Source organism: Rhinopithecus roxellana, chromosome 9, assembly GCF_007565055.1.
Source record: "Rhinopithecus roxellana isolate Shanxi Qingling chromosome 9, ASM756505v1, whole genome shotgun sequence".
NCBI lineage: Eukaryota > Metazoa > Chordata > Mammalia > Primates > Cercopithecidae > Rhinopithecus > Rhinopithecus roxellana.
In genome coordinates this window covers 106,529,794-106,755,842 of record NC_044557.1, presented here as the reverse complement: position 1 = coordinate 106,755,842, position 226,049 = coordinate 106,529,794, and the positions used below count along the sequence as shown (strand labels likewise).

Sequence of the window (226,049 nt, the reverse complement as noted above, 5' to 3'; positions counted from 1 at the left end):
CTTTTTTTTTTTTTTCTTTTTTTGAGACAGAGTCTCGCTCTCACCCAGGTTGGAGTGCAGTGGCGCGATTTCGGCTCACTGCAAGCTCTGCCTCCTGGGCTCACGCCATTCTCCTGCCTCAGCCTCCTGAGGGGCTGGGACCACAGGTGCCCGCCACCACGCCCGGCTAATATTTTTTTTTAGTAGAGACGGGGTTTCACCGTGTTAGCCAGGATGGTCTCAATCTCCTGACCTCGTGATCTGCCCATCTCAGCCTCCCAAAGTGCTGGGATTACAGGCGTGAGCCACCGCGCCCGGCGTTTTTTTTTTTTTTTTTTAAGAGATGGAGTCTCACTATGTTGCCCAGATGGCCTGGAATTCCTGGCTCAAGTGATCCTCCCACCTCAGCCTCCCAAGTAGCTTACCACTGTGCCTGGCTCCCCTTTGTCTGATGTAGTTAGAAAGCACTAGCTGATTATCCAAGCCCGTAGGGGGATAGAACTGATACCATGTACAGCACTTCAAAGCTCCTTCGAATTTCCCATTCAATCCTGTGAAGTTGATGTTACCATCACATTCTTGGTCTGAAACAGCCAATAGTGGAGACAGTTGGGGCTCTCAGTGGCTAGGCAGCCTGGAGATAATACCACCTACATCACAGGGTTGTGATGAGGCCAGTAAAGCACATAGAAGAGAGCGGCTGGCCTGTGGGAAGAGCTTGGGGCTCAGTGATCTACTGCCTCTATGAAGAGACAGTAGAATGGAGAAACTTCCAGCGGGGCCCCTAAAGCCAGAGAGGCTGGGTTCAAACCCAGCCTCTATCATCTACTACAGAAGACTTGCCTAGTCCTCTTTTGGCCTCAATTTCTTCATCTGAAAATGGGAAAGAAAATAGCCAACTCACAGGGTTATTTTGAGATATAAATGTAATACTTTTTGAACATGGCACATAGCAAGAGCTCAATAAATATAATCTTATTGTTATTCCAGCTAAAAAATTCTCAATCTTACCTAATTCAGTGTCTCCTTTAAAAATAACAGATATGTGGCTGGGCGCAGTGGCTCAAGCCTGTAATCCCAGCACTTTGGGAAGCTGAGGCAGGCAGATCACCTGAGGTCAGGAGTGTGAGACCAGACTGGCCAATGTGGTGAAACCCTGTCTCTACTAAAAATACAAAAATCAGCCGGGTGTTGTGGTGGGCGCCTGTAATCCCAGCTACTTGGGAGGCTGAGGCACAAGAATTGCTTGAACCCAGTAGGCAGAGATTGCAGTGAGCTGAGATTGCATGACTGCACTCCAGCCTGGGTGACAGAGCAAGATTATGTCTCAATAAATAAATAAGTAACAGATATGTAACTCTCATTTTATTTTGTTGTCATTGAATTAATAGATAACATAACCTTGCTGTGTATGTAATATGAAAAATCAATACAATGCCAACAGAGTATTAAAAAAGAGAAATTATGTGTAATAATGTATATTTCAGTATTTAAATGATTACAGTAGAAGGCCTAATGTGATAGTTGTAGTCAGATGTTTACAACTACTCATAATGAATAATTTTAGAGTAAGAAAATTAAGACAATATTTAGCTGAATATTGCCATCACTTCTTTTTTATACTTAGCGTTTTAAACTTTGGCTAAGTAATATATTCCTATTCAACACACACCTAGAATCACCCCACATGCGACAGCTCCAAATGCAGACTGAAGTTGTGTTATACTGGAGGTGTGTATGCCACACAAATGGCACAAAAGAGGAGTATTTTATGCAGTGATAAACGGTTCTTAGTAATACTTAGAATAGAACAATCTTTTCTCAATGTACACAATAGTTACATTCCTGACCATTGAGGATTATACAATAATTTTTTTTTTTTTTTTTTGAGACGGGTCTCACTCTGTCACCCAGGTTAGAGTACAGTGGTGCGATTTCAGCTTACTGCAACCCCCGCCTCCCAGGCTCAAGTAATCCTCTCATTCAGACTCCCAAGTAGCTGGGACCACAGGCATGCGCCACCACACCCGGCTAATTTTTTGTATTTTTCTTGAGGTTTCACCATGTTGGCCAGGCTGGTCTCAAACCCATAAGCTCAGGTGATCCACCCTCCTCAGGCTCCCAAAGTGCTGGTATCACAGGTCTGAGTTACCGAACCCAGCCTACATACTAAAATTGTGACAAAAATATCTCATAAGTAAAACATTCAGGATTTGGGCCAACCCAATTTTTTTGTGAGTTGTTGTCCCAAACAAGTGAGAATATCTAGCATTCTTAGTCTTCAATCACTAAACCGAGTAGCATTCCCAATAATATGACACACCACAGCCTCCACCCCAAATTTCCCAACAAACCCTCCTCAGGGGTGACCCTTTTTCTATAACCTACAAGCATTTAATGTCATTGTGAAAGCAATCACTAGGTGGCAGCATATATCAAGGTATTCAAGACCATGCGTGACCCAAGGTTAAGATTAATAAGACTTTCTGGGAGGTGAGCAGGGTTGGAAATGAAGGACAAGAGGATTTCAGCTTTATTTGTAATGTTTTATTTCTATCACTACAAAAAGATTACTCAAATATGACAAAAAATATTAAAAATGGGTGTGAATGAAAAAAGCCATGGAAATTGTACTTTTCTCTATTTTTACATTTATTTATTTATCTATTTATTTAGAGATGGAGTCTCCCTCTGTCGCTCTGACTGGAGTGCAGTGGTGCGATCTGGGCTCACTGCAATCTCCGCCTCCTGGCTTCTAGTGATTCTCCTGCCTCAGCCTCCGGAGTAGCTGGGATTACAGGTGTGCACCACCATATCCGGCTAATTTTTGTATTTTTATTAGAGACGGGGTTTCACCATGTTGGCCAGGTTGGTCTTGAACTCCTGACCTCAGGTGATCCACCTACCTTGGCCTCCCAAAGTACTGGGATTACAGGCGTGAACCGCTGTGCCTGGGCTTTTACATTTATTTTTAAAAGACAAGCCCCTTCTTAAAGGATTTACAAACAGAAAGAGCTACACAGAATATTGCTAAATCATCAATCTTCCATTCACAAAGGGAATAAAAATTGTGGTAGCTGAAGAATCAGGACTTCATTAATAGTTAAGAACAATTTAAATCTTCTGTAAGAAGATGTATATTTGGGCCGAGCGCTGTGGCTTACGCCTGTAATCTCAGCACTTTGGGAGGCTGAGGTGGGTGGATCACCTGAGGTCAGTAGTTCGAGACCAGCCTGGCCACATGATGAAACCTTGTCTCTACTAAAAATACAAAAATTAGCCAGATGTGGTGGCACACGCCTGTAATCCCAGCTACTCGGGAACCTGAGGCAGGAGAATCGCTTGAACTCAGCAGGTGGAAGTTGCAGTGAGCCAAGATTGCGCCATTGCACTCCAACCTGGGCGACAAGAGTGAAACTGAGTCTCAAAAAAAAAAAAAAGAAGAAGAAGAAGGGAAAAAAAGATGTAAATTTGTAGGAAAGAGTGAAACTGCCTTTGTAAAATTATGACTGAGACAGCAAAACTAACTTAACCAGCTCCGTCTTGCTTCTAACATCCAAGCTGTCCTTGTTCATTCCTGGGTGTTGGCTGAACTAACTTGGGGAGAAACTTAGGTTATAGTTTAAAGCAAAGATGGTAACAGCCCCTTCACAAAGCAGACCTCCTTCTTGCCTGGGGACTAGATTGCCTCTGTAAGACTAACATTAGCCATAAGATTAGAAATTATAGTTTAGGGATCATGTAGTTGGAGGCTATAAGATTCTGACCCTCCCTAAACTGCTCCTAAGATCAGTGCTTGTGATATATTGCAGACCCTGAACTTGATGGATCAGCTGGCACCCCCTTGATCGATTAACTGGCTCATCTGATCTAGGGGTCCCCCACCCAGGAACTGATTCAGCGCAAGGAGACAGCTCTGACTCCCTGTGATTTCATCCCTGACCAATCAGCACTCCTGGCTCACTGGCTCTCCCTACCCACCAAGTTGTCCTGAAACACTTCTCACCAAATGCTTGGGGAGACTGATTTGAGTAATACTAAAACTCTGGTCTTCTGGTTCTAGATCCTTGAGAAATCGCCACAGTGTCTGCCGCAATGGTTTAACTAATTTACACTCCCACCAACAGTATAAATAAAAACAAAACAAAACAAAACCAAAAAAAGTGTTCCTACTTCTCCACATCCTCTCCAGCATCTGTTGTTTCCTGACTTTTTAATGATCGCCATTCTAACTGGTGTGAGATGGTATCTCACTGTGGTTTTGATTTGCATTTCTCTAATGACCAGTGATCATGAGTTTTTCTTCATATGTTTGTTGGGTGCATAATACCATTTGACCCAGCAATCCCATTACTGGGTATATACCCAAAGGATTATAAATCATTTCACTATAAAGACACATGCACATGTATGTTTATTGCAGCACTATTCACAATAGCAAAGCCTTGGAACCAACCCAAATGCCCTTCAATGATGGACTGAATAAAGAAAATGTGGCACATATACACCATGGAATGCTATGTAGCCATTAAAAGGATGAGTTCATGTCCTTTGCAGGGACATGGATGAAGCTGGAAACCATCGTTCTCAGCAAACTAACACAGAAACAGAAAACCAAATGCCCCATGTTCTCACTCATAAGAGGAAGTTGAACAATGAGAATACATGGACACAGGGAGGGGAACATCACACACCAGGGACTGTCAGGGGGTTGGGGATAGGGAAGGGATAGCATTAGGAGGAATACCTAATGTAGATGATGGGTTGATGGGTGCAGCGGACCACCATGGCACATACATACCTATGTAACAAACCTGCACATTCTGCACATGTATCCCAGAACTTAAAGTATAATTAAAAACAAACAAACAACAACAAAAAATACCACTGGTCTCTGGCACAGCCGGCTCTGCATGAATTACTCTTTCTCTATTGCAGTTCCCCCATCTTGATGAATCGGCTCTTTCTAGGCAGTGGGCAAGGTGAATCCCTTGGGCAATAAATAGCAATAAACTGCTTGGAGAAGTGCAGGAGAATAGCACAGAGAAGGTGGCATTTCAGTTAGTCTTTAAAATCAGGCAGGATGGCCAGGCACAGTGGCTCATGCCTGTAATCCTAGCACTTTGGGAGGCCAGTGGGAAGGTCACCTGAGGTCAGGAGTTCGAGACCAGCCTGACCAACATGGTGAGATCCCCATCTCTACTACAAATACAAAAACGTTACCCGGACCTGGTGGCACATGCCTGTAATCCCAGCCACCCAGGAGGCTGAGGCAGGAGAATTGCTGAAACCCAGGAGGCAGAGGCTGCAGTGAGCCGAGATTGCGCCACTGCACTCCAGCCTGGCTGATAGAGAGAGACTCTGTCTCAAAAAATAATAAATAAATAAATTAAATTCAAGCAGGAATAATACAAATGCATATTAAAAGCAACAATAAGCATGACAGCTAACATATTAAACTTCATAGCTGACAATATTCTTTCACATGTTTTATCAATTCAAGTTCATCTCCTTCTCACATTGCTACTGACCCTTAGGAAGAGTTTATTACACCAGTGCTACTCCTAGTGTGGTTTGCTAACTGGGCATGATCTCGGCTCACTGCAGCCTCTGCCTCCCAGGTTCAAGCAATTCTCTCACCTCAGCCTCCCAGGTAGCTGGGATTACAAGCACCTGCCAACACGCCTGGCTAATTTTTATATTTTTAGTAGAGACAGGGTTTCGCCATGTTGGCCAGGCTGGTCTTGAACTCCTGGCCTCAAGTGATCTGCACGCCTCACCCTCCAAAAGTTCTGGGATGACAGACATGAGCCACTCTGCACCTGGCTTCATTTTTATTGTTGTATTTCATCAAAGTATCAGGTTTCAATGGGTTGAAAGCATACACACACACACATAGCTGGTTCTCCCCCACCAAACCTTTGAGAAGCACTGGCCCCAAAGCACCAAAACAGAAGGCATGAAAGAGGTAGGTGTGGAGAGCTAGAAGAGAAAGTGCACACTTAATAGTTCCCACCTGTAATAAGCGCTTTCAGTAAATTTTATTTAATCCTCCCAATAACCCAATGGAATTGGTGTTATTATCTTAACTTTACAAAAGAGGACAGCAAATTCAGAGAAGATAATGAACTTGCCCAAACATGGCCAAGAATCAAACCAAGGTTTGTCAGAATTCTGTTTTTCTAAAATATTTATGCTGAATTAATTGCCATATCAGTGTCCTTTTCTCCTTTATCAATATCTAAAACTTACAGTTTACTGAAACCAGTTGCTCCTGGGCTCACAGTCATGGACATGTCCTCAGGTTGTGGCTCACCAATTTTTCCCTAAGTTAGGAAAAAGGATCTGTCTTCTTACCCAGTGGAGCATGGTGTGTGTCATATGTTGAAAGGTTAAAACAATAATGGCAAACCGATTCCCATTTCCTGTTCACATATACCTACCTATACACACACCGCCCCCTACACACACTTCTTGTCAGGCAAGAAAATAAATCATGCTCTCTCACTGTCACTGGAAAAATAGTATCAGGTATTTTCCTGACTTGAATTTTCTTTTCTTTATGTTAAGGTGCTTTATTATCTTAAACTTACAAATTTGTGTTACTGACATGGATCTTAGAAACTTTACGTAACAGAAATTTTAATGTTATTTCTTATTTCTTTTTTTTTACGTGTCAGGGTCTTGCTCTGTTACATACACTGGAATGCGGTGGTGCAATGGTAGCTCACTGTAACCTTGAACTCCTGGGCTCAAGTGATCTTTCCACCTCAGCCTCTCAAGTAGCTGGGACTACAGGTATGCACCACCATGCCTGGGTATTTTTTTTTTTTTGTAGAGACAGGGTCTTGCTATGTTGCGCAGGCTGGTATTGAACTCTTGGCCTCAAGCAATCCTCCCGCCCTAGCTTCCCAAAGAACTGGGATTACGTTATTTCATTTATGCCACACAACATCCCTATGAAGTAGAAATTATAATTCCAGTTTTATCGATAGGAAAGGGAGGCTAAGAGAAATAACTAGTGTAAGGTTGCAAAATTAGCAAACAACAGAATTGAGATAGAAATCGCATGTTTGACTGAGAAGCCTGTGCAAACTCTTGATATTCTATTTAGTCGTTAAAAGATTAAAACATGAGCAACAGACACCTTTTAATCTCATTAACTCTGGGACTTCTGTTCAATGATTTATATATTTTATGCAGAATAAGGCTCTTAGAATTACAGTCACCTAGAACTATGTCTGCCTTGGTCTACATGTCTATTGTGGCCTATTTAAAAAGTTAAGAAACTTAAATAATTTCTTTTGGCAAAAGAGTCACCTAACATCTGTCTCATGCAGAGTCAGAGCAGGTCTGCTCATGGATGCTCAAGGGAGTTGGACAACTATTCTTTTTCTGGAGTGGGCTGAGTATGGCCTTGGGAATCTGCGGAACCAGGGTTTAAGGGCTGCCTAACTTTGTAGGCAAATTACTTCATCTTTCTATACTTAAGCTTTCTCATTTGTAAGTTGAAAATAATACCAAATTCCAGGGTTTTGTGAGGATAAGGTGTTTAGCACAATGTAAAGCACAGAATAAAATGCTCAACACACATGAATACTGCCATAAACATTACTTCGCCTTCCTGCAGACCAACTCCAACTCTGCATGAAACAGAAAAACGGAACATTTATTTGGTACTAATCAAATTTCCTTTCATAATCTTTTACGGGTAGACAATACCATTGTATCCCCATTTTAAGAGGCAGTCTTTTAGTCTTTTCAAAGCATAACTTTGAAGCCAGAATGGCCTGGGTTAGATTTCTTCTTATACTTATTATTATTATTTGAGACGGAGTCTCGCTTGTGCTGCCTAGGCTGGAGTGCAATGGCACTAACTCGGCTCACCCGAACTCGGCTCACAGCAACCTCCGCCTCCCGGGTTCGAGCGATTCTCCTGCCTCAGCCTCCCAAGTAGCTAGGATTACATGCATGCACCACCACGCCTGGCTAATTTTGTATTTTTAGTAGAGATGGGGTTTCTTCATATTGGTCAGGCTGGTCTGGAACTCCTGACCTCAGGTGATCTGCCCGCCTCAGCCTCCCAAAGTGCTGGGTTTACAGGCATGAGCCGCTGTGCCCGGCTCTTCTTATACTTATTACTTGCTTGCTTTAGATAAGTAACTTCACCTCTCCAAGCCTGCATCCTGATGCAAAACCAACACCAATATCCATTTTATGATTTATTGTAATAATTAAATGAGGTAATAACATATCTGAAGTATCTTTAATGCAGCAGATGTCAAAAAGTGGTAGCCGTAATTATTTTCATTTTGTAAGGGAGGATTAAACACATTTAAATAGGACATCACGGGAGTGGAGCTGGATCCCAGGTCGGACTGATTCCTAGGCCTGCGTTCTTTATTGATTACAACATAAGACAAACAAGTCGTCTTTGGTGAGAGAGGTTGGGGAGAGAAGAATGTTTAATTTCTCCATGCCCTGCAATAACATGTATAACCTTCACTGTTGACCATTTGGCCAGATTGTTGAATTATGTTTTGTTCTTTGGCAACTTGGGGTATGGAACGTACAATAAAAACGCCTTCACACTAGTAACCTCTAGCCTTGTCCCTAGGATTCTACAGCACGAGCTTTGTGGGTAAAGAGAAGCTCACCAAATTCAGCCTCCAGCAGCACACACAGCTCGGAAGCAGCGCCCCGCCCAGATGTTTATATTTTGCTCATCGGCCCCGCCCCCCGACCACGAGGGGCTCTAGCCACGCCCCCAAGCTCAAGTTTCTGGGGCCGGACTAGCCCAGCGCGTCTGCCTACCCACAGGGATTCCCTCTCCAGCCAATCCGGTCAGAGCAGCGGAGCTGCCCCGAACAAAGATGGCGCGGGAGGTGTCTGTGAGGGCAGACTGATCCCAGCACCCAAACCCTCGGCGGACAGCGGAGCCAGTGGTAGCCGCACGGCCCCAACCATGGAGGAGGGCGGCAGCACTGGCAGTGCTGCCAGTGACAGCAGTACCAGCGGGAGTGGCGGGGCGCAGCAAAGGGAGCTGGAGCGCATGGCTGAGGTCTTGGTCACCGGGGAGCAGCTACGGTAAGGCAAGAGACACAGCGGGTGAGCTCACGATGGCACTGCCAACGCGTGCCCGCTGCAGTCCTGCGCGCACGCGCTCCCTGGCTCGTGGCTTGCGACTCGCGTGGGGCGCCCGGACGGCTGCAGGCGCGTGGATGGTTCTCGGTGCGCCCGCGCTTAGCGGCGGCAGCCCGGGTCCCTGAGGACTCGCCACGCGGGGCTGCTTGGCAGAAGCCGACGAGCGGGTGGTGCGCGCTGCGCCCTAGCCTGGCTGCTGCAGCCCTGTGCCCGACAGACTCCCTGCCACCCACCGCGCTGTCCGTCTTCCCGTGTACCTGGACGCTGCCAGGCCTCCCAGCTGACAGCCTGCACCTCGTCCGCCAAGAGAGAAAGAGGGGTCGGTGTGAGGTCCCAAGGAGACCCCAGCCCCTCTATTCCTTGTTAAAAGGAGCAAGACCAACGATGGCCTTCACTAGGTTTTCCTTTGTGCTGACAAGTCTTCCTTCACTCCCCTGAGCCTCGGTGTTTTACATCTGTAAAACAGGGCTGATCACCACGCCTCATTTCAAGGACTTTTGTGGGGTTAAACTGAGAGAGCATTTCTGAAACCCTGCACCTATCAGTTAATTGGCACATCGTCCTCAATCATTTGGGTCCGCAAGGGGGCGTGGAGGCACCTTGTCGGGCTGCCTTGAGGCTGTGCCAACTCCCCGGGCTCGCACGTTTTGGGCAGCGGGATACATGGGGACCCTGGCTGCTGCAAGAATTAGGACTTGAGGCGTCTCACGGAACTTGGGAACAAGCGATGATGCCCAGAGTTCCCCTTGCCATTCCAATCCCTGTATGGTCCTTCCTCTAGGGCTGTTTGGGAATAGTGCTTATAGTCTAACTGGTTCTGCAGCTGCCCTTCGTGTGGTCATAAATCAGTTTGCCAGGAAAAAAGAAAATCCAGCTCTATGGCGTTTGAGCCACAACTTGTACTCGGGCCCCTGTTCCTTCTAGTTCTTAGCCTGAATTCCCCAGCTCGTTTTGGTGTGTAAGTGGCTGTGTTTCAGGACCTGAGTGTCTTGCAAAGGTCTCTGAAGGAAACCAATATTGGAAGTCAGAATTAACTGATTTTTAATGTTACAAAAGGCAAATTGCGCCTATCGATTCTTTGTTGATTTTTAAAAATGTGTGGTCAAAATTAATTTCCTTCATCAAGAGTACTTTCTAATGAAACCTGTCAAGCGTGTCTGTGTGAAGGGACCACCAAACAAGCTTTGTGTGAGCAATAAAGCTTTTTAATCACCTGGGTTCAGGCAGACTGAATCTAAAAAGGAGTCAGCGAAGGGAGATGGGGAAGGGGTTGCTTTACAGGAGTTGGGTAGATAATGGATAATGGTGTAAGTTTGTGAGGTGCTGTCCAAGAAGGCAGGGGTGACTGCGTAAAGGCTTGTTGTAAAGAGTAGAGTAAAGAAGAAGAGACCTGATATCCCCTGGATAATAAATGTTGAAGGAGCAGGAGGGTGTCTTGCTGAGAAGATTCAAAGGAGGGGCTTCAAAGGAGGGTCTACAAAGTAGAAGGTCATCAATATATTGAACAAGGAGAGAAGCAGAGGGGTGGAAAGAAAGTAAATCATGAGAAAGGGCTTGGCTGAAGTAATGAGGGCTGTCCCTGAAGACTTTTGGCAGCACAGCCCAGGTAAGCTGTTGGGGCTGATGAGTGTCAGGGTCAGACCAGGTAAAAGCAAAGAGAGGCTGAGACGAGGGGTGCAGAGGAATAGTGAAAAAGGCATCTTTAAGATCAAGAATGGAATAGTGACTTGTGGAGGAAGGTATTGAGGACAAAAGAGTGTACGGGTTGGGCACCACAGGGTGGACAGGAAAACAATTTGGTTGGTAAGGCGCAGATCCTGAGCTAATCTGTAAGACTTGTCCGGTTTTGGGACAGGTGAAACGGGGGAATTGTAAGGAGAGTTTGGAGGCTTTAGAAGCCCAAGCTGTAGCAGGCGAGTGATAGCAGGCTTCAGTCCCTTTAAAGCCTGCTATGGGAAAGAAAGTTTAATTTCTCTGCTCTTCATTACTGGGCCATCTTTTTAAGTCTTCCGTTGGATAAGGTTACTTCTTTTTCATTTATTTTACAAACATTAAATTGCATGATGGCTCTTTTTGTCCAGCAAGTACTTCTTCCTTCAAGATGCAGTTTAAATGCCTCTTCCTCGCAGTCCCCAGAGCATTTGTTATTCCCCACTTTTCTAGAGCCTCTCTGCACTGCAGCAGTTTTGAGAGCCATCCTTGTCACACAGGAGTTAGACCTGGATTTGAATGACTGCTCCACCATTATGTAGGCAAGTGTCAGCATTAAGTTGTTTCGAGGAAGACTTTAAGCTAGATCGAATCTTGGCTTTGCTGCTTACTAGTGTGGGACCTTGGACTAGTTAGTGCGCCCGTAATCCTAGCCCTTTGGGAGACCAAGGCAGGCGGATCCCTTGAGGCCTGGAGTTCGAGACTAGCCTGACCAACATGGTGAAACCTCATCTCTACTAAAAAATACAAGAATTAGCCGGGTGTGGTGGGGCACACTTGTAATCCCAGCTACTTGGGAGGCTGAGGCGAGAGGATTGGTTGAACCCGGGAGGCGGAGGTCGCAGTGAGCCAAGATAGCGCCACTGCACTCCAGCCTGGACAACAGAGTGAGCCTCCATCTCAAAAAAAAAAAAGGAATGAAGAACGATGGGTAATAATGGAATTTACCTCATAGTGTTACTATAAGGATTAGATGAGTTAGTGCTTAGAATAATTTCTGATAGATAGGTAGTAAGCACCAGGTTAACATTAGCTAAGGTAGAATTCTGTGACCTTGGACAAGTAAATTCACTTCTCGGAGTCTCTGTTTCTGCGTTTGAAAAAGACAATGAAGATGAGTGTATTTCATGGAGTTGTGAGAATTTGCCCCTGGGCTTCATGTATTAATGAGCATTCAACAAATAGTTCCTGGAATTAATTAGTATTATTGGTCTCTCTGCATCACTGCATGTGACTTCCAGCCAAGCAAGATCAGGCAGGAAGGACTGGGTGGTGGTGAAGAGCGCAGGGTATAGAACTAGGCTGCCTGGGTTCTTATTCTGCCTCCATCATTTATTCTGTAACTTTAGGACAATATGTTTAGCCTTTCTGTGCCTCAGTTTCCTCTTCTATGAAATGTTATTCTGATGACACTTTTTCAGGAGCTCTGTGAGGATTAAATGAGATGCTACATGTAAAAGGCTTAGTAAATGTTAGCCACTTAATTCTACTTTGGAAAATTTTAATCATTGCTCTTTTTTTATCTCAACTGTTTTGGCACTGTAACTAGCACATAGTAACTAAATGAATACTATAAGTATTCAATATGCTTCTGTTAGTACAGAGCAATATAATAGTCAGAATTTAGGAATTAAAGTGGTTGTATGCCTGGTTTCCTAGTTATTGGAGGGTTGGAAGTTCAGTCATTATTGTCACTTTCACAAAGAGTTCTTCTGTCTGCAGCTACCCTCTCACTGCAGGGTTGTAAGTGCTTTGCAATGTCCAGGCCTCCTGCCTCTAAGTGCTTCACACACTCTCAGTTCCCCTCTGCTTTCGCTCGTTTTGCATTACTTTCTGGGTCATCAAAGATGAGGTAGAGGTGATAAGAGGAAACCAAGGACTGGGATTTGAAATAAAAAATTTGGCCTGTAGACCCAGTTCTATCAATTTCTTTTTCTTTCTTTAATTGTAGCTATGCCCCCTTGAGCAAGTCACTTAACTTCTCTAGTCCTAAGCGTCCTTCCCTACAGAATGGGAATAATAATATCTTCTCACATTAGATTTGTGGTATTGATCAAATAGGGTACAACATGGGAAGAAACTTTGTAAAATAAATCAATAAAGCAAGAAGAGTGTTGTTATGACTATTGTAACCTCCATTTGTGAAATTCGGGGCTGGTTCCACAATCCTGACACTTTATTTGTTATTTGTTGTTTGTTTTTTTGAGATGGAGTTTCACTCTTGTGGCCCAGTCTAGAGTGCAATGGCGCGATCTGGGCTCACTGCAACCTCCGCCTCCAGGGTTCAAGCGATTCTCCTGCCCTAGATTCCCAAGTAGCTGGGATTACAGGCATGCGCTAACATGTCCTCTTTTGTATTTTTTTAATTTATTTTTCTGGAGGCACAAGAATCGCTTGAACCCAGGAGGCAGAGGTTGCGGTTAATTTTGTAATTTATTTATTTATTTATTTATAGTAGAGACTGGGTTTCTCCATGTTGGTCAGGCTGGCCTCCAACTCCCGACCTCAGGTTATCCGCTCGCCTCGCCCTCCCAAAGTGCTGAGATTGCAGACATAAGCCACTGCACCCAGCCAATCCTGACACCTTTTTTTTTTTTTTTTTTTTGAGATGGAGTCTCGCTCTGTTGCCAGGCTGGAGTGCAGTGGCTCAATCTTGGCTCACTGCAACCTCTGCCTCCCGGATTCAAGCAATTCTGCCTCAGCCTCCCAAGTAGCTGGGACTACAGGTACGTACCACCACGCCCAGCTAATTTTTTTTTTTTTTTTGTATTTTAGTAGAGACGGGGTTTCACCGTGTTGACCAGAATGGTCTCGATTTCTTGACCTCATGATCCACCCGCCTTGGTCTCCCAAAGTGCTGGAATTATAGGTGTGAGCCACGGCACCTGGCCAATCCTGACACTTTAAAGGGCAGTTGGTTGTATAAGGACAAGAAATTAACTAACATACCTAAAAATGTCTCTTGCTTCCTTTTTCAGCTTAACTGCAAGACCCATTTGTTCAATTTTCTTCATATTTTTCCCTTGTCATAAAAGATTTTACTTCCTTCCCCCAATGTCTTTCTGATTTTGCATCTTAAAGATGCATTTGGGGCTGGGTGTGGTGGCTTAACACCTATAATCCCAGCACTTTGGGAGGCCGAGGTGGGCAGATCACCCGAGGTTGGGAGTTCGAGACCAGCCTGACCAACATGGAGAAGCCCCATCTCTACTAAAAATACAAAATTAGCCAGGCGTGGTGGCACATGCCTGTAATTTCAGCTACTCGGGAGGCTAAGGCAGGAGAATTGCTTGAACCCAGGAGGCAAAGGTTACAGTAAGCCGAGATCACGCCATTGCACTCCAGCCTAGGCAACAAGAGTGAAACTCCATCTCAAAAAAAAAAAAAAATGATGCATTTGGATACTACTTCACAGCCCCCAGCATGAGTATAACAGAAAAGACAGTCACAAGTGTTTGTGAGAATGTGGAGAAATTAGAACCCCTACATACTGCTTGGTGGGAATGTCAAATGGTATAGCCACTTTGGAAAAAAATTTGGCAGCTCCTCAAATAGTAAACATAGAGTTATCATATGATCTAGAAATTCTGCTTCTAAGTATATACCTAGAAGAAATGAGAAAACATGTCTACATAAAATCTTGTACACAAATGTTCATAGCAGTATTAGTCATAATAATAAAAAATAGGGCTGGTGTAGTGGCTAATGCCTGTTAATCCCAGAAATTTGGGAGGCTGAGGTGGGTGAATTGCCTGAAGTCAGGAGTTCCAGACCAGCCTAGACAACATGGAGAAACCCTGTCTCTACTACAAATACAAAAATTATCTGGGCATGGTGGTGCACGCCTGTAGTCCCATCTACTCAGGAGGCTGAGGCACAAGAATCGCTTTAACCCAGGAGGCAGAGGTTGCAGTAAGCTGAGATTGCACCGTGACACTCCAGCCTGGATAACAGAGCAAGATTCTGTCTCAAATAAATAAATAATCAAGGGGCCGCGCATGGTGGCTCATGCCTGTAACCAGTGCTTTGGGGGGCCGAGGTGGGCAGATCACTTGAGGTCGGGAGTTCGAGACCAGACTGACCAACATGGAGAAACCCTGCCTCTACTAAAAATACAAAATTAGCTGGGCATGGTGGCGCATGCCTGTAATCCCAGCTACTCAAGAGACTGAGGCAGGAGAGTCACTTGAACTCGGCAGGCGGAGGTTGCAGTAAGCTGAGATCGTGCCATTGCACTCCAGCCTGGGTAACAAGAGCAAAACTCCATCTCAAAAATAAGTATATAAATGATCAAAAACAGAAACAGCTCAAATATCTATTAACTGATAAATGGATAAACGAAATGTGATATATCCATATAATGGAATATTATTCAGCAATAAAAAGGATTGGCCATATAATGCAATGACATCTATCTATCTATCTATCTATCTATCTATCTATCTATCTATCTATACATCTATCTATCTATCTGGGATGGAATCTCACTCCGCAATGGCTCATGCCTGTAATCCCAGCACTTTGGTAGACTGGGGCAGGTGGATCACGAGGTCAGGCGTTCAAGACCAGCCTGGCCAAGATGGTGAAACCTCGTCTCTACTAAAAATACAAAAATTAGCCGGGTGAGGTGTCAGGTGCCTGTAGTCCCAGCTACTTGGGAGGCTGAGGCAGGAGAATTGCTTGAACCCAGACGGCAGAGGTTGCAGTGAGTCGAGATCACACCACTGCACTCCAGCCTGGGTGACAGAGCAAGACTCTGTCTAGAATAGAATAGAATAGAATAGAATAGAATAGAATAGAATAGAATAGAATAGAATAGAATAGAATAGAATGGAATAATCCAATAATATCACTATTCTCTTTCTGTAAATGGTAGCAATTATAATAATAACAATAACACTTACATGGCACCTATTACCTGCTAAGGACTCTTCTAAGCTCTTTATGTATAGTAATGCCTTTAATCTTTAGAGCAACTCTGTATAACAGATTCCTTTATTACTTTTATTTCGTAGATTAAAAAATTGAGGAAAAGATCATTTAAACCAACAGGCTGTAGATTATTCAGCCGGAAAATTATGGGAGAGTTGAGAGCTTCTGCTCTTAAGCCACAATAGTGTTCCCAACTAGTGACTTAGAGGGTTAAAAAAAATGAAACACTGAAACAACTTTAAAACAGAATCATGTATATGAGAATATCACATTGCAGTGTGACAACTTTGGTAAACAAAAAAGTAGACAAGTAGCTTTTCCATTCTATTGGGGAAAATCTAATTTATTCCTGTATTTATATTTTGACAAGTTAGGATTGTTACTTTCTCTACTAAATATTAAACTCAATCTTTCTTGACATGTGGTTTTGAAAAGTGAATTTGGACTCCACTGATTCAGAATTTGTAACCATTTTAATGGGAAGATAAATTGCAGTTCTATTTTGCCATCTGTGAGAATGGGAGTAGGGTAGGGAAGAGAATTAAGAATGTATAATAAAGAGAATGCTTAAATAGAGAGAAAATGCGTTGATCATCAATTTCACTTTAATTCATTTAATTTCATTAGTTCATAATTAATTTCACTTTTGCTCCTCTACCAAGATGAAATGTGCTAATTACAACAATCTTATCCAATCACTAAGGCTGACTTCCCAAAAGCAACTTACTAGGCTATGAGTTTAGTTAGCTAAATTGGAGGAAATGCAGTTCTTCCAAATTGTTTGTCACCTTTGCCTTTTTTCTATAACAGGCTGTCTTTCAGGCTCTTACAGGCTTGATATTGTCTTTTTAATAAAAACGTCCTTAATAAATATTGAATTGCTTTCCTGAATTTATTTTGCAAATGTTAATGCAGTTTTCAGAGAAAAGGTAAAATCAGGCCAGGTGTGGTGGGTCAGGCCTGCAATCCTAGCACTCTGGGAGGCCGAGGTGGGCAGATCACTTGAAGTCAGAAGTTCCAGACCAGCCTGGCCAACATAGTGAAATGCCGTCTCTGCTAAAAATACAACAAAAATTAGCTGGGCGTGGTAGTGCGTGCTTGCAGTCCCAGCTACTCAGGAGGCTGAGGCAGGATAATCGCTTGAACCAGGAAGGCAGAGTTGCAGTGAGCCGAGATGGCACCACTGCACTCCAGCCTGGGAGACACAGTGAGACTGTGTCTCAAAAAAAAAAAAAGGAAAAATCAGCCATTGAACCAAAAGATCAAGCTCTAATAAATCAAATATGAGATAACAAAGTTAGAGCATACACAACAGGAAAAGGAGAAATAATTCATTTTATTCAAACAGGAACCTAAGGAACTTTACAGTTGGTATAGGAATATCTTAGGGGGTGTCCCCTTAGAAGCTAGGACTGAAATTTTCTTCTCCTAAACAGAAGAGAGATATCCTGGAGTCAGGAAATTACTGCCTATACAGATTTTTAAAAAAGAAGGCTTTAGGAAATGAAGAGTCCCTGTATTTGGAGTCAATGGTCAAGAGCCTAATTCATGTAGAGTGTTTATTCTATTTTAATTAATTTATGTATTTTTGAGACAGGGTCTCACTCTGTCACCCAGGTGGTGTGCAGTGGTACAATCTTGGCCCACTGCAACCTCTGCCTCCCAGGTTCAAGTGATTCTCCTGCCTCAGCCTCCTGAGTAGCTGGGATTACAGGCATGCGTCACCATGCCTGGCTAATTTTTTTATTTTTAGTAGAAATGGGGTTTCTGCATGTTGGCCAGGCTTGTCTCAAATTCCTGACCTCAGGTGTTCTACCCACCTTGGCCTCCCAAAATGCTAGGATTACAGGGATTAGCCACTGTGCTCGGCCTTGTAATTACTTTTCTAAAAGCCCATTGCTGATATAAGTTATGGCTTCCATCAGCTTTGGAATCAATAAACCTGAAAATAAGTAAACCTCAAGAAAAGAGACTGCAAGATGAAGGAAGGTCATTCTTCTGTCCTGTTCTGTTATTTCTTTCTTTTTTAACTTTAGAAAAAAATACATTGCTGTATCTCTCTCTCTCTCTCTCTCTCTCTTTAGACAGGGTTTCACTCTTGTCGCCCAGGTGCAGTGGCATGATCTTGGCTCACTTCAACCTCTGGGTCCCTGGCTGTAGTGATGCTTCCACCGCAACCTCCCAAGTATCTGAGACTCAGGCGTGCACCACCACACCTGGTTAATTTTTGTATTTTTTGTAGAGACAGGATCTCGCCACGTTGCCCAGGCTGATCTCAAACTCCTGGATTCCAGCATTCCTCCCACCTCAGCCTCCCAAAGTGCTGATATTAGAGGCCACCAGCACCAGCTTCCTATCCTGTTCTTTCTAGTTTTCATTTGAGTCAGGAGTTCATTTCTCCTTCATTGGTGGCTCTTAAATGGTTGGTTTCCATGAGCTTAGTGATTAGGAAATGATGAAGTAAAGAACAAGCAGTCCTTTTTTCTACACCGTAATTATACTTTTCTGTGTTCCATTATCTACCAAGGAGAGGTGGGTACCAAATCTGAGATCCTTGTTCTAGTATTATCGGCCTTAACTGAACTTAGAAGTTTATGTCAGTGATTTTTTCTATGTATCATTAGATACATGGGGGACATAGTGAAGATGAAGTAGGGGAGAGGATTTAGTGGTACATACAGCATTCTTGCAAGGTGGTACCTTCAGGATCAACTTGAGCTGTTTTCATCAGGGCTGGCTACGGAGAATCACTTTTTGGTAGCTTTAAAAATATTTGTGAGGTTGGATGGGGAGGTGAGGAGAGAAAACCCACCCTGCAGTGTGAGACAAGATATGATTTAGGGCCAGACGCAGTGGCTCATGCCTGTAATCCCAGCACTTTGGGAGGCCGAGGCAGGTAGATCACGAGGTCAGGAGACTGAGACCATCTTGGCTAACACAGTGAAATTTTTGTATTTTGTAAAAATACAAAAAAGTTAGCCGGGTGTGGTGGTGGATGCCTGTAGTCCCAGCTACTCGGGAGACTGAAGCAGAAGAATGGCATGAACCCAGGAGGCAGAGCTTGCAGTGAGCTGAGATCGCGCCACTGTACTCCAGCCTGGGCGACAGAGCGAGACTCCATCTCAAAAAAAAAAAAAAGAAAAGAAAAAAAAATGATATGTTTTAGTATTCCCACTTTTCAGATAACAGCTTTTGCTAGGGTGTGGCAAAAGGGAACAAATGTCATGGCCTGTAGCTTAGGGAAGCCCGTGGCAGCTGCAGAGGAGAAGGTAGGTAGCAGCTGAGGGAGGCTCAAGGTTCAAGTCTTTCCCCTATAATCCTCAGGCTGCTAGTTATAAATCTGTTTGTTTGTGTTTGTTTGCTTTGATCCTTGTGTCCTCCTATCTCCCTGCAATACTTTTACCTACAGATTTTGGGTTCTGATATTTACCCAGAAGCTCCCTTTATTGAGCAAGCCTTGGGCCAGTACATATGCTATGTCTTGGCCTTGCTTAGATCATCCAACTCTATGAAGCTCTTCTTTGAGTGGTGAAACTGTTATAGCTATAGAGAACCGAACTTTGTCCTTTGTATGCAGAGCAGGCAGGATTCAGAAGGACTAGTCCTAGCACAGTACGCTCAGTAGCTACTCTGACCTTGACTAAAGGTGTAAGAAACAAATGAACATTTTCATGGCCATTCTCTCACTGCATACCACCCTAGTTTCATTAGAGTTAGGTTAGAGTTAGCATGAGATGAAGTTTCTCTGTCACCCAGACTGGAGAGCAGTGGCACGATCTTGGCTCATTGCAACCTCCGGCTCCCAGATTCAAGCTATTCTCCTGCCTCACCCTCCCCAGTAGCTGGAACTACAGGCGCGCACCACCACACCTCACTAATTTCTGTATTTTCAGTAGAGATGGGGTTTCACCATATTGGCTAGGATGGTCTCGAACTCCTGACCTCAAATGATCTGCCCACCTCAGCCTCCCAAAGCGCTAGGATTACAGGTATGAGCCACTGCACCTGGCCAGTTGCATTTTATTATGTATGAAGTTTGGCTAACATCTAACAAATATTGAAATTCTGGAGGAATACTGTGCGAGTGGTGGGTGGTGTCTGAAAGCAAAGAAGATAGTGTAGAAGGGGAACAGTGTAGAAATAAAGAATTATGTGCTGGTTTAAGAACAACCAATACGTGAAAAGGCAATTTGCAAAGAAAACAAATACTTTTAGAGGATTGGCTTTTTTTTTTTTTTTTTTTTTTCATGTTGAAGGATTGAGCACATATTTCTATTGAGGATCTTGAGTTAGTTTGCTACTTAAAATGCAAGTTCTTTATACAAATAAGGTTTGTGTCCTATTTCCAAACACATACAATGAGTGTAGTAAAGAGGGAATTTCTTTTTTTGTTTTTCTTTTTTGGAGACAGAGTCTCTGTCGCCCAGGCTGGAGTGTGGTGGCGTGATTGTAACCTCTGCTTCCAGGGTTCAAGCTCACTGCAACCTCCACTTCCAGGGTTCAAGCTCACTGCAACCTCCGCTTCTAGGGTTCAAGCAATTCTCGTGCCTCAGCCTCCTGAGTAGCTGGGACTACAGGCATGCACCACCATGCCCAGCTAATTTTTTGTATTTAGTAGAGATGAGATTTTACCACGTTGTCCAGGCTGGTCTCGAACTTTTGAGCTCAGGCAATCGATCCGTCTTGGATTACAGGCATGAGCTACCTTGCCTGGCCTGAATTTCTTGATTTGAAGAACTATTATTTTGTTTCTTAGTTTCTTTCTTATTTCCCAGGAGGAAAGGAGAATGGGGTAACCTTGGACCCTCTTTTCACTGAATTTTTTTAAAGCACTACTTATTTTTTACTCTTCAACTTTTCTGTATATGAAAGTGATGTACACAGAATATATTCACTGCAAAAAGTGGGGTTTATTCCCTGTAGTGGTATATGACTGTGTTTTACATTGAAGTGTGAAATGCCCCTTAATCATCTTAAGTTATAATGTGGTTGAAAAATAAGACTTTACCAAAGCTCTTCCTATTTTGTTCTGAGGAAATGATAATAATAAAACCATTTAGGGATGTGGTTTTGAGGGAATCACCTAATTTATGACTCTGATTCATTTTCCTTCACATTGCCGATCACATTCTACAAACCAGTCATCAATAAAATAAATTCTAAGAGTAGAAACAAATTCTACTGTTATCCAGTGAGCATAGCCTAGATCGTCATGAGAGAGGATTAGCAGGCCTTGACGCCATGATAAGGAACATTTTTTCTATTGCCATACTTGAAGAGCCAGAAGCCATCACATAATATTTAAGGACATCCAAGTATAAGCAATAGGAGTGAGCTAGAGCTTTTTCCTCTAACATTGTATTATGAAAAGTTTCAAATGTACAGAAAAGTTTAAAGAATTTTACAGTGAACACTCATGTCCACCACTTAAGATTCCACAATTAACATTTCACTGTGTTGCTTTATCACATAACTATCTATCTAGCTGTCCCTCTATCCATCCATCAATTAATTCATCTTTTTTTGGAAAGTATTTCAGAGTGCATTGTAGACAATAATATACTTTTCCTAAAACCTTCAGCCATCAGTGTACTGACTAGTATTCACTATTTGCTTTTGGTTCTTTTTTTCAGAGATAAAAAATATATAGAATAAAATATACCATTTGATGAATATTGACTAAGGAAATTGCACATCTATACAATCCAAATCCCTATCCAGATATTTTTTAATGCTTTTGACTGCAAGAAACAGACAATCAACTTAAACTTATTGCCTCCGATAAGTGGAAGTTCGGGAGATACAATGCCTTAAAATTTAATTCATTCTCTACAATTCTTTTGGTTTTCTTTTGTAGCTCCTTCATGAGCCAGCTTTTTTATTGGTTGGCTTCATCTTCCAGCCAGTGGTAGAACAGGAATTTCAGGCCTCATATGGCTTATAATAACGTCCAGGAGAAAGAGAAGCATTTCCACTCAGGATTCCAATCACAAGTCCTGAGGTTCACCCTAATTGCGCTGGTTAGGTCACACGCCTATTCCTGAGTCGGTGGGATTGTAGCCAGGGGAGGGGAATGACACAAGCCAAGGAGGCATCTCCCCCAATAGATACACACAGACACACATATATACACACAGACACATACACATGTACACACACAGACACACAGAGAAACACACACAGACACACATACACACAGATACACACACACAGACACACACATACACGCAGACACACATATACACACACAGACACATACAGGAGTCATTCCACGATTCACACATAACCCTATTCTACCACTTCCAGAAAAATTGCGCTGGTTAATATAATTTTCTGCTATTTTGAGAAAGGGAAAAATCCACTAGTATATGTTGTTTTGAGAAACAGAAGAATAGTGTAACAAATTAGAAAATACTCCAGTGAAAAGACAATTTTTTATTTCTTTGCAAATGTAAAACTACGATGCAGGAGGTCAACACTGTGATAGTAATCCTTAAACTTATAATAGACAACTATATTTCAGCTAATTTTATGAGAATTTCTTTTAAACAAACCTTATTTTTGGCAAATGATACCGTTTCTTCACTTGCTCAGCTCATATTTACTCAGTGCCTGTTATTCGTCAGGCATCTCAGTACTTGCTGTGAGAGATACAAAGTGAAATAAGAGGTTTTAATTCTTGAGCAGCTCAAAATATATCCTGTCCTGTTTTACTAAGTGTGTGTACTAAGTGGAATGACCTAAAACCACATTATATTAAAGACTATGGAGAAATGGTTATGTGTTTTTTACCAATTATTCCTCTTCTCTTTTCTCTTCTCTCCCTTCTCCTTCTCCTTCTCCTTCTCCTTCTCCTTCTTCTTCCTCTTCCTCTTCCTCTTCTTCTTCTCCTTCTCCTTCTCCTTCTCCTTCTTCTCCTTCTTCTTATCCTCCTCCTCCTCCTCATTCTCATTCTTCTTCTCTTTCTTCTCCTTCTTCTTCCTCTTCTTCCTCTTCTTCTTCTTCCTCCTCTCCTCTCCTGTCCTCTCTTCTCTCCTCTCCTGTCCTCTCTTCTCTTCTCTTCTCTTCTCTTCTCTTCTCTTCTCTTCTCTTCTCTTCTCTTCTCTTCTCTTCTCTTCCCTTGTCTTTTCTTTTCTTTTCTTTTCTTTCTGGAGTTTTACTCACTCTGTCTCCTGGGCCAGAGTACAGTGGTGTAATCTCAGCTCACTGCAACCTCCGCCTCCAGGGTTCAAATGATTGTCCTACTTCAGTCTACCAAGTAGCTGGGATTGCAGGCATGTAACATCACACCCAGCTAATTTTTTCATTTTTAGTAGAGATAGGGTTTCACCATGTTGGCCAGACTGGTCTCCAACCCCTAACCTGACCTCAAGTGATCCACCTGCCTCAGCCTCCCAAGGTGCTAGGATTACAGGTGTGAGCCACCGTGGCTGTTTTTGTTTTTACTTTCTTTGTTTTGCTTTTTGGACCCATGATCTTGTCTGTCACCTGGGCTGGACTGCAGGGGCATGATCATAGCACACTGCAGCCTTAACCTCACCCACTCAAGTGATCCTCCCACCTCAGCCTCTGAGTAGCTGGGACTACAGGTGTGTGCCACCACACCTGGCTAAATTTTTTAATTTTTAGTAGAGCCAGCGTCTCACTGTATTGCTCAGGCTGTTCTCAAATCCTGGGCTCAAGTAATCCTCCCACCTTGGCTTCCCAAAGTTTTGGGATTGCAGAGCTGAACCACTGTACTGGGCCTCAGTTATTTTTATTTTTTTACTATAGTAATTAATTTAAAATGTTATTTGTTTTATTAGAAAGAGAACACAACATCGTATTTTTCTCCTTCTAGGAGAAACAACTCCTCCAAATAGGATAACCAAATGATGCCACACTCGTAGGTAACTATGTTTCTTCTGAAATTATACTGCATCCTTAGAATTATGATCCTATACTATTAGAATTGTCATACATCAAGCCCTCTCCTCCCCTCCTTTTAGCTCCTGACTTAGCAGAAGTGTCAAAAAGCTATAGAAAAGATTGGATTGTACATTTTGAAGCCAAAAGTTGACTCAACAGTGGCATAAAGGGCTCTGTCTTCCTGTTGAATTCTGGGCAGGATTTTTCTCAGTGCCTCATCACTAGTTTGATAAACAGTCAACAATCAACAATCTTGATTGATAAACAAGAATTCTTTATCCAAGTTTGGCATGGTGGCTCATGCCTGTAATCCCAGCACTTTGGGAGGCCAAGGCTGGCAGATGGCTTGAGGCCAGGAGTTCGAGAGCAGCCTGGCCAATATGGTGAAACCCCATGTCTACTAAAAATATAAAAATTAGCCAGATGTGGTGGCACGTGCCTGTAGTCTCAGCTACTCGGGAGGTGAAGCAGAAGAATTGCTTGAACCTGGGAGGTGGAGGTTGCAGTGAGCAGAGATTGTGCCATTGCATTCCAGCCTGGGTGACAGAATGAGACTCTGTCTCAAAAAAAGAAAAGAATTCTTTATCTGTTCATTTGTATTTGTCCTGATGCAAAATCAATTTTATGAAGGGGTTTATATCACATAGGAGTGGGAGTTGGGAGGATGCCTGGGCGGAAAAGGGCAAAAAAGCACACATTATGGAAATCTCATGTCTCATACACTATTCATATAATGAATTTATTTAAAAATTTGTAAGTAATAACTTTAATAAATATATTGATAATTCAATAGATATAAAAACTGAGAAATATTAAAATGAAGTTATTCAAAATCTAAGGGTGGAGGAGTTGGGGAGTATTGATGATGTTATCAGGCATTCTTGGCAAAGAAGGACACTTAAAAAAGGAAGTCATGCTTCTAACACAAGGGAAGATAACTGTCTTAGAAACTTCCACAGAAGCTGGGTGCGGTGACTCACGTCTGTGATATCAGCACTTTGGGAGGCTGAGGTGGGAAGGTGGGAAGACAGCTTGAGCCTAGGAGTTTCAGACCAGCCTGGGCAATGTCGGGAGACCCCATCTCTACAGAATTTTTACAAATTAGGTGTGTTAGTGCACACCTGTGATCTGAGCTACTCGGGAGGCTAAAGTGGGAGGATCACTTCAGCCCAGGAGGTCGAGACTGCAGTGAGCCATGTTTGGGCTACTGCACTCCAGCCTGGGTGACAGAGGGAGAGCTTGTCTCAGAAAGAAAAAGAGAAGAGAGGAGAGGGGAGGGGAGGGGAGGGAGGAGAGGGAAGAGGAGAGGAGAAGAGGAGAGGAGTGGAGAAGGGAAAGGACAAACTCCTGCAGGGCAAGGGGGCTTAAGATGATAACCTGGGATGAGTGATAAAGAGTCTACGTTGCGGGAAATAGGCCAGAATTGACCCTTTAGGTTCTGGGTTGCCCCTCTGACCTAACAGGCTTGTGGCAGTAGCTCAGTACAGTATGAAGATCTTCTCATGACTTTTAGATGATTTGGGACAAAAAGTTAGCGATGATGATAATCATTGTAGAGGAGGGTGATGAAGGTGTCTCTTTTGTTGTTTTGTTTTTTAGACGGAGTCTCACTCTGTTGCCCAGGCTGGAGGGCAGTGATGCAATCTTGGCTCACTGGAATATCCGCCTCCTGGGTTCAAGTGATTCTCGTGCCTCAGCCTCCCGAGTAACTGGGATTACAGGCATCCATGCCCAGCTAACTTTTGTATTTCGGTTAGAGACAAGGTTTCACCCTGTTGGCCAGGCTCATCTCGAGCTCCTGACCTCAAGTGGTGATCCACCCACCTCGACCTCCCAAAGTGCTGGGATTACAGGTGTGAGCCGTCACACGTGGCAAGGTGTCCATTTTTATATGAATTTTTTTTTTTTTGAGACAAAGTCTCACTCTGACACCCAGGCTGGAGTACAGTGGCACGATCTTGGCTCACTGCAACCTCCACCTACCAGTTTCAAGTGATTCTCCTGCCTCAGCCTCCTAAGTAGCTGGGATTACAGGTGCCTGCCACCACACCCAGCTACATTTTATATTTTTAGTAGAGATGGGGTTTCACCATGTTGGCCAGGCTGGTCTTGACCTCCTGACCTCAGATGATCCACCTACCTTGGCCTCACAAGCATGAGCCACCATGCCTGGCCTATATGTGAGTTTTGAAGAAATGCAACAATTCAGTCATTTGTTAATAATAGTAATAGCAATGTGTCATGTCCTATTTTATGCTTTTATATGTACATTATTTCCTTGAATTCTTATAATAATTTTATTATTTCCATTTTAAAATGCTCGTATCTTGGTTTCAAGATATGAGCAACTTGCCACGGTCACATATGTGGTAAATATGGGAGCTTGGTTTATTGGTTTTGAATCCAGGCCTCTCAGAATACATACATACAGCTGTGGAAGTAGCCCTGTAAAATATCAAGAAGTAAGGCTTATTCTCTTTGCCTTCAGCTCACCATCTAAGCAGGATGGGAAGGGGGAAAAGACGTATGCGTTTAGGTACTAATTCAAAAGGGCAATATATAGAATGGTTTAAACAATAATGGGGATTTCTTTTTTCTTTTTCTTTTTCTTTTTTTTTTTTTTTGAGACGGAGTCTCACTCTGTCGCCCAGGCTGGAGTGCAGTGGCCGGATCTCAGCTCACTGCAACCTCCACCTCCCAGGTTCATGCCATTCTCCTGCCTCAGCCTCCAGAGTAGCTGGGACTACAGGCGCCCACCACCATGCCCAGCTACTTTTTTGTATTTTGAGTAGAGACAGAGTTTCACCGTGTTAGCCAGGATGGTCTCGATCTCCTGACCTTGTGATCCACCCGCCTTGGCCTCCCAAAGTGCTGGGATTACAGGCATGAGCCACCGTGCCTGGCCTAATAATAGGGATTTCTTAAGCTTATGTAACATTTAATTTTGGGAGAGGTTTGATCAGAATTTCAGGTCTATTCCTCCCATCCAAGTACTAATCAGGCCCGTCCCTGCTTAGCTTCCGAGATCAGACGAGATCCGGTGCTTTCAGGGTGGTATGACTGTAGACTCAGGTCTATTTCTCTCTCTCTCCCTTTTTTTTTTTTTTTTTAATACTTCTAGGGTACATGTGCGCATTAGGTCTATTTCTCTTAAATTTCCTTGATTCTACTCTGAGCATTCATGATGTCTTCATGAAGACTTCTTTTATAGTCACACAATGGGCACCCACAGCAATCAAGACTGAAGACAGAGCTGTCTGCCATTCACCATCCGCAAAAGCCGTGAGCTCTGATCTTTTTGAATCATCTTAACTCACAGACCTACTAGATATTAAGGCACAGCAATGTCCTTCCTTGGTTGAAGAAAATGTTCCACAGAAAGATACAGGGTGGGAAAAATTAGGAGACATTAGCATACATTTTGTTCCTCACTACTTACAATGTAATTGTCCCGGTAAACCTCCTTACCATGAGGATAGCCTGTTCATCATGCTCACTCCTTCACCCCAAACCATTCCCTTACTTGGAAGATATGTCCCCACCGCCGCCCCTGCGACAATTTGCTCAGTAATAAAGTAAAATAGAGCTCTTAACATATGACTGAAGTGGCAATTGGCTTATGTTCAAATTTCATGGAGTGATTTTTGTATTACTTGAGTTTTGATGTCTTTCCAAGAAACACCTCCACCCAGAGAGAGTCCCAGCCAAAGCTGTATAAAAGTCATCTCTTTGTATAAGCAAAGCTACTTAAGGAATAATTAAGATGCAGACTTCTGGGAAAACTGCAAAATGTTCTTTAGTTGCATAACTCAATTGAGTGAAGGTCTTTCAGGTCATGTGTTTCAATGTATTTGTCATCCCCTCAGCCTCCATTTTCTGCAAACTGGAAATTGGAGTTACCTTTGTTTTTTTGTTTTTTGTTTTGTTTTGTTTTGTTTTTTGAGACAGAGTCTGGCTGTGTCACCCAGGCTGGAGTGCAGCGGTGCAATCTTGGCTCATTACAACCTCCGCCTCCCAGGTGCAAGCAATTCTCTCACCTCAACCTCCCAAGTAGCTGGGACTACAGGCACGTGCCACTACACCCAGCTAATTGCTGTATTTTTAGTAGAGACGGGGTTTTGCCATGCTGGCCAGGCTGGTCTCAAACTCCTGGCCTCAGGTGATCCACCCCGCCTTGGTCTCCCAAAGTGCTGGGATTACAGGCATGAGCTACTATACCTGGCCTGGAGCTACCTTTGATTATCAAGATGTCAATTTTTTTCTCCACTATTAATAAGGTTTAAGCTTATACCTCAGTATATCATTGCATTGACATTACGACAGTAACTTTGGCATTGATTTTGTACTGCGTCTTACCATAAACATATAATAGGAATGAATCCAAATAAAAGTGGTTTTATGCTCAGATAATACTGTATGAGTTTAGCCTTTTATTCTCTGAAATGGGTAGCACGTGTCCACATGCAGCAAACCTTTTGTACTCAAGTACTGACAAGGAACTGTGATATGAAAAGCATGATTTTTCTTATGCCTGTGTTGACTACAAAAGAGAGAAGCTCCAGTTAAACCCATTGAGAAGCATCCATGAAATACAAGAAGCTGGGCTTGGAGCCAACACATTTGTCTACATGTTCACCATTTGCTGAGTCTGCGCTAATGAGAGCTTTAAGCCAAAAAGAGCAGGGTCTGATTACTAAGGACTTTATTATAATTTACAATTACATCTTTCAAGTGAAGGTATAGTGGTTAGGGGCAGGAATTCTTTAGAAACCTCTATCCCAATGCACCAGGATTTATTGAGCCATTTTGTTTATCATGGGACAAAAAGTTACTTGATTATTTATATGCTTAATTAACCAGGGGGAATCTCTTCAATTGTCTTCCTCTGCTTTCGGTGGTTATTTGGCTGCTAGATAATTTCTTTCCCTAAAGGGGAACACAGAGAAGGAGAGGAAGTTGGTTTGGCTACTTGTCAGCAGTTTTGGAAGAATGTTTATTCAGGGAGGAGTTTGAAATCTGTGAGGATTTGGGGATTATCTGGACACTTTTGGTTCCTTCATGTTGTTCCTATCTATCTGTAGTCTATGATTTCCTGGTCGAAGCCAGATTTACTGAGAGTGCGTGAAGCTGGTGAATTAATCTCATAAAGATCTCTCCCAGGCCAGGCATGGGGGCTCGCACCTGTAATCCCAGCTCTCTGGGAGACCATAGTGGGCGGATCACTTGAGGTCAGGAGTTTGAGACCAGCTTGGCCAACATGGTGAAGCCCTGTCTCTACTAAAAATACAAAAATTAGTGGGCATGGTGGCATGCGCCTGTAACCCCAGCTACTCGAGAGGTTGAGGCAAGAGAATTGCTTGAACCCAGTGACAGATAAGACTTTCTCTCAAATAAATAAATAAATAATAATAAAAAGATCTCCTCTCCGTAGGTTCTTGATTCTTGAGATTCAGAAGACTCCTCTGTCACCTGTAACTCTGCTATCCTACCAGTGTTCCTCCATCGAGTCTCCAGCCTCTGCCAGAGAAAACTTCTAGTGGCCAAACTTCTGTCTCATCTTCGTGAGCTTCTAAATAGACAGGTGTTGAGGGGAAGGCCACCATCACTATGATAGTCATACTAACAGGATCTATATACTTTTGGGGAAATCATTGCAATCTTTATTAACAGCTATGTGAAAGGAAATTTTATTATGATATATATCCTCACAGTTGTTTTGTTTTTTGATACGAGGTCTTCCTTTGTGGCCCAGGCTGAAACGCAGTGGTGTGATGATGACTCACTGCAGCCTTGACCTCCTGGGCTCAAGCAATCCTTCCACCTTAGCTCCCGCTTGAGTAGCTGGGACTATAGGTGCACACCACCACACCCAGCTAATTAAAATTTGTTGTTGTTGTTATTGAGACACGGTCTCTCTATGTTGTCCAGGCTGGTCTCAAACTCCTGGGCTCAAGCAATCCTCCCACCTCAGCCTCCCAAAATGCTGGGATTATGCCTTGGGTGTGAACCACAACATCCGGCCTCTAATAGTTCTTAAAAGTTAGGGCCCGGCGCAGTGGCTCATGCCTGTAATCCCAGCACTTCGGGAGGCTGAGGCGGGCAGATCACGAGGTCAGGAGATCGAGACCATGGTGAAACCCTGTGTCTATTTAAAAAATACAAAAAATTAGCCAGGTGCAGTGGCAGGCACCTGTAGTCCCAGCTACTCGGGAGGCTGAAGCAGGAGAATGGCGTGAACCCGGGAGGCAGAGCTTGCAGTGAGCCGAGATCGTGCCACAGCACTCCAGCCTGGCCAGCAGAGTGAGATTCTGTCTCACAAAAAAAAAGTTAGTAATTGAATTTACTATTATTAACAGAACATAGCCACAGTTAGTTAATATGCCTGGAGAGTCCTGGGAATTGGACTTTCATGGAAAAGTAACAAAGACAATACTTATTTATAACTACCCTTGGGTCTATTCAGAATCTTTTTCAAAGGTTACGTCTGAAAAATGCAGTTTGTCACTTAAAATTTGCATACATTAGAAGGCAGACATTTGTACCACATAAGGCCATGTGGCTTTGGGAATCGAATCTGTGTGACCTGAAATGCATTCCATGGTAGAACGTTGTCAAAGTGAGGTATGTTTTTCTCATAGGGCAGATATTTTCTACTCGAAAAGCCCCTATGTCCCATTTGATAATTTTCCTGGATAAAGGTCAAGGTGATTGCAGGCTTGTCTCCCCCTCTCCTTCAGACTTTCAGGAATGGAAAGTGTAAGCAATAGTTGAAACCTGAAAGAGAATTACAACTGTAATTGCTGGACTCATTATTCTAGTGACTTAAAAGAATGGGTGCCCTTCCCGCATTGAGCCTTTTAGTACCTTGCATAGACTTCCATCAAATGTACAGTGTTGTACATTTCTGTCCCCTTTGTGTGGTGAAGTAGATAAAGGTGAACACCACAACATTTTATGGTCCAGATCAAGGAAGAGCTTAACTGGGAACCCATAAATGCAAAGGGTCAGCAAGAAGGGATGTAGGGTCCTCTGTCCTCTTACTAGCCTGCAATGAGTTGGGCAGGTACATCAAGCTGTCTGGCCAAGCTGCATGTTTCTGTTCCTTAGGTGGTTCCCTATCGCTCTGTTATAGTGTAAGCATGAGAATGGCTGAATGGCTTTATTTCTGGAGGACAAATATTTTGAACTCAGGCACAGAAGAGACTGAGCTGGGAAAGAGTAGGTGCTGAAGCCTTGGGGGCTTGGTTGAGGCTGCAGCTTCTCCTGCTGTGGAAAGGCCAGGCTACTAGTCCCAGCCCACTCACTGCCTGGCAGATCAAGCTGAGCCTCTGAGGTCACATCCACAAATTCTGTGGGTCCCTCCACAGCTGGCATGTCTGCACACTTTCCAAGGTGAGGTACGGTGTCCTATTTGTTCATATATCCAGGGTTTCCCTGCTTAAAATCCAGGAAGAGGCATACCATTGTTTCCATGGTACAAATGCATTTTGACTTACACCGGTGCTTTGAAATGAGGACTTTAAACTTTACCTTATCTTATTAGATAAGGATGTTTAGATCAAAGGTTAAGCTAGGTTATTTTTTTAACCTCTGACTCTTTTTAATTGTTTAATACTTTTTAATACTCTATTTTATGTCTGCCAAGATACATGGCTAGTTTATTCCTTGGGAGTAGGTTGTAAATTTTATGCTATTTTTTGCAGTATTTATGGATTTTGTGTTATGTTGATTTTCTTTCAACCTTCTCAATATATAGTAACAACAATAATAAAAATAAAAACCGTATTTACTGAACCATACTATGTGACTGGTAGTGGCATGCAGTTTACTTGAACTGTATCATTTAATCCTTGAGTAAGTATCATTAGTCCCATTTTAGAAACGAGAATGCAAAGGCTTAGACAGATTAAGAAACTTGCCCAGGGTTACAAAGTGAGCAGGTGGGAGCTGGGATTGCAGCTCCAGTTTCCCTCCAAAGGTCATGCTCTTTGATGGTTGAGGACATAGCTGGGCTCAGCCCTAAGCTCTTAAGGGTGTGGCTGTCAGAGGCAGAGATGCCCCAGCTATTGTGGACATGGACCCTGGACCTTTGAACTTTGACTTTTCTTTGTTTCTTTGTGTTTTTGTTTTGTTTTGTTTTGTTTTGAGACTGAGTCTCGCTCTGTCTCCCAGGCTGGAGTGCAGTAGCACCATCTCAGCTCATTGCAACCTCTGCCTCCTGGATTCAAGTGATTCTCCTGCCTCGGCCTCGCGAGTACCTGGGATTACAGGCATGTGCCACTGTCTGGCTAATTTTTGTATTTTTAGTAGAGATGAGGTTTCGTCATGTTGGTCAGGCTGGTCTCAAACTCCTGACCTCAAATGATCTGCCTGCCTCGGCCTCGCAAAGTGCTAGGATTATAGGCATGAGCCACCATGCCCGGCCTTGACTAATCTTTGAATATTTGTGTCTGTGTTGGGCAAAAATTAAACTTACATAGATGATAATAGTTGTGTCAACTACATATATGGAAATGATTAATAACAACATTAATACATCACAAATGAAGAAATATTTATTAATACAAACTATAAAAACTTCGGTCAGTTGCATGAATAATTATTTATTTATGCTATTATGTATGCCTAGTTACCAGACAACATACTGATCAGTGTATGTGTATATGTACACATATAAGAAGATATCACTATGGATTATGATTAAAAATAATAGAAGTTCTAGAATAGGAGTATAGTTGGCCATATTTTAGGTTCTCGAAGAGTTTCTATGACATGAAACTCTAGGAAAATGCATATCCCCAGCCTGGATGTGTTTTACATATAAGAGATAGATTATCCAACAGAATCTCATGTAAGGATCATCAAAACATATTCCAGGTTGGGTGTGGTGGCTCACACCTGTAATCTCAGCACTTTGGGAGGCCGAGGTGGGCAGATCACAAGGTCTGGAGTTCGAGACCAGCCTAGCCAACATGGTGAAACCCTGTCTCTACTAAAAATGCAAAAATTATCTGGGCATGATGGGGGGCACCTGTAATCCCAGCTACTTGGGAGGCTGAGGCAGGAGAATCGTTTGAACCCGGGAGACAGAGGTTACAGTGGGCTGAGATTGCACCATTGCACTCTAGCCTGGGTGACAAGGCGAGACTCCATCTCAAAAAAAAAAAAAAGAAAGAAATTCAAAACATTATTTGGTATATTGTAGTATAAGAGCTTTTCAAGATATTTCTCAATTTCTGTAAGCACTGGACAATTAATTCAAGACACTCCTGCTTTCTTTGTAGGAATGGATAAGGAAATAATTTTGTGACTATAACTGAATTTTTTCACACAAGACCTTGAGATTTGGTAGACAATAGGATCCGTTTGATCTGCCTGCCTTGGTCTCCCAAAGTGCTGGGATTACAGGCGTGAGCCACCAAGCCTGGCCTGTTTAGTGTTCTATAAAATAAGAAGAATAAAAGGGTTATTTGAGGTACATGCATTTGAAGTTCTTAGAATGAGACCTAGCATGTAGGAAACACTCATTGTTAGTTGTTCCTGCTATTAATAGTACTAAATAGGTCAACATGACTCAGTTAACATTCAGGAAGTACCTTTTTTTCAGTTATGAAATGAGGATGTATAAATGTTCATACATCAGTTTAAATGTAGAGATGTTTAAATTATAGATGCCTATGTGAGGGATAGGCAACAACTGTGGCTACCTGTATAATAAAGTTTTACTGAAACACAGTCATGCCCATTGATTTACATATAGTCTACAGCTACTTTTGAACAGTGTTAAGTAGTTGCCACAGAGATTGTGTGGCCTCCTAAGCCAAAAATATTTGCTATCTGGCCCTTCATAGAAAAATTTTGCCAACCCTTGGTATATATCTAAGAAAGAAAAGATGTGTGCTGTGTACATATGTGAATGTCTGTGTGTGGTTTCTTTTTTTTTCTTTTTTTTTTTTTTGAGACGGAGTCTCGCTCTGTCTCCCAGGCTGGAGTGCAGTGGCCGGATCTCAGCTCACTACAAGCTCCGCCTCCCGGGTTTACGCCATTCTCCTGCCTCAGCCTCCCGAGCAGCTGGGACCACAGGCGCCCGCCACCTCGCCCGGCTAGTTTTTTGTATTTTTTAGTAGAGACGGGGTTTCACCGTGTTAGCCCGGATGGTCTCGATCTCCTGACCTCGTGATCCACCCGTCTCGGCCTCCCAAAGTGCTGGGATTACAGGCTTGAGCCACCGCGCCCGGCCTGTGTGTGGTTTCTATATGGTTAAACTAAGGAACATTTACTAGAGGTTGTTGGCATTCTCCCAAACGAGATTATAAATTTTTAATTTTATTTTGAAAGCTTTGGTGTTATGATAATTTTAATTTTAAAAGCCTTATTGGACTGGGCGTGGTGGCTTACATCTGTAATCCCGAGAACTTTGGGAGGCCAAGAAGGGCAGATTGCTTGAGCTCAGGAGTTCAAGACCAGCCTGGGCAACATGGTGAAATTCCACTTCTACAAAAAGTACAAAAAAATAGCTGGGCATGGTGGCATGTGCCTGTGGTCCCAGCTACTCAGGAGGCTGAGGTTAGAGGATTGCTGGAGCCTGGGAGGCAGAGGTTGCAGTGAGCTGAGAGTGTACCACTGCATTCCAGCCTAGGTCCCTGTCTCAAAAAAAACAAAAACTAAAAAAAAAAAAAGCCTTATACTTCAGGAAAGCAAGCTTAGGGACATTGTGATAAGTTTTGATCAAGGGTAAAGACTTTACTTAAATAATTAGCCATACAGAACCCTAAACCATTTGTTTTCTAGTTATTTTCCCATCAGCATAGATGCCTAACACTTATTTCATTGATACAGAAGATGACATTAATAACATACATGCCACTAAGGACTAATGGGTCTCTCTGTTCAGCCTGTGCCAAAAGCCCATTTTCCTTTCGGTGAAATTCATACGAGACCACATGTATTGTTGTTTTAGCCAAATGTGGAATACTGACTTAATTTTTCTCCCATCTCTTTTGGTGAACCCTCTATCAGCTGCTGTAAATTTAAAAGTAGTATTGTAGGTAGAAAGTCATACTGTTCTTCAGCTTTTCCCTATCCTGTAATAGAATGATTTATTCATTTTGTCATGTATTTATGAGCTGCTTGTTTCTGTTACTGTTATCAGACTTCCTCATGTTATGAGACAAGCAATTACTTTAGAAGCCTGTTATTATTTAGCTGGATTGCACTTTACTAACACAGGAGTCTCTTTCCATGTCTTTTAATTCTTGTTCTTTGTCTCAGGATTTTATCTAGGAGCTGAATGAAGGCTGAAGAAGGAGTTACCTACTCTTTTCATTCATTTTCATGTCTTCTTTAAGTGAGAAGAGTGGTTTATCAGTTGGACCCAAAAGGCATGCATACGTTCATTCAGATGCTAGATATAGACTTATAGGTTAATGCCTTAAATCTGTGCAAGAGTCTATGTGTATTTACATTGGTAGTCAAAAATTTCAGTTAAATAAAGTATCTGCTTTCTGAGATGAGTTTTCTGGCATTGGCAATTGGAATGGTTTTTGTTTTGTAAAACATTTTTTTAAAAATCACAATCTGTTATGAGACAACCATAATTTGTGCTCTGTGAATCACTGCATAGCTCAGAGAAACTTGCAAACCTATTTCAAGATCGTGCAGTCTACATCATCTAGAAGTTCTTAAATGTCTCTGGAAATCTCTTACCTATCTAATTTTAAATCCTTCTAGCAGTTCCTATGCTTCCCTAATGAGACTCCTGAGCATAGTCACATTTATACAGTCATTTTTTTCTGAGCTTTGTTTTTTAGCCTTCCCTTGAATTTATAAGAACCTCTGTATCCTTTCAGGAAAGTCCCTCTTTGCTTAAATTAGCCAGAATTTGTTCTTGTTTCTTGTAATCAAAGAACCATAATTAACACAGAGATTAGTACCAGGAATGGGGTAAATATAAATTATATATGACAAAAATTATAGATGTCGGCTGAGCGCAGTGGCTCACGCCTGTAATCCCAACACTTTGGGAGACCGAGGCAGGCAGATCATAAGGTCAGAAGGTCGAGACCAGCCTGGTCAACATGGTGAAACCCCGTCTCTACTAAAGATACAAAATATTAGCCAGGTGTGGTGGCGTGCACCTGTAATCCCAGCTACCCGGGACGCTGAGACAGGAGAATAGCTTGAACCCAGGAGGTGAAAGTTGCAGTGAGCCAAGATCCGTGTCACTGCACTCCAGCCTGGGCGACAGAGTGAGGCTCCATCTCAATAAACAAAACAAACAAACAAAAAAATTATAGATGTCTATTACACCACCACCACCCCTGCCCTTTTTTTTTTTTTCTTACACTGTTGCCTAGGCTGGAGTGTAGTGGCATGATCATAGCTCACCGCAATCTTGACCCCCTGGGCTCAAGTGATCCTACTATCTAAGGCTCCTGAGTAGCTAGGACTACAGGCATGCACCACCACACCTGGCTCATTTTTAAATTTTTTTGGAATGACAAGGTCTCACTGTGTTGCCCAGGTTGATCTGGAACTGTGAGGCTCAAGTGATCCTCCGGCCTCAGCCTCTCAAAGTCCTATGATTACAGATGTGAATCAGTGCACCTGAACCTTACACATTTTTATTTTTTCTAAAAGCACAAATACAGAGCTATTTATATTAGAGTATTGCCTGATACAAGGTATCAGCAAAGGCTAATTCTGGTTGGTATAGAATAACCATCTTATCCCTCACATTTATATGAGCTCTAATACCCAAAAATGTTTGACTTCTAACTACATTTGTTATATAAATGGCTGAATGTTATTCTATTTTTGCAACTCTCACAGCATCTTCACTCTTCTAGGCATAGAGTAGAATATAAATAAATGTGAAATGCACGTTGATTGATCCCTAGTGGAAAGTAAAATTGCTTTTAGTTTCAAAGCATTGAAATTTCATTCTCCTCTTTCCTTTTTTAAAAGTAGGAAAACTCAGAGATTTTAAGAATTGAAGCTCTCTGTGCTTTGGAATTCACATTGGGAGTAAGAAGCGGAGTGTTTGTACTTAATTGGTTTCATGTGGTTGTTTGCAGTTTCAGGTCTGTGCATGGACAAGGATATTTATACCATTCTCTCATGAGCCATTAACTGTCTATTGGTCTTTTTATGTTTCAGTCTGTCACTTCAGTGTGCTATTGAAACTGCTAAATATTTAGGTACAAACACAGACTCACACTTCAGAATCAGCTGATTATGTAATTGCAGGTGAGAAGATACACAAACATATTAATATTTTCAACTCTCCCTAATGCTGTCAGAAAGATATGATAATTTCAGCCAAACATGGTGGCTCACACCTGTAATCACTGCACTTTGTGAGGCTGAGGCGGGCAGATCATGAGATCAGGAGACCGAGACCATCCTAGCTAAAATGGTGAAGCCCCATCTCTACTAAAAATACAAAAAAATTTAGCTGAATGTGGTGGCGGGCACCTATAGTCCCAGCTACTTGGGAGGCTGAGGCAGGAGAATCACTTGAACCCAGGAGGTGGAGGTTGCAGTGAGCTGAGATTGTGCCACTGCACTCCAGCCTGGGCAACAGAGCAAGACTTTGTCTGCCACCCCCCAAAAAAAGATATGATGATTTCACTCTCATGGATTCACAGCAGCTATTAGTTGATGACTGGAATGCTTTCTGAAGCAAGAGACACAGGTCATACTGTTATCCTTTGGTCTGTAGAATCACAAGGATCACTTGCTGGGTGACATGAAAAGACAAGGAAATTCCACTATTTCTATATTTCATAACAGTTTTCCTTTCCTTTTATTTCATTTTATTTATTTCTTTTTTATTCTTTTCAAACTTTTTTTTTCAATTTTTCTTTTCTTGATTTTAGTTTTGTGCTGTCTGTGACACATATTATGAACATCCACTAACATTCAAACAGCATCTTATATTTTGGAAAGAGATTTTATATACACCATTCTATTGATTCCCAGCATTCTACTGACCCTTGATCCTATGAACAGAAAGGAACCTGAGTAATTATGTTGATTCCCAATTTAGAGATGAAAAGCTTTACGTGAAGTCTTGTAATACTTCCTTGCTCAATGTTGTGTCCCCAGGATTTGGCACAAAGATGGGTATATAATAGACATGGAATAAAAATGTGCTAAGTGGCAAAGTAAATGGATCTCAGAGAAAAAGTAAGTGACTTGGCCATGGGCACACATGACTAAGTGATGGAGACAGTGCTCAGATTTAGGATTTAGGATTTTTTTTTTTTTTTTTTTTTTTTTTTGAGACAGAGTATTACTCTGTCTTGCCTAGGCTGGAGTGCAATGGCACGATCTCAGCTCACTGCAGCCTCCACCTCCCCAGTTCAAATAATTCTCCTGTCTCAGCCTCCTGAGTAGCTGGGACTACAGGCATATGCCACCACACCTGGCTAATTTTGTATTTTTAGTAGAGATGGGGTTTTACTATGTTGGCCAGGCTGGTCTCAAACTCCTGACCTCAGGTGATCCACCTGCATTGGCCTCCCAAAGTGCTGGGATTACAGGCATGAGCCACTGCACCTGGCAGATTTAGGATTTTTTTGACTCTAAGTTCCATACAGCTTTCTAGTATTTATGCTCCAAAGAGGACAACTGAAGTAATTTATAGTGATGCTAAGAGCTAAAGTAAAGAAGTACATTTGAAATCTTAAGATGTAGATTTCTTAAGTTGGACGAGGAATTATTTTCAGCTAAAATTAAGTTGTATAGTTCTTATGTATTCAAGGGAAATTTTTTAAAAATATGCAGAATTGGAGAGGACATCTTGAGGGTCGTGCCATTTTGGAGTTTAGAGTGAATCAGCAAATTTCAGGGTATTTAGACACTAAAGAACCTGTACATTTGAAGACAAGTGAAATATACTAAAATTGTGTGCTCTGTGAGGGGAGGGTCTATGTATGTCTGTTTACTACTCTATACCCAGTGTCTGGCCCAGTGCCCAGTGGACAGCAGTGAAGTAGGAGTTCAAGTAATATTTGTGAGCTGGGTGAGCTCCTTTTTTTTTGAGATAGAGTCTTGCTCTGTTGCCCAGGCTGGAGTGCAATGGTGTGATCTCGGCTCACTGCATCCTCGGCCTCCTGGGTTCAAGCAATTCTCCTGCCGCAGCCTCCCAGGTAGCTGGGATTGTAGGCACCCGCCACCACGCCCAGGTAATTTTGTATTTTTAGTAGAGATGGGGTTTTGCCATGTTAGCCAGGCTGATCTCAAACTCCTGACCTCAGGTGATCCACCTGCCTCAGTCTCCCAAAGTGTTGGGATTACAGGCATGAGCCACTGCACCCAGCCAAAAATACTAGTTTTATGCCCTAAGTTTGTTGCCGTAAGTCACACCTTAAAATGAGGGTCTTCCTAAAGGTTACTCAAACCATGCATGGTTGATTAACATACCATCTTTATGTCATCAACATAGTGAAGTTGAAATTTAGGCTGGAGGAAACAGCAATGATCTCATCCAGCTCCTTTAAAGGATTCTTGCTTGGCCATCTGATTTGGTATTAGATCAGGGATGAGAACTGACAGTCTTGGTCTCTGTTTCGTCAGGTCAACTATGAAAGTACTTATGAAGAATCCAGTCTGACTCCTCTGGAGACTGAGTGGCACCCGAGGTAACCTACAGAGACTGAGCAGGACATGAGTCTCGCAGTTCCGTCCTGGGCTCCTTTCTGCTCAGTCCTGCAGGCATCTTCACAGGGCTGTGCCATTCAAACACAGCATATTTCTGCATTTCCAATTTGGTCTTCCCAGCTTTATCAGTGCTTAGTCTCAATCTTTAATTCAAGATTGAAACTGGGCAGCCCTCACTGGTAAATTTAAAATAGGTAGCACTCCCACCTCCCTTCTGTAAATGTTATTCCTGACTCTGGGGGTCAGGGGTTGCTACTCTGACATCTTGAGCCTGAACACTCTTCCCCACCCCAAAGTGCCTCTATCCCTCCACAAGAGGAGGAGGAAGTAAAGGCACTTGGTTTAATTGGCTGTGTGAAACCTCAGTTCTCACTCGCTCTCTTTTTTTTTTTTTTTAAGGATGGAATCTCACTCCATCTCCCAGGCTAGAGTACAGTGGCCCGATCTCAGCTCACTGCAGCCTCCACCTCCCATATTCAAACAGTTCTCATGTCTCAGCTGCCCCGAGTAGCTGGGACTACAGGCGCCCGCCACCATGCCCAGCTAATTTTTGTATTTTTAGTAGAGACAGGGTTTCACCTTGTGGATCAGGCTGGCCTTGAACTCCTGACCTAAGTTGATCCACCTGCCTCGGCCTCCCAAAGTGCTGGGATTACAGGCATGAGCCACTGCGCCCAGCATAAACCTCAGTTATCTTTAAATCTATTGCAAGGTAGGAAAAACTGGATACATTTTTTAAAATTAACCTTATTTTTATTTTTATTTATTTATTTTTTTGAGGCAGAGTCTCACTCTGTCACCCAGACTGGAGAGCAGTGGTGTGATTTCGACTCAATGCAACCTCCACCTCCTGGGTTCAAGCAATTCTCCCTGCCTCGGCCTCCCAAGTAGCTGGGATTACAGGTGTGTGCCACTATGCCCAGCTAACTTTTGTATTTTTAGTAGAGACGAGGTTTTGCCATGTTAGCCGGGCTGGTCTTGAACTCCTGACCTCAGGTGATCCACCTGTCTCGGCCTCCCAAAGTGCTGGGATTACAGGCATGAGCAATTTTGCGCCCAGCATTTATTTTTAAGAGACCAGGATCTTGCTTTGTTGCCGAGGCTGGAGTGCAGTGGTGTGATCATAGCTCACTACAGCCTCAAACTCCTAGGCTCAAGTGATCCTCTCACTTCAGCCACCCAAGTAGCTAGGACTACAGGCACATGCCACCATGCCTGACTAATTTTTGTATTTATTTATTTTTTCTTTGTAGAGACAGAGTCTCACTATGTTGCCCAGGCTGGTTTCGAACTTTTATCCTCAAGCAGTCCTCCTGCCTTGGCCTCCCAAAGTGCTGAGATTACAGGTGTGAGCCACCATGCCCAGCCAGTGAATATATTTTTTACCTAAACTGTGAGAGTCTCCTCTGTGCCGGGCCCTGTGCTAGCCCTTGATGGCAATATGAAAACCATTGGAATCTTGTCCCCAAGAAGCTCACAGCATGAGATTCCAGACAGCTGCAGCCAGAGATAGAAATGTGGACAAACAATTACAACCCAGCCTGAGAATTTCTGCAGTAGAAGGATGTGCAAGGTGCAATGGGAGCTCCGGATAGAAGTGACAGACTGCTTGGGAGAGTGAGATAGCCAAGACTTCCTGCAGCAGGTGACAGCTGAGCCAGGTTTGAAGTTTGGAAGTGTTTTTACTAGGAATGCAGTGCAGGAAGGGAGAAGCACCATACAGAGACAAGAGCAGGTAGAAAGAAAGGTGTGAAACAACATGGCATGTTTAGGGAAGTTCAAATAGTCCTGTCGTCTACTGGTTTTCAATGTTTCTGATGTTTCTGCTTGCCCATCCCTATCTGTAGAAATATTTTTGGCATAGATTTTTCTCCAGTACAGGAGTTTTTTTTTTTAGACAGAGTCTTGCTTTGTTGCCCAGGATGAAGTGCAGTGAAGTGCAGTGGCATGATCTCAGCTCACTGCAACCTCCGCCTCCCAGCTTCAAGCGATTCTCCTGTCTCTCAACCTCCTGAGTAGCTGGGACTACAGGCACATGTCACTATGCCCAGCTAACTTTGGTATTTTTAATGGAGATGGGATTTTACCATGTTGGCCGGGGTGGTCTCAAACTCCTGACCTCAAGTGATCCACCTGCCTGGGTCTCCCAAAGTGCTGGGATTAAAGGCACAAGCCACTGCACCTGGCTAATTTTTAAAATGTTATTTATTTATTTATTTTTATAGAGACAGGGTCTCGCTATGTTGCCTAAGCTGGTCTCGAACTCTTGGGCTCAAGCAGTCCTCCTGCCTCAGCCTCCCAAAATGCTGGGATTATAGGCATGAGCCTCTGTGCCTGGCCTAATGTAACAGTTACACACATGTACTACTATACTAATGCATTATGTATATCATAAATGTACGCACCCAAAAATTTTTTGCCGGGCACAGTGGCTCACACCTGTAATCCCAGCACTTTGGGAGGCCAAGGCAGGCAGATTGCTTGAGCCCAGGAGTTCAAGACCTACCTGAGCAACATGATGAAACCCCATCTCTACTAAAAATACAAAAAAAAAAAAAAAAAAAAAGCTGGGTATGGTGGTGCATGCCTGTGATCCCAGCTACTCAGGAGGCTGAGGTGGGAAGATCACTTGAGACCAATGGGTGGAGGTTGCAGTGAGCCAAGATTGTGCCACTGCACTCCAGCCTGAGTGAAAGAGTGGGACCCTGTCTCAAAAGGAAAAAAAATTATTTAAAATCCTTTTAAGAATAAGCATAGATATGCTGATGTTTTCTAGCTGTGAACCAATGGTTGTTCTTAGGCCCCCTCTTTGTAGGCCACTCTTAAGACTCTAAGCCCTGTGAGAGAGGCCAGGTCTGTCAGATTCACTGCTGTATACCTGTTGTCTAGCATTACTAGGCACCCAATAAATACGGGTTGTTGGATTAAGTTTGATTTTCCCTATTGCTGGACCATAAGCCTCAAGTGATGGCTGGTGACAAATGTTTATAGACTTTACTGAAGGCAGGCCTTCATAGGATTTCCCAGAGCTCTATGCAGGACACCAGAGCTTTGATTTTGAGCTCTAGCCCTCTCTGTTTATCTTAGGGTTGTCAAGACCCTCACATAATTTCTCTGTGTCTTCTGAGGGAATTCGCGTTATTCATCAGGGCCAATAGTATTCCTGTGCATTACATGGCGCCTGTGGTGAGTGATTAATAAAAGGGATATTGTGACTCTCTTGGCAGGGATGAAAGGACTATCAGCATGGTAAATAGCCCTTGTATAAGCAGGCGAAGAGAATGAGGCTACTCTTCCTCCCACCGTGGCTCTTACTGGTGATGATAAGAACACCAAAAACATATTTTTCTGTTTGACTTTTGAATCCAGGGGTCTATGATGTTGTAGCAACAGAACTGTTTTTCACATGGCAACAAAACATAAGATCTGGCCCATGACACTACCTTCCTACTAATGGATGGATTGGAACAAGGTTGAAGGGTAGTGTTTTGTGTGAAGTGCAGTTAACCTTGTATTACAGATTAATTTGAGATTTTAAAGAAATATATAGGGCACAGATTTCTTCACCAAATTTCAAAGAAACCTAGATATATCCTTTTTTTTTTTTTTTTTTTTTTTTTGAGGAGGAGTTTCGCTCTGTCGCCCAGGCTGGAGTGCAGTGGCGTGATCTCGGCTCACTGCAAGCTTCGCCTCCCGGGTTCCCGCCATTCTCCCGCCTCAGCCTCCGAGTAGCTGGGACTACAGGCGCCCGCCACCTCGCCCGGCTAGTTTTTTGTATTTTTAGTAGAGACAGGGTTTCACCGTGTTAGCCAGGAGGATCTCAATCTCCTGACCTCGTGATCCACCCGCCTCGGCCTCCCAAAGTGCTGGGATTACAGGCTTGAGCCACCGCGCCCGGCGATATATCCTTTTTAAAAAAATATTTTCTTCCCAGAATGATTTTTTAAATACATATGCCTGCCGATAATATTTTATGTTTAGTTAATCAGTCTATAAATATTTATTGAGGGCCTGTGGGACCAGCTTTTGCTTGTACTAAACAAAATATCAAGAAATAGACACCATAATTCCTGCCCTTAGGGAGATGACTTTTTAGGTAGAGAAAGAACATAAGGACTGGCGTGGTGGACTTTGGGAGACAAAGGCAGGCGGATCGTTTGAGGTCAGGCATTTGAGAGCAGGCTAGCCAACATGGTGAAACCCCATCTCTACTAAAAATACAAAAATTAGTGGGGCGTGGTGGTGCATGCCTGTCATCCCAATTATTTGGGAGGTTGAGGCAGGAGAATCGCTTGAAGGTTGCAGTGAATCGAGATCATGCCACTGTACCCCGGCTTGGCAACAGAAAGAAACTGTCTCAAAAAAAAAAAAGGGTGGGGGGAAAGAAAGGAAAAAAGAATCCATGAATCAATGGAGGGCAATTGAGTTACTGTGATATAATATGAAATGTATTTAGTCCCTGGTTCCTCACAGAGCTTAAACTCTCAGAATTTCCCAAGTGACAAGGGAGTCTATTGTTATAATAAGCCCTTATTAGCACAACTGAGTTTATGTTAATAAAGTGACTTAGGGTGGGACCCCTAGCTAGCCTCACAATGGGGCTGGCCATCAGAAAGACCAAGTGATTAGAGGATGAGAGGGTTGGAACTTTCAAACCCATCCACCAACCACCAGGAAAAGTGGAGGCCGAAGGAGGCTGGAGATCAAACTCTAAGGCTCTTGAACAATGAAATTTGATGAGCTTCTGAGTTGCTAACATGGGTAGGTGCTGGGAGGGTGGCTGGCCAAGAGAGGGCATGGAAGCTCTGTGTCCCCCTTTCTGTACCTTGCCCTATCTATCTCCATCTGGCGTTCATCAGTATCCCCTCTAATACACTGGATTAAAAACCAGTAATGGGTGAGGCACAGTGGCTCACTCGTAATCCCAGTGCTTTGGGAGGCCCAGGCAGAAGGATGGCTTGAGGCCAGGAGTTCCAGGCCAGTTTGGGCAACATAGCAAGACCCTGGCAGTATAAAAAAAAAAAATGAAAAAAAATTTTTAACCCAATAAATGTAAGTGTTTCCATGACTTCTGTGAGCCTTCCCAACAAATTATTTGAACTTGTAGAGGAGATGATGGGAACCTTGATTTAAAGCCAGTCAGTTAAAAGCCTGCTACTTGTAATTGGTATCTGGAGTGGGGGCAGTCTTGTGGGACAAGTGTGGCTGGGACTACAGGCATGCGTCACCCCGCCTGGCTAATTTTTGTCATTTTAGTAGAGATGGGGTTTCGCCATGTTGGCCAGGCTGGTTGCAGCTCTTTTCTTACAACAAAGCAATTGAGGACTTGAGTTGCTATTGAATCAAGCTGTTTGTCCCTGAGCTTCCCTTGTGTCATCAATGGGAAAATTACAAGTCTGATAAATGCAGACTCGTTTTCTGGACATTTTACATTTCGTTGGAAAAATAAATCAGAGAGTTATCAGATTCCTCCAGGGCAAATGTAACTGTGATGTAAATTAGAGTCACCAAGGAACCGAGCCCTAGGGCTAAAATAGATGCCAGGGCCTCATTTAAAAACCATGACATATAGCCCGCTACTTCTCAGAACACAAGTATCATTTACTTCTTGGTGCCTGGAGTGAGAGTTTGTCATACTGGCTTTGCTTCCTAGCATCTCACATAATAACAAATGCTAGGATGGAACGATATTGGAGACAGGTACAGTAGCGTGATTATGTTAAGTTGAGAAAAGACTTTCAAAGGCTCTCTAGAATCTTAATGATTTCCAAAGGGTCCTCTTTCAGCTTGCCTACCTTGCCTCTGGTAGCCTAATTAATAGAGTGTGACTTTTTAGTTCTTGCCAAGTGCCACCCTAGTTCAAATGACAGCTGTCAGGAGAATGTGACAGATAACTGATGAAATCTTTAGTTACCTAGCTATCTTTAGAAGACACGGTCTTTGGCTTAATGAGTGCTGTATTTTATAAGTAGCCACAGGTGTTTGGCACCCTGTCGGCATTCTTGGGACTCTAAATAGAGTTAAGTTTTCCGTCTTTATATAGGCATCAGCAGAGTTTGAATACCTGCCCATCTACCATAGAAAAGTAGAAAGTTACAGAGAGAAAGCAGAGACTTTAGGGTAGCATGAAAGGTATAAATATGCAAAATAACACTACAGATAAAGCCATTAATGTAACCAATTGCAAACCATGCAGAAATATTAATAAGACTAAATATACTCTTTCTTTTTTTTTTTTTTTTTTTTTTTTTTTTTTTTTTTTTTTTTGAGACGGAGTCTGGCTCTGTCGCCCAGGCTGGAGTGCAGTGGCCGGATCTCAGCTCACTGCAAGCTCCGCCTCCCGGGTTTACGCCATTCTCCTGCCTCAGCCTCCCGAGTAGCTGGGACTACAGGCGCCCGCCACCTCGCCCGGCTAGTTTTTTTGTATTTTTAGTAGAGACGGGGTTTCACCGTGTTAGCCAGGATGGTCTCGATCTCCTGACCTCGTGATCCGCCCGTCTCGGCCTCCCAAAGTGCTGGGATTACAGGCTTGAGCCACCGCGCCCGGCCTAAATATACTCTTTCAAATGTGAGTCTTGATGAGTGAAAAACCTTAAGTTCTAGGTTCTATATGTGGCCCTGCCACTTGCAAACTATTAATAACCAACTCCAATCACCAGACTTCTGAACCTTTTTCTCGTCTACAGACAGGGGTTAATCATCTCTTAACTGGGTTACATGCTTGTTTGCCAAATCAAGTTTTTGCAAATGAGATGCAGTATGTAGAGGTAATTTATCAGCCATAATGTGCTGAGCACATGAAATTTGCATTTATTATTATGCAGAACCTCATTAGGTATCAGATACATAGAACACTGGATAATCTGGAGCTACCACCTAAAGTCTCACTCACACCTGACATAAGCTTCCGCTTGGCTGTTGATAATGGTTTTGGTGCCTCTTGTATTTTTTTCTGATCCTCAAACTGTTTGAGTGACCTGGGGATCCAGATAGAGGTGTATGTAGATATATGAGATTGTATCTACCAAAGCCTGATGATATACAGGCATATACCAAGAGTACTCAGGGGCTACACTGGGAAACAGGTAGCCCGAAAATTTGACTCTAAGTGTATAGAACACCTGCAAGAGTCAGAGCACCTATGTTAAGAAAGGGAAAATGCAAACCTGGTGTAAACCAATACACAGATTACCAGAAAGTGCTTTTCACTGGCTGTGTCTAACAGACATAGAAAATAAGATTTTTTCTGAGGGTAGTATCAGATATGTGAAATAGCATTTTTTATGCAGCCCTGGGAAACATTTTTGTTTTCTACATAGTCAATAGTGAAATATAAATTTTTAGGGTTTTTGAATTTTTTTCAGGCCTGATTTTTTATTTTTTGTTTTTTTGAGACAGAGTCTTGCTCTGTTGCCCAGGCTGGAGTGCAATGGCACGATCTCGGCTCACTACAACCTCTGCTTCCCAGGTTCAAACAATTCTCCTGCCTCAGCCTCCCTAGTAGCTAAGTTTATAGGTGCCCGGCTAAGGTTTGTATTTTCAATAGAGACAGGGTTTCACCATGTTGGCCAGGCTGGTCTCAAACTCCTGACCTCAAGTGATCCACCCGCCTCGACCTCACAAAGTGCTGGGATTACAGGCGTGAGCCACCACACCTGGCCCCCAGGCTTCATTTTTAACTCACATTCTGTTAGACATAAAAAGAAATCACAGTACCACGTGTATTTGATGTCTGCACTGAGTACCAAAGATGGCCTAAACATTTGACTACGTGAGTTAATGAGTAAGGTATAGTTAACCCCCAAAATGCTTAATGTGGAGTGGTTTGAGATCATTTGTGACTTTTTTGTTTCCTAGTATGTGTGTGTTTCCATCACTGCATCTGAGATTTTCAGTATTCATCATTTTTGGTGGGTGCCGTTTTATCCTTTCAATGCAGCAGAGCTGCCTCTGCCCATTGCCTCCCAGGACTTTAGTGAACAGGAGCACCTTCAGTGTTGGGTCTTTATCTTTGGAACTGACCAGATACTGTGGCCTTCTATCAATTTCCCTGCTAGCTAATGCTCTGACTTCTTTGCTCAGCTGTCCATTGTCTCCTGGAGTGCCCTGTGAACCAGACTGAGTTACACCTATCCAGAGCTGCCTGGATCCTGACAGCAGACAGAGCTTCAGCCACAGCCAGGACTGTGCTGTGTACACACATTCTTTTTTTTTTTTTTTTTTTTTTTTTTTTTTTTTTTTTTTTTTGTGAAACAGAGTTTCGCTCTTGTTGCCCTGACTGGAGTGCATTGGCGCCATCTTGGCTCACCGCAACCTCCGCCTCACGGGTTCAAGCAATTCTCCTGCCTCAGCCTCCCAAGCAGCTGGGGTTACAGGGATGTGCCACTATGCCCGGCTAAGTTTGTATTTTTAGTAGAGACAGGGTTTCACCATGTTGGTCAGGCTGGACTTGAATTCCCGACCTCAGGTGATCCACCTGCCTCAGCCTCCCAAAGTGCTGGGATTACAGGCCTGAGCCACCACACCCGGCCCCTGCTGTGTACACCTTCTGTGAAGAATAACATGTGCCCTCCTGAAGGAAGGGTTAGGTAACATTTCTTATCCAGTGGAACTAAACACATACATGGGTAGTCCAAATACTTCTTCATATTAACAGAAAGGTGATGGCAGAAACATTCTGAAGTCCTTCTCTTCCATGGACATGACTGCTATCGACACAACTGTCAAAGGACCCCACACTAGAGGCTCAAGGTTTGCATTCTGTACTACACTATGGTTTCTTTCTGTCCAGCCTGAAACGAAGATGAAAATCCAAACTTTCTACTCACAGAGTGTCAGTTACCCTAAGCCCTGTCCCACACACTTTGGGAAATATGAAAGAAGAATGAGATAGTTTTTTTACTCATCAAATTTGTAGTATACTTGAAGAGAATTAATGCAAATAAGATTAAAGTAATACAAAATATTATATAGCTAAACATGCATTTTAGAAAGTAGATCGTATCTGTTGGATGAAAGAACACATCGTGGAAGAAGGCTGAGGCGTCTGAGTTTGGTAGATAAATAGGAAAAGAGGGAGGGCATATTCTGAAAAGGGAGTAGCCTAAATATAGGGAAGAGGCAGAAAGGAAGGATTGGACTAAAATTCGAAGAGGAAAATAATGTTGGCTAGATTGAGTTTTAACACATTAAGGAAACTTTGGCATACACACACACAATTCCCTAACATATAGAATACAACATTTCCATTTGGAAGAAACAACACCTGTTTCAGTTACATAATCCTTGAACTCCAGAAACTGGGCCGGCATGAACAGTTGTTTCAGGTATGCCAGGTATGCAGTTGGGAATCAATAAATGTGTTTCGGCTGAGAAATTTTTGCCAGCCCCTTAACTGAAAGCTGCCTCCGCAATAGCTGCGAATGTCCCTGAGAACACTTCTGAAGACTTGAAATATTTTTAAATCCAGAGAAACCTTGTCTATTTTCATGTCATAAACGTGCAACACTCAAAGCCTGTGGCACTTTGGCAGCCTCAGCATCTGTCCTGTGAACTGAAAATAGATGATCATAACCCTAGACAGTGTTTGTACAGCATGCTTAGCACAAGATTCACTTTAATGTGTTCATCCTTGTTTGGAAGCCCAAAGGAAATGAGATTTGCTGTTTTGTGCTCCCTGGCCTTGTGGTTTACGGTAGATCTTTTCGGTACAAAATGTGCCCAACACAGTTGATTCTATTTTGATCTTGTGTGTGAGGATGTATCCTAGAGGCTGTCAACCTAAAATCTAGTTTTCTTTCTTTTTTTTTTTTTTTGAGATGGAGTCTTGCTCTGTTGCCCAGGCTGGAGTATAGTGGCCCGATCTTGGCTCACTGCAACCTCCACCTCCAGGGTTCAAGAGATTCTCCCTCCTCAGCCTCCCTAGTAGCTGGGATTACAGGCACCTGCCACCACACGCAGCTAATTTTTGTATTTTTAGTAGAGATGGGGTTTTACCATGTTGGCCAGGCTGGTCTCGTACTCCTGACCTCAAGTGATCCCCCTGCCTCAGCCTCCCAAAGTGCTGGGATTATAGGCATGAACCACTGCACCTGGCCAGAATCTAGTTTAAAGAGTGTTTATTCAAGCTCAAAGTTTGAGGACTGCAGCACCAGGCACTTCCAAGCTGCCTTGGGGAGTGGTCTGGAAAACAAAAGAGAGATTCACATTTTTAAAGGAAAAAAAAGACGAACCAGGAGAGGGGGCAATGACAAAAGTTGTTCATCAGGGATTTTCATTGGTTTACAGAAATAACATTGATTGGTGATTGGCTGTACATTGTTGAACTACAGAGTATATGGCATTTTATGGCTACTTAGTGTCAGTCTATAGCCCACAAACTAAGTGGCTTCAAGAGGTAATTATTTAGCTCAAGTGAGACTGGGATGTGACTGCTGTTACTTTGTAAATGTCTTTCTAAGCCTGATAGTTTAAAGGGGCTCATATTCCTCAGATAAAATGTTTTTATTTCTCAATGTTCATCAGGGTGTCCATAAAAACCTGAGAAGTTTGAGTTGAGAGATTCTAGAGATAAATCCAGTCAGTTTCCTCAGGAAGCTGAGGTCTAGTTGGGTGAGAGATCTCCCTAGGCCACGTTACCTAAACCAGCAATGCACATTCTTCAGTTAGGTGTCCCGACTCCTCCTAGAGACAACACAGGCCCTGGCTTCTGTTGTTCCGTCGAGGCTTGGACAATTGTCAAGTTGACACCATGCCCTAGTGTCACCTCTTTGCATCCTCTCCCATCAGTGGGACAAGCCCTCCTGCTTTTCTTTCTAAATCCTGAGGCTTTCTAGTTTAAATTTCTTCCCCATCAAAATGGAATGGCTTTAATACCTACCCAGCCTTCTTTTCTCTCTTTTTTTTTTTTTTTCTTTTCTTTCCTTTCCTTTTCTTTCTTTTTTTCTTTTTTTGAGAAGTTTCGCTATGTCACCCAGGCTGGAGTGCAGTGGCACGATGTTGGGTCACTGCAATCTCTACCTCCTGGGTTCAAGTGATTCTCCTGCCTCAGCCTCCCAAGTAGCTGGGATGACAGGCGAGTGCCACCACACCTGTCTAATTTTTGTTTTTTTAAGTAGAGACAGGGTTTTGCCATGTTGCCCAGCCTGATCTCGAACTCCTGACCTTGAGTGATCTGGCCGACTCGGCCTCCCAAAATGCTGGAATTACAGGCATGAGCCACCACACCCACCCTCTTATTTATTTCATAACGCAATGTTGGCTCTGTTTCATTCCAACCCCACTGGGTTTGCAAAGTGTGGTCCCTAATCAGTATCATCAGCATCACCCAATCCTTTTTTTTTTTTTCTTTTTTGAGATGAAGTCTCACTCTGTTGCCCAGGCTGGAGTGCAATGGCACAATCTTGGCTCACTGCAACGTCTGCCTGCCGGGTTCAAGTGCTTCTCCTGCCTCAGCCTCCCTAGTAACTGGGATTACAGGTACTTGCCACCACGCCGGGCTAATTTTTGTACTTTTAGTAGAGACGGGGTTTCACCATGTTGGCCAGGGTAGTCTCAAACTCCTGACCTCAGGTGATCCACCTGCCTGGGTCTCCCAAAGTGCTGGGATGACAGGGGTGAGCCTGCCTACCCCCCAAGCACTTTTGAAAACTGCAAATCCTTGGGCCCACCCCAAACCTATTGAATTACAAACCATAGGAGGTAGGGCCCAGCCTTCTGTGTTTTACAAGTCCTTCAGGTGATTCTAACACAGTCTATTTTTGAGAATTACTGCTCTCACCTTCTCTGACTGTAATAGTTGCAGCAGTCTGCAGATTACCTGGTGTGTATTTTTATATTCCATGAGGGGGTGGTATATTGGGTAATATTATTACCCAGCCTGTTGCCAGGCTGGAGGGCAGTGGTGCAATCTTGGCTCACCGCAGCCTCTGCCTCCTAGGTTCAAGCAATTCTCCTGCCTCAGTCTCCCAAATGGCTGGGACTATAGGCATGTGCCACCATGCCCAGCCAATTTTTGTATTTTTTAGTAGAAGTGGGTTTCACTATGTTGGCCAGGATGGTCTCGATCTCTTGACCTTGTGATCTGCCTGCCTCAGCCTCCCAAAGTGCTGAGCTTACAGGCGTGAGCCATCACACCTGGCCTATTTGTTATTATGTAAATAATATTTTTATATTTGATCTTTCTGTATATTTTGTCTTTGTCTAAAATTGTCCCTGAGACTATTTCTTCTTAGGGAAGATGTTTTCAGTTTCCAGGACTAAACGTTTCATTGCAATGCAGTGTCTTTCTCAAGAGTGAGTATCATCTGGGTGTTTTCAGAGATGACTTGCAGGGCTGTCACAAACAGATGCCAGGCTAGCTTTCTCATCAGCGGTCCACTCTTAGTTAAAGCACTAGATTAGCAACTTCTGTTTCCATAGTGGCACTCAGCCAATATTCTGGTAGCAGTCAGGAGGTCACGGTGGAAGTCTCATCTGGGAAAAGAGGCAAGTTACCTAACTTCTGTAAGTCTCCGTTTTTCCAACTGGAAAACAGTGATACTGGCAAGGACTTGAAGTAGGTTGCCTGACATTTCTTTCCAGTTAAGACAATTAAGTGATTTTGGCTATGAGTTAGGTTGATACCGTAGAAGACATGAGATTGATTCCAGCAAACCTCGCAGTAAGGAGTGGCCAAGCACTCTCTCCCCTGGACTTTTCTCTGCTTTGACTTACCACTCCACCAGAAGGGCTCTTTCTAATCCTTTCACAAAAGAGAACAGCCAAGTCTCTCCAGTAGTTGCCAATCAATTAATTGTTCCTTGATTCAGGACTTCATTTGTTAAAAAAAAAAAAAAAAAAACAGCTGAAATGCTACTTAGTGGCCTCTTGATGGCACTTCTGGCAAAATCTGACTCATTTAATCCTCTCAATAACCCTATGAGACATACTCTATCATTCCCATTTTATAGATAAGAAAGTGAAGGCACTGAGAAGTTGAATGCTTTGTCCAAAGTTACACAGTGGATAATGGGTGGACGTTGATTTGAACCCCAGCTGTCTGGCTCTACAGGTCTGCTCTGAGTGAATGGTGAATAGTGAATTAGCATGGCAGGAAGGCAATTGGCTAACGAATGCAACTGGGCCCCTTATCCCAACTGGAAGCTATGCTTTCCTTTCTTCTCTCCTACCTTGCTGCCACCTGAATAACAATGAATATTGACCGTAGGCTTGACCTTGGAGACCAGGAGTGAGGGAAGGGCCACAATGTATGCCCCAGTTTGAGAACTAGTGTTGTAAGTGAAGAGCAATCCCCTGTGTTTGTGGAAAGGAAGGAGCCAAGACACAGCTTCGTCTCATTACAGAGGGCACAGCAGGGACAGGGACCCAGATTGGAAGGAAGCAGATGCCACAGGGCAGGGAGTGTGCTACCCCTGTCTTCTACCAAGACAGCAAGGACTTGTGATGCGGTAACCAGTACTGATCTTTTGAGTCACTCTGTCCTCAGCAAGTTCCCTGAATGATTCTGGGCTTGTTTCTTCAGCTGAAAAATGGCAATTAGAGGCCTAATACTCCTGGGGCTGGTGTGTAAGCAAATAATGATCTGTTTGGAAAAAAAAAAAAAAGTCTTGGTGCTTCTTGGAAAGGTACTTTGCAAGTGGGAAGAGCACCATTCTTCTGGTTATCAGAGGGCTAGATCAGAGGTGGAGATGTTGATGTAATCTCTCTTCTTTGCTTGTTACTGGAGACCTTTTGGAAAAGAGCTCACAAGGAGGAAGAATGAAGTAAAAGTCTCAAGTCAAAGTCAATAAGGAAGGCTGACTTAGGGACCCTGTATTTACCTCCTTTCTCAAGGATGAGATGAGAGATTGAAAGGGCCTGGTGAATATTTACACACAGATCATTAAAAAGTATTCATTATGTGTCCCACATGCATTGACACCAACTCTTTGGAATGGTCTAACTTACCAACCCCATTTCCTGGATGCTGCCCAGGAGTGTCATCTTAATCATACAACATTGGCTCATGCAAACATGAGGACAATGTGATGACTTCTTTTGTGGGCACTTCTCTGAGCCCCATCTGTATTTATATTGGTAGCAGTATCTGTGTGATATATAAATTGCATACATTCTCACTTTTATCACGGCACTTTAACATAGCTAGAATGTTTTCTTCTTCTTAGCCTGTATGAGCATAAAATAGGCAGAAGACAGATACTTCTGCCATTTACCATTTGGTAGCACAGAAAGCTCTCTAAACATAGAAATCAGAAGATCTGGGTTCAAGTCCTGACTCTTCATTAAAAATGTGACTTGAGCAAGTCACTTTAATTTTTCTGAGCTTCCTTCCTTATCTATCAAATTATTAATAATGACATTGCCTTCTTGATTGACAGGGATATTTATTATTATTATTATTATTATTATTATTTTTGCGATGAAGTCTCTCTCTGCCATCCAGACTGGAGTGCAGTGGCGCGATCTCAGCTCACTGCAACCTCCACCTTCTGGGTTCAAGTGATTCTCCTGCCTCAGTCTCCCAAGTAGCTGGGATTACAGGCACATGCCACCATGCTAGCTATTTTTTTTGTTGTTTTTTTTTTTTTTTAGAGATGGGGTTTTACCATGTTGGCCAGGGTGGTCTGAAACCCCAGACCTCAAGTGATCCATCCACCTCGGCCTCTCAAAATGCTGGGATTACAGGCACGAGCCACAGCACCCAGCCAACAGGGATATTATAAGGCTCAACTCCGATAGTGTATTATGGCTCCATTCAGATGTAAGGTATGACTGTTACTATGTCTGCTGTCCACCAAAGAAAAAGTTAAGCTTTTAAATAATTAAAGTTAGTTTTATTTGGAAGGCTTACTGAGGACTAAAGACAGGGGCCAGGAGCTCAGGAGAAGCCCTTTAGGGAGGTTCTATCCAACTGCCCCGGCACAGTATTTCAGCCCATTGCCTATATACAGGTGGTGGAGGTTCAATACATACAAAATCACATCAGACTTGTTCAGAAATTACATTAAGCTGAATCACGTCAAGGTTTGGATGTAAGAGTGCATCTGGTTGTAGATTATAGAGGCATAATTACTAACCCCTTCAGATGTTATCTTATGGGTAGGAAAAGGCAAGGACTAGAATCCCTTATCATTTGTTTATTTATTTGCTTTTTTGTTTGTTTGATTGAGACAGGGTCTAGATTTGTCACCCACCCTGAGGCGTGTGCTGCCACACCCAGTTAATTTTTTTATTTTTGTTGATAGAGATGGGGTTTCACCATGTTGCCAAGACTGGTCTCGTACTCTTGGGCTTAAGCAATCTGACAGCCTTGGCCTCCAAAGTGCTGGGATTATAGGCATGAGCCATGGTGTGGGGCCTCACTTATCTTTTAAGGAGTATGGTGACTCAGGCAAGAGACCTAGGGGGCTGTGTGCTCTATCCTGTTTTTTCTTCAAAGTATCTGTCTAGAGAGCTACACATTGTTACAGAGTCAAGGGCTTTGTGAAATTATGTTGGCAAACAGAAATGAGCAAACATGCCTGCTTATGTGTGTTACATTGTCTCACTCTGCTAATACTCCATGTTGATTTCAAAGACAGTACATGATATATGAGATTCAGAATGAAACATGCTTCCTTCCTGGGTGTGTTTATCCTCTCAATCCATTGCAGTGACAAGACACAGAGCTTGCATGGAACTTTGCTTTGTATTAACTTGACATGAGCCCTGGAAGGGCTCTGTATAGAAGTTGGGACTCTGATTTGTTCTTTATTCACAGAGCCATTGCTAGTAAAACATTTGGCATGGACCACCTTTTTTTTTTTTTTTTTTTTTTTTTTTTTGAGATGGAGTTTCATTCTTGTTGCTTAAGCAATGGCGCGATCTCAGTTCACTGCAATCTCCGCCTCCTGGATTCAGGTGATTCTCCTGCCTCAGCCTCCTGAATACCTGGGATTACAGGCATGCATCACCATGCCCGGCTTTTTTTTTTTTTTTTTTTTTTTGAGACGGAATCTTGCTCTGTTGCCAGCCTGGAATGCAGTGGCGTGATATTGGCTCACTGCAACCTCTGCCTCCTGGGTTCAAGCAATTCTCCTACCTCAGCCTCCCGAGTAGCTGGAACTACAGGCATGCACCACCACACCCGGCTAATTTTTGTATTTTTAGTAGAGACAGGGTTTCACCATGTTGGCCAGGATGGTCTTGATCTCTTGACCTCGTGATCCACCTGCCTTGGCCTCCCAAGGTGCTGGGATTATAGGCGTGGGCCACTGTGCCTGGCCTAATTTTCTATTTTTAGTAGAGTCGGGGTTTCTCCATGTTGGTCAGGCTGGTCTTGAACTCCTGACCTCAGGTGATGCGCCCGCCTCAGCCTCCCAAAATGCTGGGATTACAGGCCTGAGCCACCGTGCCTGGCCACGGACCACATTATAAAGTGGTTACTACAGCTATTTGCAGTGTGTGTGTGTGCGTGTGTGTGTGTGTGTGTGTTGTCCAAGACCGATTGTTTCTGGCTCTACAGAATCACCTGTGCTCTATTTACACGAACCAGTTCTATTCTCTTTCCTGCCTATTTCTGTATTTGTTCTGATCAGGTTGGGAAAACGCAAGCATTTTTTTGAAGCAAAACTACATGAAAAGTGTATTATGATCCCATTTCATGTAAAAAATATACATATATAGCCATATGTGTGCACATACATAGAAGATTTCTGTAAGAATACATAAGCAGCTATTACATTAGGTTCCTTTGGAAAGTGGAGGTCAAGGAAAGCCTCAAACATATGTATGGCACAGTAGGTAGAAACATATAGTGACCTCCTATGTCCCCATCTCCTAGCTTCAGCAGTGATCAGTTCATTGCCAGTTAACCCAGCTTTAATAATTGTCTGTTCATCTGAACCAAGGAAAGAGACTTTTAATTTTCATTTTTATACATATTTGAATTCTTTTCGACTGTGAGCGTGTATTATTTTGATAATTAAAAATCAGAATTAGAAAATAAGTTCAAGTATTAAAAGGATATGCAGTGTGTTAGATTTCATTTTTCCTGTTTTTGTTTTTTTCTTTTAGACTCAGAGTCTTTCAAGGGTGAGTGATAAAGAGTGACTTTCCCCGGGTTCTCAGATCCCCAAGGACAGATATAGGCTGTTGCAGAACATCTGGAAAGGAGGATAGCTGTAGTTTAAAGCACATCTATGTCAATACTGTTGCCCAAATCACAGGCTCACACTGTCAGCCCCACTATTTGGCTTGCTGTGTTTGTTAAACTGTTTACTTTGGCTGAGATTTATGACGCTGTTTTAAAATGAGAATATGTGGTTTCAATCTCCCCTTTGTTCCCTGAGTCCCACAATCTGCTGCAGTTCTCTGCAAGCTATTTTTGAAAAACAATTTCTACTTTTCTTATCAGATGGACAGTGATTTTGCAGGTATTATTAACACCCTACACCCAGTAATGTTTGTTCTCTTAGGGCTGGAAGAGGAAATGGTCTGATGCAATTTCAGCAGCTGGTTAGCTGGACAGGAATAGAACATTACAGAATCACCTTGAATCTAAAGCCTGTGAACCAGCTGTCTGAGATGAATAATAGGAAGGTTTTTTTTTTTCTTTTTTCTTAATTTATATTTCAAAGCCAGTAGGATTGAAAATGCAGCTAAAATACAGGTGGTCACTCTTCCCAATGGTTTAATGTGGATTGATTGGGACTCGGCTGCTCAGAAAGCTATTCTAGCTATGCTTCCCACCATACTGAATACATAATATGCACGAATTAACTTTCACATCAATGAGATTGCTATCTCCTACTATTTGCTATGCACTAGAATTGCAACAACAAATAAGCAACTCTCCTTTAGTATCCCTGATGTCATCTAGTTGTAATACAGTGCGATGAATGCTTTACTGTTAGCGCTAAAATATTGTGGGAGAATAGAGGAGAGAGAAGGCTGTTTTCTGGCTTTGAAAGGCTGGGAAAATGTTCACAGAGGAGATGCCCTTGAAAAGCTGACCCTTGAAGAGAAGTGAAATTGTTTTGAATTATTGAAGGCAGGAAGAAGGAGCATTCTAAGCAGAGGCATGGCGGGTGATTAGCATGGAGGGTTCAGAGGCTGAAGAAGAGTTCAGAATATTCGGAATACAAAGCAGGAATGCATGTGACTGGGAGGTGAGAGAGACAAGGAAGCTGAAGAGGAGGCCTAGGGTCAGGGTGGCAGGCCTCCTTAGCTCATGGGTAGGTGAGGTTCTTTTGGATTCAGGGAGTCGAGGCCCACTCAGCCCCCTGAGGGGATTGGTAGTGTCTTGGTTATTATAGGAGTGCACATGGCTTGGAAGAGGAACTGGAAAACTCTAAGGAACTGAGGAACTCCTGCAACTTGTTCCTCTTGGATCCCTCATTTGCTGCTTTAGGGGCTTCCTGTTGCTTTCTTGGCTTCTCTCTGCTGCGTCCACTCCCCTGTCCTTCCTGATGGTCCAGTTTCCTTGATGACTTTTAGCACTGAGTTTATTTATTTATTTATTCGTTTATTTATTTTTTACCTTTGCTCCAATAATTTTTTTTTTTTTTTTTTTTTTTTTTTTTTTTTTTTTTTTTTTTTTTTTTTGAGGCAGCATCTTGCTCTGTCACCCAGGCTGGAGTGCAGTGGTACAATCTCAGCTCACTGCAACCTCTGCCTCCCGGGTTCAAGTGATCTTCCCGCCTCAGCTAGCATAGTAGCTGGGACTAAAGGCATGTGCCACCACACCCAGCTAATTTTTATATTTTTAGTAGAGATGGGGGTTTGCCTCATTGCTCAGGCTGGTCTCCAACTCCTGACCTTGGGCGATCTGCCCACCTTGGCCTCCCAAAGTGCTGGGATTATAGGCGTGAGCCACCGCGCCCAGCTGAAAATAACATCATTTCTATTAGTGTCCTTATACATTCATTGGTTCACCAAATATTAAGTATTTGCTGTGCCAGGCAAAACAATTATATGTGTGCAGTGTGAAAATTTTTATCTCTTTATTGGGACAGTTTTTCTGGAATATACAATTTTCAAAGCTCATTTTTAGAATTCTGTGTTTCTGACTACAAAAGAAAAAAAGATAATAGCACACTTCTTACAGATTTTAACCCCTGGTGACGTGTCTAAAAATATTGAGTTCTAGGCTATATCCTGGATCCAAAATTATTTCCCACCCCCCCGCCCCGCCCATCATGCTCAGTTTTCTTAAACATGGAAATGTACCAGGCCCCAGTGGGACAGTAGGAATAGTGTGTAGTACTTCTCCCCTTCCACCCTTGCAGGGAATTCGTGGAAATCAGGAATGTTCAAGAATTAACCCTAAACCCAAGGGTCATGGAAGGATAATAACCGAAAGGTTCTATTCTGTAGTTTTTTTTTTGTTTTGAAACAGGGTCTTGCTCTGTGACCCAGGCTGGAGTGCAGTGGCACGCTATTGGCTCACTGCAACCTCCGCGTCCTGGGTTCGAGCAATTCTCCTGCCTCAGCCTCTCGAGTAGCTGGGACTACAGGCACACACCACCACGCCCGGCTAATTATTCTGTCGTATTTAAAGATAAATAGGCTGGGTGCAGTGACTCAGGCCTGTAATTCCCAGCACTTTGGGAGGCCGAGGTGGGCAGATCACCTGAGGTCAGGAGTTTGAGACCAGCCTAGCCAACGTGATGAAACCCCGTCTCTTCTAAAAACACAAAGAATTAGCTGGGCATGGTGGCAGGCGCCTGTAATCCCCACTACTCGGGAGCCTGAAGCAGGAGAATAGCTTGAACCCAGGAGGTGGAGGTTGCAGTGAGCCAAGATCGCACTGTTGTACTCCAGCCTGGGCAACAAGAGTGAAACTCTGTCTCAAAAAAAAAAAAAAAAAAGATAAATACTACCTAATAATTCTTTTAGATTAGATTGGAAAGTTTACAGCAGCTAAATATCTTGGCTCATAATATATTCCTCCTCCTACTATATATACCAAATTACACAGTAGCTTGTTCTTCCACATTTTAATTTCTAAGTAAATTGGTCTTCATTATTCTTGGATTCCTGACAGACATCGCATCTAAGAATTAATATTTTGCATTCTGCCACTCTGAGCATGTTAAACAAATTACTCAGTGTCGTTGTCACTGAATTAATTAGAAGGATTCATGTGATGACTTTAGCATACCCTATGTAAACTTGTTTTTTTTTTAAAGCTGCTGCTTAGTTTTTATTATTAATAATTACAGCTCTACATAGGTATCATTTGTGGTTTTAGAATTGACGGCCTCAGGGAGTTGTTGTGAGGATTAATGCCCATAAAGCAGTTCAAACTGTCCCTAGCACATAGATGCGTAAAATTATCTTCATTTTACCAGTAAAAACTCTGATGCTCAGAGGTTATAGAGTTACTGGCAGCACCAGGGTGAGAACCAAGTCTTTGTATTCCTAATCCCATTTTTCTCATTATCCTCAGAACTGACATTTTGGGGTGAAATCTGTGATAGTCGGAAATGAACAAATCTGTGTGGAGTGGAAATGTAGCAGGCCCTGGTGGGACAGTAGGGATAGTGTGCAGTGCTTCTCCCCAGGAAGTACTTCAGACCCAGGAAGAGTTGGTGGGTCTGCACTTCCTGAAACACCATCCCAGAACATGGCCTGGTTGTCAAAAGGAAGAACTGAACCTTGTTGGCTTGCTGGGAAATACTCCTGCCACCTCTTTTGTTCTAAAGATCACCTAGGACTTCCCTGGAGCTGTGTGCTAGAGGCTATTTTAGTTGGTTTTGTTTAGACTTATTATGTATATTGAGGTAATATTGTAAATTAGTGGCTTAAAAAATCTCCATGTCTATTAACTTCTCTTTGCTATATATGTATGTATGTATGTATTTATTTGTTTTTGAGATGAGGTCTCTCTGTGATGCCCAGGCTGGAGTGCAGTGGCATGATCTTGGCTCACTGCAACTTCCGCCTCCCAGGCTCAAGTAATGTTCCCACTTCAGCCTCCCAGGTAGCTGGGATTACAGGTGTGTACCACAACACCCAGCTAATTTTTGTATTTTTGTAGAGGCGGGGTTTTGCCATGTTGCCCAGGCTCGTTTGAACTCCTGAGGTCAAGTGATCCTCCCGCCTCAGCCTCCCAAAGTCCTGGGATTATACGTGTGAGCCACCATGCCTAGCCTATCTGCTTTAATTGCTTTTTCTTCTTTGTTTTATCAAAGTATTTTTTCAAGAAGAATTTCATTTTTCAGCTATGTGATTTATTTGTCCTGACAGTTTATAATTTGCTTGATAAACTGTGTGACATTCATTTATTTTCCAAGACCTATATCTCCCTCTTCATAATTATTTTATCTTTGAGTCCTTATTTTCCTGACTTTATGTTCTTTTGAAATTGTTTTTAAATTTTTTATAGTTCAGAACACTTTAAGGAAATTGTCTGTTTCTTGAATTGTGTTTTCTTTCAGGCAGAGTTCTTCTTATCTGCTGAATGCTCTTTTTCCCTTCCCTCTGTTTTTCCTTTCTCTTCTTTTTTCTTTCTTTTTTTTTTTTTTTTGGTATTGTTTATTTTTGCTTCACATTATCACCTAGCAGTTTGCTTTTTCCCATGATGTTTATGCTTAATGCAGACAGTTCTGTCCATGCTTTCAATCTGTCCATACTCTATCTGTGCTTGGAAATAAAGACAGGTGACATCTCCTTAGCACCTTCCTAAGTCATCTCAGAATGTCATTTTCCCCTCTGAGCTAAATTTGATAGCTAATTATTTGTTCCACTGTTTTACAGCTTAAGGGCTCCTGGTGATGGAAAGGAGAGAGTCTTGCTTCTGAGGTTTTGTTCAACTTCCTGTCCTAGCGTTCATTTCATATAGTCAGAGATGGATCCCACTGTTATGGAGGGATATTTTGGCCACTGCAATGGTCCTCAAATTTATTATTGAGCTTGGGAGGCTTCATTGTTAGAGAAAAGGTCTAGTTCTTCATTTCCTTCATTGCACCTATCTTTCCCCATCAGCCATTTCAACTGTCTCCTAATCAGAAAACAGAAAACTCAGTTATTTATGGGGTTTTTTTCCTTCAAACTTTGGGGTTATTAATGAAAATTCTGAGGATATCATTGACTTGGCAACAAGGCTTCTGGGTGATGAGAGTCTACTCGCCTTACCTTGCCACTCCAAAATCTCCTGTTTGTTTTTTTGACTGCTACTTTATTTATTTTTTCATCTTTTCCCTTTATTCAAAAATTACAAAGCCTTTTTTTGGTCATTTCAATGAGTAGAGAGTATTTTAAGGCTAATCCACCCTATCTGTAATACAGGCCTAAATCACTTTATTATGTCATGATTCCTTTTGTTTGTTTGTTTGTTTGTTTGTTATTTTTATTATTATTTTCTTTCCAACCTTTATTTTCACTTCAGGGAATTCACGTGCAGGTTTGTTGCATGAATAAACTGCATGTCGCAGGGGTTTGGCGTACAGGTGATTTCGCCATCCAGGTAATGAGCATAGTAGGCAACAGGTAGTTTTTGGATCCTCACCCTCCACCCACCCTCCACACTAAAGTAGGCCCCTCTATTAGTCCATTCTCATGCTGCTAATAAAGGTATACCTGAGACTAGGTAATTTATAAAAGAAAGAGGTTTAATGGACTGTCAGTTTCACATGGCTGGGGAAGCCTCATAATCATGGCAGAAGGCAAAGGAAGATCAAAAGGACTTCTTACATGGTGGTGGACAAGACAACTTGTGCAGCAAAACTCCCATTTATAAAAACATCAAGGCTGGATGTGGTGGCTCACTCCTGTAATCACAACACTTTGGGAGGCCGAGGTGGGTGGGTCACTTGAGGTCAGGGGTACGAGACCAGCCCGGCCAACATGGCAAAACCCCGTCTCTACTAAAAATACAAAAAATTAGCTGGGAGTGGTGGCGCACAGCTGTAATCCCCACTACTCGGGGATTGAGACAGGATAATTACTTGAACACGGAAGGTGGAGACTGCAGTGAGCCGAGATTGCACCATTGCACTCCAGCCTGGGCAACAGAGTGAGACTCCATCTCAAAAACAAACAAAAATAATATAAACAACAACAGAAAAAAACCCATCAGATCTCGAGATTTATTCATTACCACGTGAACAGTATGGGGAAAACTGCCCCATGATTCAATTTTCTCCACCTGGCCCTGCCCTTGACATGTGGGGATTATGACAATTCAAGGTGAAATTTGGGTGGGGACACAGTCAAACCATATCAGCCCCAGGGTCTATTGTTGCCTGTTTACTTTTTGGTTTTTTGACACAGAGTTTTGCTCTTGTCACCCAGGCTGGAGTGCAGCAGCATGATCTTGGCTCGCTGCAACTTCTGCCTCCTGGTTTCAAGAGATTCTCCTGCCTCAGCCTCCTGAGTAGCTGGGATTATAGGCGTGCACCACCATGCCTGGCTAATTTTTGTATTTTTGGTAGGGATGGGGTTTCACCATGTTGGCCAGGCTGGTCTCGAGCTCCTGACCTCAAGTGATCCGCCTGCATCAGCCTCCCAAAGTGCTGAGATTACAGTCATGAGCCACAACGGCCGGCCTGTTGTTCCCATCTTGACGTTCATGTGTTCACAATGTTTAGCTGCCTTTTAGAAGACAGAACATGTGGTATTGGTTTTCTGTTCCAGCATTAATTTGCTTAGGATGCCACTTAAAAACATTTATGGAGTTAGGGTTTCTTTTTCCTTGTCTGGCTACTTCTTTTTACTGTTTTTTGTTTGTTTGTTTGTTTTAATTATTTTCCTTAATATGAAGAAAGGGTGATTCTGTGCCTTGGTTTCACTCCACCAGCTTTACCAATTTATAATCTTTACAGTTCCCATTTCCTACCTGGTCCTTGGCAAATGAAAGCTAGTCTAGTTCCAAGCACATGGGTTGAAGTATCTTCTGAAATACTTAAACATGATGATTCAGGTGCTCTAAAAAAATTACACAACTAGCTTTCCCTAGAAGAGGAAGCCCTAAGGACTCAAAGTGTCTTCTGGCATCAGTGTAGGTTCCTTTCTTTTTTAGCATAAAATATTAATCCTAATGTACTAACCTGCAAGTTGAATAAAATATATCCCCCATAAGGTTGTCAGAAAATGCAGAGTGCCCACTAAAATTTGAATTATAGATACAGTATAATGAATTTTTTTTTGTTTTTTTTTTTGTGTGTGTGTGACGGAGTCTTTCTCTGTCACCCAGGCTGGAGTGCAGTGGCGCGATCTCGGCTCACTGCAAGCTCTGGTTCCTGGGTTCACACCATTCTCCTGCCTCAGCCTCCCAAGTAGCTGGGACTACAGGTGTCCGCCACCACACCCAGCTAATTTTTTGTATGTTTTAGTAGAGACAGAGTTTCAGCATGTTAGCCAGGATGGTCTCGATCTCCTGACCTCGTGATCCACCCGCTTTGGCCTCCCAAAGTGCTGGGCTTACAGGCATGAGCCACCGCACCAGACCTATGAATAGTTTTTTTAAAGTATAAGTAGGTCCCATGCAATATTTGAGTCATGCTTTTACTACACAATGGTTTGCTATTTATCTGAAATTCAAATTTAACTGGGTTTCCTGTCTGGTTTTTCCTTCCCAAACCTGGCAGCCCTACTCTATCACCACCATCTTATGAGAATGTTTTCTGGGTCTATTGGATACCTCTCCTTTAGTATTTTCCGGATATCACTGATATCCTCATCTCTGTTACTAGTGGATTCATTGCTATATCCCTTCCTTAGCCAATCCTATAGTATGACTTAACTCTTAAGTTTTAGATAATAAATATTGGCAGATGGTAGAACATTGTACAGTAAGTAAGCATCATTAACATTTATTCCTAATTATTTAGCATTCAGCCAAAGAGCAGTAATAAAAGATATAAGATAGTCTTTGAGTGACCAAAATAGATGTCATAAATTCCGTGCCCAAAATACTCATTTTCTTTCTTCATAGATGCTCATATCAGGCTTTTGCTCAAAATATTTTAACTCCTAAATACTGACTACAATGTAGCAGACCATGGCAGAACAGAAATAGCAGATCAGGGGAACTGCTTGAGTTTAGGAACAAGGACAACAGGTGCATATCACAGCAGGACAAGGGAAGGAGATAGGAGAATGAGAAACAGACCCTAGGAAGTTGTGGAACCACTGGGTGCAGAGTACATAGCTCTGGCCATTTATGTGGTCTCTGAAGGCACCACTGTGGCAACATTCCATGGCATGGAGCCACAAGCTGGCATTCAGCTGGAGGGTGTATTGGGACAATATTGGTATTAGTAACATATACCTGAATCAACTCCCTAAAGCACAGGGAATGTATCGATTCATGTAATTTAAACCCAGGTTAGGTGACTTCATGAATTGTTGAATTCAGGTGCTCAAACAGGGTTGTTTGTAATCTCTCTCTCTCTCTCTTTTATCTCTATCTCTTTATCTATCTGGTCCACTTTGCTCTGTGTTGTATTTCTTTCTAGGCAGGTTCTTCCTTTATGATGGCAAGATTGGCTAGTAGTAGTTCAAGATGCATATATATATATGTATGTATATATATATGTGTATATATATATATATATTTAAGAAGGAGTTTCACTCTTGTTGCCTAGGCTGGAGTGCAATGGTGCGATCTCAGCTCACTGCAACCTCCACTTCCCAGGTTCAAGTGATTCTCCTGCTGCAGCCTCTTGAGTAGCTGGGATTACAGGCACCCGCTACCATGCCTGGCTAATTTTTGTATTTTTAGTAGAGACAGGTTTTCACCATGTTGGCCAGGGTAGTCTCAAACTCCTGACCTCAAGCGATCCTCCTGCTTCAATATCCCAAAGTTCTGGGATTACAGATGTGAGCCACCACACCCTGATGTATGTTTTTAGTGCCTAGAGGTACCTAACAGGCAGGTAGTAGACATTCATTAATATTTGTTATACGAATGAATGACTACAAGTAGGGTGGGCCCTGAACAATTTGTGATAAAGAGGGTGCACTTTGTTTCAGCATATTTCTAGGGTTTTTGTTTGGTGGTTGAAACAGTAACCCCACTGGAGAGAGAAAAAGCAGGGAGTGAGACAGAGTAGGGGATGGAGAGCTTTTCTCACTCTCAGAAGTGGCAGGAGAGTTCTGGGTTGGCTGTGATTGTTTTACCCTCATATTTACCTCTGTCATCTAGATCAGAGGCTGGAGTCACTTTCTGGAGCCTTTGAGCTCTGACAGTATGGACATCACCAAGTGAGCTAAAGATACTCAATAACACTCTCATGCCTTTGGAACTTCTGTTGTGTTATTACTCTCTGGGATTGGTTTAATAATTTGTGCTGTCATCAAAATTTCCAAAGTAATTGCTAATTTTTCTTTCAGGCTCAGGCTGCATGAAGAAAAGGTTATTAAAGATAGACGTCATCATCTCAAGACCTACCCAAACTGTTTTGTCGCAAAAGAACTGATTGACTGGCTGATTGAACACAAAGAGGCTTCCGACAGAGAGACGGCAATAAAACTCATGCAGAAATTAGCAGACCGGGGCATCATTCACCATGGTAAGTGAGGTGGTGAGTCAAGGTGACTTGAGAGAAAATGAAGGACTAAATCTTTTCATGAACGTACCCACTTAAGAAAGAAAACATTTTGCTTTATTTTATCTCTACTGTACCTCTCCCTGATTTCATTTTCTTCCTTCCTCTAAGAGACATTTTGGTTATTTCTTTTTTTTTTTTTTTTTTTTTTGTATTTTCAGTAGAGACTGAGTTTTACCCTGTTGGTCAGGCTGGTCTCGAACTCCTGACTTCAGGTGATCTGCCCACCTCAGCCTCCCAAAGTGCTGGAATTACAGGCGTGAGTCACTGTGCCCAGCTAGCATTTCGATTATACCTCTTTTTCTATTCATCTTTAAGGAATGCATCATATTGTTTTAAAAGTTTTCTCTCATTATAGAAGTGTATATTTATTCTTTTGCAACTTGATCAACACACTGTGAGCTTCATCCACGTTGACAGTATATGTCTTATTTGTTATTTTTGCTGTTGTATAATACATATGTATAATTATGCCACTATATATTTTTCAGTGGGCATTTACGTGGTTTCCAAGTTTTTGCTGTTACTCTCAGTGGGTTCAATAAAGATTCACCAACATGTCTTCTTGAAATCTCTCATCCTGGCCTCGACCTTTGCACATGTCGTCGTTCTCTTGGAATGCCCTTTCCCCTCACTTTTTGCCCGATTTCTCTTTGTTCTTCAGGTCTGCACTTACATGCAAACTCTTCAGGGAAGCTTTCTTTTTCCAAAGCTGGGTCACTGTGTTCCTGGGGCACTGGGCACTCTTCCTCTAGGCTCCCATTGCACTCTGTCCTTACGTCTGTAGCCTTATCATACCATATTTCAATTACAGTTGACATTTCTCCTTACCTCACTAGATTTCACATTCTTTGAGGCTGATGCATGCCCCAATATGCTTTAGAAGAGTTTGTGTTGCTTGATGAATTGAATTATGTGACCTTCCTAAAGACGATGATGATGATGATGATGATGATGATGATGATGGTGATGGTGATGGTGATAATAATAGCTAAAAATACTGAGGACTTACTCTGTACCAAGTGCTATGTAACTATTTTACATGTATTAGCTCATATGGTAGATACTTGTATGCAAGAAGAATTTGGTAGTGAAATAATTCTTAATTAGCATCATACTTCACTTGAGTAATTAAATAAGAGTGATTTTTTTTCTCATTTGCTTCTCTGTGCATATTATGTTTCAGTGTGTGATGAGCATAAAGAATTCAAGGATGTCAAACTCTTCTACCGCTTTAGAAAGGATGACGGCACCTTCCCGTTGGATAACGAAGTGAAGGCCTTTATGAGGGGACAGAGGCTGTATGAAAAGTATGTTCCACATGAAATCCCCACTGTAATCTTGACTGGTAGAGAGAAGCAGAACTGTGCCAGTCTCATTATGTTGATTTCAGCATGGCTCTTCCATGTGGGCTGGTTACATAACTGTTCTTTTCCATATGAGAAAACTATCACCCATTTGCTTTCTCTTTGCCAGAAAATAAGTCAATTTCATAAGATTCTTATTAAAGAATTTATTTAAATCTTATTTTCTATATTTAAGTCAATTCTACAAAGCTCCAGAATTTTTGTTTACCATCAAATGATGTGGATGCCCTTTTCCTCTCTTATTTTTGTTTATTTTTTGGCACTGAGTCTCACTCTGTTGCCCAGGCTGAAGTGCAGTGGCATGATCTCGGCTCACTGCAACCTCTGCCTTCTGGGTTCAAGTGATTCTCATGCCTCAGCTCCTGAGTAGCTGGGAATACAGGCGTGAGCTACCACGCCCGGCTAATTTATGTATTTGTAGTAGAGACAGGGTTTCCCCATGTTGGCCAGGCTTTTCTCAAATTCCTGACTTCAGGTGATCTACCCACTTCAGCCTCCCAAAGTGCTAACATTGCAGGTGTGAGCCACCATGCTTGGCCCCCTTTTTTCTTTTAAATACTGTTGTTGTGTAAATTGGAGGTTCAGGCTTGTGAGTGACTGGAGAAGCAGCATCAAGAACAAGGGAATTGGTCAGACCAGGAGATTATATAGACCAGTAGTGGGAGAACTTCAGATAGCAGGATGTCTATGAGGAACAAGCTTTCAGCTCTTTCAAGAGGTAAGTATAGTGTAGCACAGGAGTATTTGGTTGGTGGGTCTCGAATCTTCTGAGTGGGCATCTCTGGGTTTATCTGCTACTTCTGTGGCCTCTTTACCATCCTGCCTTCCTCATTTAGTTTTCCAGGGCAACCATTAGAAAAAGGGGTGCAGAAGCAATGGCACCTCCTTTGTAACCCTGGCTGCGTTACAAGACTTGAGGGAATTGAAAAACACATATATATCAGCCAGGCGCTATGGTTTATGCCTGTAATCCTAGCACTTTGGGAGGCTGAGGTGGGTGGATCACTTTAGGTCAGGGGTTCAAGACCAGCCTGGCCAACATGGTGAAAGCCTGTCTCCACTAAAAATACAAAAATTAGCCCACCATTGGGAGTGAGTGCCTGTAATTCCAGCTACTCGGTAGGCTGAGGTAGGAGAATCACTTCAACTTAGGAGGCAGAGGCTGCAGTGAGCCGGGATCACATCACTGCACTCCAACCTGGGTGACAGAGTGAGGCACCATCTCAAAACTAAAACAAAAACAAAACATATTTGTCACATAAAACAGCCTGTTCTACAATGGGTGGGGGTAAGGGTCTGGGTGGGTGTCTGAGTGGTCAGATTAATTGGCATGACGGTTAAAAGCCAGACAGAGTTTGAAGTGTGGCCCTGTCACCTTACCTTTGTAAAGCTCAGTGTCCTCATTAGTGACATGACAGCAGCAATAGAACTTACCTCCTAGTGCTGTTGTGGGAATTAAAAGGCTTAAGTATTTAGCTCAGGATCTCTGGTGTGTAGTAAGACCTCACAGATGATAGCCATTCCAGATATGAGTACAATACTGATGGCCAACCTCGACTGTGTCCTTCTTGTGTTATGCACTCTGTCCCAGTTCTTGTCTCCGTTTCTTGAGGTGGTATGGTCACCACTTGAGGTCCTAATTTGTACTCAGTCTACTATCACTTGCTTTCTATATTGAAATAGAGAAACTCTCTCATCTTTCTGACTCACATGAATTTGAATGGAAGGGATCCATCAGTACCTCCACTTGTTTACTTGAGCGTGTGCATTTGTTTTGTTGCTTTCTTTTAATTTCTTAGTTCCTTTTGTAGAATTCTAGCAGGTGTTGGGTATTTCAGTTACGATGATGTTCCTTTCAAACAATGATTCTATGTTGGCCAAAACATGCATGTCATCTCCATGGATGAAGGCCAGTGGATTCTGTAACACGTTTCCTTTTTTTAATTAAAAAAGATTAACATTATTATTATTATTATTATTTATAAAGACAGGATCTCGCTCTGTCTCCCAGGCTGGAGTGCAGTGGCATTATCATAGTTCACTGTAACCTTCAATTTCTGGGCTCAAGTGATCCTCCTGCCTCAGCCTCCCAAGTAGCTAGGAGTACAGACTTATGCTACCACATCCAGCTATTTTTTTTTTTTTAAGTTTTTGTAGAGACAGGATCTCATTATGTTGTTCAGGCTGATATCAAACTCCTGTCCTCAAGTGATCCTCTTACCTTGGCCTCTCAAAGCATTGGGACTACAGCCATGAGCCACTGTACCTATAACACTTTTCTCTAGCTACAGCTTATCTCTTGGGATTCGCATAACCACACTGTGGGGCAGGGATCAGCTATAATTGAAAATATCTAGCAGAGAACTGTTATTGCTTAATGGGATAGTTATGATGGCAAGATAACAATAAGAAACGTTAAAGTTGCTCACACCTTTTGGAAAGCAGACTTACTCCAGCCTCATATTCCGTTGCATCTCTTTCCATCCTGTGGACCAGTCACACAGCACTGTGTATTTCTGAGCATGTTCTTTCCCTTCAGGAGATGCATTAATGCATTACTTATTCAACAAATCTATATTGAGCCCTTTCCACATGCTAGGTGCAGCTAAAGATGCTGGAAATGCCTGTAGCAAAGCCCCTGCCTTCATGAGCTGGTACTTCAGTTAAAGAGGCAGACATTAAAGGCACTGAAACATGAAGATGTGATATAGTATGACACAGGTGTCGTCAGTGCTAGAAAGAAAAATAGATTTACTGAGGATGGTGGGGTACTTTAAATAGGGGGATTGGCGAAAATGTTTTTGAAGAGATGACATATGAGTAAAGGAAGGCTTGCAGATATCTGGTGGAAGAACATCCCAGGCAAAGGGAATGGTAAGGATAAAGGCTTTGAGAAGGGAATGTGCTGGACATATTTAAGGGCAGTAATGAGACCAGAGTGTCCAGAGGGCAGAAGTAAAGGGGAGAGTAGTAGGAGATGAGACAAGACCAGTTCATAACAGGGCCCTTAAAACCGTGGTAAGAATTGATGATTTTAAGTGTAATGGGAGGCTGTTGGAGAGGAGGGAGTGAGGAAGTGGCAATCTGATACACTTTTTGCACGTGCTGTTCTCTCTGCCTAGAGGACTCATGCCACTCTCACCCCTTTCCCTAAATCACTGACTCCTGTGGCTTCACGTTAATTGTGAAGGTAGCTCAAGTAATGTGTGGTGGCTCATGCCTGTAATCCCAGCTCCTTGGGAGGCCGAGGTGGGCAGATCACCAGAGGTCAGGAGTTTGAGACCAGCCTGGCCGACATGGGAAACCCCATCAATATGAAAAATATAAACATTAGCTGGGTGTGGTGGTGGGCACCTGTAATCCCTACTACTTGGGAGGCTGAGGCAGGAGAATTGCTTGAACCTGGGAGGCGGAGGTTGCAGTGAGCCGAGATTACACCACTGAACTCCAGCCTGGGTGACAGAACAAGACTCTGTCTCAAAAACAAAACAAAACAAAAAACCCACAAAAAACAAAACAATGTTTATTGTTTGTAAGTTAAGCTTCTTAAAGCACTTCCTTTAGATTATTTTATCTAAGCTTCTTTTTAAAATAGATGGAGCATTACTTTACTGGCCCATTTTCAGAGAGAGCATCTGGGATCCAATGCATTTAAGTAATTTATATGTGATGTTGACACAGTTTGCAAGGGACAGGGGTGAGACAAGAACCTGGGGTGGCAGGTGTTGGGGCCGCTGCTGTCTCAGCAGCTCTGAGGGGGCAGGCGTATTGTCAGTATTTCTTTTTGGCTCTTTTCTTGCTTGTTTGTTCTGTGTTATAAATAGGACTTTGTGAAACTTTGTGGTTTCTGACTGAGGTTTTGCTGAACCATGTTGATTTTGGGGAACCCTGGCTTTCTGGTTTTTGTTTGTTTGTTTGTTTGTTTTTATTTATAAGAGTCTCACTCTGTTGCCCAGGCTGAAGTACAGTGGCATGATCTCGGCTGACTGCAACCTTTGCCTCCTGAGTTCAAGCGATTTTCGTGCCTCTGCCTCCCAAGTAGCTGGGACTAGAGGTGTGTGCCACCACACCTAGCTAATTTTTTGTATTTTTAGTAGAGATGGGGTTTCAACCTGTTGGCTAGGCTGATCTCAAACTCATGGCCTCAAGTGATCTGTCTGCCTCGGCCTCCCAAAGTGCTGGGATTACAGGCGTGGGCCAGTGTGCCCAGCCTGGGTACCTGGCTTTCTAACCCATAGCAGTGTTTCTCAGACTGCTCATTGGTGGGATAAACCCAAGTCTCAAAACTGCAATTTCAGCACCTCTGCTGGCTCTTAGTGTGTGTGTCACTCTAGTTACTTTACTTGAGACATGCTGGAACAAACACTAATGAAGAAGCCAGCAGTTGACCCTTTGAAGTTGTCCCAGTGTGAGTGAGGAAAGCTTTAGAGGAACTGGAGGCGTGGATCATTCTGCATAGTGAGTGACAATGGCTGTAGGCTCTGGAGTCACACAGCCTGGGTCTTCCATCCCAGCTTCACAATTTGCTTGCTTTGTGACCTTCAGCAGGCTACCTAAATCTCTCTGATCCGCAGTCTACCATGGAGATAAGGCTGGGACCCACTGCTGGAAAAAGCTGTAGCAGGGACTGACTGAGATCCATCTGTACAGTGCTGAGCACACTGCTTGACGTGGACTGAGAGCCTAGGGAATGTTAGCTGTTGTTATTAGAGTAGTAAATAATAATATCAATACATGACACCTATTCTTCTTGTTTTCTCGTTTTTTTGTTTGTTTGTTTGTTTGTTTGTTTGTTTGAGACGGAATCTCGCTCTGCTGCCCAGGCTGGAGTACAGTGGCCGGATCTCAGCTCACTGCAAGCTCCGCCTCCCGGGTTCACGCCATTCTCCTGCCTCAGCCTCCCGAGTAGCTGGGACTACAGGTGCCCGCCACCTCGCCCGGCTAGTTTTTTGTATTTTTTAGTAGAGACGGGGTTTCACCGTGTTAGCCAGGATGGTCTTGATCTCCTGACCTCGTGATCCGCCTGTCTAGGCCTCCCAAAGTGCTGGGATTACAGGCTTGAGCCACCACGCCCGGTCTGTTTTCTCATATTATTTTAAGATGCAGCCTTGCATAGCAGATAGGAGCCCAGGAGCCCAGCTACCTGGGTGTGAATCTTGGCTCCATGCCTTGGGGCAAGTGGCTTTATCTCTATGTCTCCATTTGCCTATCTAGTAAATGGAGATACTGACCATGCTGACCTCATAGACGTGTTGTGGGGATAAAATGGACTAATGGATATGCACACAGGACAGGGTCCACATCAGATATGAGTATATACTATTGCTCACTTCCTGCTGCCAACTTTGGGGAAGCATGAGAAAGAGGGTGTGTGCTTATGGATTGGTGCCCTGATGTTATCATTTTGATGAATTCATCTGAGTGCATTCAGGGCACAATACACTTTCATCAACAAGCTCTAAGCTCTGTTGAGTCTTCATTATGGCCAGCCAATGGTCTGAGGGTGCAAAGGATAAGGCATAACATTTTGTCTCTTTGGGAGGGGCTTACAGCTTTCCACTTAATTTTGCATGGGCACAAGTACTCAAGACACTCAACACATGAACATAAGTCACGTTTTCCCAAACAGTACAATTTTTACTTCTCAAAGGAGACCTTTATAAGCAGGATGGTACCCATAACTTAAAAGAACAATGTTGAATCTGTATACGCAAACTTAAGATGGTAAAAAGTGTTTTGAGTGCATGTTCCCCACTGTAAAACTTGATTGGTAAAATAGATTTCTTTAAGTAAAAAGCTAGCCAGTCATGGTGGCTTACACATGTAAACCCAGTACTTTGGGAGGCCAAGGCAGGCAGATCACTTCAGGTCAGGAGTTCAAGACCAGCCTGGCCAACAGGGTGAAACCCTGTCTCTACTAAAAATACAAAAATTAGCCAGGTGTGGTGTCATGCACCTGTAATCCCAGCTACTCAGGAGGCTGAGACAGAAAAATTGCTTGAACCCAGGAGGCAGAGGTTGCAGTGAGCTGAGATCATGCCACTGCACTCTAGCCTGGGCAGCAGAGCGAGACTCCATCTCAAAAAAAAGAAAAAGAAAAAGAAAAAGAAAAAAGTTGTATTCAGGATTATCAAGTCCTCTGTATAGTAACAAATAAAATCAGCTATAAAAGAGAATGTGCATTCGAGGCACAATTTGGTCTTTCCTTACTAAACCTAGCAGTTGAAATGTATATTTTAAACTAACTTTGATTTCATCTTCAGATTTAGAAGAGACTTCTTAATTTTAATTTAACCTCAGTCTTGATATGGAACTAAATCCCCTCTTAATCTGGTTCATAGACACATTAGTCTAGTTTTTTGTTTGTTTGTTTGTTTTTTGTTTTTTATCCAAAGGGCCTTGATTTTCTCAGCAGCAAGAGTTTCTATCTCCAGCTACTATTAGTCTCTTTATCCTGCTTAGGAGTTTAGACCTGATTGAAGAATCGGCTTAACATGCCCGTATGCCATTAGATGTCTATTGAATTCCCACTGCTTCCTTCAATTTCTCTTCCACAGGACCAAAGGGAAATACAAGGGAGAAAGTATATCCAAAGAGGCAAAGCCCTTCTGCGTGTTGTATCTTATCAGAAGTTTCTCTGCCCTGTGCATTAGGATCTTTCTCCTGTTCTGTCCCAGTGCCTGGGACAATAAATATTTGTTGAATGAACAAAGGGCTCTACATGTTGTGATTACTATGAGCTGCTGAGCCTGTACCATGAGCTGCACAGAGCTTGCTTTTAATGACAAGCAACAATAGCCAGAGATTCACCTTGTCTGGCCTCTTTAGAGCCCACAACCCATCATATACATTAATGTGTTTGATCCTCTGTACAACTCTGTGAATTATACCCAGCAGGCATAATTATTTGCATTATAAAAATGGGGGACATGAGCTATAGAGAGAGGTTTAATGACTGAGATAGACCCTAGGTATGGAACTGGAGTGAAAAAAAAAAAAAAAAAGTCTTCAAGCTTTTGTCTCCATCTTCTTCTATTTCCAGTATAGAGGTGTTTTTCAGGTGACCAGCCCAGGCAACATAGTGAGACTGTTTCTATTAATTTTAAAATAAGGCCAGGCGTGGTGGCCCACACCTGTTATCCCAGCACTTTGGGAGGCCAAGGCGGGCAGATCACTTTACGTCAGGAGTTTGAGACCAGCCTGGTCAACATGGTGAAACCACATCTCTACTAAAACTACAAAAATTAGCTGGGCATGGTGGCGGGTGCCTGTAGTCCCAGCTACTTGGGAGGCTGAGGTGGGAGAATTCCTTGAACCCGGGAGGCGGAGGTTGCAGTGAACTGAGATCACACCACCGCACTCCAGCCTGGGTGACAGAGTGAGACTCTGTCTGAAAAATAATAATAAATAAGTAAATAAAATAAAGTAATTTTAAAAAAACAAATGTTTCTCAAACTGAGATCCTGAGTTTTACAAATTACAAACAGTAATAAAAATATTTTCTAGCCAGGCTCACGCCTATAATCCCAGCACTTTGGGAGGCTGAGGCAGCCGGATCAGGAGGTCAAGAATTCAAGATCAGCCTGACCAATATGGTGAAACCCTGTCTCTACTAAAAATACCAAAATTAGCCTTGCGTGGTGTCATGTGCCTGTAGTCCCAGCTACTCAGGAGGCTGAGGCAGGAGAATCGCTTGAACCCAGGAGGCGGAGATTGCAGTGATCCATGATTGCGCCACTGCACTCCAGTCTGGGCGACGGAGCAAGACTGTCTCAAAAAATATGCATATTTTCTAATATATGCATATATATGCACTTTCACAGTTTACTTGTGCTGCCCAATTAATTAGTGGTTTCATAGAATTTTAGAATGAATGTTACTGGCCTTCTTGGTTTATTTGAAGAAAGTCCTAAGATTGCAATGTGAGTGGGTTAAAAGTTGTTACCTTTTGTAACTTTTTATTTGTGTGACCAGAGATGTTTACACTATGTAACTAATGTCAAGAACTGTTAGGAGTCTAGGATTTGTACCCTACTTGCAAGCTCACAAGTTTGCTGCCACCATTTTGTGGATACTGGCAGAAAACAGAAGACCCTGGACAAAGACAGCTCATTACTCTCAGCAATAGCAACAGCCAGAGTATCATCAATTTTAATGAATCAGTTCCCAAGCCATAGTTCTCACAGAACAGCACATGCAGTGGGCTGTGTGACAGCAGAGGAACCCTAAGCTTGAGGAACCCGAATATTTTATAGTGGTCTTCAAGAAAACTTGCCATCTATCTGAGATAAGGAAGATGTTATCTTCATTATGCTGGCAGAAAACAAATCTGCCCTTCTGCTCCAGAAAGAAATACTACCTTTATCTTTTAGGTCTGTTCATTGCACAAACATTCTTGAAAAGCTAGTCTGGAACAAAAGCTGTCAGTGCTTCTGCTTGTAAGACATAAAGAAACCTGAGAGACCCATAAAGAATCGTCTCCCAACAACTACAACAAAATGTACAAGTAAATTGGATTCTGTAGCTGATCATTGGAGTAGCCATAATTATCCTCACCAATCCTCTTACTTCTGAGTTTTTTGTGTCAATCAAGACTACCTTATAGGTTTCCATGTTTAACTTTTATAAGTAAATGTCACAAACTTGAAATTTGAAAATGGATTATCTGAAAGATTTCAGAAAAGAAGTTAGTTTAAAAAGTTTTAAACCTATGCTAATTTTAAAGGGCCATCATCTCTTCACATAGGGTATTTAATAACTTTAGAACAAAATTTAAGTGGTTTTATTGTTCATGTGCAGCTTAGAGCCGTGGGAAATTTTTTACCTAGAAATACATGTTTGTTGGATGCTCCTGAAATCTTCATCTTTCTTTTTTTAATTTTTTTTTTTAATTGAGACAGAATCTTGCTCTGTCACCCAGGCTGGAGTGCAGTGGCACAATCTTGGCTCTTTGCAACCTCTGCCTCCTGGGTTCAAGTGATTGTCTTGCCTCAGCCACCACAGCAGCTGGGATTACAGGCATGCATTACCATACCTGGCTAATGTTTTATTTTTAGTAGAGAGTGTTTTACCAGGTTGGCCAGGTCGGTCTCGAAGTCCTGGCCTCAAATGATCTGTCTGCCTTGGCCTCCCAAAATGTATGGGAATTACAGGGTGGAGCCACCACACCACCGTATGCCGCTGAAGGATGCATTCTTCCGTACTAAAGAAGGAAGGAAGGATAGGGACTGAGAAAGATAGAGAAGAAAGAGAAAGGGGAGGGGAGCGGAGGGGAGGGAGGGGGGGAGGGGGGAGGGAGGGAGGGAGGGAGGGAGGGAGAGGAGGGAGGGAGGGGGAGGAGGAGGGAAGGACGGAAGGAGGAAGGGAAGGAGGGAGAGGTAGGAAGGAAGGAGGGGAGGGAGGGGAAGAGGAAGGGAAGAGGAAGGAAGGAAATGAAGGAGGAAGGAATGAATGGAAGTGAAGGAAGGTAAGGAGGGAGGGAGAGGAAGGAAGAAAAGGAAGGAGAGGGAAAGAAAGGACAGGAAGGATGAAGGGAAGGCAGAATAGGCCGGAAGGGAAGTCCTTCCTCCTTCCTTCCTTCCTTTCCTTCTTTCTTTTCTTTCTCTTTCTTTCTTTCTTTCTTTCTTTCTTTCTTTCTTTCTTTCTTTCTTTCTTTCTTTCTTTCTTTCTTTCTCATTCTTTCTCTCTTTCCTTTCTTTTCTTTCTTTATTTTCATTGTGTTCCTTCTTGCTCTCTCTGTGTGTTTGTGTGTGTGTGTGTGTGTGTGTGTGTGTGTGTGTCTAATTTCTTTGTAGGAAGCCATGCAAAGTTGTCTAGCCTGACAGGTTATTCAGATGCTTTGTAATTTGCCCATCAGGGGTCTTGGAGACTGAAGAGACTACATAAAGCAAACTCAGTGTTTTATAATTCTAAATCTCAACAAAAGTTTTATACTGTAATTATTTTCAAATAATTTCTCTGTGTAAACAATGCCTTATAAATTATAAGTGCCATTTAAAGTATGTCAAAGAGTGTTCTTGCATGTTGGAAATAACCAGCCCTAGGTTACCTAACTTTGTTAGCTCACTCATCTTTCATAGCAACAAGCTTGGTCTGCCAGGGAAGGGCCATCTCAGGAGGCAGCCTCATGGCTAGTTTTATCCAGGTAGCTGAGCTCAGTCCTCTTTCCTGGGAATAGAAAAACTAATCAGTGTCTACATATTTGGTTATACCAAGGGATGGTGGTAAAATGCATGTGTGAACATAAAGCTATTGGAAAACAAGTGGTGGGAGGCAACCTCTTCACATCTATTAGTATGGTTTCTTTTTTTGTTTTTGAGCCAGAGTCTCGTTCTGTTGCCCAGGCTAGAGTGCACTGGTGTGATCTCAGCTCACTGCAACCTCCACCTCCCGGGTTCGAATGTTTCTCCCGCCTCAGCCTACCGAATAGCTGGGAGTATAAGCATGTGCCATCATGCCCGGTTTTTGTAGAGGTAGGGTTTTGCCATGTTGGCCAGGTTGATCTTGAAATCCTGACCCCAAGTGATCTGCTCGACTCGGCCTTCCAAAGTGCTGGAATTACAGGTGTGAGCCACCATACCTGGCCAGTATGGCTATTACTTTAAAAAAAAAAAAAAACACATTTGTGTTGGTGAGTAAGTGGACAAATTAAAACCCTTGTGCATTGCTGGTGGGAATGTAAGATGGTGCAGCAGTTGTGACAAATGATATAGAAGTGCCTTTAAAAAGTAAACATGTAATTACCAGGCCAGGCACGGTGGCTCACACCTGTAATCCCAGCACTTTGGGAGGCCGAGGTGGGTAGATCACCTGAGATTGGGAGTTCGAGACCAGCCTGACCAACATGGAGAAACCCTGTCTCTGCTAAAAATTCAAAATTATCCAACCTTGGTGGTGCATGCCTGTAATCCCAGCTACTTGGGAGGCTGAGGCAGGAGAATCGCTTGAACCCAGGAGGTGGAGGTTGCAGTGAGCCGAGATGGTACCATTACACTCCAGCATGGGCAACAAGAGTGAAACTCCATCTCAAACAAAACAAAACAAAGCAAAAAACTATGTAATTACCATGATCCAGCAATCCTACTTTTGGGTATGTACCCAAAAGTAGAAAAGCAGGATCTTGAAGAGATATTGGCACACCCATATTTATAAGTAGCATTATTCAGAATAGCCAAAAAGTAGAAGTAACCCAAGTGTTCACTGATGATGAATGAATAAACAAAATGTGATAGCCACATATAATGGAATATTATTCAGCCTTAAAAAGGAAAAATATGGCTGGGCACAGTGGCTCACGCCTATCATCCCAGCACTTTGGGAAGGCCGAGGTGGGTGGGTAACCTGAGGTGAGGAGTTTGAGCCCAGCCTGGCCAACTTGGCGAAACCCCATCTCTACTGAAAATACAAAAATTAGCCGGGCGTCATGGCGGGTGCCTGTAATCTCAGCTACTCAGGAGGCTGAGGCAGGAGAATCACTTGAACCCAGGAGGCAGAGGTTGCAGTGAGCCGAGATCGCACTATTGCACTCCAGCCTGAGCGACGAGTGAAACTCCGTCTCAAAAGAAAAAAAGAAAAACAAAATTAAAAAAGAAAGAAAAGGTTCAAGACCAGCCTGACCAACATGGTGAAACCTTGTCTCTGCTAAAAATATAAAAATTAGCTGGGCATGGAGGGGCGGAGCAAGATGGCTGAATAGGAACAGCTCCAGTCTCCAACTCCCAGCACGAGTGACACAGAAGACCGGTGATTTCTGCATTTTCAACTGAGGTACTGGGGTCATCTCACTAGGGAGTGCCGGACAATCGGTGCTGGTCAGCTGCTGCAGCCCGACCAGCAAGAGCTGAAGCAGGGTGAGGCATCGCCTCACCTGGGAAGCGCAAGGGGGAAGGGAATCCCTTTTCCTAGCCAGGGGAACTGAGACACACAACACCTGGAAAATCGGGTAACTCGAACCCCAATATTGCGCTTTAAGCAAACGGGCACACCAGGAGAATATATCCCACACCTGGCCGGGAGGGTCCCACGCCCACGGAGCCTCCCTCATTGCTAACATAGCAGTCTGCGATCTAACCGCAAGGCAGCAGCGAGGCTGGGGGAGGGGCGCCCGCCATTGCTGAGGCTTAAGTAGGTAAACAAAGCCGCTGGGAAGCTTGAACTGGGTGGAGCTCACAGCAGCTCCAGGAAACCTGCCTGTCTCTGTAGACTCCACCTCTGGGGACAGGGCACAGCTAAAAAAAAACACAACAACAAAAAGGCAGCAGAACCTCTGCAGACGCAAACGACTCTGACAGCTTTGAAGAGAGCAGTGGATCTCCCAACACGGAGGTTGAGATCTGAGAACGGACAGACTGCCTGCTCAAGTGGGTCCCTGTCCCCTGAGTAGCCTAACTGGGAGACATCCCCCACTAGGGGCAGTCTGACACCCCACACCTCACAGGGTGGAGTATACCCCTGAGAGGAAGCTTCCAAAGTAAGAATCAGACAGGTACACTCGCTGTTCAGCAATATTCTATCTTCTGCAACCTCAGCTGCTGATACACAGGCAAACAGGGTCTGGAGTGGACCAAAGCAATCTCCAACAGACCTACAGCTGAGGGTCCTGACTGTTAGAAGGAAAACTATCAAACAGGAAGGACACCTATACCAAAACCCCATCAGTACGTCACAATCATCAAAGACCAGAGACAGATAAAACCACAAAGATGGGGAAAAAGCAGGGCAGAAAAGCTGGAAATTCAAAAAATAAGAGCGCATCTCCCCCTGCAAAGGAGCGCAGCCCATCGCCAGCAACGGATCAAAGCTGGTCAGAGAATGACTTTGACGAGATGAGAGAAGAAGGCTTCAGTCCATCAAACTTCTCAGAGCTAAAGGAGGAATTACATACCCAGCGCAAAGAAACTAAAAATCTTGAAAAAAGAGTGGAAGAATTGATAGCTAGAATAATTAATGCAGAGAAGGTCATAAATGAAATGACAGAGATGAAAACCATGACACGAGAAATCCGTGACAAATCCACAAGCTTCAGTAACCGACTCGATCAACTGGAAGAAAGAGTATCAGCGATTGAGGATGAAATGAATGAAATGAAGCGAGAAGAGAAACCAAAAGAAAAAAGAAGAAAAAGAAATGAACAAAGCCTGCAAGAAGTATGGGATTATGTAAAAAGACCAAATCTACGTCTGATTGGGGTGCCTGAAAGTGAGGGGGAAAATGGAACCAAGTTGGAAAACACTCTTCAGGATATCATCCAGGAGAACTTCCCCAACCTAGTAGGGCAGGCCACCATTCAAATTCAGGAAATACAGAGAACACCACAAAGATACTCCTCCAGAAGAGCAACTCCAAGACACATAATTGCCAGATTCACCAAAGTTGAAATGAAGGAAAAAATCTTAAGGGCAGCCAGAGAGAAAGGTCGGGTTACCCACAAAGGGAAGCCCATCAGACTAACAGCAGATCTCTCGGCAGAAACTCTACAAGCCAGAAGAGAGTGGGGGCCAATATTCAACGTTCTTAAAGAAAAGAATTTTAAACCCAGAATTTCATATCCAGCCAAACTAAGTTTCATAAGTGAGGGAGAAATAAAATCCTTTACAGAGAAGCAAATGCTTAGAGATTTTGTCACCACCAGGCCTGCCTTACAAGAGACCCTGAAGGAAGCCCTAAACATGGAAAGGAACAACCGGTACCAGCCATTGCAAAAACATGCCAAAATGTAAAGACCATCGAGGCTAGGAAGAAACTGCATCAACTAACGACCAAAATAACCAGTTAATATCATAATGGCAGGATCAAGTTCACACATAACAATATTAACCTTAAATAATAAGAGCTATTTATGACTGGCAAACTGGATAAAGAGTCAAGACCCATCAGTCTGCTGTATTCAGGAGACCCATCTCACATGCAGAGACATACATAGGCTCAAAATAAAGGGATGGAGGAAGATCTACCAAGCAAATAGAGAACAAAAAAAAGCAGGGGTTGCAATCCTAGTGTCTGATAAAACAGACTTTAAACCATCAAAGATCAAAAGACACAAAGAAGGCCATTACATAATGGTAAAGGGATCAATTCAATAGGAAGAGCTAACTATCCTAAATATATATGCACCCAATACAGGAGCACCCAGATTCATAAAGCAAGTCCTTAGAGACTTACAAAGAGACTTAGACTCCCATACAATAATAATGGGAGACTTCAACACTCCACTGTCAACATTAGACAGATCAATGAGACAGAAAGTTAACAAGGATATCCAGGAATTGAACTCATCTCTGCACCAAGCGGACCTAATAGACATCTATAGAACTCTCCACCCCAAATCAACAGAATATACATTCTTCTCAGCACCACATCGCACTTATTCCAAAACTGACCACATAATTGGAAGTAAAGCACTCCTCAGCAAATGTAAAAGAACAGAAATTATAACAAACTGTCTCTCAGACCACAGTGCAATCAAACTAGAACTCAGGACTAAGAAACTCAATCAAAACCGCTCAACTACATGGAAACTGAACAACCTGCTCCTGAATGACTACTGGGTACATAACAAAATGAAGGCAGAAATAAAGATGTTCTTTGAAACCAATGAGAACAAAGATACAACATACCAGAATCTCTGGGACACATTTAAAGCAGTGTGTAGAGGGAAATTTATAGCACTAAATGCCCACAAGATAAAGCTGGAAAGATCTAAAATTGACACTCTAACATCACAATTAAAAGAACTAGAGAGGCAAGAGCAAACACATTCAAAAGCTAGCAGAAGGCAAGAAATAACTAAGATCAGAGCAGAACTGAAGGAGATAGAGACAAAAAACCTTCCAAAAAATCAATGAATCCAGGAGTTGGTTTTTTGAAAAGATCAACAAAATTGACAGACCGCTAGCAAGACTAATAAAGAAGAAAAGAGAGAGGAATCAAATAGACACAATAAAAAATGATAAAGGGGATATCACCACCGACCCCACAGAAATACAAACTACCATCAGAGAATACTATAAACACCTCTATGCAAATCAACTAGAAAATCTAGAAGAAATGGATAATTTCCTGGACACTTACACTCTCCCAAGACTAAACCAGGAAGAAGTTGAATCCCTGAATAGACCAATAGCAGGCTCTGAAATTGAGGCAATAATTAATAGCCTACCCACCAAAAAAAGTCCAGGACCAGATGGATTCACAGCTGAATTCTACCAGAGGTACAAGGAGGAGCTGGTACCATTCTTTCTGAAACTATTCCAATCAATAGAAAAAGAGGGAATCCTCCCTAACTCATTTTATGAGGCCGACATCATCCTGATACCAAAGCCTGGCAGAGACACACAAAAAAAGAGAATTTTAGACCAATATCCCTGATGAACATCGTTGCAAAAATCCTCAATAAAATACTGGCAAACCGGATTCAGCAGCACATCAAAAAGCTTATCCACCATGATCAAGTGGGCTTCATCCCTGGGATGCAAGGCTGGTTCAACATTCGCAAATCAATAAACGTAATCCAGCATATAAACAGAACCAAAGACAAGAACCACATGATTATCTCAATAGATGCAGAAAAGGCTTTTGACAAATTCAACAGCCCTTCATGCTAAAAACGCTCAATAAATTCGGTATTGATGGAACGTACCTCAAAATAATAAGAGCTATTTATGACAAACCCACAGCTAATATCATACTGAATGGGCAAAAACTGGAAAAATTCCCTTTGAAAACTGGCACAAGACAAGGATGCCCTCTCTCACCACTCCTATTCAACATAGTGTTGGAAGTTCTGGCTAGGGCAATCAGGCAAGAGAAAGAAATCAAGGGTATCCAGTTAGGAAAAGAAGAAGTCAAATTGTCCCTGTTTGCAGATGACATGATTGTATATTTAGAAAACCCCATTGTCTCAGCCCAAAATCTCCTTAAGCTGATAAGCAACTTCAGCAAAGTCTCAGGATACAAAATTAATGTGCAAAAATCACAAGCATTCTTATACACCAGTAACAGACAAACAGAGAGCCAAATCAGGAATGAACTTCCATTCACAATTGCTTCAAAGAGAATAAAATACCTAGGAATCCAACTTACAAGGGATGTAAGGGACCTCTTCAAGGAGAACTACAAACCACTGCTCAGTGAAATAAAAGAGGACACAAACAAATGGAAGAACATACCATGCTCATGGATAGGAAGAATCAATATCGTGAAAATGGCCATACTGCCCAAGGTTATTTATAGATTCAATGCCATCCCCATCAAGCCACCAATGAGTTTCTTCACAGAATTGGAAAAAACTGCTTTAAAGTTCATATGGAACCAAAAAAGAGCCCACATTGCCAAGACAATCCTAAGTCAAAAGGACAAAGCTGGAGGCGTCACGCTACCTGACTTCAAACTATACTACAAGGCTACAGTAACCAAAACAGCATGGTACTGGTACCAAAACAGAGATATAGACCAATGGAACAGAACAGAGTCCTCAGAAATAATACCACACATCTACAGCCATCTGATCTTTGACAAACCTGAGAGAAACAAGAAATGGGGAAAGGATTCCCTATTTAATAAATGGTGCTGGGAAAATTGGCTAGCCATAAGTAGAAAGCTGAAACTGGATCCTTTCCTTACTCCTTATACAAAGATTAATTCAAGATGGATTAGAGACTTAAATGTTAGACCTAATACCATAAAAACCCTAGAAGAAAATCTAGGTAGTACCATTCAGGACATAGGCATGGGCAAGGACTTCATGTCTAAAACACCAAAAGCAACGGCAGCAAAAGCCAAAATTGACAAATGGGATCTAATTAAACTAAAGAGCTTCTGCACAGCAAAAGAAACTACCACCAGAGTGAACAGGCAACCTACAGAATGGGAGAAAATTTTTGCAATCTACTCATCTGACAAAGGGCTAATATCCAGAATCTACAAAGAACTCAAACAAATATACAAGAAAAAAACAAACAACCCCATCAAAAAGTGGGCAAAGAATATGAACAGACATTTCTCAAAAGAAGACATTCATACAGCCAACAGACACATGAAAAAATGCTCATCATCACTGGCCATCAGAGAAATGCAAATCAAAACCACAATGAGATACCATCTCACACCAGTTAGAATGGCAATCATTAAAAAGTCAGGAAACAACAGGTGTTGGAGAGGATGTGGAGAAATAGGAACACTTTTACACTGTTGGTGGGATTGTAAACTAGTTCAACCATTATGGAAAACAGTATGGCAATTCCTCAAGGATCTAGAACTAGATGTACCATATGACCCAGCCATCCCACTACTGGGTATATACTCAAAGGATTATAAATTATTCTACTACAAAGACACATGCACACGTATGTTTATTGCAGCACTATTCACAATAGCAAAGACTTGGAATCAACCCAAATGTCCATCTGTGACAGACTGGATTAAGAAAATGTGGCACATATACACCATGGAATACTATGCAGCCATAAAAAAGGATGAGTTTGAGTCCTTTGTAGGGACATGGATGCAGCTGGAAACCATCATTCTTAGCAAACTATCACAAGAACAGAAAACCAAACACCGCATGTTCTCACTCATAGGTGGGAACTGAACAATGAGATCACTTGGACTCGGGAAGGGGAACATCACACACTGGGGCCTATCATCGGGAGGGGGGAGGGGGGAGGGGGGAGGGGGGAGGGATTGTATTGGGAGTTATACATGATATAAATGATGAATTGATGGGTGCTGACGAGTTGATGGGTGCAGCACACCAACATGGCACAAGTATACTTGTGTAACAAACCTGCACGTTATGCACATGTACCCTAGAACTTAAAGTATAATAAAAAAAAAAAATTTAAAAAAAAAAAAAGAAAGAAAAAATATTCTGGCACATGCTTCACAACAGGGATGGGCCTTGAAGCCATTGTGCTAGGTGGAATGAGCTCATCACAAAAGGAATAAATATTATATGATCTCACTTATGTGAGGCACCTAGAACAGTTAATTCATAGAGATGGAAAGTAGAACGGTGGTTGCTAGGAGCAGGGGAAAGGGGGGAATAGGGGTTATTGTTTAATGATTATAGAGGTACAGTTTAGGAAGATGAAAAAGTTATGGGGAGGGATGGTGCTGATGGTTGCATACTGCTATGAATGTACTTAGTGATACTGAACTTAAAAATGGTTAAAATGGCGCCAGGCGCGGTGGCAGAAGCCTGTAATTCCAGCACATTGGGGGGCTGAGGTGGGTGGATCACCTGAGGTCAGGAGTTCAAGACCAGCCTGACCAACATGGTGAAACCCCATGTCTACTAAATACAAAAAATTAGTTGGGCATGATGGCACATGCTTGTAATCCCAGTTACTCGGGAGGACAAGGCAAGAGAATCGCTTGAACCCAGGAAGCAGAGATTGCAGTGAGCAGAGATCACACCATTGCACTCCAGCCTGGGCAACAAGAGCAAATCTCTATCTCAAAAAAAAAAAAAAGTTAAAATGGTAAATTTTATGTTGTGTATATTTTACCACAATGAACAATAAAGTAAATCGATATTTTAAAACACAGAAAAAGGCAGGGAGTGGGGAAGAGACAGGCTTATCTTATCAGTGTGCTGGAAAGCAAGAGAAAGCCAAAGTGATATCTAAACAGTTGGGGCCAAATGTTTTTGATCAGAGGAGTTGCAGAGATAGCAGAGTAAGCCTGGAGATGTTGATAATGATGAAGGCAGCAAACCCAGGGCAAGTAACCCTTACTGATGTTTACTGTATACCAAGGACTTCACAAGTATCTTCTAAAAACTTCATTCTAAACCAAGAAGATAAATATGGCTATTCTCCCTTTGGAAAATAGGGAAATTGAGTCTAGAGAGGTTAGCTAACTTGCCTAAATTCACACAGCCGGAAAGAGTAGGAGAGCATCTTCTAACCCTGGTTTCCAGCTCTAGGACCCATGATTTTAACTCTTTCCTTCAGTCCCAGGCGGCAACATTAATGAACCCACTAAATAAAGGTAAACAATGTGCAGCTTAATCAGTTTTTAAATGGGTGGGGAAAAAAGTGTTTGTTACTTGGTTCATGCCAACTTCTTGGGTCTGGTTTTGGAAATCACATCCTTCTTACTGTTTCTTTGTAATGCCACCCTCCCCCTGCTGTAACATATGTGGCAATCATATTAGAGCTTTGTTAACATGCAAAACAGGCAGCCAGTCAGCTGTGCTTGCCAGAAGCCATCAGCCCTAGATTGTCATCTGCAGATTTCTAGCTCTGGTTGATTATGTAGAAGTGACTTGATTTATTTTTTATTAATTGATAGATTGATTGATTTTTTTGAGACGGAGTCTCATTCTGTCACCCATGCTGAAGTATGGTGGCATGATCTTGGCTCACTGCCATCTCCACCTCTTGGTGAGTTCAAGCAATTCTCCTGTCTCAGCCTTGTGAGTAGTTGGAACTACAGACGTGTACCACCACGCCTGGCTAATTTTTGTATTTTTAGTAGAGACGGTGTTTCGCCATGTTGGCCAGGCTGGTCACAAACTCCTGACCTCAGGTGATCCGCCCACCTTGGCCTTCCAAAGTGCTGGGATTACAGGTGTGAGCCACCGTGCCTGGCTGTGACTTGATTTAAAGGTAAATATCTTGCTATTTGAATGGTGGACTGGATTCATTGATGTATAAAAAACACATGCCTTCCTACACTAGAATTGTATTCAGCATGGTGAGATATTCAGCTTGTATGTGGGACATTTCTGTTTGTCCTTCCAGATCCATTCTCTATCTCTTTCCAATCTGCTGTGTCCCCAAGAGGCTGACTTATATGGATGGTTTCACCAGAGTCCATTGCTCTTTGGCTTCTGGTTCAGCTCAGTCAGTGGGAGGCACTAGTAGAAAGTAGGTGGGAGGAAGGAGATTGAGGTCAGGGTATTTATTCCCCTGCTTCCTCCCTACCATTGAAGGCCACTGTGTTAGTCCATTCTCACATTGCTATAACGAACTGCCAGAGATTGGGTACTTTATAAAGAAAAGAGTTTTAATTGACTCACAGTTCTGCATGACTGGGGAGGCTTTAGGAAACACAATCATGGCGGAAGGGAAGCAGGCAAATCTTACATGACGGCAGGTGAGGGTGAGAGAGAGAGAGTAGGAGGAACTGTCAAACACTTATAGAACCACCAGATCTCGTGAGAACTCACTCACTATCATGAGAACAGCATGGGGGAAACTGCTCCCATGATCCCCCACCCAGGTCCCTCCCTGGACATGTGGGGATTATGAGGATTACAATTTGAGATGAGTTTGGGTGGGGACACACAGTCAAACCACATCAGTCGTGGTTACTGTCATGCAGCCCTCCCCTTAACATCTTTCCCCTTTGGGCTCTGGAAGCTGGTCTCTCTCTATAATCCTGAGGCCTAGAGCTGTTAATGACCACCCCATTCTGTCAGCCCAGGAGCTTCACTATCCTTTACAATTTCCCTTAACCCTACCCATAACTTTGGTAGTTCCTTTATTATAAACTTTTTTTAATTTTTATTTTATTATTATTATTATTATTTTCAGATGGAGTCTCACTTTGTCTCTCAGGCTGGAGTGCAGTGGCGCGATCTTGGCTCACTGCAAGCTCCACCTCCTGGGTTCACGCCATTCTCCTGCCTCAGCCTCCCGAGTAGCTGGGACTACAGGCACCTGCCACCATGCCCGGATAATTTTTTGTATTTTTTTAGTAGAGACAGGGTTTCACCATGTTAGCCAGGATGGTCTCAATGTCCTGACCTTGTGATCTGCCTGCCTTGGCCTCACACCTACTGGGATTACAGGTGTGAGCCGCCGCGCCCGGCCTAAACTGTCTTTTTCATAAACCTATTTGCATAGCCTTGTTATTTCTGGCTGGGAGCCTGTGAAATCCACCTGGGAAGTGAGACGAGTTCATCTCTCATCTCCTTGAGTGGACAGGCAGGCAGAATTATCCACACTCTATAAATGGAAAAGCCACTTGCTCTTTTTGTTTTGTTTTGTTTTCTTCTGATTGTGTACTATGCATGATGTGATGGTTGAAGCTGGCACATTGGCGCATGATCCACTTAGTGGCCACTGTTGTATGAGCATGGAATGTGACTGGATTATAATGAATCATTTTGACATGCTTCCTCTCTGCTTCTGTATCACCTGGGTTCCAGCACGGCAGCCATCTCAACAGGGTGATTGAGTCTTGATATTTCAGTCTGTCCAGCTTGACTATAAACTCTCTGAGGTCATGCACCTTGAGGCCTCACACAACTTTGGTGTACGTACATAGCATATGCCCCATAAATGTTTGTTGAAGAGATGAATAGATAAATAAACGCATTTTTTTGTTTGTTTGTTTGTTTTTTGAGAGTCTCGCTCTGTCACCGGGCTGGAATGTAATGGCATGATCTTGGCTTACTGCAATCTCTGCCTCCCAGGTTTAAGTGATTCTCTTGCCTCAGTCTCCCAAGTAGCTGGGACTACAAGTGCGCGCTGCCATGACCAGCTGATTTTTTGTATTTTTCGTAGAGACGGGGTTTAACCATGTTGGCCAGGATGGTCTCAATCTCTTGACCTCATGATCTGCCTCCCTCAGCCTCCCAAAGTGCCGGGATTATAGGCGTGCGTCACTGCACCCAGCCTATAATGAATTATTTTGACACCCTTCCTCTCTACTTCTGGGTTCCAGCACGGCAGCCATCTCAACAGGGTGATTGAGTCTTGATATTTCAGTCTGTCCAGCTTGACTATAAGCTCTCTGAGGTCATGCACCTTGAGGCCTCACATAACTTTGGTGTATATACATAGCATATGTCCCATAAATGTTTGTTGAAAAGATGAATAGATAAATGAATGCATGGTAATTCTTAATTAGGAAAGAAGTCAATAGGCAGTCACTTCCTCCTTTTCCTAACCTTGAGAATGTTGAAATTTCAGTAAAACTAGTAGTAGATATTGATTATTCTAAGGTCACTCTATTTGTGTTTATTGGTTGTGGGTTCTGATCATAAAAATTCAGAAGATAAGAATAATAATCTTAGCCATCATTTAACAAGGATTTCTATGTTCTAGGCACCTTCCTAAGTATTTTTTACATATTAGTTCATTTAATCCTTCCTATACCTCTAAGAAGGAAATATTTTCATCACCAATTTACAAATAAGGAAGGTGAATTTGAGATGGGCTTAGTAGATGCTTTCAATACTCCATTTGCTAAAGAGTGAATCTGGCCAAAAGTTGCTCATGGCATAGGCTCCTCACTTTCCCACAATTCTGCATTAAAAATTAAAAAGTTAACTTCCTTGCAGTGAACCTATAGAAATTGAATGCCATGTTCAGCATGTTTTGAATCCAAGAACCCTAGCTGCCACAGAGAGTCAGTTGATTCCATCTGGAAGAGAGACTAAAACTCAGAGTCCTTTCTAGAGGAAATCCCTCTTGTTTATTTTTATGCGTGGAGATTCTAGAGCGAATGGATGAAGGCACATGGGGCAGGGTTAGGCTGTGCTAAACCTTCTGAGACACAGACAGAGCAGCAACGGGGTTGGGGCCTTCTGAGAGAAGAGGCACGTACGGAAGTAAACGTGGATATTTGAAGAGTGATACCAGTGGAAGGCAAGGCTGGGAGTTTTTAAAGGAGGAGGATATTCTTTCCTGATTGAAGGCTTTGTCCGTGCAAACCAAGGCTCCCTGGGTTGGTTGCTTTGTTGTTAAATGCAGAGATCATTCCAAGGGGTGTAGTTGCTGTGTTGTTTTTCTTGCTTTGTTTGCTAAATGAAAACATCCCTGCTTAATTGCAGTCCTTTCACACAGAGCTTTGGTAGGGAAAACAAAGGCATTGTTCCACCAAATGGAAAAAGCACCAAATTGACAAAAAGCGTTTAATAATTTCAGACCCCCTAACAAAAAAGTGTTTCAGACCAGAAAGAAAGAAAATCCAAATAACATTTTTAACTTTATTAAAGTTAAATTTGTAATTAAATTTTAATGATAAAGTTAAATTTATTGAAATGTAATCTCCATAGAGTAAAGTGAACATATCATAAGTATACAGCTCAATGCATTTTCACAAACTGAAATACCTGTGGAACCACCACCCAAATAGTGTTTTTGTTTTGTTTTGTTTTTAAATGTTCTCTGAGGCCAGGTGCAGTGGCTCATGCCTGTAATCATGCCCAGCACTTTGCGAGCCTGAGGTGGTGGATCACTTGAAATCAGGAGTTCAATCCCATATACTCGGGAGGTTGAGGCAGGAGAATCACTTGAACCTGGGAGGCGGAGGTTGCAGTGAGCTGAGATCGTGCCATGGCACTCCAGCCTGGGCAGCAAGAGTGAAACTTCGTAAAAAAAAAAATAATAATAAAATAAAATAAAATTTCTCTGTATTCTACCAAGGTTTAATATCCTAAACAAAATTAACTTTTGCATCGGTGTTAGTTTCTTCTAGAATATAAAACATTCTTTTAAGTAATTTAAATTCCTTGGCTTTTCTCTGTTTCACCTGCCACCTGATGCCACTCTTCTTCCCTCACCTTCTCCAGATGCCTAGAATTTGCTATTCTGGCCAGTTCAGACTGTCATCCAGCCTCTGCAAGGGTCAGCTCTCAGGGGCATGTGCGTATGAACCTTGTATATCACTTGTTCATGCTACTTTATGCTAGGCAATATGCTAGATGCTTTAAACAGATTAGCTCTAATTTTCACAATGACTCTGTTAAGGTAGGTATTATTGTCCTCATTACGTACAAGAAGCAGATCAGGATCAGAGCATCCAACTGCAGCTTAGATGTCACAGTTCAGAGATTCAGTCCCAGTGTGGCTTCCCTCCTGCAACTACCTCTCCAGAGCCACGGATGTTCATAGGCAAGAAAGGAGGACAAGGTAATTGACCAGGTCATCCCAACACCTTTTGTGTGGCTCTGGAGTACTGTTTTGTACTCATTATATTTCCTTCCTGTTCTAGGACAGATGTATTCAGAAAGAACTGTGAAGTTTTCCCTTTTGATCATATTCCGCTTTTGCAAACCATTCCTTTCTCCTAGTCCATGCTGAGATGGTTGAGAGTCACCAAGCATCTGCCTGCACACCAGTGGCTCCTGCTTGCTGAGTGTTTCTTTTTCCCATTGACCCTAGACTGAAGTTAGTCACTGATGCTTTGGCTCTGATGACCCCCTTCTGGTTTCTAGCCAGTGGGTGAAATCATTATATATAAGAGCAGTTCCCAGCTTTCAAGAGGTTTGTTTACTTTGCTTCCTCCTGATCTTCCAAAGTGGAAATTTTGCCTTATCTTTATAATCCTGGTGACCAGCACAGGGCAGCGTATCCAGTAAGTGCCTGAGACATTTGCTGAACTGAAAGCACTGTTGCCATAATGAAAGTGAAAAGGTGGTGGATAATCACAGTACAAAAGGATCATTATGCTGTCATCTTTATCCTGATTGACACTATTGAGCTCAGAATTTTTCTGTGGCTATCACCTATAGGCAATGAAGCCTTTCTGACCTAATCTTTGCCTGCTGCCCATGCTTAGCTCCCTGTGCTTTGCTCTCCTGCCCTCCCCCATCCTCTCCCTGCCCAATACCACATGATTTGTCCTGACCTCTCATTTGCACCATGCATTTGTACTTGCTCGTGATTCTGTGTCCTCTCACCGTCTTGAAGGACCAACTTCCATTTCTTCTTAACTTGGAACTTGAAAGCGCCCTCTGACAGTTAAGTATTTCATTCCCTTGCTTCCCCTTCATCTTGTATGTACCTGTACCTCTGTTATAGCATTTATCTGTCTTGCACATAGGTTTTTTAACATTTGCTTCCCCATCTGATAGTAGGCAACTTAAGAGTAAGGACCACTTCTTTTTATTTCTGCATATCCTGGGAGACAGATGATGCTCAATAGATATTCAAATGGTCTAGGCATCATGGCAGGTGCCTATAATCCCAGCTACTTGGGAGGCTGAGGCAGGAGAATCTCTTGAACCCAGGAGGTGGAGGCTGCAGTGAGCCAAGATTGCACCACTGCACTCCAGCCTGGGTAGCAGAGGGAGACGTCATCTCAAAAAATAAAATAAATAAATAAAAACTAAAATAAAAATAAGAATTAAAAAATATATTATTAAATGAATGAATGAACAAATGAAAGTACTAAATATGGATTTTTAACAGCTTTATGAAGACATAATTCACATACCATACAATTCACCTATTTAAAACATGTAAGTTAATTTTATACTTTTTAAAAATTTTGTTTATAGTATAGTCACAGATCTATGCAACCATTACCACAGTCAATTTCAGAGCATTTTCATCACTTCAAAAAGAAACCCCTTACCCCATAGCTATCACTCCCCTATGCTTTAATCTACCCCCTCATCCCTAAGCAATCATTGATCTACTTTCTGTCTATATACATTTCTCTATTCTTTTAATTTTAATTTTAATTAATTTATTTTTTTTGAGACAGAATTTCTCTCTTGTTGCCCAGGCTGAAGTGCAATGGTGCGCTCTTGGCTTATTGCAACCTCCATCTCCCAGGTTCAAGCAATTCTCCTGCCCCAGCCTCCCAAATAGCTGGGATTATAGACATGCACCACCACACCCAGCTAATTTTGTAACTTAGTAGAGACAGGGTTTCACCATGTTGTCCAGGCGGTCTCAAACTCCTGACCTCATGTGATCCACCCACCTCGGCCTCCCGAAGTGCTGAGATTACAGGCATGAGCCACCATGTCCGGCCATATTTCTCTATTTTGATAATTTTATATGAATGGAATAATATAATGTATGGTCTTTTGTGACTGTCTTCTTTCACTTAGTATAATATTTTCAAGATTTCTCCATGTTGTAGCTTGTTTCAGTACTTCACTTCTGCTTATAGCCAACTACTAATTCCTTGTATGCATACACCACATTTTCAATTTCATCAGTTGGTGGATATTTGGGTTGTATTTACTCTTTGGCCTTTATAAATAATATCGTTATGAATATTCATGTGCAAGGTTTTCTGTGGATATATGTTTTCATTTCTCTTGGGCATGTACCTAGAAGTAGAATGGCGGGATCATACAGTAACTCTGTGTTCAGCGATTTGAGGAACTGTGAGACTATTTTCTGAAGTGCCTGCACATTTCAAATTCCCACCAACAGTGTATGAGGCTTCTAGTTTATATCATTGCCAAAACTTGTTCTCTGTCTTGTTTCTATCCAACTAGTGGATATGAAATGGTATGTCATTATACTTTTTGTTTGCAGTTCCCTGATGCAAATCTTTCTATGTAATTATGGGCTAATTTTTATATTTCCTTTAGTTTATTCAGATCATTTGCCCATTTTTATTTTCATTTTCATTTTGAGACAGAGTCTCACTCTGTCACCCTGGCTGGAGTGCAGTGGCGTGATCTCGGCTCACTGAAACCTTCACCTCCCAGGTTCAAGCCTACCTCAGCCTCCTGAGTAGCTGGGATTACAGGTACGCACCACCATGCCCAGCTAATTTTTGTATTTTTAGTAGAGAAGGGGTTTCACCATGTTGGCCAGGCTGGTCTTGAACTCCTGACCTCAGGTGATCCGCCCACCTCAGCCTCCTAAAATGCTGGGATTACAGGCGTGAGCCACTGTGACCGGACTGTAATTCCAGAAGAAGGGTAGTTTTAGCTTTTACATTTAGCTTTTAAATCTATTTAGGGTTATTTTTTCTATGCAGTGTGAGGTAAGGATCCAACTTCAGTATTTTGTGTGTGGCTATTTAACTGTCCCTCCACCATCTGTCGAAAAGACGACCCTTTCCCCATTATATGGCCTTGACACCCTTGTTGAAATCAGTTGACCATAGATACACTAAATAAAATTTGTGTTAAGATAGGTGATAATATAAAACACCTTGGTTGAATAATGAAAGCAGAGGCTGCTTTTCTTGTCTTTTTATATCGCTTCCACAAATATGAGGGACAGAGCAGCCCTGCTATCACCTAGCCTGTTGGTATGTAGAAAGGCAGTCCTTGCTTATCATTGTGTTCAATATTTTATCATTGTTTCTTTTTTAAATTTAAATTAAATTTAATTAAATTTAACTTTTTTTGAGACAAAGTCTTGCTCTGTTGCCCAGGCTGGACTGAAGTGGTGTGATCTCAGCTCACAGCAACCTTCAATTCCCAGGTTCAAGCAATTCTTCTGCCTCAGCCTCCTGAGTATCTGGGATTACAGGTGTGCATCACCCACACTCTGCTAATTTTTTCTTTTTTCTTTTTCTTTTTTTTTTTCCGAGATGGAGTCTCGCTCTGTCACCCAGGCTGGAGTGCAGTGGTACAATCTTGGCTCACTGCAATCTCCGCCTCCCGTTCAAGCGATTCTCCTGCCTCAGCCTCCCGAGTAGCTGGGATTACAGGCATGCACCACTATGTCCAGGTAATTGTTTTTGTATTTTTAGTAGAGATGGGGTTTTACCATGTTTGCCAGGCTGGTCTCCAACTCCTGGCCTCAAGAGATCTGCCCACCTCAGCCTCCCAAAGTGCTGGGATTACAGGCATGAGCGACAGCACCCAACCATGTTTCTTATATCTTTTAAATATATTTGGCATGGTGAAGTAGCTTATACCTATAACTCCAGCACTTTGGGAGGCTGAGGTGGTAGGATTGCTCGAGCCTGGAAAGTCAAGGCTGCAGTGAGGTGTGGTCACACCACTGCACTTCAGCTTGGGTGACAGGGTTAGACACTAAAAAAAAAATATATATATATATATATACACACACACATGCACACACACACACGCACACATCAATTTTCCCAGATTGTCCTCAGTTTTCCTTCATCACTTCATCTTACCTCTCCTAAATATCTTTATTTACTCCTCCTTTCTTTCTCTGTTTTGTTAGCAGTTTCTTCTGTTTTCTAATAATTATGAAAGCATTCAAAATAAATAATAACCATTCCTGTCAAATGAGCTTTATAATAGGTTTTAGAACCCAGCTTCCCTTGATATTTGTTTGAAAAGGCTCACCGAGGTTTGAACTGTTTTGAATTGAGGGTACAAGCGCTTGGTTTCTCTCCTTCTTATATAATTTTGTGGTGATGAAGCCATAGTTGAATGTAGCCTTTTAGGATGGCCATGGCCTGAGAATCTACACTTGGCTTCTATCTAAAGCTGATTCAAATTCTGAAAATGGCTGTTGAATACAACACTAAAACCCATGGGGAATGTGAAAATTACTACTTTCCAGAATATCAGTCTCTTCAGAGCATAAAACTAACACTAAAAAGTTCTCATCTTTCTTTCAGCTAATTTGAAATAACAAGCAAAGAGGTAGGGATTTTATTTCCAAAAACAACACCCTCCATTACTGTTGCTTATGGTATTCACTTAGTTTTTAGTCAGCTGATTAGAAGATATTTATTGAACACCTGATGTATACCTCCTCCCTGGGCTCAGTTTTCTAAGAAATAAAAACATTTAAGGCATGGTGCCTGTTCTTCAGAAAGTTCTAGTTTCACTGGAGGGATAAAAATAGTACATAAAAATTGAGAGGAAATTCAGGCCGAGTGCTGTGGCTCACACCTGTAATCCCAGCACTTTGAGAGGCTGAGATGGGTGGATCACCTGAGTCAGGAGTTTGAGACAAGCCTGGGCAACATGGTGAAACCCTGTCTACTAAAAAGCAAAAATTACCTGGGCATGGAGGCGCACACCTATAATCCCAGCTACTGGGGAGACTGAGGCAAGAGAATTGCTTGAACCCAGGAGGCAGAGGTTGCAGTGAACTGAGATCCGCAACACTGCACGCCAGCCTGGGTGACAGAGTAAAACTCTGTCAAAAAAAGGAAGTCAAAGAATTTCTTTTTTAAAAAAAGAGAGGAAATTCAGAGAGACGGCGAGACCTGTGTGGATTGCTCCTTAGTTGGGATACGTTCACAGAGACCTTAGGGCTTAATCTGACCATTTAACATAGTCCCACTATCTCCACTGACACTTTATGTGAATGGCAGTCAGGCCTCTTCTGCTCTTTCTCTCCGGCTGGTGCAGCCCCTCACCTCCACACAGGACACAGGCCTGGTCATGAGGGCCTGGAGTTGGATTTCAGCCCCTGAAGCTAGGTTCCCTTGTACAGTGAACAACCTATATTACTGTACAAGGAGCCCCTAAAGTTCCGAGATACATGTGCAGAACGTGCAGGTTTGTTACATAGGTAATAATGTGACATAGTGGTTTGCTGGCACCTAGGTATTAAGCCCTGCAGGCACCGCACCCCCCAACTGGTCCCAGTGTGTGTTGTTCCCCCGCTAGCCGTGTCCATGTGTTCTCATTGTTCAGCTCCCACTGATGAGTGAGAACATGCGGGTTTGGTTTTCTGTTCCTATGTTAGTTTGCTGAGGATGATGGCTTCCAGCTTCATCCATGTCCCTGCAAAGGACGTGTAGTTTCAATTTCTTCAGGGAAGGGAAAATGGGAAGAAGTGAGGGAACACCATGAGCAAGGAACCAAGGTGAGACTGAGTATGTTCTATTCAGTGTCTGATATGAAGGTTGGTGAAGGAGGGTAGAAGATCCTCGTTGCCAGACTATAAAGTGGTGTTTCTTCCCCTGTTCCTCACCTTTTCCAATATGTAGTATTTTTACTCATAAATATTAACTGAGCAGCTGTTTATTCGCTCCAAACCAAATTATTATGAAAATTGCATCAATTTAGCGATGTAGCATGTGCTCTATAGACAATAGCATAGTCCTTAAAAATATCAGTGCTCATGTGAGCATTTCTCCCTAATTAGTGCTTTCTTGCTGTCAAGGCCAAGGGAAAACTTTCCCTTTCTTGCTGTTGGGGCCAAGGGAGAAAAGGCATATACATTTATTCATAGTTTTATGTGACATAGGAACCTTTCAAATGAAGACCCAAAGATACACGGGAAATTGTCCATTTTTATGCTTAGGTTCAAGAAATTATGGACAATTGTGTAGAAATATGACTGGAGGCTGGGCATGGTGGCTCACGCCTGCAATCTCAGCACTTTGGGAGGCCAAGGCAGGCGGATCACTTGAGGTTAGGAGTTTGAGACCAGCCTGGTCAACATGGTGAAACCCTGTCTCTACTGAAAATACAAAAATTAGCTGGGCATGGTGGCACACGCCTATAATCCTAGCTACTTGGGAGGCTGAGGCACAAGAATCACTTAATCTCTTGAACCCAGGAGGTGGAGGTTGCAGCGAGCCAAGATCGTGCCACTGCACTCCAACCTGGGTGACAGAGCAAGACACTATAAAAAAAACAAAAGAAAGAAAGAAATATGATTGGACAAAAAGGGTATGATCTATAGTTAATAGACTCAGTGGGGCAACCCAGTAAAGCCTGTCTATCTAGATTCTTCCTGGCATCTCTGAGCATGCATTCCTTCTGTGTGTGGGGTAAGACCCTCTCTGGAATGGGAATCTTATGACCTACAGTCAAACAAGATAGGTCAGATAGCTTCTTTTTTTTTTTTTTTTTTTTTTTTTACAGAGTCTCGCTCTGTCACCCAGGTTGGAATACAGTGGCACAATCTTGGCTCACTGAAACCTCCACCTCTCCGGTTCAAGTAATTCTCCTGCCTCAACCTCCGGAGCAGCTGAGATTACAGGTGCCCACCACCATGCCTGGCTAATTTTTTGTGTCTTTAGTAGAGATGGAGTTTCACCATGTTGGCCAGGCTGGTTAAGCTCCTGACCTCAAGTGATCCACCCGCCTTGGCCTCCCAAAGTGTTGGGATTACAGGTGTGAGTCACTGTGCCTGACCAGATAGCTTCTTTATTGCCTGTTTTCACACAGAGAGGCAGAGGGAAAGTTAGAGTGATATTTTTACATTTTGTGGCTGGTTTTGGGAAAAGGGGTACTGGTTTCTATGATGTGCCTTGGGGAAGAGAGATTATAGTTTCTATGGCTAGCCTCGGGGGAGAATGGGACTGAGACACAGGACGACTAGAGAAGGTCAGAGAAACACTTTTGTTTCTGAGGCCTTCATTTGGGGGTATTGTTTTCTGAGTACCAACATTGCTAATCACACAAATCAGTGTTATACTTTCAAAACTGTTGGAAGCATACATTTAAGTACATAATTAGACACTGGAAATAAATTTATTATATTGAGTATTAATATAAGAGTTTTGTCAGGAATGAGTCATCTGGCTAAATCTAAATTGAAACCTAATTTAATTTCTCGATTGATAACATTTTTTTCCGGTTATAAACATAGTACATTTTCTTTGGGGGAGAACTTGAGTAATAGAGAACTCTATTTTTTTTTTTTTTTTTTTTTTGAGACAATTTCGCTCTTGTTGCCCAGGCCGGAGTGCAATGGTACGATCTTGGCACACCACAACCTCCACCTCCCAGGTTCAAGCAGTTCTCCTGGCTCAGCCTCCCAAGTAGCTGGGATTGCAGGCATGCACCGCCACACTGGCTAATTTTGTATTTTTAGTAGAGACGAGGTTTCTCCGTGTTGATCAGGCTGGTCTTGAACTCCCAACTTCAGGTGATCCACCTGCCCCGGCCTCTCAAAGTGCTGGGATTACAGGTGTGAGCCACCGCACCCAGTCAGGAGAACTTTATTAAGAAGAGGCCAGGTGCAGTGGCTCACTCCTGTAATCATAGCACTTTGGGAGGCCAAGGCGGGCGGATCACAAGGTCGGGAGATCGAGACCATCCTGGCTAACACAGTGAAACCCCGTCTCTATTAAAAATGCAAAAACTTAGCAGGGGCGAGGTGGTGGGCGCCTGTAGTCCCAGCTACTCGGGAGGCTGAGGCAGGAGAATGGCGTGAACCCGGGAGGCAGAGCTTGCAGTGAGCCGAGATTGCGCCACTGCACTCCAGCCTGGGCGACAGAGTGAGACTCTGTCTCAAAAAACAAAAAAAAAAAAAAGAAGAAAAGAAAACTCATTTATGACTTACCCCAGAAATAACAGTTTTTTGTTGTTGTTGTTTGTTTGTTTTCTTTTGAGACAGGGTCTCACTCTATCGCCTAGATTGGAGTGCAGTGGTGCCATCTTGGCTCACCTCAACCTCTGCCTCCTGGGTTTCAGTGATTCTCCTGCCTCAGACTCCCAAGTAGCTGGGATTACAGGTGTGCCCCACTACCACCTGACTAATTTTTGTATTTTTATTAGAGACGGAGTTTCACCATGTTGGCCAGGCTGGTGTCAAACTCCTGACCTCAAATGATCCACCCACTTCAGCCTTCCAAAGTGCTGCGATTACAGGTGTGAGCCACCTTGCCTGACTGAGGTAAAGGTTTTAATATTTGGGTGAATGATTTTTAACTTTTTTTTTTTTTTTTGAAACAGGGTCTCACTCTGTTGCCCAGACTGGAGGACAGTGGTGCAATCACAGCTCACTGCATCCTCAAACTCCTGGGCTCAAATGATCCTCCCACCTCAGCCTCCCGAGTAGCTAAGACTACAGGCATGTGCCACTACACCCAACTAATTTTTTGGTGTTTATTGTAGAGATGGGATTTTGCCATATTGCCCAGGTTGGTCTCAAATTCCTGGGCTCAAGTGATCCTCCCACCTTGGCCTCCCGAACTGCTGGGATTAAGGTGTGAGCCACCATGCCCAATCTGTTTTGCTTTTAAAAATAATTGATCGTATTAACGCATGACTTGTTTTTTAAAGCTCTCTTTCTAAATTCTGAAGCATCTTTTTGACCTAAGCCCCACAGGCCATTTCACCTCCCTCCCTGGCTTTTGCTTCTGTACATCATTCCTATCTATTTCCAGGTTACATAGGGCCTCCTCAGCTCTTTTGAATTTTTTTTCCCAATGTACAAGGAGATCGCTATCAGCTTATTTCTATTCTTGTACTGGCCCCTAAATGTAGTAGTTCCTTCTATTGTAGTGCTGCCTTCCCTCTGGGTTAATATGCATCTGGGAAATCTGAGTCAGATATAGATCCAAGAAAGGTGGAAATCAGTTCACATGCACAAGCAAAACCTGGTGAGTGCTTGCAGCAGGCAAATGTTGTGTGTGTGTGTGTGTGTGTGTGTGTGTGTGTGTGTGCGTGCGTGTGTGTGTGTGTTTTGAGACAGTCTTGCTCTGTTGCCCAGACTGGAGTGCAGTGGCACAATCTTGGCTCACTGCAACCTCCGTCTCCTGGGTTCAAGTGATTCTCCTGCCTTAGCCTCTTGAGTAGCTAGGATTACAGGTGCCTGCCACCACACTTGACTAATTTCGTATTTTTAGTAGAGACAGGGATTTGCTATGTTGGCCAGGATGGTCTTGAACTCCCAATTTCTGGTGGTCTAACCACCTCAGCCTCCCAAAGTGCTGGGATTACAGGCATGAGCCACTGCACCCAGACTCTACAATTCAATTTTAAGACTTATTATGTTCTGGAATCAAATCTGTTATTAGACATAGAATTTGCAAATATTTTCTCCCATTCTGTTCTTGATGGTATTATTTGTAGCACAAAAGTTTTTAATTTTGAAATAGTCCAATTTGTCTATTTCTCTGTTATATTGCTTGTGCTTTTGGCATCGTGTCTAAGGAGCCATGCCTAACCCAAGCCTATGGAAATTTGCTACTTATGTCTTCTTTCAAACATAGGAGTTTTATAATTTTAGCTCTTATGTTTAGTTCTATAATCCATTTTGACATAATTTTTTTCTTTCTTTTTTTTTTTTGAGACAGTTTCGCTCTTGTTGCCCTGGCTGGAGTGCAGTGGTGTAATCTCAGCTCACCGCAACCTCCACCCCCTGAGTTCAAGCAATTCTCCTGCCTCAGCCTCCCAAGTAGCTGGGATTACAGGCATGCACCACCACGCCCAGCTAATTTTGTATTTTTGGTAGAGATGGGGTTTCTCCGTGGTGGTCAGGTTGGTCTTGAACTCTCGACCTCAGGTGATCTACCCACCTTGGCCTCCCAAAGTGCTGAGATTACAGAGCCACTGCACCCTGCCAACATAATTTTTGTATAAGTCATGAGGTATATGTTAAAAACCACTGAATTGTACATGTTAAATAGGTTAATTGTATGGTGTGTGAATTATATCTGAGTAAAGCTTGAAGAAGAAGGAAGGGGAGGGGGTGGGAGAAGGGGGGGAGAAGAAAGAGAAGAAGTCATTCCGGCAGCCTCTGCTTCCTCTTTCTTGAGCCCCGCATCACCACGTCCAGACTTCCTTACTGGAGAGAGGCTATTTTGAGAGGCACCACAGAGCCAACTATCCAGTTCTGGCCATCATCGGCATGCAACTGTGAGTGATCCCAAGCTAGAGTCATAGAGGAACTGCCCAAGTGAACCCCAGACGATGCATACAGTACTAGGATATAATTAAATGATGGTTATTTTAAGCCACCAAGCTTGTCATATAGCAGAAGATAATCACAACAAGTAGTAAGTCAAATACTTGCTTTAACATTGTGACTACATATTAATCCTAAAATAAAATCCCACGAAAGGCTTGGTCTTCAAAATAAGAACCTGGATGGGGACATTAGTTGATTATAAGGGGAAGTGAAATAAGGAAGCGCTAAGGCTGGAGGAGCATGTTGTAAATGGCAGGTTGACCGGATCCAGGCAGGCATGCCAGCTGGCCTCCATCCTAAAGCTCACACTGGCAGAAGCAGCTAACCAGTCACTTGTCCAGAGGCCACCCGATACTTAGTAGGAGCTCTAGACGGCTGGCAGGTCATGTTTCTAGTTACAAGAAATGACACAAGTTAACCCCATCCGCTCGCCCTCCCCATTGCCTGAAAGGAAAATCACTGAGCTGGGAGGGACAGGGTGGTCCGAAACAGGGATAAAGGCCAGAGGGATAAAGGTTGGGAGTCTGTGTTTATATCTTAAATGGAGACTATCAATAGTGCCGAACTCTCTAGATTATCTCCACACAGGTCTCCTTTTTATTTAAAGAGACAGGGTCTTTTTTTTTTTTTTTTTTTTTTTTTTGAGATGGAGTCTCATTCTGTCACCCAGGCTGGAGTGCAATGTCACCACCTCAGCTCACTGTAACCTCCACCTCCTGGGTTCAAGTGATTCTCCTGCCTCAGCCTCCCAAGTAGCCAGGATTATAGGCACCCACCACCACACCCAGATAATTTTTTCATATTTTTGGTAGGATGGGGTTTCACCCTGTTGGTCAGGCTGATCTTGAACTCCTGACCTCAGGTGATCCACCCGTCTTGGCCCCCCAAAGTGCTGGGATTACAGGTATGATCCACCTTGCCTGACCAGAGACAGGGTCTTGCTCCATCCAGGCTGGAGTGCAATGGCACAATCATAGCTCATGGCAACTTCGAACTCCTGGGCTCAAGGAATCTTCCTGCCTCAGCCTCCCAAAGTGCTGGGATAAAGGTGGGAGTGAGCAACTGCCCCCAGCTTGGGGTTGTTTTTAGTATATACTTGGATAATGATGTATAGCAGGAGAATCCTTATAATTAAGTTTAATGTATTCACTCAGCTTTCTGAAAACCTACTGTGCTAGGAAAAAACTGTGAACCACATAGACAGGTTCTCTGGTCTCAAAAAGCTTCTAATCAAGTGAGCAGGTAATTCCCCTAGGGCTTTGAGAGGAACCTTAGAAATGGTACATGGTCCGTATTTGCAGGAATTGGAGATTTCTTAGAGAAAGTGATATCTAAAACCAGAAAACTGAGGACGCTAGTTTTTCTTCCATTTTGTCCTCCAAGACACCTTATTTGGGTGTCAAAAGAAATGAAGGAATGGTAGTATTTCTTGCCTGGGCATGCACATGGGTCCTTCTATTTTTTTTTTTTTTTTTTTTTTTTTTTTTTTTGAGACAGAGTCTTGCCCTGTTGCCCAGGCTGGAGTGCAATGGTGTGATCTTGGCTCACTGCAACCTCTGTCTCCTGGGTTCAAGTGATGCTCCTGCCTCAGCCTCTCACGTAGCTGGAATTATAGGCATGTGCCACCATGCCTGGCTAATTTTTGTATTTTTAGTAGAGACGGAGTTTCACCATCTTGGCCAGGGTGGTCTCGAACTCCTGACCTCAAGTGATTTGCCTGCCTTGGCCTCCCAAAGGGCTGGGATTACAGGCATGAGCCACCACGCCCGGCCTCTATTTTCTTTTCTAGATTCTTGTCATCATTCCATGTGGCTTTATTCTATGCAGTTTATTCCCTGGAACTTCAGTGTTCATCTGATGGGGTTTCACTGTTGCAACTTTCTGAGCTATGTAACATACCTCAGTGTGTGTGGTTTCACATATTTTTGCCACCACTTATTCATACGAATGTGTTCCAGCCATCTATTCCTACAAAACAAATCATACTAAGTATTTAGCAGTCTAAAACAACCATGATGTATTATTTCTTTTGATTCTATGGTTTGCATGGTGGTTCCTCTATTATTTTCATCTGGGCACATTCACAGAGGTCAGGAGTTCAAGACCAGCCTGACCAACATGGTGAAACCCTGTCTCTACTAAAAATACAAAAATTAGCTGGGTGTGGTGGTGCACACCTGTAATCCCAGCTGCTCAGGAGGCTGAGGCAGGAGAACAGCTTGATCCCGGGAGGCAGAGGTTGCAGTGAGCCAAGATTGCGTCCCTGCACTCCAGCCTGGGCGACATAGTGAGACTCTGTCTCAAAAACAAAACAAAAAAAAGAAGAACCTCACTTTCACTGCGTCCCATTGGTCTGAGCAAGTCACAAAGCTAGCCCAAGTTCAAGGGAAATTGAAATGGACTCCGCCTCTGGGTAGGAGAAGCAATGAAGTCACACTGGAAGACACATGAAGAACTACCGTGTCCATGTTTGCATACATTTTCCTAGAGAGTGTTTTTATGTTTCTTTCACTTGTGTTGACATACATGTGACAGTTGTTCTTACCACCTTCCAAGAAGGGGTTGTCCATTATTATATTAAATAAAATTCATATTGCTTATACCAACTCAACTGTTACTAACTTTGGGAAATAAGCCTGTTGGCTATTTCTTTTTTATTTTTTTCTTTTTTTGAGACGGAGTCTCGCTCTGTTGCCCAGGCTGGAGTACAGTGGTGTGATCTCGGCTCACTGCAAGCTCCGCCTCCCGGGTTCACGCCATTCTCCTGCCTCAGCCTCCCCAGCAGCTGGGACTACAGGTGCACACTGCCATGCCTGGCTAATTTTTGTATTTTTAATAGAGACTTGGTTTCACCACGTTAGCCAGGATGGTCTCGATCTCCTGACCTTGTGATCTACCCGCCTCGGCCTCCCAAAGTGCTGGGATTACAGGCGTGAGCCGCTGCACCTGACCGCCTGTCGGCTATTTGTAAGCATGGATTAAAGTGCAGAAGAGGTTTGATTTGGGAAAAGATCTAAATAAGATTTTTTTTTTTTTTTTTGAAACGGAGTCTTGCTCTGTGCCCCAGGCTGGAGTACAGTGGTGTGATCTCAGTTCAGTGCAACCTCTGCCTCCCAGGTTCAAGAGATTCTCCTGCCTCAGCCTTCTACCACAGTAGCTGGGATTATAGGCATGCACCACCACACCCAGCCAATTTTTGTATTTTTAGTAGAGATGGGGTTTCACTGTGTTGGCCAGACTGGTCTTAAACTCATAACCTTAAGTGATCCGCCCTCCTTGGCCTCCCAAAATGCTGGGATTACAGGCGTGAGCATCCGTGCTTGGCCTCTACGTAAGATTTTTAAGTGACTTCTGTTACATGCTGAATGAGAAGGTCTTTAATGAGTTCTATTAGATGCTTATACCTTGTATACTCTTACACTCTTAAGAAGGGTATACGTTCATGGGCCAGGCGCAGTGGCTCACACCTGTAATCCCAACACTTTGGGAGGCTGAGGTGGGCAGATTACAAGGTCAGAAGTTCAAGACCAGCCTAGCTAACATGGTGAAACCTCGTTTCCACTAAAGATACAAAAATTAGGCATGGTGGCACACACCTATAATCCCAGCTACTCAGGAGGCTGAGGCAGGAGAATTGCTTGAACCTGCGAGTCAGAGGTAGCAGTGAGCTGAGATTATGCCACTGCACTCCAGTCTGGGTGACAGGGCGAGACTTTCTCTTAAAAAAAAAACAAAAAAAAAGTATACATTCATATACTTAGAACTTCACTTGCCCCCAAGATTTTTGTTGATAACAATTTAGTGAAGCAAGTGGAACAGGCATTACCTTCCTCATTTAATATGAGTTTGGGAGACAGTGAGAAGTTACATGACTAGTTTGTAGCAGAGCTATGTTTGGGTCCCAGGCATCTAATTTCTAATCCTGAGCCCCTTCCATGGATTTCAGATAGAACTCTAATCATTCTAGGAAGAGAGAAGGGACCTTAAAGGAATCTCCATTTTCATGAGTTCATAGCTATGAAGGCAGAAATTCATCTTGCCCCAATGTAGGTACAATGATTACTTACATAGCATAACACTTTGTGTATACTGTACATTATTTTTTATTACAAAGTTGTTTCATTTACACTCATATGATTTTCACAAAAGCTGGGTAAGGATACCATTATACTCTTGAGAAAAACAAGGTTGAATGAAAGAAAAGTGGCTCCCAGCACGTTGGAAGGCTGAGGCTGGCAGATCACCTGAGGTCAGGAGTTCAAGACCAGCCTGGCCAACATGATGAAACCCCATCTCTACTAAAAATACAAAAATTAGCCGGGCTTGGTGGCACATGCCTGTAATCAGGAACACATCAGGAATAATTTTATGGAGGAACATGGCGCAATGACCGTGGCATTTTATATGGTTCAATTTTTAATTTAACAAAGTTTTATGGGCCAGGTGTGGTAGCTCACACCTGTAATCCCAGCAATTTGAGAGGCCGAGGCCAGCAGATCTCTTGAGGTCAGGAGTTTGAGACCAGCATGGCCAACATGGTGAAAACCCATCTCTACTAAAAATACAAAAAAAAAAAAAAAAAAAAAAAAAAAAACAAAATTAGCTGGACATGGTGGTGCATGCCTGTAGTTCCAGCTACTTGGGAGGCTGAGGCAGGAGAATCACCTGAACTTGGGAGGTAGAGGTTGCAGTGAGCTGAGATTGCGCCACTGCACTCCAGCCTGGGTAACAGAGCAAGACTCTGTCTCAAACAAAACAAAACAAAACCAAAAATCCCCAAAGTTTTATGGACAAGAGTGGACTCAACCTTCTTGGAGCCTGTAATTGACCTATCTTTAATCTGATAATCACAGAAACTGTACAGGGAGCAATGAGATGGTCTAATTGAGACCGGATCATAACTGAGATGCAAAACAAGGAGTCAAGTAGGCACAGGAGGGAGTGGTGAGGAGAAGAGAGGGAGAGCATTCTAGCCATGGGGATGGCAAATTCAAAGGCCTGTGGTAGATGGGGCATGGTATGTTTGAGGAACTGAAAGAGGGCAGGATCACGCATACTTTATAGGCCATATGAAGAATTTTGGTCTTTATCCTAAAAGCAATGAGAAGCTATTGAAGTGTATTTTCAACAGGGGAAGGACATTATCAGGTTTGAATTTTTAAAAGATAATTTAATAGTTATGTCTAGACTTAGGTGTCCAAAGTTGGGTTGAGAATAAGAGTGGATGCATAGTATAGTCAATTAAGAAAACACTGTAGTTGTCTAGGTTAAAAGTATTAGTATTTTAGACTAAGGTAGTGGCAATGCCTGAGATGGGAAGGCTTAGACATATATGAGAGAGATTTAGGAGTTCAAGTTCACAGTTCATACTGATGACTGGGCAGGGGGTGAGGAAGAGGGAGGGGCCAAGGACAATGTCTCATTTTCTGGCTGAACAGTGTAAGCACTGACTGGCACAGGACCAGATTTGGAAGGAAGAATGTGAGCTCAGTTTTGGGCTTGTTGATTTTGAGGTGGCTTTGAGAAATCTATGTGGATGCAAAGCTGTAGGGTTGGGAGTATAGGCCTGGTCTGGGAATATAAATTTGGGAATCTTTGGAAGGTGGATGGTAATTGAAGACAGGGACATGGAGGAGCTCACCAGAGAGACTATGGAGTGAGAAAAGAGGTATGTAGGGACTGAATCTCAAGGAATTCCAGCCTTTAAAGTCCAGGGAGATGCAGAGAAGCCAACAAGGGTAGCTGAGTAAGAGGCAGGAGCAGAGGGCAGGTCGGAAACCAGTAGAGTGTGATTGATGTCCCCCTAGCCGAGGGCAGTGGTCAGTACCTTCTATTTTTTTTTTTGTTTCTGTTTTTGTTTTTGTTTTTTTTTTAGAGGGAGTCTCACTCTGTCACTCAGGCTGGAGTGCAGTGGTGCGAACTTGTCTCACTGCAACCTCTGCCTCCTGGGTTCAAGCGACTCTCCTGCCTCAGCCTCCTGAGTAGCTGGTACTACAGGCATGTGCCAATGTGTCTGGCTAATTTTTTCGTATTTTTAGTAGAGACGGGGTTTCGCCAAGCCAGGCTAATCTCAAACTCCTGACCTCAAGCGATCCACCCACCTCGGCTTCCCAAGGTACTGGGATTACAGGTGTGAGCCACCATTCCTGGCCCCATATACTGGTATTAATGTCAACCAGAATAAGGATTGACATTTGCGTTACATTGCATCATATATGGATGCATAGGAGAACACTTATAGGCCCAGTTGGAGCTATTTTGGAGATGTGAAAATGGATCCAGAGGAGTTGAGGAATGCCTGGGAAGATAGGTGTGAGAAGCAAGCTATCAGAGGATTTCAAGAGTCACTTATGTAGTCGTCTTAGTTCAGGCTACTGTAACAAAATATACCATAGGCTGAGTAGCTTAAACAACAAACATTTGTTTGGGAGGTCCAAGATCAAGGTGCCAGCAGATCCAGTGACACCTGCTTCTTGGTTTGCAGGTGGCTGCTTCTTGGTTTGATCCTGCTTCTTGGTTTGCAGATGGCTGTCTTCTGGCTATGTCCTCACATGGCAAGAGCAGAGAGAAAGAAAGAGAGCAAGCTCCCTTTTGTCTCTTTTTATAAGGGCAGTAATGCCATAACGAGGGCTCCAGCATCATAACCTAACTACCTCCCAAATGCGCCACCTGCAAATATCATCACATTAGAGACTAGAGATTCATAATATGTAATTAGCAGGGACGGCTGGGCATGGTGGCTCATGCTGGTAATCTTGGCACTTTGGGAGGCCAAGACGGCAGGATCACAAGGTCAGGAGTTCGAGACCAGCCTGGACAATATGGTAAAACCCCATCTCTACTAAAAATACAAAAATTCGTTGAGTGTGGTGGCATGTGCCTGTAATCCCAGCTACTCTGGAGGCCAAGGCAGGAGAATTGCTTGAACTCAGGAGGTGGAGGTTGCGGTGAGCCAAGATCGCACCATTGTACTCCAGCCTGGGCAACAAGAGTGAAACTCTGTCTCAAAAAAAAAAAAAAAAAAAAAAAAAAAATTTAGTGAGGACTCAAAACACAAAACCCTCAGTTCACAGCATTAGTCTTCTTAGCACAGAAGTGAAATAATGCCATTAGGAAAGAAATACTAGCCTTTTCAGAATGGTAGAGTAGAACATGAAATTGTAACTTCTTTTCAAGATTGCTAACTTGAATGCAGTCTGCTAATCATAGGATTTTGGATTGCATTTCCAACTTTTTTTTTTTTTCAAATTACTAGGATAAAATGTATCTTGGTTGCTTTTGAAGCAGATCTTCCTCTTAGAAATTACATGTATGGTAGGCTGGGCGTAGTGACTCATGCCTGTAATCCCAGCACTTTGGGAGGCCAAGGCAGGTGGATCACCTGAGGTTGGGAGTTCAAGACCAGCCTGACCAACATGGAGAAAACCTGTCACTACTAAAAATACAAAATTAACTGGGTGTGGTGACACATGCCTGTAATCCTAGCTACTTGGGAGGCCAAGGCAGGAGAATCGCTTGAACCTGGAAGATAGAGGTTGCAGTGAGCCGAGATCAAGCCATTGCACTCCAGCCTGGGCAACAAGAGCGAAACTCTGTCTCAAAAAAAAAGAAAAAAAGAAATTACATGTGTGGTGGCACCTGACAGCTGCGTCTGTCTGACAACTTTGCTGTGGTACTTCACAGAAGTCTATGATTTCAAATGAGCTGTTTTCCTTTTGTATAGGTTTATTTTTCTTTTCCCTTTTTTTTCTTCCCAGGCTGATGAGCCCTGAAAACACACTCCTGCAGCCCAGGGAGGAGGAAGGGGTCAAGTATGAGCGTACCTTCATGGCATCTGAATTCCTGGACTGGCTGGTTCAGGAAGGTGAGGCCACCACAAGGAAAGAGGCAGAGCAACTTTGCCACCGGCTTATGGAGCATGGCATCATCCAGCATGGTGAGTGTATTGGGCAGCTTTTGCTGCAGTAACAAGCAGCCCCAAATCTTGTGTCTTACAACAAGTACTTATTTCTCACTCATGAATCTGTAAGTCAACTGCACCTCTGCTTATGTTCAGCTTGTCTCCAAGCTGGGGGTCAAGTTCAGGTCTGTGTTCCATGCCTTTCCATTCTGGGACACAGACTAGAGGAATATCCACTGTCTGTGATGTGTTGTTTTCAACAGATGGTTGCAGATGCTAAAGAGGGCAGGCAGGTTCTTATAGCACCTCCAAAAGCTGCTGCTTGGATGTAATGTAACATCACAACTCTATATCTAACTGGCTAAAGCAAGTCATGAAGTCAAGTATAATATGGAGTTGAGAAATAGATGCCTCCCAGAAGGTTGGTTGTTAGAGGAGAATAAACATTTCCTGAACCATGATGTAAGTTGCCACAGTGAAGAGTTAATCCAAAGAGCCTTCATAAAAGTGTCACTTTCCTTTTAGGGCTGAATCACAACAATGCAATGTAAGTTACTGGTTAAGAAGTGTTTTACAGTCAGCCCTTTGTATCTGTGGGTTCTGCGTCTGTGTATTTAACCAACCATGAATTTAAAATCTTTGGAAAAAACTTGTGTCTGAACTACACCCACATAGACATTTTTTTCATCATTATTCCCTAAACAGTACAATATAATAACTACTTACAGAGTGTTTACATTGTATTGGGTATTATAAGTAATCTAGAGATGATTTGAAGTATACAAAAGGATGTGCATAGGTTATACATGTAAGGACCAGGAGAACACTTTCCCCTTTGCCCTCTGAAGGTTTGCTGAAAATCACTGACAAGAGGCAGATTTGTTTTGTTTTGTTTTGTTTAAGACAGAGTCTCCTTCCATTGCCCAGGCTGGACTGCAGAGGCACCATCTCGGCTCACTGCAATCTCCGCCTCCCGGGTTCAAGCGATTCTCATGCCTCAGCTTCCCAAGTAGCTGGAATTACAGTGGGATTACAGGAGCATTAATTTTTGCATTTTTAAGGGAGGGATTTGTCATATTGGGCAGGCTGGTCTCTAACTCCTGGCCTCAAGTGATCCACCCGCTTTGGCCTCCCAAAGAGCTGGGATTACAGGCATGAACCACCATGCTGGGCCCAAGAAGCAGATTAATAGGAGAAAAGGCATATAAATATATTAACATGTATAGAAGACTTCAGAATGAAAACCCAGAGATACAGGGAAAATTGTCCATTGTTATGCTTATATTCAACAAAGTATGGACAGTTATGTAGAAATATGATTGGACAAAAAGGGTATGATCTAAAGTTAATAGACTGAGTAGAGAAGCCCAACAAGGCCTGTCTGTATAGATTCTTTTTGGCCTCTCTGCAGCATTCATTCTTTCTGTGTGTAAGGCAGGATCCTTTCTGGAATGGGAGTCTTTTTTTTTTTCTGAGATCGAGGCGCTCTTTGTCACCCAGGTTGGAGTGCAGTAGCATGATCTTGGCTCACTGCAACCTCCATCTCCTGAGTTCAAGTGATGCTCCTGCCTTAGCCTCCCAAGTAGCTGGGATTACAGACATATACCACAACACCTGGCTAATTTTTGTATTTTTTAGTAGAGATGGGGTTTCACCATGTTGGCCAGGCTGGTCTTGAACTCTTCACCTCAGGTGATCCATCCGCCTCAGCCTTCCAAAATGCTGGGATTATAAGTGTGAACCACCATACCCAGCTTGAAATGGGAGTCTTACGACCTACAGTTAACAAAGTAGGTCAGATAATTTCTTTATGACCTGTTTTTACACAGAAAGGCAGAGGGAAAGTTAGAGTAATATTTTAAGATTTTATGTAATCCCAGCACTTTGGGAGGCTGAGGTGGGCGGATCACCTGAGGTCAGGAGTTCAAGACCAGCCTGGCCAACAGGGTGAAACCCCATCTCTACCAAAAATACAAAAAATTAGCTTGGCGTGGTGGTGTGTGCCTGTAGTCCCAGCTACTCAGGAGGCCGAGGCAAGAGAATCACTTCACTTGAACCCGGGAGGTGGAGGTTTCAGTGAGCCGAGATTGTGCCACTGCACTCCAGCCTTGGTGGCAGAGCAAGACTTCATCTCAAAAAAAAAAAAAAAAAAGAGTAAGTATTGTTTTACAATACTTTTATTTCATTTAGATATATGCTATAAAACACAGGGGCATATGCAGGTGTATATTGAGTTACAATCTAAAATTATTTGTTACTCTGCATTGGAGTCAAATATTTTGGAAGCCGTGGATGTAGAGGCATTGCTTAGAGTGAGTGACACTGTATTCCAGGCTGCTTTCTCCTGTGCAGTTCTGCCACAGTTGGACTCACAGCTGTCTGTTGGTGGCCTAACATGTCTAGCTCTGGTTTCAGTTCACTGAGGAAAGGAAGATGGACAGGGAAGCACAGTGCTGGTGTGATCCATGACCTTAAACAGTTCATAGTATTGTCAGGACTACGACATGGTTATAGAAGCAATTAGAGAACAGTAGAAGATGTGCTATTTTATTTATTTATTTATTTATTTTATACTATGTGCCAGGCCCTGTGCTTATCCTTTTTACCCTTATTAACTTACTAATAAATAAACTCTACGAGGTAGACACTCTTTTTTTAAAAAAATGTATTGTGGTAGGAACATTAATATGAGAGCTACCTTCTTTTATTATTATTATTATTTTTTGAGACAGAGTTACTCTGATCATGCAGTGGCAGATCTTGGCTCACTGCCACCTCCCCTTCCCAGTTTCAAGGGATTCTCCTGCCTCAGCCTCCTGAGTAGCTGCATACCACCACACCCAGCTGGTTTTTGTATTTTTAGTAGAAACAGGATTTCACCATGTTGGCCAGGTGGGTCTCGAACTCCTGACTCAAGTAATCCACCTGCCCCAGTCTCTCAAAGTGCTGGGATTATAGGCATGAGCCACCATGCCTGGCCTGAGAGCTACCTTCTTAACAAATGTTTAGATGTACAATACTATAGGGCCAACATTCTTATTATCTCCATTTTACAAATCAGGAGGTGAAGGCACCAATAGGATAAATCACTTGTCTGAGGCCACTCAGGTAGTAATGTCCAAATGGATATTACTATGAGTAAGTGTGACCTTGGAGTTGAGTGGGATGACTGGGGTTTTCCCCCGTGAAAAGTGGTAGGTTTGGGTTACAGTTGGTTATTTCATATCTTTGCTCTGCAGAGAAAAAGTCAGATGAGGCTGGGTGTGGTGGCTCAGCGAGCTGGCCAACATGCCAAACCCCGTCTCTACTGAAGAAACAAAGATTAGCTGAGAGTGGTGGCAGACGCCTGTAATCCCAACTACTTGGGAGGCTGAGGCAGTGAGAATCTCTTGAACCCTGGAGGTGGAGGGTTTGTATTTTTAGTAGAGAGAGGGGTTCACCATGTCAGTCAGGCAGGTCTCTAACTCCTGACTTCAGGTGATCCGCCTTGGCCTCCCAAAGTGCTGGGATTACAGGCGTGAGCCATAGCGCCCAGCTAATAAAAAATATTAACCACAGAAGTATGCTTTCCATGGTTGTAGGAGGACTGAATATTCTGTATAGAAACTGGGGTTTCTGAGGGAGTTTCAGTTTCCCAGCACAGTAATTCATTGCTAGGTCACAGGTTGCAACTTGGAGTTATGAAAATGTGGCCACCATACCTGTGTATGTTAGAGCTCATGGTAAGTACCAGTTAGTGTCTTGAGCAAAGCTTTTAATTGTCTGGCTAATAATTAATTTCATAGGTTAAACATTAAGGAAAGTCAGCCTTTAGGCTTTGAGCAGAAGGTTTCCGGATAAAAGTGGTTCCCTATTTTGAAACCAGTAAGTGTAAAAATCAGGTTCACCTATAAAATCCTAACTAGCTTCATCTATGAGTGGTGACTGGTGCACTTTACTCAAGGCAGAAATTGTTAGATGAATAATTAACATGCATGTGTATTTGTGTGGATATATATATATGTGCATGTATATGTACATGTTTATACAAATGTCTATATGTTGACCACATCTATACATATTTATCTAGCTTTTTAATTTATGGATGGGTACCATCTATAAAGGCATTAGGCTACTTTACAGATCTTAATATACTGTATATTTAATGTGTATGTGCTTCACACATATGCTTTGTACGTTGTACTTATTAAATCCTCACAGCAATTTTGTGGCATTAGTATTATTATTGCAGATTTACAGTGAAGAAATCTGGGCTTCAAATCCTTTAAGAGATTTTCTCAAGTTGCAGAGTTACCCTGTAGCTACTAGGTGTTGTGTCTTAGAAAGAAGCTTGCCTTGGTCTGGGACGTATGTGACTGCGTATGGCTGCCTGGCACAACGGAATGAGCACAGTCTTTGGAAGGAGACAGTCTGGATTTAGATGCAGCTTTTTCACCTACTAAGTGGCCATGTCTGCATCTCATAACTTTCCCATTCCTTGGATTTTGAAACTATAAAATTTGAGTTATATGATAGACCTTTGAGAGTTTGTTTTTTCAGAGACCTATGAGCATCCACATGTTCAGTGTGTACTAGAAGGTTTCAACGCGTAGTTGTATTCGTGGCTAAGATTTATTACAGTGAAATGATACACAGCAGGGTCAGCAAGAGACAAGGGCACATCGGGTGGAGTGTGGAGAAATCCAGGCACAGGTTCCTATGTTCTTCCTTCTTGAAGGGACTCCCTCCTCTACCCGTGAAATGCAGTATCTTTTCACACAGTTATAAATGCAGTTATCTATAACACGTGTGCAATATCTTTGCCCAGGGGAGCCCTTGTAGGGGCCAAGGGAAAACATCCCCTTTCCCGTCTGAAGGTTGGCTGAAAAATCAACTCACAAAAGACAGATCAATTGGAGAAAAGGCAAACCAATGTATTAGTGTGTACACGGGGAGAACCAGAGTGATTACCTAATATCCCAATGCGGTACAGATGCTATGTCTCCCACTTCTTAGAGGAAAGGGAGATGGGGAAGTGTCAATGACTTTTAGGAGGATTAAATGAGCTTGAAGAATATATAATGGCCTGCTACAAAGTCCATTGGGTCAGCAGAGCAGACCATGGTTTGTGACAAAACTCTGAACAGGTTTGTCAACAGACTTCAGTCTTTCTTCCTGTCATATGAGTTCAGTTAATGAAAACTCAGGGAAGGAACCAGAGGTAAATTGTTTTCTTCTTTGGCAGATCCAGACTTAGGCAGGTGGGGAACTTCAGAGAACTTGATCCAGTGCTTTGGGGGACACAGAGGATTGAGGGACAGAAGCAGAGGAGAAGGTCAGAGACATCGTAGCTTTTTCTGCAATTCAGCATATCAAAGTGCCATATTTTGGGGTATCCATTTCTGAGCCCTAATACCATGCTGAGGTGCAAAGCCAAAGATTTTTACTGAGGGCTTTTCTCATAGGTACACTCTGCTTGCTCAGCCAGCCACAACCAGCAGCATTCCAGGCTCTCAGAAGGAAAGCAAGTATTCTCCATAAATCACACTGTTTGTACAAACAGTCTAGGCAGGCCGATACAACACAATTCAGTGTGCCAGGTGGGCAAGGTCCTTATCAGTTAGTGACTTGGGAACCTTCCAAAAGCCAAGTTCCCAGATGCTAGCCATGGACCAGCCACATAAGCCAGCCCTTCTGTATCAGGGCTGCTATGGTAACTCTTTCCTGCACAGAATTGTTGGGAGAATTAAGTGATTGCAGTTGGCAAAAGCTTTTAACACAGCATCTACCTCTTATGGCCTTCAAATGCTAGCTCTCGTACCTAATCTGATCTACTCTAAATAATAGCTGAAATGTATAGAGCTCTTACTATATTCCAGCCACTATTCTAAGAACTCTATTCACGTATATATTTCCCTCAGTAACTCTGAGAGTTAGGTATCATAATCATTCTCATTTTTGAGATGAAGTAAAGTAACATGCTGACGGCTGGGCATGGTGGCTCAGGACTGTAATCCCAGCACTTTGGGAGGCTGAGGCAGGCGGATCACTTGAGGTCAGGAGTTCAAGACCAGCTTAAGCAACATAGTGAAATCCTGTCTCTACTAAAAATACAAAAATTAGCTGGGCATGGTGGCATGCGCCGGTAGTCCCAGCTACTTGGGAGGCTGAGGCAGGAGAATTGCTGGAACCAAGGAGGCAGAGGTTGCAGTGAGCTGAGATCATGCCACTGCACTCCAGCCTGTATGAAAGAATAAGACTTGGCTCAAAAAAAAAAAAAAAAAAAAAAAAAGAAGTAACATGCTGAAGATGAGAGCTACTGAGTGGTAGATTCAAGATTCAAATCAAGACAGTCTGGCTTCAGAGCCTGCACTCTTAACCACTAAAGAAGATGAGATGCTAACTGCAGGCCCCACTAGAAAAAAATTCTCAAGTTCTATTGCATCAGCTGAATCAGCCAACACAGCCTGGCAGATATTTAAACTATAAAAATTATTAACCTGTGAAATCTATAAGATTCTCTTTCCCCAAACAATGACCAGGGACCTTGAGATTTTTGGGTAACCTTTGCAAACAGGAAATGGGATGAACACACTTTTTTTTTTTTTTTTGAGATGGAGTTTCGCTCTTGTTGCCCAGTCTGGAGTGCAATGGTGTGATCTCGGCTTACCACAACCTCTGCCTCCCAGGTTCAAACAATTCTCCTGCCTCAGCCTCCCAAGTAGCTGGGATTACAGGCATGTGCCACTGTACCTGGCTAATTTTGTATTTTTAGTAGAGACGGGATTTGTCCATTTTGGTCAGGCTGGTCTCGAACTCCCGACCTCAGGTGATCCTCCCGCCTTGGCTTCCCAGAGTGTTGGGATTACAGGCATGAGCCCCTGTACCTGGCCTCTTTTCTTTTTTTGAAACAGGGTCTTGCTCTGTTGACAGGCTGGAGTGCAGTGACATGATCATGGCTCACTGCAGCCGTGACCTCCCAGGCTAAATTGGTCCTCCCATCTCAGCTCCTGAGTAGCCAGGACTACCAGTGCTCACCACCATACCTGGCTAATTTGTCTATCTTTCGTAGAGAGGGAGGTTGTTGCCAAGATTGCCCAGGTTGGTCTCGAACTCCTGGGCTCAAGCGATTCTCCAGCCTTGGCCTCCCAGAGTGCCGGGATTATAGGTGTGAGCCACTGCAAAGGGCCTGAACACACTTCTTTACTCACATAAGTTACCTTTCTCAACTCCTTTAGTTGCCATCTGGCTATTTTAGCAGCTTTAAATGGAGGGAGATGGAAACCAGATAATGACGTGGGTAAATTGCTCACAGCTGCAGCAGCTGACCCTGGCCTACCAGGCTACCACGGCTGTGTCTGGGTGGATAATTTCCTCTTTTAGAACTTTAGTCAGAGCACTTCAACAATTTCAACACTAAGCCCTCTTTCTTTTTCTTTTGTTTTAAACATATATTTATGTAACACAGTGCCATATACAAAGCAGTTTTACATACATTATCTTTTTAATCCTCCCAGTTGCCTGAGAGTAGCTATGATTACCTCATCCTTCAGTGGAAGACAGTAGCAGATACATTTGCTCTGCTGGCCATGAAGAGAGAATTTGGAATCTGTAGCAAAGGAAGCTAGAGGCCACATCCAGACAGGAATTAACTGCATCTCTCCAATAATTAAGATAATTGATAGAGATCAGCCTAAGTCTGGAATAGCCCAGCTGGAAAGGAAAGGGGAAAAAGGGGAAGAGGAAAGGGAAGGAAGAAAAAGAAGGCACTAACTAGGTGTGGTGGTTCGTGCCTGTAATCTCAGCACTTTGGGAGGCTGAACGGGGAGGATTGCTTGAGGACAGGAGTTCAGGACCAGCCTGGGCAGTATAGTGAGATCTTGTCTCTCTGGAAAAAAGAAAAAAAAGAAAGAACGTACTGATGATTGAGGCTAAAGGCAAGCTTACACAGAGGAGGAAAAATAATTTTTTCTTTACTTTTCATGAGTTCTTAACTGAGACCTGCTATAACAAAGGACAGACTAACAAGAGAAAAATGAACAGAAGTTTAATAATATGTATGCCCTCTGTAAATATGGGTGAAAATACAGAGAAATGAGTAAATCTCTAGGATAGATCTGAAAAGAGTAGTTGAGGCCAAGCGTGGTGGCTCACACCTGTAATCCCAGCACTTTGGGAGACTGAGGTGAGTGAATCACTTGAGGCCAAGAGTTCTAGACTAGCCTGGCTGACATGGAGAAACCCCATCTCTACTAAAAATATAAAAATTAGGCAGGTGTGATGGTGCGTGTCTGTAAAAACCCAGTTACTTGGGAGGTTGAGGCAGGAGAACCGCTTGAGCTCGGGAGGCAGAGGTTGCCGTGAGCCAAGACTGCGCCACTGCACTCCAGCCTCCTGGGTGACAGAGCAAGACTCTGTCTCAAAATAAAATAAAATAAAATAAAATAAAATAAAATAAAATAAAATAAAATAAGGGTTGTTCAGACTTCAGGCTTAAATACCATTATTCCCTGAAACAAAGAAAAAAAGATGTAACCCAGTTAAAACCAGAGGGCCAGAAAAAGCACCTTATACAAATGTGAGGTTGGTTATGCAGGTTTAGGTCAACACCTTCTTTATTTATTTTGAGTCTCTAGTGACTTAATTTTCTTTCTGTCCCTGGTGCAGAGAGGGAGAGACCCTTACAGAGGGGCATTTCCCAGCTGTGGATGGTGGCTCACACTTGTAATCCTAACAATTTTAGAGGCTAAGGCGGGAGGATTGCTAGAGCCCAGGAGTTTGAGACCAGCTTGGGCAACATAGCAAAATCCCATCTCTTAAAAAAAAAATTTTTTTTAAAAAGGACAAAAGAATATTTCCTTTACAGATGTACATTTCTAAAAGGACAACTTTTTGGAGCTACTGTTGTATCTGCAGCTTCTCAAAATAACAAGTACCAAACAATCCTTATGCCAGGGAGCCATATTTTGGGCTGGCATGTCCTGAGCCCCTTCAATTGCAACTTTCTCAAGACTACATGGCATTAAGAAAAAAATTATCGACACTTGTTAGAAAAGTAAGGAAAACTTTGCTTAAGATTATTACAATAGGGGTATTGCAATAGGGTAGACAGATTGGGCTCAACTTAAAATATAGGGACAAGTGGGGATTTAGAATCAAGGAGCACAGTGTGGAGTTGGTCAGTGGATGGAAAATTACTTAACAGGAGACTTAGGGCGGGGAGATTCTTGCTCAAGACAGGCCAAGGACTTAGAAATCAAAGGTGGAGATAACAAACTTGATTGGGTATCAAGGGTGAGGGATTGTCAGTACACTGACTTATCAGGGTTCTTTGCTAAAACTGGGCTGGGTAAGCCAAGACAGCAGGATGGGAGTGGAGTGGAGGGGAAGGGAGCAGCAAGGTGGAGGCCCGGTAGAAAAGAGGGCTCAAAGGAGCCTGACTGAAGCTTGGTCCAGGGGAGCATCTGTCAGTGCCGACCTAGCTTTGCTTGCCCACCCGCCCTTCCTCTCCATCGCAGCTCTCCTGCTCTCCTACTCATGCTCGCTCCCTTTTTTTTTTTTTTTTTTTTGAGATGGAGTCTCGCTTTGTTGCCCAGGCTGGAGTGCAGTGAACGAAGATTGTGCTGGGTTCAAGTGATTCTCCTGCCTCAGCCTCCCGAGTAGCTGGGATTACAGGTGTGTGCCACCACACTGGGCTAATTTTTGTATTGTTCATAGAGATGGGGTTTCCCCATACTGGCCAGGCTGGTCTTGAACTCCTGACCTCAGGCAATCCACCTACCTGGCCCTCCCAAAGTGCTGGGATTGCAGGCATGAGCCACCACACCCAGCCCCCTACTCATGCTCTCTGATTTGCATTTGCTAACTTCTTGCCAAGAGGACTTTCAAGTCAAGAAGAAGAAATGGAGGAGACTTCTTTACAGATGGCACTCTGTGTCTTAGCCTTTCTTTACCCCTAACTAGAGAGTAAATGCTTTAACGATAGAGAAGTTGTTTTGTTCATTTCTGTATTCCTATTGGTTTGGCATATATATATACACGATATATATATACACACATGATATATATATACGATATATATGTATACACGAGATATAGATATACACGAGATATATACACGAGATATAGATACGAGATATATATATGATATATATATATATAGTACTCAGCAAAAATGTATTGAATGAACAAGTGACAAAAGTGACCGCTTACTGAGGACTTGGCCTTTGCTGGGCACAATACTGGTGTTTATACCAGCAAGCTTTCTTTGAATATAAGCAGCTCCAATCATCACTTCCTTTAAATATATGGCAGAGCCAGCTGATAGTTAAAGGAAATGTTGAAAACAAGGCTACCTCAAGAAGAGAAACTGAAGCAACTCTGGGGATCCAGGAACCAGGAACTAGTGACTAAAAGGTAATCCCTTGCAGCCACTTATGGCCAGGTGAATCAGCTCTGTTTTCTGCATATGCAGTTGCCTTCTCCAGATGCTAATGTTCTAGAGAGGACCCTTACTGGCTGAGTCAGGTCATAGGCTCGCCTCTTGACCCTGGGTGGGGACCCTTTGACTGACAGATTCACCAAGTGGGAGAATGGGGGTAGTTGTTCCACTCTCCCCACTCACACCCTGCAAAGAAAAACAAAAGAAAAAGCAAGCCCTGTTTTCACAGGGAAATGAGCGCTTGGCAGGCTGTTCTTTACTGCTATTGGCTCATTTAATCTTCACAAGCAATCAATGCATTTGATACTGTTATCTCTCTTTTTAAATTTTATTCCATTTTTTATTAGATGGAGTCTTATTCTGTCACCCAGGCTGGAGTACAGGGGCACAATCTTGGCTCACTGCAACCTCCACCTCCCGGGTTCAAGCGATTTTCTTGCCTCAGCTTTCCAAGTAGCTAGAATTACAGGCACATGCCATGACACCTAGCTAATTTTTTTGTACTTTTGGTAGAGACGGGGTTTCCCCATGTTGGCCAGGCTGGTCTCAAACTCCTGACCTCAAGTGATCCGCTCGCCCTGGCCTCCCAAAGTATTGGAATTACAGACATGAGCCACTGCACCCGACCATCTCTCTGTTTTTTTAGATGAGGACATTGAGGCATTTGCAACTGGCATAATCATTCTTAGCTCCTAAATGTTAAACTTTGAACAGAAAAAAAAAAAAAAAAAAAGAAAGAAAAAAAGCTGGGTAGAGTATTTTCTCAATCTACTTTCAATATTTAACATTTCAAGTGTAATCTTAGCAGCAGCCGTAATCTAATCTAATTTTTTACTTTCCCAATTTAGACTTTCTGGGCATTTTCCCACTGTGCTCTCTCATATGCTTTAGCCCTGTGTTACTTTCTACTATAGCTGAATCCAGTGCAGAAGGAAAAATAGACACAGCCAGAATGCTGTTGTAATGTAAATGGAAAGGAACAGGTTGCTTGACAGAGGACTAAGACATTGGCACACAATATGGTGTTGGTTTAGGTAAAAGGAGAATGTACCTATAACGGCACCAAGCCGTAACTTTTCAGAAAGTATGAAAGGAATACAGGATGCCTTATCTTATGTAATCTTCTGAAAGAAGAGTGTTATGCACATAGACCAGAGGTTTCTCTCTCTCTCTCTCTCTCCCTTTTTTTAAAGATGAGGTCTTGCTATATTGCCCAGGCTGATCTTGAACTCCTGGGGTCAAGTGATCCTCCCATCTCAGCCTCCCAAAGTTCTGGGATTACAGGCATGAACCACCATGCCCCTTTGAGGTTTTTCTTTTGTAAACAGTGTCATACCTATGAATATTTCTTTCCTTCTTGACGTTAGTAGTATCCTTGCCCATTGTATATGAACTGCTTCTCGAGGTACAACCTACGCTTATTTCTGAAGCCTGTGTTCCTACCCACTCTGGCCTCAGTCCTGACAGCTTGTCATGCAGTGTCCCCTGTAGTATGTGGTCCTCGCTTTGCCCAAGCATGCACTTTTACAACAGCACACAGAAGTCTTAAAACACAAGCATGGGATCTCTATGCAGTTGAGGTATACTGAAAGTGTGCTCCTACTGAGTGCTCAGCTTGGCCTTATCTGGTCATTTAAATCCTCAGCTGGGTTTAAGTTGTCATTTTCATTGGGACCTGTAGGCTGGGGTCTCAGGCTTACTAGAAGAGCATATCAGGTTTCTCCGTCTCCTGGGTGGAACAGAGAGTTCAAGCAGCAGTTTCTGATATGCTTCCTCTCTCTCCTGGTCAAAGAGTGCTGTGGTATTAAGTTCCAGTTCCTGATGAACATGAGCTAAATCATACTCATCAATGGGAGGTGGGGGCTGAGGAGACAAGGGGACCAAAAGTTGAGGGGCTCTCCTTTAAGCAGGGAATTGTTTCCATTCTGTTTCCATCACAGACCTTTCTTCTATCCCTGACCCTTGTGTCAATCTTGGGTGAGTTTCTAGTATCAGCCCCCTCCCAGCTGGGTGGCCAGGGGGTTTGGGCTGGGATTCGTGTCTGGGACACAGGCTCTCCTTATGCAGGTATAAACAATGATTACTCTCAGCCATTTCAACCTTGCTGCACTGCTGTCATTCATGATTCTTCCTCTAGAAGTTTTTCCACTAGCCTCTTCTGGCTTTTGATTCTGAGCCGCTCACTATCATTCAGTTTCTCTGAGCTGATACTCTCATCTCAGTACATCTGGGTCATCTTTTCTGTTTGGCTCTCTGGTTCTTTGGAAAAACTCCTTCTTTCTATCTTCCCTCTCCCTGCTCCCTGCTCACCCCCACTCCAGCCAGGAATGGATAAACAAGTCCAAGTATGTTAACGCCAGGGAGTAACTACCAGGAATAAAACTGAGCATAAGTAAACTCATCAGTGTGACCACAGAACGATATGAAGATGAAATTTAAGAAGGAATTTCACTTACACTCACATACATCTATCCTGATTATGATTGGAAAAATATGGGTGTTGATTAATATTCATAATCAGTTTTGATTTAGAGAGTAATGTTTTTAAAAATTGTTAATTAGTATATTATTTGAAAAATCAACATTTTAAAGGCTAGAACCTTTCATCCAGCTTTTTTTCTTTTTTTTTTGAGACGGAGTCTTGCTCTGTTGCCCAGGCTGGAGTGCAGTGGAATGATCTTGGCTTACTGCAACCTCCACCTCCCAAGCACAAGCAATTCTCCCTCCTCAGCCTCCTGAGTAGATGGGACTATGGGTGTGGCTAATTTTTGTATTTTTCATAGAAACAGGGTTTTGCAATGTTGCCCAGGCTGGTCTCCAACTTCTGACCTCACATGATGCACCTGCCTTGGCCTCCTAAAGTGCTGGGATTACAGGCATGAGCTACCGTGCCCGGCCCAGCATTTTTTCTAGAAAGCTTCCCTTTACTTTCTTTCTCCTCTAAGTGATGACACTTGACCCAACCAGGAGCTCACCCCACTCCCCCTTCCATCCAAGGAAGGCCAGTGTATCAGGATTCATATTCTTTAAATTTTATTTTAGCCACTCCCCCAGCTGTCCCAGGTTTTGGTTATATTGGCAGTTGGCAAAGCCTCCAGGCCGCTGGAGGGAAGGGGTGGGTGTTGGTTTTGCCTCACTGGCTCACTCCTGTGACTCTGAAATCCTTCTTGGTGCTGAAAACATAACCTCAATGGGGCATTCCCCTTAAGTGGGAACAAAATGTGCTTCCGCATCAAAATAAGGGAAATGGGATGGGGGAGATAGTGTGATAAAAACTGGAACAACTCTTGATCATTTGCGTGTTCAGGACAAGGATCATCTTCTATGGCAAATGGCTTTCAAGGTGCTGTACCCGATGAAAGGGATGAACTTGTTTGTTGGTTGGCTGTTCTGTTCTTGTGGGAAATCAGCCACCAGACCAGTGCTACCCAATGAAACTATGCTAGGAGCCACCAAGACAATCTACATATGTGATTTTAAATTTTCTGGTAGAAATGGCACAAAAAAAAAGGAGGAATGGGTTAAATTAATCTTCATAATATACTTTAACTCGCCATCTCCAAAATATTATCATTTAAAAATGCAATCTATATGAAAAATACAAATTAGCTACTTTACATTTTGTTATACTAAGTCTTCAAAATCCAGTGTTTTTTCACTTAATCAAACTCACATTTCAAGGCTCATGTGGCTAGTGGCTGCCATCTTGGAGAACACAGCTGTAGACCGTTTTGAAACCAGCAGAGGGCAGCATGGTGTCCTGGCCAGTGTGCATTTCATTTTTCTTTTTTATTTTCTCTTTTTTTTCTTTTTTTTTTTTTTTTTTGGAGATGGAGTTTAGCTCTTGTTGCCCATGCTGGAGTGCAGTGGTGCAATCTTGGCTCACTGCAACCTCTGCCTCCTGGGTTCGAGTGATTCTCCTGCCTCAGCCTCCCAAGCAGCTGGGATTACAGGCACGTGCCACCACAGTCAGCTAATTTTTGTATTTTTAATAGAGACGGGGTTTCACCATCTTGGCCAGGCTGGTCTTGAACTCCTGACCTCAGGTGGTCCACCTGCCTCGGCCTCCCAAAGCGCTGGGATTGCAGGCGTGAGACATTGTGCCTGGCTGCATTTCATTTTTCAGTCCCTTATCTCTGTGATCTTTGTTCCTCTATGTCTGAGATTTCTGACATGTTTTTACAGTGCCAATTTGGACATCTATATAAAGTGGGTACGAGCCACATAGGTAACAACAAATGTTCTCCCTTCCCCAGCACCATGATTTCACAATCCTATTTTCTTTCTCTCTCAGTTTTTGATGAGGAAGCTAAAGCCCAAAGGTATTAGGAAGTCACCCAAAGAAAACACAGTAAATGGCATGAGGAGAAATACAACTATAGTGTCTGACTCCAGAATCCAAGTTCCAAACAACTGTTCTATGGCCTCCATGAGAAAGAATTCCTGTACTTGTTTAACAGGTTCTCCTAAAGAATCGAAACAATGTCCATCAAACTGCTAATGTATATTACCTACCAAGTATATTTTAGGATGAGTCTATTCAGGTCAATTTGCAGCTTCAATTTTCTACTTTTTCTTTCCACTCCGTTTTTACCTTTGATTTTTTAATATTTCCAGAAGTCAAAAATGTAGGACGGGCACAGTGGCTCATGCCTGTATTCCTAGCACTTTGGGAGGCTGAGACGGGCAATCATTTGAGCCCAGGAATTGAAGACAAGCCTGGGCAACACAGTGAAATTCCATCTCTACAAAATATCAAAATAGCCAGGTGTGGTGATGCACGCCTGTAGTCCCAACTACTCAGGAGGCTGAGATGAGAGGATTGCTTGAGCCTGGAAAGGTTAAAGCTGCAGTGAGCAGTGATTGTGCCACTGCACTCCAGGCAACAGAGCAAGACCCTATCTCAAAAAAAAAGAAAAAATGTAGTTAGCTATTATTGTTTGGACTGGACTTGATTTTGACTAGTCTCTTAAATTCCTGGTCTTCAGTCTGGGTGTGGTGGTTCACACCTGTAATCCCAGCACTTTGGGAAGCTGAGGCAGGCGAATCACGAGGTCAGGAGTTTGAGACCAGCCTGGCCAACATGGTGAAACCTCATCTCTACTAAAAATACGAAAAATTAGCTGGGAGTGGTGGTGGGCACCTGTAATCTCAGCTACTCAGGAGGCTGAGTCAGGAGAATCGCTTGATCTGGGAGGCTGAGATTGCAGTGAGCCAAGATCATGCCAGTGCACTCTAGCCAGGGTGACAGTGTAAGACTCCGTATTTAAAAAAAAAAAAAGAAAAAAAAAATTTAGTTTTCATTGTGGGATCCTTTGGAGTTTTACTGACAGCAGAACAATATTATTAATGGTATATTAGCATTATGGAGACCCTGTCTTTCAGGGAGTGATTGGTTTCTACAGATTTATTAATTTCACTTGCTTTGGATAAAAGAATACAGTATTGTAATTTCTCTTCCACAGATGGAAAAATTGAGGCCTAGGGACTGAACATAACATAACTGAACATTCCCCTGTTCTGTCGCAGGGGAATCTGAGCCACGTTGCTAGAAGCTATGTCTTCTGACAGCTTGACTTCCTGTCTAAGCAGCTTCGTGGCTTCTGAGTCAAGCATAGTTTCTTAACACAATATGGGCTTCAAATAGATAGAAAGTGTTTGTTTCCTAAGCTTTTGATCTTATGTCTCTAGACTTGAATTTGGGATGCTATCTGGGTTGTGTTTAGCAACAAATAACAGAAAGTGCAGTAAAGATAGTTTAAGCAGTGAGGTTTCTCTGCCTCCTGAAGTGAGATGCCCCTAGGTCTAGAATCCCAGGCTGACACTGAGACTCCCGACATAGGTGCTGTCCATCTGTCTCTCTCCTGTTCTTAGTGTACACCAGGCCTAATGTCTGCACTCTGGGCAGGAAGAACAGGGAATGACAAAGAGTTAAGAGCAGAGAGGTGTTGCCTAGCAAGACTTTGCTTTTTTATTTGGGAAGGGTAGTCTGTCCCAGGGATTTCATCCTACATCTCATGGGCCAGAACTATGTCACATGGCAACCCCAGGGTGGAAGGCAGTTGGTGACTCATATGGTTTTGGCTGGGCACACTACTGCCCTGAGCAAAATTCTTAAGGAAGAAGAAAGAGAGATTGGGTTTGAATAAGCAGCTGGCACTGTCAGCCACAAGGACAAATTGTCTTTTTCATTAAATAACTAAGCAAACTTCCTTATGAAACATACGCTTTTAAGGAACAGCTTTCTTCCTGTGTCCACACAAAGAGTTCCTTATAGCTCTAAGCTAGATTTAAAAGCAGATGGGTATACCAATGTTAATGTCTCAGTTTCAGCAAATGTACCATGGTTTTGTTAACATTTGGGGGTGCTGGATGAAGGGTGTAAGGGAACTATCTGTACTATCTTTGCAGCCTTTCTTCCTTTCTTCCTTTCTTCCTTTCTTGCCTTCTTCCCTCCTTCCCTCCTTCCGTCCTTCCCTCCTTCCCTCCTTCCCTCCTTCCCTCCTTTCTTTCTTCTCTTCTCTTCTCTTCTCTCTCTCTCTCTCTCTCGCTCTTTGTTTCTTTCTCTTTCTTTCTTTCTTCGTTTTTTTTTTTTTGTTTTTTTTTTTAAGCTGGAGTCTTTCTGTGTCTCCCAGGCTGGAGTGCAGTGGTGCAATTTTGACTTACTGCAGCCAAGTAGCTGGGATTACAGATGTGCAGCACCACACCCAGCTAATTTTTGTATTTATTTACTTATTTTTTTGAGATGGAGTCTCACACTGTCACCCAGGCTGGAGTGCAGTGGTGTCATCTTGGCTCACTGCAACCTCTACCTTCCAGGTTCAAGTGATTCTCCTGCTTAGCCTGTTGAGTAGCTGGGATTACAGGTGCCTGCCACCATGCTTAGCTAATTTTTGTATTTTTAGCAGAGACAGGCTTCACCATATTGGCCAGGCTGGTCTCGAACTCCTGACCTCAAGTAATCTGCTTGCCTCGGCCTCCAAAAGTTTTGGGATTACAGGCGTGAGCCACTGTGCCTGGCCTTCTTTGTAGCTTTTCTATAAATCTAAAGTTATTCTAAAATGTAAAGTTTATTTTTTTAAAAAGTAAGTGGGTGTTTTTTTCTGCATCGTCTCTCTTTTTTAAAGCTATGAACGATATAGAAAATATATAAAGACCATTTAAAAAATAAAAGACTATGTCTTGCCACTGCTATCTTCCTTTTCTGAACTTCAGCTTCTTCCTCCTTTGAGGGTCTGTTGACATACTGACTTTATCTCTTCAGTCTCAAAAGCAGCACCTGATAAATGACTGTGCGGTAAAGCACCAGCAGGTTAATATGGTAACTTTCCTGGGAATACTAAGAAAATGCCATGCAGGAGTGAGCCTATGGGAAGACACTTTCACATCCTGGGGTTCCTGGGAAGGGATTTTTTTTTTTTTTTTTTTTTTTGAGACGGAGTCTCACTCTGTCGCCCGGGCTGGAGTGCAGTGGCTGGATCTCAGCTCACTGCAAGCTCCGCCTCCCGGGTTTATGCCATTCTCCTGCCTCAGCCTCCCGGGTAGCTGGGACTACAGGTGCCCGCCACCTCGCCCGGCTAGTTTTTTTGTATTTTTTAGTAGAGATGGGGTTTCACCATGTTAGCCAGGATGGTCTCGATCTCCTGACCTCGTGATCCGCCCGTCTCGGCCTCCCAAAGTGCTGGGATCACAGGCTTTTATTTCAGTATCCCCAGTGTCTGTTCCCTGAGACCACCTAGAGTTACTTCTAGACCCTGCTATAAAAATAAGGTCTGAAAATGCTTCTACCTTGGAAAGATATCCTTTTGGCCCTGACACCCTGGGCCCTTGCATGGAAGCACACATGGCTAATATTTATGGAATCCTTCTATGGACCAGGGACGCTACTAGGCCTTTTATTTTACTTTTACATTTTATTTTAAATTTTTGTTATACTTTAAGTTCTGGGATACATGTGCAGAATGTGCAACTTTGTTACACAGGTATACAGGTGCCATGGTGGTTTGCTGCACCCATCAACCCATCATCTACATTAGATATTTCTCCTAATGTTATGCCTCCCTAGCCCCCCACCCCCAACAGGCCCCAGTATGTGATGTTCCCCTCCCTGTGTCCATGTGTTTTCGTTGTTCAACTCCCACTTATGGGTGAGAACATGCAGTGTTTGGTTTTCTGTTCCTGTGTTAGTTTGCTGAGAATGATGGTTTTCAGTTTCATCCATGTCCATGCAAAGGACATCAACTCATCCTTTTTTATGGCTGCATAGTATTCCATGGTGTATATGTGCCACATTTTCTTTATTCAGTCTATTGTTGATGGATATTTGGGTTGGTTCCAAGTCTTTGCTATTGTGAATAGTGCTGCAATAAACATATGTGTGTACGTGTCTTTATAGTAGAATGATTTACAATCCTTTGGGTATATACCTAGTAATGGGATTGCTGGGTCAAATGGTATTTCTGGTTCTAGATCCTTGAGGAATTGCCACACTGTCTTCTGCAATGATTGAACTAATTTACACTCCCACCAACAGTATAGAAGCGTTCCTGGGCCGGGCATGGTGGCTCATGCCTATATTCCCAGCACTTTGGGAGGCCAAGGCAGTTGGATCACGAGGTCAGGAGTTTGAGACCAGCCTGGCCTACATAGTGAAACCCCATCTCTACTAAAAATACAAAAAATTAGCTGGGCGTAGTGGCAGGTGCCCGTAATCTCAGCTACTTGGGAGGCTGAGGCAGGAGAATTGCTTGGACCCAGGAGGCAGAGGTTACAGTGAGCCAAGATCATGCCATTGCACTCCAGCCCGGCAACAGTGCGAGACTCTGTCTCAAAAGGAAAAGCGTTCCTATTTTTCCACATCCTCTCCAGCATCTATTGTTTCTCAACTTTTTAGTGATCACCATTCTAACTGGCATGAGATGGTATCTCATGGTTTTGATTTGAGTTTCTCTAATGACTGGTGATGATGAACTTTTTTTTTCATGTTCATTGGCCGCATAAATGTCTTCTTTTGAGAAGTGTCTGTTCATATCTCTCACCTACTTTTTGATGGGATTGTTTTTTCTTGTAAATTAGTTTAAGTTCCTTGTAGATTCTAGATATTAGTCCTTTGTCTAGATTGCAAAAATGTTCTCCCATTCTGTAGGTTGCCTCCTCACTCTGATGATAGTTTCTTTTGCTGTGCAGAAGCTCTTTAGTTTAATTAGATCCCATTTGTTAATTTTGGCTTTTGTTGCCATTGCTTTTGGTGTTTTAGTCATGAAGTCTTTACCCGTGCCTATGTCCTGAATGGTCTCTAAGAACTTGCTTTATGAATCTCAGTTCTCCTGTATTGGGTGTATATATATTTAGGACAGTTAGCTCTTCTTGTTGCATTGATCCCCTCATCATTATGTAATGCCCTTCTTCGTCTTTTTTGATCTTTGTTGGTTTAAAGTCTGTTTTATCAGAGACTAGGATTGCAAACCCTGCCCTTTTTTTTTTTTTTTTTTTTTTTTTGCTTTCCATTTGCTTGGTAAATATTCCTCCGTCCCTTTATTTTGAGGCTATGTGTGTCTTTGCACATGAGATGCATCTCCTGAATACAGCACATCGATGGGTCTTGACTCTTTATCCAATTTGCTAGTCTGTGTCTTTTAATTGGGACATTTAGCCTGTTTACATTTAAGGTTAATATTGTTATTTGTGAATTTGATCCTGTCATTATGATGCTAGCTGGTTAATTTGCCAGTTGATTCAGTTTCTTCATAGTGTTGATGGTCTTTACAATTCAGTATGTTTTGCAGTGGCTGGTACCAGTTGTTCCATTCCATATTTAGTGCTTCCTTCAGGAGCTCTTGTAAGGCAGGCCTGGTGGTGACAAAATCCCTCAGCATTTGCTTGTCTGTAAAGAATTCTATTTCTCCTTCACTTATGAAGTGTAGATTGGCCTGGATATGAAATTCTGGGTTGAAAATTATTTTCTTTAAGAATGTTGAATTTTGGCCCCCACTCTCTTCTGGCTTGTAGAGTTTCTACTGAGAGATCTGCTCTTAGTCTGATAGGCTTCTTTTTGTGGGTAAACCGACCTTCCTCTCTGGCACCCTTAATATTTTTTCCTCCATTTCAGCCTTGGTGAATCTGATGATTATGTGTCTTGGGGTTGCTGTTCTTGAGGAGTATCTTTGTGGTGTTCTCTGTGTTTCCTGAATTTGAATGTTGGCCTCTCTTGCTAGGTTGGGGAAGTTCTGCTTGATAATATCCTGAAGAGTGTTTTCCAACTTGGTTCCATTCTCCCTGTCACTTTCAGGTACACCAATCAAACATAGGTTTGATCTTTTCACATAGTCCCATATTTCTTGGAGGCTTTGTTCCATTTCATTCTTTTTTTCTCTAATCTTGTCTTCACACTTTATTTCATTAAGTTGATCTTCAATCTCTGATATCCTTTCTTCTGCTTGATTGATTCAGCTATTGATACTTGTATATGCTTCACAAAGTTCTCATGCTGTGACTTTTCAGCATTATCAGGTTATATATATTCTTCTCTAAACTGGTTATTCTAGTGAGCAATTCCTTTAGCATTTCTTCAAGGTTCTTAGCTTCTTGCATTGGGTCAGAACATGCTCCTTTAGCTCAGAGGAGTTTGTTATTATCTACCTTCTGAAGCCTACTTCTGCCAATTTGTCATACTCATTCTCTGTCCAGTTTTGTTCCCTTGCTGGCGAGGAGTTGTGATCCTTTGGAGGCGAAGGGACGTTCTGGTTTTTGGAATTTTCAGTCTTTTTGTGCTGGTTTTTCCTCATCTTCATGGATTTATCTATCTTTGGTCTTTGATGTTGGTGACCTTCGGATAGAGTTTTTGTGTGGATGTCCTTTTTGTTGACATTGATGCTATTCCTCTCTGTTAGTTTTCCTTCTAAGTCAGGCCCCTTTGCTGCAGCTCTTCTGGAGTTTGCTGGAGGTCTACTCCAGACCCTGTTTGCCTGGCTATCACCAGTGGAGGCTGCAGAACAGCAAAGGTTGCTGCCTGTTCTTTCCACTGGAAGCTTTGTCCCAGAGGGGCACCTGCCAGATGCCAACCAGAGCTCTCCTATATGAGATGCCTGTCGACCTCTGCTGGGAGATGTCTCCCAGTCAGGAGGTATGGGGTTCAGGGACCCACTTGAGGAGGCAATCTGTCCCTTAGCAGAGCTGAAGCACTGTGCTGGAAGATCCACTGCTCTCTTCAGAGCCGGCAGGCAGGAATGTTTAAGTCTGCTGAAGCTGCACCCATAGCCGCCCCTTCCCCCAGGTGCTCTGTCCCAGGGAGAAGGGAGTTTTATCTATAAGCCCCTGACTGGGGCTGCTGCCTGGGCAACAGAGCAAGACTCCATCTCAAAAAAATATTTATAAAATAAAATTTAGAGCTGGGCAAGATGGACGAACAGGAACAGCTCTGGTCTGCAGCTCCCAGTGAGATCAACACAGAAGGTGGGTGATTTCTGCATTTCCAACTGAGGTACCCAGTTCATCTCATTGGGACTGGTTAGACAGTGGGTGTAGCCCATGGAGGGCAAGCAGAAGCAAAATGGGATATCGCCTCACCCAGGAAGCACAAGGGGTCAGGGAACTCCCTTCATCAGAGATGCCCTGCCCAGAGTGGAGGAATCTAGAGCTCTCTAGATTCTCATATAGGAATCTAGAGAGGCAGCTTGGCTACAATGGCTTTGTGCAGCTGTGGTGGGCTCTGCCCAGTTCGAACTTCCTGGTGGCCTTGTTTACACTGTGAGGGGAAAAACTGCCTACTCAAGCCTCAGTAATGGTGGACACCCTTCCCTCCACCAAGCTCGAGTGTCCCAGGTTGACCTCTGACTGCTGTGCTGGCAGCGAGAATTTCAAACCAGTAGATCTTAGCTTACTGGGCTCCACTGGGTTGGGAACTGCTGAGCTAGACCACTTGGCTCCCTGGCTTCAGCCCCCTTTCCAGGGGAGTGAACAGTTCTGTCTCGCTGGTGTTCCAGGTGCCACTGGGGTATGAATAAAAAACTCCTGCCACTAGCTCAGTGCCTGCCCAAACGGCTGCCCAGTTTTGTGCTTGAAACCCAGGGCCCTGGTGGTGTAGGCACACTAAAGAATCTCCTGGTCTGCGGGTTGCAAAGACCGTGGGAAAAGCATTGTATCTGGGCTAGAATGCACTGTTCCTCATGGCAGAGTCCCTTATAGCTTCCCTTGGCTAAGGAAGGGAGTTCCCTGACCCCTTGTGCTTCCTGGGTGAGGCAATATCCCATTCTGCTTCTGCTTGCCTTCCATGGGCTATACCCACTGTCTAACCAGTCCCAATGAGATGAACCAGGTACCTCAGTTGGAAATGCAGAAATCACCCACCTTCTGTGTTGATCTCTCTGGGAGCTGCAGACCAGAACTGTTTCTGTTCGGCCATCTTGCCCAGGTCTAAATTTTATTTTATAAATATTTTTTTGAGATGGAGTCTTGCTCTGTTGCCCAGGCTGGAGTGTAGTGGTGTGATCTTGGTTCACTGCAACCCCTGCCTCCTGGGTTCAAGTGAATCTCCTGCCTCAGCCTCCCGAGTAGCTGGGATTACAGGTGTATACCACCATGCCTGGCTAATTTTTGTATTTTTAGTAGAGATGGGGTTTCACCATTTTGGACAGGTTGGTCTTGAATTCCTGACCTCAAGCGAACCGCTTGCCTTGGGTCCCCAAAGTGCTAAGATTACAGGCGTGAACCACTGTGTCCGGTCTACTAGACCTTTTACATATGTTGTTTCATTGTTCCTCCAATTCATTTTATAGATGAAGAAAACTAAAATTCAGAGCAGTTAAGTAATTAAGTAAATAGTGAAACTGGGATTCAACCCTGGGCTATCTGAGGTCAGAGCAATGTTTTCTGTGCTATAGCTATATCCTTTTTTTTTTTTTTTTTCCAATAGAGATGGGGTTTTACCATGTTGCCCAGGCTAGTCTCAAACTCCTGGGCTCAAGTAATCTGCCTGCCTTGGATTCCCAAAGTGCTAGGATTATAGATATGAGCCATTGTGCCTGGCTGCCACATTCTTTTGGTAAGCAATTCCAAAGTAATCAGCATTTTATGGTAGTGAATATTTGTTTTTAAATTATTTTAAATAAATAGAGACAAAGTCTCACTGTGTTGCTCAGGTTAGTGTCAAACTCATGGGCTTAAGTGACCCTCCCGTCTTGGCCTCCTAAAGTGTGAGGATTACAGGCAGGAGCCACGGTGCCGGGCCATTGGTAAAGAATTTTATGGAAAACATTTCCAGCCAAATTACCTCTGTAACCTAGAAACAGGAATAAATGTGGGCAAAGCAGACTCCACGCTCCTGTGTTTGCAAGCTTGTCTGCCTCCTTGTTTATCATGATCACACCTTGGAATGGGAGACAGTCTAGTGTGGAGGTTCGGGGTGAGGCCCTGGAGTGAGTCTGTGACCACTTCTCTCTTGCATCTTCTTATTAGTGACTCTGAGACACTCAGGCAAGTTTGCCTTGTCTAAGTCCCAGTTTCCTTATCTGTAAAATGGGAATCATAATATAGGAATATAATAACTCTCTCATAGTACTGTTGTAAGAAGTAAATGATATAAACCTGTAATGTGCTTGGCACAGGGCCGTGCACAGACTATCTATCATTCAGTAGATGATAGCTGATAATTATCTTATTTTTATCATCTGCATTCTCATTATTGGATGCCTGGGTGGGCAGAGCTTAATGTATTTGATGACCTCATCCATTGCTGGTCTTAAACGGTATCTTATACATACTCTCTGCTGTTACGTACTTGTTAAGTAAATCAACACTGAAATACTTTGATCGGGCCTTTGGGTTTGTGGCAACAATTTCAAAAGATCTAGAACACAGTTACAGATTTCTTTTGTTGAATTTTCTGTCTGAGATATTCCATTTGCCAGACGAAATAATTTTGTTTTTAGACTTCTCTGCACTTACAGTACAATCTAGTCTCTGATAAACAAGATTATCTCTGAAAATCCTACCTTTTGTTCTGCATGTTATCACTAACAGTAGAGGTTCTTTCTAGTCTTTGGAATGTACCCAGCTGTTATTTAATGATACATACAGAAGAATAAAACATAGGTTGACTTTCCATCTGTTTATTGCCTTTACATTTCTGGCAGTAAGACACAGAAGCTGCAGCACTCAGACAATCACAGTGTCATGTTTCGTTTTCTATCTTTACTAAAGTTACTCTGAATCCTTTTACCTCTTTTCCATCCTCTTGCCTCTCTTCAATCAATTAAATAAGTGTAAGTGGGTTATAACTTTGTGAATGTGAAATGTTTTGTTTCAGTAATATCAGTTAATAGGATTTTACGCTCTACAATCGATTTCCTGCTTTCATGTCCTCTTCTTAATGTTGTGAGTGCTAAGGAAGTCATTATTTTAGTCCTCTGACTCACTGTTGTTACTGCCTTTTGGAGAGTTTTGTATCCCAAGCAGCTAGCACCATCTTTTTGGAGTAGGCACTTAAAAACAATTGCTTAATGTTTTTGATTCAAGGACTTTTGTTGCTTTAGGAAATAGGGCTCCTTCAACTACTGCTTCCTTTTAGGATGGCTTGAGATGCTTGAGATGGCCTTAAGTACAGCTCAGGTTCCTTCCTTCCTTCCTTCCTTCCTTCCTTCCTTCCTTCCTTCCTTCCTTCCTTCCTTCCTTCCTCCCTCCCTCCCTCCCTCCCTCCCTCCCTCCCTCTCCCTCCCTCCCTCCCTCCCTTCCTTTCCTTTCCTTTCCTTTCTTTTTTAAAACATATTTTATTCTTAGTTTGGGGGTACATGCGAAGGTTTGTTATGAAAGTAAACACGTGTCACGGGGGTTATTGTACATGTTATTTCATCACCCCAGTATTAAGCCCAGTGCCCAATAGTTATCTTTTCTTCTCCTCTCTTCCTCCCACCTTACCCCCTCATGTAGGCCCCAGCGCCTGGTCTTTTTTTTTTTTTTTTTTGAAACAGAGTCTTGCACTGTTGCCCAGGCTGGAGTGCAGTGGCACAATCTTGGCTCACTGCAACCTCCACCTCCTGGATTCAAGTGATTCTTGTGCTTCAGCCTCCTGAGTAGCTGGGATTACAGGTGTGTGCCACCACACCTGGCTAATTTTTTTCTATTTTTAATAGAGACGGGGTTTTGCTGAGTTGGCCAGGCTGGTCTCGAACTCCTGGCCTCAAGTGATCTGCCTGCCTTAGCCTCCCAAAGTGATGAGAGTACAGGCATGAGCTACCACGCTCAGCTCCTTCTTTGCATTCATAAGTTTTTATCATTTAGCTCCCACTTATAAGTGAGAACATGAGGTGTTTGGTTTTCTGTTCCTGCATAAATGTACTAAATTTAATAGCCTCCAGTCAGATTTTCTTTTTCTTTTTTCTTTTTTTTTTTTTTGAGACGGAGTCTCGCTCTGTCGCCCAGGCTGGAGTGCAGTGGCGCGATCTCGGCTCACTGCAAGCTCCGCCTCCCGGGTTTATGCCATTCTCCTGCCTCAGCCTCCCGAGGAGCTGGGACTACAGGCGCCCGCCACCTCACCCAGCTAGTTTTTTGTATTTTTTTAGTAGAGACGGGGTTTCACCGTGTTAGCCAGGAAGGTCTCGATCTCCTGACCTCGTGATCCGCCCGTCTCGGCCTCCCAAAGTGCTGGGATTACAGGCTTGAGCCACCGCGCCCGGCCCAGATTTTCTTTAAAAAAAAAAAAAAAAACTTTAACTTTTCTATTGTAACTAATTCTTAATTAAGGTTTTTCTACAAATGCGTAATTAAAAAGCGTGTTATCAATATTTCCTCAGTCTTGACCATTTTTAAATTATGAAGCATACTGAATGACATCAGATGCTTCGACTCTGTAGGACTGCGATCTAGCAGAACCCAGAAGACAAAATACTGCAAATCTATCCCTGGATGTGTGAAAGAAGTTAAAGCTTATGTCTTGCTTCTTCTCAGAGAAAACACCAAATGGCGGATGACGCAGGTGCAGCGGTGGGGCCCGGAGGCCCTGGTGGCCCTGGGATGGGGAACCGCGGTGGCTTCCGCGGAGGTTTCGGCAGTGGCATCCGGGGCCAGGGTCGCGGCCATGGACGGGGTCGGGGCCGAGGCCGCGGAGCTCATGGAGGCAAGGCCGAGGATAAGGAGTGGATGCCCTTCACCAAGCTGGGCCGCTTGGTCAAGGACATGAAGATCAAGTCCCTGGAGGAGATCTACCTCTTCTCTCTGCCCATTAAGGTATCTGAGATCATTGACTTTTTCTTGGGGGCCTCTCTCAAAGATGAGGTTTTGAAGATTATGCCGGTGCAGAAGCAGACCCGTGCTGGCCAGCGCACCAGGTTCAAGGCGTTTGTTGCTATCGAGGACTACAATGGCCACGTCGGCCTGGTTGTTAAGTGCTCCAAGGAGGTGGCCACCGCCATCCGTGGGGCCATCATCCTGGCCAAACTCTCCATTGTCCCGGTGCGCAGAGGCTACTGGGGGAACAAGATCGGCAAGCCCCACACCCTCCCTTGCAAGGTGACAGGCCGCTGCGGCTCTGTGCTGGTGCGCCTCATCCCTGCACCCAGGGGCACTGGCATCGTCTCAGCGCCTGTGCCCAAGAAGCTGCTCATGATGGCTGGTATTGATGACTGCTACACCTCAGCCCGGGGCTGCACTGCCACCCTGGGCAACTTCGCCAAGGCCACCTTTGATGCCATCTCTAAGACCTACAGCTACCTGACCCCTGACCTCTGGAAGGAGACTGTGTTTACCAAGTCTCCCTATCAGGAATTCACTGACCACCTTGTCAAGACCCACACCAGAGTCTCCGTGCAGCAGACCCAGGCTCCAGCTGTGGCTACAACATAGGCTTTTTATACAAGAAAAATAAAGTGAATTAAGCCTGTTACTAAAAATAATAATAATAATAATAATAATAATAAAATAAAAGCTTATGTCTTGCTGGCAGGGAAATCACAGCACTTTTGTATGCAGAATTAACTCACCTTCTAGAAACACCAAGTCTGAGGAATAGGTCAACCATCCGTTTATCCTTGCAGTTTATCAGGGATCTTGAGCAATGTCTATCAGGGCTAGGTGACTTTTTTAGGAAAAGATACAGAGATCAGTAGTAGCTAAGAAAATAAGAGGAAAAGGAGTGAATGGTTGGATAGAGTACCATCCCTGGTGACCAAAAAAAATGATCCCTCACAGGAGCCCCACCCACCCTTGTGCACTTGGTGAAGCAGCGAGCCGGGCAGCTAGTGAGGGTCTTCTGTCTTCAAGGTGATCTTGATGACCTTTGTAACTTTGACACTGGTGTGCAGTTAGCCCCACCTTGCTGACCTTCTTCGTCCTCAGTAGGATAATCATCATCTTTAATCCCTCTCTAAGTCTGATTTCAGTCTATTAAGTTGTTTATGTGACCATAAGTCGAAGACCACATTTAAAAAATGTTTGATGATGTGCCATCCAGGGCACAGTTGGTGTCTGCGCATTCCCTGTATGCTGCTATCATAGTGTTGGATTCAGTTCACGTTTCATGGTGCCTGTTGTGTTATATCATTTACGAGCAAGCATTTCAAGGATGAATGAAAGTATGTGACCTTCCTCCTTCCAACTAGATAAGTAGACTAAATTTTTTTGTTTTTGTTTTTGAGACAGAGTCTCACTCTGTGCCCAGGCTGGAGTGCAGTGGCATGATCTCAATTCACTGCAACCTCCACTTCCTGGGTTCAAGTGATTCTCATGCCTCAGCCTATCAAGTAGCTGGAATTACAGGTATGCGCCACCATGCCTGGCTAATTTTTATGTTTTTACTAGAGGCAGGGATTCACCATGTTGGCCAGGCTGGTCTCGAGCTCCTGACCTCAGGTGATCCACCCGCCTCAAGGCCTCCCAAAGTGCTGAGATTACAGGCATGAGCCACCATGCCCAGCTAAAATATTTTTATATTCAGTAGAACTTGTAGAATTCAAGATGATACATTTTTATATTCATCCTCGGACTACATGCATGAGTTGAATGGAAGTCAGTTTTCCCCCTTTTAAGTAATCAGCTTCTATTATTTCTTTGCCTGCTAAAATCATCCTAATAATATACAAGGGAGGAAAATGTAGTCACATTATCCACAAAAAGAAGAATATACCTGTACCATGTCACTTTATTATTTTGGTAAACTACATGACGTTTCCCTCATGATTTCTGCAGTTAAGCATAACAGTGTATAGGGATCTGTTTTTCTTTAGAAGCACTTTGAGTGCTTCTAAAGTCCCAGCTTTCCTAAACAATGAGATCCTCTCGCAAATATATGGCTCTAGCTTTCTGGCTATGTCTGCTTTTCTTCCTAGTTTAAATCCCATTTAATACAAAGCCAAGCTAAGCCCCTAGAGAATTCTATCAAAGCAAAAGGGAAGGCTTGGAAAGTCCCAGAAATTATAAATTGGATGAGTACCCAATTGTCAGTTTTCACTTACAACTGTTGTTAAGATCACAACTGGAATATTAGATATTTAATGTAGATGTTGATCACTGTCTCTTTGAATTGTTGTCCTGTTTACAGATAAATAGTCCCACAGAGCAAAGAATGAAATGAAATGTATCAAATGGTATATATTACATTTACTATAATACGGAGGTCCTGTATATCACTGGGGTCTGAGAACTGTAGAATTGGAACAAATGTAAGACAGGCACAAACAAACTGTTTCCCATGCTTTTTCCTCCTTGTCTTTACTTTTTTCCCCATATCATGGATTATTGTTTTCTGTGTTTAACAAAAAGTAAGTTGTTTGTGTAGCAAGGATTTTTATATTCAATATGGAGAATTACATGTTAATATGTAGAAAAAATCAGGCTGAGGCCGGGTGTGGTGGCTCACACCTGTAATCCTAGCACTTTGGGAGACTGAGGCAGGTAGGTCACCTGAGGTCAGGGGTTCGAGACCAGCCTGGCCAACATGGTGAAACCCCATCTCTACTAAAAATACAAAAATTAGCAGGGCATGGGGGCATGCACCTGTAATCCCGGCTATTCGGGAGGTTGACGCAGGAGAATTGCTTGAACCCAGGAGGTGGAGGTTGCAGTGAGCTGAGATCGCATCATTGCACTCCAGCCTGGGCAACAGAGCAAAGACTCCATCTCAAAAAAAAAAAAAGAAAAAGGAAAAGAAAAAATCAGGCTGGGCGTGGTGGCTCATGCCTGTAATCCCAGCTACTTGGGAGGCAGAAGCAGGGCAATCACTTGAACCCTGGAGGCAGAAGTTGCAGTGAGCCAAGATTGCACCACTCTGGATGACAGAGTGAGACTGCCTCAAAAAAAAAAAAAAAAAAAAAAGTGTACAAAAAACATCAACTTTTCTCTCTCTGGAATATAAACTCTATGTCATTTAGCTGTTGTTAATTCTTGAACCTCTACTTATATAATTTATGACTATAAAAATGATCTTTGACTTTCATAATCTAGTTACTGTCCAGACTTTACTGTGTCTTAATGCACTGCTTTATTTTTTGCTTTTTGTCAACTTCTGAAGTTTGAATATCTTCAAGTGGCGTACTCACTAAGCTTTAGCTGGATATCTGGTCATGATTTCCTGTGTTTTTCACAGGTGGAAAGGTAACAAACTGCTCAGAGAAGGGCAATGTGTTCTTTAAAGAAAGTTAGCCCAGGTGCAGTGGCTTACGCCTGTAATGCCAGCACTTTGGGAGACTGAGGTGGGCAGATCACGAGGTCAGGAGTTTAAGACCAGCCTGGCCAGCATGGTGAAACCCCATCTCTACTAAAAATACAAAAAATTAGCTGGACATGGTGGTGCAAGCCTGTAGTCTCAGCTACTTGGGAGGCTGAGGCAGGAGAATTGCTTGAACTCAGCAGGTGGAGCTTGGTACCATTGCACTTCAGCCTGGGCAACAGAGTGAGACTCTGTCTCAAAAAAAAAAAAAAAAAAAAAAAAAAAAAAAAAAAAAAAAGAATGAAAAAAGAAAGTTAGAAGAATTAGAATTTCAGAATAAGTGGTAAATTTAAAAAAAGAAAAAAAATAAAAGCAGAAAAGATAGAGGAAATGAGTTCTCCATAGGAACTTAAATGAGCAAAGTGTGAAGTCAGTCTTTAGAAGTCTAAAATGAAGAATGCTTACAACACTATATGTCAGATGCCATGCCACGTCTCTTACATAAATTATCTCATTTTTCCTTCGCACAGAATATATGCAAAAAATTGAGTAAGTTGCCCAAATACTCAGATAGTAAATGTGGCACAGCTAGGATTGAAACTGAAGACATCTGGCTCTAAAACTTGTGCTTTTCGTTGTGTGGTAAATTTTCTAAAAGTAGACCAGGCACTGTGGCTCATGCCTGTAATCCCAGCACTTTGGGAGGCTGAGGCAAGTGGATCACTTGAGGTCAGGAGTTCGAGACCAGCCTGGCCAATGTGGTGAAACCCTGTCTCCACTAAAAATACAAAAATTAGCCAGGCATGGTGGCAGGTGCCTATAATCCCAGCTACTCGGGGGACTGAGGCAGGAGAGTTGCTTGAACCCAGGAGGTGGAGGTTGCAGTGGGCCAAGATCACGCCGCTGCACTCCAGCCTGGATGACAGAGCGAGGCTCCTCAGTCTCAAAAAAAAAAAAAAAAAAAAAAGAAAAGAAAGAGAAAGAAATTTCTAAAAGTTATTCAGCATAAAAATTATCAATAAAGTTCCAACTTAATTGCTTTGTTCTTGTGTGAAATGATGTCTCTTTTAGCAGGCTTTGGCATTGGTGAGCATAAAGAGATGAGCAGATGAAGGTGTCATATTTCAATCACAATGTTAAGATCAGTAGCTGGGATGGAGTATGATACTTAGTAGGTGCTCAGTTTGTCAAATAAATGAATGGATGTCATGTGTGATTTATTGATGCCATAATATGGCTGTCTACCTGCACTCCTTCAGCTTTTGAAGTTGTGATTATATATATTAAACCTAAAACTTTACTCACACAAAAAGCAAATGTATGAAACTCAATGTGTTTTTTTTTTTTTTTTTTGAGACGGAGTCTCACTCTGTCGCCCAGGCTGGAGTGCAGTGGCCGGATCTCAGCTCACTGCAAGCTCCGCCTCCCGGGTTTATGCCATTCTCCTGCCTCAGCCTCCCGAGTAGCTGGCACTACAGGTGCCCGCCACCTCGCCTGGCTAGTTTTTTGTATTTTTTTTAGTAGAGACGGGGTTTCACCTTGTTAGCCAGGATGGTCTCGATCTCCTGACCTCGTGATCCGCCCGTCTCAGCCTCCCAAAGTGCTGGGATTACAGGCTTGAGCCACCGTGCCTGGCCGAAACTCAATGTTTATATCATTAAACTGTTTATATCATTAAACTTTTAATGAGAGACAGAAAAAAGGCAAAATATTAATAACTTATTGGCAATGATGCAAGTGATACATACAATTGTCACTTTTGTAAGCTGAGAGGAGAACTCGACTCCATCTGTGTCAGTCACATATCTAGGTGAATAAACACATGACAACCTTCATTTCAGGGAGGGTGGCTGCTCCTGAGACACCCAGATCCAAATCCATCCTTGAAAATCGAGGTGGGGCATTAAATATTATGTCCCATAAAATTGAATTCTACTAGGCCAAATGGCAGCATATCGTCAACAGATGATGATAACAGTAAAAAAAAACCACAGTGGTTGTAAAATAATAAAGGTATAATTTATTGAGTGCTTACAATATATTTGGCATTATGCTGAACACTTATAGTTGACTATCTCATCTGACCCTCACGTTACCTGATTTCATTATGTTTGAGGTCACCTATTCTATTGGGGAAAGAATGTGATGAGGAAGGACTATTTAAAGTTAACTTTTGTATTTGATCTTAGATAGAATGTTTGCCCGGTTGGTTATAGGTGGTATAGAGGTGGGGAGATATAAGATGGAGACTGGGTGTAAATTAAACACTGGGTCAATAATTAAAGCTGGAGGAGAGACATAATTAGGTCAGCAGTCAAAGTTCTATTTCATTTAAAAACACTTTTAAAGTACTTTGAAGTCTGTTATACTTTTTTTTTTTTGGATTTAGAATGCTTTCCTGGATTTACTTATACAGAGGCAATATTTTATGTAATTCACTGTGCCAAGAGAAAACAGTAGGTCTTAATAAATGTCTACAGAGCTATATATTTGCAGGTCATAATTTTAAGAAACTTGCCAAAGTCAACTTGAGGATTTTTTAAAAATCTCAACAAACTCAGAAGGTTGCCAGAAATGAATAACTTACCTACAAAATTTTATTACAGCATTACTGAGTATAGTGATGTAGTAAATTTACGTAAAAATTTGACTATCTTCAAGAGGGCCACATTGGTAGCTATCATATCAAAGTGTGATTGGCTTATTTTTTGGTCCAGGTTGCATTAGGTGAGCCTCTCCTGAATCCAAGGATGGTTTGTTTATTTATGATTTTATTTTATTTTATATTTTATTTTTTGAGACAGAGTCTCACTATGTTTCCCAAGCTGGCCTTGAATGCCTGGCCTCAAGTGATCCTCCCATTTCAACCTCCCAAAGTGCAGGGATTACATGCACGAGCATTCGTTGATGACTGATTGGTTGATTGAGACAGGATCTCACTCTGTTGCCCAGGCTGGAGTGTAGTGGTGTGATCACAGCTAACTGCAGCCTCAACCTCCTGGGATCAAGCGATTCTCCTACCTCAGCCTCCTGAGTAGCTGAGACTATAGGCATGCACCACCATGCCTGGCTAATATTTTAATTTCATTTTATTTTTAGAGACAGAATGTGTTGCCCAGGCTAATCTTGAACTCCTGGCCTCATGCTGTCCTCCCACCTTGGCCTCCCAATGTGCTGGCATTACAGGTGTGAGCCACCACACCTGTCCAGATTATTTATTAAGAACATGTAGAAATATCACTGAATTAACTATATTTGTCTTTGAGGCCAACATATTTCATTTGGCCAAAGTGAGTATCACCATTTAAAAATTGTGGAAAGCCGTATGAATTATTAGATTAAATGCTGGCACTGGTGCTGTCTTAGTAGGGACCCATGTTGTAACACTTGATATTTATGTGAACAGAAGAATTGTTCATTAACATATGTGGATAATAAATATAGTTACAATCCTAGATTGCATTTGTTGATATTGACCTAGAGAGGATGTGATGCTGTTTGTGAAATAGCAAAAGAGACTGTTGAACCAGTTGGCATGATTGATAAAGGTGTTAATATGATTCTTAATGGGTTTTTATTATCTAGATTCTTTTCCTAGTGGTTTATAATATTTTGAATTTTACAATCCAAAAAAAAGTTGCCAGGATTGAATTTTTTGTTTAACTTCTGTTTTTACCATTTTTTTCTAAAACATTGGGAAAGAAAAGTACCTGGTATATAGTTAACCTAACTCAATACATGGTAGTTGAATAAATAGATGGATGATCAAACAACAACAAAAAAAGTGGAGTCTTGCTCTGTCACCCAGGCTGGAGTGCAATGAAGTGATCTTGGCTCACTGCAATCTCCGACTCCCAGGCTCAAGTGATCCTTCCATTTCAGCCTCTTGAGTAGCTGGGACTAAAGGCACGCTCCATGCCTGGCTAATTTTTGTATTTTTAGCAGAGGCTGGGTTTCAACTTCTTGGCCAGGCTAGTCTTGAACTCCTGACTTCAAGTGATTTGCCCGCCTCGGCCTCCCAAAGTGCTGGAATTACAGGCATGAGCCACCGCACCTGGCCTCATTGTGGGGTTTTAATGTGTATTTCCATATTGACTAATGAGATTGACCCTGTTTTCATGTGCTGATTAGATATTTGTGTGTCTTCTGTTTTTGTGTTCTCTATTCAAGTTTTTTGCTTCTGGCGGAAAGTTGCATGAGACATCTGCATGATGGTGACCAGTTTGCAGAGTTCCTGATGACTCTGCAGATGAATAGAAATGACCCAGGAACATGGCTTTTGGGGCCTGATGTACCACCTGCACTGTAGCTCCAAGAATCATGAACTCAAAGTGTAAAATTGAGGCGATAAATAAATCTCAATGGATTTCTAAGATATAAATCGTATAGAATTGAGTGTACCTTCAGACTGATAGTCATACATGAGCAGTTTTGTGGGACATGGTTTTGATTTTTATAATGATCTAGAGAAGGAATAGTTTCTCATAGAAGCAGTAAGAGCAGTGGTTTGGAACTTGAACTCTAGAATCAGATACTGTGTTATATTTCTACCTCTGCCATTTACTGTGTCTTTTTGGGGTAACTTCCTAAACCTTTGGACTTCAGTTTCCTCATCAAAAATAGGAAAAAAAAATAAGAAATAAAATAAGCTGGGTGCAGTGGCTCACGCCTGTAATCCCAGAGCTTTGGGAGGTTGACGTGGGCGGATCACCTGAGGTCAGGAGTTCGAAACCAGCCTGATCAGCATGGAGAAACCCCGTCTCTACTAAAAATACAAAATTAGCCAGGTCTGGTGGTACATGCCTGTAATCCCAGCAACTTGGGAGCCTGAGGCAGGAGAATTGCTTGAACCCGAGAGGTGGAGGTTGTGGAGAGCTGAGATTGTGCCATTGCACTCCAGCCTGGATAACAAGAGTGAAACTGTCTCAAAAAAAAAAAAAAAAAAAAAAGGAAATAAAATAATGGTACCTATATCCCAAGCTGTTGTGATAATTAAAGGAATTAGAACATATAAGACACTTACTTAAGGTCATGCTGGGTTTATAGGACGTGCTATATGAGGGCTAGCTCTTGTTATTACTAATTTCAAGTTGATACACTGGCATGATTATATCATTGTAAAGTGTGGATTTGGGCTGGGCACAGTGGTGTGTGTCTGTAGTCCTAGTTACTCGGGAGTTTGAGGCAGGAGGATTGCTTGAGCCCAAGAGTTTGAGGCTGCAGTGAGCTATGATCGTGCCACTGTACTCCAGCCTGGACAACAGAGTGAGTCTCTATCTCTAAATAAATTAGTAAATAAATAAAGTATAGATTTCCTTAGGGACTAAGTAGGCTTTATTATTGGATAACCATTTATTTATGTATTAAACATCAAACATAAATGGCAACAGACAGTATGATTCTACTTACATACTGTTCTCAAAGTGATAACATTATAGAGATGGAGAGCAAAGGTGGCTGCCAGGCATCAGGAACTCAGTGAAGGAGTCCATAGAGGGGAAACACAGGGAGAGAGCTCCTTTGTCATGTTGTCCTGGTGATTACAAAAATCTCTACATGTGATAAAACTGCATTGAACTATATGTGCTCATGCACACACATGCACACTCACACACACAAATGAGTGCATGTAAAAGCTGGTGACATCTGAATAAGGGCTGTAGACTGTACCGATGACAACATTCTGGTTTGATATTGTACTATAGTTATTTATGTAAGGGGTTACCATTGGGGAAATCTGGGTGAAGGGTACCCAGGAACTCTCTGTACTCTGTCGAATTTTTTGAACAGCTTTATTAAGATATAGTTCACATACCAAGCAATTCATTAAAGTGTACAATTGAGTGGTTCTTAGCATATTTACAGAGTTTTGCAATCATCACAACAGGCAATTTTAGAACATTTTCATCACCTCAAAAAGAAGTTGCATGCTGCAGCTAATACCCCTCCCAACCCAACCCCAAGGCCCCCCTCCAGCCCCTGGCAACCACCAGTATACTTCTGTCTCCAGAAATGTCCCTGTTTTGGACATTCCATATGAATGGAATCATACAGTGTGTGGTCTCTGTATTTTCTTTGCAACTCCCTGTAAGTCTATAATTATTTCAAAATAAGAAGTTATTTTGTTTTTTCTGAGACAGAGTCCTGCCCTGTTGCCCAGGCTGGAGTGCAATGGTACAATCTTGGCTCACTGCAATGTCTGCCTTCTGGGTTCAAGTGATTCTTATGCCTCAGTCTCCTGAGTAGCTGGCATTTACAGGTGCATGCCGCCACACCCGGCTAATTTTTGTATTTTTAGTAGAGATGGTGATTCACCATGTTGGGCAGGCTGGTGTCAAACTCCTGACCTCAAGTGATCCACCCATCTTGGCTTCCCAAAGTGCTGCGATTACAAGTGTGAGCCACAGCACCTGGCCTCAAAATAAAAAGTTTTTAAAAATGAATTGAGGGGGCAGGTGTGGTGGCTCACGCCTGTAATCCTAGCACTTTGGAAGGCTGAGGCAAGTGGATCACTTGAGGTTAGGAGTTCGAGACCAGCCTGGCCAACATGGTGCAACCCCATCTCTATGAAAAATACAAAAATTAGCCAGATGTGGTGACTAGGGCACCTGTAATACCAGATACTTGGGAGGCTGAGGCAGGAGAATCGCCTGAACCCAGGAGGCGGAGGTTGCAGTGAGCCGAGATCATGTCATTGCACTCCAGCCTGGGTGACAGAGCAAGACACCATCTCAAAAAAAAAAAAAAAAAAGAATCGAGTGTTGCTATGGGACAAGGTCTCTGCTGGGCTCTGGGGACACGTGAGTAAGTGAAGCTGTGATCACTGCCCCCAAAGAGCTTAGAGTTTAGAGGGAAAGACAGAGAAGGGGGCAGACAGTGAGGGTGCAGTGTTATCAGTGCTTTGGTGGAGGCAGCACAGGGGCCAGAAGAACACTAGGAAGAACAGAACTCAGATTGAAGGCAAGGTCAAACAAAGTTCCCCAGAAGAATTGGTTAGCAAAATTTTAAAGTGCATGCCATGTGGAAAGAACTTGGGACCATGGATGGATGGACAGCAGCTCATGTGGCATCTGTGGAAGAGAAGTCTTTCTTGAGACTTTTGCCCCTGTTGCCTGTGGTCCTTTGGCTGTAGTGCTCAGTGTCCAGGATGCCAGATAGTCCTAGATGCCAGATAGTCCTCATTGGCTGTTTTTTTTTTTTTTTTTTTCTCCCCAGTGTCCAACAAGCACCCATTTGTGGACAGCAATCTTCTCTACCAGTTTAGAATGAACTTCCGGCGGAGGCGAAGACTGATGGAGCTGCTCAATGAAAAGTCCCCCACCTCCCAGGAAACTCATGACAGTCCCTTCTGCCTGAGGAAGCAGAGCCATGACAATCGGAAATCTACCAGCTTTATGTCAGGTATGCTATCCCAGCGTTTATTGGAGCTCAAGTGTTTGTCTTTTGAGAAATAGTGGAGCCTTGACTCACCTTTGTGAAATTCTGTTCTCTATGAGAGAGTAGACTTTTTACTTATTCATGGCTGGGTGTGGTGACTCATGCCTGTAATCCCAGCACTTTGGGAGGCCAAGGCGGGTGGATCATGAGGCCAGGAGATCGAGATCATCCTGGCTAACACGGTGAAACCCTGTCTCTACTAAACATACAAGAAATTAGCCGGGCGTGGTGGCAGGTGCCTGTGGTCCCAGCTACTTGGGAGGCTGAGGCAGGAGAATGGCCTGAACCTGGGAGGCGGAGCTTGCAGTGAGCTGAGATCGCGCCACTGCACTCCAGCCTGGGCGAAAGAGTGAGACTCCATCTCAAAAAAAAGAATTTTTAGTTATTCATAACCAAGAAGTATGAAAAAAATTCTGAAACCCTAAGTTTTTCTTGCACAGCCAACTTAGATGCCAGGACTCTGTTTTATAACATTATGTATTTGAGTTATAGAAGCCTCTCATGCTCTCACTCATACCTTATTTATTTTTCATTTCAAACCATTCTTGCCTGGCATGGTGGCGCACACTTATAATCTCAGCTACTTGGGAGGCTGAGGTGGGAGAATCACTTAAGGTCAGGAGTTTGAGACTAGGCTGGGCTATTTAGCAAGACCTCGTCTGTCCAAAAAATTTAAAAATAAATAAATAAATACAAGTGTTTGTTTGTTTGGTTTTTTAGATGGAGTCTCACTCTGTTGCCCAGGCTAGAGTGCAGTGGTATGCTCTTGGCTCACCACAACTTCTGCCTCCCGGGTTCAAGCGATTCTCCTGCCTCAGCCTCCCAAGTAGCTGGGACTACAAGCATGCATCACCATGCCTGGCTAATTTTTGTATTTTTAGTAGAGACAGGGTTTCACTATGTTGATCAGGGTAGTCTTGAACTCCTGACCTCATGATCCTCCTACCTTGGCCTCCCGAAGTGCTAGGATTACAGGCATGAGCTACCATGCCCAGCCTTACAAGTAGTCTTTACATATCATTTAATTATTCAGTTTTGTGAATCACAACTTCAAAAAGCTATCCATTTCAAAGATGAATAAGAAGATTATTTCTGTGGGCATTTACACCGGTAACCACAAAAAAATGACTGGTTATCCACCCGTTATCAGTGGGTGACAGAGAACAAACAAGAACAATGCAAAGCTGATACAAGTCTCACAGAGCATAGCAGCCGGGGGTGTTACAGTTAAAGTCCGACAGTCTCAGATGTGCAGTTAGCTGTGATGGAAATGATGGTGATTGGATGTAAGGGTGACCTGGCTGTGACAGCTGTCCCTCCATTGATCGTGAGTGCTGATTCGGCTATCTGTCTGTCCACAAGGGTGTAAGAGGAAAACAAAAATGATGTGATTGGTGCTCACAAATGAGTGCATCCAGAAAATGTGAACTTGAAGTGTCCGTCTGTTTAAGAGGGTGAGGTGCTTAAAGGGGTATCTTGAACTGCCCTGAAAACTTGGTGTTACCTCGAGAAACTGGTTGGTTTAAGGTTTGAAACTACTGGGCTTAACCCAGCACAATATGAAAGTGTCATGACTTGGTTATAAACAGGAGATGACAGTGAGAGCACTTACAACTATATGTATTTTATTTATTTATTTATTTTATTTGTTTTATATTATTTTGCGATGGAGTTTCACTCTTGTTGCCCAGGCTGGAGTGCAATGGCGTGATCCTGGCTCACTGCAACCTCTGCCTCTCAGGTTCAAGTGATTCTCCTGCCTCAGCCTCCTGGGTAGCTGGGATTACAGGCATGTGCCACCATGCCCAGCTAATTTTGTATTTTTAGTAGAGTCAGGGTTTCTCCATGTTGGTCATACTGGTCTCGAACTCCCGACCTCAGGTGATCTGCCTGCCTCAGTCTCCCAAAGCTCTGGGATTATAGTTGTGAACCACTGTACCCGGCCACAACTATATGTATTGAGGCCAGGTGTGGTGGCTTACGCCTGTAATCCCAGTACTTTGGGAGGCCAAGGCTGGAGGATCACCTGAGGTCAGGAGTTCGAGACCAGCCTGGGCAACAAAGTGAAACTCTGTCTCTATTAAAAATACAAAAATTAGCTGGGTGTGGTGGTGGGTGCCTGTAATCTTAGGCCTGTAATCCAGGAGGCTGAGGAAGGAGAATCACTTGAACCCGGGAAGCGGAGGTTACAGTGAGCAGCGATCTTGCCACTGCACTGCAGCCTCAGTGACAGAGCGAGACTCTGTCTCAAAACAAAACAACTGTATGTACTGAGACATTTCTGTGCCCCAGGCCCTGAGCCAAGCTTGGTTATATGAATTTTCTCATTTAATTCTTACTGTAACCCTAAGAGAAAGGACTTTTCTTATCCTTATTTTACAGTTGAAGAGATTAAGATACAGAGCAATTAAGTGGCTTACGCAAAGTTAGGAAGAGCTCAGTCCACCAGCTGTAGCTAACACCAGTTGAGCTCACCGCAGTTTTGTTTACTCCAGTGCTTCTAATATGCCACCACCTCCCTGATCCCCCACACCCAGGTTCCTCAGACGCAGCCATCTGGAGGAGAGAAAGAAGCATGAGCTTCTGTGGGAAAAGAAAGACTGGCTGCGGGTCAAGAGGCTAATCCTGTGCTCCCAGGCCAATCTGATCAGGTCAAGAGGACACACTAGATATATGTCTCCTTAACATTGCAAACTTCTGCAGAGTGATTTTACTTTCTCACAAACAAGGGTTTGCCTGTTTCTTGAGTGGGCCCAATAGACCTGAACAAGTGATAATGATGAGTAGAAGGATATAGTAACCATGGTAACCTGTATTAGTCCATTCTTGAATTGCTATAAAGGAATAACTGAGATTGAGTAATTTATTAGGTCGGTGCAAAGGTCATCGTGGTTTTTGTTGTGAAAAGTAATGGCAAAATTGCAAAAAGTAATGGGGCACAGAAATGTCCTATAATTGTAAATGGTCTCATTGTCACCTCCTATTGTGTCCACCAGCTTTAGCTAACATCAGTTTAATGCACACCAAGCTTCATGCACCCAAGCTTGGCTCGGTGCCTGGGGCACAGAAATTACTATTAATGGCAAAAACCGCGATGACTTTTGCACCAACCTAATATCAAGAAAAGAAGTTTAATTGGCTCACCGTTCTGCAGGCAAAACAGGAAGGATGGTGGCATCTGCTTTTGGGGAGACCTCAAGAAGCTTCCAATCATGGTTGAAGGTGAAGTGGGAGTAGGGGTCTCACATGGCGCAAGTGGGAGTGGCAGGGGTTGGGGGTGGAGGTGCCACATACTTTTAAACAACCAGATCTCACAAGAACTCACTTACTATGGTGAGGACAGTGTAATGGGGATGGAACCATTCGTGAGAATCCACCCCCATGATCCAGTCACCTCCCACCAGGCCCCACTTCCAACATTGTGGATTATCTTTCAACATGAGATTTGGGTGGGGACATATATTCGAACCACATCATGACCATGAACACCAGCATTTATTTTGTGCTTCCCACGTGCCAGGGTCTCCATGATTTCTTTCATTCAGTCATATACCTTCCCCATGTTGAGAGCCAGCCTACTCCATGACAGAGAACCAAATCAGAAAAGTAAAGATACTGCCTTACATACACGCTCAAAGCCTGAATGTGTGCTCTGTATTTTAAGCTCCTTCTTCCATGGCTCTGGATGATTAATCCTTTTTTGATTTTGCTTTTATTTTTTGTGAGACAGAGTCTCACTCTCACTCACTCTGTCGCCCAGGCTGGAGTGCAGTGGTGCAATCTTGGTTCACTGCAGTCTCTGCCTCCCAGGTTCAAGCAATTCTCCTGCCTCAGCTTCCCAAGTAGCTGAGATTACAAGTGCATGCCACCACGCCTGGCTAATTTTTGTGGTTTTAGTAGAGATGGGGTTTCACTATGTTGGCCAGGCTGGTCTTGAACTCCTGACCTCGTGATCCGCTCACCTCGGCCTCCCAAAGTGCTGGGATTACAGGCATGAGCCACCGGGCCCGGCCTGATTAATGGTTTTATTTGAAATCAGAAGGCATTTATTTTCACTGTTGATTCATCCCGTGTAACTAGCATGTCATTTATAGCCTAGCAAGGACTGCTCAGCATGGATGTGGTAGTTCTTGAAATAATATCATTTTTTCATGCACATGGTATAACCCACCCCTTGCACAATCCTGTAAGACAGCATTGTTCTCACTTTACAGTCAGGGAAATTTAGGCTCAGAGAGCTTCCCTGAGGTGACCCCAAGTTGTGCTACAAGTGGCAGAGCTGGCCAGGCATGGTGGCTCACGTCTGTAATCCTAGTGCTTTGGGAGGCTGAGATGGGTGGATCACTTGAGGCCAGGAGTTCAAGACCAGCCTGGCCAACATGATGAAACCCAATCTCTAGTAAAAGTACAAAAATTAGCCGGGTATAGTGATGGGCACCTCTGGTCCCAGCTACTCAGGAGGCTGAGGCAAGAGAATTGCATGAACCCAGGAGGCAGAGGTTGCAGTGAGCCCACGTTGTGTCACTGTACTCCAGCCTGTGCAACAGGGTGAGACTCCATCTCAAAAAAATAAAATAATATAATACAAAGTAAGTGGTAGAGCTGCAACCCAAGCTCTTGTTTTTCTGCCACTAAGACCAGTGTGCTTTTTCCTGGCCTCCCTAGACCTTGCAGTTGAAAGCCTATGTGCTCTAGTGAGCCGAGACCATCCCCTCGTTGACTGTGTGTGTTCTCTGGCCTACACAGTGAGCCCCAGCAAGGAGATAAAGATCGTGTCTGCAGTGAGGAGGAGCAGCATGAGCAGCTGTGGCAGTAGCGGCTACTTCAGCAGCAGCCCCACCCTCAGCAGCAGCCCCCCTGTGCTCTGCAACCCCAAGTCCGGTGAGTGCCCAAAAGGTGGCCCCATTCCTAAGACTGTGGGGACTTGGGCAGGTCTCTGGGAAGCAGAATCTGAGATAGCGGGAGACTAGTGTGTGGGTTCTAATAAGTTAGAGCATGCTCTTGGGGTCCACACATGTTGAATGAAGGGAAGGAAGAATTGGGCTGAAGGAGAAATTGGGTTGTAGCCCAGTCTCAGTGAAGGCTGTCATTGACCCAATAAGACCTCAGGAGCTGGGATGGCCCTCCCAAGTTGCCTGGAGTTGTGTTGAGGGGGCTGGGCCTTTAGATCCATGTGTTGGCCACTTACTAGATATTGGCTGCCCCTGGGAGGAGGGCATGACCTTGGGCGAAGCAGTTGTCTTCAGAGAGATGGTCCCCAAGACAGCTGAGGGCTGTCACCATGCCATTAGCACTCCCTGAGCTGGGAGGAGTTCCTGAGCCCTGAAGGGGTTTTGGTCAGAGTGTGTAACAGTGTTCACAGCAGGGGAAACAGCACTTCCCCCGAATGCAGCCGATGCAAAGATCTGTTGGGGCCCAACACCCTTAAGGAAGAAGCATGGATGTGTGCAAACCCAACTATCCCTGGAATTGACCCTGGGTGCCTTGTGGTTTCAAAATCTGCTCCTCAACCTCCGTGGCCTTTATATTCCAGGAAAAAAATCTAGGCACAAAGATTGTTGGTGAACATGTACTTAGAAACAATCCTTCTTCCACCCAATCAGTTAACCCCCCAGAAACTGGTAATCCATTGAAGCTACCCTTTCTCACCATCCCTTACCCATCTCATGTCCTCACTGTTCTCCTTGCCAGGATGAGGACATGTGGTCCATCACTACAGCAACTGCCAGAAAACACTCTCAGACCCATTTGTTTAAGGCACTGTCCAGTTTGTCACGTTCAAGGAAGAGGCTCTGTTCCTTTTGTTCATGTTGTTTCCTCATTATTAGATCTTGGGGATACAAAGATGACAGGTCACAACCCCCAACTCAATGAATACACCACCTCTTTGGAGAACAAAACAAAATATTTCATGTTAGTAAGAAAAAGGACTAATCGATGTGGTTCAAAAGGCTTTGAGAGAAAACTCTGTCATCTAATGCTATTATCTAGGAAGGTGGCTCTTTTTCCTGATCTAACTTTTTTTCTTTTTTTGCTGCCTTCTGGAGAGTTAGCGGCAGGAATAAATGTAACCTGTAAGTGAATGAAGAAACTTGCTTCCACACTGTACTGGCTGAAGAGTCGTTGAGTGCTAGGTTTTTCAATTCCTGCAGTTTGCTGATAAAGCAGAATGAAAAAGGAGAACTGAATTCTTAGAAATGGGATGTCTGAAGGCTTCATAGAAATCTGACAGGCATCCTCAAAGTTAAAAGCAAAAGATCTCAGTTTCAATAAAAGGGTCAGTGGTGCCATAACCATTTTACATGTTTTTGATTGCTTATGATGGAATATGAAAAAGTGTTAATTACTGAAATTAGCAGCAAAATCCGTGTTCTCTGAGGTAAGTTAGTATTGTTTCCTCTTTCTCCTTGCCTCTGGGTCAAAGGGAAGAGTTTACTGTTAGGCAGGCAGAAGAGAAAGGTCTTGTTTCCTTTCGTGGGTCTCCAAGGACAAGAGCTGTCAGGACTGAGCTGTGGTTTGTAAATCCCACGTCTTACCCATAGTTTGACAAGCTTCTCTCTCACTCTTGAGAGGGTTCCCAAGACCTCGTGAGCTCATCTGTGATTTTTTTTTTTTTCACAAGCAGATGATCAGGCCTTCACGGTGATGCATTTAAAAATTAATTATCCTAAATATACCAGGATATGTTTTTTAGAACTGTATATAAATGCCCTAAGCCAGACACAAAAAAAAACAGTACTAAAGATATTGATGTTATCGGTATCATTGTAATAAGCAAATAAGCTTCCAAGGATATGAAAAGAAAAAAGCTTTTCCTGGGCCTCAAAGTTTCTACATTTTTCAACATAATAAAGAGGAGAGAAGTGCATTAAAATGAATGGTCAGCACTGCTGCCAAATAGTACAGTGTGATTCATGTATCCAAATTCATAAGCCCCTGAGGGTTTATGGGGAGTGGAGAGAGTTATCTGACAGGGAATAAAAAAGATCTCAGTCCTCAAATATTGACCACTTTTCTTATCTCCCATCCATCTGCTGAGAGATACTATTTCCATCTTGATGTTTGACCTACTCCCTCTTGTTTAGTGACCATAAATTAATTTTCACTTTCATGAGATTTCTGAAAGCAAAGGTGATAAGATCAGCAAACTGTCACCTCAACAAGAAGCACTGGATTGCCTTTCACTGAGAGGGTGCTTGTCAGGCCAGAAGGCCACGCATGTAACCAGCGGGCAAGGCCCAGCTGCCTGGTGGATCATCAGGCCTCTCCCCACGCTCCCTTTCCTTGTCTGCTGCGCACTCATTCCAGAACTGGTACCTGACCTCTGACTCTCACCAGCAAAGGGGATCGGAGGATGCCACTTCACCAGGTTAGGCCCCGTGGCTGGGGCTTTTCTGTTTATCTGTGGCACTTCAAGTTCACGATGTCTACAGAGCTGGTTTAGAATGGTCCCTGTCCCCTGACCCCCTGGCTATTTGGGGAGGATATGACAGCCCCTCTCCAGTTCTTAGTGAGCACAGGATGGATGGGGAGGTTCATTATCAGTGGGTTTTAGGCAGCCACAAGTCAGGAATTGGCTGCTGTCTGCTGTCTTGGTAGGCAACAGCAGAGAGCTGATGTGAGGAGGACGGCATGCCACTATCTTCCTGAGCTTCTAGACCCTTTCTTTTGCTTGCAGGACAGCATGGCCCAGAGTGAGTGTGGCACAGTAGCTGAGAGTGTGGGCGCTGGTGTCTCACGCCTGAGTTTGATTCTACTTCTGCCACCCATTAGCTCTGGAACCTTGGACACAATCAATTTAACTTTTCTAAGGTTGTTTTTGCAGTTATAAAATGGGGATAACAACGATCCTAACTCGTTCATTCTTGTGATGATTAAGTGAGTTAATATATTCACATCACCTCGCATGGTGCCTCTCTAGCACATGTTAAATACTCCGAAAAGCTCACTAGCATTATTACTCAGGGCAGAAAGCAGTGTGTACATGCAGTCCTAGGTGTTAAGAAGGAAATGAGCCTGGGTGGCTCATGCTTGTAATCCCAGCACTTTGGGAGGCTGAGGCGGGCGGATTGCCTGAGGTCACGAGTTCAAGACCAGCCTGGCCAACATGGTGAAACCCTGTCTCTACTAAAAATACAAACATTAGCCAGATGTGGTGTTGGGTGCCTGTAATCCCAGCTACTCAGGAGACTGAGGTGGGAGAATTGCTTGAATCCAGGAGGCGGAGGTTGCAGTGAGCCGAGATCGCATCATTGCACTCCAGCCTGGACGACAAAGGCAAAGCTCCGTCTCAAAAAAAAAAAAAAAGAAAGAAAAAAAATTGACCTGTCCTCTTATCCCCACCCCCGGCACTCTTGCTTTCCTTCCCTTTCTTTTTTTCCTTAACTTTGTAAGGTAGGTTTAGGGTTATGTATGTTTGCTGCTATTTTCTGTCTCCACTCAGCTAAAATATAAACTGTGAGGCAGGGATCTTTGCTACTTTTTCTCACTGATGGTCACCTATGAGATATCAATAAATAGCTGCTGAATACATGGATGGAGGACTTGGAAGTGCTTATGTCTTGACATTATGTTTGTCTGACAGTGCTGAAGAGACCAGTCACCTCTGAGGAACTCCTTACTCCCGGAGCTCCGTATGCAAGGAAGACATTCACGGTAGGCTGATGGTCTGGCCTGTTTCTCCTGTGCTGCCCATTTTTCTGCACCGTGTCCATGTGTCAATGGGTAGCTTATAGACTGACCTGAAAACTGTTTTTCTAGTTTTCTTTTTGTTTTTAGCATAATTATGATAATAGGCTTTCTTGACCTTAAGGCACTAAGATGCATTAGGACTTCACAGGCTTTATTATTCATATAGCATTTAACATTTTTTTGATGTGTTCTTTGTTAAAGAAAAGATTTCCATTATGCGCTTATTCTAATTTAATTGCAAATTTTAAGATTGGCATCATTGGCACTTGCATTTGCCTTAAAATCTAATAATTTTAGATTTTATTTCCCACCATTAGTAATTTAAATTATTATTAGATTTTATGGCAAATGGAAGTGCCAATGATGCCAATAATCCCTTCTGCATTATAATTAATTATAGACGTTATTTAAAACATGAGGGGAGTGTTAAGGTAGAGAAAGGAAACTGTGGGATAAATTGTTCTACCGTAGGCAGGGTGCTTCAACAATGTGAGCATGCCTTGAGGTACACAAGCCTCTGACTTGCTGTGAGCAGCTCCGGACACCCTGCCCCTTCTTGGAGGTCCTTTAGGTTCCTTCTGCCTGCGTTGGATTTCTTCAAATGGAATGAAAGTGCTCCTCTCAGCATCACCACCCCCACTCCCCTTCCCGTGTCTCCTTCTGTCAATCTCCTCAAATTCACATTCATATCCTCTTCCAAACACTTCTACTCTTCCTTCATCTTCTAACGTTAGTGGCATTACATCAGGCTGGGGGAGAATTCTATCCACACTCAGTCACGCAGCAAACATTTGCTAAGGGCCGCTTCACATTCTGAATGCTGAGGAGTTAACAGGAGAAAGGCACTGATAACACGTCTGTACCAGAGGAAAAGATAAACTGTACCTTCGGAAGTGAAATTGAGTATAATATGCAAATAACTGCAAACTGTAAAGTAATGGAAGTGCATGAAAATCTTGAGCATTTCCACAAAAATTTTCATTTACCTCCCTGTTTCTCCCTGTTTTTCCTCAGTCTCCAGCATTGAAGAGAGAGCAGATTGTATTTTGAAAGTATTTGTTTTTGATTTTTAATTTAAATGCCAACATGGTTAGTAATTGATTGTGAATGTGTTTCAGCTGTGTTTTGGTTGGGCTATGTGTGAAAGACGTGGCTAGGAGCTGTCCAGGGAATGAAACTGCCAGCTGTAATAATGATTTCTATAGAAAAGACCTTCTCTAATTCCGAACAACTTTTGGTTTAGAGTCTACTTGTACACTGTACATTGTGAACTTTATGTACTTTTTCAATTTTTTCCCCCTTGGTGGAGAATATTGTGTTTTTAGAAAGCCAAGTCTAAGCTGGGCGTGAGGGCTCATGCCTGTAATCCCAGCACTTTGGAAGGCTGAGGCAAGCAGATCACCTGAGCTCAGAAGTTCGAGACCAGCCTGACCATCATGGTGAAACCCTGTCTCTACTAAAAATACAAAAAATTAGCCAGGCGTGGTGTTGCGTGCCTGTACTCCCAGTCACTTGGGAGGCTGAGGCAGGAGAATCACTTGAACTCGGGAGGTGGGAGTTGCAGTGAGCTGAGATTGCACCACTGCATTCCAGCTTGGGTGACAGAACAAGACTCTGTCTCAAGAAGAAAAAAAAAAAAAAGAAAGAAAAGAAAAGAAAGCCAAGTCTCTTCATTTCCCACCATTAGTAATTTAAATAATTATGCTAGACTTTCATGACATTGCAGGATCAAGAGTGTATCATTTGGATACTGGGGAAAAGAACAAAGAGTAGAAACTGTGTCCGGAGAGACATTTCAACCATGTTATGACTTTTTCTAAACCTTCTATTGGAGTCTGACATTACATTGTATAACAGCCTAAGAAAGAGAACATCGTCCAGTTGTTTATTGAATCATGCCCTCACGAGAGCATCTTCTTTCTGCCAAATAGGTTAGATTTTTTTTTACCACCTTTTCTACAGGGAGATGCCTGGGTTTGTGATAGAAGCAGTGTTCCAATCCCCTGGCAGGGGAGAGAGAAACGGAGGAAAATATGTCATGGTGCATACTTAATCCTGGGCTGGTTTTCTCTCCCTCAGAAGAATACGCAAATTGCCGGAGACAGTCGGCTGCTTGCTAACTGTGGTTTTCCTCTCTAGATTGTTGGTGACGCGGTTGGCTGGGGTTTTGTGGTGCGAGGAAGTAAGCCATGCCACATCCAGGCTGTAGACCCCAGTGGCCCTGCAGCCGCAGCAGGAATGAAGGTACTAACGGGTCTTTCTCACTCTCTTTTATAACTGTCTTGGGTTCTTCATGCCAAATTGGCCATGATTCTTACTAGGGATCCAAATCCATCTTATTTTGTGTCCTTTTCTATTTCTGCCCTCTCTTTCTTGTTCTCCAAAGTCTTTTTTTTTTTTTTTTTTTTTTTTTTTTTTTTTTTTTTTTTTGAGACGGAGTCTTGCTCTGTCGCCCGGGCTGGAGTGCAGTGGCCGGATCTCAGCTCACTGCAAGCTCCACCTCCCGGGTTTACGCGATTCTCCTGCCTCAGCCTCCCGAGTAGCTGGGACTACAGGCGCCCGCCACCTCGCCCGGCTAGTTTTTTTGTATTTTTAGTAGAGACGGGGTTTCACCGTGTTAGCCAGGATGGTCTCGATCTCCTGACCTCGTGATCCGCCCGTCTCAGCCTCCCAAAGTGCTGGGATTACAGGCTTGAGCCACCGCGCCCGGCTTCTCCAAAGTCTTTAACCTTTCCCTGGGTCTTCCCTCTCCTCTAATAAACATTTAGAAGTATCTAGCCGGGCGTGGTGGCTCACACCTGTAATCCTAGCACACTCGGAGGCCAAGGCGGGCAAATCACTTGAGGTCGGGAGTTCAAGACCAGCCTGGCCACCATAGCGAAACCCCATCCTTACTAAAAATACAAAAATTAGCCAGGTATGGTGGCGCACACCTGTAATCCCAGCTACTCAGGAGGCTGAAGCAGAAGAATTGCTTGAACCCAGGAGGCAGAGGTTGCAGTGAGCCAAGATCGTACCACTGCACTCCAGCCTGGGTGACAAAGCGAGACTCTGTCTCTAAAACAAAACAAAACAACAACAAAACAACATTTAGCTGTGTCTAAATACCTCTAGCTTAATTTCATTATTTGATGCCATGTGTACTTTTTCTCCCTAAGTGTTTTGGCTTCACTTTTGTCAAATTTCCTTTTCCCTTTCTGAATGGGGTTAAAATGAAGTCAAGCACGTATGATATAGGAACCAGGAGAGCAAGTTTTCCTATCTCCCTGGTGTTTGGAGGTTTGGTCTCCAAACCTCCCCTGGTGTTTTACATGTTCCCCCTCAACCAATACTGAGTTTGAAAAATTATGTATTTCCCTTTGCTTAAATCTTTGTGTAAGAACTCCAATGCTTCTATTCTATGCAAGGTATATTCCTGTGGGGTTTATGTATCTAGTAGCACATACTAGACCATACGACATAGCCAATATTGAGAAAAAGAAAACAAAAGCCATGAAATTTGGAAGAGATCTAGAGATCTAGATCTTGGTCCTGTTAGTTACTAGCTTGTTGACTTTGAATAAGTTTTATAATATCTCAGAGTCTGTTTTCTCCTCTCTGAAATGACAGTCATACTATTTCCCATTGTTTTATGGATTAAATGTGTGGAAACCTTGATAAAGTACAAAGAGCTACACAAACATCAATTCATTATTGAATGAATTATGGAAGATTTTAAAAAATAACTTTTACATATTTACTAAAATGATACATCTATGTGCCAGGTATGGTGGCTCATGCCTGTAATCTCAGCATCTTGGGAGGCTGAGGCGGGTGGATAACTTTAGGTCAGGAGTTCAAGACAGGCCTGGCCAACATGGTGAAACCCAGTCTCCACTAAAGATACAAAAAATTAGCCAGGCGTAGTGGCTCACTCCTGTAGTCCCAACTACTCAGGAGACTGAGGCAGGAGAATTGCTTGAGCCTGGGAGGCAGAGGTTGCAGTGGGCTGAGATCAGACCCATGTATCCCAACCTGGGTGACAGAGCCTGAGACTCTGGCTCAAAAAAAAGAAAAAAAAAGACACATACAGTCAAGAAGATCTGGAAAATATATGCAAGCAGGAAAAAAAGTAAAATTACTTTTAATCTTCCCTAACTCAGAGATGACTACTGTTAACATTTTTTAAGCAGCTTTGATAATTGGCATCCTATAAAATGTAGCCATTAACATTTTGATTTATATTCTTCTAGACTTCTTGTGTGTATATATATTATATACATTGTTTTTATTTAAGAGGATGTTGAGGTGTTTTGCTTTGATATACCTTTATATAGCATAGCTTTGTTCTATTGTCTGTGAAATGTTTCATAAGAGGATATTTCTGTCTTGATTATCTGAAACCGTAAGAGGATGCAGAAGGCTTAAAAGCTAAAGATCATTCCCCTGTTCATTTATTTGATACTTTCATCCTCTTCTATCAGCCTTTTCCTAGAGTAGCAATAAGCATGATTGGGATCTCCGCCTCTCGAATTTCCAGCATGAGCTCTCTGGCATTGGTTTGCATGCTGGAAAAAATAAGTGGGCAACAGAAAATGGCTCAAGAAAGCAAAGAGCACCTTTACTGTCTGCCCAGGTATCAGCACGGGTGTGATTAGGGGCTGCCTCCACCTTTTGATTTGAATACCTCACTCATGTCGGGGAGGCACAGGCCCTGGGGTCCTGTGCTCCGGGGCAGCCATGTAAGCCCTGCTGGCTAAGGCAGTGTGTGGCAGAGCCCTTTTACCTTCCCAAGACTGCAGCAGGCACAACACCAAAGCAACTCAGAGTAGGAATGTTGGCTGGGCTCATAAAAAAGCAAGCATTTGCATCTATGCCGAGGCTGAATTTTTCATTTTCTAATGGAACTCTTGGCTGGGGAAGAATTTTATATTTTATTTCCACAATAAAGTACCTACTATAAATTTATTTTGGCACAGTGCTTCAGTTCTGAGTGTGTACTCACTAGCATGATGCTTTGGCTTAAAGAGCATTTCTTTTGAGGAAAGCAATGAATTTATTTACATTGCAACTAAAGACCTTGTTTTGTTTAGCCAAGTGTACAGTGAAATTAATTGATTTTAGTTTATCTTTGTTGATGTACATACATCACCATTCTGGGCAATGTCAACTGATTAACTCTTTAATGTATATACCCTGACTGATGTTTTACCTTATATATTTTTTCAATTTCATAAGCTAATGCTTCATATGGTTTATATGTTTAGTTTCTTCAGAGGTACACAGTGGTTTTCTTATGTTATAGAGCTTTACAGAGTTCATTAGAGCAGCCTTTCCATCATTGTATTATTACACAGCTCTCTGGTCCAGCAAAACATCTGTCCTGAGGTTCTCTGATCAAAGCAGTTTTAAACTGCCACATACTTTATCCCCCTCTTAGAAATTCACAAAGCACATTAGTATATTGAAAATTCTGACAAACCTGGCAAGAAGAAAAAAAAGCTTGTTTAAATTGTTTAACGTAACATTTTGTCATTTAAGAGAAACACACAAAAGGAAACTTTATCAGCGTTGTTGTTAAGATATAGCCCTGAAACTCTTCTAAGAAGATGCTTTTGGCCAAACTGCATTGGAATTAATATAAAGTTACCACTTAATGACAGGGTTATGTTCTGTGAAATGGGTTTTAAGGCGATTTTGTGATTGTGTGACCATCATGGAGTGTACTTACACAAACCTGGATGGGACAGCCTACCACACACCTAGATATAGCCTATCGCTCCTAAGCTATAAACACTGTACAGCATGTTACTGTACTGAATACTGTAGGCAATTGTAACACAATGGTATTTGTGTGTCTAAATATAGAAAAAGGTCCATGACAACTATGATGTCACTGGGCAATGGGAATTTTTTTTAAAGCATTCTCTCTCAATTTTTTTTTTTTTTTTTTTTTTTTTTTTTTGAGGTAGAGTCTGGCTCTGTCACCCAGGCTGGAGTGCAATGGCACAATCAATCTCGGCTCACTGCAACCTCCGCCTCTCGGGTTCAAGCAATTCTCCTACCTCAGCCTCCCAAGTAGCTGGGACTACAGGTGTGCACCACCACGCCCAGTTAATTTTTGTATTTTTAGTAGAGACAGGGTTTCACCATTTTGGCCAGGATGGTTTCGATCTCTTGACCACCATGCCCAGCCAAATTTTTCAGCTTTATTGCAATCTTAAAAGATGATGGGGGGCCAGGCTCAGTGGCTCATGCCTGTAATCCCAGCACTCTGGGAGGCTGAGGTGGGAAGATCACCTGAGGTCAGGAGGTTGAGACCTACCTGGCCAACATGCTGAAACCCAGTCTCTACTAAAAATACAAAAATTAGTTGAGCATGCTGGTGGGTGCCTGTAGTCCCAGCTACTCAAGAGACTAAGGTAGAAGAATCGCATGAACCTGGGAGGCAGAGGTTGTAGTGAGCCAAGATCACGCCATTGCACTCCAGCTTGGGCGACAAGAGGGAAATTCCGTTTCAAAAAAAAAAAAAACGATGGGACCACCATCATATATGCAGTTCGTAGTTGACTGAAACATCATTATGCAGTGCATGACTATACAGAGAATACATTTTTAGTATTACTGTTTGTTGGTTAAAAGGACAGCAAATACTATGTCCTTCCGTATAGTTTAGCTGTTTATATTCATTAGAAATTATTTTGTACATTATTTTCTTACCTAAAACACTAACTCAGTTTTTTCCTATTTTACCATTTGTCATAGAATAATTTCACTTACAAGGAAGCCATTTGTATAATCTAATCGTAAAGGCTTGTTCCCAGCAACCTGTCATTGCTGATACTTTCAACTCGGAAAACTGCAGAGTTTGGGGTGTGTAGTCCTCAAGAGGGTCCTGGGGTGCCCTGTGGGAAGGATCCTCCCACTTGGGCACTGATTAACCTGCGAGGTCTGGGTGGTGGAAATTGTCCAACATCCTGACCACATGCCTCCTTTTGGCATCTCTGCCTGTCCAGAGCTAACCTAGGATAGTGTAAAGTGCCTCAGTGTCCCTTCCTACACTGAATGTTGGGCTCTTCCTTTAGTCAGGGTTCTCATTTTCTCCAGGTTTTGAATGGGGGCAGAGCCCTGTATCTGGGCCGATGTGGCTGCTCCATCCAGTGAAATTTTTATACTTTTGCTATGACTACTTTTTTTTTTTTTTTTTGAGATGGAGTTTCACTCTTGTCGCCCAGCCTGGATTGCAGTGATGCCATCTCGGCTCACTGCAACCTCCACCTCCTGGGTTCAAGTGATTCTCCTGCCTCAGCCTCCCAAGTAGGTGGGATTACAGGCATGCGCCACCATGCCCGGCTAATTTTACGCATTTTTAGTGGAGATGGGGTTTCACCATGTTGACCAGGCTTGACCCAGCATCTTTGAATTTGAGTTATTCTTATTTTGAAAGTTCCTTTACTTAAAAAAAAAAATCTGTAAACCTTGGGCTTGGAGGACTTTTGTCTGGCACTACAATTCTAGAATGGAGCGTGAAATATGGAAATCATCAAAAGTTTCATCAACCCATGCAATGCATTTACATCGAGAAGTTGTTTCCTGCATTTTTCCTTTGATGACTTTTCACTCATCCTTGAAGAATTTTATATCCAGGGCTTCTGATTTCCTTTCAATGCAAAGGGGAAAGGAACAAACAAGAGAAGGAACTTTCTCTTCTCTGTACCCGACCCTGTGCCGTGCGAGGCTCTTTCTCTACAGGAGCTCATTTAATGTCAGCATCCAAATACTCATGTCCTAGAGGAACAAATCATTCCAGGAGGAAAAAATTCTGTCTCTTATCTCTTTGCTGCTACTTTGAAAGGGAAGCCAGTTCCTTCCCCAAGCTATTTTTTTTTTTTCCTTTTCTTAGACAGAGTCTCACTCTTGTCACCCAAGCTGGAATGCAGTGGTGTGATCTTGGCTCACTGCAACCTCCACCTCCCGGGTTCAAGCTATTCTTCTGCTTGAGCCTCCCGAGTAGCTGGGACTACAGGCATGTGCCACCACACCTCATTTTGTATTTTTAGTAGAGACAAGGATTCACCATGTTGGCCAGGCTTGTCTCAAACTCCTGACCTCAAGTGATCTGCCCACATTGGCCTCCCAAAGTGCTAAGAATAGCTACAGCTATTCTGTAGGTTACAGTATAATGAATATTGTGTAAACATTGGTTTCATGTTACAACCTTGAATGATATAATCTTTTTTTTTTTTTTTTTTTTAAATCACATCAAATCTAAACCCATTTCTGGACCATACTATCTATGATTACCTTGTTTTACATGATCCTCTAGAAGACATCCTCTGCTTTAGTCAGGGAGAATTTTTACATTTCAGGAGTACATCATGATTATGCCTATGTCTGCCTATTAAAGAAAATCTAATTAAGTGACTCAGGCACTCACAATACTCTAATGGCTCCCTATTACAATAAGAATAAACTCAGATGTTTTCTGTGGTCTACAAAGTCTGTAATCTGGGCCCTACTTATATCTTTATCTCCTTCCCTGCCTTTATCTCTGTTCCTCCCAGATACTGGGTTTGCTCCTACCTAGGGCTGAATAGCTGGTTCCATTGTTGTCCTTCAAGTCTCAGATTAAATGTTAATTTTTCAGAGAAACCTTCCTTGAATACCCTGTGATATTCCTCCTGTCTTTCTCCAATTACTTCTCCTCATATCACCATGTGGTCTTAGTTATTTTAGGCTGCTATATAGAATTGATGGCTTAAATGATAAACATTTGTCTGGGAAGTCCAAGATGAAGGTTCTGGCAGACTCGGTGTTTGGTGAGGGTCTACTTTCTGGTTTGCAGTTGGTCATCTTCTTGCTATATCCCAACAATGATGATATGGCTCCAATGAGTGGAGGAACACCAGGTTCTTTATCTTGAGTCAAATTGGAAAAAACGACATGGCCACGTGTGGAGTGGTTTTAAGAAGTAGAGAGTCTAATAGGCAAGAAAGATGGGAGGAGGCCAAAAATAGATGCTCCCCCGTGCAGAGACAGAGGGAGGGGGGCTCCACAGCCGAAAGAGGAGACCCCAGGTGCCACAAATACCAGCCAGTTTTATAAGAAGGTGGGCGGAGGTGTTGTCTGATTTGCACAGGGCTCAGGGGATTGGTTTGACAAGGCATGTCATTCACGTAGCCCGAAAAAGCTGGCCCTCCCACCCTAGTCTTTTAATATGCAAATGCAGGGCACCATGATGTTCTACACACATTGGAATAGGTGGGGGCAGCCATGTTGCCAGGAGCGTGTGTGGCAAGGGCAAGAAGGCCAGGGAATCGCCATGTTTGGCTGGACCCAGTTTCTAACGGCCGCCATTTGCATATTAAAGGTTGCTGGCCTGGCTGTAAGAGCTGCTTTGAAAATGAAACTTCCTTAGGACCCCTTTTCCTCTCTATCTGCCTAAAATAACTTCTTAATAACTCTTACAACGGTGATATAGTACAGAGAGAGCAAGAGCAAGTTCTCCAGTCTGCTTATAAAGGCACTAATCCCATTCATCAGGGCTCAACCCTCATGACCTCATTTCCTCCCAAGGCCCCACCTTCTAATACCATCACGATGGGGGTTAGAATTTCAATGTATCAAAAAAAAAGGTTTTTTGTTTTTTTTTTTTTGAGATGGAGGTTCAGTCTTGTTGCCCAGGCTGGAGTGTAATGGCCCGATCTCAGCTCATCGCAACCTCCGCCTCTCCAGTTCAAGTGATTCTTCTGCCTCAGCCTCCCAAGTAGCTGGGATTACAGGTGTGCAACACCATGCCCAGCTAATTTTTTTGTATTTTTATTAAAGACAGGGTTTCACCATGTTGGTCAGGCTGGTCTCAAACTCCTGACCTCAAGTGATCCACTTGCCCCAGCCTCCCAAAGTGCTGGGATTACAGGTGTGAGCCACAATGCCTGGCCATGGAATTTTTTTTTTTCTTTTTTTTTTTTTTTAAAGAAAGAGTTTCACCTTGTCACACAGTCAGGAGTGCAGTAGCCTGAACATGGCTCAATGCAGCCTCCATCTCCTGGACTCAAGCGATCCTCCTGTCAGCCTTCCAAGTAGCTTGGACCACAGGCACATCATGCCACGATGCCTGGCTAATTTTTGTACTTTTTGTAGAGATGGAGTTTTGCCATGTTGCCTAGGTTAGTCTCAAACTCCTGAACTCAAGTGATCTGCCTACCTCGGGATACCAAAGTGTTGAGATTACAAGCTTAAGCCATCACGACCAACCTCAATGTATGAATTCTGGGAATACACAAACGTTCAGTCTGTAACACCTGTCTTATTGTCTCCATTGTATTTTTTAGAATCTGATTGTATATATTTATATGTTACTTGTCCATCTGTTTTCAATGACTGTCTAAATGTAGAGCCCTTGTCTGTCTTAACTACTATATTCTCAATACCTAGCACAATTCTTGGCATTTAGTAAGTGCTGGAAGCAAATTTACTAAATGATTCAATGAACTGATACTTCCAAAGAAAGGCTAAGGGAATATACTTAGTGATCACCAGCATTGTGTCCCCATGAACTCTTACTGTTCCAACAACTGCTGAAGGTGGGTAGGTAGTGTTCTCCTTACTTTACAAATGAGGAAATCGAGACCCAGTTTATCCTTTTCCCTAGGTCACCCAGCTTGTAAATGTCAGAGTTAGATTCAAATCTGATGTATCTCCCCCAACACCCACATGCTTCCTATTGTATTATTTCAAAAAATGCAAACCCGTGAGGTGGAGGCCAATAGATGACATATTATATTAAACCCTGAAATCCCTGGCAAACTGCTCATAGATGCATGACCTTTTGTGTCTTCCACAGAGAGAATTTGTATTCTTGTTGGAGTGGTCACGTGTTCACCTGGGTTGACTTGAAGAAGATCAAATAAATAATTTTCATTATTGGCATCAGCTCCTCACTTAGGTCAGGACTAGATCTACCAGGGTCATCCAAGTGAAAAATCCCAAATCCTTATTTTTGGTAGTTTAATCAAACACTTGTCAGAGCAAACCATTCAGCCTTCAAGCTCTGAAGGAATTTGAGCCCTAGTTAACAAATCAGGAACAAAAGATATCCTTGCTCTTTTCTGGAAAGTTTGTTTTTTCTTATGGGAATAATTAAATCCTGTGAGAAACAGTGTTCAAGTTTTCATGCTACCCTGCGCCAAGTCTCAGAGGGATTTCAAGCCTCCTGGCTTCTTTTCTTGTTTCCTGCCGTGATGAATTGATGGATGTGGACTTAACGGGGCCTTTTTTTTCTCTGTTTATCTGTTTCTTTGCATATTTACATAGAAACAGAACCATCTGAGTCAGAATAAAAAATTAGTGGCCATGATGTCCTTTTTTTCCTTTTTCAAAATTTCTTATTTTTCATAGCAAGGAAAAAAATGTCAAAATCCTGCTTTTTGGTCTTTCCCTCTGATGGCAACATAACTGTCTATTTCATGGAATTTTCCTCCTGAACCAAGAGGGGCCAGGTTCCGAAATTAATTTGGCCAAGATAATTTGGGCACTAAAGAAGCAAATTGGCCGGGCGCGGTGGCTCAAGCCTGTAATCCCAGCACTTTGGGAGGCCTAGACGGGCGGATCACAAGGTCAGGAGATCGAGACCATCCTGGCTAACACGGTGAAACCCCATCTCTACTAAAAAAATACAAAAAAACTAGCCGGGCGAGGTGGCGGGCGCCTGTAGTCCCAGCTACTCGGGAGGCTGAGGCAGGAGAATGGCGTGAACCCGGGAGGTGGAGCTTGCAGTGATCTGAGATCCGGCCACTGCACTCCAGCCTGGGCGACAGAGCGAGACTCCGTCTCAAAAAAAAAAAAAAAAAAAAAAAAAAAAGAAGCAAATTGTGGAGTAACTATCCACAATCCACACAAAGGAGAAAATCCCTTCTGTGATTTTTTTTCCCCTAGGACATAGATCCTGAGGTGATGTTTTAAAAATATGTAGTTATAGACGGGGGTGGTGGCTCGTGCCTGTAATCCCAGCACTTTGGGAGGCCGAGGCAGGTGGATCACCTGAGGTCAGGAGTTCGAGACCAGCCTGGCCAACATGGCGAAACCCCATCTCTACTAAAAAATCAAAAATTAGCCGGGTGTGGTAACACGTGCCCACAATCCCAGCTACTAGGGAGGCTGAGGTAGGAAAATCGCTTGAACCCAGGAGGCGGAGGTGGCTGTGAGCCGAGATCGTGCCACTGCGCTCCAGCCTGTGCCACAGAGCAAGACTGACTCAAAAGAAAAAAAAAAAAGTAGTTCCTTTCCAGTAGAGTTCAGGAGAGTCCTATGGGATAAACGGTGTTGCTTTGTATGCAGTGCTATGTCTCACTTTTGCAGAGTTGTAGCTTCTCAGTTAACAGAAAATTATAGGGTCAGTGAGCCACTGCTCACCACTGGGCATGACTGGGAGGGGAAAGATGACCACTTTGCTGTGAAGTGGTGGCCTGAGAGGGCGTCTTCTCAGGGTCTCAGCACCGAGCCCTTTTCTGCTCTGTGTCCTTCCTTTGCAGGGATTCTTCTTCTGTGCAGGCTCTGATGCCCTCAGTAATACAGTGGTAACAGTGCACAGTTCCTTGTTCAGTCACTACTCACTGACCACTACCATGTGCTAGGCATTATATTAGACCTTCATGGGATTTATAGCCTAGAGAGGAAGAAAGACATTTTTTAAATGCACAGCTTTTGGCCAGCTGTGGTGGCTCATGCCTGTAATTTCAGCACTTTGGGAGACCGAGGCGGATGGACCACTTGAGCTCAGGAGTTTGACACCAGTCTGGCCAACATGGTGAAACCCCATCTCTACTGAAAATAGAAAAATTAGCCAGGCGTGGTGGCCCATGCCTGTAATCCCAGCTACTCACAAGGCTGAGGCAGGAGAATCGCTTGAACCCAGGAGGAGGAAGTTGCAGTGAGCCGAGATCGTGCCATTGCACTCCAGCCTGGGCAACAGAGCGAGACTCTTAAATAAAATAAAATAAAATAAAATAAAATAAAATAAAATAAAATAAAATAATGCATACCTTTTAAGTGTATAGATTGGTAAGTTTGTCAGATGTGCACACTGGTATCACTCTCAATCAGAACACAGAACACATCTGTCCCTCCAGAGGTCCCCTCGTGCCTCTTTCAAGTCAGCCTCTTTTACCAGAGGCAACCACTGATATGATCCTATCACAAGAAATTAGTTTAGGCTCTTAGAATCAGACAGAATCCTGGCTCCATTCCTCATGCCTGTGTAACTTTTGGCAAATTGTCTCGTTTCTCTGGGCTTCCTTCTCATCTGTTAACTAGGGATATGTGTGGTGTCTTCCTCATAGGGTCGCTGAGGGATTAAAGGAAATAATGCATGCAGGGCCCCTCATGCTGGTCAGCCATGTCGTCCTTCCCTCCTTCGCCACAGTCTGAATACATGGGCACATCTCAGAGGCACAACCAGTTTGTGAAATAAATCTGAGTAATTATTCAGTCTTGGAAATATGTCTTGAGTTCTCTGAGGTTCGGCTTTCCCAGATCGAGTTGCCCTCTGCCCTGTCACCCTAGAATCCTGCCTACTCCTTTCATGTCCCCCAAGTTCCTGTTCCTAACTTCATCTAAGTCACTGCCACACTGCTCGTTACTGAGGACCAGGGTCCTTTCTGACTGATTTCATCGGATTTCACCTTTATCCCGGTATCCCCCATCACCAGCACTACATGTTCTCCCACTTTCCAAAATCTCCAGAAGTGTCTCTGACTTCTCCTGCCAGTTCTTCCCATTTTTTTATTTGTTTGTTTTTTCTTGCTTATTTGTTTGTTTTGAGACAGAGTCTCACTCCATCACTCAGGCTGGAGTGCGGTGGCATGATCTCGGCTCACTACAACCTCTGCCTGCCGAGTTAAAGTGATCCTCCTTCCTCAGCCTCTCAAATATAGCTGGAACTACAGGCACATGCCAACACGCCCAGCTAATTTTTGCATTTTTAATAGAGACGGGTTTTCACCACGTTGGCCAGGCTGGTCTCAAACTCCTGAGCTCAAGTGATCCACCTCCCTCAGTCTCCCAAAGTGCTGGGATTACAGGCGAGAGACACCACACCCAGCTTGTTTTGTTTTTTGAGACAGGGTCGCATTTTGTCACCCAGACTGGAGTGCAGTGGTGTGAACATGGTTCACTGCAGCCTCCACCTCCTGGGCTCAAGCGATCCTCCCACCTCAGCCTCCCAGGTAGCTGGACTACAGGATGAGCCATCACATCTGATCTCCTTCTCATTCTTTTCATCTGACACATCACATTCCCTTTGCCTTATAGCCCATGTTTGTGTTCATTAGGGCTTGAGTTTCTAGTTTGTGACTGGCAGGAGGGCCACTGCCAAAGAGCCCTGCCTTAAGTGTCAGATGGGGGGGGCGGGTTGAGTCTTAGCTTCACGACTTTTATAGGACCAAAAATAATTACTTAAACTAATAATTTTTATATTATTAGTTATTTTAACTAATTTTAAATAATAATTAAAATAATTACTTAATCTAAGCCTCAAATTCTTCACCTTTAAAATGCTGCTGGCCAGACACGGTGGCTCATTCCTGTAATCCCAGCACTTTGGGAGGCCGAGGCAGGTGGATTACTGGAGGTCAAGAGTTTGAGACCAGCCTGGCCAATGTGGCGAAACCCTGTCTCTACTAAAAATACAAAAAATAGTTGGGCATGATGGCATGTGCTTTTAATCCCAACTACTCAGGAGGCTGAGGCAGGAGAATCACTCGAACCCAGGAGGCAGAGGTTGCAGTGAGCTGAGATCACACCACTGCACTCCAGCCTGGGTGACACAGCGAGTCTCAAAATAAAATAAAATAAAATAAAATAAAATAAAATAAAATAAAATAAAATAGGGCTGGTAATAGTCATGATTAAATGGAATATGTGGGCTGGGCGCGGTGGCTCACGCTTATAATCGCAGCACTTTGGGAGGCCAAGGTGGGCAGATCACCTGAGGTTAGGAGCTCGAGACCAGCCTGGCCAACATGGCAAAACCCCATCTCTACTAAAAATGCAAAAAATTAGCTGGACGTGGTGGCAGGCACCTGTAATCCCAGCTACTTGGGAGGCTGAGGCAGGAGAATTGCTTGAACCCAGGAGGCGGAGGTTGCAGTGAGCTGCGATTGCACCACTGCACTCCAGCCTGGGTGACAAGAGCGAAACTCCATCTCAAAAATAAATGCATAAAAAATAAATGGAAAATGTGTCCTAGCTCAGTAGCTGCTTCATAATCAACAATAAATATTTCTGGGTGTCTTTTATTATATTGCTTATTATCAACAATAAATATTTCTGGATGTCTTTCATTATATTGCTTATTTAAATAATTGTTACTCAGAGTCTTCTGACTGATTGTTGCTTAAATACATTTATATTTGCAAATGAAACACAGAGTAACAAAACAGTAGCTAAAAGGGGATAACAGAGGGAGAGGGTCTATGTAATCACATGTTTCTGCCATATTGCAGTATACTATTCCAATTCTTTCTAGTTTTAGAAAAGCTAAGTCTAGGTTTCTCATTTTTAAGTAGCGATAATAATTGCTTCATAGCATGGTCATGGGGATAAATAAAAATGTGTGTATGAGGTATCAAGCCCATGCCCGTATCATGTGATGGACATTCAACGAACCATCTATAATGTCTACTATATTTGTCTACATATAAATGTCTACTATATTTCATCAAATACAAGATGCATGGATTGTAGCTGGGTGTGGTGGCTGAAACTTTTAATTGCAACTCTTATAGAAGCTGAGGTGGGAGGATCACCTGAAGCCAGGAGTTTGACGACCAACCTGGGCAACATAGCAAGACCTCACCTCTACAGAAAAAGTTAGCCAGGCTCAGTGGCACATAGTCAGCCACTGCTGGCATGTAGTAGTCCCAGCTACCTGGGAGGCTGAAGTGGGAGGATCACTTGAGAACAGTCGTTCAGTGTTACAGTGAACTGTGATCCTGCCTCTGCACTCCAGCCTGGGTGACAGAGTGAGCCCATCTAAAATAAAATAAAATAAAATAAAATAAAATAAAATAAAATAAAATGAACTGTGATCCTGCCTCTGCACTCCAGCCTGGGTGACAGAGTGAGCCCATCTAAAATAAAATAAAATAGAATAGAATAAAATAGAATAAAATAGCATGGATTGTAAGATATGCTTTGATTTCAGAGTTGCTAAAATGTGCATCTAAAAATCAGCAAATGCTGGTATTACAAGTTCAAGCCCCATTGACTACTACATTCCTATCAGTGGGTTCATTTTTGCTAATTGCTAAGTTTGTTTAACGTTTTGTTGACACTAAACATTTTTATTCACAACAGTAGGAAGAGTTCTCTTTTCCAAAGCTGATAAATGGAAAGTTTTTTAAACATCTTGGTACAATCCTGTGCTTCTCCTGAATTGATCTGCTATGGGTTTTTAACTTTGCCTTTTAACTCTGTGTTGGATCCTTAAAGACAGTAACAAGGGCCAGTTTTTAGAAAGGGGCAGTCTTGAGGCTCCTAAAGCCTCAGAAGCTTAGGCAGCTGCTCTGTTTTTCCAGGTCATACCCAAATAACTAGTGTGAGGCCAAATCTGTCACCCCTATGGAGGACTCTTCAAAGCTAGATAAGTCCTAAACTTATCCCCACTTTTTGTTTTTTAATTTGTTTAATCTATTTTATTTTATTTTATTTTATTTTATTTTATTTTATAGAGATGGGGGTCTCCCTATGTTGCCCAGGCTGATCTCAAACTCCTAGGCTCAAGCAATTCTCCTGCCCTGGCCTCTTAAAGTGCTGGGATTCCAGGCGTGAGCCACTGCACTCAGCTGAAACTGCCCCCACTTGTAAAGTCAGGGACTACCCTCGACTGACCTGTACCTGGAAGAGATTCAAAGCTGATCCAACCCAAGCTAGGCATCTTTTTTCAAAGACGTACTCTTGAATTCATCCATGACAGTATCGGTCAGTTAGGAATGCCATAATAAACCACAGACTGGATGGCTTAAACAACAGATTAATTTGCTCACAGGTCTGGAGAATGGAAGTCTGAAGTCAGGAGCCAGCATGGTGAGATGAGGGCCTTTCTCCTGACTCTCAGAGGGCCTCTTTCTCACTGTGTGCCCACAAGGAAGATAAGAGACAGTGAACTCTTTGGAGTCTCTTCTCATTAGGCCACTAATCCTATAGGGACCCACCTTTATAACCTCATTAACTTTAATTACTTCCTTTTCTTTCTTTTCTTTTTTTTTTGTTGGAGACAGAGTCTCACTCTGTGGCCCAGGCTGGAGTGCAGTGGCGCAATCTTGGCTCACTGCAAGCTCTGCTTCCCGGGTTCAAGTGATTCTCCTGCCTCCGCCTCCCAAGTAGCTGGGATTACAGGCACGCACTACCACGCCCGGCTAATTTTTGTATTTTTAGTAGATACGGGGCCACCACACCCAGCCTAATTATTTTCTTATTCCACATACAGTCACATTGGGCATCAAGACTTCAACATCTGAGTTTGGGGTGGGAGGGAACAATTCAGTCCATAGCAGTGACTAACCCAAGTATCTTGGGAAGTAAAGATAAACATGAGAGTGCCTTTACTATATCTGCTGCGATGTTACCTAGGTAAGATTCTATATATCAGTTACAATTAGCTTCATTTGTGAGTGTCCAAATCACTCCAAAACAATGACTAAGATTAGTATTTTAGTATTTGGGGTGTTTTTGTTTCTTTGTTTTGTTTTCATGTCAAAGCCAGAAGGAGGCCAGTTCAGGGCTAAGCTGTGTCTCCAAGGTTTCAGTCACCTATTTTGTTTTTTTTTTTTTACTTTCCTTGGCTTCCATTCCCAAGGTTACTTCAAGGGTTGAGACAGCTGCTGGAACTGTAGTGATTAGGTCTGCATTCTAGCCACCCAGAAGGAAAGAAGGGAAGCAGAGGGCACTATCCTTTTTTAAAAAACCCATCTCCCTGGTCATGGTTGCTCATGCCTGTAATTCCAGCACTTTGGGAGGCCGAGGCAGGCGGACCACCTGAGGTCAGGAGTTTGAGACTAGCCTGGCCAACATGGCAAAACCCTATATGTGCTAAAAATACAAAAACTTAGCCAGGCATGGTGACATGCACCTGTAGTCCCAGCTACCTGGAAGGCTGAGGCAGGAGAATCGCTTGACCCCAGGAGGTGGAGGTTGCAGTGAGCCGAGATTACGCCACAGCACTCCACCCTGGGTGACAGAGCAAGACTGTGTCTCAAAAATGAATAAATAAACAAAAATAAAAGACACCTTTGGAAGTGGCACACATGACTTCTTTTACATCCCATTAGCTTCGGACATAACCACACATGGCTGCACTTAGGTGTGAGGGAATCTGGGAAATGTAGAATTTGTTCTGGATGGCTGTTAGGGGTTGAATTGAGTCCCCCTAAAAAGATATGTTGAAGTCCTAACTCCCAGTACCTCAAAATCTGACTCACTTTGGAAACAGGGGCCTTATAGAGGTAGTCAAGTTTAGATGAGGTCATAAGCGTGGGCCTAATCCAGTATGACTGATGTCCTAAGAAGGGGAAATTGGCCACAGGACAGACATATGCAGAAGAAAGATCATGTAAAGACGTAAAGACACAAACGGGAATTGTCCGTGTGACTGGAGTGGTGCATCTATAAGCCACGGAGTGCCAAGGATTGGGGGCAAACTCCAAAAGCTGGAAGACACGAGGAAGGATGCTCCCCTAGAGCCATCAGAAGGAGCATGGCCTACCCTGCTGAACCTTTGATTTCATACTTGTAGCATCCAGAATGTGAGACAAAAAAAAATTTCTGTTTTTAAAACCATCCAGTTTTTGGTACTTTGTTCCTGTAGTCCTAGGAAACGGACACAGTGGCCATGTGTCCAGAAAAATAATGGGGGTTCTATTAGAAAAGGGGGTGGGTCATTGGATATAGGGGAGGAACCAATAGTTTCTGTCATTGACCAGAAAAAAATGTACAAACATCCTTCAGCACGTATTTATTGAGTACCTACTGCATATAGTACACTGTGGCAGGTATTGAGGATCCAATTGTGAGCAAAGCCAGTGAGGTTCCTGCCCTCAGGGAGCTTCAGATCTAGTGACAAGACAGATATTAATGACTTGCAAATGTTTAATTACAAGCTATGTTAATACACACAGATTTTAATTAAATGTAATGTTTAATTACAGACTGTGATATGTGCATTTGGCAGGAACGTTACTGGGTAAAAGACAGATTCTCAAATACATATTTTGGCATATTTGGACATTTCACTCATTTTCAGAATTGCGTGATGAAGACTATAAAGTCAAGTGTTGGGTCTGTCATTTTGCCTTTAGCTTCAGAGTCTCTTAATTCCACCCACCATTTTTTTTCTGCCAGATGAAATCAAATATTGTTGGCATTCTAGTTACAGCTTATGGTTCTCCAAGGAGAGTCTGTGAGAGAGAAAGAAATGATGGAAAGCCAAAATGGGAACACATTTGTTTGGCAGAGGGTCAGATTACTGGAACAGGAATTATGGAGCTTCAGTTGATTGAATGCTTTGTTTTGCACATTCCTGTTCTTCCTCCAGTCTCTTCCAGCTCAGTAAATATCACCATCCACTCAGTTACTGGGGCCAGAAACCTAGAAGTCATGCTTGCTTTTCTCTTTGCCCTCCGATTATAGGTACTTCCAAAATGCATCTCAAATGCATCTTTCCTCATTTTCCTAAATCCAAACCACAGTCATCTCTTACCAGTACTACTGTGGCTCTAGCTGGCCTCTTTTCATCTACTCTTGCACCCTTATCATCCATTTCCCACCAAGCAACCAAAGGAAATCAGGAAATGATGCCACACTCCTAGTTGAGATCCTTCATTAGTTTCCCATTGCATCCTTACCTTGGCCTAAGCAGTCCTACCTGACCTGCCCTCCTCCTTCCTTCCTTCCATTCTAGCTTTTTAGCTCCTGAAACCAGTGGCAGCTTTCCCTCTTAGGGCTTTAGATTTTTTTTTTTTTTTTTTTTTTTTTGGGGGGACCGAGTTTCACTCTTGTTGCCCAGGCTGGAGTGCAGTGGTATGATCTCAGCTCACTACAACCTCTGCCTCCCCGGTTCAAGTGACTTTCCTGCCTCAGCCTCCCAAGTAGCTGGGATTACAGGTGTGCACCACCATGCCCAGCTATTTTTTTTGTATTTTTAGTATAGATGGGGTTTTGCCATGTTGGTCAGGCTGGTCTCGAACTCCTGAGCTCAGGTGATGCGCCTGCCTCAGCCTCCCAAAGTGCTGGGATCACAGGCATGAGCCACTGCGCCTGGACTCTCTTAGGGCATTTGTACTTTTTGTGTCTTGCTCCTGGAATTCTTGTTTCATGGCTTTTCACCGAGTTCATATGTTTTACACCTTAAACGTCTCCTTCTTTTCAGTTAGAATGGTACTATGGTCTGAATGTTTGTGTTCGCCTCCCACACCCAAATTCTTATATCGAAACCCAGTCCCCAATGTGAGGTATTAGAATGGGGCCTTTGGAAAGTGCTTAGGTTTTGAGAGTGGAGCCCTCGTGAATGAGATTATTGCCCTTATATGGAAGCCCCACAGAGCTTCCTGGCCCCTTCCTTTATGTGAGAACACAGCTAGCTAGCAGTCACCATCTATGAAACAGAAAGTGGGCCTTCACTAGACTCCAAATGTGCTGGCACCTTGATCTTGGACTTTGCAGCCTTCAGAACTATGAGAAATAAATTTCTGTTGTTTATAACCCACGTAGTCTATGGTATTTTGCTATAGCAGTCTGATGAGACAGATGGAAAATTTTCATAGCATTTCTGCTCACAGTTCGTTGGTTAGAATTGTGTTGCATGGTCACTTTAAGGGGGACAGGGAACTTGACTATTTCAGTTTTCATTTTATAGGGCAAAAGAAACAGAGATTGAAGTGGGGTAAGGTGAATGACACCTAGGGTGTCTGTAGAGCCCCTTGTTACTCTCCTCTCTTTCATAATCCTTGTATATTCTTTCCTCACAAATACTTATTTTTCATCTTGCTTTTTTTTTTTTTTTTTTTTTTTTAAGACATAGGGTCTTGCTCTCTCATCCAGGCTGGAGTGCAGTGGCATAATCACAGCTCACTGCAGCCTCATATTCTTGGGCTCAAGGGATCCTCCTGTCTCAGCCTTCCAAGTCACTGGGACTACAGGTGCATGCTATCATGCCCAACGTTTAACCCCTCTAGCATATATGCTGTACGTGTGTAGAAATAGTATCTAATTTTTTTTCTATATGTCCAATAAATGTTTGTTGCATGACTAAATTAATACTTCTGTGACTAGAGACAGTGTATATTCTACTCTAGACCCTCTACCTTACTAGAATAAAAAGGCTTGTTGTCATAGCAGATAGCTGGCAGAATTTCATTCAAGTGCCTGTAACACTACATGACATTTAAGAGGTGCTGAAAACTTTAAAAAAAAGATCAGTTGATTGAATCTATTTATTCACGTCTTACTATTTCTAATATATGAATTAAATTCTTAAAAGTTTATCCTCAAACCACTATCATTATAATCTAAGACAAATATAAAATGTACTGCTGCTCAGCAATAACAAGATAATTTATATGAAAATTCCTACCATTTTACTTGGTACTAAGTTGGTACTCATTTTTATGTTCTAAAATAATTTGAGCATGTCAATGAATGTCCAGACAACGTATTATTTCAGTCAGATACCGAGGCAGACAGCACTGAGCGTGTTTGTATTACTAAAAAGGTAGTTTTTTCATGGAATCCTCCCCCACCCCTTTTAGTAGATTTCATGAATAACTGGTGAAAATAGTTCTAAGATATATTAGAGCAATATTTATTGAGTGATCTCACGTCCTAGGCACCATGCTAGGTTCATTATCTCTGTTTTATCATTTATAATAATCCTGGGATGTAGGTATTAGCTCCGTTTTTGCAGACGAAAAAAACAAGGTTCAGAAATTTGCCTATCATGTATGAATTCAGATATGCCTAGACCTTGATCTTATGCTTTGGAATTGTTATTGTACACCTGTGGAACTGATTATCTTAAGAGAGGGTATTGTCCAAAAATACCTTTCCTATTATAGGAGTTCAGTTGATCTTTAGTTGATCTTGCGGTGACAAGCATATTACATTTGGGTTCACTCTGCATTGGCTCTTGCTGTGTAGGTATATCCTCTGAGAACATAATGCTGCTAGATGGTGTTTTGGGGCAGTGATAAATTCCAGTCAATAACACTGTTAAAACTTAAAGGACTGAGCTCTAGAAACTAGAAGGAATCTGTCCTTGTCCTTGAACTTGCTGTATCCCAAGAATTTCAGCAGCCCAAATCTGTTGACCTTTAGGATATATATGATATTCCGAATTTTAGCCTGTCTCCTGAATGAGTATCTTCTATTGGCATGAAGTCCACAAGCATGAAGTCTAGTGTCTCATGTTACCAAGTGTAGATCCTGAGGATGTGGTTATAGACAGCCTGAAGCAAATTCTGTACTGAGCCTCATCGGACACCTTGTTCCACTCTGGGCTTTAGGATCTGTTTTTTGCTTATTCTGTGTTTTGTCAGACATTGATTCAAGTTCTTATTCTGACTGAGTTCCATAGTTAGACTTGTCTCCCTTTGCCCTAAGACTTCATCCCAGCCATCCTCCCGTCCCCATGCGTAAATATACTCTTCCACCAGTACCACTGTGGAATGAAAGGTCAGAATCTGCAAAAGGCCTCCAGACTGGGAGGGGACCAAGGATGTCTTGAATCCAGCAGGCCCAATCTGGGCTGAAGTGAATTTTTTGGTCTTTTGAGATCACCTGCAAACTAACTTCTAGGAAATGAAGGAAGCCATTGACAATGCTTAATGGGCATGGGGTCAGCTTTTATTCTTGGCTCTTATCTAAGATTTTGCATTGGATTGCTTTGTACATGAAATACTGGGATAAAGATAGTTTTGTCAAAAATGTGTTTGAAATCCATCCATAAATAAATATGTTTTGAATTCTCAAAGTACTGTTTGTTTCTACTACCAATAATCAGAAACTTAGAACTGGAAAGATTCCTCTGGTTATTAACATTATTTGGGTGTCATATGCTTCCATGGGAATCCAGTAACAGCTATGGAACCTATTCTTAGGAAAAAGGTGGGCACATGTATGTACCATATTTGCACAATTTTTTTTTTTTTTTTTTGGAGACAAAGTCTTTCTCTGTCACCCAGGCTGGAGTGCAGTGGTGCAATCTTGGCTCACTGTAAGCTCCGCCTCCCGGGTTCACGCCACTCTCCTGCCTCAGCCTCCCAAGTAGCTGGGACAACAGGCGCCCGCCACTATGTCCGGCTAATTTTTTGTATTTTTAGTAGAGACGGGGTTTTACTACGTTAGCCAGGATGGTCTTGATCTCCTGATCTCGTGATCCACCCACTTCAGCCTCCCAAATTGCTGGGATTACAGGTGTGAGCCACCGCGCCTGGCCTCAACTGTTCTTAATAATAATAATGCCTACCGGGTGTGGTAGCTCACGCCTGTAATCCCAGGACTTTGGGAGGCTAGGTGGGTGGATCACCTGAAGCTGGGAGTTCGAGACCAGCCTGACCAACACGTAGAAACCCCATCTCTATTAAAAATACAAAATTAGTGGGGTGTGGTGGCACATGCCTGTAATCCCAGCTACTTGGGAGGCTGAGGCAGGAGAATCACTTGAACCCGGGAGACGGAGGTTGCGGTGAGCCGAGATTGCCTCATTGTATTCCAGCCTCAGCGACAAGAGTGAAACTCCATCTCAAAAATTAATAATAAGAATAATAATGCCTTTCTTTTGTAAAACATTTGTCAGAGGATGTCACATTTCTCATTGTATTTTCCCAACTTTCTGAAATAGAGGTAAGTAAGTACTACTAATTCAGTTTCACATGTAACATGATGAAGACCCAAAGAGGTTGTTCAGGACCAAGTTAAGAGTAAATTCTAGTCTGGACGCAGTGATTCACACCTGTAATCCTGGCATTTTGGGACGCTGAGGCAGGTGGATCACCTGAGGTCAGGAGTTCGAGACCAGCCTGGCCAACATGGCGAAACCTTGTCTCTGCTAAAAATACAAAAATTAACCGGGTGTGGTGGTGCATGCCTGTAATCCCAGCTACTCAGGAGGCTGAGACAGGAGAATTGCTGGAACCCAGGAGGTGGAGGTTTCAGTGAGCTGAGATTGCGCCACTGCACTCCAGCCTGCGCAATGGGAGTGAGACTCCATCTCAAAAAAAAAGAATACATTCTAACCCTCGCATGCCATGAATTCCATTTTCAGGTACTGGGCTGGAATAGAATCCTCTTATTTAAAACCAGCATAAACAAGAACACGGAGATCCTTGAGTGAATGCCCAGACTAGATTTTTTCAACTTTTACTATGTGTTGGAATCAGCTGGGAAACTCCTAGAGAATATCCAAAGATACAGACTCAACTGGTCTGGGGTAAGGCCCAGACATCAGCACTGTTTGGAAACTCCCAGGCAATTTTAATGTGGAGCTTAGAGGGAGCCTACTGGCCCAGACCTCTTAAAGATGGATGTGATGCTGCATAATCTGGTCATGTTGTTGGATAAAGGGCTGCATTGATTTTCGTGCCTCAAATTCAAATGGAAGGTGGTGTTTCACAGTTTGCTTATGAAATACACTGTGAAGGTATTTAGATGATGTACTTTTTTTTTTCTTTTTTCTTTTTCTTTTTTTTCGTGGAGATGGAGTCTTGCTCTGTCACCCAGGCTGGCATGCAGTGGCATGATCTCGGCTCACTGTAACCTCCACCTCCCAGGTTCAAGTGATTCTCTTGCCTCAGCCTCCTGAGTAGCTAGGATTACAGGCACAAGCCACCACGGCCAGATAACTTTTTTTGTACTTTTAGTAGAGACAAGGTTTCACCATGTTGGCCAGGCTGGTCTTGAACTCCTGACCTCAAATGAGCCACCCACCTTGGCCTCCCTAAGTGCTGGGATTACAGGCATGAGCCACTATGCCCGGCCTAAACGATGTAGTTTTGACATTGCAGTATTTCCTTGCACAGTATCAGTTGCACACACATTTGGGAATTTATTAGCTCCACTTGATGTAAAAATTTTCATGGAGCAAACCAAGCAAAGAAACAGCTCCAAATCTTTTTTTCTTTTTTCTTTTTTTTTTTTTCCTGAGACGGTGTCTCTCTCTGTCACCCAAGCTGGAGTGCAATGGCATGATTTGGCTCACTGCAACCTCCCTCTTCCAGCGAATCAAGCAATTCTCCTGCCTCAGCCTCCCAAGTAGCAGGGATTACAGGTGCCTGCCACCACGCCCAATTCATTTTTTTGTGTTTTTAATAGAGATGGGGTTTCACCATGTTGGCCAGGCTGGTTTCGAACTCCTGACCTCATGTGATCCACCCACCTTGGCCTCCCAAAGTGCTAGGATATAGGCATGAACCACCATGTCCAGCCCCTCCAAATCTAAAAGCAGTTTTTGAAAATGAAGTATTGCAGCCAGGCACAGTGGCTCCTGCCTGTAATCCCAACACTTTGGGAGGCCAAGGCAGGAGGATCACCTGAGGTCAGAAATTCGAGACCAGCTTGACCAATATGGTGAAATGCCATCTCTACTAAAAATACAAAAACTAGCCTGGCATGATGGCATGTAACTATAATCCCAGCTACTGGGGAGGCTGAAATAGGAGAATCGCTTGAACCTGGGAGGCGGAGGTTGCAGTGAGCCGAGATCGCGTCATTGCACTCCAGCCTGGGCAACAAGAGCAAAACTCCATCTAAAAAAAAAAAAAAGAAAAAAATCGATATTGCTCGTGCACTCATCTTGGTTACTTTGAATCATTATACCTGTGCCATGTGACATGCAAGACACCTGGCCTGTCTAACTGCCCGTGTAAAACATAGCTCTTGTTTCATGTACCATACCTAGTGAGCGCACCCATGAATGGCTTTGGTCTTGTACCCTAGAAAGCCTCTACTGTTCTCTTTGAGCGACGGACACTTTTTTAAAGAACAGGAAAATATCCTTCATACTGTCCCAAGGAAAGTTCAAGGAGGGCAATATCTTGTTAATTCAAATATGCTTTGAGTCTTGAGTTTTATTTTATTTATTTATTTACTTATTTATTGAGACAGAGTCTCACTCTGTCGCCCAGGCTGGAGTACAGTGGCGTGATCTTGGCTCACTGCAGCCTCCGCCTCCTGGGTTCAAGCAATTCTCCTGTCTCAGCCTCCCAAATAGTTGAGACTATAGGCACACACCATCATGCCCGGCTAATTTTTGTATTTTTAGTAGAGACAGAGTTTTACCATATTGGTCAGACTGGTCTTGAACTCCTGACCTCAGATGATCCACCCACCTCGGCCTCCCAAAGTGCTGGGACTATAGGTGTGAGCCATCGCACCCAACTGAGTTTTAAAATACGGATTTTTTTTTTCTGCTGAAAAGAACATGTTTACTTCTCCCCACCCCTCCTCATAATACCTAGACCCATATCCACTCCATTTTGGCAGGAGTTTGTGCTGACTGATGGAAAGTTCACAGAGCAGGGTGTTAAATGGGCCTCACTCTTGCGATGGAGAGAGTACAGAATGCCAGCTATCTGCATAAGGGAGGCCCAGAGAGCCCCTCTGTCTCTGAGGAGAAAGCTGTCTTTATCTTGGCCATATGTGGCCAGCTGTGTAATTGCTGGGGCCTTAACTGCCCTGTGTTCTGGGCAGGGTGACCGCCTGCATGTACCCACAGCTGGGTTAATGAGATCAAGTTTCACTTTCTAGAGCCAGAGTAATCAGGACCAGGCGCAAATCATATCCTCGTAAGCCTGGGGGTGCATGGGTGTCCCCTGCCCTGGCCAAGCCAGGGAGGCCAAATACCATGGCGGACCCTCGCCTGTGTAAGTTGGAATCCTGGGCTCTGATGTATCTGCAGAAAACAGACTTTAGTGTCTCCAATCCTGCGGGAGTCAAATGTCCTTTCTCTTCAGTTATTTCTGATATTGTGGAAATAGGATAGGTATTAAAATAAATTAACTAGAGAAAGTACCTGTTCAAATGTTTAGGGCAGGGATACTACTCTGTCTGATACTATAATGATAGGTGCATGTCATTATACATTTGACCAGAGCCATAGCATAAGCAACACTAAGAGTGACCCCAGTGTAAACTGTAGAGTCTGAGTGATAATGACGTATTGTGTAGGTTCATCAAATTTTTTTTTTTTTTTTTTTTTGAGCTGGAGTTTCTCTGTGTTGCCTAGGCTGAAGTGCAGTGGTGTGATCTTGGCTCACTGCAACCTCCACCTCCTTGTTTCAAGCAATTCTCGTGCCTCAGACTCCCCAGTAGCTAGGATTAGAGGCGTGCCACCACGCCCGGCTAATTTTTGTATTTTTAATAGAGATGGGATTTCACCATGTTGGCCAGGCTGATCTTGAACTCCTGACCTCAAGTGATGCGCTCGCCTTGTGCTGGGATTACAGGTGTAAGCCGCCATGCCCAGCCTCATCAAATTTTTGTTGTGGAGACAGGGTCTGGCTCTGTCACTCAGGCTAGAGTGCAGTGGCTTGATCTAGGCTCACTGCAATCTCCAGGTTCATCAGTTGTAACAAGTGTACCACTCAGGTGGGGGATGTTGATAATGAGGGACGCTGTACCCATTTGGGGCAGGAGGCATATGGGAAGTCCTATAGCTTCCTCTCAATTTTGCTGTGAACCTAAAACTACCTTAAAAAATAAAGTTGGATTTTAAAAATACTGGTGACTCCTGCCTATAATCCCAGCGCTTTGGGGGCCCAAGGTGGGAGGATTACTTGAGCCTCAGGAATTTGAGACCAACCTGGGCAACATAATGAGACTCCATCTCTTCAAAAAATTATTTTTACTAAGGCCAGACATAGTGGCTCATGCCTGTAATCCCAGCACTCTGGGAGGCCGAGGCGGGTGGATCACCTGAGGTCAGGAGTTCAAGGCCACCCTAGGCAACGTGGTGAAACTCCATCTCTACTAAAAATTCAAAAATTAGCCAGGTGTGGTGGCATGCACCTATAATCCCAGCTACTTGGGAAACTGAGGCAGGAAAATTGCTTGAATCCAGGAAGCAGAGGTTGCAGTGACCCAAGATTGTGCCACTGCACTCCAACCTGGGAGACAGAGTGAGACTCCGTCTCAAAATAATAATAACAATAATAATAATAAATGCATATTTGCATTTACTTACATGCTCCATCCTGCTGTAAGGATTTCATGCCCATCCCTCCCATTTTATCCATCACCTCCCAAAGTTGACTGCACCCCACGCTTCCTCAGAGCTCCTGCCCATATTCCATCCCATCCCAGACACCAGTCCAGCACATCTCATCAACACAAGTGATGCGTCTAAGTCTCTAATCATCTTTACCTTAAACTTCCTTCTCCTGTTAACCCCTTCCCCCATTTCCATCATTGCCACCATTTTTCTTCAAATCAGCCTTGATACTGGGAGTTCTGTTGCCTTCTCAGCCTCCCTGCTCAAACCTGGGGAGCTTCCATTTTTACACTTTTCAGTTCCCACTGCTGTGACTTGAGATCTGGCTCCTTCATCCTCTGTCTCAAGCCTGAGGGAGGAGTCCTTTTTTACCAGTCTAGGAAAAAGAAAGGGCCTGGTGGTGAGCTGAGGCTTCTCCCTGTTTGCAGGGCTGGCGGTTGGGATGAAGAGCTGGACACAGAGTGCGGGAGAGTGAGAACAAGTTAGAAACTAATAGCACTTCCACCTTTACCTCTCATTTCAGAGAACAGGTTGTAACCTATCAGCATCTAGCCTCTGTATTAATAATTTCCTTTTCTAATATTTATTCCATATTCCCTGAGCCCTCAGCAAGCACTTCAGTTACTTATAGTTCCCAAAACTTCTTATATGACACTAACTTTCTTTTTTATTTTGAGACAGGATCTCGCTCTGTCCCCCAGGTTGGAGTGTAATGGCATGATCTTGGCTCACTGTAACATCCACCTCCAGTGTTCAAGCAATTCTCCTGCCTCAACCTCCCAAGTAGCTGGGCTTAAAAGGTGCCTGCCACCATGCCCAGCTAATTTTTTATATTTTTAATAGAGATGAGGTTTCACCACATTGGCCAGGCTGGTCTCGAACTCCTGACCTCAAATGATCTGTCTGCCTCTGCCTGCCAAAGTGCTGGGATTACAGGCGTGAGTTACCACACCCAGCCAACACTAGCTTTTATTCCTGAAGGTTCCAGAGTGGGACCACAAGTGAAGCTCGTGATGAAGGCTGTGACCTTGTTGGCTGGCGGGGGCCTTAATTCCACTGTTGATCAGTAGGGCCATCAGCTGGGGAGCAGAACTGCATGTGGAGCAATGGAGAGCAAAGCCGAGCTGAAATCCTTCAGCACCTCTGCCTCTACCTCTCACTGCATTTAACCATAGCAGCCATGAGTCATGGCGGCTGCTTCACTTCCACCTTCCAGGTATTATGGAAAGTTCTTTTCTGGCCAACTTGAATCTGGAACTGTGCAGGAAAGGGACTCTGAAAAATGTAGCTCTCACTTCAGAGAACTGGTTCTGCCAAGTTGACACCACAAAGCTCCACCCTCTTATTTAATTCATGTTCTTTCTCATAACTGGTCCAGAAAATGTGCTCGGTGCAAGTGTGAGCCAGGACTGGGGAGAATGAATGTGAGATTCATCCAGTAAAGGAGAAGTGAGGAAGGCCTGATAAGGGGGTTAGAGAGCTTCTGGTGAGTGTCATACCTAATACATGCTACTGGATATGTAATTCTTTTTTTTTTTTTTTTTTTTTTTTGAAACAAAGTGTCACTCTTGTTGCCCAGGCTAGAGTGCAATGATATGATCTCAACTTACCACAACCTCTGCCTCCCGGGTTCATGCAATTCTCCTGCCTCAGCCTTCCAAGTAGTTGGGATCACAGGCATGCACTACCACACCTGGCTAATTTTGTATTTTTAGTAGAGACAGAGTTTCACCATATTGGTCAGACTGGCCTCGAACTCCTGACCTCAGGTGTTCCACCCACCTCTGCCTCCCAAAGTGCTGAGATTACAGGTGTGAGCAACTGTGTCTAGCTGTGAGCTATATTTCATAGTTGAGGCTGAAAGAGTTTGAGTCACAGCCCCTTGTTGTGTAACTACGTGGCAGAGCCAGAAGCCAAGCTAGCCCAGGTCTGTCTGGCTCCAGAGCCCTTGGTCTTTCCATTATATCACAGCACCCTTCAAATGTGTGATATTACCTGACTTTTCTGATCCTCAGTTTTCCATCAGGCTGATATTGGCAAAATGTTATTCACTCTGCCAGAGGTTAGATGTTCTCTAGGAATGAAGATTTGGAGGGATCTCAATCTCCAAATCCATAGATTTCTCTGACTGGTGTGCTAGGCTCCTAAAGATGACAAGACACAGATAGCTCACTGGCCCACATCCACTTTTTAATTGCCAGGCAAGGATTTACTCCTGATCTTTAGCCAAGTCAGTATACAGCACTCTCTTAAGCCTTTAGCATGACTTCCTGAACTGAGTCAGTCCAGAGTACCTTGATTGGCAACCCCAATCCCTGTCCCACAACTTCCTTGGTCCTGAATGTGGCCATGTATTGGTAGACAAAGGAAGGGGCTGCTGACTCACACCGGTAACCCCAGCTCCTTGGGGGCCTGAAACAGGAGACTTGCTTGAACTCAGGAGGTGGAGGCTGCAGTGAGTCAAAGTCATGCCATTGCACTCCAGCCTGGGTGACAGAGCGAGACAAAGGGGCTCTGGAACAGAAACCAGCTACTTGGTGCTCTCCCCTGGGGGCATCCAGCAAAGGATGTTGAAGGTTGCTTAGTCCTGATCTCATCACACCCAAAAAGAGGTTGCTGCATGCTTAGTTCTATTTACAATCCTTTTACTTTTCCCACCAAAACACTACCAACAAGTTGGTGGTATAACTGTGTGTCTCTGCAAAGCATGTACACACACACACACACACACACACACACACACACATGCATTGTATTCTTAGCTGAGATGAGAGCAGCACCACCTTGGAGGAAGAATAAGGGGAATGGGATATGTTGACTCACCCTTACAGGTTAGATAATGTCACTAACACATCCTAAATCACCCCCATGAATGAAATATAAATATGAAAAAATGCATTGTATTTATAAAAACAAAGCTGTAATGTGATTAGTTGCATGATTAGTAATTTTTTTTTTCTTTTTCTTTTTTCTTTTTTGTTTTTTGAGATGGAGTCTTGCCCTGCCACCCAGGCTGGAGTGCAGTGGCGCAATCTCAGTTCACTGCAATCTCCACCTCCCGGGTTCAAGCAATTCTCCTGCCTCAGCCTCCCAAGTAGCTGGAATTACAGGCGCCGGCCACCACGCCTGGCTAATTGTTTTGTATTTTTAGTAGAGACAGGGTTTCTTTGTGTTGGCCAGACTGGTCTCGAACTCCAGACCTCAAGTGATCCACCTGCCTCAGCCTCCCAAAGTGCTGGGATTATAGGCGTGAGTCACCGTGCCCGGCCATGATTAGTAACTTTAATACTGCATATTGTTTAGTACTTAATCTTTTAAAATCTTTGTTATATTAATTTTGCATTTTTGGCATAATACAGAAAAAAGAAAAATAATTTCTGGGTGTTAAATAGTTATTAATAAACATTTATTAAAGCCAAACAGATAATTGGGCAAAAGATTCTTACAGAGGAAAAAATTTGAGATCAAGGAGGAAGTTTGTCCTCGTGGAACCTCTTTCCTCTTTGCTATAAGCTTGTGTGGGAGTGATATATGTGTTAAGACTGTGTCTCTTGGCCAGGCGCAGTGGCTCATGTCTGGAATTCTAGCACTTTGGGAGGCCGAGGCAGGCAGATCACTTGAATCCAGGAATTTGAGACCAGCCTAGGCAACATGGCAAAACTCTGTCTCTACAAAAAAAAAATACAAAAAAATTAGCCAGGCATGGTGGTGCATGCTTTTGTAGTCCCAGCTACTCAGGAGGCTGAGGTGGGAGGATTGCTTGAACCTGGGAGGCGGAGGTTGGAGTGAGCGGAGATGGTACCACTGCACTCCAGCCTGTGAGAGAGAGTGAGACCCTGCCTCAGAAAAAAAAAAAAAGAAAAGAAAAAAGAAAAGAATGTGTCTCTTGCTGTTGGAACCGCTCCTTTCCATCCCATTCAAAATTTTGGGGTATTCTAAAGAACTTCCTATATCCACAGTAAAAGCAAATGTTGTATGGAGGTGTAGGAATGTAAGAGTGAGAATTTGTTCTTAGGTGATAGATACCTTTCCTTCAGTGGTAGAGGAGGGAGTCCACAGAAGCTTGTGGTCATAGCGTGTAAATGTTGCCTTCTTTTCAGCAACTGGAATGCAGTGGCGCAATCTCGGTTCACTGCAACCTCCGCCTCCCAGGTTCAAGTGATTCTCATGCCTCAGCCTCCCAAGTAGCTGAGATTACAGGTCCCCACCACCACACCCGGCTAATTTTCCTATTTTTAGTAGAGATGGGGTTTCGCCATGTTGGCCAGGCTGGTTTTGAACTCCTGATCTCAGGTGATCCGCCCGCCTCGACCTCCCAAAGTGCTGGGATTACAGGCATGAGCCACTGTGCCTGACCGTGCAACTGAATACTTCTTATAACGTTCAGAAACCACCAGATGAGAGAATGCTGTCTGTCCTTAATGTAAGCAGCCCTTGGAATTGTTTCTAGAGCTGTCATGAGCTGCCGATGGGAAGGTGACATGAGCCATCAGTGTCAGTCACAAATTCTCCGTTCAGCCTGATCTATGCCTCTAGAGAGAATTCCCAGGAAGGCAAGTTTTTGCCGTAACCTTGGGAATCCAGTATGTATGGACTGAACCAGGGTTCCCCATACCTCCCTCTCTTTTATGTACACTACAATCACCCTGTGATTGACCCACTCTGCTGAGCGGAGCGTACCAAGAGGGAGTCTAGATCTTAAACAGAGCTTTGATTGATTGGGGCTGAAAGGGGGCAGATTCTGTATGAGATCAGCAGGCAGTATGAATTTCTCAATTTGAAACAAAAATTATTTAATGCTACTTATTGTTGTTGTTTTATTGTGAAAAGTAGTCGTTCTTCCATATGGTTGGCTTTCTTTCAAGGCCAATTGCACAGTCTGTTCTTTGGGGGCACCGCATAGCCCTATAGTATGCTTAAAATGCGTAAAGCTTAGAGGAAGACTAGTTCTCTGGAGAGAATCCTGTGTTTGTCCAAGAACTGGATCCCTGCCTCCTCCCACACAGTCACTCTGCAGCCAGTTGCATACTTGGCGGAGAGATTTATGGGGCTGAACATACAGCTGCAAGTTTTCTTTTCTTCTACTTTTTTTTTCTTCCAAGAACAGTGTCCTGCTGTCAGGGCTGTGTGCACTAGACGCAAACACATAACTTATTTACTACAGAGGTATCCAAAACCCCTAAGTAGTGCCCTTGCTGAATGTGAATGTTTTCATGAATATGAAACATTCTAAAGATGTAAGGAATTCCTAGATACAAGCCAATCTTGACTCGGTTTACATCTCTGTCTAATATTTTGGTGAAGGACCATCCAGGAGTCTAGTTACACTGTACAGCTGTTTCAGTTCTAAAACAGCTTGGTTAATGTGGATACCTTATGGTCAATATCAGAGATTCCTTAACAGAATCTGACTGCTCTGTTTCCTTTAAAAGTACGCTGATTGTTTATAGTGGCTTCTGGATTCTCTGTCCTTGGGAGGTTCTCTTAGATTGGGGCAAATTCCCTCTCATACTTGTGTTGGTTTTTGTTTTTATTTTAATTTTTCCTTTTTGATTTGAATGAATAACATCATCTCTTAACACCTATTGCCATCTCCAAGACAGAATCCCAATAGGCTTTTCTGGGTATGGACCCATGCAATGGTTTGTCTGCCTTTCAACAATTTGCATTCTCTTGGCCGTTTGGGGGAACAGGGATTGTGCATGAGGAAGGATGGAAGAGGAAAACCAATCTTTATTTAACATTCAGTGGTAATAAACACTGGGATTGTACTTAATTAGAGTTAATCCTCATAATAAACTTGATCCCCATTTTGCAGACGAGTAAATTATAACTCTGAGAATTTCTAACTTGCCCAAAGTCATACAACTAATAAATTGTAAAGGTGGGAGTTAAAGCAATTTTTTATTGAACTATATAGAAAATGTACAAATTATTTATACACATCTCCAGTTATTACAAAGGGAACTGCTAGGCCGGGCCTAGCCCACGCCTGTAATCCCAGCACTTTGGGAGGCCAAGGTGGGCGGATCACCTGAGGTCGGGAGTTCGAGACCAGCCTGGCCAATATGGTGAAACCCCATCTCTAAAAAAAAATACAAAAGTTAGCTGGGTGTAGTGGCAGGTGCCTGTAATCCCAGTTACCTGGGAGGCTGAGGCAGGAGAATCGTTTGAACCAGGGAGGTGGAGGTTGCGGTGAGCCAAGATTGTGCCACTGCACTCCAGCCTGGGTGACAGAGCAAGACTCCATCTCAAAAAAACAAACAAAAAAACAAAAAAAAAAAAACCGAAAACAAGCAAGCAAAAAAACCAAAGTGAACTGCTATTGTAACCACTACGAAGAAATTCTAAGACCATAGATTATTTGTATACTCTTGAACTTTACATAAATTAAGTATGCTATAGTTATAGTATTGAGTACATATTTAGGAGTATAATTACTGGTCATAGATTTTGTATACATATTATATATCTAAAGTGATCTTCTGCCTAGATGTCCTATGCTTTAATGAAAGTGGGACCAAACTATTAGGTCAAAATACTTGTTTATCTATTGGATTCTGTGAGTTTTGTTTCATGTAATTTAGGGCTTTCTTGTTGGGTGCATGTATGTTTTTAATTTTCATATCCTTCTCATGGATTGGACCTTTTATCATTATAAAAGTTCTCTTTTCTGCAGCTGCCTTCATCATAAGTCAAGTGTCTGTGTATGGGGTTTAGTTTCTGGATTTTCAATTCTGTTACATTTGTCTATCTGTCTACAACAATACTACACTGTCCTAAAATAATATAGCTTTATGATATATCTTTTAGCTTTTTTGTCTGTTTGTGGGCATGAGAGAGACTCTCATCTTACATTCTTTCATTTGTACTGTTCTGAACCTCAGTTAACATATCCAAAAAGAGTGTTTTCTTTACAAATTTAGTATAAACAAATGCCTGGTCTAGTTCTTGTAAACAGTAAACCAAAGCTGTTGGTTGTTGTTAATAGTAAATGAGTTTTTCAATTGCTAACAAGTAGAAGTTGTTTTTTTCACCTAAAATTTAAGAACTGAAATACACTTTTTTTTTTTTTTTTTTTTTTTTTTTTTTTTTTTTTTTTTTTTGAGACAAGGCCTCACTGTGTTGCCCAGGCTGGAGTGCAGCGGTGTGATATCAGCTCACTGCAGCCTCTGCCTCACTGATTTAAGTGAGTCTTGTATCTCAGCCTCCTGAGTAGCTGGCTAATAGCTGGGATTACAGGCATGCACCACCATGCCTGGCTAACTTTTTTATTTTTAGTAGAAATGGGGCTTCACCATGTTGGCCAGGCTGGTCTCAAACTTCTGGTCTCAAGTGATCTACCTGCCTCAGCCTCCCAAAGTGCTGAGATTACAGGTGTGAGCCACTGTACCGGGCCATGAACTGAAATATACTTTAAAGTTCCTAGTAAGTATAGTTTTTTTCTGCCCAATTTATCAGATGGAGAACAAACGCTTTGTGAAGTGAAGTTGCATGTTCACAGCAGCTCAGCTCGTGAAATCCAGGGCTGAGACTAGAGCTTATCTCCAGTCTCCTGATCCAGTGTTTTCTTCATTATCCTACATTTAATTTTAGCCTTGGGGGAACCATCACTGAGGAGAGAAGAAGGAAGAGAATGAGAGTATTCCTGAAGATAAACTTTTCTTTTTTTTTTTTTTTTTTTTTTTTGAGACGGGGTCTTACTCTGTCACCCAAGCTGGAGTGCAATGGCGCAATCTGGGCTCACTGGAACCTCCACCTCCCGGGTTCAAGCCATTCTTCTGCCTCAGCCTCCTAAGTAGCTGGGACTACAGGCACATGCCACCATGCCTGGCTAATTTTTGTATTTTTAGTAGAGATGGGGTTTCACCATATTAGCCAGGCTGGTCTCAAACTCCTGACCTCGTGATCTGCCCGTCTCCGCCTCCCAAAGTGCTGGGATTACAGGCGTGAGCCACTGCGCCCAGCCGAAGATAAACTTCTTAAGGAATTCATTTTTGCTATGAAGGGTGCCCCCCCATTGAACATAGTAACATTCATGCTGTGTTGATCACCTCATACGGAATTTGTCACCCACCTACAGAAGACAGATGGTAAATTATTTAATCCTCTGCTGTCCTGTTTCTATTATGAAGCAAAGATTGCAATAACAACAAAGAAGGAATGTGAGTGGAATGGGTAATGTTAAAGGCAGAGATTAGGGGATGCCATCAGTCACTGTGATGAATGGTGTGTGGGGGGAGCTTGCTGGCTGAACCATTGTTACCATGGGTAATTACACACTTTATATTCATGTGTTATCCTTCCTCCTGGAATCTTTAAACTCTTCATCCAGGAGACTCTAATCTTCACCTTATTATTCCGTCTTAGTGTCACTCTAACAGAAGAACAGGGCTGCCAACAGGGAGAGGGAACTTTCTCCTTCTCCTCCAGGTTGTAATAAACATGGTTATTTGTTATTTGAACTCTGGCTGAAGAGAACACCCTATATGCCCCTGCCAGATATGGCCCAGGTGTAGAGATTAGTCCAGGTTATTGTTAAAAGAGTGAAAATGCCCCTGTCACATTCCCCATGATTTTCTTCCATCTATCAAGATGATGGCAATGGTGTTGGCAATGGTGGTGATAATGATGATTATTGAGTGAGCATTATTCCATTTTCGGGCATGATGGAAGGAAAAGTCAAATGCAGTGTTCTTAAGAAATTCAGCTGGGCCCAGTGGCTGACATCTATAATCCTAGCACTTTGGAAGGCTGAGGTAGGTGGATCACTTGAGGCCAGGATTTCGAGACCAGCCTGGGCAACATGGTGAAACCCATGTCTCTACTAAAATACAAAAAAATTAGCCAGATGTGGTGGTGCACACCTGTAGTCCCAGCTACTAGGGAGGCTGAGGAATGAGAATTGCTTGAACCCAGGAGGTGGAGGTTGCAGTGAGCTGAGATTGTGCCACTGCACTCCAGCCTGGGTGACAGAATGATATTTTGTCTCAAAAAAAAAAAAAAAAAAAAAAGGAAAAAAAAGAAATTCGCTATAGGCTGGCACAATGGCTCACACCTGTAATCCCAACACTTTGGGAAGCCAAGGCAGGTGGATCACCTGAGCTCAGGAGTTCAAGAACAGCCTGGGCAACATGCCAAAACCCTGTCTCTATAAAACTTAGCTTGGCGTGATGGCACACACCTGTGGTCCCAGCTACTCAGGAGCCTAAGGTGGGAGGTTATAGCTTGAACCTGGGAGGCAGAGGTTTCAGTGAGCCGAGATCGCACCACTGCACTCCAACCTGTGTGACAAAGTGAGATCCTATCTCAAAAAAAAGAGAGAAACAAATAAACAAATAAATAAATAAGAAGAGAAGAAAAGAAAAGAGGTGCTTAGACACCAGGCTGGGATGCTCATCTATGTGGTATCTGTGCCAATTTGGGGGAAGCTGATTATCCATTGCTAAGGGGGCAGAGTAGTGTAGGTCTTAAGTGTTCAAGTTTTGAGTCAGATCCTGGTTTCACCACTTACTAACTCTGTGAACTTGGGCCAATTACTTTACTTTCTGAGTCTACCCCCTCAATCGTGAGATGGAAATAAAAATAGTAGGACCTGCGTTGGGAATTTTTAATGCAATTACACGTGTAAAAAGTTTTGGAAAATGGTTAGATGTTCTTATTAGCTATTATAGCATTGCCCATGCTGCCTGGCAAGTTGTGACCTAAGACGTCATCTGGGGATATGAACTACTATGGTCTGAATGTTTACATCCCCTCCAAATTCATACGCTAAAATCCTAACTCTCAAAGTGATCAGGTATTAGAAGGCAGAGACTTTGGGAAAGGATGAGGTTGCTGAGTCAGAGCCCTCATGAGTGGAATTAGTGCCCTTATGAAAGTGGCTGGAAAGAGATTCCTTGCCCCTTCTACCATGTGAGGACATAGAAGGTGCCATCTACAAAGAGGCAGCCCTCACCAGACACCGGCCAGTGCCTTGATCTTGGACTTAACCAAGATCCAGAAAAGGGAGAAGTAACTATTTATTGTTTATAAGCCACTCAGTTTATGGTATTTGATGTCTGTTGTAGCAGCCCAAACAGACGAAGACACGGATGGACCCAATGGCTAGGCTTCCTCAGGTGTAGGACAGAGAGGAGAAATAACGAATTATAAGAAGATAGTGCTTTATCTCAATGTGTATGATATTGCTTTCACAAACTGATACCAAGGTATGAAAATCAGATGTATGATTTGGAGTAAAGTTTAAAGAAATAGGAGCAATCAGAATAATAACTTTTCTTCCAAAAATCTAAATTTCAACAGCTTTCAAATATTTCTTAATCTATTCATGATTTTTGTTGCTCTGCTTCACTCTCAGTCTTTTTCTTTTTGATGTTTTGGCTGCCAAAAAGCCTGAGTTCTTATTCTCAGGAGGTCTGATTATTATCTCCGATAATGGTTCTAAACTTAGTCATTTTTTGTCTGTCGTTATTATTAGTGTTGAAGTTTAAAAAATAGCAAAATTTGGCTCTAAAAATGAAACAGACTTCCATCAAGTAGTAATTTTATTGTTTTTTGTTTGTTTATTTTTTGTTTTTTGAGACAGAGTCTCGCTCTGTTGCCCAGGCTGGAGTGCAATGGTATAATCTCGCCTCACTGCAGTCTCTGCCTCTCAGGTTCAAGCAATTCTTGTGCCTCATCCTCCCAAGTAGCTGTGACTACAGGCACACACCACCACACCTGGCTAATTTTTGTATTTTTAGTAGAGATGGGGTTTCCCCATGTTGGCCAGGCTGGTCTCGAACTCCTGACCCCAAGTGATCCGACTGCCTCGGCCTCCCAAAGTGCTGGAATTACAGGCAAGAGCCACCATGCCCAACCTTTAGGCAAGCAATAATTTTAATAACTAAAACATCAGCCTTCTTCTTGCATGAGGCAGTTGATGCTCATGGTCAAAGAAGGCTCTCTTATAATACTAACAGGTATGGGATGAGCATTTAAACTAACTTTTGGTAGAAAAAATCCTAGCAGATAATTATCAGCATTGTTTCTCAATGTAGTTCTGTACACACATCACCTGATATACTCAATGAAATTGCAAATCTTGGGACATACCTCCAGAGGGTCTGATTTGGTAGGTCTTGGGTGAGATCTGAGAATTCATACCTTAGAATGGGATCCCAAAGGTGACTCATATTTACACTACGGTTTGAGAGCCGCTTTTTTGTGTGTTTGGGTGTGCTTTTTCACTTGAGCAACTGAGCAGTGAAAATGGCTCAAATAATGTTAACCGAACGCATAGCTAGAACTTCTAACACGCAACTGGACTCCAAAAGTCTTCCTCATTAAGTGGTGCATTTCCTAATGTAAGTATTCCAGAGAGATGGGCTGGATACCTAGTAGGGATGTGTAGGAAAGAATTCCACTTTTTATGGGAGTTGGATCAGGATGATCTCTAGAACACAGATGAGTGCTCTACTTGATTAAGGTTTTAGTCATGGCTTGCTACTTAACATCTTGTTCTGCTTTCTGTATCATTTAACTGGGCAGCCTTTCCTACTCTACTAAGCAGATCTCAGCTCGCCCTGGTCATTTTCCACATCTATTTGTGTGTATCTTATCATTCTTTTCTGTCTGACTCCTTCTCTGTACTGTTAAATGTTTTATGTTATTTTCAGGGATAGTCAGAAGCAGCCTTTCCCTTCAATCCTTCGTTCTCCTTCAAGATCAGAAAGAAAAAAACAAGAAGGCATTGACATGAATGCAACAATTTCTGGGATGCAAATTTCTTGGTGAATACAGACTTCCATGGCAGTGAGAAGACAATTATGTAATCATAGGTGTAGTGTTTCTCCCCAAACTCACTCCCACTGTGGATGAAACAATCGAATCATTGTGATGGAACGCCAGCCTATAAGAACAAATGTGCAATTGAACAATCCCATGGGCACTCAATCTATCCAGAGGATTATTGTGCATCTGCCAGGACTGGCGCAGGGAGAGGAATTGGAGGCAAGATTATTTAGTGAGTTTGGCTTACTATCAGGAGGAAGGCTGAAGTTCAGCCTAGGTGTTTATCCCAACCTGATCACACCCTGAAATGTGCTGAGTCCTGCCTCCTGCTTCCTGTTAACTCTTACAAGGCTAAGTTTGGTTCTTATAACATTTTTTTTTTAATTCTTCAAACAGGGTCTCACTCTGTTGCCCAGGCTGGGGTGCAGTGGCACCATCTCAGCTCACTACAACCTCTGCCTCTTGGGTTCAAGCAATTCTTGGGTCTCAGCCTCCAGAGTAGCTGGGATTGCAGGCGTGCACCACCACGCCCAGCTGATTTTTGTATTTTTGCTAGAGATGGGGTTTCACCATGTTGGCCAGGCTGGTCTTGAACTCCTGACCTCAGGTGATCCACCCACCTCGGCCTCCCAAAGTGTTGGGATTACAGGCGTGAGCCACCACGCCCAGCGGTTCTTAGAACTTTCCTCCACTGCCCACTTGCTTGGAGACATTACTTACCAAAGCTTCATATTACTTGTGAAAATTTTGCTCTTCCTTTTCATTAGAGAATTTGCTCTTTATCCCTTCATTTGAAAGTGAAGGTACTACCTCCTTGTGGGAGATGAGTTACAGAGCAGTTATATGAGCTCGTGATTGATCCCGTTTCCAAGAACTAGGGAAATGCAATCCCATCTTTGAAAACAGATCCGATAAAGATAATTATAAGGGGGGAAAAAAAAGTATCACAACCTTACTTGAACTCTTGTTACCACCAGTGGGTGGCACCTAAGCCACCCCACCTCAAGTAGAAGGCCTCCTAAGGTGGCCCCCCTGCCATTCAGAGGTAGTCACGCGTTCTGTGTGTTTGTGCCTGTGTGCTTTTGAATACAGAGGAGAAATAATTTCCCTCAGGCTGAGTGCTTCCTTGTGGTTACTCATAATGTGTATTGATTTTCAACACATAGTGTACCATAGATGTTAATTGAAAATTCATTATAACTGAATATGTTTCATAGTAATACCTACATTTCTAGATCGTTTTGTACATTTTTGCTAATAGGACATGGGAATTGCTGGAACCACAGCAGTTGTTCAGACCACTTAGGGAGAGATGACATCTTTCCTAACAGCCTAAATCTATTTGTATTTTATTTTTTATTTTTGAAACCGAGTTTCGCTCTTGTTGCCCAGGCTGTAGTGCAATGACACTATCTTGGCTCACTGCAACTTCTGCCTCCCAGGTTCCAGCCATTCTCCTGCCTCAGCCTCCCAAGCAGCTGGGATTACAGGCATGCACCACCATGCCTGGCTAATTTTTGCATTTTTAGTAAAGACAGGGTTTCACCATGTTAGGTCAAGCTGGTCTCGAACTTCTGACCTCAGATGATCCACCTATCTTGGCCTCCCAAAGTGCTGAGATTACAGGTGAGAGCCACTGTGCCCAGAGTATTTTTTATTTTTATTTTTAAAATTTATTTTATTTTATCGAGGCAGAGGGTCACTCTGTTGTTCAGGCTGGAGTACAGTGGTGCAATCTTGGCTCACTGCAAACTCTGCCTCCCAGGTTCCAAGTGATTCTCCTGCCTCAGCCTCCTGAGTAGCTGGGATTACAGGTGTCCACCACCATGCTTGGCTAATTTTTGTATTTTTAGTGGAGACTGGGTTTCACCATGTTGGCCAGGCTGGTCTAGAACTCTTTTTTTTTTTTTTTTTCTGTAGGTAATCGGGGAACAGGTGATGTTTGGTTACATAAGTAAGTTCTTTAGTGGTGATTTGTGAGATTTTGGTGCACCCAACACCCGTGGTCTCGAACCCGTGACCTCAAGTGATCGCCTGCCTCAGCCTTTCAAAATGCTGGGTTTACAGGCATGAGCCACCGTGACTGGCCCTAACAGCCTAAATCTAAAATTACTACCTTGAATATTAACATGATAAATATTTTGAAGGCATTGTTTTTTGCCTTATACAAGGAAAAAGTTTGAAATAAGTATCTAAGTTTACATATTATTCAGAGTTTTTTAGTGACACAAAAAGCAACCCAAAACCTTAATTGAATAAAAAGCTTCTTAAGAAGCTGAAAGAAGCTAAACATCAACACCGTAAGATACTTGAGTGGACCTAGGGACTGATTAACAGTTAAAGAGAAGAAACGTTTGTCATCCACTATTCTGTGCATGCCTGAGAACTTGCCTATACATATTGTACTTTATAAATATTGTACTTCATGCAGAGCTGTGGAGTGTGGAGGTCAGATTCCAGATGCAGCAGTTAGTCATGTGACCTTGAGCAAATAATTTAACCTCTCTGACATTTAGTTTGTTTATAAAGATTGCATTGGGGGCCAGGCATGGTAGCTCACGCCTGTAATCCCAGCACTTTAGGAGGCTGAGGTGGGTGGATCACCTGAGGTCAGGAGTTCAACACCAGCCTGGCCAACGTGGTGAAACCCTGTCTCTACTAAAAATACAAAAATTAGCTGGGCGTGGTGGTGTGTGCCTGTAATCCCAGCTACTTGGAAGACTGAGGCATGAGAATCATTTGAACCCAGGTGTAGGAGGTTGCAGTGAGCCAAAATCCTGTCACTGCATTCCTGCCTGGGAGACAGAGCAAGACTCTGTCTTAAAAAGAAAGAGTGCACTGGGGATGGTGGGTTGCCAATGACAGAAATCAGCTAACCTAACAAAAAAGAAAAAAAAAAAAAGAAATTGATTAGAAAGATATTAAGTATGTAAAACAAACAAAGGCAGATCCAGAGAACCAGGCAGATCCAGAAAACCAAGCTTTTTTTTTTTTTTTTTTTGAGGTGGGATTTGCTCTTGTTGCAACCTCCACCTCCCAAGTTCAAGCGATTCTCCTGCCTCAGCTTCCCAAGTATCTGGAGTTACAGGCATGCGCCACCATACCCAGCTAATTTTTTGTACTTAGTAGAGACGGGGTTTCACCATGTTGGTCAGGCTGGTCTTGAACTCCTGACCTCAGGTGATCCACCCCCTCAGCCTCCCAATGTGCTACAGTCATGAGCCACCATGCCTAACCTGGAGAACCAAGCTTGATAAAGGACAGGAACCAAGGCAGATTTGGGGACCCAAATACCAGAGCAAATGAACTTTCCTGTGTTATTCAGCTCCACAGTCAGTGGTCCAGGAGACAGAGTATGATTGGCCAAGCTTGGGGTCAGGTGACCCTGTGAATAGTGGGAGGGCAGGGCATGTTGGTTGACATTCCTATCCATACTACCCACAGCAGAGGAAAGGTGATACCTGAAAAGGATATCAAGTCAATTGTAGTGAAATGAAGCTGGATAACCAAAAACTAATAGATGTCACCATATGACCTTTAAGGACAGTTTTTATTAAGTGTGTAAAGTACTTGGATTGGCACTTGAGAAATAATAGATTTTTCAACATATGACCGAATCGATTGAGAGGTTGCCTGCTATTTTGAAAAGGATCCTGCCTGTGATACTCTGCCTCCTAAACTAAATTGTAAGCTTCATGAAGGCAAAGATGCTGGTATTTATTAGGTTGGTGCAAACGTAACTTGTAATTGCTTTTGCACCTACCTAATAAATCTTTATTTAAGTTCTCCACACACTCGTTGGTATAAGATGTTGTGGGTTTTTTCTCCAGAACACCTGTGACAGAGGGTCTTCACCTGATAATCTATACCCCTAGAGATGTGCTCAGGTGGCAGCACAAATAAGGAGGTTTGTGGGAAATGAGCAGTTCACGGTGCGCTTGCTCTGATCCCACTCTTGACTGACTGCTCTGGACAGCATGTGGGAATGCAAGGGAGTGAGACTGTCTTTACGCCTAGGGTAGCCTTAAAGCGGCCTTACTTCATGAAAGACTGCATTCGTCACAAACTTTGGCATTTGAGAAATGTGTGTGTACATGCACTTACACAACAAAAACAAGAAATGACCTTTTTCTGTTTTTCTTTTTTTTTTTAATTTTTTTATTTTAGGCAGGATCTCACTTTGTCACTCAGGCTGGAATGCAGTGGCATGATCTTGGTTCACTGCAGCTTCAACCTCCTGGGTTCAAGCAATACTCTTGCCTCAGTCCCCCAAGTAGCTGGGACTACTGGCGGGTGCCACCACACCTGGCTAATTTTTTTATTTTTACTTTTTGTAGAAACAGAGTTTCGCCACATTGCCTAGGCTGGTCTCGAACTCCTGAGTTCGAGTGATCTGCCTGCCTTGGCCTCTCAAAGTGCTAGGATTGCAGACGTGAGCCACTGCGCGTGCCTGGCCTGTTTTTCTAAAATTAAATTCATTTGAAGTGACTATCACCAAGCTTCATGACAAGTTCAATGTCAGATCATTTTGGTGTCCTTTGCCTGTGTCCTTCCCACTTGAGATCATGTGCACCACACCCCACCCCAGCCCCCATCCCAGGGCTTATAGGCAGTCCAGTGAAATGAACCCTGACCAGTATTAGTGACTGGTGCCACTGGCCGTTAGCCAAACAGCCCTGCTGACTGCCCTTTTCTTACCCTTGAACACCTGGGTAAAGGTCCTGCGCAGAGGTTACCTGGTACTCATCCTCCCACACGTACAGCCTTGACGATCCTAGCTTCTGAGGCCTCTAAGAGCTCCTCAGTCAAGAGGTACACAGGACCCCATCTTGAACCAAACCAGCCTCTCCCTTCTGTCTACAAGGATCTACCCACTGTTAGCGTCAGGGCCCTCTTCCCTTCAATGTTTATTGTTTTGTTTTGTTTCATAATTTAACTAAGAGCTTTATGGAGATACAGTTCACATACCATGCAATTTTTCCATGTAAACTGTAGAATTCAGTAGTTTTTAATATATTCACAGAGTTATGTCACTATTACAGCAATTTTAGAGCATTTTCATCACCCCTAAAAGAAACCCTGTACCCATTACCAACCACTTCCATGCCCCACCCCACCACCCCTGCTCCCAACCCTAAGAAATAAAAAATCTACTTGCTGTCTCTGTGGATTGGCCTATTCTGGACATTTCATATAAATGGGCTCTTACACTCTATGGTCTATTCTGATTGGCATCTTTTACTTAGCATAATGTTTTCAGGGCTCACCCATGTTGTAGCATGTTGTATGTTCCACTTTATGGCTGAATAATATTCCACTGTACGGATATACTGAATTATATTTCTCCTTTCATCTGTCTTTAAAAATTTTTTTTAACATATATATATGTTTTTAAAAGCATATATATAACTATGTATTATATATTTTTATGCAAAGATTTTCTAAATTTTATTTTAATTTTTGAAATGAAGTTTCACTGTTGTTTTCCAGGCTGCAGTGCAATGGTATGATCTTGGCTCACTACAACCTCCACTTCCCAGGTTCAAGCAATTCTCCTGCCTCAGCCTTCCAAGTAGCTGGGATTACAGGCACCCGCCACCATGCCCAGCTAATTTTTTTGTATTTTTAGTAGAGATGGGGTTTCACCATGTTGACCGGGCTGATCCACCTCAGGTGATCCACATGCCTCGGCCTCCCAAAGTGCTGGGATTACAGGCATGAGCTACTGCACCTGGCAGATTTTCTAAATTTTAAATGCTGACAATTAAAACAAACACAGTGTGCGACAGAGGACACAAAATTGTGGTTAAGACTAAATGCTAAGGCCAGGTGCGGTGACTGACACCTATAATCCCAGCACTTTGGGAGGCCAAGGTGGGAGGATCACCAGAGGTCAAGAGTTCAAGACCAGCCTGGCCAACATGGCAAAAGCCTGTCTCTACGAAAAACACAAAAAATTAGCTGGGCGTGGTGGCACACACCTGTAATCCCAGCTACTCGGGAGGCTGAGGTGGGAGGATGACTCGTGCCTGGGAGATGGAGGAGATCGTGCCACAGCATTCCAGCCTGGGCAACAGAGTGAGATTCCATCTCAAAAAAAAAAAAAAAAAAAGAGTAAATGCTGAATGTGATCCCGGAGTGATGTGGAGACATGGCTAATCTCAGGGAGTCTGCAAAGGGTCAGCTGGAGGGGGCACTCACCTGGCAACTCCTGTCCCCTTATTTGACAGTGCAAAAAGGCTATTCATCTTTTTGGAGAAGGAAATCCCTGTATTTACGGAAAAGACAAGGGATTTGAAAGGCCCAAGTCTAGAGTCTAAAGCTCTGGATTGGGAAGGAGGTGAAATTCTTCTCATTCTTTGGCTCATGAGTCTGCTGCAGCAGAAAAAAAACAAAGCCCAGGCTGATGCCTACATCAAATTACTGCTAAATTGTCTTGCAAATTACTGTGGCCTAGTTCAGGATAGATTGTGACCTGCTAGCGTGACCTTGATTATGACTGTGACCTCCACCATGGTTGAAAACTGCTGATTTTGTATAAGATGTGCCCTGAGGCCCGGGCGCGGCGGCTCAAGCCTGTAATCCCAGCACTTTGGGAGGTAGAGGCGGGCGGATCACTTGAGGTCAAGAGATCGAGACCATCCTGGCCAACACATTGAAACCCGTTGGTGAAACCCGTCTCTACTGAAAATACAAAAATTAACCAGGCGTGGTGGCGGGCACCTGTAATCCCAGCTACTCGGGAGACTGAGGAAGGAGAATCGCTTGATCCGAGGAAGTGGAGATTGCAGTGAGCTGAGATTGCGCCACTGCACTCCAGCCTGGGCGACAGAGTGAGACTCTCTCAAAAAAAAAAAAAAAAAAAAAAAAGATGTGCCCTGAATCCGTGTAGACAAACTTGTGGAACCAAGAAAAGAGAAACAGTAATAGTGTGATCTTATGTGGAGAAAACACCCTCGTCATGTAGGTTGGGGAGTGGAAAGTATCTAAGTTTATGACAGCAACAGCAAGTGTTTATTGAGTAAATAAGCAGTCTCTGTACTACTGCCCACTTTCCATTTTGTTTTGCCTGTGACCATGAAGGAAGTGGGTATTTTTTAAAAGGAAAGCAATTAATAGAACTCAGCATCGGTGTAGTGCTTGGTGTTTGCAACGAGGTTTCAAATGCATTATCTAGTCTGAGCCTGTGAGAATAGGCGTTTTTACCTGTTTTACAAATGAGGCATTTATATCATTGAGACATAGAAGAGGAGAAATTACTTGATTAAGGTATTCCACCAAAAGGACCTATAACTTAAATCTGTATCTTTGATTCTAAGCACCCCATCTTTTCCACAGTGACAGAGCTTTCCAATACTCTCTCCAGTACTCTCCAATTTTGTTGTATCTAAGTAAAAAGTATAGATATTTTTGAACTTAATACCATGTTTAAGTTTATATTGATATTCCCCACATAGAAAACAATAAAAGGAAATGATGGTTCCCAAGGTGTTTTGGTATTTTTTACATTCTTTGGTTGAGTCTCAACACCAATAATTTAGAATTGGGAGCAAGTGTGCCTGTGAATTACTGCAAGTAGAAACTCTATATATGTCATTAATTCTTACAACAGTCTTACAAGGTAGGTATTACTCTTATTATTATTATTAATTCCTATTTTAGGGTTGAGGGAAATAAAGCTCAGAAATTTAAATACCTAGCTAAAGCTAGTACGTTTCTGAGTTAGGATTTAAGCCCCATTTTGTAAAACACTAAGATGATTTTTATTATTATTATTATTATTGTTATGCTGCCTTCCAGAAAACGTGTAGCTCCTTGGAAATTATTGAATTGGAGTCGTCAGCTGGATACATTTGGATATTTTAAGAATGAAGTTACCTGCTTAGGACTACACACTGTCTTTATTAAAGCTTTGTGCAAAACCAGGTGCTACAGTAGATGCTCTTTCTTTGCATCTTTCCTTTAGGTCTGTCAGTTTGTCGTCTCTGTCAACGGGCTTAACGTCCTGCACGTAGACTACCGGACCGTGAGCAATCTGATTCTGACGGGCCCACGGACAATTGTCATGGAAGTCATGGAGGAGTTAGAGTGCTGAGCTCCTGGGCCTCCCAGCCCTCCAGCGGCCTGTGGGTGATCGAAGCCAGAATGACACAAAGCAATGCAATGACAAGATTTCCATGCAAATGGATGGTTTTGGACATACGAATCTTCTCCGCACATACATGTCTAAAGTTGAGTTTTATACACTGAATGTGGAAGAACCGGGTATCATATCTTTTTTAAAAAATGTCAGTGTAGAAAACATTTGGGAAACCGTTTTCCTACGTGATAGAACTGCCTTACTAGATTTCTATTTGTAGTTCTCATTCATTGTTTTTTTATCTTAGTTTGCAGAAAGGTGTTGAAATGCTTCTCTAGCCCGAACAGCGAACAGCGACATGCTAAAGTCCCCTTCCTCAGAGTCAATAGAGTAGTTGTTAAAGGTTTTAAATTGTACTTTCTCCAAAATTAGCATGCAACTATTTAATAGGGAATCTACATTTCACCAAGATTCAAATCAAAGCAACATTTAAAGGAATAAGACCTGGTCACTAGCATTTTCAAGGGGGTTCTAAAGCATTCAAGTGCTTACAAGCCATAAAAAATGACTTCTTAATTCCTGCCTTTAGTGTCAACTTTTAAGTTAATACAGGTTTCAATTGTGGCATTAGCAAAAAAAAAAAAAAGAAACAAAAAAAAAAACTTTGTGATGCTATGGGTGGGGGTAGTTTGGGAGAGACTACATAAAATTGTGTGCCCCTATTTTCTTTCTGATCCTAATTCATTTTGTTTTATAAATCAACTATAGCATCTTTCTAGAATTAATCCTGAATATGTTGAATGTTAAAATAGAGAAGTTTGTATATACACATAATTAAAAATCAACCCTTCTGGCAAGATTTCACTTTGAAGGTGTCTGTTTTTAAAGGAAGTCTAAAACTTTGCTTATATGTGATAAAACTTGAGCTCTAAGTTGCCTCCTTAGCCTGAATTTTTACTAGCTTTCTAGGGTAACATATTCTAAGGACATGACATGCTGCTTATTTGGGGGGATTATTTTTCACCAAAATGATCATCTTGTATTGTAACTTTTCAGCTGACTTGTATTTATGCATGTTTTCATGTTTTCATTTTTGGTCTAGAAAATAGTGCATTTTGGGGCTTGGTGTGCAGAGGAAATTCCTCAAAGTGCCAAATTAGGAAGTCAGGGAATAGTAAATTCTTCATTCCAAATAATGGATCTGAATGATGAGGTTAAATTTTTATCATGCATTAACAAAATAAAATATGAGAATTGTACCACAGTCATTTTTTTCATTATGTTATCATAATGTATAGGTACTGGCGGAATGGACCTACCATGCTAAATATGTTATATATATGTATTTCTGGTAATCCAACTTTTCTGATTTGTAGCTTTAGTCGAGAATAGGATTTTGGAGTGACAGAGAATGTCTTAACAGTAATACTGTTGATATACATTTGAGAAATACTATCACCTCTGTGTGGGTGTGCGTTTGTACAGTATGGCAGACTCTGTGCATTTAATACATATGATATCCTTTAACTCTCATTACAACCTTGCAAGGTAGATATTAACATCCACATTTTTCAGATGTGGAAGCTAAGTCTGAGCAAGTTTTAAAATGGTCTCTAAATTCACACGGCTGCAGGAACTACTAAGTGAAATAGACTGACTGTAAACACAGTTTAACACTAAATCCCGTGTTACTCCCATCAACTTTTCCTCATTTAAGGACCTTATATTGAGGGTTTATTCTGAGCCAGGCTCTGTGCTAAGACTTTACGCCATTTGTCCTTATTGACCTATGAAGTCAATACGGTCATTATCTCCATTTTACAAATGAGGAAACTGACTTGTAAAGTGGTTAGTCATATGCCCAAGGCCACAAAACTAATAAAGTGGGAAACTTTACCACTGGCTTTAAAAAAAATTTTATAGCATCTTTAAAAGATGAGTCTTAAATGCTTTCTGTGCTCAGGTATTCATTAAGTGACAAAAGAAGAAGGAACACCTTTCGAGAAATGGTATCTCCTTTTGAGAAATGGTATCTTCTTCTTGCCTACTTTACCCATTATCTTGGACCCTGGCATAATAGAACTTCCCTTTACCCAACCCTAAGCACAGAGAAGCATCTCTCTGTATCTATTGCACACAAATCTCCTCTTGGCCGTGAGGAAGGAAGGAAAGAAGGGAGAGAGGATTTCATTCTTTGGTTCCCATCACCCTAGGTTCAAAAGCCAAAGGCCATGAGAGCTTTCCCTTAGCTACTCCTCCAGCCCACCCCTGACATCTTTACACAGCAATTAAAATGACTACCCTTACTTCCCTGGGGACCCTATCTCACTCCCTCCAGCCTTTGCACACATACTTTCTTCTTTGTGGAAAGAAGAATGTTCTGTCTTACTGTTTCCTGGAAAATTCTTTCTTCATGTAAATTCCCTTTAGAAACTGTCTCCTCTGAGAAGCCTTCACCGGCTCTCCAGTTCTAGGACTGATGCCTCTTCTCTAAATTTACATGGATCCTTAAGTCCTCCCTGTGCCCCACTAGAGCACTGATGACATTTACTTTGAAATTCCCCTGTTACATGTCTGTTTGCCTAAGTAGACTCTAAGCATCTGCAGAACAGGGGCTGTGTCTTAGTATCCAGGGTATTTTCTTCACCTAGCACAATTCCTGCCACAGAGTAGTGTGTCAGCTCTCCACTGTTGTCTAAAAACCCACCTCAAGGGTGGGGGGCAGTGGCTCATGCCTGTAATCAGCACTTTGGGAGGCTGAGGCAGGTGGATCATTTGAGGCCAGGAGGTCAAGACCAGCCTGGTCGACATGGTGAAACCATGTCTCTATTAAAATATAGAAAAATTAGCTGAGTGTTGTGGCATGCACCTGTAGTCCCAGCTACTCAGGAGGCTGAGGTGGGAGAATCGCTTGAACTCACGAGGCGGAGGCTGCAGTGAGCCGAGATAGTGCCATTGCACTCCAGCTTAGGCAATAGAGTGAGAGTCCAACTCAAAAAAATAAATAAGTAAATAAAAAATAAAAACCCAGCTGGGCACAGTGGCTCACGCCTGTAATCCCAGCACTTTGGGAGGCCGAAGTGGGTGGATCACTTGAGGCCAGGATTTCGAGACCAGCCTGGCCAACATGGTGAAACCCTGTCTCTACTAAAAATACAAAAAATGAGCTGGGCGTGGTGGTGCATGCCTGTAATCCCAGCTACTTGGGAGGCTGAGGTGGGAGAATTGCTTGAACCCACGAGGTGGAGGTTGCAGTGAGCTGAGATTGTGCCACTTCACTCCAGACTGGGCGACAGAGTGAGACTCTGTCTCAAAAAAATAAATAAATAAAAATTAAAAAATAACAATAAAAACCCATCTCAAATCATGGCTTAAAAAAAAAAAACCCACCTCCGCTAATGGCCTATAGCAACACCATTTATTTGCTTATAATCCTGTGCGCTGACAATCTGGGCAGAGCTCTGCCGGTGTGATCCACCACTGCTCCATGGGTGCCAGTTGGGACTCCACACACCTTTGTGGTTAGTGAGCAGATTGGTTGGTGGCTGATTGACCTTGACTGGCCTCATGTTTGTGTCTCAAAGTTGGCTGGGGCTGTCGGCTGAGATTCCTTAGTTCTACTCCCTGTGGCCTTTCCCCATGGCCAGCCCAGGCTGAGATCTGAGATTGAAGAGGGTGAGAACAGAAAGTACAAGGTCTTCTCTTGACTTGAAAGCTAGCCCAGAATCAAGGGAAATAAAGCCCACCTTTTGATGGAAGGAGCTTCAAAGAATTTGTAGTCATTTCCAATCCACAAAGAGTAGGTACTCACTATTTGTTGAATAGTCCTAAGAGTAGGTACACACTAAGCGTAGGTACCCACTATTTGTTGAATAAAGCCCTATCAAAAGCTTTTTAGCTATCCGGATGCAAATTACTGGCCAACCTTTAGGCAGAATTATAAAATTCTACCCAAAATTCTACCAAACTACTGGTACTTGTAAAATTCTACCAAATTACTGGCCAACTTTTGGGTAGAATTGTAAAATTAAGTTGTGAATAAAGCTTATTGCCTAATAAGAACTTCCAAGTCAGAGAATCCCAAAATGATTGTGCTATACAGGGCCACATAGAGCACAGCTTTGTCTTTTTTATTTTTTGAGATGGAGTCTCGCCCTGTTGCCCAGGCTGGAGTGCAGTGGCGCAATCTTTGCTCAAGGCAACTTCTACTTCCCAAGTTCAAGCAATTCTGTTTGAGCCTCCTGAGTAGTGGGACTACAGGCATGTGCCACCATGCCCCATTTTGTATTTTTAGTAGAGATGGGGTTTCACCAGGTTGGCCAGGCTGGTCTCTAACTCCTGACCTCAAATGATCCTCCTGCCTCGGCCTCCTATAGTGCTGGGATTATAGGCGTGAGCCACCGCGCCCACCTGCTTTGTCTTTTCGCTGGGCTAATGAAGATACAGGTGTGGAATGGTTTCATGGCATGCCCAACCTCATGAGGCTTGTTGGGCCAGAGCTTGTGCCAGATGCCAGTCTTCTGCCTTCCAGTCTTATAGTTGTTACACTATAGCCTTCTGCAGTGGATGGTAATGTGGCCAAAATAAGCCACTGGTTTTGGAGTATTCATAAGCTGAAAGTGGGGCCATGTACCTTGATGCTGGGGGAATATATTTTAATTGACTCAAGCCTTTCGTTGCTGAATATCTTTTTTAAAAAAAAAAGTATTTTGCCTGATATTTTCACAAAATTTGCCTGATATTGTTCTGCTTGAAATGTAAAATTCCAATTTCTAAATGTAATACCAAGATTTATCCTAAATTAACAATAAGCAGTGTTTCTAATAGCTTTTATTTCATATATATGTGTGTGTGTATAATCTTCAAATAGGAAAGTGTATTGTGCATGAGGTTTCACTCATTGAGAACCTCTGAAATGTCTTTATTTGCCCCCTTTAAAAAAAAACCATGATTTCCAGGCATTTGTGTTTGTGTTTTTGCTATGGAGATGAAAGTAGTTTCTGTTTCTTCATTAGCATAGGATGTGCACATTGAAAGCCATGTTCCCTTGTAGAAAGAAAAATACTGTTGCCTTTTGGGTTGATTCTATTGTCTGATGTTTTATTAATCTCTGTGAAATAATTGTGTAAATTAATATAGAGACTAGTTGAGAAACGGTGGATAACATGAAGAAGATACCCATTTTTGCATAGATTAGATGTGATCAACTTCACACTATCATATGAAAGGTGGCTGCATTGGAGAGACAGGAATTAATATTAAAAATGTTTTCTATTCAGATTGATATCTTACATTTCCAAATATTATTTTCTTTTGAATGTGTGGTATAAGTAATCTGCTGTAAGTCCTATTTTAGGTTGGGTGCAGTGGCTTACGCCTGTAATCCCACCATTTTGGGAGGCTGAGACCAGGAGTTTGAGACCAGCCTAGGCAACAGAGTGAGACCCCATCTTTACAGAATGTAAAAAATTAGCCAGGCGTGATGGCACGCGCCTGTAGTCCTAACTACTTGGAGGCTGAGAAGGGAGGATAGCTTGAGCCTGGGAGGTTGAGGCTGCAGTGAGCTGTGATCACACCACTGCACTCCAGCCTGGACAATAGAGCAAGACACTATCTCGAAAAAAGAAAAAGACCTGTTTTAAACTGATGATATTAACTATTCTCTCCTGTTGACTATTAATTTTGTTTTATTTTTATTATAAATAAATCAGAATGACTAAAACATTTCAATTTTGCTGGTTGACTGAAATCTATTGATGTAGTTGGCCATGGTTTTACTCACTTAAGGCAGAATTTCAGGTGTAACATGTTTTTTCTTCAGTTCAGTACCAAAAGGACAAATCTGCCATGTACCAAAATGAAACTTGTCATCAAAGACAGCATATGGTATTGTCAAATGCATTAATAAATAATAAAGATACTTAATATATATCTTTATTTTAAAATTATGTTGAGATTTACTTGCTTCTCTTATGAAAATGTATACCATGATACTTAAAATTATTGTATGAAAACACATAGGTGTATAGCATGAAATAAATGTTACTTTTTTTTTTTTTGGAAATGGAGTCTTGCTCTGTCACCAGGCTGGAGTGCAGTGGCATGATCTCAGCTCACTGCAACCTCCGCCTCCCGGGTTTAAGCGATTCTCCTGTCTCAATCCGTTGAGTAGCTGGGATGCGCCACAATGTCCAGCTAATTTTTTGTATTTTTAGTAGAGACAGGGTTTCACCATGTTGGCCAGGATGGTCTTGATCTCTTGACTTTGTGATCTGCCCGCCGCGGCCGCCCAAAGTGCTGGGATTACAAATGTGAGCCACTGCACCTGGCCCACATTTTTTAAAACAATGACTTTAGGGTTTCAGATTTTCCTGTCTTTCAAAACAAATTAGCCATTTTTTTAATCCTAAGAAAGGGTTGCATTATAAAGCTGACCTACTACTAGCTTATCAGAAAAAACACATGGGTCTCATATCTGATTCTCCTATGTAGCCAAAAGTGCCATTTGTAAGTCTACTTAATGATGGATATTTTCTGAAGATCTTTTGCCTGGAAAACAAATAGTGCATTAAAAAGCGTTTTTGGTACTCTGCTGGATTCAGAATTATTTTCTCCCTACCTAGGTCAGAATTGATGGGTATAACAGAATATTCTATGTGGAAAAATACTATGTGATTGTCTACTACTCTGGGAGAATGTTAAATTTTTTCCCAATGAATTAGGAAATCAATTACATAATTTCATGTGTGTATGGGTTACTGTAAAGTATTGGGGTGAGAGGTTATTCAGACTACACTCAATATTAACCAAAAATATTTTTGAATTTTCTGTAATTTATTCATTCACTCATTCATTCTTTCATTCAGGAAACCTTACTGAGGACTTGGGTTTTGCTGGACATTGTATACAGGTACTATGAATAAAAAATGAGTAGACATGCCCTTGGACTCAGATAATCCTTCAAGAGTCACCTTTGAGCCTGAATCCTAGAAGTCTCCACATATAGGAGGAAATAAAAAATCATGGTGTTAAAACAGGTGGCTTAATGCTAGAAACCTCTATCCAACCCAAGCATCAGAATACAGATAATAATTTACACTTACCTGTATTCTTTTTCCCAGCCACTTTTCCTTATCCAAGGAAAACACAATGATGAACATTGAGTTTATAAGTTTCTTGCTTTTTTTGTACCTAAGGGTTGTTTATATTTTTAAAAAGTGAACTTCATTAAAACAGCACCAAGTTTTATATAATCTTCTAGGACTTGGTTGTTTTCATCCAGTATTAATATTTTAAGTTTCTTTCAAATATTTGTGTATAGTTGTGATTCATTCATTTATCACAGCTTCATAAATTTCCAGACCACCAATTATTTATCTATTTTCTTGTGTATGGGCTTTTGGGTGGTTTCCATTTTTGTTGTCATAAGTGGGGTTACTGTGAACATTCTCATAGCATCTCCTGGGGGTCCAAGTGAAGGAGTTTCCCTTAGGAATCCACTTAGGAGAAAAATTGCTGAGTCGTAAGGAATGTGAATGCTCAACTTTACAAAGTCACATCTAACTAGCCTCCAAATTGGTTGAAGTAAAACGTAAAAGTGATGCATAGGCTGGGCGCGGTGGCTCATGCCTGTAATCCCAGCACTTTGGGAGGCCGTGGCAGGTGGGTCACTTGAGGTCAGGAGTTCGAGACCAGCCTGGCCAAGAGGGTGAAACCCCGTCTCTATTAAAAATACAAAACTTAGCCAGATGTGGTGGTGGGCGCCCGTAGCCCCAGCTATTCAGGAGGCTGAGGTGGGAGAATCGCTTGAACTCAGGAGGAAGAGGTTGCAGTGAGCTGAGATCGCACCACTGCACTCTAGCCTGGGCGACAGAGTGAGACTCCATCTAAAAATACTAAAAAGTAGAGGTGGGGGGAGATGCATAGTAATCAATATCTTCTCCAACACTTGAGATTTGAAACTTCTTAATTTTGATCAAATGGGTGTTTATTTTGTCATTGATACTAAGGATTCTACATTGCTGCAAAGCTAGTAAACTTGAAAGCACAGAAACCCTAAGAAGTAGTTTGCCATCCTAACTTACTACATCACTGTCTTTATAACACCCAGGATGTCTTGAAACGTTTATCTTACAGCTCTGTGACTTGAGTGAGGCCAGGATTATTAGGAATTGGTGTGACATATTCAGGAACATGCAACAAATGATTTATTAAGTGCCTGCTATGGCCAGTCACTTAATGTTTGGCCAACAGCAGTAAGACAGATCCCTTTCTTTATGAAGTTTGCATATTATTGGGAGAGACAGACAATAAGTATGTTATATAAATAAAATAATTAATTTTAGATGGGGTAAGTGCTAAGGAGTAAATGAATCCAAATGAGTGATAGAGAATGACCAGGCTTCATCTAAGAGGTGAATGAAAAATGGGGCTTCCGGGTCTCCGATTCCAACAAGGCACCATTCACATTACAGTCTATAAGAACAGCACCTTCTGAGTTATGGAGGGCAATAGCCCTGAGCAAAAGCCTCTGCAAACCTGATGTTTTGAGTTAATGTCTAAAATATGGGAATGAGCCAGCCCTAGAGAAATCTGGAAGAAGAGCACTGCAGGCAGAGAAAACAGGAAGTCTAAAGGAACCAAGACTGTAAAGGTCATTGTGGTTACAAGTGTGGGCTCTGGGAACATAAAGTCCAGGTTCAGGCCAGGCACGGTGGCTCACACTTGTAAACTTTGGGAGGCCGAGGCGGGTAGATCACCTGAGGTCAGGAATTCAAGACCAGCCTGGCCAACATGGTGAAACCCCGTCTCTACTAAAAATACAAAAATTAGGCCAGGCATTGTGGCTCTCACCTGTATTCCAAGCACTTTGGGAGGCCGAGGTGGGTGAATCACGAGGTCAGAAGTTCGAGACCAGCCTGGCCAACATGGTGAAACCCCGTCTCTACTAAAAATACAAAATATTAGCTGGGTGTAGTGGCGGGCACCTGTAATCCCAGCTACTTGGGAGGCTGAGGCAGGAGAATCACTTGAACCCGGGAGGTGGAGGTGGCAGTGAGCTGATATCACGCCATTGCACTCCAGCTGGGGTGACAGAGTGACTCTGTCTCAAAAAACAAAACAAACAACAACAACAAAATACAAAAATTAGCCAGGAGCAGTGGCAGGCACCTGTAATCTCAGCTACTCCAGAGGCAGAAGCAGAAGAATCACTTGAACCCAGGAAGTGGAAGTTGCTGTGAGCCCAGATGGTGCCACTGCACTCAGCCTGGGCGACAGAGCGAGACTGCATCTCAAAAACAAAATAAATAAATGAAGTCCAGGTTCAGATTCCTGCTGTAACACAAGAGCACATCCAGTTACACAACGTTTCCAGGCATCAGTTTCCTTATATGTAAAAGGAGGACAACAGTACCTACTCCATTTGACTACTGTGAGGGTTAAATTAGATGATGCGTGTAAAATGCTTATCCCTGTCTCTGACCCGTAATAGCTAATCAATAATTGAATGTTTTTATTGTTTTCGTACCTACTAAACAAAAGAGAAAATGCACTCTGGAGAAGTGATTTGCCCCAAAACTCACATCAACTAATGTGTAACTGGGACTGAAATGCATGCTCAGAAATTCTCAGTCCAGTGCTTTTTATCCGCACATGTTTCTGCACCTCAGTTTTCTCGTTTTTAAGTGGAATAATCTCATATGAAGTATTATAGTAATCTATTATTAAGGCTAATGAATTAATACATGTAAAACTTTAGTACAGTAGCTGGCACACAGTAGGTGCTCCAATAACTGTAGGTATTGTTATTATTAATACTACTTTATGTTAATTACCTGTCTTCTTGGCAGGCCCACACAAATGCACAAGAACATTACATTGTCTATACATTTATATCTTCACCAGCAATATGCATTTGAGCTGTTCTAATTATCATAAGACAATAATACAAGTGTGATATGGTTTGTCTCTGTGTCCCCACCCAAGTCTCATCTGAATTTGTAATCCCCACATATCAAAAGAGGGAGGTGATTGGATCATGGGAGTGGGTCCCCCATGCTGTTCTCGCGATAGTGAGTTTTCATGAGATCTGATGGTTTTATAAGGGGCTCTTCCGCCTTTGCTTTCTCGTCTCCCTCCTGCCGCCTTACGGAGAAAGTGACTGCTTCCCCTTCCGCCATGATTCTAAGTTTCCTGAGGCCTCTGCAGTCATGCTGAACTGTGAGTCAATTAAACCTCTTTCGTTTATAAATTACCCAGTCTCGGGTAGTATCTTTATAGCAGTGTGAGAATGGACTGATACACTGGCAATATGCATTTCAGTTGTTTTAATTGTCATAAGACAATAATACGAGTATTAGAAAAATACATATAATAAACTCTATATGCAATTGAGTACGGTAAAGGAAATCATCCATTCTATTGCTTTCCCTATATTCCTCAGGTACTGAGAAAGAGATTCACGGGTTGGTAGAAAATGTAGCTCTGCTGGCAGGCGCAGTGGCTCACACCTTTGGGCAGGCCCAGCACTTTGGGAGGCCAAGGCGGGTGGATCACCTGAGGTCGGGAGTTCAAGGCCAGCCTGACCAACGTGGAGAAACCCCAAGTCTACTAAAAATACAAAATTAGCGGGGCGTGGTGGAGCATGCCTGTAATCCCAGCTACTCGGGAGGCTGAGGCAGGAAAATCGCTTGAACCCGGGAGGCGGAGGATGCTGTGAGCCGAGATCTGCCATTGCGCTCCAGCCTGAATTTCTGGCTGGAAATTGGCAGAAGGCAAAAATAATTTTGCATTGGATCCTTATTCAGCTACCTAGCTTTTAAAACTAGAAGTTATAAGTAAATAACTTCCCAATCTTTAAAACTTAAAATTTCATACAGAATAATTTTAAAACACTGCTTAATATTATCTGCTTATGTGAATTTTTCTCTTTGCCTCTTGGGACTCCCTATCTTATACTAAAATGTGCTTTTCTACCTTGGAGTGAAATACTAAATTTCTTGAAGTCTGAGATGACTGGGTCCACAGAGGCCAATTCATAATCGAAACTTAATATAGGTGGCCACTGACACCTCTTGAGATTCAATCCCAGAGGATGGAAGAAAGAGAGAGGGAAGATGTATGCTCTGTTACCTCAATGTTTGTTGTTGTTTATTTATTTGTTTTTTGAGACTGAGTCTCCCTCTGTTGCCCAGGCTGGAATGCAGTGGCATGATCTCAGCTCACTGCAATCTCCACCTCCCAGGTTCAAGCAATTCTCTTGCCTCAGCCTCCCAAGTAGCTGGGATTACAGGCACGTGCCACCAAGCCTAGCTAATTTTTGTATTTTTAGTAGAGACAGGGTTTCACTATGTTGGCCACTCTGGTCTCAAACTCTGGGGCTCAAGCGATCCATCCACCTTGGCATCCCAAAGTGCTGGGATTACAGGCGTCAGCCACCGCACCTGACTGTTACCTCAATTTTGAAAATGTGTGAGTAAGTGTGAGCACAGATTTTAAAAGATTTGGATATTTCTGCAGCTGTGAAAGGTAAGGAAGCAGAATACTAGCCCCTGCTCCTGAACCCAGAAAACACACGGATGGTGTGACATGGAAATATCAAGACTGGTTAATTATTGAGCAGAGAGTCCCCCAGGTCTGGTATGTAGCAGCAGAAAATGAGGGAAACAAGTGTGAGAAGCTCTAAAGAAGCTGGGACTCACCAAATGTCAGACCAGCCTGTCTGTGTTAGAGAAAGAACCCGTTTTTTCAGATTTTTCTCTTGGCCATCCTGGACTACACAAGATGTTAAAAACTTTCCAGTGTTTTCATGCTTCATGTATACCATCTCATGCCATTAAAGTATGTATTACTTTTTATTGTGAGCACAGGACATTCCACTCATTCAATTCCCTACTTACCCATCCACCTTCTTTGCTTTCCTTCTTCTCATCAGTACTTCACACCCTCCCAACTTATTATTTTTGTTTGTTTGTTTTCTACATATTTTCCTGCACACAGTAGGTGCTCACTTCCCAACTTATTACATAAATGGAAACAAAAATATGAAATCATAGAACATTTTTTAAATCAGTAAGTGACCATTTGTTTAATCAGTAAGTGTGCTGTTTTGCTGTGTCCTTATAAACGCAGAAACAGTCTTTGGAATAACTCATAGTGATACCTAATGTTTATTGCACTCCAAATATAGGCCAGCTCCTCTACTAAATGTTTTCTACAGATAATCTCATTTAATCCTAACAACCAGTGCATGAGGTAGGTTATAATAAAATCCTCTTTTTATAGGCAAGAAACTCAGCTCTCTAGGAAGATTAAGTCAGTGGTACAAGGTCACATACTGGACAAGCCGTGGGGCCAGGCTTGGAAGCCAGTCACTGACTACTGAGGGCATCTGCCTCCTAGGACTATCCTTTTTGCCCAGAAGCACAAGGTCACTCATGCACATGCTGGAAGAAGACAATCTAGAGCAAGAGCTTGCTCTTTGGAAGCACCCCACTTTCTTTATCTTTTATTGTTGTTTTTGAGACAGAGTCTCACTCTGTCGCCCAGACTGGAGTGCAGTGGCACAATATCAGCTCACTGCAACCTCCACCTCCCAGGTTCAAGTGATTCTCCTGCCTCAGCTTCTTGAATAGCTGGGATTACAGGCATGCGCCACCACACCCGACTAATTTTTGTATATTTAGTAGAGATAGGGTTTCACCAGGTTGGTCAGGCTGGTCTTGAACTCCTGACCTCAAGTGATCCCCTTGCTTCATCCTCCCAAAGTGCTGGGATTACAGGCATGAGCCACTGCGCCTGGACCCCACTTTCTCGGTGTTGCTGTTGGGTACCACACCCAGCCCCCTCCTGAGCAGCAGGGATCTAGGGCTCATTCCTGTCACTTGGTGGCTGCCATTACATCCTTGCTTTTCTTCTGCAGGCATTGGTGATTCCACCTGCTTTCTTCTTTCTTCTCAACATCACTACCTATCATTTGGTTCATTGCTGGGTTTTTCTTGCTCCCAAACTGGGAGTGTAATAGCTTATTTTTCAGATTCCTTTGTAGGTTTTATTCTGGAAACCAATACCCAGACCCTTTGTTTTTATCCATGTATTTTGTTTCATTTCATTCAACACAATGATTGACTCCTTGATTTGCTGGAGACCTTTGCTATGGTAAATGTTAAGTTGTGGGCAACCAAAAAGTAACCTCGCAAATCGTGGAGCTCTAGAGGATTGGAACTACATCAATGAATCCTTATATGCCCAGGGCCTAAAAAGGTCAGCACAAAGCCTCTTGATGAGCATTTGTTAATGAAAGTAGATGTTTGTAAACATTTCTGCAAATTTGTAAATATCCCTTGTCCTTCCTGAAATGTTAGTGGGCCTAGAATTGAAGTCTTGCTGAAGTCTGTTTCTTGCCTCCTTTCTCAGATGGCCTGTAAGAGACATTCTACTCTCTTTTCGTTCATTCCTGGAAGCGAGCTTGTATCATCTCTTTCCCTAGGTCTTTCTTAAGACACCCACAAGGCCGGACTGACATCTGGTGGAGGACAGGAGACCTTTAATCTGGTGTCTTTCTTAGAGTTCAGAGAGAAGAAAGTATGGGTTTACCCCAAGGATGGAGGAGAGGCGGAGACCTTTTTTATTTTTTTATAAGATCTGAGGTCAGCGAACCACCATAAAATGAATCAAGCCAAATCCTCAGGTTTCTAGACTCTAGAAAGTTTCTCACTGACAATATCAATAGTTATTGAATGTCTGTGATGTGCCATGCACATGCTAAGTGTTTTTTGTACTATGAAAGGAAGGTATCTTAGGCCCCCCAAATCACTAAGGAAAACTCAAGCTGGAAACTGCTTAGGGCAAACCTGCCTCCCATTCTATTCAAAGTCACCCCTCTGCTCACTGAGATAGATGCATATCTGATTGCCTCCTTTGGAAAGGCTAATGAGAAACTCAAAAGGATGTAACCATTTGTATCTCATCTATCCTTGACCTGGATGCTCCCTCCCGCTTGGAATCTTCCTGCCCTTGCTTTGAGATGTCCCGCCTTTCCAGACCGAACCAATGTACTGCTTACATATGTTGATTGATGTCTCAGGTCTCCCTAAAATGTATAAAATCAAGCTGTGCCCCAACCACCTTGGGCACATGTCGCAAGACCTCCTGAGGCTGTGTCATGGATGTGTCCTCAACCTTGGCAAAATAAGCTTTCCAAATTAACTGAGATCTTTTTCAGATGTTCTGGTTCACACTACATTATGAAGTATATTACTTACTTTGTGTACATAGTCCCATGTAATCATTTTCTAATACCTCTCACAATGCTTCATCAATTTCACCTCAATTTTTTTTTTTAGACAGTGTTTCTCTGTCGCCAAGCCTGGAGTGCAGTGGTGCGATCTCAGCTCACTGCAACCTCTGCCTCCCGAATTCAAGCTATTCTCCCACCTCAGCCTCCCGAGTAGCTGGGACTACAGGCGCCCACCGCCACACCTGGCTAATTTTTGTATTTTTAGTAGAGACGGGGTTTCATCATGTTGGCCAGGTTGCTCTCAAACTCCTATGATGAGACCAACCTCAAGTGATCCACCAGCCTCGGCCTCCCAAAGTGCTGGGATTACAGGTGTAAGCCACTGTGCCTGGCCCAATTCCATCTTAAACTTTGATCTTTTACCTCCCCTTTGACCTCCAACATGCAAACGACTAGTCATAAGGTCAGGGCTCTGTGTTACAGCTGGACTTTGCACTGACACACATGTGCGTGCACACACACACACACACTCATACACACACATTTGAAGGAAAAAACGCATTCATCTTAATTCAGGATGTGAGAGTTGCTGCTGTCTTTTAATTCCTGACAACTGCCTCATTCTTGGACGTGTTATGCCTTTCTTATGTGAATTAGAAGTCCAGAAGAATGTGTTGGAGTTTTTGCTTAGGTGAACGTGTCATCCAGCCAGCTTAGAAAGACTGCCTAGCCAAGTTACTGACTACCCCAAAGTTTTATCAGGAGAGAAAGTAGCTGTGAACAATTCAAGATCATTAGTGCCAGAGCAAAAACAGCTCAATGGCCGTGCATATTTATAGTTATATAATACAATGCCCATAATTGTTAGGGGGCTTCCTGATTCCAGCTCCGTCCCAGTTGTCTGAAGGGGGAGCAGAATGCACACACCACCCTTTAGCCAATTTCAACCAGGGTCTGAAGTACTCTCTTCTTACTAGTTGGAAATAGCTTCTGTTCACATCAGCTACATCATGGATGACTTTGGATGATGTAAACCTCTTAATATGAAAAAGATTAAGTCCAGAAACAAAGAATGCATTGGTTCATCTGGCAACTGGTGAGGTCAGACAATCGGAGGGTCTGTAAGGGCTGATACCACTCCTTGCGTGAACAGAGACTGCCTCTCATTTTCCCCCGCTCCTAACCCCTGCCTCCCCAAAAAGAATTCTACCACAAAAAATAAAAATAGTGCTCACACAAGTTCTCATTCAATACCCTCCTTTTTTTTGGTGGAAACATTTCTTTGTATTTAATGTCTAGACTCTAGATTAAGTTCACGTAAAGCTTCCTTTTTAAAAATTCATGCTCACTAGGAGTTAAAGTTCAAGGCTATTTCCTTTTGATCTCCTTGCCATTTGTTCTCCATGACCACCAACTGACTTTGCCTCTCTTTTACTGTTTCCTTCCCCATTTTTACTCACAATCTGTTATGTTTCCTTATCAGCTTCTGGCAGCCTCTTCCAGCACTCATTGAATGCTGAACTCTCTCTCTGGGATGCTGGCTACAATGGGGGCAAGCATAAATATGAGTGAGGATGCAAAACTATACATGGAAGCAGCACTGTGGAGCCCATTTGGAGAGGTTGTGTCTGCTGGGGGGGTTCATGTAGGATGACAGATGGGAAATACAGCCAAAAGTCAGCACCTGGGCAGCAGAAAGATATATCCAGGAGCAAGTCTAGGTGCTGGTATTGGACCTGAATTGGAGATGGAGCCAAAAAACATAATCTGCACAATGCATTTGGAGGAAATACATGAGGAGACAAAATGAAAAATGGAAGAGGACAGGGCACGGTCACTCACATATGTAATCCCAACACTTTGGGAGTCTGAGGCAAGTGGATCACTTGAGGCCAGGAGCTGAGACCAGCCTGGCCCACATGGCGAAACCATGCCTTTACTAAAAATACAATAATTAGCCGGGCGTGGTGATGCATACCTGTAATCCCAGGTACTCGAGAGGCTGAGGTGGGAGAATCACTTAAATCTAGGAGGCAGAGGTTGCAGTGAGCTGAGATCATGCCACTGCACTCCAGCCTGGGCAATAGAGTGAGACTTCATCTCAAAAAAAACACAAGAAAAAAACAACAACAAAAACACATATGCAAAACTGTGTGCAGAGTTTCTGGAAAGCTACAGGGCATTATTCTGCTGAAAGACTAAGTTCCAGGTTTACACAGTGACAATGATGGCAGACTTGGAATGTGAATCAAGTGTTTCTGACTTCAGGACCAGTATTTTTGTTCACTACATTTTTCATCACCTTAGGGCGAAGCACTGAAGGTGCCTCCTGCAAGGGTCAATGCTAAGGTACAAGGACTCAGGATTGAATTATGTATTAGCCTCCAGCTTTTACAGATTAAGCATGTTGGAAAATTAGAGAACCACAGTATGAGCTCTAGAGGGAGTGCTGGAGGGTCAGAGTGGTGAGCTGTGCTGTAAATAGGAAAACAAATCATGAGGTCAGAAGCCAAAAGTAGAGAACAGGGCAGAAGTATAGAGTCACGGAATTTACACTAGGAAAAGGGCTCAAGCTGGAGACTGAACCATAGGAGGATGTTAGAAGCCAGCTTTCATGTGGTGTGGGTTAAGGGGGCCACCAAGATAGAGAGGACGCAGCAGGGTAGACTTGAGGCAAGGGATGAGGATGTCAGAGAAACCACCAAAACTTCCTATAAATACTAGCCCAAAATGTCTTTGCCATGATTATGAAAAGTGGAAATGTACAATAGATCAAGACTAGCTCGGCTGGGCGCGGTGGCTCACGCCTGTAATCCCAGCACTTTGGGAGGCTGAGGCGAGCGGATCACTAGGTCAGGAGATCGAGACCATCCTGGCGAACACGGTGAAACCCCGTCTCTATTAAAAATACAAAAAAAGGCCGGGCACGGTGGCTCAAGCCTGTAATCCCAGCACTTTGGGAGGCCGAGGCGGGCGGATCACAAGGTCAGGAGATCGAGACCATCCTGGCTAACACGGTGAAACCCCGTCTCTACTAAAAAGTACAAAAAACTAGCCAGGCGAGGTGGCGGGCGCCTGTAGTCCCAGCTACTCGGGAGGCTGAGGCAGGAGAATGGCGTGAACCCGGGAGGCGGAGCTTGCAGTGAGCTGAGATCTGGCCACTGCACTCCAGCTTGGGTGACAGAGCGAGACTCCATCTCAAAAAAAAAAAAAAAAAAAATACAAAAAAAACTTAGCCGGGCATGGTGGCGGGCACCTGTAGTCCCAGCTACTTGGAAGGCTGAGACAGGAGAATGGTGTGAACTGGGGAGGCGGAGCTTGCAGTGAGCGGACATCGCACCACTGCACTCTAGCCTGGGAGACAAAGCAAGACTCTATCTCAAAAAAAAAAAAAGAAAAAGAAGGACTAGCTGAATTATCACTCGGGGTGATAATATCTGAGATTCTTGGTTATTCCAGAAAGATCAACCCCAATTCTTCTAAGCACCAATCATATATATTTTAATTGTTCACTCAACGCTCATTGGTATAGACATACAAATAGCTGGCTATACTCTTGAATTATTAAATGCACATTGTTGAATATATTTTTCATCCCCCAGTACCCATTCCTGTTATTTTGCTAACACCTGTATTTTGGGAGTAAATTGCATCTCCTTCATTTTGTGTAGTTCTTGTGAGATGTCTATCATGGTAGCCCAGTCTCTCCTAGTGAAAATAATGAGTCCCATACCCAAGCTATACCAATTAACATTCCCTTCCAGGAGTTTGAATTTTGAGCAGAAGAATATAAAGGTATAGAAAAGAGTTGAAGTTTATTCACCCAGGTGGTTCCCCAGGCCTGTCCTGGTTGCTTTCCTCTCTGAGCATGGCCTTAGAGACTTTGGATGAAATCTGTGGACGATAGTGGCCTTTGGTTACATAGGGACTAAAGAACTCATGAGTAGGACATGGTGGTTGAGTAAGCTTGGAAGAGCCCACGGATTCAATTCCACAGAGGAAATGGAGACCAAGCACCAGACACAGAATCAGGCATCTGCCAAAGAATTCAAGCAAGAATGCAAGCAATCAGATTCAGAAGGTGTACTGTGGAGAAGATTGCCTGATTCATTCAGAAAGGAGTGGTAGATCAGTCATAATGTTTCTTGCTTGCATGTGACAGAAAACCAGCTTGAACCAGTTTTAAGAGAAAAGAAAAAGGCTGTATTGCTTTAGTTAACCACATTGCAACAGGAACAATGATTAAATAATTTATCATCCACCTGGGGCACTTCTGAGACTGAAAGAGCTATACTTCTGAGGTAGAAAGTTAATGATTAAGCTGGGATAACAGGTGTAAACTGGGACAAATGGGCCCTATACCCATTTGGATGTCTTCTTATCCTAGTGTAAGGAAGTTATGATGAATAAACCTGAAAGGCTGCCTGCCAGGGGTCTGTCTCTCTCTCTGTCTCTGTTATCTTTCTCTCTGTCTCTGCCTCTCTCTCTCTCTCTCTCTGTGTGTGTGTGTGTGTGTGTTTGTGTGTAGCTGACAGAAGCTCTGGGCTCAAATTCTTACAGGTTACCAATTAGAAAGGAAAGCATACTTCTTTTGTTTGCTCCAGTGTAAAATATCTTGTCCAAGAATTCCAAGTAGTCTGACCTACATCACATACTATCCCTGGGCCAATTTCTGTCGATAAAGAGATGGATTCCTAACTTACCATGGGTCTTCTGGGTCATATGTGTTTACTGTGTTGAAGACATAGGAGTCCTATGAATCAATAGTCCCAATAATTTGGAGCAGCACTTCCTTGAAAGAAAGGCATTTCTGGAAGACAAAACCATAAATATCCACTCAGGCAGCCTTTTATAGTGTCTCTGCCAAGTCCACTCACAGTATGGGAACTGTTAAGTGTTACATAAAACACTCTGGAGCTACCTGGGAAAGGATTGAACCATGAACCCTGTGACCTTGGAAGACCTTTGCAATCTGCTTTAACAAAGAGCCATAGGGCTGCTCTATCCCTTTATAGTCTTGTATGTAATTGCCCACTGGGGGTATGTGAGGCCCCAGGGCTCAGTGTTCCTATAAGCCACTAGCACCTCTCAAATGAAATGATGGTGGTAATGTAGGGAGAGGAATAGATCTGATTTTGTGATGCTCTTCTCATTTGGCTTTGCCCTGAAAAGCCACTGGCAGAGCCACAGTACCCTGGGCATCTTAGTCTTTCACTGAGGAGCTGGGGAACAGAAAGGAAAGCAAGGACTCCATAGAAAAAATTTGAGAAAGAAGACAGCTAGAGGCAGACTTCCCTTCTATCCAAGATTAGCCAAGCTCCCAGTTCTACCTCCCCTGGCTCGTGTTTCAACTCTGTTGTTGGAAAGCACAACTGTGATGGTTAGTACTGAGTGTCAACTTGATTGGATTGAAGGATGTAAAGTATTAATCCTGAGCCTGTCTGTGAGGGTGCTGCCAAAGGAGATTAACATTTGAGTCAGTGGGCTGGGGAAGGCAGACCCACCATTAATCTGCATGGGCACCATCTAATTAGCTGCTAGCAAATATAAAGCAGGCAGAAAAATGTGAAAAGGTTAGACTAGCCTAGCCTTCCAGCCTACATCTTTCTCCTGTGCTGGATGCTTCCTGCCCTCGAATATCGAACTCCAAAGTTCTTCAGTTTTGGAACTTGGACTGGCTCTCCTTGCTCCTCAGCCTGCAGATGGCCTATTGTGGGACCTTGTGGTCATGTGAGTTAATACTTAATAATCTCCCCTTTATATATATGTGTGTGTATGTATATATATACACTCCATTAATTCTGTTCCTCTAGAGAACCCTGACTAATACAGCAACCGTTTATGATGAAACTTGGAACAAAGAGAGATGCTACTTTTTGCCACCGTGATATGATCCTCTCCACCTTACAGAAGAATTCTTGGTGGCTAAAACTCACCAACAATCTGCTTGTCCCCAGCCCAGCCTTTCCCTGTGAGAAAAAGGAGTGGATAAATGTATGGAAGATTGATTGAGTGACTGTGGGCTCCCATCCAAAAAGATGATTCAGTCCAGTGGCAGGGAGAAGAGCAAGACCCAGTGGAACGTGATTTCGCAATGGGCCCCTTGCCACGACAGGGAACACAATGTTTACTGAAGAGAGCTCTTCAACCTCTCAGTCATCTGTGCCTTCCAGAAAACTGCAGCCTCAACTCTAGTAAATAATCCATCGGATCAGCCCAAGTCCTTTTGGAGCACATAGGGCTATCCTTGCCACAGTGCTGAACAGCAGGAATGTTGCTTGCAAGCCCTGCCCTTTGGAAGTAGCCAGCAAGGCTGAAAGTGCTCAACCACTCTTTGGAATGCCACATTGTATATGGGAAATTCCACAATGCGCTACTAATAAGTAAAGTCTCTCTTGCTGGGTTGTAAGTATCTGGGCAAGTCACAGGAAATTCTTCTTGAAACTAAGCCATATGGGAATAAACACACATATTAGAGTCTGTTCATGATAAGTAGCTAATGAAATAGCCCACTTTGGCCCAGAGTTCAGGATAATGAAACAAATGACTGGTGGTTGATAGAATCGCTTCAGTGCCAGTATATGGTCACTGTACATCTTGTGTGTCCCGTATGTTCATTTGTTCTTTCAATTGTTTCTTCTTTCATTGTCCAAGACACAGTCTTTGTTTTTAAACTTTTTATTCACATTTGCACTGGTTGCTGTGGCCTCCTTCTGGACTGAGGCACTCATTTACCTGGCTGCTAGGAGTGCTAGTGGTCAGTAGTTCTCATCTGAGCCTCTCTCCATAGATGACCTCTGCTAAAGAGAGCTGCCTGGTTCAAGGTCATGCTCCCTTCCCCGTGGTAGCCCACAGTTTTAAAGAAAGGACTGACTAAATTGCAAATACTTGAAGACACTTCTTAAAAAATTGATATGTAATCAATGTGGACATGTAAAGACCCAGTCCTTAAAGCCCAAATTAAGATAACCTGGAAGGGTCATTTGCTGGCTACTTCCACAGGGCAGGGTTTGTAGCGGAAAAGCCATCACAGCTCCCGAGTTCCCAGTGGGCTTGGCTGAGGCCTTTGACTGTCTCTCAGTTCACCTGCTTGCTGTGCTCATTGCTGCCTTTCTTCTCTCACAGATACTGTTCCTGAGAGCATCTGTCCCAGTTAACTTCTCATCCACAGATATTAATCTCAGTCGACCTCCAGGTTAGCTGACCCTGATGCTATATAACATAAACACTGAAAAGTGGCCAGGAGCAGTGACTCATGCCTGCAGTCCCAGAGCTTTGGGAGACTGAGGCAGGAAGATCCCTTGAGGCCAGGAGTTTGAGAACAGCCAGGGCAACATAGCAAGACCCCGTCTCTACAAAAATAATTAAAAATTAGCCAGATGTTTAGGTATGTGACTGTAGCCCTAACTACTTGGAGGTTGAGTGAGGAGGATCACCTGAACTCAGGAGTTTGAGGTTATGGTGAGCTATGATGGTACCACTGTGCTCCGGTGAGACCCTGTGTCAAAAAAGAAAACAATGAAAGTGCCTTGATTATAATGGTACAACTTGATGGATTTTACAAAATGAACACACCTGTACGACCAGCACCCAGCTCTCTTCTCATAACTAAGGGTAACCACTGTTATCACTCCTAACAGTACAGATTTGTTTTTACCTGTTCTAGGGCTTTATGTAAATGATATTACATAGTGTACATTGTTTTTGTGTCTGGCTTCCATTACTCAACATCTTGTTGGTGAGATTCATTCACATTGCATGAGGCCATGCCTAATTCATTCCCGTTTCTATGTAATATTCCATGTGAAAATATAATACCATTTAGTTTTCTATTCTTAGGTTGATGAATATTGGGTAGTTCCAATTTCAGGCAATCATACATCTGCAATGAACATGCTAGAATATGTTTTTAGATGGGCATAAGCACTCGTTGCTGTAGGGAACTGCATATATTTAGTTTGTGTAGATACTACCAAACAGTTTTCCAAAGTGGTTGTACCAATTTATACTGCCACTTGCAGTGTATGAGCATTAAGACCAATATCTGGCATTCTCCACCCTTTTAATCTCAGCCACTGTGGTGAGTGTGTGGTGGTAGTACATTGTGGTTTTAATTTGGACTTCCCTGGAGGCCAGCGACACTAAGCACACTT

At 43.0% G+C, this 226,049-nt stretch overlaps 1 protein-coding gene and 1 pseudogene across 1 annotated transcript; both read left to right on the top strand.

Moving 5' to 3' along the window:
• The first annotated feature begins 8,760 nt into the window (after window positions 1–8,760).
• DEPTOR (DEP domain containing MTOR interacting protein) lies at window positions 8,761–204,589 on the top strand. Its single transcript, XM_030937918.1, has 9 exons — window positions 8,761–9,066; window positions 65,659–65,837; window positions 67,060–67,183; window positions 109,242–109,420; window positions 146,653–146,838; window positions 151,621–151,755; window positions 155,459–155,529; window positions 157,705–157,809; window positions 203,544–204,589. Exons 1-9 carry the CDS (start codon window positions 8,945–8,947, stop codon window positions 203,670–203,672), a joined length of 1,230 nt encoding a protein of 409 aa, XP_030793778.1. The 5' UTR covers window positions 8,761–8,944; the 3' UTR covers window positions 203,673–204,589.
• Window positions 135,756–136,637, top strand: LOC115899671 (annotated as a pseudogene).
• Window positions 204,590–226,049: the final 21,460 nt, after the last annotated feature.

Bases quoted from the DNA above. Each gene is read 5' to 3' on its own strand.
- DEPTOR (XM_030937918.1), top strand. From the start codon at position 8,945: ATGGAGGAGGGCGGCAGCACTGGCAGTGCTGCCAGTGACAGCAGTACC. The intron at 65,838-67,059 runs GTAAGTGAGGTG...ATTATGTTTCAG, and splicing joins CCGGGGCATCATTCACCATG to TGTGTGATGAGCATAAAGAA. The intron at 157,810-203,543 runs GTACTAACGGGT...TCTTTCCTTTAG, and splicing joins CAGCCGCAGCAGGAATGAAG to GTCTGTCAGTTTGTCGTCTC.